The sequence below is a fragment of the Schistocerca cancellata genome, chromosome 6 (assembly GCF_023864275.1).
Source record: "Schistocerca cancellata isolate TAMUIC-IGC-003103 chromosome 6, iqSchCanc2.1, whole genome shotgun sequence".
NCBI classification, from domain to species: Eukaryota; Metazoa; Arthropoda; class Insecta; order Orthoptera; family Acrididae; genus Schistocerca; species Schistocerca cancellata.
The window spans coordinates 561,753,618-562,029,476 of NC_064631.1; the positions used below are offsets into that span (position 1 = coordinate 561,753,618).

A 275,859-nucleotide genomic window follows, 5' to 3' on the forward strand; every position below is an offset into this window, starting at 1 on the left:
CAATGGAAACGCAAAAGATCAAGCCCAACAGTAATAAGCGTTATGTCGTTGTAGTTGTACCTACAAGAGCTTTCGAATGCCGTTAGAGAAGTATATCGTCACACGTTCAACAAAACCTCTGCACAGCCATCCAGCACATAAATGCTACCTTACTTGCTTTATCAGAGTGGACTCAGAACGTACGTCTGGAACTTAACCCACCCAAGACGCAAGCAATCGTAGTAGCTCACAAAAGATTGACTACCCCTCAGTTCAGAGAATCACTTCTACCCTTAATCTTTAATGGCATAGAGATAACCTCTTCTTCTTCTTCAAAGAACTTGGGGATAATTCTGGACTGTCTCTTGGGCTGGACTGAATACACAGCTGCAGACTGTAAGAAAGTGTCTGGGTCACTTCATTTACTATAGAAGTATGAAAATTATTTCCTCTCGAGCTTGAAAAGAAACTCGCAGTGTCACTAATACTCCCCAGTCTTGATTTAGCTGGTCCTGTACTCTAAGGAGTTTTGTTCGAGAGTTGACGTCGCCTGGAACTAGCGATGTCTGCTAGTGTTCGATGCATTTGTGACGCACGCTATTTCGACCGTATCATTCCCGCCTACTAAGAATTATCATGCCTACGTGTCAATAAGTGTAGAGATTATTTGCTCTATCACCTTCTCTGCCATTGCACTCCCTCTCATTTGTCTTCAACTCTTACATCACTGTCTGAACAGCACAGCAGAAACACTCCTTCTCAAGAAAATAAAATCCTCTTTGTACCACTACATAACACTGCCATGTTCTCTAAATCTTTCCTCTACCACGAACCCGTCTTTGAAACAATAATCCTAAAAGTATCAGAGAAACTTTCAAACTACAAGAGTCTTGTAATAGTCCAACTCCTATTACAGTACCTATCTCTTCTATGTACTCGTCTGCAGATCCCTCTCGCAAACCCTCCCTCCCCCCCCCCCCCAAATCCTCTCCTTCCACTCCCGATAGTACAAAACACGCCTTCAGATGTGCTAAACTAATCCATATCACTCTTAACGTCCTCTATTATTATTATTATTATTGCCAATTACCGTTGTCAGTATTACTAATAACGTAAAGAATTCCTATTGTGATTGTTATTTAATATATTTTAGTATGCGTGGTTCAAATGGCTCTGAGCACCATGGGACTCAACTGCTGAGGTCATTAGTCCCCTAGAACTTAGAACTAGTTAAACCTAACTAACCTAAGGACATCACACACATCCATGCCCGAGGCAGGATTCGAACCTGCGACCGTAGTGGTCTCACGGTTCCAGACTGCAGCGCCTAGAACCGCACGGCCACTTCGGCCGGCTTTAGTATGTGTGGTTCCTGGTTAGATGTGAGAGAAGGTTAAAAGGCCTACTCTGGTCGTGCTAAATAAGCAATAAATAAGTAAATAAATGTTACAAGAAAGACATACTTGCATCGATGTCTGCGTTGATACAGTAGTAAATAGCGATAACCACACAACAAAATTATTTGTCCCTTTGCACTGTACAACTTACCGAAAATCTCGTTTCGACATCTCTAACTGTTCAGGAAATAAAAGGGATCAAAGTTTTATCAACATGGATTAAAACATTGCCTTGTTTTCTAGGTGGGTTTTAGTCCAGATTTTGTTGCAGTTGTGTCAAAATCTTTCGCAGACTCTATGAGTTCTAGGCAATGTATTAATTGTCAACCACTGCTCCGTTCTATTGTTTCGTTCTTAACTGGAAACTGACAGCATTCTAAAGTGTAGTTCCAATGCACAGCCGTTTGGTTACGCAATTACATAGATCTGAAGATGATCCAGGTAGATTGAAACTACTCATACTGTAAAAAATATACAATGGAAATGAAACATAAATGATACACAATTTTTTGTTTGAAAATAATCACTTATGCTTCTAAACTATGCTTGTGATTTTGCTTCGTTAATATTTCTCTATACGGTTCGTGATGGTTCTAAAGAGAACTTGTATATTACGGAAAGTGGGCTGATACGTCTAGCGTCTTACCTCTCCTCTTTACGTCAAGTAGAAAAATTACATTACTAAAGTTGTAGGGAATTTCTTTAAGGATGGTTTTAATTTCTCTAAGAGTGTATGTTTTCAGAGAATAGCGTTTATGTAAACCATCAATGCCCAGCTGAAGAAGTCGTAATAAAAGAGCACATGTTCAACAAACACAGTTTTGAGAGAATAGTTTTTTTAGTTATCCCGTTGTTAAATGTCCATAGATGTTTGATTTTTTCGGCCGTGCTAGAAATGACTCCCAGAAAGGCTGTGTGAGGGTATTGGTACTGAATGTCTAATGACGTTTTCCAACGAAATACTGTAAATAAATAACGTGGACGTATGTCATTTTGCAACTCTACATTTATTATGAAAGATAATGACCATTTGAAATCAAAAAGCAAAGGTTATGAGAAAAATACATAAAATATTGTGATTTACAAATTTCTAGTCGCTGTCAGTGTCCCAAACTTCAGTGCCACTTTCTGTATTATCACTAGTGTGTTTTCCGTACTTCTTTATCAGTTCTTGATGTGATGATCCAAACTCAATAGGGATACTACCAACATATTCCTTTATGCCTCTTGTTTTTGGCTCTTTCAGAGATATTTCTTCTTTATAGACATTATTAGGGCCGTTCTTAGGAAGTTCAATGTTCCTGAACTTGAAAGCTTGAATGAGTATATTGATGGGAAATGTTGATGTAGTCACTATAGTACTGTTTATTCTATTATTTTGTAAGCCCACTTGGAACTTGTATCAACAGATTAGGGATCTATCTTGCAAAAGTATGTTTTGTAATCCTTAATCATATTTTGGTTAATTTCAACATACGCAGCATTCGCTGAATTTCAAATATCAATCCACTTTCTGCAGTATACACAGTAGATTGTTTTCTTCTTTTTTTTTTAACAATGCCAAACGACCAAAATCCCTGTCGCAAGGTAGATATGAATGCCCACGTATCGGATATACGTGATGCACAGCTTCAAAACGACCTCCTTCCACAAGAGAATGAAAAAAAAATTCACAACGATATTGTTTCTGTTCTGTGACATATGGGCATCCGTGAATACATACGGTTTCTTAATATTGGGGCTAATATTACTGGATATGAAATCGGCAAGAAATGAAACCGCTGCATTTGGACTTCTCTTGTCTATGAGTTCCTTGTACGGATAAAAGAAGGCATTACTATTTTTTTACTCTGCATATTAAAAAAAAGAAAAAAAACAACCACAGCTGACGCCAGAAGAACATCTCATTGACTGGAGTGTACAAAAATGGTATGTTTTGCACATAGTCAAAGGAGATGCACTCACTGGTTCCACTCTCAAAACCACCTTCTCGCACTAGTATTGTAGCTGTAAATAGGCTGTTTAGGTTTTTATACTGGTAACGCCACGTAGCGCTCTGTATGAAAATCACTGGCTGTGCTGTGTGCAGTCTGTGGCTGGTTTGCATTGTTGTAATATTCGCTATTGTAGTGTTGGGCAGTTGGATGTGAACAGCGCGTGACGTTGCGCAGTTGGAGGTGAGCTGCCAGCAGTGGTGGATGTGGGGAGTGAGATGGCGGAATTTTGAGGGCGGACGATCTGGACGTGTCTCATTAAGAAAGAGTAAATTTGTAAGACTGGATGTCATGAACTGATATATATATATATATATTATCACTTTTGAGCAATATTAAGGTAAATACATTGTTTGTTCTTTATTAAAATCTTTCATTTGCTAACTATGCCTACCAGTTAGTGCCTTCCGTAGTTTGAATCTTTTATTTAGCTGGCAGTAGTGGCGCTCGCTGTATTGCAGTAATTCGAGTAACAAAGATTTTTGTGAGGTAAGTGATTTGTGAAAGGTATAGGTTAATGTTAGTCAGGGACATTCTCTTGTAGGGATTTTTGAAAGTCAGATTGCGTTGCGCTAAAAATATTGTGTGTCAGTTTAAGCACAGTCATGTATAATTGTTAAAAGGGGACGTTTCATATGTCGACCCTTAGCCAAGGATACCTCACTCGAATCTTCTGATTTTTCTTGTGGTTTGTGTAATTAGTGTAGCTTTTGTTTATTGCTAGCGCGTAATTGTAGAGAGAATCTCCTTTGTAGCTGCAGTCTTTCATTGCTGTACAGTAAAACAGTTGTGGCATGCATGTAGATTTGCACCAAGTATTTCGCAGCTGCGCTTGCGATTAACTAGATATTATTTTCAGTGCTATGTTAATGTGTTTTCTTATTTTTGCTCTTCAAATTGTGCTTTTCTGTGTCATCGTGTGAAATATTGTGACAATTATGGCGTGTGAAAAACGTAATACTAGGCTCCAAAGTAAACTGAGAAATGACAGTGAAGACAAAAGCAGTGTGTTAGCGCCACCGTGTAATGAATTAACTAATGTTCAACATAGTAATTTGGTAACTGTGCATAGGGAACTAGAGCGGGCGGCAAAGAATGGTGGAGACAGTGAAATAATTTTTGAACAGGGAAGCATTATCGATCGATCGGTCGGCAACATCCCACCTCAGGAATCGGGACACAATCTTGCAAATACTGCAGATTCAGGTTTTGGGTCCTCACCGTTTTCTCAAATAAGTCAAGACACATTTTCTGCTTGTCAAAATGTGAATGTTGCCGGTGCAACTTCACTGCCGAAAAGCACTAAGGAACATGTTTCAGACACCAGTACATTGTTATTACAGCTAATAAAACAAATGGGACAAAGGCTACAAAAGTTAGACACAATGGAACAAAATCTTCAAAAGTTAGACACAATGGAACAAAATCTTCAAAAGTTAGACACAATGGAACGACACCAGAGACAAACACAGCAACAGTTAGTCGCAATGGAACAAAAGCTTCAAATGTTAGACTCAGTGGAACATACGCTTGAACAAACACGTGAAAATTTAACTACTGAGTTACATAACATCGAATCGAAATGTCAAAAAGTCTGTAATGACGTAAAAATACAAATTTGTGAGCATTTCCAACCTATTTTTTCGTGGCATGAAAATACATTACAGAATCACGAAGCAGCCATAAAAGAACTGCAAACTATTGTTCATGAAAATCATGAGACCTTGCAAGCTAAAACTGACTCAGTTGCATCTACCGATTCGGTTACGCAACTTGTAAAAACTGAGGAAAACTTAAGGGACACAGTAGATACGATTTCAACACAAATGGACACTTTGAAACTTGGTTCAGAAAAACACACTGAGGAAATAAGTACACTATCGGAGAAAGTAGCCCAACTATCGGATCAGTTCACTAACTTATCTGCAAAGGTAGATGATGACCTGAATGGCACAAAACCTGTAGCCATCACTGACACAGAAGAGTATGAACAAATTAAGAAAATCAAACAAAATGAGAATCAAATTAATACGCAACACAAAAGAGAAATCCGGGAAGTACAAGATCAGTTGGCACAAGTAATACAAACTTACACATTTTAGAGGACACTCGTGCTCCAACACGGGAAGAGGGACTTAGAAATACGGAAAAGCCACAAAATAATAACACAGGCCATTTCGGAAATTATGAAAGAAATTGGCAAGGTGCACCGAATTTTGAGATGGAACCGCCGACACGACGTAACAATGACCGATATGCTACTCGCCGACACGATGATTTTGACTATAAGCTGTTCGTTACTACATGTAAATTTAAAACATTTAAGAATTCTGGCAACGACATTCATCCACAAGCGTGGCTCCATCAATTCTCTCATTGTTTTCCTCCAAACTGGCCATTAGAGCACAGATTATAATTTATGTGTGGCTACTTAGAGAATGCACCAGCTGAAAGAATGCGATCGGTCATTCACGATTGTCACAGTTTAGGAGAATTTTATCATGCCTTCTTCTCAGAATATTGGTCTCAAGCTACACAAGGCCGAGTAAAACATAGCATCATAATGAAACATTTCGAACAATCTGAATTTTCCAGGCTTGTGAAATATTTTGAAGACATATTGCACAAGAATGAGTACGTGTCAAACCCATACAGCCCCTCAGAACTCATCCGCATTTGCTTAATCAAATTGCCTGAACATTTACGACATATAATTTTGGCAGAACGTTGCAAAGACGACATTGAAGCTTTTCAGGGACCCATACAAGAATTAGAAATTAACACTGACAATCACGGAACGCGAAAACAGGAACACAACAATTACAAGTCACATCCGTCGCAATTCCGCGATGAAAGAAATAATAACTGGACACAACAAGGCTATTCTCACAACACAAATTGTGACCAAAACAGACACCACCCGTATGACAACCGATGGCAGAGTAGTAATAATTACAGGGAAAGATCACCTCTCTGTGGTAGTGACTATCACAGAGACAATCAGAGAAACAGACAATATGGGCACCAAAATAATTATTATCAAGGGAGACAGAATAGACGCAACAGTCCAGCGCGCAGTTACGATTCAGGGCGAAATTCTCCACCACGTGACCGACAAGAAAGAAACTATGGAATCTACCGACATGACGACAGACGATATGATCGTAACGACAGACCTGTATCGCATCAGAACTGGTGGGATTCAAACAGGGCAGGGACCTCTCGACAAGTTGATTTTGTAGAAGTTAGGTATTGAAATCCCAATAACGACACGCGCCATCAAAGAGACAACAGGCAATGACTCATACCGCTGGCAACCACAAAACGTACTTATGAAACTGACGACGCAGCTGCCGTAGCTAGTAATTACGTAAAAATGGAAGACATCAGGGACATCTTACTCCAGGAACACGACGTAAAACATAACAACATTGCATATCCTGTGATTCTCATTACAGTAAATGACGTAAGATTTACGGCAGTACTTGACTCTGGCAGTCCCATTTCAGTAATTAGTGAAACAGCCTATAACAAATGCAACAAATCGAACGATTCTCCCACACTTCCGTTACATAAGATTAAATTACAAGGTGCAATATTTGGAAAAAGTGTAGATGTACGCCAACAAATCAACTTAGAATTCTTTTGTCAAAGCCACAGCTTCTCTATGAACTTTCTTATTGTTCCATTATTGTCGACGGAAATTATATTGGGAGTAGACTTTTTGAATGAATACAAAGCAATCTTAAACTTTCACGATGCTGAAATAAGTTTAGAGAAAGTAGGTAAGTCAATAGCTTTGAAATTTGAAGATTGGCTCTCAAACCATGACGAAGAAATTAATCGGCTTTACCTCCTGTTAGACAACAATTCGGAATTTTCGACGGAACTTGACACTAATTATCGCTCTGCAAGTACTGACAGGGATGATATCGACGGCGCATTTGATACTAATGAGTTAATTCAGAATAAAATTCAAACAATTGAGAATTATAATGACACTGATAGGCAAGACCTTTTTGAGATTTTACAAGCACATTCCACAGTTTTTACTCACAAAACAGGAACAATCAAGGGATTTCGATACCATTTTCGTGTTCGTGAGCATACTAAATTTTGTGTTAGACCATACGTAATTCCGGTACATTATATGGACCGTGTTAGAACAAAAATACAATCTACGCTTGACGAGGGCTTTATTGAGCCTGCAGTAAGCTCATACAACAATCCATTACATGTTGTTGAGAAGAAAAATGGATTGATCAGGCTTGTCTTAGATTCGAGACAAATCAATACTATCATCATTCCTGAAACAGACAGGCCGCAAACGTTGGAAGAACTTTTTCAAAATTTTAATGGCGTAAAAGTGAAGTCTTCTATTGATCTCAGATCCAGCTTTTATCAGATCTAACTTCATCCAGAATGTAGAAAATACACAGCTTTCCTTTGTTTCGGCGTTTGTTATCAGTTTTGGAAACTTCCTTTTGGTTTGAACATTTATTTGTCAGCATTCATTCGCGGGCTAAATTCCATATTACCTGATTTCTTAAAACGTCACATCACCTTATATGTGGACGATATTATGATAGCAGAAGCCTCATGGGAACAACACAATCGCATCCTCAACAGCGTGTTACGTATTTTTGCAGATCTGGAATTACAGTTAACTTGGAAAAGTCTGAATTCGGTAGGACAAAAGTGAAGTTTTTGGGACATATTATTTCTTGTGAAGGCATTCAGCCGGATCCTGAAAAGTTAGAAGCAATCAGAGCCATTCCAGTTCCGTCCACAGAAAAACAAGTCCGCAGTTTTCTAGGTCTCGTAAATTATTACCGTCGTTTTCTGAATATGCAAATTCTAGTTACACCAAAACTTTGTTCTCTCACTGGAAAAAATACTATTTGTAACTGGGACCAACAAGCACAGTTGGAATTCAATTCTTTGAAAGAAGCGTTACTTAATGCGCCAATACTAGCTCATCCAAATCTGTCACAAGATTTCTGCCTTTGCACGGATTCTTCTAAAGTCGGTCTTGGTGCCCATTTATTTCAAGAAGCCATAGAAAATGACACTACTGTTCAGAAAACCATTGGTTTTGCTAGCCGAGTGCTAACAAAATCTGAAAAAAAATTATTCCGTTACTGAATTAGAAGCTTTAGCTATCGTTTGGGCATTTAACAAATTCCGTTTCTTTCTTTCTGGTAAGCACGTAAAAGTATACAGTGATCATCGTGCATTACAATTTCTTATGTCTTCAAAATTAAATCGTGACAGGTTAAAACGTTGGGCATTGTTTCTGCAAGAATTCCACTTCACAATAGTCTACATTCCCGGCAAGGAGAACATTGTTGCGGACGCACTGTCACGCGGACCGGCTGGGCTTGAGAAAAGTAACACAGAAGGCAACCTCGAGAAAAATTTCAGTATTCTTTACATTCAGAAAGTCGCCTTTGAAAACTTCATCACCACATCTTTAAAGAACATTGCTCATGAACAAGATAAAGATCCGATTTGGAAAGACATCAAAAGTAAATGGCATGAAAAGACACACACACAGATTTGGCATTATTATCTGGTTAGAAACAACATACTTTTCAAACGCTGCACTGTTGATGACAAGCTGTGGGTACTTTGCATTCCTGACGATTTTGTTAATAAGCTCATTTGTTACATTCATTTCAGCTATGCACATTTTGGTCCACGAAAATGTTATCATATTCTTCGGACGACTTGTTATTTTAACAGTATGGAAAAGAGAATTCGAAGTGTCTTGTCTATTTGTAAACTTTGTCAAAAGGCTACACAATCTACTGTCTCACATCGTGCTCCGGTGTTTCCTATCATTCCTTCTAAACTAAAAGAATTTGCTGCTGTTGATCTCTTGGGACCCATTGTCAGAACATCTAATGGATTTTCGTACGTTCTAGTCGCTGTTGAACTTACTTCAAAATTTGTTTCTTTCACTCCGTTACGTAAAGCCACTGGATGATCTGTATCCAACGCCTTTGTTAAAAATTTCTTACGTGAAGTTGGACACGTTAGTAAAGTCATTTCAGATAACGGACCGAATTCAGATCTGCTGTTTGGTCACGCATGCTTCGGAACCATAAAATCAAACCTGTTTTTATATCATTGTACTCACCACATTGTAACCCGTCTGTCCAGATTATGAAAGAAATCAATAAGCTTTGCAGACTTTATTGTCACAGAAAGCATCAATATTGGGACAGATATTTACACTTATTTTAAAACTTGCTGAATGAAATGCCTTATGACCCCACTGCTTTATCACCTATTCTTGTACTGAAGAATGAAGAACCACCGAACACAATCAGAGAGCTTGTACCTTTTCTGAATACACGTAAAATTCCACACAAAGACATAATTGATTTGGCTATTAAAAATATAAAATCTGCAGCATACGAAAGGAGAAAACTACACGGTAAAGCAAATGCAAAGAAATTATATATCAGTCAGAAAGTTCTCAGTAAGATCATTCATTGTCACATAATAAGAAACACTTGAGTCAGAAATTCTTTCTAGTTTACAATGGACCTTACAGAATTCGACATATACCAAATGATAATTGCGTTGAAGTTGAAACTCTGCGTACTAGGAAGAGTAAAGGTTTACACCACATTTCACATGTAAAACCGTTTATTGAAAGATAATCTGTTTTTTAACTTAGTCTTTGCCATAAAACTTCACGCTACTAGTACAATTTGTCACACTGAGAAACTGTTAACATGCAACAATGTTTTGGAGTTAACTATACAGTCTAGAACCTAGGGAACATTTTTAAACAGAAATTACGAATGCATTGTTATAGTGAACAGACGACACAGTGTTGTTATTTGTACTTTCTTGCTTGTTAGTTGCACGATTACTTAACGACTATCAGGCTTACATACTTAGAACATATACTGGTACTGCTAATGAGATTTTAATGCAACATTTTGGTTTACTTGAAAATACATTCTGGATTTAAAGTACTTTCTGTGAGATACCAGATAACACAGTGGTTAGTTTATGTGACAGCTACACGATTTTATCACGACGCTACTAATGAATGACAATATACAATGTTGCTTTTGCGGTGTTTCTGTTTTTATCTGCACAGTTTTTCTGAATTCTTCTTGAAAGGAAAACATGTTTTAGTAGTTACTTTCGTGGTATAGCTACAATGAGACAGCCTTTTCCGTAGCACAACAATATGTTACAACACAGTACTTTCTTCATCACGGCAATAAGCGTAATAAGTAAGATATCTATACGCAAAGCATTTCACTTTTGTTTATCATGAGGTAAGTACATTGACTTCTGCAGAACTTAGCTTTCAGAGGACGATAACTACGACACTTCCACAGAGATTATCTTACAACAAGACGCACAGTTTAGCGCTACAGGACACGCATTTGAGTGATTAATCTTGTACTTAAAACATTTATTTTTAAAGATTTTTGAATTACAAAGAAAGTTTTCTGTGATACATTTCATTCCATTGCTGTAATCTGTAACACCTGAAGATATAATTACATTAATCCTCAGTGGGGTACATGCTTACTTTGTGTACCATGTGTGTGGCAAGCACAAGGAGCCCTAGCTAATGTGGTATTTGCTTATGCAACTTTACACTTCGGTAGCATATTTCTGTAAGACAGAATTACACAGATATCTGATCATTTAACTGAGAGAGACAAACGTTTTTTTTACTACATCAGTGACAGGTGTTTACGTAATTACACAGCTGGATAACTTCACATTTATGAAATTGTATCTTGTCTGTACTTTGTGAACTGTTCATATTTCTTTGGAACCATTGTGATACTATGAGAGCTTTGAATGATGTATTTGGTATGGGATCATGATTTTTAATGTACGTTTGAGGTAGATGACACCATTGAAATGAGCAGAGAATAGTTTTTAGGGTTTGAAATTATTGCAGAAAGCTACGACGTTTTTGAGATTTGACAGAGGTGTTATGATGTTATTATTACGACGACGATGTGTATTATGTTGTTGAGAAATGTTTATTATGATACGTATTTATTATGATGAAATATTGAAGATTTGTCGACGAATATGTATATGTGTAATAAGGTAAGGAATAATGAGTAGTGGTTAGGGACTTTGGTTTGTGAAAAAGGATGTTGGAAACCAAGAATCGTACTTTAAAAGAGTTATGAAATGTGTGTATATGCGTAATGTATCACAATGCTGGCAAAAAGTTTTTGGACGCTGTTATATTTATAGGATTTTGGTTCTACACATTCGTAACGCAAATTCCCGACCTGTGAAATTTTTTTTATATGAGACTGTCACTGCTATCGTAAATATTTCGGTAAGAAAGTTAAGTGACCTTCACGTAATGCGTAGTGGATGCCCAGCTGTGCCCCCTGCCTGGAGAAAAAGCCATTAGGTAAAAAAAAAGAGAGAGACCATTAACCTCGCTATTGACATTCCTTTGTAGAAAGCATTGCAAATACGACACACTCATTACTTGGAAACATATGATTACTCGTACTTTGTGCTACTTACTGAAATGCTTATGAATTGATGGGAAATATTCTTACATCTACATACCTGATTATGACAAGTGTCTTTCTACGAGAGTTGAGAGAATTTCTACTGACTTATGAAACGCCACATGACTATTGAATGATATTTTTATGCTTTGCTTTGTACATAGTTGCTTATTTCATTTGAAATGTGGTTTCCAGCTGTGTTGCAGCATAGGTTTCGTAAAATAAAATTAAATTCATTTGCTAATGTGAACACTTTCTGTCAACAGATCTATTAAATAATAATTTTATTATCCACATTCTTCGAAAAAGGAGCACTTGGAAAGGAAAGAACAATAAGAAGGGATTAATAACAGTTACTGCATACATAATTTTCTTTTCAGCTCCTTGGTAATTTTTTTTGGTAGAGTAACTTCTTGTGGTGCACCACTTTAATTACATAGACATTAAGATGTGAATAGACATTTCCATTATCTGCAGTGTTGTCTTTAGTGTACTATTTTTTCTGCTTGAGCTATGTCATGTTTAGGTATAAGTTATTGCATTTGCTGCTGCTGTATGCCAGTCCTAGTGCTACTAAATTTCACTTTGTATTACTCTGTTAAGCCAGTTTTACTACTGATTTATTTTTCTTGTTTGCTGCACATTGGCTCATATTAGTTGTAATGTTGCATTTGCTCTGCTAATTTAGATTTGCTGCTGCTTGCTTTGACAATTCCCATTTTTTTCATTGCTGTTTGTATTAATTGTTTTGTGCTGCTGCATTGCCTCGTCCCTTAGTTTAGCATCTAAGCTCAGTAGATTTAAGTTAGCTTAAGAGGGGGTAGACTATATAAGAGAATGAGTTGCGATGAATTGGAAGAAATGCATTCAGAAGTTATACGAAAAAAGTACAGAAAGCAGGTATAGGTAGGATTTTCTTGGAAATAAGAGATGACGTAAGATAATGGAAAATAGATAATGAGGTAAGAAATATGTGAACATATAAATACAGAAAGCATGCTTGGATGGGATTTTTTTGGTGGAAACAAATGTTGAAAAAAGACTAAAGATTTTTGAAATGAAGTTTTGGGTTGGACAGCAGTACCAAATGTTACACTGAAAACAAGCCCTGTCCTTTCCTTCTGTGTTATTCTGCTATGTGTTTGTGTACTCTTGTGTATTTGTGTTTTTCCTGTCTTATGTGTTTAGCTACTAAGATTTATGTTTTAGAATTTTTCTAGTACTAAGCTACATTCACTATGATGAGGAATACTGTTATCCTCAAATATAATTTCCATTAATAATATGTTATTTACTTTGTAAAGATGTTTAGACATTATTAATTCTGTTCTGTTTCAATGCTCATGTGTGAAATTAATGTTTCTGAAACCATTCTCATTATTTTATATGTTTACTTATGTCATAATTCCTGTAACACTGATGTATATGTTTATTTCTATTCTTTTGTAAAGCATGTATTACTACAAATGTTATCTGTATTATTATGTTTTAATGATGTTTTGTGTATCTCTGTAATTGTATTCTCATGTTATAAAATTGTAATTGACACCTGTTTATCAAATTAAGTAACTTGTAAGCATTCATTTCACTGCACACATTTTTGTTGGTCATAGTATATGCCCAATATGCGAAAAAAAGAGGACTGCTAGTGTTTGCACGTGTGTTAATAATTCAGCAGGGGACTGAATAACAGCATTGCTGGTTCTAAGGACATTTCAAAAAAATTTTTTGTGAGTGCACAAGTGGTGGTTTATGGACTTGCTATATTGTCTGCAAGGCTCTTCGATGGTGATTGTGCACCTGCACAGTCGCAACAGAATGCTGTTTGCCGTCTCTACAAGGACTACAGTGGGTCTGCATCTCTGGTGGCCCACCAATACCACCATTATTTCTACAAGGACTGCAGTGGGTCTGCACCTCTGGTGGCCCACCAATACCACAATCTCTACCAGAACTACAGGGGGTCTACTCTGTGACGACCTACCTACCAATATTCTTCAAACCTTCGACTGACTCTGCTGTGGGTTTGCTTTGTTGTGTACCATTACCTGTCTGCATGTCAAGAGGCAGCACTGTCTTTCCGTTGGAAGGACAACACTACTTCTTCAAGACTGCATGGAAATCCACTACTTCCATGTGCATTTTCTTTTACTGCTCTGATTTTGAGAAAAAAATCTTCAATTTTACTGTGATGAATGATCAGGACTGTCTTTATGGACTGTGAGAAAATTTTAGGTTTTGACGAACATTGTATCTATAAGTGTGTGCATTTGATCTTTGTTATTGTAACTATGAAAAAGTTTTTCAGATCTGTATTGGCCACTGCCCAAAACAATTTGTAAAATTTTTTGTGGGGAGCATGGGGGCTATGAAAGTAGGCTGTTTAGGTTTTTATACTGGTAACGCCACGTAGCGCTCTGTATGAAAATCACTGGCTGTTCTGTGTGCAGTCTGTGGCTGGTTTGCATTGTTGTAATATTCGCCATTGTAGTGTTGGGCAGTTGGCTGTTAACAGCATGTAGCGTTGCACAGTTGAAGGTGAGCCGCCAGCAGTGGTGGATGTGGGGAGAGAAATGGCTGATTTTTGAGAGCGGATGATCTGGACGTGTGTCCATCAGAGACCCAGTAAATTTGTAAGACTGGATGTCATGAACTGTTATGTATATTAAGATTTTTGAACAATATTAAGGTAAATACATTGTTTGTTCTCTATCAAAATCTTTCATTTGCTAACTATGCCTATCAGTAGTTAGTGCCTTCAGTAGTTTGAATCTTTTATTTAGCTGGCAGTAGTGGCGCTCACTGTATTGCAGTAGTTCGAGTAACGAAGATTTTTGTGAGGTAAGTGATTTGTGAAAGGTATAGGTTAATGTTAGTAGGACCATTCTTTTGTAGGGATTTTTGAAAGTCAGATTGCGTTGCGCTAAAAATCTTGTTTGTCAGTTTAAGCACAGTCATGTATAATTGTTCAAAGGGGACGTTTCATAGCCTCTTTCATTTCCTGGCAAAAGTTTTCTTTTCATGAATCGTTAGTTCTACTTGAAGTTTCTGTCGCTTTACGCCATTCTTCTCTCCCTGTATCTGGACTTTAAGCATTTCACAGGTAGAACACACATCTGTTCTTGGATGACCGAAAGGATAATTAAACACTTATTTATAGCACTGAACTAAATATTTATACTTCACTTCTGCTTCAGAACTGCCCTTCTTTTTTACCTCTTTCAAATAAAGAACTAGTTCATATTTTTGTAAATATTACACACACAGTTTAAATATATTTAAGGAACTGGAAAAATGGAAAGATACATTGTCTTTTTTCCCATCTTCTCATAATGAGCCACTCAAAATGGGCAGCTGCGAACATGATCTTCCATGTTAGCCTTTGTCTGAGGTTTTATACAATTGGTTTGACGTAATTAGCCCTTTAAATCTCTTGGAGCCATCACACCTTGCTGTTCAAGGCTGCAGATTCAACGAAGTCGGGATGGTATTACTCCGTGTAATGAAAGAAAGGCAACCTTACACGCTACCTTTTCACAGCATCATATTTCACCTGAAAAACCAGAGTAACATCAATGATGCATCTATAATGAAGTAACAGTACTGAAAGGGCTTCCTCAATAAAGTGATAAGCTCATTGACCAGTGTTATTGACAGCTGGTGCACTGTACGCCTGTAAAATATTGTGTAGCTACCCCTGTATCGTATTTAATTTTCAGGGATTTGTTTCGCATTCATGACATTAAGAAAGTGTTTTGTTACTGATGTTTATTTATTACAATCTTACCGTTATTACTGTTCATTATTATTTGTATTTATTATTTTCAGTATCATTATTTGTATTGCGTACTATTGTTACTACGAAGAAGTTTACCTGTAGTGAAACACAACACTGTGTTCCTTAATAGGCTCATCCTGCCGAGATCGCCTCCTTCGACATGGGGTTGCTGGAACAAAACCAGCCGGAATATGTGTCCTGGAAATTTTTATTTTGCATTTTATTGTCGAGCTACAGAATAGTATGTCTACTTTCCGTGGAAATCTTGGCCGTGCAAAAAACCTTCGGGGCCTTTAAACGGAAGCATAACATGTCATGCGTTAATGTATGATATAGTATTACCCACTAATAATGTAGGTTAGAGCATAAATAATTAAACCATTATTTTAATTTACACTCATTAAAACAAAATGATCTCTACAATAAAAACTTGCAAATATTATTCCTATACCTGCAATTGGTACCAGTTGTGCGGGCAGGAACAAATTTTCCCCCGTGGTTCACAAGAGCTTCGCATGCGGCTTTCTTACGTTGAATGAACTTCCTCCTCCAAGTTTCAAGACCTCGACGCCTTTTTGTAGCACGTCTTGATTCAGCTGCACTACTACTATCCATTGTAGACCAACAAAAACTTTATAAAATAGCTGAAAAAGTTCCGTGGTTTCTTGCAAACACGACTAGCTGATGAAACCGGAAATCTGTGCGTGCGCTCCTAGTGGGCAATTCCGCAAGGACGTGTGCTCTCCTGCTACTGATCTCGCTTAGACAGGGCGTGCTTGGTCAGCACCAAAACATCACAGGTCAAGAACAGGTGCTGTTTTGCAATTTTCTCCACACGATTCTACGAACTTCATAATGGACATTTATGTTGTTTTGCACTGCAAATAATTTATAGCTGTGTAAAGAACTCTATTCTGAAACTTCCTGGCAGATTAAAACTGTGTGCCCGACCGAGACTCGAACTCGGGACCTTTGCCTTTCGCGGGCAAGTGCTCTACCACCTGAGCTACCGAAGCACGACTCACGGCCGGTACTCACAGCTTTACTTCTGGCAGTACCTCGTCTCCTACCTTCCAAAGTTTACAGAAGCTCTCCTGCGAAACTTGCAGAACTAGCACTCCTGAAAGAAAGGATATTGCGGAGATATGGCTTAGCCACAGCCTGGGGGATGTTTCCAGAATGAGATTTTCACTCTGCAGCGGAGTGTGCGCTGATATGAAACTTCCTGGCAGATTAAAACAGTTTTAAGTCTGTAAAGTTTGGAAGGTAGGAGACGAGGTACTGGCAGAAGTAAAGCTGTGAGTACCGGCCGTGAGTCGTGCTTCGGTAGCTCAGTTGGTAGAGCACTTGCCCGCGAAAGGCAAAGGTCCCGAGTTCGAGTCTCGGTCGGGGGCACAGTTTTAATCTGCCAGGAAGTTTCATATCAGCGCACACTCCGCTGCAGAGTGAAAATCTCATTCTGGGAACTCTATTCTGGTCTCAACTCGTTTTCAGTCGGAAATGGACTTGTGTGGTTTTGCATGTGCCTTTTTCAATTTCACTAAAATAAACATATACACAAATACATCAAAAGTACAATCGGTTTCTACACAGCTTAAAAAGCATCAAAGTCACGAACAATTTATAAGGTAAAAGAAACTTAATGGATTCTACTGTACTAGCCACAACTGGCCACATACTAGCTTATATAAGCAATACTCTAAGCAGATGTACGCTCTTGGAGAAATAAAGCTGTGCTCTTAGGAATTTCAGGTGGTTGTGGAACCAAACTTGAAAAAAAAAATTAATTCCGGGGGATTGTATTACTTTGCAGATATTAGGTAAACAATTTTGCAAACGTCCACTATTACCATCTTCTCTTGTCTCCTTTCTTTTCTTCCAGTATCTAATCGCATGTGTTTTACAAAGTTTCCACGATTTAGGGCACTGCAGTTAATATGTCGCCGCCAAGCCATCCAAATGTAAATTTTGCGTGCTATCCCTAAACCACTTCATTTGGAAGTCACAATGATTCCTCCAGTCCACGGCCCTCACCTCCCACTAAAACACACACACACACACACACACACACACACACACACACACACCGCATCTCTCCCCCCCTCCCAACCCTACCGCTTTACGCCTCTACAACCAATCCAACTTGACCTAATCGAGTACTCTATCTTCAATGATTCCGACGTTGACACGGTGCTGAAGTTCAACACCACTTCCTTTTCTTTTAGATCCATTCATGCGGTCGCTCATTTGTAACTTCAAACATTACAGAATGAACGAAACTGCACTCTGATGAAAGAACGTGGATTAAATTTAAGAATAAACGGAAATTGTCCCTGATGTGAAAGGATTACGTGCCTGAGCGACACGCCGTAGAGATAAAGCAAAGCCCCCTATTCATGTCCCTCCAAACGCGAGGGCGAGATAAGTGGCGTGCTGAAGCGTGTGAACAGTGTCACAAAGCGGCGAACTGCGATATCCTCCCTCTGAGTCCCACCTCTGATCCCCTTAAGCCAGACACGTCTCATCTGGCAGCCCGCAAGCTAATTCGAGTCAGGGAAACGTAGCCTAGTCACATTTCGTGCATGAATTGTCATCGGGATACAGCACGGTACTGGGACATGTAAGCTCTCTATGGTAGCGCAAAGCGTTTGTTTTAGGGAGGAAGTGTCATAGGAGATGAGCATGTGGAGAAAGGATGTACCAACAAAAGAAAACTAGATAATAATAATAACAATAATAATAATATTATTACCACATTAAATAACAGAAAGCACACGATTAGCAGTTTCAGATTCCGTATCTATATGTGTAGTGAAGCTCGCTAGTATTGTTTCGCAAATGCTGCCGAATTATTTTGAATCGACTACGTTCTTTCAGCGGAGCCCACGTGTCGGAAACGCTTAGTAGCGTCACTTTTAAGAGGTGTACTATATCTTTGTTACAGTACATAGTAACCCACAGGGAAACGAAGTTTCACTGAACACAATACGACACGCTCCAACGATAGTTACTTATCGTGTTCGTTAGCTAATTTTGTGTCCAGTTTAACAAATTCACAACAAAAATTATGATGTAGACAGGTTAATTAAATAAATGGAGCAGAAACTTCTGAAATACATGGATTTATCAGACTACATGCTGAAGTTTGTAACTGACGAAATGATGGAATTCTGGTATCTTGCAAGCAAAGTAAAACGTGACCTAAGAAGCGGGAGGAATATAAGAAGCAGACTGACACAAACAGAGAGTGCATTTCTCGCTATAAGACGACTAGGCGTGTCAAACATAGGCCGTAAATGTAGGCAGAAATTTCTGAAAATGTAGTCATACAATTCCATGGTGTAGAAAGTAATTATGATGTGCTCCTTCAATATATATTACGTAAGATAAGATAGACTCTAAAAATAAAATATAGTAAATAAAGTGAAATTAAAAATAAAAGGCATGTGGGAATGTACATGATTCTCCCTCATTATCACCTATAAAACTGCGTAAGTTTACCAAAATATGTTTCCGTTTGAAATTTAGCCCAATTTACCTCCCATTCTATAAAAAGTCTATGTATCATCAAAATAACGTACCTACAAACTATTATCCAACATAAACTCGTATGCTAAGCTTTGACTAAACAGAACCTAATTCCAACTGAACTGTAACTGGTCTGAATGCAACGCGTCTTTATATTAAATGCGGAACTGAAGTAAAACAATTATCTGGCCCTAATCAAAATTTCCACTTACCTCGCGTCTTGACAGCATTGTTGCAGATTTCTCGAAAGCACAATAGCAAACAGGCAACGGCTACGCTGCTAGTTTTAAATAAAATTTCCAAACTGTATTCAGACTGTTGCATATAATATGGTGCAATGTAGTAATGCGAATGATAAACCTCCTTTAGACGTTGGGATGGGGAGACTGACTATTCCTATGAAATGATATTCCAAGACAACTATTTTAGAATGAATTACGTAAGGTATTAAAAAACAAAGAGTAAAACTTCGTGTGATATTTACACATAATGCCGGCCGGAGTGGCCGAGGGGTTCTAGGCGCTATAGTCTGGAACCACGCCACCGCTACGGTCGCAGGTTCGAATCCTGGCTTGGGCATGGATGTGCATCATGTCCTTAGGTTAGTTAGATTTAAGTAGTTCTAAGTTCTAGGGGACTGATGACCTTAGAAGTTAAGTCCCATAGTGCTCAGGGCCATTTGAACCATTTTTTACACATAATATTTACCTGAACAGTAGTATACTTAACAAAGTGAACAATGATTTAAAAAGGGTACAGTGTTAACAGAGAATATCTATAAAAGCCAAACAGCTTAATCAGTTGATATATTAATTCAGGATTCAGGGAGGTGGGGTGGTCTTTCTCACAGCCGTGTGTAAGTGAACAAAGTTAACTAGCTGACAGTAATCATTCCGATAAACTAGCTGCACAGTGCTGCAGTCTTACCTCAAACTCCTTTTTTTAATAAATAAATAAAGAATATTATTCAAAATGAATATTCTTTTCGCCTTTCAATATATACATCATATTCATCTTTGCTGCCCGTTGCAATAAGTCTTTTGTCATCTAACTGATACAATCACAAGTCAACAAAACACTATTTGATTCATCCATCAGCTACCACACTTCAACTAAGAATGGATCAGGCTGCTCATAGGCAAAGACTGTGCCACAAAAGGACCAAAGACGGTTTAACAGTAACATAACTTGGTCTCTCTAACGTGCACATCGATAACATAAAAAACATCAAAATGACTTCCCCACCTTACAAGCGTAACAAAATATGCAGTATTTATGAAGAGCTACTAAAATACATCACATAAGATAAGATAAGATATTCTAAAACTAAATAAAACAAAGATAAAAACATAGATAAAAAATGAGAGTCCAGATAATTCTTCCATGTTATCAATTAATAATCGCTAAATGAGGGTACATACGTTTCTCTACAAATTGTTAGCACAGTAAATCTAGGTCAAACTGGAATAGGTAATGTTTCATTATGGATATAAAACAGACTGAAAGTTGCCTAAAACATTATACTTTTTACACTTGTTTGATCGATAAGAAAGTTATTGGGATTATTTTTGATGTAGTTGTAAATTTCTACTTCTTCAAGGATACTACTTTTAGGCAGTGTATGCAATATTGCAAGTACTGAATCTATGTTATTGTTTGTTCTCAATTCAATATTTGCTTAAGGTCTGTCTGTCTACCTAATATGTTATTTAAATCTGTCATTGAATGCCCGACCAATTTGTACAATATAACATCTTGTGCATGACACACATTCTTTTCTGTAGACCCCATACCTTGCAAACTGGATGGTTCTACCATTTCTGTGTCTGATTTTTTCCCCTATTGTAATGTCTGTTTGAAAACTGAACCCTATGTTAGTTTCCTTACATATCTGGGCCATGTTGTCCGATCTGCATCTGAATAAGGTAGTTTGGCAAATTTAATGTATTTCTAATTGACACTTCCTCTTTCTAGTGTAATTTCATCAGTTACATCCGCACCTCTGTTTCAACTTTCCCCTCATATAGTTCTGTGATCATTTCCTCAATGAAACCATTGATAAGAGCCACTCCTTGTAAGGTAGCGAGTTATTTTTTATTTCAGGATCTTCTAGCAGTAGGTTACATTGTCTATGTACCAAAGAACTGAAATGGGTTTGCTTCTGGCACACTAGATGGCAGGAATCATTACTTATTGTACGATGCTTGTTGGCGGGCTTATGAAATTTCCCAATTTCTGTTAGCTGTTGATATTTGAAATCTTGAGGACTGCAAACATTATACTTCTGTTAACTTCTAATTCTTTCGAAAAATTTAGGCTGGAATACAACCAGTTAAGTTGATCATGCATTATGTCTATGTCAGTAAAAGATCTGAAACTTTCCCTTTGAATGTAAAGAAAGATTGTGCTGGTAAACTTCTACGTGATTTGATACAGAAACAGCTGAGTAAACCTGAACGTACTCAGACACTTCTCTCTTTACTTATTCTGATCATTTCTAACTGACACACAATATCTTAGTGCAACGCAATCTGACTTTTAATAATCCCTACAAAAGAATAGCCCAGACTAACAATAACCTACACCCTTCATGAATCACTTACCTCACAAAAATCTTTGTTACTCGAACTACTGCAATACAACGAGCGCCAATACTGCCAGCTAAATAAAAGATTCTAACTACTGAAGGCCCTAACTACTGATAGGCATATAGGTAGCAAATGAAATATTTTTATAGAGAAAAAACAATGTATTTACCTTAATAGTGTTCAAAAGTCATTATATATATATATATATATATATATATATATATATATATATATATATATAAATAAATTCTTGACATCTTGACATCTATTTTGACAAATTTCCTTTTTCTGATGGACACACGTCCAGATCGTCCGCTCATATTAACATCTCAAAACTCTGGCATCTCTCTCCCCACATCCACCACTGCTGGCGGCTCACCTCCAACTGCCCAAAGCTACGGGCTGTTCACGTCCAACAGCCCAACACTACACTAGCGAATATTCCAACAATGGGTCCAACCAGCCACAGACTGCACACAGCGCAGTCAGTGATTTTAATACAGAGCGCTACGTGGCGTCACCAACATAAAACCTAAACAGCCTACTTACAGATCTTACAAAAAATACAATGTATCGTCAACTCGTCGTTTGTAAAATTTTCAAATGTGTGTCGATTCCTAAGGGACCAAACTGCTGGGCTCATCGGTCCCTAGCCTTACACACTACTTAAACTAACTTATGCTAAGAACAACACACACACACACACACACACACACATGCCCGAGGGAGGACTCGAACCTCTGGCGGGAGGGGCTGCGCAATCCGTGACATGGCTCCTCAAACCACTCCGAGCGGCCATGTCGTTTGTAGTACCGAATTCTATAGGGGATAGGAAAAATAATGTGAACAGTGGTAGTAATGGGACGGTTGTGTTTGACGGTCAACAACGCAGGTAAGGCACATTTCGCGCTGGACTATGCGTGTTCAGTACGGACTGGGCATCAATGCAGGTTGTTTACGAGTAGTGCATACTTCGTACTTGCATTCAGCGACCGAGGTCGACGTGCGATGGAAGACCTAACAGAGCCTCAAAGAGGGCAGATTGTGGGGGCGCGATTAGCTGGGGCATCAGTAACCAAGACAGCCAACTTATTGAATATTTCAAGAGCAACTTCCATCAGTTTGTTGACATGAAATATTTTATAACAATTCCTGTAGCATTGCACTTATGATGATTTTTGAACGATCTTTATTTCACTAATAACGTACAGAATCTTGTTTATTCCCTGCAGTCGTCACAAAAATGCAATGCGAAATGTCTATTGACTGACGAAAACAAACTTTATCTTTACACCGGGCTCAGATGATAAAAGAAAAATTAATGCATTCAGGCACTTCACAGTAATTAATAGTTTCATTGAAACAAAATTGGGATGGAGTAAGTAATGATCGTGCTCGTTGTTCCGCGTACTATGCTGCGCACCAGGCATACTTAATCAAATTCATAAACGTGGTGGTGCAGACTGATAACGCACAAATGACTGAACATTATAAATATCGTTTCGCTGCTAAACCTGAAATGACAAAGAGCTATTGGTCACTACACTGTCTGACAGTTTCCTGAAAAATGCTTTACACTGTTGAAAAATTTCTTTATCGAGAACCACACCATTAGTTTTGAGTGGAATCCAAATTATATCAACAGTCTTTTCGTCGTCGTTCTGAAGACAGAGATGTTGTTACGTCCAGAGAAAGATCCAACAAAAGCAATAAATTAGTCTCTGCAACTGGTAAGAAGATATTTCGAATGTAGAACTGAAACTTCATCTCTCCCATTTTTCCAGATTTTTCTATATGACTACAAAATTTCTGCAGCTAATCAGTCCTTTTTAAAATTTTTGGTTCTATTTTGTCTTGAGGTTCCTGAAGAAAGACTTAAAGCTGCGGAAATAGTACTCCGCTGATACTTATCACTGGCGTTGTTGCCATAGCGTTCGTCGACTGAAGAGCGACTATATCTTTCTTTTTTTTTCACTCGAAATAATAAAATGCGTTTTGCACGCAGTTCTTGCACGAAACCTGACTGTTCAGCTTTATACACTGTGTTTTAGAGAATGACAAGAAACTTGGCCTATACGTCAGCTACGAATTCTCTGTAGTATTATACATTAATTACATCTCCTCTACACGTTCGCTTGAAGTAAACTTCGTAATTTTGCTACTTCCTTTTCCGTAAAATTTCCTGAATTCCTTTAACTAGATCGAAGAAGCCTGGAAATCAGTAATGTACATCTCACCTGCAGTTCAGATGGCCCAGTCTCATAGATCTTCCTTGGTAATAGTGCACTGACTCTCACTAGCAGTTCTAAATCCTTAGAACAGCTTTTCTTTCACTCTTTTGGGAGTTTCATTGTGGCGGGTATTTCGTTCTGTGTGTAAATATTTCTTCCATTTATAAAACCCGCCTTCAGGTTTTACGAAACGAATTCAGCTTTGTACACTGCTTAACTTTAAGCGTTTTCTCCCTCCTTCATTTAACCAGAAAAATCACAGCCTTTCCTTTCTCACAATTCATGGAATCATCAGAGTTATTTTCTGTTCCTTTGTAAGTAGGCTGTTTAGGTTTTTATGTTGGTAACGCCATGTAGCGCTCTATATGAAAATCACTGACTGTGCTGTGTGAAGGCTGTGGTTGGTTTGTATTGTTGGAGTAATATTCGCCATTGTAGTGTTGGGCAGTTGGCTGATAACAGCATGTAGCGTTGCGCAGTTGGAGGTGAGCCGCCAGCAGTGGTGGATGTGGGGAGAGAAATGGCTGATTTTTGAGAGCGGATGATCTGGATGTGTGTCCATCACAGACACAGTAAATTTGTAAGACTGGATGTCATGAACTGCTATATATATTAAGACTTTTGAACAATATTAAGGTAAATACATTGTTTGTTCTCTATCAAAATCTTTCATTTGCTAACTATGCCTATCAGTAGTTAATGCCTTCAGTAGTTTGAATCTTTTATTTAGCTGGCAGTAGTGGCGCTCACTGTATTGCAGTAGTTCGAGTAACGAAGATTTTTGTGAGGTAAGTGATTTGTGAAAGGTATAGGTTAATGTTAGTCAGGGCCATTATTTGTAGGGATTATTGAAAGTCAGATTTCGTTGCGCTAAATATATTATGTGTCAGTTTAGTGTTGATCAGAATAGGTAAAGAGCGAAATGTCTGAGTTCAGTTCTGCTCAGCTGACAAACTGCCTCTTGGCTTCTGTCTCGGGTTCTTCGGCCGACGTTCATCTAATGATTTTTCTGACGTTTCGCCAGCACGAGTGGCTGGCATTGTCAAAGCTTCACCCTCCATTGCCGGTGGTGAACTGGAGGCGAGCTCGCGGCCGCAGGCTATATGTACCTGGCGCGCCAACGTCCGAGGGCTTCTCCGCGGTCATTTCCGGTGCGGCTCTCCTCTTGCTACCTGCGACGGTCGTTCGCTGCAGTACGGGAAGCCAGGATCCGTTTACCTTAAGGCTTTCCTCTTTCTTGTTGAAACTGTTCGCGTGTTTCTGGATTTCTACAGCTTCTCTGAACAAGCTCGTGTGATAGTGCTTCTCTACAGACAGAACTTCCGTGTCGGCGAATTTTATTACGTGGTCGGTCTCATTCAGTGCGTGTTCTGCCACGGCCGATTTCTCCACCTGCCCCAACCTGCAATGTCGCTTATGCTCTTTGATCCTGGTGTTAATGGATCGTCCAGTCATTCCGACATAAACTTTTCCGCATGTGCAAGGTATACGGTATATTCTCGACATTGCAAGTGGGTCTCTTTTCTCCTTCGCCGATCTAAGACACTCTTCGATCTTCCTTGTCGGTTTGAAAATCGTCTTTACACCGTGTTTGCGCAATATACGGCCGATTCTGTCCGTCACTCTGGGAATGTATGGCAGAAAGTTGTCAACCTCACTGAACGGCAATTGACCGAAGAGGAAGTGTCTGTTCTTCAAAAAGGAAGGGAATTTCGCTATCATCCCGAGAACTATACCTATGGAGGACATCATTGCCAACACCGAAGCAGCCATTCGGACCCTTCCTTGTGAAAGGGCAGAGGAAATACGCACTGAAACAGCCAGGATACTGCGCCGAGCAAAATCACCAGCTTGCAACCTGAAGAAAGAAGAGGTACAAGCCATTAAGAATCTCAACGCCGACAAGAGTATATTGGTACTGCCTGCCGATAAGGGGAATGCGACCGTCGTAATGAAGACCGAAGATTATGAGCAAAAGATCCGAGACGTCTTAGATCCGACGACGCACCGAAAACTAAGCGCAGATCCGACGCAGCGTATCACTCGGAATACTAATCGATTAATCAAGGCATCTTCTCTGCCGGCGGACATACAGAGAAACCTGCGCAACACAGAAGCCCTACCACCTCGGCTGTATGGATTACCCAAGATCCATAAGAACAACGTTCCACTGAGACCGATAGTTAGCGCTCCTGGCTCACCAACGTATAAACTGGCGAAACACTTGGCCTCTCTGCTCCAGCCACACGTGGGAAAGACCGACACATACATTAAGGACTCAGGACATTTCATTGAGAAGCTGAAGAAACTGAAACTTGCGCCAAACGACATCCTGGTCAGTTTTGATGTTCTTTCGTTATTTACGAAAGTGCCACTCAGCGACGCTCTGGAGCACATCGGTTCCATGTTCCCGCAAGACATCAAAAAGCTCTTCCATGCATGTCTCACCACGAGCTATTTCACGTGGAATGGCGATTTCTACGAACAGCTGGAAGGCGTCGCCATGGGTAGTCCTCTCAGTCCAGTGGTGGCCAACTTCTTCATGGAACAATTCGAAGCACAGGCACTGGACTCGGCGACTTGCAAACCTAAGGTGTGGTACAGGTACGTCGATGATACTTTCGTGGTGTGGAGCCATGGTGAAGAACAGCTCGGTGAATTCCTGAGATACTTGAACAGCCTCCATGCCAACATAACATTTATCATGGAAGTAGAAAAGGACAAGAAACTGCCATTTCTAGATGCGCTGGTCACAAGGGACGGCGAAAACCTGGGACACAGCGTGTATCGAAAACCGACACACACGGACCGATACCTGCACAAACTGTCAAACCACCACCCAAGCCAGAAAAGAGGCATGATTAGTACGCTCGTAACGAGAGCAGGACGAATATGTGAGCCTCAACACCTCAAACGAGAAATGCAACACCTGGAAACTGTTCTGAGGAGCAATGGGTACTCCACAAATTACATTAGAAGTGTAACAGAGCCAAACACTCGGCGAAGTAAGGAACCAGAAAAAGAAATGTCGGGTACGGCCTTTCTGCCATACATTCCCAGAGTGACGGACAGAATCGGCCGTATATTGCGCAAACACGGCGTAAAGACGATTTTCAAACCGACAAGGAAGATCAAAGAGTGTCTTAGATCGGCGAAGGAGAAAAGAGACCCACTTGCAATGTCGGGAATATACCGTATACCTTGCACATGCGGAAAAGTTTATGTCGGAATGACTGGACGATCCATTAACACCAGGATCAAAGAGCATAAGCGACATTGCAGGTTGGGGCAGGTGGAGAAATCGGCCGTGGCAGAACACGCACTGAATGAGACCGACCACGTAATAAAATTCGCCGACACGGAAGTTCTGTCTGTAGAGAAGCACTATCACACGCGCTTGTTCAGAGAAGCTGTAGAAATCCAGAAACACGCGAACAGTTTCAACAAGAAAGAGGAAAGCCTTAAGGTAAACGGATCCTGGCTTCCTGTACTGCAGCGAACGACCGTCGCAGGTAGCAAGAGGAGAGCCGCACCGGAAATGACCGCGGAGAAGCCCTCGGACGTTGGCGCGCCAGGTACATATAGCCTGCGGCCGCGAGCTCGCCTCCAGTTCACCACCGGCAATGGAGGGTGAAGCTTTGACAATGCCAGCCACTCGTGCTGGCGAAACGTCAGAAAAATCATTAGATGAACGTCGGCCGAAGAACCCGAGACAGAAGCCAATAGGCAGTTTGTCAACAAGTCGCCACGAAAGCCTTAACAATTCTGCTCAGCTGTTTGAAAATCAAATAATGAGAGAGGCTTATCAGCACAATAATTCGTTAAATTTTCTAAGAGGACGTTTCATATGTCGACCCTTAGCAGAGGATACCTCACTGGAATCTTCTGATTTTTTTCTTGTTGTTTCTGTAATTAGTGTAGCTATTGTTTATTGATAGCTCGTAATTATAGAGAGAATTTCCTTTGTAGTTGTAATTTTTCAATGTTGTACAGTAAAACAGTTATGGTATGCATGTAGATTTGCACCAAGTATTTCGCAGCTGCGCTTGCAATTAACTAGATATTTTCAGTGCTATGTTAATGTGTTTTCTTATTTTGCTGTTCAAATTGTGCTTTTCTGTGTTATCGTGTTTAATATTGTGACAATAATGGCGTGTGAAAAACGTAACACTAGGCTCCAAAGTAAACTGAGAAATAATAGTGACGACGAGCGTAGCTTATCAGCACCACTGTGTAATGAATTAACAGACATTCAAAGTGGTAATTTGGAAATTGTGCATAAGGAAATGGAGCGGGCGGCAAATAATGGCTTAGACAAAGAAACAATTAGTGAACAGGGAAGCATTATCGATCGATCGGTCGGCAACAGCTCGCCTCAGGAATCCGAAATGACAGGACACAATCTCGCAAATACTGTAGATTCAGGTTTTGGGTCCTCACTGTTTTCTCAAATAAGTCAAGACACGTTTTTTGGTTGTCAAAATGTGAATGTTGGCGGTGCAAATGCACTGCCGAAAAGCATAGAGGAACAGATTCCAGACACAAATACATTATTATTGCAATTAATGCAACAAATGAAACAAAACCAGAGACAAACACAGCAACAGTTAGACACAATGGAACAAAATCTTCAAAAGTTAGACACAATGGAACAAAATCTTGAAAAGTTAGACACAACGGAACGAAATCTTCAAAGGTTAGACACCACGTTTGAACAAACACATGAAGATTTAACTACTGAGTTACATAATATCGAATCGAATTGTCAAAAAGTCTGTAATGACGAAAAAACACAAATTTGTGAGTATTTTCAACCTATTTTTCCGCGGCCTGAAAATGCATTACAGAATCACGAAGCAGCCATAAAAGAACTACAAACTATTGTTCATGAAAATCACGAGACATTGCGGGCTAAAACTGACTCAGTTGCATCTACCGATTCGGTTACGGTACTTGCAAAAACTCAGGAAAACTTAAAGGACACAGTAGATACTCTGAAAATTGGCTCAGAAAGACACATGGCGGAAATTAGCTCATTATCAGAGAAAGTAGTCGAACTTTCGGATCAGCTAAATAATTTATCTACGAAGGTAGATGATAATCTGAATGACACAAGACCGGTAGTCTTTAATAATACAGAAGAGTACGAAAAAATTAGGAAATTCAAACAAAACCAGAATCAAATTAATACGCAACACCAAAGAGAAATCCGGGAAGTACAAGATCAGTTGACACAAGTAATACAAGAATTACATATTTCAGAGGACACTCACACTCCAATACGGGAAGAGGGACATAGAAATACGGAACAGCCACAAAATAATAACACAGGACACTTCGGAAATTATGAAAGAAATTGGCAAGGTACACCGAATTTTGAGATGGAACCGCCGAAACGACGTAACAATGACCGACATGCAACTCGCCGACATGATGATTTTGACTATAACCTGTTTATTACTACACGTAAATTCAAAACATTTAAGAATTCTCGCAACGACATTCATCCACAAGCATGGCTTCCTCAATTCTCTCATTGTTTCCTCCCTACTGGTCATTAGAGCACAGATTATAATTTGTGTATGGCTACTTAGAGATTGAACCAGTTGTAAGAATACTATCGGTCATTCACGATTGTCACAGTTAAGGAGAATTTTGTCATGCTTTCCTCTCAGCATATTGGTCTCAAGGTACACAAGACCAAGTAAAACATAGCATCATAATGATGAAACATTTCGAACAATCGGAATTTTCTACTCTTGTCAAATATTTCGGAGGCATGTTACATAATAATCAGTATCTTTAAAATCCATACAGCCCCTCAGAACTCATCCACACTTGCTTAATCAAATTGCCTGATCATTTACGACATATTATTTTGGCAGGACGTTGCAAAGACGACATTGAAGCTTTTCAGGGACTGTTACAAGAATTGGAAATTGACACTGACAATCGCGGAATGCGAAAACAGGAACCCAACAATTACAGGTCACATCCATCACAATTCCGCGATGACAGAAATAATAACTGGACACGACAAGGCTATTCTTACAAAGTAAATCGTGACCAAAACAGACACCACCTGTATGACAACCGATGGCAGAGTAGTAATAATTACAGGGAAAGATCACCTCTCCGCAGTAATGACTATCACAAAGACAATCAGAGAAACAGACAATATGGGAACCAAAATAATTATTATCAAGGGAGACAGAATAGCATCAGACGCAACGGTCCACCGCGTAGTTACGATTCAGGGAGAAATTCTCCACCATATGACCAACAAAAAAGAAACTATATAAACTACTGACAAAACGACAGACCTGAATTTCATCAGTACTGGCGGGATTCAAACAGGGCAGGGCCCTCTCAACAAGGTGATTTTGTAGAAGTTAGATCTCTAAATCCCAATAACGACGCGCGCCAACAAAGAGACAATAGGCAATGACTCACACCGCTGGGAGCCACAAAAACGTACTTACGAAGCTGACGACGTAGCTGTCGTGGCTAGTAATTACGTAAAAATAGAAGGCATTAGGGACATCTTACTCCAGGAACACGACGTAAAACATAACAACATTGCATATCCTGTGATTCTCATTACAGTAAATGACGTAAGATTTACGGCAGTACTTGACTCTGGCAGTCCCATTTCAGTAATTAGTGAAACAGCCTTTAGCAAATGCAACAAATCGAACGATTGCCCCACACTTCCGTTATGTAAAATTAAATTACAAGGTACAATCGTTGGAAAAAGTTTAGATGTACGCCAACAAACCAACTTAGAATTCTTTTGTCAAAGCCACAGCTTCTCTATGAACTTTCTTAATGTTCCATTATTGTCGACGGACATTATATTGGGAGTAGACTTTTTGAATGAATACAAAGCAATCTTAAACTTCCGCGATGCTGAAATAAGTTTAGAGAAAGTAGGTAAGTCAATAGCTTTGAAATTTGAAGATTGGCTCTCAAATCATGACGAGGAAATTAATCGGCTTTACCTTCTGTTAGACAACAGTTCGGAATTTTCGACGGAACTAGACACCAACAATCACTCTGCAAGTACTGACAGGGATGATATCGACGGCATATTTGACACTAATGAGTTAATTCAGAATAAAATTCAAACATTTGAGAATTGTAATGACGCTGATAGGCAAGACCTTTTTGAGATTTTACAAGCACGTTCCACAGCTTTTACTCACAAAACAGGAACAATCAAGGGATTTCAATACCAATTTCGTGTTCGTGAGCATACTAAATTTTGTGTTAGACCATATGTAATTCCAGCACATTATAGAGACTGTGTTAGAACAGAAATACAATCTATGCTTGACGAGGGCATTATTGAGCCTGCAGTAAGCTCATACAACAATCCCTTACATGTTGTTGAGAAGAAAAATGGATCGATCAGGCTCGTCTTAGATTCGAGACAAATCAGTACTATCATCATTCCTGAAACAGACAGGCCGCAAACGATGGAAGAACTTCTTCAAAATTTTTATGGTGTAAAAGTGAAGTCTTCTATTGATCTCAGATCCAACTTTTATCAGATCGAACTTCATCCAGAATGTAGAAAATACACAGACTTTATTTTTTCGGCGTTTGTTATCAATTTCGGAAACTTCCTTTTGGTTTGAACATTTCTTTGGCAGCGTTCATTCGCGGGCTAAATTCCATATTATCTGATTTCTTAAAACGTCACATCACCTTATATGTGGACGATATTATGATAGCAGAAGCCTCATGGGAACAACGTAATCGCATCCTCAACAGCTTGTTACGTATTTTTGCAGCATATGGAAATACAGTTAAGTTGGAAGAGTCTGAATTCGGTAGGTCAAAGGTGAGGTTTTTGGGACATATTATTTCTTCTGAAGGCATTCAGCCGGATCCTGAAAAGTTAGAAGCAATCAGAACCATTCCAGTTCCATCCACAAAAAAACAAGTCCGCAGTTTTCTAGGTCTCGTAAATTTTTACCGTCGTTTTCTGAATATGCAAATTCTAGTTACACCAAAACTTTGTTCTCTCACTGGAAAAAATACTATTCGGAACTGGGACGAACAAGCACAGTTGGAATTCAATTCTGTGAAAGAAGCGTTACTTAACACGCCAATACTAGCTCATCCAGATCTGTCACAAGATTTCTGCCTTAGCACGGATTCTTCTAAAGTCGGTCTTGGTGCCTATTTATTTCAAGAAGCCATAGAAAATGACACTTATGTTCAGAAAACCATTGATTTTGCTAGCCGAGTGCTAACAAAATCTGAAAAAAATTATTCCGTTACTGAATTAGAAGCTTTAGCTATCGTTTGGGCATTTAACAAATTCCGTTATACAGTGATCATCGTGCATTACAATTTCTTATGTCTTCAAAATTAAATCATGACAGATTAAAACGTTGGGCACTGTTTCTGCAAGAATTCCACCTCACAATAGTCTACATTCGCGGCAAGGAGAACATTGTTGTGGACACACTACCACGCGGACCGATTGGGCTTGAGAAAAGTAACACAGAAGGCAACCTCGAGAAAAATTTCAGTATTCTTTACATTCAGAAAGTCGCCTTTGAAAACCTCATCACCACATCTTTAAAGGACATTGCTCATGAACAAGATAAAGATCCGATTTGGAAAGACATCAAAAGTAAATGGCATGAAAAGACACACACACAGATTCGGCATTATTATCTGGTTAGAAACAACATACTCTTAAAACGCTGCACTGTTGATGACAAGCTATGGTTACTTTGCATTCCTGACGATTTTGTTAATAAGCTCATTTGTTACATTCATTTCAGCTATGCACATTTTGGTCCACGAAAATGTTATCATATTCTTCGGACGACTTGTTATTTTAACAATATGGAAAAGAGAATTCGAAGAGTCTTGTCTATGTGTAAACTTTGTCAAAAGGCTACACAATCTACTGTCTCACATCGTGCTCCGGTGTTTCCTATCATTCCTTCTAAAATAAAAGAATTTGCTGCTGTTCGTCTCTTGGGACCCCTTGTCAGAACATCGGATGGATTTTCGTATGTTCTAGTCGCTGTTGAACTTACTTCAAAATTTGTTTCTTTCACTCCCTTACGTAAAGCCACTGGACGGTCTGTATCCAACGCCTTTGTTAAAAATTTCTTACGTGAAGTTGGACACGTTAGTAAAGTCATTTCAGATAACGGACCGAATTCAGATCTGCTGTTTGGTCACGCATGCTTCGGAACCATAAAATCAAACCTGTTTTTATTTCATTGTACTCACCACATTGTAACCGGTCTGTCCAGATTATGAAAGAAATCAATAAGCTTTGCAGACTTTATTGTCACAGAAAGCATCAGCATTGGGACAGATATTTACACTTATTTTAAAACGTGCTGAATGAAATGCCTCATGACTCCACTGCTTTACCACCTATTCTCGTACTGAAGAATGAAGAACCACTGAACAGAATCAGAGAGGTTGTACCTTTCCCGAATACACGTTAACTTCGACACAATGACATAATTGATTTGGCTATTAAAAATATAAAATCTGCAGCAGACGAAAGGGGAAAACTACACGGTAAAGCAAATGCAAAGAAATTATATATCGGTCAGAAAGTTCTCATTAAAGCTCATTCATTGTCACATAAGAAGAAACACTTGAGTCACAAATTCTTTCTGATTTACAATGGACCTTACAGAATCCGACGTATACGACATGATAATTGCGTTGAAGTTGAAACTCTGTGTACTAGGAAGAGTAAAGGATTGCACCACATTTCACATGTAAAACCGTTTATTGAAAGATAATCTGCTTTTTAACTTAGTCTTTGCCATAAAATTTTTCACTTCATGCATCTAGTACGCATTGTCACACTTAGAAACTGTTATCATGCAACAATGTTTTGTAGCTAACTATCTAATCTAGAACCTAGGGAACATATTTAGAGAGTAATTACCACTGCATTGTGATAGTGAACAGAGGACACAGTGTTACTGTGTGTGTGCATTCTTGCTTGTTAGTTGCACGATTACGTAACGACTATAGGGTTTACATACTTAGAATATATACTGCTAATAAGATTTTAATGCAACATTTTGGTTTACTTGAGAAGACATTCTTTATTTGAAGTACTTTCTTTGAGATTAAAGATGACTTAGTATTTGGTTTATTTGACAGCTGCACGATTATATCACGACGCTACTGATGTGTGACACAATTTACATTGTTGCTTTTGTGCTGTATCTGCTTTATATCTGCACAGTTTTTTTGAATTCTTCTGGAAAGTAAAACATGTTTTAGTAATAACTTTTGTGGTATAGCTACAAGGAGACAGCCTTTTTTGTAGTACAACAATACGCTACAGTGTAGTGCTTTCTTAATCACGGAATTATAGGTAATAACTACGGTATCTATACGCATAGCATTTCGCTTTTGTTTATTACAAGGTAAGTACATTGACTTCCACAGAACTTTGCTTACGGACGACGAGAATTACGACACTTGGCACATTTTTACCCTTAAGTAATGACAGAGATTATGTTACAACAAGACGCACAACTTAGCGCGGCAGTACACGTATTTGAGCGATTAATTTTGTACTTAAAACATTTATTTTTAAAGATTTTTGAGTTACAAAGAAAGTTTTCCATGATACGTTTCATTCCATTGCTGTAATCTGTAAGACCTGAGGGTATAAATACATTAATCCTCAGGGGGATACACGCTCACTTTGTGTACCATGTGTTTGGCAAGCACAAGGAGCCTTAGCTAATATGGTATTTGCTTATACAACTTTACACATCGGTACCATATTTCTCTAACACATAATTACACAGCTATCTGATCATTTAACTGAGAAAGACAAAAAATTTTTTTACTACATCAGTGACAGGTGTTTGCGTAATTACACAGTTGGATAACTTTACACTTACGAAATTGTATTTTGTCTGTACTTTGTGAACTGTTCATATGTTTTCGGAACCATTGTGACACTATGAGAGCTTTGAATGATATATTTGGTATCGGATTATGATTTTTAAAGTACGTTTGATGCAGACAACACTATTGAAATGAACAGAGAATTTTTTTTAGGTTTTGAAATTATTGGAGGAAGCTACGACGATTTTGAGATTTGACAGAGGTGTTATGATGTTATTATTACGATGATGATGTGTATTATGCTGTTGAGATATGTTTATGATCAATAAGCTGATGCTATATGAGGAATTTATTATGATGAGATATTGAAGAATTGTCGACGAATATGTATATGTGTAATAAGGAAAGGAATAATAAGTAGTGGCTAGGAACTCAACGAAAATTTTTTGGACACTGTTATAGTTATAGGATTTTGTTTCTACTCATTTGTAATGCAAATTCTCGACCTGTGAAATTTTTTATATGAGACTGTCACTGTAGTGCAAACTGCTGTCGTAAATATTTCGGTAAGAAAGCCAAGTGACGTTGACATAATGCCCTGTGAGTGGCCAGCTGTACCAGCTGCCTGGAGAAAAAGCCATTAGGTAAAAAAAAGAAAGAGGCCATTAACCTCACTATTGACATTCCTTTGTAGAAATCATCGCAAATATGACACACTATTACTTGGAAACATATGATTATACTGTGGAGCACATACTTTGTGTGGTTATGAATTGATGGGAAATATTCTTACATCTGCACACCTGATTATGACAAGTGTTTTTCTATGAGGCTTGAGAGAATGTCTACTGACTTATGAAATGCCACATGGCTATTGAATGATGTTTTTAAGCTTTGCTTTACATAGTTGCTTATTTCATTTGATATCTGGTTTCCAGCTGTGTTGCAGCATTGGTTATATAAAATAAAATTAAATGCATTTGCTAATGTGAACACTTTCTACCAACAGATCTATTAAATAATAATTTTATTATCCACATTCTTCGAAAAAGGAGCACTTCGAAAGGAAAGAATAATAAGAACTGACTAATAACAGTAACTGAATACACAATTTTCTTTTCAAGTACTTCGTAATTTCTTTTGTAGAATAAGTTGTGGTGCACCACTTTAGCTACATAGACATCAAGATGTGAATAGACATTTCCTTTATATGTATTGTTGTCTTTAGTGTACTATTTTTTCTGCTTGTGGGTTTGTTATGGCTCAAATGGCTCTGAGCACTATGGGACTCAACTGCTGAGGCCATTAGTCCCCTAGAACTTAGAACTAGTTAAACCTAACTAACCTAGGGACATCACAAACATCCATGCCCGAGGCAGGATTCGAACCTGCGACCGTAGTGGTCTCGCGGTTCCAGACTGCAGCGCCTTTAACCGCACGGCCACTTCGGCCGGCTGGGTTTGTTATGTTTAGATATGTTACTGCATTTGCTGCTGCTGTTTGCCAGGCATAGTGATACTGAATTTCACTTTGTATTACTCTGTTAAGCCAGTTTTACTACTGATTTATTTTTCTTGTTTGCTGCACATCGGCTCATGTTAGTTGTAATGTTGCATTTGCTCTGCTAATTTAGATATACTGCAGCTTGCTTTGCCAATTTGCATTTTTTTTTGTCATTGCTGTTTGTGTTAATTGTTTTGTACTGCTGCATTGCCTCGCCCCTTAGTGTATATATCTGAGATCAGTAGATTTAAGTTAGCTTAACAGGGGGTAGAATATGTAAGAAACTGACTATGGAGAATAGGGAAAGAATGCATTAAGAAGTTTTGCTTGCAAAATACTACAGTAAAACAAACCCTGTCCTTTCCTTTTGTATTATTCCGCTATGTGTTTGTATACCCTTGTGTATTTGTGTTCTTCCTGTCTTTATGTGTTTATCTGATACGATTTATGTTGTAGAATTTTGCTAATACTCAGCTACATTCACTATGATGAGGAATACTGTTATCCTCAAACATAATTTGCATTTAAAATATGTTATTTACTTTGTAAAGTTGTTTAGACATTATTTATTCTGTTTTGTTTTAATGCTCACGTGTGAAGTTGTAGTTTCGAAAGTTATTCAGACCTTTTACGTATTTAGTTATGTCATAACTCCTGTAACACTGATGTATATGTTTATTTATATTCTTTTGTAAAGCCCATATTACTACAAATGTTATCTGTATTGTTATGTTCTTTAATGTTGTATTTTGTACCTTTGTAATTGTATTCTTATGTTGTAAATTTATAATTGTGTAGACACCAGTTCTTCAAATTAAGTTACATTTCACTGCACACGTTTCTGTTGGTCATAGTGTATGCACAATATGTGAGAAGTTGGGACCGTTAGTGTCTGCACGTGTGTTAATAATAAAGCAAGAGACTGGTTAACAGCATTGCTGGTTCTAAGGATAATTCCAAAAACTTTGTGAGTGCACAAGTGGTGGTTTATGGACTTGCTATATTATCCGCAAGACTCTTCGATGGTGATTGTGCACTTGGACAGTCGGAACAGACGGCTGCTCGCCGTCTCTACAAGGACTGTAGTGGGTCTGCACCTTTGGTGGACCATCAATACCATTATTTCTACAAGGACTGCAGTGGGTCTGCACCTCTGGTGGCCCACCAATACCATAATCTCTACCAGGACTACAGTGGGTCTGCTCTGTGATGACCTGCCTACCAATATTCTTCAAAACTTCGACTGACTCTGCTGTGGGTTTGCTCTGTTGTTGCCCATTACCTGTCTGCATGTCAAGAGTCAGCACTGTCTTTCCGTTGGAAGGACAACACTACTTCTTCAAGACTGCATGGAAATCCACTACTTCCGTGTGCATTTTCTTTTACTGCTCTGACTTTGAGAAAAAAAAACACAGCAATTTTACTGTGATGAATGACCAGGACTGTCTTTACGGACTGTGAGAAAATTTTAGCTTTTGACCAACATTTAATCAATAAGTGCGTGCATTTGATTTCTTTGTTATTGTAATTATGAAATTTTTTTTCAAATCTGTATTGGCCACTGCCCAAAACAATTTTTAAATTTTTTTGTGGGGAGCATGGGGGCTATGTAAGTAGGCTGTTTAGGTTTTTATGTTGGTAACGCCATGTAGCGCTCTATATGAAAATCACTGACTGTGCTGTGGGAAGGCTGTGGTTGGTTTGCATTGTTGGAGTAATATTCGCCATTGTAGTGTTGGGCAGTGGGCTGTTAGCAGCGCGTAGCGTTGCGCAGTTGGAGGTGAGCCGCCAGTAGTGGTGGATGTGGGGAGAGAAATGGCGGAGTTTTGTGAGCAGATGATCTGGACGTGTGTCCATCAGAGACACAGTAAATTTGTAAGACTGTATGTCATGAACTGCTATATATATTATGATTTTTGAACACTTTTAAGGTAAATACATTGTTTGTTCTCTATCAAAATCTTTCATTTGCTAACTATGCCTACCAGTAGTTAGTGCCTTCAGTAGTTTGAATCTTTTGTTTAGCTGGCAGTAGTGGCGCTCGCTGTATTGCAATAGTTCGAGTGACGAAGATTTTTGTGAGGTAAGTGATTTGTGAAAGGTATAGGTTAATGTTAGTCAGGGCCATTATTTGTAGGGATTATTGAAAGTCAGATTGCGTTGCGCTAAAAATATTGTGTGTCAGTTTAGTGTTGATCAGAATAGGTAAAGAGCGAAATGTCTGAGTACGTTCAGTCCTGCTCAGCTGTTTGAAAATCAAATAATGTGAGCGGTTTATCAGTACAGTAATTTATTAAGTTTTCTAAGGGGACGTTTCACCTTCTAATGCATCCACAATTTCTAAAGAAATGTCGACATGATTCGAATGAATGTCCAAGAAATTAACTAACAAATAACTCTATGTACTTCAGGAGAAGTAGGCAATCTTGACTACATACCACGTTCTTCGTATTTCATCTTTGCAATGGTGAAATCATTAATTGGATTCTACATTACTGTCAAACCCTGCAACCTGCACGAAGACAGATGCTGTTGGCAAGCTTCTACGAAGGTAATACAAAGAAAATTAATTCAGTATTATCTTCATTGTTAAACTTTCCAATGTAACGAAAGCAACTGCTAGTTGTAATGGATATCAAATAAGTTGAAAATTCGGGTGACTTGTAACTGTGACTAACTGTGCCAGAGAAACTATCAACAGAAACTGAAAATCGCGTTACAAATTGCTATTACATTTTACCATGTTATATTTTTACCGATGCACCATCAGCCATGTGGTGCGCGTACTGTCTGCTACAGCTACAGTAGAGGTGTACATTTCTCAAGCTGCCTGGTGATCTACGTATTTGGCAATTTTCAATATTTTTTTTGAAATAATTACTTGCAGTGTGTCTTAGCAGCTAAAATTTTAATGTGGTGTTTCTTTTGGTGTGTTCTTCCTCTTTAAAAAAAAATTCAGGGCAGATTTCGACATGTCAGATTGGACTTTTCCCTTGCAAATTTTCAGTTGTTCCCGCTGGAGTGTACTATCTCTGACAAGAACCAAGAAAGTACGACATGTCAGTGTATTTTCGCGCCAACTGCCTCATTTCACATGTAAACAGTGTGTAAGACCATCAGTTTACTGAGATTTGTGTTAATAAGGTTAACACTGGCAATTGTTAGTGTAACTGACATTATTTCGCAAAGTACGGAGCCTCGTGCTGGTTCATGCTACTATATTCTTAAAGAGAAAAGGCTCCGTTCTGGCAATGACACATATAAATGTCGAAATATTTTAAAGTTTGACGTTTGTGGAAGTAAAATGTAAGTGATGTGTTATTTTTAACAATATTGGAATGCACTACTACATAAATGGCACGTTCGTGGAATTCTATATACAAAGTCTATGCTCACATTTTTTGTATTTCTTAACTTTTGTAGTACCACTGGATAAGGGACGTAAGGACGAAATTGCAGTTATGAAGTAAATAATCTCTAGAATCATTGGTGAATAATATGTCTCTCAAAAAATCTACATGACTGTGAACCCCAACTATAAGAAATTAAAAATTATTGTGTAATACAGTTACAAATAAAAGGAAATGTGAGTTTAGTATGATTAAAATCAGCCTACACGAATCTCTCCTTGTAAATTATAAAAGTAAAGAGAATAGCCGCCGTACCAATTAGGGCTTTCGCTGAAGTTAACCACGTGGTTGATTAGGGTGACATAACTAGTGCAAAACTGCAACCGAAATTTATTGAGCCTTTCTTTCAAGAATTAATTAACTAAAAAGAACAGTGTCTTAGGTTTTCTGTAGTACTTTTAACATACAATATTGGATAGATGCCGAAAACATTAATTGATCACGTCGTCCTAATGACACGTACGTCTTAAAAACGTTAATGTAGTTGAAGATATAGTTGCTGCCAAACTGCAACATCGCTAACATGATGGTGGTACATGGGTAACATACATGTAACATACATGTCGCTTATGACCTCGTCGCTTATTGTTTTGTTTGGTTTTAGGGTCCAAAAAACAAATGGGGTCATACTCGCCGCCTCGACGCTTAGTGCCCTAAACAACTAATCATCACCATCATCATCATTACGAGCAGTGATGTCAACAGAAACAAATATACGAGGTGAGTATAAAGTCTTACATGTTTACAAAAATTTACTTGTTACAAACTTGCTGGGTACAGCTTGCGGTTTGTTGTAAATGGCAGGTTAATTCGAAAAGTTTTTTATGGATACACATCCATGTATGCTGTGTTTGTTGCCCGTAGAGCGTCTAAGTGATACTCAGTTCCCCTCTATGTTTCTGCCAACATCTCTTCCATCCCCGCCTCCGTAGAATCTCGTATTCGTGCCATAGGAGTTTCCACATCACGAAGATCAGGAAGTATTGAACTGAAAACTTCATTCTTAAATTAAACCTACAAAAAAGTGAAGCGGTGTTATGTATGGCGAACGTGGAGCCCATCATGCTGAACCGTCTCTACCGAGCCAGCCGTCTGGATACGTTTCATCGAAAAACTGGCGAACAAATAACTCTCCAGTGTGTCTGTGCACCGCAATACTAAAACACTATCCAAGGTCTAAATTCCTGTCGCTGAACTGTAATAAGCAACTATGGACGCCATTTTGACGGCAGCACCTTTAAATTACGCTACTTGTAACTAGCGGAGGAGAAAAAAATAAATAAATAAAATAAAGTGCTGTCGGAGCACATGCAGAAGCGTATCCGTAAGAGCTCAGTTACCATTAAAAAAAAACTCATAGACAAGTGGAAGTGTATCCATAAAAATCTTCATTAGTTATGCTACTATTTGTAACGTAGCTGTGCCTAGCATAATTTCTTAGGAACAAAATTTTTGTAGTCAGGGAAAGAATTGATGCTCAACCCATATACTACTTACATAGACAAATTTAAAGAATATAACTAAAAATTGTTGATTAATAACTTAATGAACTTTACCAGTCTATTTCAGCTTGAATCTGAACTTTGAAAAAGTTAACTTATAAAACCGTTTACTGTTATCCTTTACTGAAAACTAGAAATGTAGTATATCTGGAATACTCAGCTTTCATTACTTTTGAACATTAAATGTCAGTTTCAGTTTCATGATTTTTCATCCTTGACACTTTTACTACAGTGTCGTTCACAAACAACCCAAGTAATATGAAATACTAAAATTGTAGGCTACACACACTAAGGTTAACTGACACATACAGAGCATTCAAATGAGAAAAATACATAGTGAGCCAGGCAATTACAGTTGTAGATAACACTATGCCTAGAGGAGTTGTGCAGCTGAGTCGATGCAGAAGGCTTTTTTCTCGCCCTCCGTGGATCCTGTTCCTACATATGACTCATTCACAGCACATTTGACTGGACTGAATCTGTTCTTTCCGGTTCAGTATCTGGTAACATGCTATGGAGGCTAGCAAGTCATTCTTCTAGACCTCTGATACGCAAGAAACGATCACTCAAGATTATTTGGGGCACTACTCAATTAGAGGATCGTTTAGCAAGCGCGATATCGTTCCAGAGATGAGCAACAAACTCCATTGGCAGGCGCTAGAAGAAAGGTGCTGGGTACCAGTGAGAGGTTTACTGGTGAAATTCCTAGAGTGTACAGTCCTAGAAGAATTGGGCAATGCATTACTTCATCCCATTTAAATTTCGCGAAATGACTACGTCGGGAAGACGTGGTCAGAGAAATTCAACTTATCATGCAGACATAGTGACAGTCATTCTTCACTTTCACTATTCGTGAATGGAACATGGAAACGAGGAAATGATGGTACTGCAAGTATCCTCGACCACTGTTGTACGTTGCTTGCGGATTATAGATGTAGATGTGCAGTCTAGGGTCTACAACTACATTATACTCCGCAAGCCACATAATAGTGTGTGGCGGAGGGTACTTTCGGTACCACTATATGATCCCTCCAACCCTCTTCCACTAGCGAATAGTGCGCGGGAAGAATGATTGTCTGTAAGCCTCTGTATTGGCTCTAATTTCTCTAATTTTCTCTTCGTGGTCAATACGCGAGATGTACGTGGAGGAAGTAATGTGTTGTCCAAATCCTCCTGAAAACTGCTGTCCCGATATTTCAATAGTAAATCTCTCCGTCATGCACGTCTCTCTTGTAAGTCTGCTAGTGGAGTTTATTTAGCATCTCCGTAACGTTCGCCTCCGGTAGCTGAGTGATAGCCGGCACGGTAGCTCAGCGTGTTCGGTCAGAGCCAGTTGGCCTCTGTAATAAAAAAACTGAGTGGAAGGATCAACCACCGAACTTTAACAGGATGTCTTGCGACGTCCGCAACGACCAAACACAACGATCAATAACGAACAAAATGAAAAAAAAAAAAAAAATGGTCAGCGCGAGAGAATGTCAATCCTAAGGGCCTAGGTTCGATTCCCGGTTGGGTCGGAGATTTTCTCCGCTCAGGGAGTGGGTGTTGTGTTTTCCTAATCATCATCATCATTTCATCCCCATCGACACGCAAGTCGCCGAAGTGGCGTCAAATCGAAAGACTTGCACCCGGCGAACGGTCTACCCGATGGGAAGCCCTAGTCACATGACATTTTTATTTATCTCCGTAACGCTTTCTCTCCAGCTGAACGATCCTGTGACGAAACGCGCGCCCTTCGTTGGATTTTCTCCGTCTCCTCTACCAGTTCTACTGATAGGGATCGCAGACAGATGATCAATACTCAAGAATCGGGCGAAAGAAGTGCCTTATACGCCACTTCTTTCATGGATGGGTTACATTTCCTTAAGATTCTTCCGATGACTGTGAGTTTAGTGTCTGCTTTTCCCTCTATCTCTTTTATGTGGTCATTTCATTTAATGTCCCACTGGATGGTTACGCCTAGATATTTTATGACAGACACTGTCTCCAGCTGTTTATCATCACTAGTATAGCTGTACAGTAGAGGATTTCTTTTCCTATTTATGCGGAATATGTTACATTTATTTACGTTCAGGGTCAACTGCCAGAGACCGCGCCACTCATAAATTCTCTGCAGGTCGTTCTGCAAATTCTTACCATCTCCTGGCGTTGCTACTTTGGTATAGACAACTGCATCACCTGAGAATAACCTTAAAGAGCATCTACTAGATCATTGATACATATTGTAAACAGCAACGGTCCTATCACACTTCCGTGCGGTACTCCGGATATTACCTTCACATCTGCCGATTTAGTTCCGTTAAGAGCGACGTGTTGAGTTTTATCTGCAAGAAAGTCTTCAATCCAATCGCAAGTCTGCTCCGATACTCCGTAAGCTAGTATTTTTTTCATTAAACGGCAATGCGGGACGGTGTCACATGCCTTACTGAAATCAAGGAACTCGGCATCAACCTGAGTACCGTTGTCCACTGCGCTATAGATCTCATGGAGGAAAAGAGCGAGCTGGGTTTCGCAGGATCTCTGTTTGCAGAATCCATGTTGATTTTTATGGATTAGATATTCATTTTTCAAAAACATAACTCTTGAGCATAAACCATTTTCCACAATTCTACAACAGATCGACGTCAACGATAAAGGTCTATAATTGCGTGGATTTGTCTTACGACCTTTTTTAGAAAACGGGAATGACCTGCGCTTTTTTCCAGTGTTAGGTACCCTTCGTTGGTCAAGCGATCTGCGGTAAATTATTGCTAGGAGGGGAGCAAGTTCTTTCGCGTAATCTTTATAGAATCTTATAGGCATCTCATCTGGTCCTGACGCCTTTCCACTACTAAGCGACTGTAGCTGCTTTTCAGTTCCGTGATCGGTTATATCAACATCTGTCATTTCGACTTTCGTACGACGATTGAAAGGAGGGACAGTGTTACGATCTTCCGCGGCGAAACAACTTCGGAAGACCGAATTCAGTATTTCGGTCTTCTCTCCGTTATCTTCCGTTTCGGTGTCGGTGTGGTCGCTGCGAGAATGAATAGATGATTTTGACCCACTTACTGATTTTACATACCACCAAGGTCTCTTAGGGTTTTTACTCAGGTCGGTTGACAACGTCGTACTTTGAAAATCATTGAACCCTTCTCTCATTGCTCTCCTTACGCTCATTTTCGCTTCGTTCAGCTTTTGTTTGTTCGCTAGATTTTTACTTCTCTTGAATCTGAGATGAAGTGCTCTTTGTTTACGTAGCGCTTTACTAACTCGGCTATTAAACCAAGGTGGATCTTTTCCATCCTTTAAAACCTTACTCGGAACATACTTGTCTAGGGCATATTGAACGATGCCGTTGAATTTTTTCTATTTGTTCTCCACATCTTCGTCCTCATCACCGAATATTTGATGCCGACTGGTGAGATATTCTGAAATTTGTATCCGGTCACCCTTTCGTAACATTCCTTGTAGGACGCGTCGTCATAGATATTGTCACAGGCTTATGATCACTGATACCTTCCTCTACGTTAACTGATTCGACAAGTTCAGGTCTGTTGCCAGGAGGTCTAAGACGTGACCCCCACGAGCTGCTTCTCTAACTATCTGCTCAAGTTTATTTTCAGACAGGACATCCAGAACAATGACACACGAATCCCTATCCATAGCGTCAGTTTTGATGGCATAACACTCCCAATCTATACCTGTCAAGTTGAAGTGATCCCCTACTACAACGGTATGATCAGGAAAGTTACTAATGATATTCTGCAAGTTCTGTGTGAAGCGCACTACAACTACAGATCCTGACCCAGGTGGTCTATAAAAGCATCCGATCACCATTTTTGACCGTTCCTTGATACTCAGTTTCACCCAGATTAATTCACATTCGGAATGCGTGATAACCTCGCTAGATTTTATCGAATTTCTGACTGCAATAAACAAGCCGCCACCATCGGCGTTTAACCTATCAAAAACGCTTCAAATGGCTCTAAAGCCGTCGACACACGGACCGTGCATCCAAACGTTGAGCGTCTGAGCGTTGACCAATGAGATGGCACAACGCCACCTACGTCACACGCACGCCGTCTCCCTTCAGCACAGAGTTGTGAGGCGCCATATTGGCATTCATTTCAAGCCTATATGTATATGCCGTTTATGAGCACCAGCACATTGAGAATCACTGGCAAACCCGTTGTTAACTGTGTGATTCGATCCAATAAATTAATGAGAAACATCATATTCGAAGCTAAAGAATTATTGTAACTTGCGTATTATGAGAGTAGGCTATTTGAAGCCAGCGACACACTGAAGAACACCTAAAACGCATTGTACTTGGTTCAATTTGTTATAATTAAATTTCAATTAGTAACATATCTACGATTAAGGTTTTCTGCAAGCCGTAACATGCTATTATTAATCATGTGACATCTGTAACTGGTATAGCGTAACGACTGTCGTCACTGCCCGCTATAAAGATAATTAACGGAGCGGTGGTTCGCGTTTTGCCACTTCCAAATTATTTTTCCTAACATTCCCGTTTTTATTGGATTCTGATACTTTATTATTAGTTTAATATAAGTATATCTGATGTTATGTAAATATGAGTTCACTTTTTTTTTTTTTTTTTTTTTTTTTTTTTTTTTTTTTTTTTTTTTTTTGAGGGGTGACTTTGTTCGATTGGCTTAATAGGACAGCTTGCGCTACTTGTATAAAGATACGAGTATTTTGCTCCTTTTTCTTTTATGCTTCGTAATTCACATGTCGCAAAGATTCTGCTACTGGGTAGGAACACTGATCAAGTAAGACTGACCTTGGGGTTTTACTAAAATGTGGGAACGATGAAATAATGTTTATCTTATGCGGAGAAGTATTCCAAATTTGTACCGCACTGTTTGTAATGGAACTTTTATAAGCCTGTGTCCTTATTGATTGGACGTGGTACTTTCCTTTTCGTGGACAATGGAGGAAATGTGCGTTTTAATAGAGCTAATGTGGGAATTTTACGCGCGCCCGTTGAGTAAACAATGTGATTTACGAACTAGAAACATCCCTCAACTGCCGCTGGAGTGCGTTGCGATCGCGTATACCACGTTGGGGCCCACGTACCGTATGCACAAGTCACGTCGTTCCTGAGCGTTCACCAGCACGTTCAACTTGTCACGCTCAACGTTAACGTTCGACAGCACGGTCCGTGTGCCGACGGCTTAAGCACTATAGGACTTAACATCTGAGGTCATCAGTCCCCTAGAACTTAGAACTACTTAAACCTAACTAACCTAAGAACATCACACACATCCATACCCGAGGCGGGTTTCGAACCTGCGACCGTAGCACCAGCGCGGTTCCGGACTGAAGCGCCTAAAACCGCTCGGCCACAGCGGTCGGCGATTAATCTATCCTTACGATAAACATTCCAGTCTGAACTTAAGATTTTTTTGTCACCGACGTCTGGTTTCAACTAGCTCTCTGTTGCCAGTGGTATGTGTGCATTATAACTTTCAGTAAGCGATACAAATTCTGGGAGCCTTCCTTGGATGCTCCTGCAGTTTACTAAAATCATATTAATCTTTTCTATCTTTGATCTGCGATGACCAAGATTCTCTAAGGTCACTTTGGCAGATTGAACAGGCAAATCGTCTTTGATCCCAAGGGAGGGGTTCTCTAAGCTAAAACACGTACACCGCTAGCGTAGTAGCCGCTTCCTGCGTGTAGTGCACGCCTGACATATTAGGGGGAACCCTGCAAATCTGCACCCTATAGCGGCGGTCGAGAAATTCGCATCCGATACCTTCGCAGATTTAGACCTTCCACTTTGCTCCAAACCAGAGGACCGCGATCAACCCTGGGTACGACGCTACAAGTAGACAGCTTAAGCCATCGGCACACGGACCGTGCTGTCGAACGTTAACGTTGAGCGTGCCGAGTTCAACGTGCTACTGAACGCTCAGGAACGATGCGACTTGTGCATACGGTTCGTGAGGCCCAACGTGGTATACGCGATCGCAACGCACTCCAGCGGCAGTTAAGGGATGTTTCTAGTTCATAAATCACACTGTTTACTCAACGGGCGCGCGTAAAATTCCCACGTTAGCTCTATTAAAACGCACATTTCCTTCATCGTCCACGAAAAGGAAAGTACCATGTCCAATCAATAAGGACACAAGCTTATAAAAGTTCCATTACAAACAGTGCGGTACAAATTCGAAATACTTCTCCGCATAATATAAACATTATTTCATCATTCCCACATTTTAGTAAAACTCCAGGGTCAGTTTTACTTGATCACTGTTCCTACCCAGTAGCAGAATCCTTGCAACATGTGAATTACGAAGCGTAAAAGGAGCAAAATATCTTCATACAAGTAGCGCAAGCTGTCCTGTAGATTAAGCCAATCGGACAAAGTCACCCCTCAAAAAAAGGTGAACTTATATTTACATAACATCAAATATTATAGTATATACTTATATTAAACTAATAATAAAGTATCAGAACCTAATAAAAACGCGAATGTTAGGAAAAAAAATTTGGAAGGGTTATGATGTGAACAAACGCCCCATGAAAATCTCTTTAATGGACAGAGACGCTACTCACTTCGCTAAACCAACAATACCCAGCGCTAAATCATATTATCTTACCCATTGGTAAAAACGTTAATCGCAGGTAATTATGTTATTAATTGAAATTTAATTATAACAAATTGTACCAAGAACAATGCATTTTGGGTGGATCTTCAGTGTGTCGCTGTCTTCAAATAGCCTACTCTCATAATACGCAAGTTACAATAATTCTTTAGCTTCGAATATGATGTTTCTCATTAATTTATTGGATCGAATCACACAACTAACAGCGGGTTTTCCAGTGATTCTCAATTTGCTGGTGGTCAGAAACGGCATATATAGACTTGAAATGAATGTCAATATGGCGCCGCACAACTGTGTACTGAAGGGAGACGGCGTGCTTGTGACGTAGGTGGCGTTGTGCCATCTCATTGGTCAACGCTCAGACGCACGCTCAGAATATCTGACATGCCAGATATTGCTCTGCACGTTCGGAAAGACTCCCGAACGTACTATTCCACGCTATGACGTCAGAAACTCGGCACGCTCAACGCTCAACGTTCGGATGCACGGTCCGTGTGCCGACGGCTTTAGCCTGCAGCTCGCGTGCGTTGCCAGTTGCCTTCACCAGGGACTTTTGTATGGTAGGAGGACTGGCATGAGTTGCACTAGTCCTCGTGAGATTAAATAAGGAGCTATTTGAGCGAGAAGTGGTGGCTCCAATGGCAAGGCGGTGTGCTGACCTCACGTCTCTCCATACTGCATCCGAAAACTCATTTTTGCGTTTTAGTTGGTACCGTTTATAGCACTTGTAGATTAAAGACAGGTTTTGACAATGTTGACCGGACTACACTCTTCGAAATTTGGAAGGCAGCAGGGATAAAATACAGCGAGCGAAACGCTATTTACAACTTGTACAATGACACGGCTGTTTGTCGGTCCAGATTGTCCCATCGAGACCAGAGCGCTTGTGTAGCAAACTAAACAAATACGCTCGAAAGTATTCGATGTCATACGCCTTTAGACAGGGATAACCAGCTATACAGCCCATCACATATCAATGGCTTAGGCCCTTCTGACTATGGTGCATATTTTGTCTGCAGGGGGGAAGCGGTAGATTATGTTTCCAAACAGCAATAAGAACAGTTCTGGCAGCCGAGGATTTCCTCATTCAGTTTAAGCACGGTTGCGGCATCACCAAGAGTTGCCCTGTTTACGTCAGCACATTGTGCATACGTAATGATAAATCGGTCGAAGGCATATAGTTTGATGGTACTAGAACGAATATTTCCCTTTGCTGCGGGTGTATACTGTTTTGATGCGTCTTGACAGATTAAAGCAATATGCTGGACTGGAACTGAAATCTTGCCTTTCGCGGGAAATTCTCTGATCGACTTACTTCTTTTTTTTCTTGAGTTTGTATTCTGCCCTTCAGCTTAACAACCAAGTCGCCAGTTTTGTCTTCAAAGACACAGAACCTCAGACTACCTCTTCTTCCCAATAGTGGCTTTGGATTCTTTCGGCGGAAAAACTGAAAATTCTTCGTTCATGAAAAGTAAAAGTCTTCCTTTTTATACGAACTCACCTGAATGGGCACAACGTGAAAATCCACTTCATAGCTTCAGTCCTGATTTTACCTTTTCTTTATGAACGTCCCCTTAGAAAAATTATGAATCACTGTGCTGGTAAACTTCTACGTTATTTAATACAAAGACAGCTGAGTAAAACTTAAAGTACTCAGACAGTTCTCTCTTTACTTACTCTGATCATCACTAAACTGACACACAATATTTTACAGCAACGCAATCTGACTTCCAATAATCCCTACAGAAGAATGGCCCTGACTAACAATAACCTATACCTTTCATGAATCACTTATCTCACAAAAATTTTCGTTACTCGAACTACTGCAATACAGCGAGCGCCAATACTGCCAGCTAAATAAAAGTTTCTAACTACTGAAGTCACTAACTACTGATAGGCATATGGGTAGCAAATGAAAGATTTTGATAGAGAACAAACAATGTATTTACCTTAATAACGTTCAAAAGTCATGATATATATATGTATCAATTCATGATATCCATCTTTACAAATTTACTTTTTCTGGCGGACACACGTCCAGGTCGTCCGCTTATAGCAGCCTCTCAAAACTCTGGCATCTCTCTCTCCACATCCACCACTGCTGGCGACTCACCTCCAACTGCCCAACGCTATGCGCTGTTCACAACCAAAAACCCAACATTACAGTAGCGAATATTCCAAGAATGCCAACTAGCCACAGACTGCACATAGCACAGTCAGTGATTTTCAAACAGAGCGCTACGTGGCGTTACCGACACAAAAACCTAAACAGCCTACTTACATTTATTTTCCAAACTTCAAACCCCTAAATAAGTTCTACTACAGACCTACGATGCAAAGTGACACATTCGTTCTCGACATAAAAACCTTAGACTGTAGCTAAGGATTTCTCTGCAATACATTTTCCTTCAAGGATGCTAGGATAGCGAGGTACAAAGGAGAGCTGTGAAGGATGCTAGGATAGCTAGGTACAAAGGAGAGCTTTGTGGAGTTTTGAAACTGGTTGAGAGATACTGGTATATTTCTGTTGTGAATGCTGTTTTTGATAGAAATTGTAGATTTGGGTGTTTGTTCGTACCTGGATAGCGCAGTTGATAATAGGATTTTTTAATCTGCCTGGAATTTGTTTCAGTTTGATGTTATTTTATCGATGTGTATCTCTGTGAACTCAGCGACAATGACCTTATGAAGTATGTATTTCGGTTTTATTACGTACTCCTCACTGTCAGCCAGAAGCCGCAAACAATTTCTAAACACCTACCAATCTTTGAAACACGCTTGTGTCTTATCACCATTGAATAAATTACTCGTAATGCCTCGAAAAGGAGAAGTAGACACAAATGTAGCTACGTGATGACGGATATAGCTTTCTTTTAAAGGCATTATGTGTTAATTTGTTACATACATCGGTAGACCTTCTTTTGTAACTTTATGGTGAGAAGTGCAGCTGCGTTCTGAATCTCCTGTTTGAGCTGCAAAAGATTCTCGTATCTTATCTCGATGTAACCGTTCCTCATATAACCTCTCAGAATGCATTGTGCAGGCAGAAAAAATGGATAGTTTATGAATGTACTACGTTAGCGTGACTTGGCACGAAAAATACTTATTTTATGAGAGGTATAAATGTCTTAGTGGAAGTAGTCCATTGCCAACACGAAGGAGTGTGCAGAATTTATAGAACTTCTGCTAAAGAACGGCAACATTTACTGTAGTAAACCCTTGTCACTGTGCACAGTGAAAATGTTTGTTGTTGTACAAACGTCGCGAATGTTTGGAAGTTGTCTACATTTAATAACAGAATCACAGGAACCAGCACTACTCTTGTTGCAATCGAGATGGTGGAGACAATGGAACAAGACAAAATCCAATTGTCTGCAGGTGGTCAGAGTTTTTTCAGATCACAAGAGAAATACAAATATCTGAAGCTCAGTTGACAATGTACAAGGTATTAGTGATTCGTCTAAAGGGAGTATATAAGTAGCTGACATATGTTTTTCATTCTGTGAAATACTCAGATCCAGAGACACAGATCTACAGCACCATCGTTCACCAAATTGTACTTAAGGACTCCGAAACATGGGCGGCTAGGAAGTCGAATAAAAAGAAACTAGATTTCTTCGTAAGAAAGATTTTCACAAAGATACCTTAATCAGTTAAACATGCAGGAGAACGGAAATTACGGACCAACAACGGATCTATTGAGTTCGTTGTGTGACGAAGTTTTCTAAAAAATCAGTTGCCAGATACGTAATGGTGGAAAAAGATATGGAAAAAGCACTCCTTTGCTGACCAGGTCTGTGTTAGTCCCTCGAGCTACAGAATGAGCTAATCCTGCAATGTGTTTCAGTAAATTGGAAGAGGGAAACACCAGATTAAGGCAGTACGTGGTTCTGTGCACTGTAGGGGTTGCCCACTCGCATCCTGGAAACACCTACTGTTTTGTGAGGATGCAGACCAAGGACCTGTGTGGCGTCGTTAGACACGATAAAATAATATTCAAGATTATTCCATTTATTTCTCAGAATATAAATAGTTGTGTCCTCTGCAATGGCTGGTGGCTACTTAATCTGGAGCGGAATCCGATGAATCCAATAGCGGACTCAAGACTGTCGAAACGCTGTATCAGCACGGAGTGGTGCGGAGGTTTGCCACCAGCTGGCGAGGTAGGTACGCTTCGTCGGAGATGTTGGTGACCACGTCGTATGTGTTTGACACACGCGCCGATTTGGGCAGTACTAAATCCCTCCCAGATCACTGCCCACCTTGTCCCATAAGGTGGACCACGATGTTGGCTGCCCTGATGTTATGCTGAATGCTGAACCAGGCCCACCTGTACAGTAGACCATCAGACTCGTTGGACATTGAAGTTTTATGGCAGCTTCTGCCCTGGACTGGAGCCGTGCTGGTAGATCCCTGGAATACCCATCAGTTTTGGCTGTTGTGCTGACTTCAGTACTGGATGCTAGAGTTCATCATCCATAGCTACATATCTCTGTTGTCTTCATCAAGGCAGCAAGTGTAAGACTAAAACCACGACAATCGCACAACCAGATGTTATAATACCATAACCAGAGAATCGAGTGTGAATGGCATGAACGCCATCGATCCTTCTGATCGAGTGCTCTGTGCTAGTGGGAGTGGACTATTTATGTCATCAAGGAAAGGCACCGCTCTATGAATTTTATTTTTGGTGACTGGATAGGCTCTGTTCTTTTAGAGATAAGAGGTCTTCAATTTCGCTACACTTGCTTAACGAATTTCTTAAAGTGTCTTTACTCCTTAGTCAAATTCTTGCTAATCTTAATATATGTAGACTGAAGCGACGAATGAAAATTTGTACCAAGGACAGGATTCGATCCAGGTCTTCTGTACACTAGGCAGATATGCTAACCACTTCATCACTCTGAAGCAGTGGCTTTGCACAACTGCACAGAGTACCTCCTTCCTCTGTCCAAATTCCCAATCGCGCTTTAGTCCACTTAGTATTCTCCCTAATTTGGAATGAGGAGGGAGGCGTGCTAGTGTAGTTCGTACAGTTGTGCAAAGCCACTGTGCCAGGGTAGTATAGTTAGCGAGCATACATGCATCCACCCTCCGTCGCATGGAATCCCTGATGCCCTAATGCAGCCCTGGAGAAAGGCGTATTGTATCACAGCAGTCCACAATACGAGCACGAAGAGTCTCTACATTTGGTACTGGGGTTGCGTAGACAAGAGCTTTCAAATGCCCCCATAAATGAAAGTCAAGAGGGTTGAGGTCAGGAGAGCGTGGAGGCCATGGAATTGGTCCGCCTCTACCAATCCATCGGTCACCGAATCTGTTGTTGAGAAGGGTACGAACACTTCGACTGAAATGTGCAGGAGCTCCATCGTGCATGAACCACATGTTGTGTCGTACTTGTAAAGGCACATGTTCTAGCAGCACAGGTAGAGTATCCCGTATGAAATCATGATAACGTGCTCCATTGAGCGTAGGTGGAAGAACATGGAGCCCAATCAAGACATCACCAACAATGCCTGCCCAAACGTTCACAGAAAACTTGTGTTGATGACGTGATTGCACAATTGCGTGCGGATTTCCGTCAGTCCACTCATGTTGTGATAATTTACAATTTCATCACGTTGGAATGAAGCCTCATCCGTAAAGAGAACATTTGCACTGAAATGAGGATTGACACATTGTTGGATGAACCATTCGCAGAAGTGTACCCGTGGAAGCCAATCAGCTGCTGATAGTGCCTGCACACGCTGTACATGGTACGGAAACAACTGGTTCTCCCGTAGCACTCTCCATACAGTGACGTGGTCAACGTTACCTTGTACAGCAGCAACTTCTCTGACGCTGACATTAGGGTTATCGTCAACTGCACGAAGAATCGCCTCGTCCATTGCAGGTGTCCTCGTCGTTCTAGGTCTTCCCGAGTCGCGAGTCATAGGCTGGAATGTTCCGTGCTCCCTAAGAGGCCGATCAATTGCTTCGAACGTCTTCCTGTCGGGACACCTTCGTTCTGGAAAGCTGTCTCGATACAAACGTACCGCGCCACGGCTATTGCCCCGTGCTAACCCATACATCAAATGGGCATCTGCCAACCCCGCATTTGTAAACATTGCACTGACTGCAAAACCACGTTCGTGATGAACACTAACTTGTTGATGCTACATACTGATGTGCTTGATGCTAGTACTGTAGAGCAATGAGTCGCATGTCAACACAAGCACCGAAGTCAACATTATCTTCCTTCAATTGGGCCAACTGGCGGCGAATCGAGGAAGTTCAGTACATACTGACGAAACTACAATGAGCTCTAACATGGAAATTAAGCGTTTCCGGACACATGTCCACATAACATCTTTTCTTTATTTGTGTGTGAGGAATGTTTCCTGAAAGTTTGGCCGTACCTTTTTGTAACACCCTGTATACCTGGTGGTTAGAATTGAACTTTCCCTATTTAACACGTTATAACAGGGAAACTAACCCCGTACGAGGACCAAACTTGGTAGCGTTAATGTCAAGGAGATGGGGAAGAGAAATAATGCAGAATCAATTCAATTGAAACACTTTTAATGTGCCTCTACGGTACATCATACCATTACATACCAGTACCTTAACTGCTACAAAAGGTGCTCAATATGTCGCCCGTAAGTGTCTAGAAAATTCTGAAAACGCAGGATTGAAGGCTGCACAGCAGAAACAAGCACGTCCGTAGGTAAGGTGGCTACCAGCCTTGATGTGCTGCGCTTTGGATCAGCACGTGTGTGAATGTTCCCCTGATAATTGGCTCGTTTCCAAATGTGTTTCGGAGAAGTAGGTGAACTTCACGAGCGATGTGCGTTGGGGACCCATCTTGCATGGCTCAAATGGCTCTGAGCACTATGGGACTGTGGTCATAAGTCCCCTAGAACTTAGAACTACTTAAACCTAACTAACCTAAGGACATCACACACATCCAAGCCCGAGGCAGGATTCGAACCTGCGACCGTAGAGGTCTCGCGGTTTTAGACTGTAGCGCCTAGAACCGCACGGCCACTCCGGCTGGCCATCTTGCATGAAAACTGTTGAGTTAAATGCGTCTCTTCCTGCAGGGCGAGTATAACATGCTGGCGAAGCATATCGCAGTGATGCTGACCAGTCACATTGCACATCTTTGATCATTGAGCGCCAGCCTGTTCAAAAAATGGGCCTATGATGAACGTAGCCGTGAAGCCATACCATATAATGACACGTTCACCATACAGAGGAACTCCATGCAATGTGACTGGAGGTGAAGATCCCCACACTCGGCAATTCTGTATGTTCACCGCACCCATCAAAGAAAAATGAGCTTTATCTGTCCATAGGATGGTCCAGGCCAGCCCTTTTCAACTTCAGTCCTTGCGAGAAAGTGGAGAGCGAAGTCAAGACGTCGTTGTGAGTCCTGTGGTGCACGCTGCTGTTAGTTAGTTAGTTTGCGTGTTCCATTGATCAATCGCATGGAACGGTAGCCGTTATGATGTGGAACGTGTCAAGTGCACAAGCAATGCACATATGAGAAAAGGTTCTTTTATATATATATATATATATATATATATTACAATACAGAGATAAAGATAAATGTTTCTGTTATTTACCCCATTCCCTTAAATGGCACAAAATGCGTATACTGTATTTATAGTTTTATTTACTCCTATTCAAGAATTCATCTATGGTATAGAAGGAGTTGTCAATGAGATATGATTTCAATTTATTTTTGGAGCTATTACTGCTGTCTGTCAGACATTTTATTTCATCTGGTAATTTGTCGAAAATTTTTATAGCAGCATATTTAACCCTTTCTGTGCCAAAGATAGGTTGAGTAAGTCTTTCTTTTTTCTGCTACTATAATCATGAATGTCACTGTTGTTTTTAAACTGGTCCATGTTGTTGAGAACAAATTTCATTAGTGAGTAAATGTACTGTGAGGCTGTTGTAAGAAATCCCAATTTTTTAAAAAGATGCCTACAATCTGTGCGACTATGAACCCCACACATTATTCTAACCACTTCCTTTTGAGCAGTGAATAGTTTCTACATCTACATCTACATCTATACTCCGCGAGCCACCTTACGGTGTGTGGCGGAGGGTACTTATTGTACCACTATCTGATCCCCCCTTCCCTGTTCCATTCACGAATTGTGCGTGGGAAGAACGACTGCTTGTAAGTCTCCGTATTTGCTCTAATTTCTCGGATCTTTTCGTTGTGATCATTACGCGAGATATATGTGGGCGGTAGTAATATGTTGCCCATCTCTTCCCGGAATGTGCTCTCTCGTAATTTCGATAATAAACCTCTCCGTATTGCGTAACGCCTTTCTTGAAGTGTCCGCCACTGGAGCTTGTTCAGCATCTCCGTAACGCTCTCGCGCTGACTAAATGTCCCCATGACGAATCGCGCTGCTTTTCGCTGGATCATGTCTATCTCTTCTATTAATCCAACCTGGTAAGGGTCCCATACTGATGAGCAATACTCAAGAATCGGACGAACAAGCGTTTTGTAAGCTACTTCTTTCGTCGATGAGTCACATTTTCTTAGAATTCTTCCTATGAATCTCAACCTGGCGCCTGCTTTTCCCACTATTTGTTTTATGTGATCATTCCACTTCAGATCGCTCCGGATAGTAACTCCTAAGTATTTTACGGTCGTTACCGCTTCCAATGATTTACCACCTATGGCATAATCGTACTGGAATGGATTTCTGCCCCTATGTATGCGCATTATATTACATTTATCTACGTTTAGGGAAAGCTGCCAGCTGTCGCACCATGCATTAATCCTCTGCAGGTCTTCCTGGAGTACGTACGAGTCTTCTGATGTTGCTACTTTCTTGTAGACAACCGTGTCATCCGCAAATAGCCTCACGGAGCTACTGATGTTGTCAACTAAGTCATTTATGTATATTGTAAACAATAAAGGTCCTATCACGCTTCCTTGCGGTACTCCCGAAATTACCTCTACATCTGCAGATTTTGAACCGTTAAGAATGACATGTTGTGTTCTTTGTTCTAGGAAATCCTGAATCCAATCACAAACCTGGTCCGATATTCCGTAAGCTCGTATTTTTTTCACTAAACGTAAGTGCGGAACCGTATCAAATGCCTTCCTGAAGTCCAGGAATACGGCATCAATCTGCTCGCCAGTGTCTACGGCACTGTGAATTTCTTGGGCAAATAGGGCGAGCTGAGTTTCACATGATCTCTGTTTGCGGAATCCATGTTGGTTATGATGAAGGAGATTTGTATTATCTAAGAACGTCATAATACGAGAACACAAAACATGTTCCATTATTCTACAACAGATTGACGTAAGCGAAATAGGCCTATAATTATTCGCATCTGATTTATGACCCTTCTTGAAAATGGGAACGACCTGCGCTTTCTTCCAGTCGCTAGGTACTTTACGTTCTTCCAGCGATCTACGATAAATTGCTGATAGAAAGGGGGCAAGTTCTTTAGCATAATCACTGTAGAATCTTAAGGGTATCTCGTCTGGTCCGGATGCTTTTCCGCTACTAAGTGATAGCAGTTGTTTTTCAATTCCGATATCGTTTATTTCAATATTTTCCATTTTGGCGTCCGTGCGACGGCTGAAGTCAGGGACCGTGTTACGATTTTCCGCAGTGAAACAGTTTCGGAACACTGCATTCAGTATTTCTGCCTTTCTTCGGTCGTCCTCTGTTTCGGTGCCACCGTGGTCAACGAGTGACTGAATAGGGGATTTAGATCCGCTTACCGATTTTACATATGACCAAAACTTTTTAGGGTTCTTGTTTAGATTGTTTGCCAATGTTTTATGTTCGAATTCGTTGAATGCTTCTCTCATTGCTCTCTTTACGCTCTTTTTCGCTTCGTTCAGCTTTTCCTTATCAGCTATGATTCGACTACTCTTAAACCTATGATGTTGAGTTACCCCAAAATATTATTCCGTATGAGATCAGAGAGTGAAAGTATGCAAAGTATGTTAGCTTACTAATTTCTATATCCTCAAATGTGGCAGTTATTCTGATTGCAAAAGTTGCTGAACCTAGTCGCTTTAGAAGATCCAAAATATTAATTTTCCAATTAAGATTCTCATCTATGTGGATCTCGTACAGATACCATTTGAGAATTGTTCTAAGCACCTTCCGTACAGTGGACCACGGGATGTTCAACTGTCGTGACACAACATGCGCGCTACCTGACGATTGGGAATTGCGCGCAGCGTTGTCTGCCATAGCAACAGAGATTTCTTCAACCGCCTGTGGTGCAAACGGTCGTCGGCCTCTTCCCGGAGCGACGCCTAGTTCTCCAGTTGATTCGAACTACTTCATCATGCTCCGCACAGCAGGTGGAGAAAGAAGACCATTCCGCAATCCTTTCAGTCGACGATATTCTCGAAGTGCAGCTGCAGCATTACTGTTGTTTTGATAATAGAGCTTCACCAATAATGCCCTGCTGCTTTTGTCGAAGCTCATGTTGACACGTCAACAAGTGCACCGCGACTGGTCAGGTGTGTGAGACTATGAATCACGACAACTGGTCACGCCATCTGGTGACCATAGTTGGAACTGGACGGTGGCGCTGTGACGCATGGAAATCATGCATCCCATACTCTGGACATTAATGTTACCAAGTTTGGTGCGCATGCTGTAATTAGTTTCCTTGTTATAACTTGTTAAATATGGAGAATTTAACTATAACCACCCGGTACATCACAGACGCTTCAGACTTGAAAAGGTCTCTGGAACCAAACGATTTTCTTCTGAGCTCACTCTTAGTCTCACTCAAGAGAGTCGAAGTTGCTATCTTCCTGACTGTCTAACGGTATTGAAATGTTTACTTCCGCGTGACTGAGTAAGACCAGCTGTTCGAACTTAGGAAAGTTAACTCTCCCCTTTCCTTACTAATCTGTCATGTAACATTGCCACCCCAATTTTAATAAAATTCATCCCGAATTTTACCCTTTACTATATGTCTGGTTGAGTGTTATGTATTTACATTTACTGTCAACCTTTTACTTTTTTAAGCGCAAAGAGAATCTTGGCCTAGCTCAACATTATTTTACCAACTTTTATTATATTTTACTCTTAAGTCCTTTATTTACTAGTAAGAAATCATTCCAGAGGAATTTCAGGGACAGTTGTCCCTTTGCATGTTTTATTCTCTTTCTGAGATAAAGCCGTGCGGAGTGGCCTCGAGGTTAGAGGCGCCATGTTACGGATTGCAAGGCCCCTCCCGCCGGAAGTTCGAGTCCTCCCTCGGCACCTCCCTGGTTGTGTGTGTGTGTGTGTTGTTCTTAGCATAAGTTAGTTTAAGCAGTGTGTAAGTCTAGGGACCGATGACCTCAGCACTTTGGCCCCTTAGGAATTCACATTTGAATATTTTTCCGAGATAAAAGTAGACTGCACAAATAAAGCTATTATCACTAGTGGATTGTAACAGTATTTTATTTACGCTTCTCTTGAGATTTCTGCATCTTCTGAAACATTTGATTTGTTTTTTTATGCAATGTCTAATCCATCTATTGCCCATAGAAAAGTGGGATGAAAATAAGGTAGGTTTTGCATGGGTAACACGCTAAAAGGTCTCTCCAGCAAACACATCATTGATCGAGTTCCTATGCCTATTGTAATACCTATAATCGTAGCAGGGATATCAAACTTCCTTCCGGCTGTATCACACTTGCGTTCCATTTACTAATAATCCACTTTGTTTTAACACTAATTTTGTCATCCCCGTAAATGTCTTATTATTGTTGCAATTTACTCTTACTGTCTCAGGCGAAAATATAGAATCCAACCACTGCCTGCCAATCCATTGAAAATGTGATTGCGGCGTTGAGTGGTGGTTAGTGTTTAACGTCCCGTCGACAACGAGGTCATTAGAGACGGAGCGCAAGCTCGGGTTAGGGAAGGATTGGGAAGGAAATCGGCCGTGCCCTTTCAAAGGAACCATCCCGGCATTTGCCTGAAACGATTTAGGGAAATCACGGAAAACCTAAATCAGGACGGCTGGAGACGGGATTGAACCGTCGTCCTCCCGAATGCGAGTCCAGTGTGCTAACCACTGCGCCACCTCGCTCGGTGATTGCGGCGTTGATTCTACTTTCTTACACTCTGGTGCTTCCATGTTTCCTAGGAACAACTGAATTTCACACGATCGCTCGTCAGTTCGAATCTCTTGCGTTGGATAAATGATGACTAACGCCAGGACACAGTGGCTAGGATATCCTATTGACTTAACAACATGTGTATCTCTTTGTTCTGAAACAAGTAACACTTTATTAGTTTGCACTAGTATCCACCTATCAGTAATTTTCCATTTAACAGGATATGGATGGATTGTGAAACACTGGTAGCGAGAATTTAAACTTGCAATTGGAAACTGTAAGTTAGTATACACTCTAGGTCGGTTTGAATAAACTTTTAACTGTGGAAACACGAAAGATGAAAGCTAGATTACTTTTCGCTAGTAATATAAGGTCGTATCCCTGTTTGAAATTCTTTTCCTGCTTACTCCAATCCCAATAGAAACTGCTGTTGTGTTAACAATGTTGTACTTATCTATCCATGTGTGGCGTGGTCTATTGCTTTTGTACTCTTTCAGTTTTTATTCTCACATCTCCCAGCAGTCGAACGTGAGATTTAACGACCACTTGTGGTTCGTGAGAAGTATATCTAGTTGTCGTGAGAACAAGATTCCGTTCTCCAACGGCTGAATTTTAACCTCTTCTGCTTCACATAAGTGCAAGAACGTTATACCCAGGATAATAAAAATGGTTCAAATAGCTCTGAGCACTATGGGACTTAACAGCTGAGGTAATCAGTCCCCTAGAACTTAGAACCACTTAAATCTAACTAACCTAAGGACATCACACACATCCATGCCCGAGGCAGGATTCGAACCTGCGACCGTAGCAGTCGCGTGGTGCCGGACTGAAGTGCCTAGAACCGCTCGGCCACCACGGCCGGTCCAGGATAATACATTTCGACATCGTCTTCGACATCACCTAGGAGAAAGGAATTACTACGGACCCCTACCCTCCTCAGGGAAAAGCGATATCTCACACAAAATTAATTTTTTTTTTTTTTTTGAGTCATCAGTCTTCTGACTGGTTTGATACGGTCCTCCACGAGTTCCTCTCCTGTGCCAACCAACCTCATCATCTCAGAGTAGCACTCGCAACTTACGTCCTCAATTATTTGCTGGATGTATGCCAATCTCTGTGTTCCTCTACAACCTTTTACCCTCTACAGCTCCCTCTAGTACCATGGAAGTCATTTCCTCATATCTTAACAGATGGCCTATCATCCTGTACCTTCTACTTATCAGTGTTTTCCACATATCCCTTTCCTCTCCGATTCTGCGCTGTACCTCTTCATTCCTTACCTTATCAGTCCACCTAATTTTCTACATTAGTCTGTATCGCCACATCTCAATTGCTTCGATTCTCATCTGTTTCGATTTTCCTACAGTTCATGTTTCACTACCATACAATGCTGTACTCCAAACGTACATTCGCAGGAATTTCTTCCCCAAATTGAGGCATATGTTTGATACTGGTAGACTTCTCTTGGCCAGTAATGCCCATTTTGTTTTTGCCCATTTGGTTTTTATGTCCTCATTGCCTCGTCCGTCATGGGTTATCTTGCTTCCAACATAGTAGAATTCCTCAGCTTCGTCTGCTTCGTGATTACCAATTCTGAATGTTAAGTTTTTCACTGTTCTCGTCTCTGATACGTCTCATTACTTTTGTCTCTTTCCAATTTACTCTCAATCCATATTCTGTACTCATTAGACTGTTCATTCCGTTCAACAGATCCTATAATTCTTCTTCATTTTCACCGAGAACAGCAATGTCACCAGCGAATCTTATCACTGATATCCTGTCACACTGCATTTTAACCTCACTCTTGAACGTTTGTCGTATTTTCATCATTGCTTTTTCGATGTATAGACTGAACAGTAAGGACGGAAGACTGCATCCATGTGTGACACCCTTTTTAATCCGAGCACTTCTTTCTTGGTCTTCCACTCTTATTGTTCCCTCTTTGTTCTTGCACACACTGTATATTACCTGTTTATAGCTTGCCCCTATTTTTCCCAGAATTTCCGAAGTCTTTCACCTCTTTCAATGTCGAACAATTTTTCCAACTCGACAGATTCTATGCACGCATCTTTATTTTTCTTCAGTCTTGCGCCCATTATCAAGCGCAACATCAGAACCGGCTCTTTAGTGCCCCCCATGAACCATGGACCTTGCCGTTGGTGGGGAGGCTTGCGTGCCTCAGCGATACAGATGGCCGTACCGTAGGTGCAACCACAACGGAGGGGTATCTGTTGAGAGGCCAGACAAACATGTGGTTCCTGAAGAGGGGCAGCAGCCTTTTCAGTAGTTGCAGGGGCAACAGTCTGGATGATTGACTGATCTGGCCTTGTAACATTAACCAAAACGGCCTTGCTGTGCTGGTACTGCGAACGGCTGAAAGCAAGGGGAAACTACAGCCGTAATTTTTCCCGAGGACATGCTGCTCTACTGTATGATTAAATGATGATGGCGTCCTCTTGGGTAAAATATTCCGGAGGTAAAATAGTCCCCCATTCGGATCTCAGGGCGGGGACTACTCAGGAGGACGTCGTTATCAGGAGAAAGAAAACTGGCGTTCTACGGATCGGAGTGTGGAATGTCAGATCCCTTAATCGGGCAGGCAGGTTAGAAAATTTAAAAAGGGAGATGGATAGGTTAAAGTTAGATATTGTGGGAATTAGTGAAGTTCGGTGGCAGGAGGAACAAGACTTTTGGTCAGGTGATTACAGGGTTATAAATACAAAATCAAATAGGGGTAATGCAGGAGTAGGTTTAATAATGAATAAAAAAATAGGAGTGCGGGTTAGCTACTACAAACAGCATAGTGAACGCATTATTGTGGCCAAGATAGACACAAAGCCCATGCCTACTACAGTAGTACAAGTTTATATGCCAACTACCTCTGCAGATGATGAAGAAATAGATGAAATGTATGACGAGATAAAAGAAATTATTCAGGTAGTGAAGGGAGACGAAAATTTAATAGTCATGGGTGACTGGAATTCGTTAGTAGGAAAAAGGAGAGAAGGAAACATAGTAGGTGAATATGGATTGGGGGGAAGGAATGAAAGAGGAAGCCGCCTAGTAGAATTTTGCACAGAGCATAACTTAATCATAGCCAACACTTGGTTCAAGAATCATAAAAGAAGGTTGTATACCTGGAAGAATCCTGGAGATACTAAAAGGTATCAGATAGATTATATAATGGTAAGACAGAGATTTAGGAACCAGGTTTTAAATTGTAAGACATTTCCTGGGGCAGATGTGGATTCTGACCACAATCTATTGGTTATGAACTGCAGATTGAAACTGAAGAAACTGCAAAAAGGTGGGAATTTAAGGAGATGGGACCTGGATAAACTGAAAGAACCAGAGGTTGTAGAGAGTTTCAGGGAGAGCATAAGGGAAAAATTGACAGGAATGGGGGAAAGAAATACAGTAGAAGAAGAATGGGTAGCTCTGAGGGATGAAGTAGTGAAGGCAGCAGAGGATCAAGTAGGTAAAAAGACGAGGGCTAATAGAAATCCTTGGGTAACAGAAGAAATATTGAATTTAATTGATGAAAGGAGAAAATATAAAAATGCAGTAAATGAAGCAGACAAAAAGGAATACAAACGTCTCAAAAATGAAATCGACAGGAAGTGCAAAATGGCTAAGCAGGGATGGCTAGAGGACAAATGTAAGGATGTAGAGGCTTGTCTCACTAGGGTTAAGATAGATACTGCCTACAGGAAAATTAAAGAGACCTTTGGAGAGAAGAGAACCACTTGTATGAATATCAAGAGCTCAGATGGCAACCCAGTTCTAAGCAAAGAAGGGAAGGCAGAAAGGTGGAAGGAGTATATAGAGGGTTTATACAAGGGCGATGTACTTGAGGACAATATTATGGAAATGGAAGAGGATGTAGATGAAGACGAAATGGGAGATAAGTTACTGCGTGAAGAGTTTGACAGAGCACTGAAAGACCTGAGTCGAAACAAGGCCCCGGGAGTAGACAACATTCCATTTGAACTACTGATGGCCTCGGGAGAGCCAGTCATGACAAAACTCTACCATCTGGTGAGCACGATGTATGAGGCAGGCGAAATACCCTCAGACTTCAAGAAGAATATAATAACTCCAATCCCAAAGAAAGCAGGTGTTGACAGATGTGAAAATTACCGAACTATCAGTTTAATAAGTCACAGCTGCAAAATACTAACGCGAATTCTTTACAGACGAATGGAAAAACTGGTAGAAGCCGACCTCGGGGAAGAGCAGTTTGGATTCCGTAGAAATGTTGGAACATGTGAGGCAATACTGACCTTACGACTTATCTTAGAAGAAAGATTAAGAAAAGGCAAACCTACGTTTCTAGCATTTGTAGACTTAGAGAAAGCTTTTGACAATGTTAACTGGAATACTCTCTTTCAAATTCTGAAGGTGGCAGGGGTAAAATACAGGGAGCGAAAGGCTATTTACAGTTTGTACAGAAACCAGATGGCAGTTATAAGAGTCGAGGGGCATGAAAGGGAAGCAGTGGTTGGGAAAGGAGTAAGACAGGGTTGTAGCCTCTCCCCGAAGTTATTCAATCTGTATATTGAGCAAGCAGTAAAGGAAACAAAGGAAAAATTCGGAGTAGGTATTAAAATTCATGGAGAAGAAGTAAAAACTTTGAGGTTCGCCGATGACATTGTAATTCTGTCAGAGACAGCAAAGGACTTGGAAGAGCAGTTGAACGGAATGGACAGTGTCTTGAAAGGAGGATATAAGATGAACATCAACAAAAGCAAAACGAGGATAATGGAGTGTAGTCAAATTAAGTCGGGTGATGCTGAGGGAATTAGATTAGGAAATGAGACACTTAAAGTAGTAAAGGAGTTTTGCTATTTAGGGAGTAAAATAACCGATGATGGTCGAAGTAGAGAGGATATAAAATGTAGACTGGCAATGGCAAGGAAAGCATTTCTCAAGAAGAGGAATTTGTTAACATCGAGTATAGATTTAAGTGTCAGGAAGTCGTTTCTGAAAGTATTTGTATGGAGTGTAGCCATGTATGGAAGTGAAACATGGACGATAACTAGTTTGGACAAGAAGAGAATAGAAGCTTTCGAAATGTGGTGCTACAGAAGAATGCTGAAGATAAGGTGGGTAGATCACGTAACTAATGAGGAGGTATTGAATAGGATTGGGGAGAAGAGAAGTTTGTGGCACAACTTGACTAGAAGAAGGGATCGGTTGGTAGGACATGTTTTGAGGCATCAAGGGATCACAAATTTAACATTGGAGGGCAGTGTGGAGGGTAAAAATCGTAGAGGAAGACCAAGAGATGAATACACTAAGCAGATTCAGAAGGATGTAGGTTGCAGTAGATACTGGGAGATGAAGAAGCTTGCACAGGATAGAGTAGCATGGAGAGCTGCATCAAACCAGTCTCAGGACTGAAGACCACAAAGCACAACAACCTTTCCTGAAGGCAAACTGGTCGTTACCTAAACCCTAATTTTTCAGTTTTCTGTGTAATCACTTAGATACAAGAGTGTTAAGCTGATTGTGCGATAATCCTCTCACTTATCTGTCCTTGCTATCTTCGGAATCGTGTGGATGCAATTTTTCCGAAAGTCTGATCGTATGTCGCGAGTCTCATAGAATGCCAATTGAAATAGACGTTTGATTGCTACTTTCCTCAATGATTCTAAAAATTCCGATGGAGTGTTATCTAACCCCTTTGCCTTAATTTGATCTCAAGTCGTCCAGAGTGCTTTTAAATTCTGACTCTAATATTCGATCCCCCACGTATTCCACATCGTTTCCATTTCTCCTTCTCTCACGTCCTCAGAAAAGTCCTCCCTATCATGGAGGCTTTCAGTGTTCTGTTTCCACCTATCCGCTCTCTCCTTTGCGTTTGACAGTGCAATCCCTGTTTCTCTCTTAATGTTAGCACCTTTGCTTTTAATTCCACCGAAGGTTATTCGACTTTTCTATATGCTGAATCAGTCCTCCCGACAATCATTTCTTTTTCGGTTTCTTCACGTCTTCCCTGCAGCCATTTCGCCTTGACTGCGCCGCACTTCCTATTTTTTTCATACTGATTTTAATACTTAACTTACTGTGTTAAGCTTTTCACATCAGATTTTACATCTTAAAGATGAGATTATGACAGCATTTTGAATATTTAAGTTCGGTTAATAATTATGAAAAATACTAAAAATCAATTTTTGTTGCCCCTGGAATCCATTAGACAGGCAACCTGGAACTGATTTCGTGTGACCATTTAGCCCTTTAGTAATGCAACTTTTGGAACTCTTTGTGTTACGGATAGTATTCTATAGCCTGACTACCTTCGTTCGATGGTGGGCGAAACGAAGCAACGTTGTGTTGTTCTTTCTAGTGTAACCACACCGTCATTTGACAGTGACGTTGCCTTGCGTTAGATTTCCTTCGGTTGACGTTCAGTAGTAGTCGACGTTAACGCAGTCTGTTGCGCATCTGGGGGGGGGGGGGGGAGGAGGGGGCGGCCCCCTCGTTGGAAGTCGTCCTCGCGGCTTAATTGACAAATTAGCTTCGAACTGAGATTTGGCCTCGCCACATTGTAACTTCCCCTGTTGCTCACATCTGTGGCGCGCTGACTCGTGTATTGTGCTGCTAGTTTACATTTACACTGAACTGTCCAAAGAAGCTTGTTCAGATGACTCAATATGTAGTCAACAACCGTTCTTTTGGCAAAGACCGTAAGGAAATATTGAAAAGAGGTATGCAGTTCAGAGAAAAGTTTAATTTTAAAATGTGCATAGAAGATACACGTCAGACTTGATTGACGGGAACGAAAAGTGTTTCACCATGAAGCATCAGGTCGATATCCCTTGTGGTTTATGAAGATGCTAATTACATAACTGGTATTAAATGATTAAAATGTAATTCCATTCGGAACTGTTGCACATCAACAACATCAGTACAGCACGTGACAGCTGCAGGCACAAATACATCCCTGCGTTCGTTGTGATATGGGAGAAAACAATTTGTCGAATGTTAACTTGGCGAATTTCTCGTCACGGCCGACACACATTGTGCGTCAGTTCTCGAAGAATGCTGGCTGGAGGCTGATATGAAAGTCTTCCCATCATATCACAGAGATGCTCTGCGGATGAAACATGAGGGGATCGGTACATTCCCTGAGATCATTGTAGTGTGAACTGCATTGTGTGATCTTGCTTTATCCTGCTGGAATATGTCACTTGGTACCCTGATCATGAAAGGTATGACAATGGGTCTGCCATTCTTGTCATATACTGGCAAGCATTCAGCCTCTCTTCAACTATACTCATATTACGAAGTCAGTCCCGTTGTCACATCCACTAGCTCTTCACACCATGATTACAGATTTCTTAAATGGCTCTGAGCACTATGGGACTAACTTCTGAGGTCATCAGTCCCCTAGAACTTAGAACTACTTAAACCTAACTAAGTTCACGAGACTCAGAGGGCCATAGACACGTGTTCCCAGGTAGATGCCGTGTTTCTTGACTTCCGCAAGGCGTTCGATACAGTTCCCCACAGTCGTTTAATGAACAAAGTAAGAGCATATGGACTATCAGACCAACTGTGTGATTGGATTGAAGAGTTCCTAGACAACAGAACGCAGCATATCATTCTCAATGGAGAGAAGTCTTCCGAAGTAAGTGTGATTTCAGGTGTGCCACAGGGGAGTGTCATGGGACCGTTGCTGTTCACAATATAGATAAATGACCTGGTGGATGACATCGGAAGTTCACTGAGGCTTTTTGCAGATGATGCTGTGGTGTATCGAGAGGTTGTAACAATAGAAAATTATACTGAAATGCAGGAGGATCTGCAGCGAATTGACGCATGGTGCAGGGAATGCAATTGAATCTCAATGGAGACAAGTGTAATGTGCAGCGAATACATAGAAAGATAGATCCCTTATCATTTAGCTACAAAATAGCAGGTCAGCAACTGGAAGCAGTTAATTCCATAAATTATCTGGAAGTACGCAGTAGGAATGATTTAAAATGGAATGATCATATAAAGTTGATCGTCGGTAAAGCAGATGCCAGACTGAGATTCATTGGAAGAATCCTAAGGAAATGCAATCCGAAAACAAAGTAAGTAGGTTACAGTACACTCGTTCGCCCACTGCTTGAATACTGCTCACCGGTGTGGGATCCGTACCAGATAGGGTTGATAGAAGAGATAGAGAAGATCCAACGAAGAGCAGCGCGCTTCGTTACAGGATCATTTAGTAATCGCGAAAGCTTTACGGAGATTATAGATAAACTCCAGTGGAAGACTCTACAGGAGAGACGCTCAGTAGCTCGGTACGGGCTTTTGTTGAAATTTCGAGAACATACCTTCACCGAAGAGTCAAGCAGTATATTGCTCCCTCCTACTTATATCTCGCGAAGAGACCATGAGGATAAAATCAGAGAGATTAGAGCCCACACAGAAGAATACAGACAATCCTTCTTTCCACGAACAATAAGAGACTGGAATAGAAGGGAGAACCGATAGAGGTACTCAGGGTACCCTCCGCCACACACCGTCAGGTGGCTTGCGGAGTATGGATGTAGATGTAGATGTAGAACCTAAGGACATCACACACATCCATGCCCGAGGCAGGATTCGAACCTGCGACCGTAGCGCTCTCGGGGTTTCAGACTGCAGCACCTAGAACCGCTCGGCCACATAGGCCGGCAGAGATTTCTTATTTTGAAGATAAAATCGCTTCAGCTGTCAATACTTTATTTATAAACGCGACCCGTTTCGCAGCACTTTAGCTGCATCATCAGGTGCAATCCGTACGAAGTTATAGAGAAAAGCTAATGTAAGGCAAGAAGACGTAACTAAAACAAAAATATATACAGGACGAACAAACCCTCAAAATGAAGTCATGTTCTGATCAGAAAAAAGAATGGGATTACTAGTGTTCATAAACAGCAATTTTTTTCAAAGCAACGGATGTTGTTGTTGTGGTCTTCAGTCCTGAGACTGGTTTGATGCAGCTCTCCATGCTCTCTATCCTGTGCAAGCTTCTTCATCTCTCAGTACCTACTGCTACCTACATCCTTCTGAATCTGTTTAGTGTATTCATCTCTTGGTCTCCCTCTACAATTTTTACCCTCCACGCTGCTCTCCAATACTAAATTGGTGATCTCTTGATGCCTCAGAACATGCCCTACCAACCGATCCCTTCTTCTAGTCAAGTTGTGCCACAAACTTCTCCCCAATTCTATTCAATACCTCCTCATTAGTTATATGATCTACCCATCTAATCTTCAGCATTCTTCTGTAGCACCACACTTCTAAAGCTTCTATTCTCTTCTTGTACAAACTATTTATCGTCCATGTTTCACTTCCGTACATGGCAACACTCCATACAAATACTTTCAGAAAAGTCTTTCTGACACTTAAATCTATACTCGATGTTAACAAATTTTTCTTCTTCAGAAACGCTTTCCTTGCCATTGCCAGTCTACATTTTATATCCTCTCTACTTCGACCATCATCAGTTATTTTGCTCCCCAAATAGCAAAACTCCTTTACTACTTTAAGTGTTTCATTTCCTAATCTAATTCCCTCAGCATCACCCGACTTAATTCGATTACATTCCATTATCCTCGTTTTGCTTTTGTTGATGTTCATCTTATATCCACCTTTCAAGACACTGCCCATTCCGTTCAAATGCTCTTCCAAGTCCTTCGCTGTCTCTGACAGAATTACAATTTCGTCAGCGAACCTCAAACTTTTTATTTCTTCTCCATGGCTTTTAATACCTGCTCCAAATTTTTCTTTTGTTTCCTTCACTGCTTGCTCAATATACAGATTGAATAACATCAGGAGTAGTGGGACAAACTATGTGCCAGGCCACGCTGCATTGTTGCCAAATTTATTCAAGATGGCGGCGAATACGTCATCCAAGAGGGCCTCATGTAGACTTGGCAACATCGTATGACGTCATACAAAATGGCGGCTATTGGCGGGAAAATAGGCCAATTCTGCTACATCTACTAACCTAACCTTCAGAAAAAATGGCGGGGAATTTTGAATTTTGGCAGGGAAATAGCCCTACTGGGCTATGTCCACTAACCTAAGCCTCCAGAAGAAAAAATGGCGGGAAGTTTGAATTCCAACAGGATAATGCATGCAAAAACCGTACTTATCTTTATTATTATTATTGATTATCATTCATTAACATTCATTATCATTTCTTATTATTTATTATCATTTATTATTATGTATTATTATTTATTATTATTGACCTGCCTCCACTAGAAAACTCCCTCCAAATTCAAATTCCAACACGATAATGGCTGCAAAACCTTACTTTTGTTTATTATTCATTATCATTTATTAACATTCATTATCATTCATTGTCATTTATTATCATTCATTATCGTTTACTATCATTCATCATCATTTATTATCAGTCATTATCATTTATTATTATTATTATTATTTATTATTATAGGCCTACCTCCACTAGTGCTGGTGGCTTAGTTTAGTGGTGATGAGCTTCGTTTGCAACAATTTCCTTATGTTGGTGGCGGGAGCACCAGTGAGCTTCGTATACTGACGGATTTAAAACTTGGCACTGGTTTCTAGGACGTCGGTACAAGTGCCCTTTCTTTACTGCCAGAATTCAATTCAGCGCTGGTTCCTAGGAAGAGGAGGCTGTCTGGTCCTCGAAAAGTAGTTGAAATTAGGTAGTTAAACACCTTTGCATACGTATATGAAATTGTAAATTGAATTATTTAATATTATTAAAATCGAAATGGAATTAAGTACTTAGGTATTTACAGAAGACTATGTCCGTCGCGTGTGAGACGTAAGCGGGGCGGCAGCGCAGCGAATGTACAGTTATTACGCGCGCGCAAGAGCGAGTCAATTAGCGAGCGTTCTAGTGCGGACCAAACGTGCTTTTATATAGTCATGACGGATCCCACTGTCGAGCAAACTTTGCCGCCAAAAGTGTAGCACTGCGTTCTCGCTTGCACAAGGACACGTGGTGGACGGTGAGCGCTCGGAATCGATAGGTTTGAACGTGCCCAGGAAAAACAACTTTGGAGCCGAAAGTGTTACAGGGAAACGGCCGACCGTTGTGTGAATCAGCTCCGAGGCAAACAATTTTGGCGGGAAACGTGCGGAGGCGACGAATACACGTGGTGAGCGGACAAGGAACCGCTGTGACGTCAAACTCGGCAAGTTCCAGCGCGTCCAGCGAAAACATGTTTACGAGGTGGGAGCGATCGCTGGGCTCGCCCCCCCGCGCTAGTGGCCGGCCGCCTCACGTGACAGGTGTCGGCAGTGTCTTCGCACGCTGGCCAGGGGGTGGCGAGGATTTGTACTAATTCAGTTGGAGACAGACGTCGTGGTGACTGCACTGCGATATCAAAGATGTGTGTGCTGACTGTGTTGGAAAACGAGTGATGACCGTAGTGCTTGAAATAAAGTCTTCAGCCCTTTCCACCCTGCAAAATCAATGGACATGACTTACGTTACTATAAGTTCATTTTATTATTTGACGCGTATTGTGATAGGCTACCAGTGAAAAAAGATAAGTGACTGAGAAAGTTCGACGTGTGATCAATTATGGTGTTGGGATTTGAGCTTGTGATACATTTTTGTTATGGATGTAAGGAAGATGGGTTTCTCGCCGAGAAAATCGGCCATCTTGAATAAATAATAAATGATAATACTAAATAGAAGTACAGTTTTCAAGAATTTGAATTTGGCGCAATTTTCTAGTGGAGGTAGGCCTATAATAATAAATAATAATAATAATAAATGATAATGACTGATAATAAATGATAATGAATGATAGTAAACGATAATGAATGATAATAAATGACAATAATGATAATGAATGTTAATAAATGATAATGAATAATAAACAAAAGTAAGGTTTTGCAGCCATTATCGTGTTGGAATTTGAATTTGGAGGGAGTTTTCTAGTGGAGGCAGGTCAATAATAATAAATAATAATAAATGATAATAAATAATAATAAATGATAATAAATAATAATAAATGATAATGAATGTTAATGAATGATAATCAATAATAACAATAAAGATAAGTACGGTTTTTGCATACATTATCCTGTTGGAATTCAAACTTCCCGCCATTTTTTCTTCTGGAGGCTTAGGTTAGTGGACATAGCCCAGTTGGGCTATTTTCCCGCCAAAATTCAAAATTCCCGCCATTTTTTCTGAAGGTTAGGTTAGTAGATGTAGCGGAATTGGCCTATTTTCCCGCCAAAAGCCGCCATCTTGGATGACGTCATGCGGTGTTGCCAAGTCTACATGACGCCATCTTGGATGACGTCATCACCGCCATCTTGAATAAATTTGGCAACAATGCAGCATGTCCTGGCACATAGGTTGTCCCACTACTATCGGGGATAGGCTACAACCCTGTCTCACTCCCACCCCAACCACTGCTTCCCTTTCATGCCCCTAGACTCTTATAACTGCCATCTGGTTTCTGCACAAATTGTAAATAGCCGTTCGTTCCCTGTATGTTACCCCTGCCACAATCAGAATTTGAAAGAGAGTATACCAGTCAACACTGTCAAAAGTTTTCTCTTAGTCTATAAATGCTCGAAACGTAGGTTTGCCTTTCCTTAATCTAGCTTCTAAGATATGTCGTAGGCTCACCATTGCCTCACATGTTCCAATATTTCTACGGAATCCAAACTGATCTTCCCCGAGGTCAGCTTCTACCAGTTTTTCCATTCATCTGTAAAGAATTCGCCTTAGTATTTTGCAGCTGTGACTTATTAAACTGATAGTTCGGTAATTTTCACATCTGTCAACACCTGCTTTCTTTGGGATTGGAATTATTATATTCTTCTTGAAGTCTGAGGAATTTTCGCCTGTCTCATACATCTTGCTCACCAGATGATAGATTTTTGTCAGGACTGGCCCTCCCAAGGGCGTCAGTAGTTCTAATGGAATGTTGTCTACTCCCGAGGCTTTGTTTCGAGTCAGATCTTTCAGTGCTCTGTCAAACTCTTCACGCAGTATCGTATCTCCCATTTCATCTTCATCTACATCTCCTTTCATTTCCATTATATTGTCCTCAAGTACATCACCCTTGTATAGGCCCTCTATATACTCCTTCCACCTTTCTGCTTTTACTTCTTTGCTTAGAACTGGGTTTCCATCTGAGCTCTTGATATTCATACAAGAGGTTCTCTTTTCTCTAAAGGTCTCTTTAATTTTCCTGTAGGCAGTATCTATCTGACCACTAGTGAGATAAGCCTCTACAACAAGCAACGGATGTCAGTTATAAAATAGCGTAAAACAACGTAGAACGCTCCTGTGATACGCTTCCGAGATACCGAGAAAGGACGAAAGCTAAAATAAGAATTTCCTAATAACAAACTATCTGGTAGGTAATTTACTACTAAATGCCACTCACCATGAGTACCAGTATCTGGTGAGGTAACGGGTCCCCATACACCGAAGAAGTGATCTTCAATGGGATTATGTAAAATTAAGCAGCATCGGTTCCTCATTTACCTAAAAAAGACTGAAAAACATACTGATGAAAACGCCAGTTATTCAATCTTACATTGCGGTCCACTATCCAAAACATCCAGTACAAAATTATTTTGAGGCTTAGCGCGAAACTGACGTTAAGTTGCAGAGTTAGCCCAAGCATAGGGAGCAAACATATTCCCTTTCTCATCGACACCACGGCTCTCGGCACCAAAAAATACAAATTCGACGCCCTAAAGACTAGCAGACTTTTCAAGGAAACAAACTGGCAAAAATTCGCCAACATCCTTGAAGAAAGACTCCCCACCGTAAACATCAACTCAGCGGACGACTTAGACAACTTCAACGAACAAATAGTCACAGCCTACGAGCTGGCTATCTAAGAATCATTCCCCACCAAAACAACCAGAAATAAATCGGAGGCAGTTCCACAAAACATCATCTCTACGATAAAACTTCAAAGACTACTAAGACAATTTAAGAGGACAGGTGACCCAACTTTAAAGACTGAATGGAATAGACACAACCGTCAAAGAAAACCTAAAACGCTGGAGGGCGGACTGCTGGCAAAGGGAATGCGACAAACTTAGCCTCAGAGAGCCATCAAAATTTTGGAAGACCTTTAAACAAATAACAGGAGCTTCTGGTTGCAACTATCCCAGCGCTGCTCTCGTCACCCCACAGGGCGTTACAATCGATGACCACCAAAAATCCCAAGTGTTTAGTGAGGTCTTGAAGGGGGTCCACACTCACCCCATACACCCTCTATTCGATGACTCACTCGCTAGAGAAATCGAAGGAGGTCTAGAGATCGTACTCAATAACCAGACAGCCCTCACAGAAGAACAGGCAAAGCTTCTGGCGCCATTTACCGACGCGGAAATTGCGCTAGCACTCATGTCCGGCAAACCAAATGCAGCACCTGGCAGGGACAAAATTACAAGGAAAATGCTTACGGCCACTCCAGGCCACATCCTCCTTCCAGCACTAAGCCGCCTCTTCAACGCTGCGCTTAATCTAGGAATAATGCCAAAACAATGGAAAGACGCAAATATCATCATGATACATATACCTGGAAAGCCACTTAATCAACCCACCTCATACTGCCAAATTTCGCTCCTACCAGTAATAGGAAAAACATTTGAAACAATCGTAAACAACAGAATCCACAAATTTATTAACAAACTAAATATCCTCCCACCAGAGCAAGCTGGTTTCAGACAAGGTCACTCGACAATGGACACCTTCATCAGAGTCATCAGCACCACATCGGAAGCCCTGAACAGATGTGACTGTGTACTGGCACTATTCCTAGACATCGAACGGGCTTTTGATAAGGTGTGGCACGGTGGGCTGGCATTTAAAATGGCACGAAAAACTTCCCTCCACACTTCATACGCCTCACAAACTCCGTAAAAACCAGTAGAACATCGACGATATTGGTTGGAAACAAACTCTCAGGCAGATTCTGTCCAGTAGCTGGAGTAGCGCAAGGCGCAGTTCTCCCATACACGCTCTACAGTCTATAGACATTGGCATCCCTCGCCCTAATGCAGGCTGTTCCAACCGAGCTCCAGGGAGCCGGAGCACTCCGGAGCGCTCACGGCGGCAGCTCGGAGCCCTCGTGGAGGGGGAAAGCGAACTCACTGCCCCCTGGCCGCATGCAGCCGCAACTGACGCAATAATCCGTGTTCAATGACAGCTATGATTAGCCGCGGGAGCCCTGTACCTCTATTGGAGGATACCTTTCTATTCATTGAGAGGGATGGTCGTCCGCAGTGTCTTGTATGTCATAAAGTAATTAATTCTGCGAAGAGGTACAATATACAACGACATTATACACGTCTTCACGCAGCGCACTACGATTAGGTAGAAGGCGTTGACGCAGAGAACTGGTGGCCAGGCCTAAGAACGACATACCAGGAGACGTTAAGTTTAAAAACGGTTTCGTAATACGGAGGGTATCAAAACATGCAATATAGTTCGTGATCTGTAATGCGTTTATAATTTTCAGATGAATGAGAGCGGAGAAAACACTACTGAGTCTGCAATTCGAGCAAGCTGCAGGGTGGCTCACATCATTGCGACGAGTGGCAAGCCGTTTTCGATGGGACCACTCGTAAAATCGTGCATGGTAGCCGTTGCAGAATGTTTGTTTCCAAGGGAGGTGCAGGCAATTGAAGGGGTTTGCCTGTCGAAGCAAACAATGTCTCGTCGAATCCTAGACATGGCAGCGGATTTAGAGACACAGCTCAGGAAAAAGGCGGAGAGCTTTGTTGCATTTTCGCTAGTGCTTGACGAAAGCACCGACATATCGGACTGTGCTCAGCTTGCAGTTTTTGTGCGTGGAGCTGCAAGTAACTGAAGAACTCTTGGATGTGGTACCACTCGATTACACCGCAACAGGACGTGACATTTTTGAAGCTGTTTGTGAATCAGTGGACAATATGAATTTGCCGTGGGATAAGCTCCATTCTGTAGCGACATACGGTGCACCACAAACGATCGGGTGTCACCAAGGTTATGCTTCTCGTTTGAAAAATAAACTCAGGGACGAATTCGGGAAAGACATTTTGACTCTTCATTGTTTTATTCACCAAGAGGCACTGTGCGCTGAAACAATAGAGCTAGGTGGCGTAATGAAAGATGTCGTGAAGTGTGTGAATTTTGTGCGGCGTCACGGTATGAATCATCGCCAATTCAAAGGATTCCTGAAAGATATGGAAGCGGAGTATGGGGATATACCTTACCACAGTACAGTTCGTTGGCTGAGTCGGGGAAAATTTCTTGATGTTTTCTTTGCCAGTCGTGAGGAAATAACCCTTTTTCTCGAAATGAAACGGGAAGAAATGCGTTTTCTGAAAGATATAAAATGGATATCAGAGCTGGCGTTCCTAGCTGACATAACTATGCATCTAAATAATGTAGATCTGTCATTGCAGGGCAAAGGGCAGCTAATAGTTGACATGCACGACCAGATCAAAGCGTTCATGCAAAAGTTACGTTTATTTGAGAGGCATATGAATAATGGACATTTAACGTTCTTCAATCGTCTTGCTTCTTTAAAACTACCTGAAGGTACTACTTTCGGCGATTACCAAGCAAAGTTAAAGCAGCTCATCACGTCGTTTGAAACACGATTCCGAGACCTCACTAGTTTTGAAATGGAACTTAAGGTGTTCAGCATTCCTTTTTCAGTCTCCCCCGATGACTTGTCATCATCCTTCATTTGGAGATTATTGATTAGCAAAATTCAACTTTGTTGAAAGACAGGTGCTACAACACGTTGGATTTGTCATGATGGTATCGTTCATTACAGCAAAAAACATTTCCCAAGCTTCACAACAATGCTGCTCAGATCATGGGCATGTTTGGATTTACGTATTGTTGTGAGCAGCTTTTCTCAGCAATGAAAAGAGTACAAAGTAAGGAACGATCGTTTCTTCAGGATGCAACAATGAAGGCCATCCTCCGCATTACCGCTGTGAACACTTTGACGCCTGATATTTTCGATCTTGTAATGAAAAGAAAAGTCAAGCTACAGAGGCCCAATAAATTTAGTATGCAATTTCTTATAAAACAGTTGTTTCTTATTTATTTCCTGAACATCGTATTTCCTGGTGTAGCATGTCACCACGTCTTAGGAGCTAAAAGTATGAGGTTGTCGATCTTGTAAGACGCAACTGGCACATCAAAACGCTTGCCTTGCCGCCTGCCTCAGCCTGCCGTGCCACCTGCCAGCGTGCGGGCCCACTTGAATGGTCACAGCGAGCGACACGGCTCACTGGAGCAGGGAGCGCTCCGCGGCTCACAACGGAGCCGACGAGCTGGAACAGCCTGCCCTAATGGGTGGAACGAACACTTCGCCCTCTACGCAGACGACACCGCCTATTGGTGTACAGCATACTCGGTAGAGAAAGCGAAGACCCTAATGACTGCTGGCCGGAGTGGCCGTGCGGTTCTGGGCGCTACAGTCTGGAACCGAGCGACCGCTACGGTCGCAGGTTCGAATCCTGCCTTGGGCATGGATGTGTGTGACGTCCTTAGGTTAGTTAGGTTTAATTAGTTCTAAGTTCTAGGTGACTGATGACCACAGAAGTTAAGTCGCATAGTGCTCAGTGCCATTTTGAACCCTAATGACTTCCTACATCTCCCAATTAGAACAGTGGATGGCCAAATGGCACATCAAACCGAAACTTACAAAAGGCCAGCTGCTACTGTTCAGGCACCGGAACTTAACGCAAAGCACCAGGCTACAACATAATGATCTCTCCACAACCTTATGGCAGACGAGCGTAAACCCTGTCCAGGGATGACACTCAACTCCACATTGCCATGCTTCTGCCATGGAAGCACCACGCAGAGAACATTATAAACAAGTATAAACAAAGGATGAATCTGATGAAATTAATCAGCTCCAAATTCGGGGGCGCCAGCCCAGATGCCGTACTGCATACCTATAGAACATTCGTTAGACCTATCCTCGAGTACTGTGCCTGCCTGTGGACAGACTCCAAAGCACAGTATGTCAGAATTCCTGCATTTGACCGCCGAAACCTGAGAGTAGCAGTGAAGCTGCACTACACCACAGCACACGATCTGGTCTATGAGGTCACCAACACCCGCCCATTTTAGATAACTCCAGAATGTGCCAAATACGGCCTGAACAGAGTAGGTATGGAAGGGATCATGAAAGACCTAATCTGCAGACCAATCTACGAGTTCAGATGGACTCGCATTCGGCAGGACGACGGTTCAATCCCGTCTCCGGCCATCCGTTTTCCGTGATTTCCCTAAATCGCTCCAGGCAAATGCCGGGATGGATCCCTTGAAAGGGCACGGCCGATTTCCTTCCCCATCCTTCCCTAACCCGAGCTTGCGCTCCGTCTCTAATGACCTCGTTGTCGACGGGACGTTAAACACTACACCTCCTCTCTCTCTCTCGAGTTCAGAATTATTCAATTCAGACACCCTTATCCCCCAGACTTCATCGCACACGCAATCCAAAGAACTTTCCCTAATAATAAGGAGCTTATCGAAAAAAATCAGGAAAAGAAGCATTCAGTGAAGGGAAATTCAGCGAAGTGAAGTGCACCTCACAACTACCTCCTATCCTCGCTAATCACACCAGTGAAGTGAAGTGCAACGACCCATCGCAACTCCCCCCTGACAACCTCCCCACACACTAGAGATTAGGAATAGAGTCAACCAAAACAAACCTATAAGATAGACACATACTCAGTCAATATAGCGTATAGCGTAGCCATAATCTACAATCTAGAACAAAATTCCATATACAGAAGATAAAATCCATTTATCGCAGACTAGAAATCTAACTTTAGAAACTAGCAGAGATCAGAAGGTAAAAATCCAGCGCTATCCCGGCTGGGGTTTTGCTGGTTTTCCCCAGTTGTAAGGCGAATACCGGGATGAGGAATTCCACCACACAGATTTTGCAAAATCTGACTATAAAATGGCTTGCGCCAGTCTAAAACTAACAACCAAGTAGGCAGGACTCCCCCATGAAATAAATAAATGGTATCCCAACAGCATTAATCAAGCCCAGGCTGAGAAGGACTTGGATCCTCAAAAGCCGCCACTACCCGCGAGGGTATGGCATCCCTAAAAAAGTAAAACAAGGCCGAATATCATGTCGTACCTAAACAGCTCAATCGGCAGAAAGCAACGCATTGCAAAGCCAGATGGCAAGCGGCTGCACCAAATGTGTACTCACAGGCGGCGAGTCGAGATGGAACTGTGGAAGTGCCATACAGCGACAGGAACAGAAGGTTCATGGGTCTCAAGAACCTCTGCTTTCCGTGACCATTCGCCAGGTCGTCTATGACCACGTTAGCGTCGATCTGACCGCCCCAAAGAGAATCGAGACTTATCCCTGAACAGCACAGAACCCCTGTCTATAATCCAGCTGATTCTGGCTGTGCACCATGCAGTCACTGTTTCCTGTTGCGTAGGGTCAGGCAACACAACGCAACTCGAATTCTCAACCCAGTTTCCAGTTATATTTTCCCAATGGTTATTGGTGACATTTTGCTTGTAATCTCGCTCGGATTGTAGGTGCTATCATCCACCTATTCGCCATAGCCACTCTCGAACAATACTTCCATCTGTTTGTTCACTTTCCAGTCTTTTCTGATGATTCTCGACATGTGTGTGTGCAGAGCGTTTTTGAGTGGTTCTCTGATTGAAAGACCACGTCTCGCTGCGGTAAGTCGAATCTCGTTTTACGCACTGATTATTTTCAGACGCATAGGAAGTGCAGTTACGAAAACATCGATCCTTTTCTTACGGACACTCCAGGCCGTTATTTTATCTTCTGTTTATTTCTTTCGTTTGACAATCCAGTCATCAGCTATTCCATTACATCGTTGTTAGTTTGTATTACTTTATTTTCGATGTTCTGTTTGCATAATATTTCAGTGCTGTTATAGCCGATTTACAGACCTAATTTCAAACTGCCTATAATAAGTACTTCCATCCGTTGTTGAAGTTTATCTGCACTATAGAAGGACAGTCGGACGTCATCCGCGAAATGAAGCTGTTTCAGGATTGATCCATTAATGTGTATTTCTATTGCTCTGGAGGTCTACTATAAATTATTTTATCCTCATTTTTACACTTTCGTACTGTAATATAACAGAATATCCGTAATTTTATAGCTTACAAAAGGTTTTCACATCACATGCATAGTGCCTTATTCCTAGATCTGATATAAATCATTTGGCTTCTATACTAACACTAGTTATTAAAAATTAAAGGTGTAAGTGTCTGTATAGTGCACATGTTGTATACATCCATTCGGCAAAAAATCGTAGATGTACAATAGGCTAAAGGTATACCAACACTGTTCTTATCAACGTTTCTAATATATCAATGATCATTAGTAAAAAAGTAGACTGTATAAGGGACTAGCCCTTACGTGAGGTAATCTGATGACCCGTCAGCACATTTCTTTTTTCACTCTTAAAACGAATAAACGCGGGAAACTCGTATTTACTATCTAGTTTTGGTCTTTAAATTTCGAATAATCGAATACACTATTTCATGGCAACCAACATGACGTTTAGATAACTTAAAATGCCACCTGGTATCCAAGCTATCTGGCGATGACCGGTGGTACTTGGCGATCGTGTTCATCTACGGTCATCCGTGACGTGTACCCATTTCTGAAGAGTGCTATTCCAAAGGCTCGCATTTCATAACCTGCTATACTGGAGTCAGTATACAAAGCAGGAAGTAATTTTATTTTTAGTGTGTCGGTGTTACGAAAAATAATCAGCTCGATCGCATCTAGCTAGTAGCTAAATACAGTTAATTTGACTGATATATCTTTCTAATAACATTAGCAATTTATGTAGTATGAAGCAGCAATAAGATTAGAAGCAGATGAAGTGGGATTTTCCCAGGTTAAATAGAGAGACAGTTCTAAAGTTAGTACACTGGACTCGCATTCGAGAGGACGATGGTTCAATCCCGCGTCCGGCCATCCTGATTTAGGTTTTCCGTGATTTCCCTAAATCGCTCCAGGCAAATGCTGGGATGGTTCCTTTGAAAGGGCACGGCCGATTTCCTTCCCCACCCTTCCCTAATCCGATGAGACCGATGACCTCGCTGTTTGGTCTCTTCCCCCAAACAACCCAAACCTCTAAAGTTAGTGATAATATTCAGCGAGATTAAGAAGGCTGATTAGTGAACCAGTGCCACTAAACGTTACACTGTGAAGACGTAGTTATAACATCCCGTTCCGAGGCAGCTGAGTTCATATCCACGTCTGGCCATCTCGATTTAAATTCCCTCAATTTCCCCTGAAACATCAGGCAAAAGTGTCGTATTAATTGCTGCATTTATGTCCAGCTGATGTGGTCTTTCTTTTGTAATGATCTGAATGTCGACGGGACGATGAACTCTTAACTTTCCTCCTCTAGTGAAGATAGTGCAGTAAACAGTGGACTTTGGCTGAATCTAACTTCGTAAGTGACGTGTTCCTGCTGTAACACCCACACGTGTTTCACGGGTATCACATTATTAAGCGGTTTCAAGGACCCCAGCGTGTTTTCAGTTTACGGCTGGTGGAACTTACATAACAGCTTACAACACTGTGAGCTAGACAATGTTGATAATGTGTTCTTTAGACACGCAACTATGTTACAAATGCCAAGTCCTCACGTTAGGATAGAAGAAAGTGAGAGGATGAAATTTTCACTCTGCAGTGTAGTGTGCGCTGATGTGAAACTTCTTGGCTAGCCAAGCTCAGGTGGTAGAGCACTTGTCCGCGAAAGGCAAGGGGTCCCGGGTTCGAGTCTCGGTCCGGCACACAGATTTAATCTGCCAGGAGGTTTCAAGAAAGTCAGAGTTTAATGTCGTGTCGACTGAAGAAACGCTACTTGAGTTGTTGTTGTTTGAGGTTTAAGGCGTCCGTCGCTTACATTATTAACACACGTACATAATTTTCGTATACGAGGGAGCTTATAAACTGTTAAAACCTTTGTTATGAATTCGGCAAACAACACTAATAGTAAAAGGATTAAATAATACGTAATGTAAGAAACAGTAATAAGATAAAAGCGTTATAAACTGTAGCTGATTCACTAATAAAAAAATGGGAAAGGACCACCCACTGTTAGCAAAGTCAATGATGCGTGCGTAGTAGATCACGCTTAAAAAACAAACACGCAAACTTAGTTACTCACTTGACACGCATCTTAATTTTGTAGGATTCTGTAACCATCGAAAGAAGAATTACTAAAAATGTAGTAGTGAAATAAGACCAGTTTAAACTTTTACGTAAATGGTTGTGACTGCCTAACCACTGATCTACATCTACATCTACATTTATACTCCGCAAGCCACCCAACGGTGTGTGGCGGAGGGCACTTTACGTGCCACTGTCATTATCTCCCTTTCCTGTTCCAGTCGCGTATGGTTCGCGGGAAGAACGACTGTCTGAAAGCCTCTGTGCGCGCTCTAATCTCTCTAATTTTACATTCGTGATCTCCTCGGGAGGTATAAGTAGGGGGAAGCAATATATTCGATACCTCATCCAGAAACGCACCTTCTCGAAACCTGGCGAGCAAGCTACACCGCGATGCAGAGCGCCTCTCTTGCAGAGTCTGCCACTTGAGTTTGTTAAACATCTCCGTAACGCTATCACGGCTACCAAATAACCCTGTGACGAAACGCGCCGCTCTTCTTTGGATCTTCTCTATCTCCTCCGTCAACCCGATCTGGTACGGATCCCACACTGATGAGCAATACTCAAGTATAGGTCGAACGAGTGTTTTGTAAGCCACCTCCTTTGTTGATGGACTACATTTTCTAAGGACTCTCCCAATGAATCTCAACCTGGTACCCGCCTTACCAACAATTAATTTTATATGATCATTCCACTTCAAATCGTTCCGCACGCATACTCCCAGATATTTTACAGAAGTAACTGCTACCAGTGTTTGTTCCGCTATCATATAATCATACAATAAAGGATCCTTCTTTCTATATATTCGCAATACATTACATTTGTGTATGTTAAGGGTCAGTTGCCACTCCCTGCACCAAGTGCCTATCCGCTGCAGATCTTCCTGCATTTCGCTACAATTTTCTAATGCTGCAACTTCTCTGTATACTACAGCATCATCCGCGAAAAGCCGCATGGAACTTCCGACACTATCTACTAGGTCATTTATATATATTGTGAAAAGCAATGGTCCCATAACACTCCCCTGTGGCACGCCAGAGGTTACTTTAACGTCTGTAGATGTCTCTCCATTGAGAACAACATGCTGTGTTCTGTTTGCTAAAAACTCTTCAATCCAGCCACACAGCTGGTCTGATATTCCGTAGGCTCTTACTTTGTTTATCAGGCGACAGTGCGGAACTGTATCGAACGCCTTCCGGAAGTCAAGGAAAATGGCATCTACCTGGGAGCCTGTATCTAATATTTTCTGGGTCTCATGAACAAATAAAGCGAGTTGGGTTTCACACGATCGCTGTTTCCGGAATCCATGTTGATTCCTACATAGTAGATTCTGAGTTTCCAAAAACGACATGATACTCGAGCAAAAGACATGTTCTAAAATTCTACAACAGATCGACGTCAGAGAGATAGGTCTATAGTTTTGCGCATCTGCTCGACGACCCTTCTTGAAGACTGGGACTACCTGTGCTCTTTTCCAATCATTTGGAACCTTCTGTTCCTCTAGAGACTTGCGGTACACGGCTGTTAGAAGGGGGGCAAGTTCTTTCGCGTACTCTGTGTAGAATCGAATTGGTATCCCGTCAGGTCCAGTGGACTTTCCTCTGTTGAGTGATTCCAGTTGCTTTTCTATTCCTTGGACACTTATTTCAATGTCAGCCATTTTTTCGTTGGTGCGAGGATTTAGAGAAGGAACTGCAGTGCGGTCTTCCTCTGTGAAACAGCTTTGGAAAAAGGTGTTTAGTATTTCAGCTTTACGCTTGTCATCCTCTGTTTCAATGCCATCATCATCCCGGAGTGTCTGGACATGATGTTTCGAGCCACTTACTGATTTAACGTAAGACCAGAACTTCCTAGGATTTTCTGTCAAGTCGGTACCTAGTATTTTACTTTCGAATTCACTGAACGCTTCACGCATAGCCCTCCTTACGCTAACTTTGACATCGTTTAGCTTCTGTTTGTCTGAGAGGTTTTGGCTGCGTTTAAACTTGGAGTGAAGCTCTCTTTGCTTTCGCAGTAGTTTCCTAACTTTGTTGTTGTACCACGGTGGGTTTTTCCCGTCCCTCACAGTTTTGCTCGGCACGTACCTGTCTAAAACGCATTTTACGATTGCCTTGAACTTTTTCCATAAACACTCAACATTGTCAGTGTCGGAACAGAAATTTTCGTTTTGATCTGTTAGGTAGTCTGAAATCTGCCTTCTATTACTCTTGCTAAACAGATAAACCTTCCTCCCTTTTTTTATATTCCTATTAACTTCCATATTCAGGGATGTTGCAACGGCCTTATGATCACTGATTCCCTGTTCTGCACTTACAGAGTCAAAAAGTTCGGGTCTGTTTGTTATCAGTAGGTCCAAGATGTTATCTCCACGAGTCGGTTCTCTGTTTAATTGCTCGAGGTAATTTTCGGATAGTGCACTCAGTATAATGTCACTCGATGCTCTGTCCCTACCACCCGTCCTAAACATCTGAGTGTCCCAGTCTATATCTGGTAAATTGAAATCTCCACCTAAGACCATAACATGCTGAGAAAATTTATGTGAAATGTATTCCAAATTTTCTCTCAGTTGTTCTGCCACTAATGCTGCTGAGTCGGGGGGTCGGTAAAAGGAGCCAATTATTAACCTAGCTCGGTTGTTGAGTGTAACCTCCACCCATAATAATTCACAGGAACTATCCACTTCTACTTCACTACAGGATAAACTACTACTAACAGTGACGAACACTCCACCACCGGTTGCATGCAATCTATCCTTTCTAAACACCGTCTGTGCCTTTGTAAAAATTTCGGCAGAATTTATCTCTGGCTTCAGCCAGCTTTCTGTACCTATAACGATTTCAGCTTCGGTGCTTTCTATCAGCGCTTGAAGTTCCGGTACTTTACCAACGCAGCTTCGACAGTTTACAATTACAATACCGATTGCTGCTTGGTCCCCGCATGTCCTGACTTTGCCCCGCAACCTGATAAAATGAGCGTAGTAGATCACGCTTAAAAAACAAACACGCAAACTTAGTTACTCACTCGACACGCATCTTAATATTGTAGGATTCTGTAACCATCGAAAGAATAATTATTAAAAATGTAGTAGTGAAATAAGACCAGTTTAAACTTTTACGTAAATGGTTGTGACTGCCTAACCACTGATAAAATGAGAAAGAGCGAGCCGCTCCAATCCAATCAAAATCCAGCACTAATGATCTAGGGAATAGTCCTGTTATCTCTTAATTTTTAAATTCGTGCCACACTAGTCCTGTCTTCACCTGAAATAGAGCCAAGTACAAACGTAATTGTAGGACTGTCCTCTTCTCAACCAATAAAATACAGTGAATTAAAATGTAGCGTACTGTTGGCGGTACTTGACTAACACTGCGCTCTGGTGAAACCTCTCGTTGGAGCAGAAATCCATGTGTCAACGGACTGTGTCCAATGTAAAGGCATGTAAGCAGCGTTTCATTTCGGCTCTGTGACATGAAGGTTCAAAAATGGTTCAAATGGCTCTGAGCACTATGGGACTTAACATCTGAGGTCGTCAGTCCCCTAGAACTTAGAACTACTTAAACCTAACTAACCTAAGGACATCACACACTTCTATGCCCGAGGCAGGATTCGAACCTGCGACCGTAGCGGTCGCGCGGTTCCAGACTGAAGCGCCTAGAACCGCTCGGCCACAACGGCCGGCGTGTGACATGAAGGAAACGCGCTAGTGTTGCGTAGTCGGCTTCACTAGCCGCAACATCTTGTCGTATTCTAGCTACGGAATTCCGAAAACCCTGATGGTCTGAGTTCTTTGTAGGCTAACCTGTGCACGTTCCCAGCAGAGGAAGCATTCGACATCATCGAGGACACCCACTTTTGCTTACAACACCTGAGGACGCAGATGGTATTCTCCTGGGTGCCATGGCGTGTGGGAATTCAGAGCAACGAATTGGCAGATACGGCAACCAAAGAGGCGTTCAAAGTAGCACTCGCGCAAAATAATGTGGGACCGGCATAGAAACGCACTCTCACTGTGAGCGTTGCGCGATAGTGTGCCGATGTTCCGAAGGGGGTGGGGCGGAAGTGGGCGGGAGGTGCGACCGAACCGCTGAATCTTTCCATCAGTAAATGGGGTATGTTCTCCACTGACTCCGTTGTTTTAACCCCCCTCCACTGACGGAATGACCCACTTCCCAATTCCGTATGTATAAAACCAATACGGACTTGTAGCTGTCACACCTTTGCGCTTACTGCTACGTATTTTAACTGTAAATAGCTCAGTCCCAATGGTAAGAGGTAGTTAATATTTGAATACAGCACAGCTGACACAAGCTCAGCTCACTTTTACTCCACTCCTACCCTCGCCATTGCACCACATTAACTAGGTGCTACGTGGACCTTGCTAAATTCACTTGCGTATACATTTTTGACCGTTACTCGCCAGTATTTACCTAATGAATAGTACACTCCTAACCGGACTATTTCCCTAAGAGCTGTGATGATTGAACGGGTTCGATCCACGGCCTACAGTGCCCTACAGTTCACACGGTAACACTGCCTACCTGACCCACTTAACTTGGTAGTGAGCTTATGTATGCAATCACCACTGCTAGCAGCAGTGGATAATCCTATCAGCGCGACGAGAGCAGCAGACTTACCGTCGAATCCTCCTGAAAATACTTATAACTACGGTCGCCAGCTCTGAAGGAGCAAAAGAATAAATCAATTTTTGGGCTCGTTTCAAAGTGAAATGGCTTGAGTTGAATTTAAACTTAATTCTGAATATTACTATTTCTGATCATTCTAGATGATTCTACAAAGCAAATATTCTCTCAATTTCTGTGAGGTGGCTTGGTAATTACTACCAAGACAGTTTATGCAACTTCGGTTAACAAAATTCTATCCTTCAACTTATTTAATGATTTTGGATATTACTCTTTGGACCATTGATACAGAATTAGTTAGGTGACTTTACTTGAAAGGTTGCTCAGAAAAATTTAAGTAACTGTAAATAGGCGACTCATTCTGGTGTGACCATTGCTCTTTTCAACATTCTTATACGCTAAAGTATTCTACAACCAAAAGAATTGTAAATGAAAGAGGCGATGGTGGCCTCAGTCTGATTTCACTATACTATGTTTGAGGTTACTACACTTTACAATGAACAACATGCGTCGTAATTTTACTCATTACTATATTCTGTCCTCTGCACTTGCATAAAAGAAAACTTGTATTCTCCTTTAACATGTATACAATGTTCGACTTAACAATTGCAAGCAGTCTTGCCTTGGCTAGACGTGTCGGTGCTGGTGGTGAGATGCCGGTGGCTAACGCAGCTCTTCACGCCTCATGCCCTTAAAGGCGGCTGGAACTACGAGCTGTAGCACTCGTATAAGCTACTGCACGTCCGCCATAAAATCTGGGCGCAGGAACTCTTACAATCAGCCCCAGTGGCATAGAGGCGGCTTCGACAACCATTCGTCGCGTTTTACTCCAAAAACGGCGACGATATTCGCCTCTTCGCTGTTGCACAATCACTTTTGCGTGAGCACAGTTACGCACGTCCGATCACGTCAACACTCCCCAGGCCATTTCATTGTTCAGTCCCTGTGTCTCCAGCTACCCCTAGCTACGGTCGTATCACCAAGAGTGGGGGCGTTCCCCTACCACCTTTTTACCGAAACCATTTAGTATTTAAGAATATTTATATTTACTACCCTGGAGTCCATACCAGTCATAATAATTTACTACTAGCGTTTTACAACATTAAATTATACAGTGATAACTTATAATTACCAAGAAAAAGAATACATTTGACTCTGAGAGCTTAGTGCATTGTCTGACAGACAGCGCTAATTCCCAGTTTCGCCAATAGATGGCATCAGGGTGCACTCCCTGGCAGTCTCACACAAGCGCGCCCGTTTCAGACGCGCGGGCTCCAAATTACTGTCAGCCCACCGTCATTTCAGTTCCGTTACAGAGGGCACCTTACTTCACTGCCGCCTAATGAATTACACACTTCGAGCATTCTCGTTGCTATCTCTTTATTGCATAATATTCCATCACTGTCTTCGCGTACTGAACGTACAGGGAAGTCTACCATAATCAGATAAAAGTATGTGTATTCCATCAGATCAAAAGTGTCTGGACACCCTTCCCTAATGTGGAATGGCTTACCACATGTCACGAGAGGCGAACTCGTCGGTATCAAAGGAGGCGGGGGGTACTGTGCTGTCAGCAGGGAAGTAGTAACAGCAGTATGAGTCGGTCAAGGGAGCTCAGTGACTTGGAACGTGGACTAGTCACTGGATGTCACCGAGAAACAAATCCATCAGGGACATTTCAGTCCTTCTATAGCTGTTCTGTTTCACTGTTGGTGATGTGATTGTGAAGTGGAAACGCGAAGGAACAACCACCTACACCACGACCAGGCAGACCTCATGTACTGGCTCACAAGGACGTCGAGCTTTGCGCAGTGTGTTTGAAATCGCATGAAATCATTGTAAGGAGTCACTCGTGAGTTCCAAGGTCTGCCAGAAGGCCATCTAACACAATGAACGGGTGTAGGGAGTTAGAAAGAATGGGTTACAGTGGTGGAGCCGCTTCTCATAAGCCACATATTTCTGTAGTCAGTGGTAAGCGACGCTCGAGGTGGTGTAAAGAACCTCGTCACTGGACAGTGGACGACTGGAAACGAGCGATATGGAGTGATGAATTAAGCTATACCCTGCGGCAATCTAATGGAAGAATCTGAGTTTGCTGCATGGAGAACGTTACCCGTCATAATGTGGTGTGCCAACAGAGATGTACGGAGAAGGTGTCGTGACGGTGTGAGGCTGTTTTTCGAAGTCAGAGCTTCGTCCTCTTCTCGTAGTTAAGTAAGCACTAAATGCGGAAGGATGTAAACACATTTTACGGTATCACGTACTGCGTGCAGAAGGGGAACAGTTCGGAGACAATGATTTTCTGCATCAACGGGAATGCACACTTTCATAAAGCAGCACCCGTGATGCAGTGGTTTTTGGACAATGACACTCCTGAAATGGACTGCTGCTGCTCTCCTTTGTGACTTCCTCACTCTGAGGATGTTCTATTGGAAGTTTGTGGCCGTTTGGCCTTTACTCCCCTGGGAATCTAGTCGAATCTTCTTTCTTGTACTGGTAGGTTTTTCTGGACTGGCAAGGAGTGCCGATGACCTATTTCCTGTACTTGTCGGTGTGACGATTTTTCTTCTTCTTCTTGGCTGTTGCTGAGGGCTCTCCCTCGGTTGGGGTACTGGGTATAGTGTACCCTGCTTTTTCGTATTCTCCGTTGGCCAGAGCGAAGATGATGTAGCGCATTTGCCTCTCTGTAAAGATAGGGTAGGAATTAATCAGATTGTAATCCTCCCTAGAAAGGCCGACAAGGCCTTCTGGATACCCAATTGGTTGGTGTGGGGGTGAAGGTTTAGGACGGCTAGGTGGAAGGAAAGGGTAGGGGTTGTCGTGGTGGGGGTACGTGCCATCGCGAAGCGATGCAGCGATCTTCTGCGTTACAGCGCTTGCGCTGTACATGTCTGGAAGCGGGAGGAATGGGACTTCCTCCCACTCCTCTTCTTGCGCTGCTGCTTCGGTGTCCTTCTTGTGCTGTGTCGCCTCCCCTTCAGCAGGCTCGTCTGTCTGCGTGGCCACCGTCGCGGAATCCTTCCGTTGAGGAGTCGCCTGGGTGGCGGTGTCGACTATTGTGGCGGAAGCTGCTTTGGCTGGGCGAAGCTCCTGCGTCAGCTCAGCAATCTGACGCCGAGCCTCGCCCAGTTCCGCCAGCATGGCCGCCCTCTCTTCCGCCACGGCGGATTTGAAGGCGGACATGGCTTCTTGTACGGCGTCGTTAAGGCGCCTGGTGACGACGTCTTCTGTGCAAGTGACCACCTCTTCGTGTGTGGTGGTCATTTGCTTCTGCGTCTTCTTCTCCGGTCCGCGCCAATTTCTTCTGTAGGCGCAGGAACGGGCGTTGGCCGCGTGTGCGCCGCCGCAGTTGGCGCAGGTACAGGGGGCGTCCTTCTACTTCTTGCAGTCACGTGTGTCGTGTGCTTGCGCACACTTCAAGCACGCGACTGCTCCGCTGCAGTGCTTGGCGACGTGGCCAAGCTTTTGGCAGCGAAAGCACTGCGCTGCAGTCTTCCTCTTCTTCTTGCCGGAAGTCCCTGCTATCGTGAGCAGCAACTCCGCCAAGGCAGCAGCTTTGCGTCCCCTTCCGCGTCCCGACATCTCGAGTAGCAAGAGCAACAGCGACAATCAGCGATGCTTAACTCTCCGCGGCGTGAGCGGGAATGGCCTGAAATGGACTGGCCTGCCCAGAGTCGCGATGCGAATCCAGTGGAACACCATTAGCTTGAGTCAGAGCGTCGGCTTCGGTCTAGGCGCCAGCCACCAACATCATTACCTTCATCTCTAGATGAAGGAAAAAAAAAATGGTTCAAATGACTCTGAGCACTATGGGACTCAACATCTTAGGTCATAAGTCCCCTAGAACTTAGAACTACTTAAACCTAACTAACCTAAGGACATCACACACACCCATGCCCGAGGCAGGATTCGAACCTGCGACCGTAGCAGTCCCGCGGTTCCGGACGGCAGCGCCAGAACCGCTAGACCACCGCGGCCGGCTCTAGATGAAGAACGGACTGCCATTCCTCCACAGACATTTAGACGCTTGATTGTAAGTATCCTCACTGAGTTCTAGCCGGCATAAAGGCGAAGGATGTACACACCCCATATTAATGGCCATGTTGTCTGGATGCCATTGATCAGACAGTGTATCAAATGAGATTAAACTTTTGTCCGAGGATGACAACGAGGAAGAAAACGTCTTATAAAAACTGTGCTTGAGAGGATTGCAGGAACCACTAGGTATTATAAGCACATAAGAAAGATAATAAAGAAATGGGAAAACGTAGCTACAAGTAGATCCCAAAAATTCACTATTTCGGAAAGACGCGAGAGAAGAAAATTTTATAGTCAGGTAATATTATCGTTCAGGTTATCAGAGGAGTGACATATCATTTCCATTTGACACATGTTCCTTATAATACATTGTACGGGGTGTTCAAAAAGTCCCTCCGCAGTGCCGTATGATTGTTAGCCATGCCGTACACCGCAGTGAATGTACCGAAATGAAACTCAGTGAAATACATTTTAATAATTTATTGAATATTCATTTTTACTTACAAATTTTCACATTGAATGTTGAAAGTGTCCCCCTGTTGTTGAATACACAATTCGATTCAACTAATCATGTTTCCAAATACAAGCTGTTACATTTCTTCTCTAACAGAAGCAGTGAAAGTGGATACCCACAAACCGCCGTCTAGGAATTGCAAACTCCTATTTTCACAGAATGAAGTGATTCCTCATGAATACACAATGGATTTGCAGTACTCCACATACGAGAATTTATCGAGTTCATATACCCGGATAAATGAAACCTCGCCTCACAATTGAAAAATGTTTCATTAAGAATATCCCTTCCATTTTGTTGAACGAAATTTGTGAACAATTAACGATAATGCAGTCTCTTGCCATGATCAGTATTTTTCAGTTCTTGCACGACTGTCACTTTGTACGGGAAAAATTCTAATTTTTCCTTACAGCTCTGTGGGCCGTTCCGACACTTACATCAATTTCCTGGGCGAGATTTCTTACTAACTTGTTCGGACTCATGGACATTTTATCGGAAATATCTAGTAATTTATCCTCAGACAAAACGCTAGGACGCCCACTTCTCGGTGCATCTGTCACTGAACCCGTACTTCGAAATTTGTTAATCAAATCTCCCACAGTATCGCGATGTGGGAGTGTTGTCTCCGGGAAAACTGAATTAAATGTTCAACGAACTGAAACTGTGTATTTACCGCCAGCTTTGAACACTTGTTCGACTAAAACACACGTTCGTCAATGGTTAGCATTTCAACAGTGACAAAAACGAAACAAACGAACAAAGGAACTAAATTTAACGTCCACGTCAACACATAACGAGAAGCACCAACGATACTACTGACGCTGGCTGAGATAAACGAAACAGTGGAATGTTGGGTGAGTCCACTTGAAGGGAAGTAAACCAGGCAGGCGAACAATCCATACGGCACGCGCGGCTAACAATCATATGGCACTGAGGAGAGACTTTTTGAACACCCCGTAGGATCGTAGTAAGTGACGTTGTCCTCTACGCGCTAATTTTTGCCCACTTCTTGTTTTATGAGATTTCCTTCTGGTAGCGCATGGTCGAAATTGTTTTGATTTGTTCGATCCTTTGTTCACGCGACTATTTCTTTTTCGGTGCTCTACTCAGGTACTTTTGACTTTGAACCTCTACATTTGTCGAATTGTTGATCGCACTGACTTAACCCGTTAATACGGATTTCTACAAACTCGCTAGCTGCTAACTTACAAGCTATGGCCGGCCGCGGTGGCCGAGCGGTTCTAGGCGCTTCAGTCCGGAACCGCGCGACTGCCACGGTCGCAGGTTGGAATCCTGCCTCGGGCATGAATTTGTGTGATGTCCTTAGGTTAGTTATCTTTAACTACACTCCTGGAAATGGAAAAAAGAACACATTGACACCGGTGTGTCAGACCCACCATACTTGCTCCGGACACTGCGAGAGGGCTGTACAAGCAATGATCACACGCACGGCACAGCGGACACACCAGGAACCGCGGTGTTGGCCGTCGAATGGCGCTAGCTGCGCAGCATTTGTGCACCGCCGCCGTCAGTGTCAGCCAGTTTGCCGTGGCATACGGAGCTCCATCGCAGTCTTTAACACTGGTAGCATGCCGCGACAGCGTGGACGTGAACCGTATGTGCAGTTGACGGACTATGAGCGAGGGCGTATAGTGGGCATGCGGGAGGCCGGGTGGACGTACCTCCGAATTGCTCAACACGTGGGGCGTGAGGTCTCCACAGTACATCGATGTTTTCGCCAGTGGTCGGCGGAAGGTGCACGTGCCCGTCGACCTGGGACCGGACCGCAGCGACGCACGGATGCACGCCAAGACCGTAGGATCCTACGCAGTGCCGTAGGGGACCGCACCGCCACTTCCCAGCAAATTAGGGACACTGTTGCTCCTGGGGTATCGGCGAGGACCATTCGCAACCGTCTCCATGAAGCTGGGCTACGGTCCCGCACACCGTTAGGCCGTCTTCCGCTCACGCCCCAACATCGTGCAGCCCGCCTCCAGTGGTGTCGCGACAGGCGTGAATGGAGGGACGAATGGAGACGTGTCGTCTTCAGCGATGAGAGTCGCTTCTGCCTTGGTGCCAATGATGGTCGTATGCGTGTTTGGCGCCGTGCAGGTGAGCGCCACAATCAGGACTGCATACGACCGAGGCACACAGGGCCAACACCCGGCATCATGGTGTGGGGAGCGATCTCCTACACTGGCCGTACACCACTGGTGATCGTCGAGGGGACACTGAATAGTGCACGGTACATCCAAACCGTCATCGAACCCATCGTTCTACCATTCCTAGACCGGTAAGGGAACTTGCTGTTCCAACAGGACAATGCACGTCCGCATGTATCCCGTGCCACCCAACGTGCTCTAGAAGGTGTAAGTCAACTACCCTGGCCAGCAAGATCTCCGGATCTGTCCCCCATTGAGCATGTTTGGGACTGGATGAAGCGTCGTCTCACGCGGTCTGCACGTCCAGCACGAACGCTGGTCCAACTGAGGCGCCAGGTGGAAATGGCATGGCAAGCCGTTCCACAGGACTACATCCAGCATCTCTACGATCGTCTCCATGGGAGAATAGCAGCCTGCATTGCTGCGAAAGGTGGATATACACTGTACTAGTGCCGACATTGTGCATGCTCTGTTGCCTGTGTCTATGTGCCTGTGGTTCTGTCAGTGTGATCATGTGATGTATCTGACCCCAGGAATGTGTCAATAAAGTTTCCCCTTCCTGGGACAATGAATTCACGGTGTTCTTATTTCAATTTCTAGGAGTGTAGTTCTAAGTTCTAGGGGACTGATGATCTCAGATGTTAAGTCCCATAGTGCTCAGAGCCATTTGAACCATTTTTACAAGTTATGCGAGATACGCGTTTTTGTACAGGGTTCAGTTGTCGAACTGCACCTCACCTACCTTGAGGTATTCGTACACAATGGGCCTCACCTATCCACTCCCCTGACGCACCTTTTGCGCTGTTACGGGCCAAATTATTTCGAGTGTACTCTACAAACAGTGAGGAGGCAATCGTAAGTCCCCTTCATGCAGTGACCTCACTCCTCAAGTAAAGAAACGTATGTTGGTAGGAGGAAATTGACTGTGGCAGACAATACTGAATCAGCACGAGAGTAAAAAGATATTCACCAGTGTCTCTTTACAGGTATAGAGTAGTGATGTTAGGAAAATCTTGATCCATATGGCTGGAAATGAATGTATCCTGTTTCTCTACATATTTCATCCGATATCTTGTCTATTGCTACATCTCGGTTGCTAAGTTTTCACCGTTCTTGAACGTCAAAGATGTAGATTGAATTAATTTTTAAATAAGTTATGGGAGAGGCTAAGGTATTAATTTCAATTTGATGAGTTTCATTCTGTGGTAGCCTTATGTTTGTTTTTGGTTAAAGTCGTTGTGCACATATTCCTCATCATTGTTCTGCCAAAAGGCAGGTTTTCACATGGTAGTTCTCCAGGCTGTCCAGTCTACTGCCATCCTCTTCAGGTCTGCATAATTTCCTCTTCCCTTTATGTCGTCTATCATCTTGTATCTCCTTTCTTCCTCTCAGTCTTCTCCCACAAACCAATCCTTCCAAAGCATCTGCTAGCAAGCACTCCCTTCTCAACGAATGTCCCAACCAGTTCTTTTTCCTTTCTCTTACAACCTTCAGCAGACATCTTCTCTCACCAACCATTTCCAATACTCTTTCATTACTCACTCTTTCCACCCAGCTTATTCTCTCCATTCTCCTCCACATCCACATCTCAAATGCTTCTAACATTTTTTCATCCTCTCGTCTCAGCGTCCGTATTTCTGCCCCACATAGTGCTACACTCCAGACAAAACATTTGCCAAGCCTTTTCCTTAGTCCTTTATCTAATTGGGCACATAAGAGTCACCTCCTGGTGACATCTCAAGTCTTCAGTTATTGTGCTTCCAAGATATTTAAATGCACTTACTTGGCTAATGGTAGACTGTCCTATTTTAATATTGGACAGTCTGCGTCTTGTACTGATGTCCATACTCATTGTTTTTGCTGTGTTTATTTGCATCCCATAATCCACACAAGCTTCATTCAGATCTTTCAGCATGTTATTCACTGTCTGCTCACTTTCTGCCACTAATACCATGTCATTGTGCACTAAACAACAACAACAACAAAAAAAGAAAGTGAAGCACCCACAAGGGGAGGTGGAAACTAAACGAAACTTCACGGGTTGAGAGGGTGTGTGATGATACTGCATTAATTACAAAATCGAGTCATAGTTATAAAGAAATTAGCAGTATGAGCCCAGTTATGAGTTTGGCGTTACATCCCCAGCCTCATCACCCAGGCAAGGATGCATATAGTGATTCAGTTTGGTATAGTGACATAAAGCCGTTGTATCCTGTCCTGAGGCAAGCTGGTCCACAACAGTTGTACCTGGTCCTTGATATCCTGGACTCTGGAACTGGGACTGAGTTAACGTCCGAGCTGGTCTCACACGTGTTCTACCGGGGACACATTTCAGGATGTTTCTGGCCACTGGAGTACCTCTACATCACGCAGCCAGTTAATAGAGACACGTGCCATACCTGGACGAGCATTGTCCTGTTGAAAGATGACATCGCAATATTCACACATGACAGGTAACATATGAGGATGCAGGATGTCCGTGACTTACCACTGTGCCTCAAGAGCTCCTTCAGTCTTTGCCAGCTATAACCGATGGCTGCCCTACACCATGCCACCAGAAGTAACATCGCTCTACCTCTCCGAAATGTTGGAAGAATGGGACCACTCTCCAGGTCACCATCATACTTGCCAATGAGGGTCATCCAGGTTAGTGCAGAACCCCGATTAATCGCTGAACACAATGCAGCGCCATTCATTAGCTCTCCATGCTTCAAAGTCATGGCACCGCTCCAAGTGCAACCATTTGAGCTAACGGCAGCCTACGCACGCTATCTCCGACCATCAGAGCAGGATGACGCAAGATGTTGCCGAGAGTTCAGTACTTCCTCTCTGATGGGAGGTCAGACATTGTCGAATGGAACCTTGACCACAAGTAACCGAGCCCTCAGCTTCCCGCATCGTCCCACTTTCAAATCCGAATGCTCCACAAATCTGATTCGTCCATCCTGTCCAATGGAGACCCACAATGAGGTCCCTTTCAAACTCTGCCAAGCGCTGATAACGGTGTCTCACACGGTTATGCACCATCTCCGTGTCCTTCACATTTCATCTGATGCTGTTCAAGTCCCTTATATACCCTACCAGGCCTAAACACGAACGACCCTAATGCACTCTGGTGGCCGTTCTACCTGTCACAGACAATTGCAACTCTAATCATTCACATACTCGCCGATGAAGTTCACGTGTACGAAGTTACTTTGACATCTACACCTACATAGTTACTATGCAATTCACACTTAAGTGCCTGGCACAGGGTTCATCGAACCATTTTCATACTACTTCTCTACCATTCCACTCTCTAATAGCGCGTGGGAAAAAGGAAGACCCAAATCTTTCCATTCGAGCTCTGATTTCTCTTATTTTATTATGATGATCATTTCTCCCTACGTGGGTGGGTGTCAACAAAATATTTTCGCATTCGGTAGAGAAAGTTGGTGACTGAAATTTCGTAAATAGATCTCGCCTTTGTTTCGATGACTGCCACCCCAACTCGCGTATCATATCACTGACACTCTCACCCCTATTGCGCGATAACACGAAACGAGCTGCCCTTCTTTGCACTTTTTCGATGTCCTCCGTAAATCCTACCTAGTAAGGATCCCACCCCGCGCAACAATATTCCAGCAGAGAACGGACAAGTGTAATGTAGGCTGTCTCTTTAGTGGGTTTGTCGCATATTTTAAGTGTTCTGCCAACAAAGCGCAGTCTTTGTTTCGGCTAGCCCAAAATATTATTTATGTGGTCTTTCCAATTTAAGTTGCTCGTAATTGTAATTCCTAGGTATTTAGTGAATTGACAGCCCTTAGATTTGTGCGATTTAGCGTATACCCAAAATTTATCGGATTTCTTTTAGTACCCACGTGGATGACCTGACACTTTTCTTTGTTTAGTGTCAATTGCCACTTTTCGCACCATAGAGAAATTCTCTCTAGATAATTTTTTAATTGCAATGATTTTACTAGACGGTAAATTACAGCGTCATCTGCAGACAATCTAAGGGGGCTGCTCAGATTATCACCTAGATCATTTATGTAAATCAGGAACAGCAGAGGGCCTATGACACTACCTTGTGGAACGCCAGATATTACTTCTGTTCTACTCGAGGATTTACCGTCTATCATTACGAACTGTGACCTCTCTGAGAGGAAATCACAAATCCAGTCACACAACTGAAACGATACTCCATATGCACACAATTTTATTAATAGTCCGTTGTGAGCAACGGTATCAAAAGCCTTCTTGAAATCTAGGAATATGGAATCGATCTTAGATCCCTTGTTGACAGCACTACGTGGGAATAAAGATCTAGCTGTGTTGTACAAGAACGATATTTTCTGAATCCGTGTAGGTTATGTATCAGTAAGTCATTTTCTTCAAGGTGATTCATAATGTTCGAGTGCAGTCTATGCTCCAAAATCTTACTGCAAATTGAGGTCAGTGATATGTGTGTGTAATTCGATGGGTTACTTCTATTTCCTTTTTTGAGTTTTGGTGTGACCTGTGCTACTTTCCAGTCTTTAGAAACAGACCTTCCGACCACTTTTTTGTCCGACACAACAAAAGAGTTAGCCATTCTGACTGTAAAATAATGGTTCTGCACTCTGATAATAGTGGCAGGCTGAGATTTCATTTGTTCAGTTTAACTTCTTTGTCTAACATGCGCACCCTCTGTGGAACTCACGCCATCGACTTCCGCAGAGACCAACCACACCACGGCAGTACTTTCTCATTAGTGGGTACGAAGTCTGCCCCAGTCACGGTGTTAACCATCACGACCGCGCTTGCACTGTTTCGGCTGCCTCACTCCTTTCGTACCTTCATATTCAACTGCACAATGTTCTCTAAGTTCCAGTGAGCGAAATGCATGGATTGATTCCAGTTAGGCCGGCCGCTATGGCCGAGCGGTTTTAGGTGCTTCAATCCGGAACCGCGCTGCTGCTGCGGTCGCAGGTTCGAATCCTGCCTCGGGCATGGATGTGTGTGATGTCCTTATTTTAGGTAGGTTTAAGTAGTTTTAAGTTCTAGGAGACTGATGACCTCAGATGTTAAGTCCCATAGTGCTCAGAGCCATTTGAACCATTTTGATTCCAGTTGTTTATCTCCTAGTTACTGCCTTCTTCTTTCTCCGTACTGTGGTTCAGCTCGTTTCACTTAGCAAAATACGCTACTTAGAGTTTCTCTTATTCTCGCTGCATTCCTTGTGTTTATATTTCTCTACAGCACTTGGTGACATTAATTGCCCAATTCTTAGTGGTTGTGTTACTGTCTGAACTTAGCCCTCTCATTGCGGTGTTGTTGTGAGAAATACAGGGTGTCTAAGAGTTGTCTGGAGCATGTCCTCTGTTGTTTCTGCTCGTATTTGTAACTTTGTGTTTGCAACGTGTAGCTGGAGTCAGCTCTAACAAGTACTGCTAAGTCGCTTCTAGGGTGCTGATTATTCTTCGTGTTTTACTGTTCCTGTTAACACAAGTCGGTAAAACAAATACTGCTCTAGAGCAGTCTCGTAACGCTCTATCGAATGAGTACGTAAAATTCAGATTTAAAAATCTGAAACAAACCGACGCATTCCGTCGACACTGGGCATCGTATGAAAGTCATGATGAGCAAAATTTGTTTGGGTTGACACGAGCTAAACACTGCAAATCTAAATTGCAAATATCTGCCGTAACACCAGAGAAAATGCGCCTGACGAATCTTAGGAGAAACCCCCAGTATAGCACATACAACTGTCTCCTACTTCTACTACATGTACTCTACAGCTACAGTCTACAAGCCATCTTACGCTTACCAATGTTTCATTGCAGTCTGATTACGTCATATGAACAGATATCTAAAAAAAAGTCCATTGTGCAAATAAACATTTGAAAAGTAACACTTCAAATTCGAAAAAAAGAGAAAGATTTGTGAGAAATATTGTTTGACTTCTAGGAGCTTACAAGCTCTGGAAACTTTAAAGCCAGATATAGAGCAAAATAACGAAAAAAATCGAAGTTTTTTAATTTCTTAATTTATTAGATTGATACTTTAAGAATGACATTTAAAAGTTTTACAATCTAAATATGCCTACAAATAAGTTCTAAGATATTTCGTTTGGCCGTCTGCGCCTGCCACGCCCCCTTTCTCCGTGCTGTGATCCACATCTAGCCATTTTTCGTTTTAATATTGTGGGGGGCATGCTCAAAAGCGAATGGGAGGCAGCCTCCTCAGTTGGGAGAAAGAAATACAGGGCAAGAACTTAGAAGATCTAAAGCCACTGGGACGTGCTAACTGTTTGTGGACAAAGAAACTCACACGTTACAAAGATATTATGGTAAAGCCATCAGGGACAATGCACATAGTGTGAAAACTGTGGTGTCACCGCCAGACACCACACTTGCTAGGTGGTAGCTTTAAATCGGCCGCGGTCCATTAGTACATGTCGGACCCGCGTGTCGCCACTGTCAGTGATCGCAGACGGAGCGCCACCACACGGCAGGTCTTGAGAGACGTACGAGCACTCGCCCCAGTTGTACGACGACTTTGCTAGCGACTACACTGACGAAGCCTTTCTCTCATTAGCCGAGAGACAGAATAGCCTTCAGCTAAGTCCATGGCTACGACCTAGCAAGGCGCCATTATTTCTAGAGAGAGTCTCACTTGTATCATCAAGAATGCTGTATACCAATGATGGATTAAAGTTAAGTATTCCAGCAGCTACGTACTTTTCTTTATAGCATTCATTACGTATCCTGTTTCAGACTTAAGCAAGCCTGCGTGAAGTAAACGCGTGCCTTTAGGTTACCCGTCACTGTGGACTGGCTGTCTTGTCAGTCCACAACAAAAACAATGCAGCAAGCAGTGTGGCCAATATTCTTTCTCGAACTTTGCACAGATGAGAATCCTTAGTACTTCCTCTGTGATGTATCGTGGTACAAATATTTTGAGGCAGAATCCATTAACATGGTTTCCCCCTTGCTGTTTTAAATATTATGAAACCAACTTTCAGATACCTAGCGAACCACAAACTGCTGAAGAAATATGTAAGTGGGGAAAAGCAAAATACGAATGAGAGCTAAAATCATGTTATATGGATGCTTTGTCCAAAAACAGTATTTGTGTTGTCAAATGTTGAGAAGATAGCTGCATCTGATGCCTATAGACTGTTTAATAAAGGAAATTTAGGTAGGATTAAATCCCTGCGGAGATTAGGCTTCCAGCCAGGTGCATTCACGCTGGAGATAATTAGAAGCATCTAAGCAGAAAGACTTGACAAAGCACAGGCAGCACAGGAAAATATGCAAAAGATCGCTAGGCAAAGGAGTCAGGCGAAGAGAGTACTCCAGGAAGACATTAAATAGAATGAAGTTCGTGGATAGGGACATAGTACAGGTATGAGAACATTGTTAAAAATTGAAATTAAAACTTTATATGAGATTTGCCGTCCAGTGATTTTTCTGGGATGTAATGTACCTTTTCCAGTAACAATAAAAGTTAACATCCAGAAATTTGGCACAATTCTTAAATACAATTTTGTGAATAATCAGGCAAAGCACTTTCTCTTTGTCTTGTACCTGAGGAAAGTTCTCCATTACTGTATTGTGAAATAGAGCAGGCTCGGTTAACATAAGACTGAGACATTAATTTGAAAATAACTATGAGTGTAAACGAACATCTGTTGAACACGTTTTACCAGCCTTGTGTGCAGATGTAAGCTGTAAAGTTTTATCTACAATGCATGATTATTTTATGAGAGAAGGTACATTATGTGTACAACGGTAATTAAAAATTCAAATCGTTATAAAATTACTGTCCATGTACATTATCGAACGAAAACTAACACAGGTTGTCATGCAGAATGTTCTACATAATAACCTAAAGTTTTACCATTTTAATAGAAGTATTTTAGGAGATACCGATTTTTAAATGTCATTACGCATTTTGGCCCACATCTGCCCTCAACTGTAAACCACAGAATGATGCAGAAGCCATCTTTTGCAGCGTATACCACTAGAGTTGGCCGAGCATCTCCGTGACGTTTTTGCGCACACTAAGTGAACCTGTGCCTAAAAGCGCTGCTCTTCTTTGGATTTTCACTATTTCCTCTGTCAATATTATCTGGTACGGATCCCAAAATGACGAGCAGCCTTCAAGTATTGGTCGAACGGGGGTTCTGTAAGCTATCTCTTTTGTAGGTGGACTACAGTTCCTGAAGATTCTTCTAATTAATCTTAGTCTGGCATAAAACTTACCTGCGAATTAGTTTCATCTGGTCGCTTAAATACTCTGTACGCATACTCCCACGTATGTGATAGACATCACTGTTTCAATTGGCAAACGTCTAATCACACAATAACGGGTTTTTCTATCATGCACAATATGTTACATTTGTTTATGCTGAGGGTCAGTTGCCAGTCCGTGCACCAATTCTCGATCTTCTGCTGGTCTTCCAGAATTTCACTTCAGTTTTCCAGAATTTTGACTTCTCTGTGTTTAATGGCATTCTCCGCGAAAACCCTCCCGGAACTTCGACGTTTCTCATTAGGTCGTCCATAATGGTCTTTCATAATTACCTCTGCGCTTTCAGAAGACGTTTCCGTGAAAACAGCAAGACACACAGAAAAATGATACGTATCAGTGGCTGGAACATCTATCCCAGTTAGAGTTCGTAATGCTTTGGCAAACGACGCACCATTAGGGGCAGCCATGTCAGGACATGTTAATGAATTAGTTCCAATGAACAGATTTCAAAAGCGAGCTCTGTTTCTGCGCCTTCCTCTGCTTCAATCGATTGTGCGCACATGCCCTTCCACAAGTATTGATGTTTTACCACATGACAAACGGCGAGCACCTGTAATTTGAGCTACAACCTTCGTGAGATGCTCTGTCTACTGATGTCTGTCATTTTTAGTAAGTCTTCTAGCTTTCACGCAGTCGTCTTCTGAAAGCACAGAGGTACTTGCGAATAACCATATATATATTATGAAAATTAGTGGTCCTATAATACGCACAACACCATAATTTCTACACCACGTTTGTTGAGCGATGGGTGGGAAGAAGAGGTCTATTAGCAAGGGCTCCCTGTTCGGCTGACCTTCATCCCTTAATGGTCTGGCTATCAGGGTGTTCGGAAATTCCCGTTACAAACTTCTAGGATTTGTAGAGGGAAGTGGGTACGTAATATTTTGAACAGAAACTCATGTCGCGAAAAGTATCGTTTCGGTTCTACGACGCGTTCATTTCAGATGTGTAATGCGTCCACGTCTGCTGCCAGACGGATAAAAGTCTCAGAGTGGCTTGTCCTAGTATGCTGTAGCTTCGTCAGGATGATGTGGACTGTGTTAGATGGTCACCTGATGTCACTTAACGACTGCCTTGTTGCGAGAACTATTCAACGCCTTTGCGTCTCCGATACTGTAAATACGGCACGCTACACGTTTCCGGAATACACACACATGCTCGTCGTGTGTGGCGACGCTCGAGGTAACGGGAGAGCTGCTAGTCGGCTGTATCACGAACGTAGCATGCCACATCACAAACTTTTTTGCTCAAGCTACGCAGCGACTCCGAGAGACAGGCACCTTCACAACGAGGATGCAGGACTATGGTGCTCCACGGCAACACCGCTCCCCCGAATTTGAAGCAGATATACTGCATCACGTTGAAGAGAACACGTCAGCAAGTACTCGGACAACTGCGCGTGCAATGGCTGTTAGTCACAGTATCGTCTGGGACGTTCTACCTGAGCATCGAAATAAGTGTCCAAGGAATAGAAAAGCAACTGGAATCACTCAACAGAGGAGAGTCCACTGGACCTGACGGGATACCAATTCAATACTACACAGAGTACGCGAAAGAACTTGCCCCCCTTCTAACAGCCGTGTACCGCAAGTCTCTACAGGAACAGAAGGTTCCAAATGATTGGAAAAGAGCACAGGTAGTCCCAGTCTTCAAGAAGGGTCGTCGAGCAGATGCGCAAAACTATAGACCTATATCTCTGACGTCGATCTGTTGTAGAATTTTAGAACATGTGTTTTGCTCGAGTATCATGTCGTTTTTGGAAACTCAGAATCTACTCTGTAGGAATCAACATGGATTCCGGAAACAGCGATCCTGTGAGACCCAACTCGCTTTATTTGTTCATGAGACCCAGAAAATATTAGATACAGGCTCCCAGGTAGATGCTATTTTTCTTGACTTCCGGAAGGCGTTCGATACAGTTCCGCACTGTCGCCTGATAAACAAAGTAAGAGCCTACGGAATATCAGACCAGCTGTGTGGCTGGATTGAAGAGTTTTTAGCAAACAGAACACAGCATGTTGTTATCAACGGAGAGACGTCTACAGACATTAAAGTAACGTCTGGCGTGCCACAGGGGAGTGTTATGGGACCATTGCTTTTTACAATATATATAAATGACCTAGTAGATAGTGTCGGAAGTTCCATGCGGCTTTTCGCGGATGATGCTGTAGTATACAGAGAAGTTGCAGCATTAGAAAATTGTAGCGAAATGCAGGAAGATCTGCAGCGGATAGGCACTTGGTGCAGGGAGTGGCAACTGACCCTTAACATAGACAAATGTAATGTATTGCGAATACATAGAAAGAAGGATCCTTTATTGTATGATTATATGATAGCGGAACAAACACTGGTAGCAGTTACTTCTGTAAAATATCTGGGAGTATGCGTGCGGAACGATTTGAAGTGGAATGATCAAATAAAATTAATTGTTGGTAAGGCGGGTACCAGGTTGAGGTTCATTGGGAGAGTCCTTAGAAAATGTAGTCCATCAACAAAGGAGGTGGCTTACAAAACACTCGTTCGACCTATACTTGAGTATTGCTCATCAGTGTGGGATCCGTACCAGATCGGGTTGACGGAGGAGATAGAGAAGATCCAAAGAAGAGCGGCGCGTTTCGTCACAGGGTTATTTGGTAACCGTGATAGCGTTACGGAGATGTTTAACAAACTCAAGTGGCAGACTCTGCAAGAGAGGCGCTCTGCATCGCGGTGTAGCTTACTCGCCAGGTTTCGAGAGGGTGCGTTTCTGGATGAGGTATCGAACATATTGCTTCCCCCTACTTATACCTCCCGAGGAGATCACGAATGTAAAATTGGAGAGATTAAAGCGCGCACAGAGGCTTTCAGACAGTCGTTCTTCCCGCGAACCATACGCGACTGGAACAGGGAAGGGAGGTAATGACAGTGGCACGTAAAGTGCCCTCCGCCACACACCGTTGGGTGGCTTGCGGAGTATAAATGTAGATGTAGATGTAGATGTAGCAACAATTACACCCGTACCACTTACAGGGTACACGCTATGGGTCCAGCCGATTTTCCACTACGCGTCGCTTACTGCACATGGTTCCTGCACCGCTACATCGACACACCCCTTTTTCCACGTCGAGTTCTGTTCACAGATGAATGCGAGTCCACTAGGGACTGTATTCTGAATTCGCGAAACAGCCATGTCTGGGAAGACAAAAAACCCTCTTGCCGGTTTGGTATTAACTTGTGAGCAAGTATTCTCTAAAGTTATGTGATTGGACTATACCACCTTCCACTCAGGCTAATTGGTCCTGCATACTTTATATTCATACAAAACGTATCGGACCCGTTCTTGGAAGTTGTTAAGTACGATGGTGAACCACATCACTTCTCATATGCGGTTCGGAGACATCTCAACAGACGACATGGCGAAAGATGGATAGGCCGAGGTGGTCCAGTCACGTGGCGCCGCGATCGCCGGATTTAACTCCTATGGACTACTTCTTGTGGGGTTGTATGCAAAGTTAAATTTACGAGACTTCTGTAGAGGCAGAAGAATATCTGCTGGCACGATTTCTGGCCACTGGTGTGACGTCATAAGCGAGTGACTGCGTGTGAGATCGCTCTCTAAGTTTTTATATATTTTTAGGTTTCAGATACATATTTTAACAGTTTTTGTGATAATATTTAGTATATAAGTGACTTTTAATGGTTTCTTCATTCACCTCTGCCTTTCTTGTGTTGTGACCTGATATTTGTGAGTGTTTCGTATCGAGCAACTTAACCTCTTACCTGTGTTTACATTCCGCCCTGACCAGTTGCAGCTGTAGCGGCGCATCGAAAGCTAAATACTAATTAATTGTTTGTGTATAATAGTTTATTTAGGAACTTTAGTAGTCTTCAACCGGAGTTCTTGGTGTTTTCTGGTGAAATAATTTCAGAAGAACTTTTTGGGAGCTGTTTTCAGTTTCGTTACTGTGTCATTAGACGTTTGATTTTCTTTCTGTGTTACTCTTTTGTTATATTCTCATTTGTTTTTGATTGATACTGTTAATAATAGTAGTTACTTCCCTTGTAGAGTAAGTTTGTGATTATTGTAGTCAGTTTTTAACATCTTCTTATTGTCGTAGCGGAACTTAGATAAAGTAGTTTTCTTGTTTCAATAACTGTAAAATTTTACCATGAGTGAGAAGTGTGGGCTTTGCCGTAGGTTCGTGAGTAGTGGATTGCGGTGTGAGACTTGTTCGAAGTATTTTCACTGGGGGGAATGCAGTGGGGAAGCCAGTGGGTATTCTGGTGAGATCCTCTCCTGGAACTGCAGGTTATGTAGCAAGAGTAAGTTGATAGAGGAGCAGGAGGGTAAGATCTGTGCCCTTCAGGTGCAGTTGAAAAACGCACAGGAGGAGCTACATAGGATGAGGAGGGAGAACGGGGTTGGGGAATGGGAGCTGGCTGTTGGCAAGAGATCTGCTAGGAGAAGAAGATTTTCAGATAGTTTTACTATTGGTGTTTGCAATAGATATGACCAACTGTCAGAGTCTAGTGGAGAGGAATCTCTAGTAGCTGTAGATGTAGGAAGTAAGCAGTTACGGTGGCTAGGACAGTTGCAAAGTCGAAGAGAAAGAAGAAGGTACTGCTGTTAGGTAGTTCTCATGGCAGAGGTGTAGGCCAGCAGTTGCAGGAAGTGTTGGGGAGTGAGTACCAGGTCACCAGCATTGTGAAGCCTAATGCAGGATTGGCTCAGGTGACTGTTAACATAGGGAGGCTATGTAGGGATTTTACTAAAGAGGATCAGGTAGTGATTGTGGGTGGGGCTGGTAATAGTATTGATAGGGATGGGGAGTATGACATAGATGGTGACCTGGAAAAGATAGCCACTCAGACTGGCAACACGAATGTGCATTTCGTGGAACTGTTTCAGCGTCACGATCGGCCTCACCTTAGTACAGCCGTCAGGCGTAATAACATGAGACTTGGGGGTGCGCTAATGACAGAAGGCATGAGTCACATTTCAGTGGTGTCGGTGGAGTCTATCAGCAGGACAGGTTTCACTAGACATGGCCTACACCTCAACAGGTATGGGAAGGGGAGGTTGGCAAAGCTTATAGGTGACAGCATAGGTGGGGGTGGTGGGATCACTCACGGGAAATTTCCTGCAGTAGTGGGTGTTAGAGCTGCACCTTTTTTAAATTGAAGTCAGCTGATAGGTATTCCTGCTTAAGGGAAGTCTCTCTAACAAAGGAACCACTTTTGACAAAGCTTAGGTATCCGAGTAATGAGGGAATTAGTATATTCCATCAAAATATACAAGGTATTAGAGATAAAGTTAGTGAACTGCTTATAGATGTTGACTCTGAAATTATTGGTATATCTGAACACTTCTTAAATAAGGAGATAATTCAGAGGCTCCCTTTACCAGGATACTGGTTAACTGGCAGCTTTTCTAGGAGCTCTTTGCGCTGTGGGGGAGTAGCCATGTATGTGAAAAACGGCATCCCATTTGAGTCAATTGCCGGCCGAAGTGGCCGTGCGGTTAAAGGCGCTGCAGTCTGGAACCGCAAGACCGCTACGGTCGCAGGTTCGAATCCTGCCTCGGGCATGGCTGTTTGTGATGTCCTTAGGTTAGTTAGGTTTAACTAGTTCTAAGTTCTAGGGGACTAATGACCTCAGCAGTTGAGTCCCATAGTGCTCAGAGCCATTTGACCCCATTTTTTTGAGTCAATTGATGTTTCAAAGTACTGCACTGAAAAGGTGTTTGAATGTTGTGCAGGTGTGGTTAAATTTAGTGGAGCTAAAATTCTAACTGTTGTTATTTATAGATCCCCAGACTCCGATTTCACAACTTTTTTGCTAAAGCTAGAGGAGGTTCTTGGTTCATTTTATAGGAAATACAAAAAGTTAGTTATATGTGGCGACTTCAGTATTAATTGTACAAGTGATTGCGCAAGGAAAAGGATACTGGTAGACCTCCTAAATTCATATAATCTTATGCAAACCGTATTCTTTCCAACGAGAGTGCAAGGGAACAGGAGAACAACCATAGACAACATTTTTGTTCATTCCTCATTACTAGAAGGGCATTCTGTTACCAAAAAGGTGAATGGCCTTTCAGATCATGATGCACAAATTTTAACTCTAAAAGATTTTTGTGCTGCGACACATGTTAAATATAGTTACCAACTTTTTAGGAAAGATGATCCAGTTGCTGTAGAGACCTTTGTAAACCTTATCAAGGAACAAGACTGGCAAGATGTTTATAGTGCTGTTACAGTAGACGATAAATATAATGCTTTTCTCAAGAATTTTCTCTCGTGCTCTTTGAAAGCTGCTTTCCGTCAGAACGCTCAAAACACGGTACTAGCACAAACAGGCAGCCTGGGTGGCTGACTAGAGGGCTAAGAATATCTTTTAGAACAAAGTGGCAGTTATATCAAAACGTTAGAAACAGTCAAAATCTAAATGCAGCAGCCCATTACAAACAGTATTGAAGGAGCTTAAAAATGTTATTAGGAAGGCAAAAAGTATGTGGTATGCAGATAGAATAGCTAAGTCTCAGGATAAAATTAAAACCATATGGTCAGTCGTAAGGGAAGTGGCTGGTCTACAGAGACAGGTCGAGGATATAGAATCAGTACGTAGTGGGAATGTCTGTGTTACTGATAAGTCGCATATATGTACAGTATTTAATAGTCACTTTCTGAATGTAGCAGGCGAACTAAATAGAAACCTAGTCCCAACAGGGAATCATATAGCGCTCTTAGAAAAAAGTGTTCCGAGACTGTTACCTGAAATGCTCCTCTATGATACTGACAAGAGGGAGATTGAGTTAATAATTAAATCACTTAAGACCAAGATCTCTGATGGATATGACGGGGTATCTAGCAGAGTACTGAAGTATTGTTCTACGTATGTTAGCCCAGTACTTAGCGATATCTGTAACTTTTCCCTTAGGAGTGGTCAGTTTCCTGACCGATTAAAGTACTCGGTAGTGAAGCCACTTTATAAAAAGAGAGACAGGGATAATGTTGACAATTTTAGACCTATTTCTATGCCATCGGTGTTTGCTAAAGTTATCGAGAAGGTTGTATATACAAGGTTACTGGAGCATTTAAATTCACATAATTTGCTGTCGAATGCACAGTTTGGTTTTAGAAATGGTTTAACACCTGAAAATGCTATATTCTCTTTTCTCTGTGGGGTTTTGGACGGATTAAATAAAAGGTTGCGAACGCTAGGTGTTTTCTTTGATTTAACGAAGGGTTTTGACTGTGTTGACCACAAAATATTACTGCAGAAGTTGGACCATTATGGAATAAGGGGAGTAGCTTACAACTGGTTCGCCCTTTACTTTAAGAACAGAAAGCAGAAGGTAATTCTCCGCAATATTGAGAGTGGTAGTGATGTTCAGACCCAATGGGGCACTGTTAAGTGGGGCGTTCCCAAGTGTCGGTGCTGGGGCCACTGCTGTTTCTTATTTATATAAATGATATGCCTTCTAGTATTAAAGGTGATTCAAAAATATTTCTGTTTGCTGATGACACCAGCTTGGTAGTGAAGGATCTTGTGTGTAATACTGAAACAGTATCAAGTAATGTAGTTCATGAAATAAGTTCGTGGGTTGTGGAAAATAATTTGATGCTAAATCACAGTAAGACTCAGTTTTTACAGTTTCCAACTCACAATTCAACAAGAACCGATATTTCGATCAGACAGAATAGGTATATTATAAGCGAGACGGAACAGTTCAAGTCCCTAGGCGTTCGGATAGATAGTAAGCTGTCGTGGAAAGCCCATGTTCAGGATCTTGTTCAGAAACTAAACGCTGCTTTATTTACCATTAGAACAGTATCTGAAATAAGTGACAGTTCCACACGAAAAGTAATCTACTTCGCATATTTTCATACACTTATGTCGTATGGTATTATCTTTTGCGGTAATTCCTCTGATTCAAAAAGGGTATTTTTGGCTCAAAAACTGGCTGTTCGAGCTATATGTGGTGTAAGTTCGAGGACCTCTTGTCGACCCCTATTCAATAGTCTTGGAATTCTGACATTGCCCTCACAGCATATATTTTCTTTAATGTCGTTTGTTGTTAGCAATATTAGCTTTTTTCCAAGAGTTAGCAGCTTTCACTCAGTTAATACTAGGCAGAAATCTAATCTGCATGTGGAATGCACTTCCTTGACTCTTGTGCAGAAAGGAGTGCAGTATTCTGCTGCATCCATTTTCAATAAGCAACCACAAGAACTCAAAAATCTTATCAGTAGCCCAAACTCTTTTAAGTCCAAACTGAAGAGTTTCCTCATGGCTTACTCCTTCTATTATGTCGAGGAGCTCCTGGAAGAGCTAAAAAAATTAAGCAAATTCCAGTGTTAGATTGTTGATTTTCTTTATTTAAACTTACGACTTGTCGCCTCAATATGTTTCTTATATTTCATTTTATCTGTTTCTACTATCGTGTTATAATTTCAAGTATTGACTCGTTCCATGACCATGGAGATTTCTCCTTAATTGGGTCCCACGGAACAATAAATAAATAAATAAAAAGACACTGAAGAGACAACATGTGGGATGTAGAATGTGCACCAGAACATGCTTCGTAGGTACAATGTCTGTAACAACGTTGGTGGTCGCCACATCGAGTCGCTGTCGTAATGCATCAGTACTGTTCATTACCTACAGTATGCTGGGTTCTTTTTTGATTCTGAATAACGTAAGCACGTAATGTTTAAGTGTCAATACAAACAAACTTGCTTAAATGATAAATGGATGCTCCGTTAAGTTTCCGTTCGAATTATACTAAGTCACGCTTAACTCGGTTCCTCGAGCGGAAGTGAATGAGTTAAACCTCTGAACTGAAACCGTTGTAGAACGTATACGGTACGTTTCCGGACATGGGCTCCTGTTCAATATATGATTTACTCACTCCCCTCTATAAGTCCTAGAAGTTTTTCGTAGTCGGTATCTCATGACTTCTGTGGCCTCAGTGCATGTGTATCTCAGTTGTCTGTATGTTGTGAAAGTGAAGGAATCGTGTAACTCGGTGGAACTTGGTGTCAGTCCCGTATTCATTTAGGGGGATGTGGGAAACCGCCTGAAAGCTAAATCTATGGTGGGCGGCACAACAGCCCTCATTGTTAATCGGGCGGGTGGATTCCATCCGGGGCTGGCGCCTCTCCCCGTTAAGGGAGCAGCATTTCAACAGGCACGGCTATTCAGGTGGATACTGATCTATGGAAGTACATCGTACCTAAATAAATAACCAATAGTGAGTATCACTTGAATGAATTTAAGATGAGGCTGCAAGTTTTACACGTGTCTTTAACGGACAAACCCAAGTTTTAAATATGTGTAATTGCTCACATTTAAATACTTGCTGTTTCTATGAAAGTGTGAAACAGTGTTAATGTAAGAATGGAAATAATCTTTCATGTGAGAATCACTAGCTTTTTTTTGTACGTTGTTATCCTACTTGTATATTTATATGTTAATGTTCTTATAGTTCTATTAAAATTGTAATGTCTAAGTGACAAGTAAATTCAATTATAAAATTTTATGTACATGTATTTTAAATTGTAATGTTTATTGAAAAGTCCTATGTCATTTTGATGATGTACTACAAGGGCGCTATAAATTGAAATGGATTGAATTGAATGTCACCCGGCTTTAATGGATGGCTTTGCTTAGCACTGGCAACACCACCTGGTAGCCTACAACTGTGGCAAAACTGACGATTTGCCATAGGAACGTAAACGAATTCTTGTTACATGAATGGTCGTGTCGGGCGCGAGAAACAGTCACGAAAAGGCCGCACCAACTTTCATGGATCTTCTCTGAGTGAATACGCTGTGTTGAGAATGTATCTGACGCAGTGGAGCGAGACGCGCACATGCTGTGCGTAGGTATGACTAATATCGCTGAGTTTGGGCGGCGTTTGAGCAGTTGTGGATAAAAATTGCCACCGGACACTTTCGATGGCTCGTGAGTCCATGGTGTGTAGCTGCTACTGCAGGGTCAGTCAAAATTGATTTTAGAACTTTGGAATGATATAGAAATTTATTGAGGTAACTTTCAGAAGTGATAGATGTGACATTTTGTAGGAAACAAGCTCAAGTTTCACATGAAAGTGTCAAGTGTCATTTTGATTCGATGTGACTACAATTTGTGATGCGGCAAACATCCCACTTGTAATAAATTTCTTCCCATATTCGTTGCAGCAAATCGGGCGTAACTTGTGCAACAGCAGCGTAGATTCGATTTCTCAAGTCGGTTAAATTGTTTGGTAGGGAGGAACACACATACGGTCTTTAGCGGAACCCCAGAGAAAGAAATCCAGCGGTGTTATGTCTGGAGATGGAGGTGGCCTTGCGGTTAGCCCTTCACGGACAATCCACTAACCTGTGCAGCGAGTGCCCGGGAAACCTCGAACTTCCGTGAGGAAATGAGGTGGTGCACCGCCTTCTTGGTAGTAAACGGTCACATCTACGTCATGGTTCAAATGGCTCTGAGCACTATGCGACTTAACTTCATCTCGGTCATCTTCATCGATATGTGGAATAAAAAAAATGTTCAAGCATATCCAGATACACAACACCAGTGACAGCACGTTTTCAATTTGCTAAGGGCACAAAACACATTAACTCTGGGGCTGTCACGAACGTGTTCCAGGGTTGCATGTGAATTTTCGCAGGCACATATTCTGCAGTTAGAGGTGTTCACCACGCTACTGACATCAAACGTTGACTCATTGCTGTAGATTACTGTGTTCAGGAATTCTCGTCGTCCTCTGTCCGATGCAACTTTTCTTCACAGAAATCCACTCGAGCAACCTTACCTTCCTCACTAGTGTGCTGTGCCAATTTCAAGGCTAAAGAAAAATCAACACATGTTCGTAGGGTTTATCGACCTGGAAAAAGTGTTCGACAGTGTAAAATTGTGCAAGATGTTCGAAATTATGAGAAAAATAAGGGTGAGCTATAGGAAAACACGGGTAATATACAATATGTGCAAAAGCCAAGAGGGAATAATAAGAGTGGACGACCAAGGACGAAGCGCTCGGATTAAAAAGGGTGTAAGACAGAGTTGTATTCTTTCCCCCCTACTGTTCAAACTGTATATAATGATGGAAATAAAAGAAAGTTTCAGGAGTGAAATTAATATCCAAGGTGAAAGGATAGCAGTGATACGATTCGCTAACGACATTGCTATCCTGAGTGAAAATGAAGAAGAATTACGTGAGCTGCTGAATGAAATGAATCGAAGAAAGACGAAAGCAATGAGAAGTAGCAGAAATGAGAACAACGAGAAACTTAACATCAGGTTCAAGGTCAAGAAGTAGATGAAGTTAAGGAATTCTACTACCTAGGTATCAAAATAACCAACGACGGACGGAACAAGGAGGACATCAAAAGCAAACTAGTACTGGCAAAAAGGGCATTCCAGGCCAAGACAAGTCTACTAGTCAATCAGTGCTTTAATCTGAGGAAGAAATTGGTGTTCATAAATGGCAACACAACAGAATGTACGTTTGGAGCACAGCATTTTTCCGTAATGAAACATGGACTGTGGAAAAACCGGAACAGAAGAGAATCGAAGCCTTTGAGATGTGGTGCTACAGACGAATGTTGAAAATTAGGTGGGTAGTATTTTGTGGAATGCCAGTCTCGTGAGGCGCGCGTCGTGCTGATTTTTGTTGACTGCGGGCACAGCTCTCCCTAACCTGTTCGAAATAATCATCAACACGTGGGCGATCGGGCGATTTATCATATCGCAGTGAACAGTCCTTCTCAACAAAGTTATTGTGCCAAGAGTAAACTGTAGGCCTGCTTGCAGTTTCTTTAGTGTATTCGGAGCGAAATTTACGCCTAACAGTTGTTGCACAGTTCGTTTGATGAAACCAAAACACACAGCAACGGTGAAAGTAGCCATTTTAACTGTGCACTATGCCCTGGCACTGACGGTGGCGCAATGGGGTGCTGATGCACTTCGTGAATCAGACTTGAGGTTGTTTGCTAGAAAATGATACATCCACAGATTCTGTAAGTTATCGTAATAAATTGCTATGTCAATCCAAAGTTGTAAAGTCCTTTTTGACTCATCCTGTATAGAGCAGACATTGCGTGGATCTCTTACATCAAAACTCTACACGAATATTTGAAAACCATCTTGGTAGTCTGTCGGTGGACACTCTGTTATTCTTTGGACATTGTGCGTGAGGAGCCAGAGTTGAAATAAAAAAAAATATATACGGCATTTATTGTAAATGGCAGTATACATTTAAGATGTAAATAATTCGTAGACAAAACTGATGTCCTTGTCAGTTTCACAGCACAAAGTAATGTCATCTGCAGATCGTGTTCACTGGGCAGTATAAATAAAATTGCACAGTCACTGTGTGACGTGCGCAGCTTGTGGTCTCGTGCACACCGTCTGTGGAAGTGATCAGCATGGAGAGTACGAATGGAAGATGCCGGCGTAGTTGACCAGGAAGAAGGTGACCACGGAAGCGACGGCCGACCCCATCTGCTGCGCGGCGCCGCACCAGAACAGGCTGCGACCGCCCTCCGTGCGGAAGATGGACGCTATGGCCAGCTTCATGTACGAAATGGCTCCCGTGAAGATCACCCACGAAATAACCTGGAAACAAGCAAATACTGGCATTCTGTCGTTCCTCAAATACACTGACGGAAAAGAATCGCAAGGCAAAGAAATAATTAATGCAGAGTAATGAAATTTCAGGAATACATTTATCTACGCAACAAACTAAAATTTTTAACACTGCAAGATCACAGGATAATGTAAGCTTGAGACAAGCCACTGCAAATGTGAAATGCTGGTACATTAATAACCGGTGTAACCACCAGAATGTTGAATGCAAGCATGCAGACGTGTGTGAATTGTGTCGTACAGGTGCCCGATGTCAGTTTGTGTGATGGAGTTTCATGCCTGGTGCACTTGGTGGGAAAATACAGGGAGGGACGCTTATTGCTGTTTGTGGATGACGCTGGGGTTGTCGTCCGAGAGAGAACTAGTGTTCTATGAGGCCAAGGCAACATGTCGACACTCTGTAGAGAACGTCGTGTTACAGAAGCGGTACGTGGGCGAGCATTATGCTGTTGGAAAATATACCCTGGAATGGTGTTCATGAATGGCAACACAACAGGTCGAGTCACGAGTCAGGGTGCGTGGGATAACGGCTAGAGTGCTACTGCTGTCATATTAAATCGCACCCCACATCTTAACTCCTGATGAAAGTCCAGTGTCACTTGCGCGTGGACGGGTCTGTTGCAGGCCTTCAACTGGCCTCCATCTAACCAACACACAGTTATCAGGCAGAACCAGCTTTTATCAGAAAACACAATATACCTCTACCATGCCCTCCAATGATCTCTCGCTTGACACCACTGAAGTCGCAAATGGCGGTGGTTTGGCGTCAGTGGAACGCACACTACAGGGCATGTTGGTCGGAGTTGTCCTTGAAGTAACCAATTTGTAATACTTCGTTGTGTCACTGTGATACCAACTGCTCCTGAAATTGCTGCTGCAGATGAATTATTTTGGGCTCTAGCGATAAGCCAAATATGATGGTCTTCCGTTTTGGCAGTGCCACTTCACCTTTCTGAGCCTGATCTTGTTGCGAAGGGCATTCTAGTGACTACTGTTTGCCAGCAAGTATGTAGATTGGCTACATTTATGCCATGTCTTTGTGCAGTATCGCAGAAGGATCATCCAGCTATTACAAGAGCTCGTTCAAACGCAGTGACGTGTTGATAATGGCGTCTTTGTCGCGTTAAAGGCGTTCTTGAGTAACATCAACTCAGCACGTCCAACCACGTTCAATCTCAAAGCTAAATAACGCTCATGACCGTTACAGTGAATATTTGAAGCAAACCTGATATGCATCCTCATTGTGGCGCTACTATCGTCACTCTTTTACAACTGGCACGAAGTTTGGACAGACATGATCTTTAAGATGTACAAACACCTTTACCAACTTTAGTTCATGTCACACAACCCCTTCTTGGTGCTGGGATTTTTTCCGTCGGCGTAATATACACCAACAGCGATCAGGCTCTGAAGATTGTACAATAGGTGTAAAAGAAAATGGTTCAAATGGCTCTGAGCACTATGGGACTCAACTGCTGAGGTCATTAGTCCCCTAGAACTTAGAACTAGTTAAACCTAACTAACCTAAGGACATCACAAACATCCATGCCCGAGGCAGGATTCGAACCTGCGACCGTAGCGGTCTCGCGGTTCCAGACTGCAGCGCCAGAACCGCGCGGCCACTTCGGCCGGCTGTAAAAGAAACCATAGGGTTGAAGATACAGATAAGCAAGAGGAAACGCTTTTGGCTATCAAAAGGGAAATGTTTAAAGCCTTCAGAGACTACACTAGCAGTATCTTACCGAAACACTTCTCACGAAACCGAAAGAAATTCTAGTCATACTTAAAAGCTGTCAGTGGCTGTTAGTGTCAAGAAACTCGTGGATTAACAGGAACTGAAACTGTGGCAGGAAAGCAAAAGCAGAATTGCTGAACTTCGTTTTCACGTGTTCATTACGTAGGAAAATCCAGCAGTCATGTCCAGTTTAAATCTCGAATCTCTGCAAAAGGTGGGTGATACACACTTCTCAGCCAAAACATTACGATCAGTCGCTTAACACCGTATTGGTCCACATCTGGAACGCAATACAGCAGCGATCCTGTGTAGAATGGATTCGAAAAGTCCTTAGTAGGTTTCCAGAGGTATATAGTGCCAGATGATTTGTGGGTGTGGTTGTGGGGCCGATAGCGTCCCAGGTATGCTCCATTGGTTCAGATAGGGAGAATGCGGTGGCCAAGACATCAACGTGAATTAACTGTCATGCTCCTCAAACCACTGGCCTTGTGGCGCGGAGAGTTATACTGCTAGAAGGTGCCATCACCGTCGGTGTGAAGGGATACAGGCGGTGGGCCATAATTGTAAGTAGGCTGTTTATGTTTTCTTATCGGCAACGTTACGTAGCGCACGGTATGAAAATCACTGGCTGTGCTGTGTGCAGTCTGTAGCTAGTTTGCGTTGTTGTCTGCCATTGTAGTGTTGGGCAGCGGCAGCTGGATGTGAACAGCGCGTCGCTATTGACATTTCCTTGTTGAAAGCATACTGTGGAGCTCGTAATTTATGATATTTACTAAAATGCCTAATGAAATGATGAGAAACATTTTACATCTATTGTCTTTGTAGTTGAGAGATTGCTCATTTTGTTTAATATCTGGTTTCCAGCTGTGTTGCAGCATTAGTTTTATAAAATAAACTTAGATGCATTTGCTAATGTGAACACTTTCTGTCAACAGATCTATTAAATAATTATTTTATGATCCACATTCTTCGAAAAAGGAGCTCTTGGAATGGAAAGAACAATAAGAAGGGACTGATAACAATAACTGCATATATAATTTTCTTTCCATGTACTTGGTAATTTTTTGTAGAATTAGTTTTTGTGGTGCACCACTTAATTTACATAGACATTAAGATGTGAATATACATTTCCCTTGTCTGCATTATTGCCTTTAGTGTAATGTTTTTTTTTGCTTGAGCTATGTCATGTTTAGATATAACTTATTACATTTGCTGCTGCTGTTTGCCAGGCATAGTGCTACTGAATTTCACTTTGTATTACTCTGAGTTAAGCTAGTTTTACTACTGATTTATTTTTCTTGTTTGCTGCACAGTGCCTTATATTAGTTGTAATATTGCAATTGCTTTGCCTATTTAAATTTTTTGTCATTGATGTTTGTGTTAATTGTTTTGTGCTGCTGCATTGCCTCGTCCCTTAGTTTAGCATCTGAGCTCAGTAGATTTAAGTTAGCTTAAGAGGGGGTAGACTATATAAGAAACTAACTATGATGGATTGGAAGAAATGCATTGAGGAGCTATAAGAAAATGGTTTGGCCAAAAATGTAGTGTACAGTGCAGAAAAACTATTTTTGAAAGAGGATATAAACAGAATACAGAAAGCATGCTTGGATAGGATTTTTTGATGGAAGCAAAGGTTGAAATAAGACGAAAGATCTATGGAATGAAGTTTTGGGTTGGACTGCAGTACCAAATGTTACACTGAAAACAAACCCTGTCCTTTCCTTTTGTGTTATCCGACTATGTTTTTGTGTACCCTTGTGTATTTGTTTTCTTCCTGTCTCTGTGTAGTTTCATAGAAGTTTTTCTTCTTTTAATACTAAGCTATATTCACTATGATGAGGAATACTATTATCCTCAAATATAATTGGCATTAATAATATGTTATTTACCTTGTAAATATGCTTAGACATTATTTATTCTGTTTTGTTTTAATGCTCATGTGTAAAGTTGATGTTTCAAAAGTTATTCTGATCTTTTATGTATTTACTTATGTCATATTTCCTGTAACACTGACGTATATGTTAGTTCAAAAAAATGGTTCAAATGGCTCTGAGCACTATGGGACTTAACATCTGTGGTCATCAGTCCCCTAGAACTTAGAACTACTTAAACCTAACTAACCTAAGGACATCACACACATCCATGCCCGAGGCAGGATTCGAACCTGCGACCGTAGCAGTCGCGCGGTTCCGGACTGAGCGCCTAGAACCGCTAGACCACCGCGGCCGGCACTATGTTAGTTCGATTCTTTTGTAAAGCCTGTATTACTACAAATGTTATCTGTATTGTTATGTTTTTAATGATGTATTTTGTACCTTTGTAATTGTATTCTCATGTTATAATATTGTAATTGTCACCAGTTCATCAAATTAAGTAACTTGTAAGCATTCATTTCACTGCACACATTTCTGTTGGTCATAGTAATGCACAATATGTGAGAAGTTGGGACTGTTAGTGTTTGCACGTGTGTTACTAATTCAGCAAGGGACTGGATAACAGCATTGCTGGTTCTAAGGACAATTCCAAAAACTTTGTGCGTGCACAAGTGGCGGTTTATGGACTTGCTATCTTCTCTGCAAGACTCTTCGATGGTGATTGTGCACCTGCACAGTCGCAGCAGATGGCTGCTGGCCATCTCTACAAGGACTACAGTAGGTCTACACCTTTGATGACCCACCAATACCATTATTTCTACAAGGACTACAGTGGGTCTACACCTTTGCTGACTCACCAGTACCATTATTTCTACAAGGACTACAGTGGGTCTACACCTTTGCTGACTCACCAATACTGTAATCTCTACCAGGACTACAGTGGGTCTGCTCTGTGATGACCTACCTACCAATATTCTTCAAAACGTCGAATGACTCTGCTGTGGGTTTGCTCTGTTGTGGCCCATTACCTGTCAGCATGTCAAGAGTCCGCACTGTCTTTCCGTTGGAAGGACAACACTACTTCTTCAAGACTGCATGGAAATCCACTACTTCCGTGTGCATTGTCTTTTACTGCTCAGACTTTGAGAAAAGAAACGGCAGTTTTACTGTGATGAATGGTCGGGACTGTCTTTATGGACTGTGAGAAAATTTTAGCCTTTGACCAACATTGTATTGATAAGTGTGTGCATTTGATTTCTTTGTTATTGTAATTATGAAAACTTTTATCAAGTCATTATTGGCCACTGCCCAAAACAATTTGTAAAATTTTTTGTGGGGAGCATGGGGGCTATGTAAGTAGGCTGTTTATGTTTTCTTATCGGCAACATTACGTAGCGCTCGGTATGAAAATCACTGGCTGTGCTGTGTGCAGACTGTAGCTAGTTTGCATTGTTGTCTGCCATTGTAGTGTTGGGCAGCGGCAGCTGGATGTGAACAGCGCGTAGCGTTGCGCAGTTGGAGGTGAGCCGCCAGCAGTGGTGGATGTGGGGAGAGAAATGGCGGAGACTTGAAATTTGTAAGACTGGATGGCATATATATTATGATTATTAAGGTAAATACATTGTTTGTTCTCTATTAAAATCTTTCATTTGCTAACTATGCCTATCAGTAGTTAGTGCCTTCAGTAGTTTGAATCTTTTATTTAGCTGGCAGTAGTGGCGCTCGCTGTATTGCAGTAGTTCGAGTAACGAAGATTTTTGGTGAGGTAAGTGATTTGTGAAAGGTACAGGTTAATGTTAGTCAGGGCCATTCCTTTGTAGGGATTTCTGACAGTCAGATTGCGTTGCACTAAAAAATATTGTGTGTCAGTTTAAGCACAGTCTTATATAATTTTTCAAAGGGGTCGTTTCATAATGTTCACGTAGTTCACAGCAGTTATGGTGTTTTCAATTACTACCGCAGGTTTCGCGAAAGCCCAGGCGAATCTCCACCATAACATAATACCGTCCCGACCGGCGTGCATCCGTGGTGCGTTGCGTGTTTCAGGCAGCCGTTCGTCTGGAAGGCGGGTATCAGGACACGACCATCGACCTCGTGTAACAATAAACGTAATTCGTACGACACGCACCAAGTTTCCACTCATCCACGATCCAATCTACATGATGTGTGATAGGACCGTTGTTATTTTTGTTGTTTACATAAATAATCTGGCAGACAGGGCAAACAGTAATCTGCGGTTGTTCCCTGATGATGCTGTGGTGTACAGGAAGGTGTCGAAGATAAGTGACTGTAGGTTAATACAAGATGATCTGTACAGAATTTCTAGTTGGTGTGATGAACTGCAGCTGGCTCTTAATGTAGAAAAATGTAAAGTAATGCAGAAGAGTAGCAAAAACAAATCTGTAATATTCGGATACAGGCACGTTGTTTAAGTACCTAGGTGTGACGTTGCGAAGGGATATGTAATGGAACGAGCATGTGAGGCTTTTGGTAGGGTAATAGAGATGGGTCGTTCGCGATCTAACGGGTCCAGAGGAACGGTTCATAAAGATGAACGGAACGAGCGATGAACGAATTCTAAGGAACGGTCTTTCATAGTTCACTTCGGTCTCGGCTTTCTACTTATAGTTACCGGGAACAGGAAACGCACGGTCTCGTTCCCGCAACGGCACGTCGGCCGGTCTCGTTCCAGCCTCGGTCCCGTTCCCGTCTGTCTCGGCCTCGGTCTCGGTCTCGCTCGGCCGGACTCATCCTTGTTCGCGTGCCCACTCGTCGCAGTTCCACTGCCGACTGCTCCTGGTCAGTATAGAGTTGTACTTTTCGTTCGCTGCGCACGCCCGTTCTAGATTTGTTTCAAACCTTTTTTGAACTCTAGACTTCTGGTTCTTTTCGTATTTATTCAGCATCCAAGACCGGTAATTAAAATGTATTTTATAATTACATAAATTGCATAAAATTACGTGGTATGTAATACATACATCTTTTCAGGTAACAAAACAGCATATCAGATTACTTCACTATTTCGATAACCAGCAGAAGAAATACTTGTAAAAAGGCAACATTTTTTTTATTACACATGCAAAGGAAGTCGGCACGGCACACACGAATGCCCATTTTCCGTCTTTTTGATCCAAATTCCAAGGTAAAAGAGCATGTTCATTGTTACTGAAGTCAGACCGACTTAAAATCGAATGAAGTCCGCGTTACATAATCGAGTGTTTGGTGTCACATTTTATAAAGACAGTATGATAACTTCTACAGTATTATTTCAGTGGTACAGGGTGGCGCACGAAAAATCGGCCCCGAGTTCTAGACTGCTCATTGTCGCCTACCAATCGTCATCTATTGTTTCGAAGTAGTTGTATGCATCATCTATTGCTTCTAAGTCGTTGTATGCATTAGATTATTTGTTATTTCTTCACTGCCTAATTATTACACGTTTATCTATTCTGCTCGTAGCGGTCAACAAATCCTGCGTAGGCCTCATTGGAGAGCAGTCTATACTCGGGGCCGGTTTTTCGTGCGCCACCTCATATTATACTACTGCGATCAGCCACATAACGCTACAGTTGGCTAAACAAGAAGTTTTGCAAAATCACGAAAATTACAAGTGTGTGAGAATTCTTTTATGAATAAAAACTCTGTACTCCAGGGCGGAGGTAAGTGCCCTCTCTTTGCGCCTTCCATCTTCAGTCATCTATGCTACTAATTTTCAGTTTTTCATAAGAAACGGATACCAAGCACAAATGAACAGTGCACGAGTTCAAATGAACGGTTCCCAAAACAGAGCGATCACCAGTGAACTAGTTCCCAAGGATGAAAGAGTTTGCCCATCTCTAGTAGGGAAGGCGAATGGTTGGTTTCCGTTTATTAGGGGAATTTTAGGAAAGTGTGGTTCATCTGTAAAGGAGATTGCATATATGACGCTAGTGCGATCTATTCTTGACTACTGCTCGAGTGTTTGGGATCCGAACCTGGTCGAATTGAAAGAAGGCATCGAAACAATTCTGAGGCGAGCTGCTAGGTTTGTTACCGGTGGGTTCGATCCGCTTGCAAGGGTTACGGATGTGCTTCGGAAGCACAAGTGGGATTCCCTGGAGGGAAGAAGATATTCATCTCGAAGAATACTACTAGGAAAGTTTAGAGAATCGGCATTTGAAGCTGACTGCAGAACGATCTACTGGAACTTTAATAGCGGGAACTATTTATTTACAGCTCTTACAAAATAGATAAGTGTTTTCAAAGTTTCACTGACCTTCAAAGTAGTCACCAGCATTGTGTATAACTCGTTGCCAGCGATGTGGAAGTCGTAGGATACTGTTAGCAGTGCCAGCTGTGTTGACAGTTCGAGCGGCGCGGTCTATTGTCCTACGAATTTGTAGCAGTTCTGAAGCGAATGCCGTCAAGTGTTTCCTTCAGTTTATAAATCGAGTTGAACTTGCGAGGGCTTTTAAGTCAGGGGAGTGCAGTCGGTGGTGTAGCACTTAGCAGCCCCATCAGTCAAAGAAATCAGAAACAGCTTGCACTGTATGTGCTTCAGCATTGTCCTGCAAAATGATGATCAGGTCCTGCAGAAAGTGTCATCACTTCTGTCTTTAAGCTGGTCGTAGGTTGTGTTCCAAAAATGAACAGCACAGAGACAGAAGTGATGACACTTTCTGTAGGACCTGACCATCATTTTGCAGGACAATGCTCAAGCACGTACAGTGCAAGCTGTTACTGACTTGTTTGACTGATGGGGCTGCTAAGTGCTATACCACCTACTGCACTCCCCTGACTTAAGCCCTCGTAAGTTCAACTCGATATCTAATCTGAAGGAAACACTTGACGGCATTCGCTTCAGAACTGCTACAAATTCGTCTGGCAATAGATCACGCCTCTAGAACTGTCAACACAACTGGCACTGCCAAGAGAATCCCACGACTTCCACATCCCTGGCAACGAGTTATACACAATGCTGGTGACTAATTTGAAGGTCAGTAAAACGTTGAAACACGTGTCTATTTTGTACGAGCTGTAAATACATAGTTGCCACTGTTAAAGTTCCAACCCTCGTAAATTTCGCATATGGACCATGAAGGTAAGATACCAGAAATTAGGGTTCATACGGAGGCATACAGATAATCGTTTTTCCCTCTATCTGTAAGTGGAACGGGAAAGGAAACGACTAGTTGTGGTATAGAGTACCCTCTGCTACGCACCGAACGGTGGCTTGCGGTGTACGTATGTAGATGTAGATGTAGATCCCATGGCCACTGGAACCTTAATTGAAGATCTCGTTGCGCCAGCATGGGAGCACTAGAGGTAGTCTGCTGCGGAGCATGATGTATAACAATGTGAACTGAACGGCGCGCTCCGAAGTACTTGTACCTGCCCCAGTATCGTACTCTGCCGTCACATCTGCCACAGAAATCTATCTTGCTTTGTGGAAAGGGCAACCTCCGACCTCTACGTTCTGTGATTAGGCGTGAACTTCTATACCGTTTCGCGTACCCCTTGTTTAACCCTCCTTCAAACACTTTCCAGAGATTCTGACGACAGTAGCACGCAGGCATCTGACTAACTTTGCCCTTTCGGAGATTCTCGTTCCCAGACTACGAGCCATAACAATATGCTTTTCGTCAGTGCCGCTTATGTCAGTGGAACTCCCCGCTTATATACTTTCCATATCACGTCACGTGGCTGCGGCGCCACATGACTTTATTGAATTTCCCTGTTGGCGGTGATCATAATGTTTTGGCCATCAGTGTACATAGCGTCACTAGCGATGGGAAATAGCTGCTCCTGGGTCCTAGACAATTCCTGGGTCCCTTTCCTCAACTATAACATACCATAGATCTGTACAAAAAATGAACTTTTCCCAAAGTTGGAAGAAAACATGGGTGAGTTCCGCTTTGAATTGAGTTTCAATAAACATTCGGGTAAATTCTTCATGGTGCGTCGTTTTTTTGTGTTAGTAAGTGTGTCAGACGTCCATCGGTTGTGGAATTACAGGACATATTCTGAGCTCAAACATAATGAGAAATCTCGACCAGAATGTCCTTCATCAAAGTCAACCAGAATGTTTTCCACAAACTTCGCTTGTGTGAAACGTAATTCTAGCGTTTCCCAGATGACATTCTTAAAGCTACATTTGAAAGCAGTCAAGTAGCTGCAATATTTATTGAATTTCGGAACTCATTTGACTGAGTACCACACCTACGCTTATTAATGAAAATACAATCATATGCAGCATCTAATTAAATCTATGACTGGATTGAGGATTTCTTGTTAGGGACTAAGCAGTATGTTATCTTTGATAAAGAGCCATCGACAGATGTAGAAGCAACCTCGGGCGTGTTCCATTCTAGTGCCTTACAAACCTTGCTGTTCGTTTTCTATATAAATGACCTAATAATAGTAACCTCACCTTCTAGCAGATGATGCAATTTTCTGTAACGAAGTTCAGTATAAAAAGAGAGGCCAAATAGTGTCAGACCTTGATAAGTTATCAAAGAAGTAAAATGATTGTCAGCTTGCTTTGAATGTTCATAAATGTAAAATTTTGCAGGTCACAAAACCCAGATACTGACAAAATACGACGAGTCTACAAAAAAAATTGCTTATAAAACGCGTGTAAGACCCATCACAGAATATTTCTGGAGTGTGTAGGACCCAAAACAATTGTGAATGACTAACAGAGTATATTGAACGTATACAGAGAAGGGCAGCACGAATTGTGACAGATTTGTTTGACCTATGCGAGAACATCACGTAAATGCTGAAAACGCTGAACTGGCAGGCACTTGAAGACAGACGCGCATTATTTCCTGAAAGCCTACTTGCAAACTTTCAGGAAACAGTAATCAGTGAGGACACTATAATATACCACAACCCTCTGTACTTAGCTCCATGGGGATCATGAAGAGAGGATTACACTACTTACAACATGCGCAGAGACATTAAAGCAATCATTCTTCCCATTCTCCATATATGAATGGAACGGGAAGACACCCCTAATGGGAAGTTTCCTGTAACATCTATTTATACAGAGGTCTGAAGAATGGCAATATAGATGTAGGCGCACTGTTGACCACTGACAACTGCGTCATTTGGATGCATTATGGAGGGGTATGTCATCAGCATACAGCTCTTGCAGACACTGTCAGCTTCCGAAACACTGGAGCTACTGTTTCTCATTCGAGCAGAATTCGACTACGATTGCAAAGGGAAATCAGTTGTGGCCTATTTAGAGGAATTATTTTTGTGCTGGCGTAAGCTGTCGCCAGCACACCGGTCAACAAAGGTCGATAGTAGGCGTTGGATCAAGTGCGCCCATCATGAGAGAGGCCAGAGACAGATTCGCAAGCAACACGCCGCCAACGCCATCTCGACAGCAACTATTTAGATCGCAGCCGCTGACCAGTGGATCTCACCCACTAGCACAGTCACTGACTCACTAACTCATTCTAGTTTGTCATTCATTCACAGAGCGGATCACGGGCTACGACAGTACACAGTGACCAGATTTGATCTATAGTGAGTAAAGTTTGGAACAGGGAGATTTCCAGTAGTGTCTGCAAGAGGACTATTATTACTGAGCTTGTACCAAAACACGTAGACTCTATTCAAGATACGCAGCTCGCTGTACTTGTAAACAAAGAACTGAGTTAATCCACGTGTGCATTTGTGTCGTAGAAAGAGGATACTGGCCATCCATAACAACATCCTCTCCCTTACTTACTTGAAACAACACTCTACGATTTTAAAGTTCGTATTTAGTGATTTAGATAATCGACAGTTACACTTGGATTCTAACTCAGTTGCTCCCGAATAAGAGTCCAAAATCTTGGGTGGTGCAGCAATTGCTTCAGTGGAACCTCCCAAAACATGTCTTGCTGACCTAGTGACGTCACTTGTCCTTGGAATTTACGAGAATAACTGCAGTCGCAACGAGAGATCAGGAAAGATTAGACGACGTCGTTAAGCCGTCCCCATACGGGATGAGGCAGATAACTTGGCGTGCACGTGGAAGCGAAAGCCAGCCTCAAGAAAGACAACACTTCAGTCACATGGGACGTGCTAGTTCACGTGATTTGTGATTGTAACACATTCCAGCGGCAAATGTCGGCTGTATCTGGTTTGCAGACCACACAGTTACTTTATACACTCCTGGAAATTGAAATAAGAACACCGTGAATTCATTGTCCCAGGAAGGGGAAACTTTATTGACACATTCCTGGGGTCAGATACATCACATGATCACACTGACAGAACCACAGGCACATAGACACAGGCAACAGAGCATGCACAATGACGGCACTAGTACAGTGTATATCCACCTTTCGCAGCAATGCAGGCTGCTATTCTCCCATGGAGACGATCGTAGAGATGCTGGATGTAGTCCTGTGGAACGGCTTGCCATGCCATATCCACCTGGCGCCTCAGTTGGACCAGCGTTCGTGCTGGACGTGCAGACCGCGTGAGACGACGCTTCATCCAGTCCCAAACATGCTCAATGGGGGACAGATCCGGAGATCTTGCTGGCCAGGGTAGTTGACTTACACCTTCTAGAGCACGTTGGGTGGCACGGGATACATGCGGACGTGCATTGTCCTGTTGGAACAGCAAGTTCCCTTGCCGGTCTAGGAATGGTAGAACGATGGGTTCGATGACGGTTTGGATGTACCGTGCACTAATCAGTGTCCCCTCGACGATCACCAGTGGTGTACGGCCAGTGTAGGAGATCGCTCCCCACACCATGATGCCGGGTGTTGGCCCTGTGTGCCTCGGTCGTATGCAGTCGTGATTGTGGCGCTCACCTGCACGGCGCCAAACACGCATACGACCATCATTGGCACCAAGGCAGAAGCGACTCTCATCGCTGAAGACGACACGTCTCCATTCGTCCCTCCATTCACGCCTGTCGCGACACCACTGGAAGCGGGCTGCACGATGTTGGGGCGTGAGCGGAAGACGGCCTAACGGTGTGCGGGACCGTAGCCCAGCTTCATGGAGACGGTTGCGAATGGTCCTCGCCGATACCCCAGGAGCAACAGTGTCCCTAATTTGCTGGGAAGTGGCGGTGCGGTCCCCTACGGCACTGCGTAGGATCCTACGGTCTTGGCGTGCATCCGTGCGTCGCTGCGGTCCGGTCCCAGGTCGACGGGCACGTGCACCTTCCACCGACCACTGGCGACAACATCGATGTACTGTGGAGACCTCACGCCCCACGTGTTGAGCAATTCGGCGGTACGTCCACCCGGCCTCCCGCATGCCCACTATACGCCCTCGCTCAAAGTCCGTCAACTGCACATACGGTTCACGTCCACGCTGTCGCGGCATGCTACCAGTGTTAAAGACTGCGATGGAGCTCCGTATGCCACGGCAAACTGGCTGACACTGACGGCGGCGGTGCACAAATGCTGCGCAGCTAGCGCCATTCGACGGCCAACACCGCGGTTTCTGGTGTGTCCGCTGTGCCGTGCGTGTGATCATTGCTTGTACAGCCCTCTCGCAGTGTCCGGAGCAAGTGTGGTGGGTCTGACACACCGGTGTCAATGTGTTCTTTTTTCCATTTGCAGGAGTGTAAAAATGATCGTGCGTAAAATTCCTAAGTCAGGCTTCTTTTTTTCTTTTTTCTTTTTTCGTCAGTGTTCTGGTTGGTTCGATGCAGCCTGCCACGAATTGCTCTCCTGCGCCAGCCTCTTCATCTCAGAGTGGCAGCTGTACCCCACATCCCTATAATGCACGCTTCCTCTCTTGTCCATACCCTAGTCATGTTGTGCTCTCTGTAGAATGCAAAAATAACCACTACAGTATTCAAGAACGCGTTACAACAAGAAAACGAAATCTCTATGTCCAGTCTCCCGTAGGAAGATAAGCTTATAAAACTTCACAGAATCTGACAAACGCAGTGCTGAGAGAGAGCGCACATATATTTAAATAAAAGCGAGTATTACAGAAAATATTCCTATTAATTTGATAGGAAAACCACACAACCTCTTGAAAACGTGAAGGGAACTAGGCTTCACTGGCCTGCCTTGGATTTCAAATATGGTGAGGTGACTGATACCACCACCACTATAATTACGTCCGGGATATATGTAAAAATCGGGGATCAGTGCTATGTAATTCAACAAAACCACAAATTTTTCTTACTAGGGAAACGTCATAATGAATTATCCCACCACTCAATCCTAGCTCTACTGTTAATTAGCATGATACATTTAAATAGCCTTTCTTTCAATACACAATAAGAATAGGGAAGTTAAGGGGAAATGGCTGCAGGAAATGTGTGAACAAATTCAAAAAGAACTGGCCATAGGAAAGATAGATTCAAGAGATAGAAAGTTAAAATAGCATCCGATAAATTAAAAGTAAAGGTCTCAACGTAAATAGTGCAGGAGGAATTCCGCTGTCAAACATAGTGGAGAGAGCGGATTGGTGGAAATAATACACTGGAGGCCTCTGCGAGTGGGTGGAACTGTCTCCTGACGTGATAGAAGAAGGTCACACAACCGTTTAGAAAAATGGGAAGAGAACTAGGCGCCTGTAGCGTGCGTGCAGTATTACATGTCCCCTAGGTGTGCAGACAGCGGTAGTGGAGCGGCCAATAGTGGTGGTGGGGGCTGCTCTGTGGAAGAGACTGTGCGGTAGGGGAGGTGTAGTTCTGCAGCTTAAGCCGTCACACACACGCCATCGCGCAGAACATGTAAGCTATAGCTAGCAAGTCGGAAAACGAACGTATTAATGGGTTGCGCCAGTATGACAAATCGTTCAACAAGTCAACCGTTTAGTATTAAAAACACAATGGTTTCAGGATGGAGCTGAAATTCCAACAGAGGGAACGATTTATTTTCTCCTGTCTTGTACACCATTTTTTCTTTCCGTTGTTGTCATGTTAAAATTAGATTTTTTTCCCATCACACAGCGGGGTTTACCCAATTTCACATAAAAAACATGCTAATGCAGTTGCATAAAAGAGTCTGCTATTAATCAAACAACTGAGGACAAGTAAAGTCAACAGCTTATGAAAAAGATAGCTACTCACTATATAGCAGAAGTGTTGAGTCGCAGACATGCAGAACAAAAAGACTGTCAGACAAGAAAGCTTCCAGCCAAAAAGCCCTTATTCAAAGTTAGACAATGCACACACACACACACACACACACACACACACACAGGCAAATGCAATTCAAACACACATAACCACAATCTCTGGCAGTTGAGGCCAGACTATGAGCAGCCCACGATGGGAGAAGAAATCTGGGTGGTGGGTGCATTGATACTGGAATAGGAGGGGGAGGGATACCAGAGTAGAAGTGGGAGAAAGTAAAGTGCTGCTTATGGGATTATAGAGGGACGAAGTGGTGAGTGGGTAGGGCAGGTAGATGCAGTCGGGAGGTTAGACGGCGGGCAAGGGATGAGTCAGGACAGAGGAAGAAGAGAGAAGATGGTGGGTCAGTTAGTGGAATAGAGGGTTGTGTAGTGCTCGGATGGGAACAGCTTAGGAGATAGGTGGGTGTAGCACAATAACTAACGAAGGTTGACGCAGGAGGATTACAGGAACGTAGAATATACTGCAGAGAGAGTTTCCACCTGTGCAGTTCAGGAATGCAGGTGTTGGTAGAAACGATACAGGTCTCACCTCACAGGCTGTGAAGCAGTCACTAAAATGAAGAACGTTGTGTTGGGCAGTGTGCTTAGCGAATGGATGTCCAGCTGTTCCTTGGCCACAGTTTGTCAGTGGCCATTCATGCGGACAGACAGCTTGTTGGTTGTCATGCTAATGTAGAATGCAGCAGAGTGGTTGAAGCTTAGCTTGTAGATTACATGACTGGTTTCACAGGTAGCCCTGCCTTTGATGGGATTGGTGATGTTTGTGACTGGACTGGAGTAGGTGGTGGTAGGAGGAAGTATGGGACACGTCTTGCATCTTCTCGTATTTTCTTCGTAAAATTACCTTATTTCATTGAAAGAACTTGCAGTCAGTCGTGTAGCAGAGTAGATAAGAAAGTTTCGCATGTTGTGTTGGAAAATATTCTCCGCTTTTCACGCTATCATTTGCCAAAAATTCGTTTCAGTATCTCGGACTGTGTGTGAGATATGAGGACTACTGTGAATATTTCACTTCTACTTTATCGTATATGCATAAGATGAGAAGCGAGTTCACTACGTGAAATTCATTTTCCCAAGACAGGAGTCAGATATTGATATTGTCTCAAGTTTAAATAAATAGATAAATGTTCAGTATGTTATCTCCATTCCCACGCCCGGGTTCCCGGGTTCGATCGGCGGAGTCAGGGATTTTCTCTGCCTCGTGATGACTGGGTGTTGTGTGATGTCCATAGGTTAGTTAGGTTTATGTAGTTATAAGTTCTAGGGGACTGATGACCATAGATGTTAAGTCCCATAGTGCTCAGAGCCATTTGAACCATTTGTTATCTCCATTATGTAGGCAGTAACATGTGATCTAACATGCACCAAATGCAAACACTTAGCGCTCCCATTTTTCCTTGCAAACTATCGAAAAAAATGGTTCAAATGGCTCTAAGCACTATGGGACTTAACTTCTGAGGTCATCAGTCCCCTAGACTCAGAACTACTTAAACCTAACTAACCTAAGTACATCACACACATCCATGCCGGAAGCAGGATTCGAACCTGTGACCGTAGCAGCAGGGCGGTTCCGGATGAAGCGCCTAGAACCACTCGGCCACAGCGGCCGGCAAAAACTATTCTAATTTCAGTGCTTACAAAATATAGAAATACAAAGTAATTATGACCGTTAATAAAATGGTAGACATTTCATCACAGAACTCACGAATGGGGCTATGGGGTACGTGGTTCTCATTTTTTTATCACACAGTTTCTTTAATGTCGTTTGAGAATGGTTGCAGTGCAACCGGCGCGTACACGCATCCATTCCCGCAGCGTAGTCGAGGCGGGGAGGGACCATTTCATTCGTAACGGACGAAGCTCGCTGCTCAGGAGGCTACAGGCAAATTAGGCGGTCGTTCCTTCAGAACAGAGGCCTGGACTCGCCCGCCGCTGAGAATGGGAATGCGCTTATGCACGCTTGCCAAGTCATACTGTGCCAGCTCTACCGACTACGCTACGCTGAACTCCTACAACAAATAACTTCATATTTTATGTTACGATCTTCTGAAAGCTTTACTCACCCATATGTGGTTACTTAACATTTAATTATGAAAAATCTTACCAAGAGTGAATCATTTTTGATGAATCTTTAATGTGCCTTATTATTAAAACAGCTTATTTACATAACACGCGAGTTATACAGGATGTTACAAAAAGGTACGGCCAAACTTTCAGGAAACATTCCTCACACACAAATAAAGAAAAGATGTTATGTGGACATGTGTGCGGAAACGCTTAATTTCCATGTTAGAGCTCATTTTAGTTTCGTCAGTATGTATTGAACTACCTCGATTCACCGTCAGTTGGCCCAATGGAAGGAAGGTAATGTTGACTTCGGTGCTTGTGTTGACATGAGACTCATTTCTCTACAGTACTAGCATCAAGCACAACAGTACGTAGCATCAACAGGTTAGTGTTCATCACGAACGTGGTTTTGCAGTCAGTGCAATGTTAACAAATGCGGAGTTGGCAGATGCCCATTTGATGTATGGATTAGCACGGGGCAATAGCCGTGGCGCGGTACGTTTGTATCGAGACAGATTTCCAGAACGAAGGTGTCCCGACAGGAAGACGTTCGAAGCAATTGATCGGCGTCTTAGGGAGCACGGAACATTCCAGCCTATGACTCGCGACTGGGGAAGACCTAGAACGACGAGGACACCTGCAATGGACGGGGCAATTCTTCGTGCAGTTGACGATAACCCTAATGTCAGCGTCAGAGAAGTTGCTGCTGTACAAGGTAACGTTGACCACGTCACTGTATGGAGAGTGCTACGGGAGAACCAGTTGTTTCCGTGCCATTTACAGCGTGTGCAGGCACTATCAGCAGCTGATTGGCCTCCAGGGGTACACTTCTGCGAATGGTTCATCCAACAATGCGTCAATCCTCATTTCAGTGCAAATGTTCTCTTTACGGATGAGGCTTCATTCCAACGTGATCGAATTGTAAATTTAACAATCAACATGTGCAGGCTGACGAGAATCCGCATGCAATTGTGCAATCACGTCATCAACACAGATTTTCTGTGAACGTTTGGGCAGGCATTGGTGCTCAATGGAGCACGTTATCATGATTTCATACGGGATACTCTACCTGTGCTGCTAGAACATGTGCCTTTACAAGTACGACACAACATGTGGTTCATGCACGATGGAGGTCCTGCACATTTCAGTCGAAGTGTTCGTACGCTTCTCAACAACAGATTCGGTGACCGATGGATTGGTAGAGGCAGACCAATTCCATGGCCTCCACGCTCTCCTGACCTCAACCCTCTTGAATTTCATTTATGGGGGCATGTGAAAGCTCTTGTCTACGCAACCCCAGTACCAAATGTAGAGACTCTTCGTGCTCCTATTGTGGACGGCTGTGATACAATACGCCATTCTCCAGGGCCGCATCAGCGCATTAGGGATTCTATGCGACGGAGAGTGGATGCATGTATCCTCGCTAACGGAGGACATTTTGAACATTTCCTGTAACAAAGTGTTTGAAGTAACGCTGGTACGTTCTGGTGCTGTGTGTTTCCATTCCATGATTAATGTGATTTGAAGAGAAGTAATAAAATGAGCTCTAACATGGAAAGTAAGCGTTTCCGGACACATGTCCACATAACGTATTTCCTTTCTTTGTGTGTGAGTAATGTTTCCTGAAAGTTTGGCCGTACCTTTTTGTAACACCCAGTATAAGACAAAAATAACTAAATACAAAAAGTTTTAAACCAGCGATATAACGTTTCCGATTATTTTATTACAATACATCCTACCAACAACGCTGCAGTTTCGAAAGATACTCAAAGTGCTGGTGCTTAGAAACAGCGTATATCCATAAGGTGTAAGTTACAACACAAAAAACATGGGCATCACATGAAAACGTCAAATACAATATGGCGCCTCGCAACTTCTGCTTGTAGTGTAGAAAGTGTTTTTGCCTCTTCAGGCTTGTGTACCACGTTGCTGATATACCACAGAACCTATTTCGTGTTTCATGCGAGTGAACATAAAGTAACAGGAAGTGCCGTCACAAAATTTTTACAGTTCCACGTCAAGGTTAGCTAACCCATAGTGAGCGTGGCTTTAATGACCTGCCACGGACTTCAGAAATGGCTAGGTGACTGGTTAACACGACTGCTACAATTAAATCCGGCAGGTACGTAAAAATCGGAAAACTGCGCTATGTAACTCAAGAAAACTAGAAATATCAATAGGGAAAAGTCATTAATGAAGCATCTCAAAGTTCAATCTTAGCGGCGCGCGGGATTAGTCGAGCGGTCTAAGGCGCTGCAGTCATGGGCTGTGCGGCTAGTCCCGGCGGAGGTTTGAGTCCTCCCTCGGGCTAGGGTGTGTGTGTTTGTCCTCAGGATAATTTAGGTTAAGTAGTGTGTAAGCTTAGGGACCTTAGCTGTTAAGTCCCATAAGATTTCACACACATTTGAACATTTTTTTCAATCTTAGCTCCACCGCGGTTTTGTGTGGCAGATGTAAATGGTCTTCCTTTCAATACGCAATAAGATTAGGGAAGCGAGGTCGAAATGGCTGCGGTAAAAGTGTGAACAAATCGAAAAAGAAATGACCGTTGGAAAGCGGGTTCAGCATACAGAAAAGCCAGAACAACGTTCGGTGAAATTAAAAGTAAAGGTGTCAACATTAATAGTGCAGAAGGGATTCCGATGTTAAATGTAGAGGAGAGAGCGGGTTGTTGGAGGCAATACACTGAATGCCTCTATGAGAGGGAGGAAGTGTCTCCTGACGCGACTGAAGAAGAAATGGAAGTCAATTTGGGAGACACAGGAAATCCAGGATTACTATCACAGTTTGACAGTGCTTTGGAGGACTTACGATATAATGAGGTAGAGGGCAGAGATAACATTCCTTCGGAATTTCTAAAGTCATTTGGAGAAATGGCAACCAAAAGACTATCTGTGAGACAGGACACATACCATCAGACTACCGAAAAAAGTTATCTATCAGTTCCGAAGACAGCAACGGCAGATAAGTACAGGAATTATTGCACAAGCAACTTAACAGCTCATACATCGAAGTTGCTGACAGCAACGGCAGATAAGTACAGGAATTATTGCACAAGCAACTTAACAGCTCATACATCGAAGTTGCTGACAAGAGTAATATTCAGAAGGAAAACTAGGAAAATTGAGGATCTGGTACACAGTTTGACTTTACGAAAGGTAAAGGCGCCAGAGATGCATTTTGTACGTTGTGACTGAAGACGAAAGTTAAGGAAAAATCAAGAGACATTCACAGCATTTGACGACCCAGGCCGAGCGGTTCTAGGCGCTTCAGTCTGGAACCGCGCTACCGCTACGGTCGCAGGTTCGAATCCTGCATCGGGCATGGATGTGTGTGTTGTCCTTAGGTTAGTTAGGTTTAAGCAGTTCTAAGTTCTAGGGGACTGATGACCTAGGGGACTGATGACCTCAGATGTTAAGTCCCATAGTGCTCAGAGCCATTTGAACCATTTTTTGACGACCCGGAAAAAGCGTTCCGCAATGTAAAACGGTGCAAGACGTTCGAAATTCTCAGAATAATGGGCGTGAGGTATAGGAAAAGACGGGTATTGTTGAATATGTATAAGAGCTGAGAAGGAACAATAAGAATGGAAGACGAAGAACGGAGTGCTAGAATTTTTAAAAAAGCTATAAGACAGATACGTAGTATACCCCCCCCCCCCCCCACACACACACACAGTTCAATCTGTACGTAGAAGAAGCAATGACAGAAATAAAGGATGGTTTCAAGAGACTTATTAAAATTCGGGGTGAAAGAAAATCAACGATAAGATTTCGTGATGACATTGCTATCCTCAATAAGAGTGAGGAAGAATTATATGACGCACTGAATGGGATGAACAGTCTAGTGTGTGAAAAATATGTATTTAAAGTAAACCGAAAAAAGACTAAAGTGATGAGGACTAGCAGAAATGAGAACAGTGAGATACTTAACATCAAAACTAAGGACGATGAAGTAAATGAAGTGAAGGAACTCTGCTACCACGGAAGCGAAATAATGCGTGATGGACGAAGCAAGGTGCACTTTAAAAAGCAGACTCGCAGGGGCAAAGAGGAAATTCCTGGTCAAAAGAAGTCTAGTACTGTCAAACATTGGCCTTACTTTGAGGTACAAAATTGACAGGTTGTACGTTTGTAGAACAGGGTTGTACGGAAGTGAATCACGGGTTGTGAGGAAAATGGAAGAGAAGAGAATCGAGCTGGCCGATGTGGCCGAGCGGTTCTAGGCGCTTGAGTCTGGAACCGCGCGACCGCTACGGTCGCAGGTTCGAATCCTGCCTCGGGCATGGATGTGTGTGATGTCCTTAGGTTAGTTAGGTTTAAGCAGCTCTAAGTTCTAGGGCACTGATGACCCTAGATGGTAAGTCCCATAGTGCTCAGAGTCATTTGAACCATTTTTATAAGAGAATCGAAGCGACTGAGACGTGGTGCTACACATGCATGTTGAAAATTAGGTGCGCTGATAAGAAATGAAGAGATTCTGCCCAGCATCGGCGAGGAAAGAAATATGTTGGAAACACTGACTAGAAGGAGGGGCAGGGTGTATGACATATACTAGAACCTCAGAGAATAACTTCCACGGTCCTAGAGGGAGCATAGAGGACAACAAATAACTGAGGACGTCAGCTGTAAGAGGCACACTGACATGAAGAGATTGGCACAGGAGAAGAAGTCGTGGTGGGTCGCATCAAACTAGTCAGAGGACTGATGACTCAAAAAAACGAATGCGTTGTATAGAGGTATTCTTGGTATGAAGAAAGATACTGCCCTCGGAAAGGACAGTGTTTCGATAGAAACAGTAAAACTGGAGGAAAAATAACACAGAAGAAACTTGTAAAATTAGTTGCAGAATGTGTGCGGAATCACAAATCACCAAAACTAGAGCACTGCTGTAATTGTATTATTTCACTGGCAACGAGAGAGACAAGACATAAAAATCTGTAAATATATCTACTTCCTCTCTGTAATGTACGACATATTCATTAAATTACTGTCACCATTTATATCGAAAATATTTTGGTTTTTAATCAGGCAGTAGGTTTGGAAGTGGATAAGCTCTTGAGTCAGTTTCAGCAATTTATGTAGTAAAAACACATGAGAAACAAAACGGTGAGTCAACCTATGTTAGTAAACTGAACCACATATATGTAAGTACTGAAGCTGGCACTACATTTCATCACAATAAGAAAATAGTGCGAAATTCAGAATAGAAACTAGTCAGGTAGATAGAGATTCCATATTGTTAAAATTATTCGCAACAGATGGGGAGAGCCAAGAGGATCTTGAACTAGGAAAACAACGAAAGAATACATGGTAATTTAATATATCTGAACCAAATCATTTCGGTGGTTCTGTTTCGCTTGGCTGTCTTTAGTGCATATGAGTTTCAGCAACTAACGGAAGAACTTAATAGGGCCAGTATGAAAGTAGGACTGAAAAGCAATCGCAGTAAGTCTAAACTAATGTTTGGGATACACAGATAAAACGAAGTGCTAAGAATTAATTGTGAAGTCATACAGCGAGCTGATGAGTCTTTGTATTTGTGGGAACTGAAGACAACGACTCGATGAACAGGAAAGGAATTTGTTGAGTAGAAACGGTCTGCAGTGCTTTTCGTAAACTAAATAGAATAAGCAAAACAAAGATTTCAATGTGTCTGAAATCGACAGTTGACAAGCAATGTGTACAACTAATTTTCACTCGTGACAGTGACCCATGGACTTCTAAGCATCCTACAACTCAGTGTTGCTCAGCCAACAACGAAGGGATGTAAACTGCGAATTACCACGAGACATAAGAAAACAAATAAGCGGATCACGATAAGAAAGATGTGCAGACATAGTTATGACTGGGTTGGAGATAAGGAGGCTACATAGCCATGTGACAAGATTGCAGATGCACTAAGGAAATTCTTTGCTAAATTCCAAGGGATGAGAAAAGCTTGAGACTATAACGTAAAGGAAATTGAGCAGATGCCATTAGATATCATGAAGGAGCTTGGCCGCGAGTTGCTGAAGACCAGAATGCAGTGAAAAATCTGAAGGAGGCAATTGTGCAGCAGTCGGGTCAAATTCCTAGGCATGAAGCAACCACGAGTGGTCATTTTGAAGATGGCACAAGTATTAAAATCAATCCCGTACTTGTATGCCAACTCAAGAAATTGTTAATTATGTCTGTAAAATAATTATTTTCCGATTTTCTACAGATATCTCCCTCGCTTAACTACATGAAAGAATCCCCGCATCCCACACACGCACGATAACAGTATATTCAGCTTCGAACATCAACTAAGACGACATCTTTAAAAAAAAGTATGGGAAAACGCTTTCTGGAGCTTCTAAGCTCACTTTCGTACTTGTATCACTTCATGTTTTGGAAAAGAACAGAATGGTAAATTAATATACTTTTCTTTTTTTCAGTAATGTACTACGAAATTATATTTTACCACCATCTATCTCTAACACGGAATATCTTCGTTGCACAAAAACTTTGCGTAGAAAAAATTTGCTGTTATCGTCCACGATCGGCTTGCAGAGAATTAAGGAGTATAGAATGTTAACTACAGCATCTTGATGTATATAATAACGATTGCTCCCCTTTAGGAGAGCGATTGAACTTCATATTTTCATCTCCGAACGTTTTTCTTCTTTGCTTCCCAAAAACTCTTCATCCTCTCAGGATGCTCCTTCTTCCGTTCTTCTGTCGATTTTTTACCAGGCTGGCGCGATATTCTTTCCTCAAACTTCACACTTGTGTTTTTATTCCGACACTCAGTGCGGTCTTCGCGTTTTTTATGTTGATCTGCTGTAGATCCCTCTGGACTTCTTTCAGTCATTCTTTGCCGCATTTTCTCCTTGTTGTAACATTGAAAAGTTTCTTGGTAGAGCACTTGCCCGCGAAAGGCAAAGGTCTAGAGTTCGAGTCTCGGTTCGGCACACAGCTTTAATCTGCCAGGAAGTTTCATCAGCGCACACTCCGCTGCAGAGTGAAAATCTCATTCTGGAAATTTCTTGCTGTTCTGCAGTCTTCTATCCTGTAGATATGTGTATAAAATTTGGATCGGCGTTTTCTTAATTCGTCTGTTACTGTGTTGGTCTTTATATAGAGTTCGTTTTGTGGTCTCTTCATCCAAATGCCGTTTTTGTTGATTGCCCGTAAATCTTCCTGAGAATTTTTCTTTCTTGCTTTTCTATTTCACTAATTTTTGAATGACCATCAATCACCATCGTTCCAGCTGCGTAGATTGCTTCTGGAAGCATCACTGTTCAATAGTGTCTTAATTATGCGTCTGTCGAAATGCACTTCTTGTTATAATGTGTCCATGTTAGCTTGTAGGACTTCTGGAGCTTGGTGATTGATTGTTCACTGGTGATTCGGTTTAATCCTGAGGACTGTATAGTTTCTCCGAGATATTTAAAATGGCAGACTTGCTCAGTTTTACCATATTTTGTGTTTAAAGGGGATTTATTTCCTGGCTGTCTTTCCATATATATGGTTTTTTCATAAGATATCTGTAGTCCGGTTTTTCGTAATATTTCATGTAGTTTTTCCACTGCGTGAATCGCTTCTGTTCTGTTATTGGTGATAATTGCAATATCGTCAGCGAAAGCAAGGCACTTCACTTTAATTCGGTTCTCTTTTTTTATACCAATTTGGATGCCCTTTACATGAGATTCCCATTCCCTGATGATCTTTTCTAGAGCAACATTGAAAAGCATTGGCGATAATCCGTCTCCCTGTCGGAGCCCACTTTTGATTTCGAAGCGTTCGGATATTTCACCCATGAATTTCACTTTGGATATTGCTCCTGTAAGTCTCTGTTATGTGATTTTTCGTGTCTTTCGGTCGATCCCACATTCTTCAATGATTTTAAACAGGGCTTCACGGTCCACTGAATCGTCTGAATGGTATGCTTTTCTGAAGTCGATTAATATAATCACTGTGTTTCTGTAGTTACGTAATTTTTCGTAGTACCTAGTGGAGTTCAAAAGGAACCACAATTCCCACGATTAAAATACCAAAAAGGGATAATCTTCAAGAATGTGAATTTTTGAATTCCAAATCTTTGCTCAGTTACTTATTGCCATAAAATGCTCGACAGTAGCACAACTTGATTTAAACACTGACCAGGTACGAGTAGAACTCGCACACTGAAGGTTCTGTACAAACTAAATTATGTATACAGAGAGTTCATCCATTATGGGAATCGAGAATTTCGACAAGTTTTGCCTGTCATCAGCATTGATACTGGCAAGATTTCCGTCCCAGAGGTTCCAAGACTTCCGTGAATGTTTTAATTTTAAGTCCGATAACAAATGAGAAAAGACATTTTTGTGTGATATAATTATAAAGTAACAATTTTTTAAATTATTTTTCCTTTGCTTGTACTCTGAGTCCTTTCGCCTTGCCAAATTTAATTATTCTAGACCAAAGAGAAGTACCCTATATGTTTTATTGAGTGAATTGCGAGTCTCAAAATGTGTGACATAAATGGCTGTATCTTTTGATTGCTTTGACTCAAAACCTTAACTTTTTTACACCATCAAAGGACTGTAGACCTCAGGATCTGATATAAATTTCAACTTGATGCGTCTACCCGCCCCTGAGAAAAAGGGGTCTTAACAGGAGGACGGAGAGAAAGACAATCGGATAATAAACGGAAAAAAAATTCTTCATGTGATATAATCACAAATTAACAATTTAGGATTTTTTCCTTTACTTGTACTGCGAAACCTTTCTTCTTACCAAATTTCATGGTTCTAGCCCAATGAGAAGTAACCTATAGGTTTTTATGAGTGAGTTTGCGAGCATCAAAATATGTGGCATTTTAACTGCAGTTGACTTAGAAGCTAACGTTTATTATACTGCGAACGGTCAGAGGCCTTAGTATGTGACATAAATTTGAACTTGATACGTGTACCCATTCCTGAGGGAAAAGAGTTGGAACACACATGCGAACAGAGAGACAGTCTGATAACGAATGACAAAAAAATTTTTTCGTCTGTTATAATAAACTACACATTAACAATCTTCGGATTTTTACGTTTGGTTGTACTGTGAAACCTTGCTTCGTAACAAATTTCATGAAAATAGCCGAACGAGAAGTAACCTGTAGCTTTTAATGATGAATTAGCGAGTACCAAACCATGTGAAACAAAAAGCCGTATCACTTAGTCGCATTGACTTAGAGCCTTACATTTATTACACCGCCAAGTTACTATAGACCTTAATATGTGACATAAATTTCAACTTTATACGTCTACCATTTCCTTAGAAAATGGTTCTGAACAGTTGGTCGGACAGACATTTGCCGACTGGGGTACGGAAACATAAAAACGAGCTCAAAGACTTTCTGCTGCGAAACTCCTTCGATTTTTACTTTTTAAAAACTGAAAGATTTTCCATTATGTGTTAATTCACGTGTAATTGGGCAGTATTGAGCCATACAAGATTATTCGCAATTATTTTCGGGGTCTCAGAAGACGACTGCATGAAAACTACAAGACTTATGGAAAAGCGACACTCATCAGTGGATGAAGAATGTCATCGACGTATAGTTGCACTGCGGGGCAGGCGTATCATACCCTCTGTATTGTCGCATAAAATTAGTTCGCGCGCGCTGACAGGCGACTCAATGAATGGATTTCCACAACGGGTTGCTGTCGCACCTTCCCAGAAAATTCGTGTTAGTGGACTGCACACACGTATTGACGTTTGCCGCGTCCAAACGGTGCCTACATTGATAAACTGTAACGTGAGTTAAAATCTTGGAGAGAGGCTCGACCTACTGATGTGTGTCTGTTTTCTGTACCTCTTGTAGTTTACGTGCAGTTGTCTTCTGAAACCCGAGAAGTACTTATGAGTAACCCTGCATACCTAGCTTACATGAGTAGAACACATAAAATCAGTTGTGAGGTGGTATGCAGTCTCGTACAACAGTCTTGTAGGATGCTGAGATCCACATCAGCGTAAAATAAGTGATGAAGTGGAAGGAATTCGAAGGGATAGGGAAAGATTTGTGACTGACCAGGTCTGCCAGTGGGAAGCTCAGCTACCTTGCATGGGAATTTCTGCAAGAAATAATTTTTCCAAAATACGTTACGTAAGTGATACGTCATGTAAGTGAGGACAATTGACAACAGAGGCAGAGCATGGAACGATTACAGTACCTGTCGCGTAGCTCACGCATAGATCATGACAACTTAGGGTGATTAAGGATCTTAGGGAGACATGCAGACAATAATACTTTACCTCCCCCATACACAAAAGGAAATAGGTAATAACGGGACAAACTACATTCCAATGTTGCATGGATTGCAAACTATGCATATAGATGTAGATGAAAATAGAATGTTCCAAGCACACTCGATTTAAACAGTTCTTTGTCTACTGATGCGTCCCTGTGTAACTTTTCTACCAGTTTGTAGGAAATACATCGTTTGGGTCTTTCTCGTTTATGACCAGTAAATTACAAGGTTCCTGACAGAGATTTCTTTCAACAAAACTGTTATCGCCTCTAAATCAGTTTTCGGTGCACACATAGAACATACTCCCGGGAAATCACGAAATTACGTATGTGCGCATAGGTTTTAACGTTGGAGTCACAACAAATTGTCATCTTGATATGTCCTTATCATTAGCAGGCAGCAACTATAAGAAGTATTCGTCTGAAACTTCGTGGCAGATTAAAACTGTGTGCCCGACCGAGACTCGAACTCGGGAACTTTGCCTTTCGCGGGCAAGTGCTCTACCATCGGAGTTACCGAAGCACGACTGACGCCCGGTACTCACAGCTTTACTTCTGCCAGTATCTCGTCTCCTACCTTCCAAACTTTACAGAAGCTCTCCTGCGAACCTTGGAGAACTAGCACTCCTGAAAGTTTCATATCAGCGCACACTCCGCTGCAGAGTCAAAATCTCATTCTGGAAACATCCCCCAGGCTGTGGCTAAGCCATGTCTCCGCAATATCCTTTCTTTCAGGAGTGCTAGTTCTGCAAGGTTCGCAGCAGAGCTTCTGTAAAGTTTGGAAGGTAGGAGACGAGATACTGGCAGAAGTACAGCTGTGAGTACCGGGCGTCAGTCGTGCTTGGGTAGCTCAGTTGGTAGAGCACTTGCCCGCGAAAGGCAAAGGTCCCGAGTTCGAGTCTCGGTCGGGGACACAGTTTTAATCTGCCAGGAAGTTTCATATCAGCGCACACTCCGCTGCAGAGTGAAAATCTCATTCTGGAAACATCCCCCAGGCAGTGACTAAGCCATGTCTCCGCTTCTTTCAGGAGTGCTCGTTCTGCAAGGTTCGCAGGAGAGCTTCTGTAAAGTTTGGAAGGTAGGAGACGAGATACTGGCAGAAGTAAAGCTGTGAGTAGCGGGAGTGAGTCGTGCTTCGGTAGCTCAGATGGTAGAGCACTTGCCTGCAAAAGGCAAAGGTCCCGAGTTCGAGTCTCGGTCGGGCACACACTTTTAATCTGCCAGGAAGTTTCATATCAGCGCACACTCCGCCGCAGAGTGAAAATCTCATTCCGAAGTATTCGTCTGTACGACGATGCGTTTCCGTTTTTAGTCATCTTGTCGTCGACGGCACGTTATACTCTTTTTCTGCCATATTAGATTAGACACAATGTTACCGACATAAATCTACTGTATAGTGAGTGTATCTCATAGGATATCTCATAGGATATAGAATACGTCAATAAACAAGACCACACGATATGTGTTTACAGAAAATGGTTATGCTAATGTTCTTTCAAAATTGATTGAAATGGCTCTGAGCACTATGGGACATAACATCTCAGGTCATCAGTCCCCTAGAACTTAGAAGTACTTAAATCCTAACTAATCTAAGGACATCACACACATCTATGCCCGAGGCAGGATTCGAACCTGCGACCGTAGCGGTTGTGCGTTTCCAGACTGAATCGCCTAGAACCGCTCAGCCACACCGGCTGGCTGCTAATGTTCTTTCCACAGATCCTGTGGAAATGGTCCTCACGGATGTAGACTAAGTAAAAAATTACAAACGTGTCTTCATTTAATAGGTAACTTCAAACTTGTCACGAACAGGTAAAGGATTCGATTAGTCTGGATTGTTTGGGGGAAGAGACCAAACAGCGATGTCATCGGTCTGATTTGCATAAAATAATTCTTAGGCAGTCGTAGACATGTATCATCAAACATAGCAGTTTGCAACACTTGTCTGCTTTGTCACATTACTACACTGTAGATGTGCAAAAGACTTCTTTTACGCAACACACACGTTATTTGATATTATTACACGCCCCAGTCACATTAATGTTCGGCGTCAACGTGCAATAACGGCATAACGGCACTGGGCGGTATGTAAACAGTGTGGAGGGCGGGCAGGGGTGGGGTGTGGGGGGGGGGGGGGGGCGAATAACAGTGCTCTTGTTGTAGTGCAGAAACGGAGAGATTTAACTGCGTCGAATAGGGCATGGTCATTGGCTTTTGGGACAATAGTGGAAGCATTTCCGAAACGACTAAATTTTTAAACCGTTCGGGTGCCGCCGTGGTTAAAGTATACCGAGCATTGCAAAATGGCGCTCTCAAAAAACAGCACCAAGGCAACTGTAGTGCACGACGGGCCATATATGACGTCAAATGATAACTAAATCAAGACCCTAAGCTGTCAACAGGCGTTGATATACATCAACGGGGACAGTTGAAAATGTGTGCCCCGACCGGGACTCGAACCCGGGATCTCCTGCTTACATGACAGACGCTCTATCCATCTTTTTTTTTTTAATATCATTTTGTTCGTTTTTGTTCGTTGCAATTGTTCGTGGCGGACGCCTATTGAAGTTCTTTACTGATCCATTCACTTAGTTTTTTTATTACAGAGGGCAGCTAACCCTCTGACCGAACACGCTGAACTACCGTGCCGGCGTCTGAGCCACCGAGGGCACAGAGGATAGTGCGACTGCAGGGATTTATCCCTTACACGCTCCCCATGAGACCCACATTCCCAACTAAATGTCCACACACTACCGTCATAGTGCCCATGCCCATTACTAGCGGCAGACAATCTTACCGAGTCCCGTAAGAGTTCGGGCAATGCGTGTGCATCCAGCACAGAAGATGACGGTCAATGGCCGGTTAGCCTTAACTATATGACGATGGTATCTGCTCTTTCGGACATGTCCGAAAGAGCAGATACCATCTTCATACACTCCTGGAAATTGAAATAAGAACACCGTGAATTCATTGTCCCAGGAAGGGGAAACTTTATTGACACATTCCTGGGGTCAGATACATCACATGATCACACTGACAGAACCACAGGCACATAGACACAGGCAACAGAGCATGCACAATGTCGGCACTAGTACAGTGTATATCCATCTTTCGCAGCAATGCAGGCTGCTATTCTCCCATGGAGACGATCGTAGAGATGCTGGATGTAGTCCTGTGGAACGGCTTGCCATGCCATTTCCACCTGGCGCCTCAGTTGGACCAGCGTTCGTGCTGGACGTGCAGACCGCGTAAGACGACGCTTCATCCAGTCCCAAACATGCTCAATGAGGGACAGATCCGGAGATCTTGCTGGCCAGGGTAGTTGACTTACACCTTCTAGAGCACGTTGGGTGGCACGGGATACATGCGGACGTGCATTGTTCTGTTGGAACAGCAAGTTCCCTTGCCGGTCTAGGAATGGTAGAACGATGGGTTCGATGACGGTTTGGATGTACCGTGCACTATTCAGTGTCCCCTCGACGATCACCAGTGGTGTACGGCCAGTGTAGGAGATCGCTCCCCACACCATGATTCCGGGTGTTGGCCCTGTGTGCCTCGGTCGTATGCAGTCCTGATTGTGGCGCTCACCTGCACGGCGCCAAACACGCATACGACCATCATTGGCACCAAGGCAGAAGCGACTCTCATCGCTGAAGATGACACGTCTCCATTCGTCCCTCCATTCACGCCTGTCGCGACACCACTGGAGACGGACTGCACGATGTTGGGGCGTGAGCGGAAGACGGCCTAACGGTGTGCGGGACCGTAGCCCAGCTTCATGGAGACGGTTGCGAATGGTCCTCGCCGATACCCCAGGAGCAACAGTGTCCCTAATTTGCTGGGAATTGGCGGTGCGGTCCCCTACGGCACTGCGTAGGATCCTACGGTCTTGGCGTGCATCCGTGCGTCGCTGCGGTCCGGTCCCAGGTCGACGGGCACGTGCACCTTCCGCCGACCACTGGCGACAACATCGATGTACTGTGGAGACCTCACGCCCCACGTGTTGAGCAATTCGGCGGTACGTCCACCCGGCCTCGCGCATGCCCACTATACGCCCTCGCTCAAAGTCCGTCAACTGCACATACGGTTCACGTCCACGCTGTCGCGGCATGCTACCAGTGTTAAAGACTGCGATGGAGCTCCGTATGCCATGGCAAACTGGCTGACACTGACGGCGGCGGTGCACAAATGCTGCGCAGCTAGCGCCATTCGACGGCCAACACCGCGGTTCCTGGTGTGTCCGCTGTGCCGTGCGTGTGATCATTGCTTGTACAGCCCTCTCGCAGTGTCCGGAGCAAGTATGGTGGGTCTGACACACCGGTGTCAATGTGTACTTTTTTCCATTTCCAGGAGTGTATATATGACGTGGGTGAACGACGGCTGCGAAGATGTGTACGGGCGAACAGACTTACGAGTGGTGAACAATTGGCCGCCCAGATGAATCAAGGTACTGACAAAAATGCGTCCTCAACGACCGTTCGGCAAACGTTGCTCTGCAGCGGCCCCCTACTTCATGCACCCACGCTGACTGCTATTCATCGGTGAAGAAGATTGGAATTTGCACGCCAGTAGCGCAACTAGACGTCCACTGACTGGCGACAGGTTGTCTTTTCACGTCATTTTTTATGCCCCATCGGACAGGCAGCCGTTCGTGTGTGCCGCGTGAAACGGCTGAAAGCGAAGGACCACGACGGAGGGGGGCGCATTATAATTTGGGGAGCGTTTTGTGGCATTCTCTGGGTGGTCTCGTCATTCTGGAAGGCACAACGGATCAACATAAGTATGTATCTATCCTTGGAGACCGTTTACACCCCGACATGCAACTTGTTCCTCCTGAGCACGATGACATCTACCAGCAGGTGTCACACAGGTCACAGTGTACGAGTGTGGCTAGAAGAGCACCACGAGCAGTTTGCCATACTCCCCTGGCTATTAAACTCCCCGGATTTAAACGCAGTCTAGAATCTGTGGGATCACATCGATCGGGTTCTTCGCGTCGTGAATCCTCAACCGAGAAACGTAGCGCAGCTAGCTGGCCGCGGCGTTGGAGTCGGCATGACTCCATACTCAGTCGATATCGTCCAGAATCTCACGGACTCTGTTCCTGCACGTCTCACAGTGGTCCATGCTGCAAAATGTGATTATTCGGCTTTTGACAGGTGTTCACATTTATGTTACTGGACAGTGTGATAAAACACTACTAGCCATTAAAATTGCTACACCACGAAGATGTCGTGCTACAGACGCGAAATTTAAACGACAGGAAGAAGATGCTGTGATATGCAAATGATTAGCTTTTCAGAGCATTCACGCAAGGCTGGCGCCGATGGCGACACCTACAACGTGCTGACACGAGGAAAGTTTCCAAGCGATTTCTCATACACAAACAGCAGTTGACCGGCGTTGCCTGGTGAAGCGTTGTTGGGATGCCTCGTAAAAGGAGGAGAAGTGCGTACCTTCACGTTTCTGACTTTGATAAAGGTCGGCTTGTACTCTATCGCGATTGCGGTTTATCGTATCGCGACATTGCTGCTCGCATTGGTCGAGATCCAATGACTGTCAGCAGAATATGGAATCGGTGGGTTCAGGGGGGCAGTACGGAACGCCGTGCTGGATCCCAACGGCCTCGTATCACTACCAGTCGAGATGACAGGAATCTTGTCCGCATTGCTGTAACGGATCGTGCAGCCACGTCTCGATCCCTCAGTCAACAGATGGGGACGTTTGCAAGACAACAACCATCTGCACGAACAGTTCGACGACGTTTGCAGCAGCATGGACTATCAGCTCGGAGACCAGGGCTGCGGTTACCCTTGACGCTGCATCACAGACAGGAGCATCTGCGATGGTGTACTCAACAACGAACCTGGGTGCACGAATGGCTAAATGTCATTTTTTCGGATGAACCCAGGTTCTGTTTACAGCATCATGATGGTCGCATTCGTGTATGGTGACATCGCGGTGAACGCACATTGGAAGCGTGTATTCGTCATCGCCACACTGGCGTATCACCCGGCGTGATGGTATGCGGTGCCACTGACGGCACTTTGAACAGTGGACGTTACATTTCAGATATGTTACGACCCGTGGCTCTACCCTTCATTCGATCCATGCGAAACCCTACATTTTAGCAGGATAATGCACGACCGCATGTTGCAGATCCTGTACGGGCCTTTCTGGATACAGAAAATGTTCGACTGCTGCCCTGGCCAGCACATTCTCCAGATCTCTCACCAATTGCAAACGTCTGGTCAATGGTGGCCGAGCAACTGGCTCGTCACAATACGCCAGTCACTACTCTTGATGAGCTGTTGTATCGTGTTGAAGCAACATGGGCAGCTGTATCTGTACACGCCATCCAACCTCTGTTTGACTCAATGCCCGGGCGTATCGAGGCCGTTATTACGGCCAGAGGCGGTTGTTCTGGGTACTGATTTCTCAGGATCTATGCACCCAAATTGCGTGAAAGTGTAATCACATGTCAGTTCTAATATAATATATTTGTCCAATGAATACACGTTTATCATCTGCATTTCTTCTTGGTGCAGCAATTTGCCAGTGGTGTATGTACATCAAATGGTTCTACTAAGGAATTGGTCAATGTAATAGGAGTAGTTGGCCTTTAAGAAACCATTCGGGCTCCTCTTGAAATGAAATTTATTATCAGCGACACTTTTAATGGTTGCTGGCAGATTACTGAAAATGTGTTTCCCTGAATAATCGACATTTTTTTTGGATAAAAATAAGTGACTTAAATACACGTTATTTCTCATAAACTTAATTAAGAAGTAAATATATTGGCAAACATAGTTACTACCCCCAGTTCCTGCACAGGCCTCTGAAGGATGTCCTTGACTTCAAACCGCAAATAATTCGCATTCCACGCCTTTTGACTCGGAGAAATTTTGCCTGAATCGATGAGTTACCCCAAAAAATGATCCCGTGACGTTATGAAATGAAAGTAAGCGAAGTCTGCTTTTTTTAAATTTTTTACAGTAACTCTGTCTTACAAGATCCACAGTTGAAATGTTAGGCATACACACCAACTCATGGCCTTTGCTGCCCTGCTGTTATCTGAAAATTCGCTGTAGTAGGTTCTTCCTCGATCGTAAATCTCGAGTAGGGATCATGAGACCATGATAAGATGGATTAACGTGCGTAATGAGGCAGACATATTTGCTCCGCTTCATATCTGAATACAACAGGACAGCAAGAAGTTAATATTCGTCTAATGCACGATTTAACAACCAGCGTATACTGGCTTGCGGAGTGTGTATGTACTTGTATAGAGTAGAGATGGAATAAATTCGTTCATGGTCAGGACTAGTTCACTAGTGGCCGGTTCTCTTTCGGACACACTCATGCTTCCTTGTTCACCATAACTTTATTTTTGGAATTGCTTTGTTCTGCGTTAGCAAACTAATGCCAAATCACTGATCTGCAAACCCGATCACTATGTAGCAAACATCAGAAGGCAGGTCATTCCCATGTACCCCTTATCATTTAAATATCTTATATACATCAAAGTCAAGTAGTGTCAGAAAGTTTAGAAATTCCAACTAAAATTGTTGGTGACTCGAACAAGGGAGACAGATTAGCATGGACTCCAGGTTGTTCGCCTACTCTGACTCAAAAGCTGCAAATTGAAAATGGTATAGGGAACTGTTTTGATAAATTCATTTGATTCCATTTCAGAATGTAATTGTTTTAGCAACTAGTCGAAGTTATAGATACAGTAACTGATATATTACCATTGATAAACGTTACTTGTAAACGCTAAAGTGGAGTTTTATGGGCACTGTGATTTCGAAATCGTGCGCCAGTATGTGTAGAAAACAAGTTCTAGCGAATCGAAAATTCTTGTTAATGTTAACATATAATTACAACAAAGCTATAAATTACCGGTCGTAGATGCTGGACAGCGTTCACGAAGAACTAAGTCTCGAAATTCATTGAAGGGTTTGAAACTGGACGAAAATGGGTGAACACAATGAACGAAAGGAACTACAACTGAAGGAAGAACGGTGGAAATGGAACGAGGAACAAGTGAGCAACGAAGGAGGACGAGACGGTTTGAACGAAACCGAGATGGGAAGGAGGAACTGCAAACTGGACCTATGGACGAGACTGAAGCTACCAGAATACACTGTCAGTTGGGAATGAGGTCTGGTGGAAATTGAATGAGGAACGAGACTGAGACGGGAATAAGGAATGGCGGAATTGGAACTGGGAATAATGCCAAGGTAGGAATGAGGAGCAGCAGAACAGCAACTAAGAATGAGACTGAGGTTATCAGGATCAGCAATTGACTGGGAACGAGAAACGGCGGAACTGAAACGAGGAAAGAGACCAAGACGGGAATGAGGAACGGTGGAAATGGAACTAGGAGTGAGACCAAGGCTACCCGAATCCGGAGATTGTAGGCAACAAGGAACAGTAGAAGTGGAATGAGGAACAAGACTGAGTGGCATCGAGGAATGGTGAAACTGGAGGTGGGAACGAGGAACAGCAGAAGTGGGACGAGGAACGGGACTAAGGCCGAATGAGACTAACCTGAAGGGAATGGTGAACGACTGTTCCTCAGAAGTCGTTCCTCAGTCCTACCAAACAGTTTAGTGAACGGTTAATTTCGACCTGTTCCCATCTCGAGAACGAAGCTCCATCTCTAGTACAGATGCACTGCTGTCTAATTTCCTGTATTTCATTATGCATGAATATGGGGCTTACAGCTGTATAAGGCCGTAATGCAAGATTTAAAATTAACTTACAAACGTCTTTTTAAAACGAAACACAACGCAATCACCTTTGGAAACAAACAAGTGCTATCTTAGGTTATTTTATTTCGTTTTCATACAGTATATTATACATAAAAGACCGATGTTAAATGCATAATTTATAGCAATTTCTAAATGGTTTCGCCTATTATTTCGACACCGATAACGAGATCACATATAAATCTTAACTGACCCCTATTCTTGCAGCCAGTTTCATCGCAACACATGATTGGTTTTGGCAGTCCATTTCCTGGTAGTGCATGCCTTCGCTTGGTTTCTACCAGTGCTGTTGTATTAGTACTGACATTCTGTATACGACATGAAAGACGTTATTAGAAAGCGCTAGCTAAAGCTATTCTGAAATTGACGAATAGTTACTTGAAGAGGTAGGATTAAGGAATATAGACGTTCCCGGGCTTCAACATGTAATTCTTCTAAGTGCAACCTACATGAAGTTAGTTGACAATGGAACTTACAAGCGAATCGTGACAAGAATTAATGGCTTACCTAATTTTTTTTTTTTTGTTCCATTCCAGTGGAAAGGTCAGTTAAGTTCCCATTAACCATCCCGAATTAGGATTGTGTTCTGTAAGAGTGTTTAACGTCCCCTTTCAAGAACCACCGACTGTATTTAACAATCTTTGGAATCACATGGCACAATAGACCAAATACAAGAAGAGAAGTGAAACAAAAAAGTCAAATGGTTCAAATGGCTCTAAGAACTATGGGACTTAACATCTGAGGCCCCCTAGAACGTAGAACTACTTCAACCGAACTAACCTAAGGACATCGCACACATCTATGCCCGAGACAGAATTCGAACCTGCGACCGTAGCAGTCGCGCGGTTCCGGACTGAAGTGCCTAGAACCGCTCGGCCACAGCGGCATGCTGAAGTGAAACATTTCAGCGTAAATAATGATGTAAGATGTATTAAGGTGGAATATTCCTTCATACTTAATCAATACCGCAAAATTGTGCATAGTTATGTTTAACAAATAACACAGAATGTGTGTTAACTGCTGTTCGAGGAACTGTCTCAACACTAGCTGTCCTCTAGTTGAAAAACCACGGAAAGAACATAACCCACCCTTCTGTTAGTGAAAACTGGTGACAGCAGACAGAACTATTTACACCATCATGGTTGTGGCTGCAGCACCTACATCTGTACACACGTCGAACCTTCCCAGTGACATAACATCCGGACCTAAAACATAAGAAATTAATTTAACCTTTAATCGTGATTTTCCGCGCCTTACAGACGACAAGACAGAAAGAGGTCACGTAATACAATAAACAACGGTGCTCGTGTTCCCTCTAAAATCGTACCGTAAAAGAGGCCCCACAACCTTGCATCTCTAGAATACGGACTAATAGATAGTGTCAGGGGACGAGATTTTCCAGATGTTTCGTAGCCAAAGTTTTTGAAAATAATTTAATCATTTCGTTGAGTGACGGTGAAATCTCATACTAGTTTTGAATATAAATGAATAAGCTTTATCCAGAAAAACCGTCCAGAACTTAAAAGTTTAATTATTATGTAAGAAGATTTATTACGGAACAAGTCTTGTTTCCATTATTTGCCTGAGGCATTCCGCATGGGCTCCGTATCGTTCCTAGAGCGTTAAAGCTGTACTTGGCGCCATGACGTGCACAGTGATCGGAGGCGGCAAAAAATCTCCTGCGTGAACCATGGAGTCAACGAATACCAACGACCAGAAGATTATAACAATCATGTAAATATTGATGAAATGTTACTCTTGCTTTCCTCGCAAGTTTGGAGTTTGTTCTAAATGAGTAGTACCTAGATGATAAACCTCAAATGACATTTTGTAATTAAGAGTACAATAAAGGTCTTCCTATAAATCAGAATTGATGAGTCCTGGTTCTGGTAGGAGATGAGCTGTTCTACGGACATAAGAAGAATTACCAAGCTGAAGAACAGCCAATAGTAATTTATACACTAACTGAACCCTCGCAGCAGCCACAACACATGGCTAAGAACAGCCCATCACACGCTCATACAGTAATTCATCAAGAAACTCCCGAAACGAATTGTCAGAAGACGCCTGAACTTATAGATCAGTACACTAAGGTAGCAGGATATAATAAACAAAAGCAGGTGACATCTAAGTGGACTACTCGTAAGCAAACAATTGGAACTTAAAAAATAGTTTTCGAAAACCAATAAGCCTGGCCGTCATAATACGAAAGAAAGCGCTTCTTTTCACACGGATAGTCAATCTTCCAAATCGATGGGCGCAATAGACTATCGTGAATATGACAAAACAGAGCGAGTTGACGCAATGGACGCGTCTATAGGAATACTCTAGTTCAAAACCTCGTTCAGCTATCCAGATTAACGTTTTCCGTAGTCTGCCGGAGTCGCCCAAGGCAAATGCTTCGTAAACGACACTGCCGAATTCCTTCGCCATCCTTCACCAGTTCGAGCTTGTCTTCTGTCGCTAATGACCTCGTCATCGACGGGAAGTTGAACCCTAACGTTCCTTCTTAAAATGAAAGCACCATTTTGCGGCAGGAGATACGGAAAAATTATAGTGCGTGTTCATAATGCAACCCTATAAACGGGATACACGAAAAGGTTGTAGAGTATCAAATAAAATGCAAACTACGAGGGCAGTTCAATACGTAATGCAACACATTTTTTTTCCCGGCCAATTTTGGTTGAAAAAACCGGAAATTTCTTGTGGAATATTTTCAAACATTCCCGCTTCGTCTCGTATAGTTTCATTGACTTCCGACAGGTGGCAGCGCTGTACGGAGCTGTTAAAATGGCGTCTGTAACGGATGTGCGTTGCAAACAACGGGCAGTGATCGAGTTTCTTTTGGCGGAAAACCAGGGCATCTCAGATATTCATAGGCGCTTGCAGAATGTCTACGGTGATCTGGCAGTGATCTGGCAGTGGACAAAAGCACGGTGAGTCGTTGGGCAAAGCGTGTGTCATCATCGCCGCAAGGTCAAGCAAGACTGTCTGATCTCCCGCGTGCGGGCCGGCCGTGCACAGCTGTGACTCCTGTAATGGCGGAGCGTGCGAACACACTCGTTCGAGATGATCGACGGATAACCATCAAACAACTCAGTGCTCAACTTGACATCTCTGTTGGTAGTGCTGTCACAATTGTTCACCAGTTGGGATATTCACAGGTTTGTTCCCGCTGGGTCCCTCGTTGTCTAACCGAACACCATAAAGAGCAAAGGAGAACCATCTGTGCGGAATTGCTTGCTCGTCATGTGGCTGAGGGTGACAATTTCTTGTCAAAGATTGTTACAGGCGATGAAACATGGGTTCATCACTTCGAACCTGAAACAAAACGGCAATCAATGGAGTGGCGCCACACCCACTCCCCTACCAAGAAAAAGTTTAAAGCCATACCCTCAGCCGGTAAAGTCATGGTTACAGTCTTCTGGGACGCTGAAGGAGTTATTCTGTTCGATGTCCTTCCCCATGGTCAAACGATCAACTCTGGAGTGTATTGTGCTACTCTTCAGAAATTGAAGAAACGACTTCAGCGTGTTCGTAGGCACAAAAATCTGAACGAACTTCTCCTTCTTCATGACAACGCAAGACCTCACACAAGTCTTCGCACCCGAGAGGAGCTCACAAAACTTCAGTGGACTGTTGTTCTTCATGCACCCTACAGCCCCGATCTCGCACCGTCGGATTTCCATATGTTTGGCCCAATGAAGGACGCAATCCGTGGGAGGCACTACGCGGATGGTGAAGACGTTACTGATGCAGTACGACGTTGGCTCCGACATCGACCAGTGGAATGGTACCGTGTAGGCATACAGGCCCTCATTTCAAGGTGGCGTAAGGCCGTAGCATTGAATGGAGATTACGTTGAAAAATAGTGTTGTGTAGCTAAAAGATTGGGGAATAACCTGGTGTATTTCAATGCTGAATAAAACAACCCCTGTTTCAGAAAAAAATGTGTTGCATTACTTATTGAACTGCCCTCGTAGCAATAGTACAATGTTGTTGCTCTTTTTCTTGTGCCTTTGTCCCGCGTCGGTGCAAGGTCGGCACGGTTAACGGATTCGGCATGGCTAGTTCAAGGTGTGGTCGGATGCCCTTCCTGTCTCAACCCTGTACCCAGAGGGATGGAATTTGTGTACCCGAAATGTCTGCATGTAGTATTATTCATGTGAAAGTGAGAGAAATTTTTCGAAATGATTGTGTATCGTGTAACTGGGGCTGGACTTAGTGGTACCAATGGAAAACCGTCTAAAAACCACATCCAAGCTGCCCAGCACACCGACCCTCGTTAATCCGTTGGGCGGTTTCGATCTGGGGCTAGCACACCTACGCGCCCTGGAAGCTGCGCTTTAACATGAATGCCGGCCGGAGTGGCCGAGCGGTTCTAGGCGCTACAGTCTGGAACCGCGCGACCGCTACGGTCGCAGGTTCGAGTCCTGCCTCGGGCATGGGTGTGTGTGATGTCTTTAGGTTAGTTAGGTTTAAGTAGTTCTAAGTTGTAGGGGACTGATGACCTCAGAGGTTAAGTCCCATAGTGCTCAGAGCCATTTGAACCTTTTAACACGCATCGCTCTCCAGGGCGGATAGACTAGCAATAGTACAGTATAAAAGAAAACATTTCTGAAAAAAGAGAAGTACGGTAATATCTAACACGAATTGAAATGTTAGGAAGTCTTGTCTGAAAGTATATGTCTGGAGTGTAGCTTTATATGGAAATGAAATGTTGACGATAAGCACTGCAGACGAGAATACAAGCTTTTGAAATTTGATGCTACTTGATAATGCTGACGATCAGCAAGGATAACTAAAGAAGAGGCACTGCATTAAACTGGAGAGAAATAAAATTTATGGTATAGATTAACTAAAAGAATGCGTAAGTTGTTGGACACCTCCTGAAATGTCAGGAAATAGTTAATTTAGTAATGGAGTGGCAGTGGCATGTTGGGGGTTACAAAAATAGAGTGAGACTAAGTCTTGATTACTTTAAGCAGATTCAGGTGAATTTACGTTAGAGCAGTTTTGAAGAGATGAAGAGACTTGCCCAGTAGAGATTAGCGTGCAGAGTGCATCATATCAGTTTTGAACTGAAGATGACAACAACAATAACTTCACCAGGCTATAGATCGTACAGTGTAAGAAAGTATTTTGTACTCCAGACGTTGCTATGTTTCACGAAATAATAACTACTCGAATTTTTAATATAGTTGGTTATGAAGAATGGAAAACAAAAGAGCCAAGGGAGGCACAGTCATCCCCCTTAAAGAAGGACCCCAATTACCCATGAAAAACGTATTGCCGTGTGGCAGAAGTATAACACTACGTCTTCAAAATATCGTTTCCTGCAGCTGAGGTAATCCTCTACGACTGCGTTACAGAAGCTGTATGTGAAGCTGCAGTTTAAAAAAAAATGTGTCATCCAGTTCGTAAGAGAGAAATCCATTCACAGAATACCATTTCAGGTCCGATCAACTAAAGCCTAATTATCAAAATTCAACGTTTCAAAGTAAAATTACTATCTTAAAGCGGCCTGCCAGCCCTGCGTTCTTCAAAGTTTTGCGCCGGCCGTAGCGCTCCATTCAGTCCACTAAGCCGGAATCAACGACTGGCGCCGCGCAGCTTTCATGCTACGTAGCTAAGACCGCGGGCCATGCAACACTATCTGCTGGTGGGCCCTCGTGGGGATGTTTCGTCCTCTTTGTGTACACAACGGCAGTATTACACTTATAAAACTATTATACATAACATTTGAAATAGGAAATTATAAAAGAAAAAGTCAACAGAAACGTAACTCAAATCAATATTATATGAAAGTCTATGCCGAAATCGAACGGCCACTTAATCTACTGCTGGACAGCTATTTAACGCCGGAATTCTTCCTGAAGACAATATCACTCTTTATGAATTCAGTTATAACGGAAAAAATTACAAATTAGGAAAACAAAACTTTTTTCAGAATGCTATTTTAAAATTAGTTCCCGGGCATTAATGAGCTCTCGATTCTTTTCTGTGCTTCTTTTTGTGATCTAATACGAGTTGAGCTCAAAAAGATATGTCATAAATTGTGGAAAAATAACAGATTTCTACTGCGATTCACAGAACTATTAGCACTGTTCTATTATCTAAGAAATCAAATTCTCGAGGTTTACAGGACTGTGTAAATATAACAATTTTAAACGCAGACTTTAAATTCCCGACGCGACTCATGAACAGCAAAAAACTGGTTCAAATGGCTCTGAGCACTATGGGACTTAACATCTGAGGTCATCAGTCCCCTAGAACTTAGAACTACTTAAACCAAACTAACCTACTAACATCACACACATCCATGCCCGAGGCAGGATTCGAACCTGCGACCGTAGAGGTTGCATGGTTCCAGACTGAAGCGCCTGGAACCGCTCGGTCACTGCGGCCGGCCCATGAACAACATGATACACTCTGAACTCTCTAAATAAATCGGTTCTTATCAACCAGTTACCGTAAATTGGTTAGCCATTTTTTGCTGGACACATCCACGGAATATAGTAACGTAGTCAGTTTAACATGGTTATCAAAATGATAATTTGTCTTAGACTTCCTTGACTTTGATAAGGCTTTTGAGACCATTATTCATCGGTATTTAGTTAACAAGTTGAATAAAATGGAGTTAAATCTCCATTTTATGCGCCTGATTCGAAACTGTTTTTCCGACGCTCACTTCAGTTTTAACATCAACGGACAGCTGTCGGTTCCAGAGCCACTCGAGAAAGGCGTTCGTCAGAGCTGTCCAGTGTCCACAACGCTGTGTGATCTTGTTGTAGAAGCTCTTAATCTGTTGGCCGGAGAGAAACTCAAGCTGCATGGAACAAGTCAGAGACAATGAGAAAGTTGTCACACAATGACATTGGAACGAAAACCCTAAGCACCATTTTATGTCCGAGTGGGATGGATAGGCACACAGCGCATGTTTTCATCTGAAGGTGTGCAACATAGAGACATTATGAAATGAAGACTAGACAGAATATGAAGTTCTTCGGATTTCAGCAAACGACACATTTATCTGTATTATGCAAGGACGATTTTAGAGAGGAACATTATGGCAAATGTGCGTACTTCTTTCAGTGTAAAAAAAGAACGTGTTAAACAACTGCAGCAGAAGTTTCTAACAAATAATTAGATTGGAGAACAAAGAATGTCAACTGGTGAATCAAATGTAAGGATGCATCCAGAGAAAATGTTGCAGAATGCTAAGGAGGAATTGTACTCGTAGTGTGAACACTTCACTGCTAGGCCAAGTGTAAGGTACCTCACCGACTGCTCAGAGATTGCTCAGTACTTTCATTCTCACTGCAATAACTATCAGTTGGAGCCTTTGTCGGTAGGTGCGTGCTCAGCAGGTCGGCGCAGTCCAGCCACCATCTTCATGCAGGTTCCGCAGCATCACTGCTCGAGTTACTTGACGCTTCCTACGGACCTGTCAGAACTTGATGACGACATACGCTACATCAGTCCAGTAAAAGTCTGTCTCGCAATATTTCATCTGTCACTGGGCACCAAATAACTTCTAGGAAAGTTGCCGTAAGAATTTCATTTAAATACTAGAGATGTTGCTGATGTTGTGGTCTTAGCCCAAAGACTGGTTTGATGCAGCTCTTCATGCTACTCTATCCTGTGCAAGCCTCTTCTCTGAGTAACTACTGCAGCCTACATCCTTCTGAGTTTGCTTAGTATATTCATCTCTTGGCCTCCCTCTACGATTTTTACCCTCCACGCTTCCCTCCAATAATAAACTGGTAATCCCTTGATGCCTCAGAACGTGTCCTTTCAAACGATCCCCTCTTCTAGTCGAGCTGTGCAACAAATTCATCTTCTCTCCAATTCTATTCAGTACCTCCTCATTAGCTACGTGACCTACCTATCTAATCTTCAGCACTCTTCTGTAGCACCACATTTCTCTCCATGTCACTTCCATACAAGGTTACATTCCCACACAAACACTTAAATCCATATTCGATGTTAACAAATTTCTATTATTCAGAAACTCTTTTCTTGCCATGGCCAGTCTACATTTTATATCCTCTCTACTTCAACCATCATCAGTTATTTTGCTCTCCAAATAGCAAAATACATTTACTACTTTAAGTGTCTCATTTCCTAATGTAATTCCATCAGCATCACCTAATTTAATTCGACTACACTCCATTATCCTTGTTTTGTTTTTGTTGATGTTCGTCTTATATCCTCGTTTCAAGACACTGTCCATTCTGTTAAAATGCTTTTCCAAGTCATTTGCTGCCTCTCACAGAACTACATTGTCATTGATAAACGTCAAGGTTTTTATTTCTCTCCCTGGATTTTAATTCCTACTCCAAATTTTTCTTTTCTTTTCTTACCATTACTGCTTGCTCAATATACAGATTGAAGGACATCGGGGAGAGGCTACAACCCTGTCTCACTCCCTTTCCAACCACCGCTTCCCTTTCGTGCCGCCGGCCGAAGTGGCCGTGCGGTTAAAGGCACTGCAGTCTGGAACCGCAAGGCCGCTACGGTCGCAGGTTCGAATCCTGCCTCGGGCATGGATGTTTGTGATGTCCTTAGGTTAGTTAGGTTTAACTAGTTCTAAGTTCTAGGGGACTAATGACCTTAGCAATTGAGTCCCATAGTGCTCAGAGCCATTTGAACCAACCCTTTCGTGCCTTTCGACTCTTATACCTGCCATCTGGTTTCTGTACAAATTGTAAATAGCCTTTCGCTCCCTGCCATCTTCATATTTTGACAGAGAGTATTCCAGTCAAAATTTGGTTATAGTGGGACGCGAACCACCAACACTTCAAGAAAAAAATGGCTCTGAGCACTATGGGACTTAACATCTATGGTCATCAGTCCCCTAGAACTTAGAACTACTTAAACCTAACTAACCTAAGGACATCACACAACACCCAGCCATCACGAGGCAGAGAAAATCCCTGACCCCGCCGGGAATCGAACCCGGGAAACCAGGCGTGGGAAGCGAGAACGCTACCGCACGACCACGAGATGCGGATCAACACTTCAAGACCTCCCTATTAGTCTGTTACGCTATTCACTGCGCTACCGCGGGTATTATTGTTATTAATTGTGGGTGTTGGACAGGCATTAACTGCGTCAGAATAGATTTATAAAGTGTTACTACAATCAGCCTAGTTGTGGTCTAAAAAAAATTAAAATACAGAAAATTGATTTTTTAGGCTTAAAATGTTCTCTGGGCTGTCTGCGTTCATCCCTTGTTCACCAGAAAATCTGTCATCGACTACAAGGCGATTTGCGTAAAAGTGTCTCCGAAGAGCATTTACAACGGGAAAAAGATAGTCGACATCGCGTCTAGTATGGCAGCACGCTATTTCAACGACCGCCTCACACGCATCATGGAAATTATGAACGTGCTTGCACTTGAGACTGGACCAGCCTGTTACAACTTCAGCACAAAAGCGGACAAAAAGCGTATCGAGCGAGCAGCGCAGCGGATGCCATAGGCTGCCAAAGAGGCCCGCAGGACCACCGTGGTTCAAATGGTTCAAATGGCTGTGAGCACTATGGGACTCAACATCTTAGGTCATGAGTCCCCTAGAACTTAGAACTACTTAAACCTAACTAACCTAAGGACATCACACACACCCATGCGGACCACCATGGCCACAAAGAAGATTGAGAAGGACCTCGTCTTGGATCTGGAAGGGCTGCTGTATGGTCCATGGACGCTGAGTAGAGGTATGTTTAACCCACCTACAAAAAATTTAACCCAAAACTTTAAACGCGTTTTTCTAGAATTCGCATTTTTCAAATTGGCTGGAAACATAACGTGAGAAGGTACACACGATTTTGATCGAAATCTGATGCTAGAATTGTAAATTAAGTTCCCATGATTTAAAAGCCTATTTACAATGCACGCCCTTGTTTATTGCTTGCGAGTAGAAAATGGAATTGGTTTCAACACGTCACCATTTCGTTAGAATTTACTATTTCTCAATTATCCTACGTACGCTGATAAAAAATATATTGTAAATGATTTATACAAAATTATTTTGTTACATGTACAACAGAGGCGCTACGGGAATTCCCGTCGAAGACTGATGTTCCGGCTGCAGGGGGTCCTTCCACTTGGTGCAGCGGCAACAGGGAGCGTCCGATGTGGACTTAAAAATGATTTCTTGAAGAAGTAAGTGTAAGGAATAAAACTATGACGACAAATTTAACATTACTTATTATTTTATTTGAAAAGAAATCACGGAAATCACCTATTATTCCTGAGTTCAAAGACGGCTACCCCCTTAGGTGACTGTGTTTGGTGGAGGAGCGCTACCAATACAAGAATTATGTCAGCACCAAATATAACAAATATTTGCAGATTTTGCTTAATACTCGACTTTCCCAAGACCATGGCTATGCCAGCCCTTGGGGACAAAACTCATTCATTCATTTTCCTTAAAATGGGAGCAAGATCTAGATTTTGCTTAATTTCATTTTGGTTTTACTTTCTCTTGTATGTACTACAAGGTTTAGTTATGTTTACAGGATTGTCTCATCCAAATCAGCTAGAAGCGGTTGTTTATGGTCCACGACTTATGCACTGGCGACAAGCAGTTGACTCAAGGCACAAAGGAATCACAGACATTGGGTGCAAGCAGGTATTGATTGGAATCAATTGTAAACGTTGAAAATTTGTGCCGGACCGGTAGTCGAACCCGGGTTTCCTGCTTACTAGGCAGGTGTTCTGACCACTTCTTTTAAATTTATTCTGTAGCGAGACTTTTTTCCATTTTGTTCGTTGTTGTTCGTTGCATTTGGTCGGGGCGGACATCACACGACAACCGTTCGAGTTCATCGTTGACCCCATCACACATTATTATTATTATTTTTTTTTTTTTTTTACGCTGAGCTACCCTGCAGGCATATAGTCCTCCGGACACAAAAGTTATTGTAACCGCACAGACTACCCTAGCACGTCTCCCATTAGATCCAAATCTTCAGCTTATCCACACACTGCTAATATAGTACTCCTTGCCGATTTTTATCATTACTCGCAGCATTTCGCTGATTCTCGTGAGTTCGAGCCTAATGTGCATCGGCACTGTAGAGATCATTGGCCGTCTCATACATATTTGGTGTCTGTTCTTCCGAAACCGTCTGAAAGAACAGACACCACATATACTAGACTTGCTCAGAAAGTAATGCACGGCATTTCTTTTCTTAGGCGATAGCAATGCTACGAATGCGAAACGTTACATATGTATTATATGAAGTCTCCCGAGTGAGTGCGCTAAGTTTGCCGGCCGTGATGGGCGAGCGGTTCTAGGCGCTACAGTCTGGAACCGCACGACCGCTACGGTCGCAGGTTCGAATCCTGCCTCGGGCATGGGTGTGTGTGATGTCCTTAGGTTAGTTAGGTTTAAATAGTTCTAAGTTCTAGGGGACTGATGACCTCAGAAGTTAAGTCCCATAGTGCTCAGAGCCATTTGAACCATTTTTTTCTGCGCTAAGTTTCCGTCACTTCCGACAGATTGCGTAGTTGCAAGACAGTTTCAAAAAGGCGTCTGTAGGTGATGTACGTTCCAAGCAACGTGCCATCATTGAATTTCTCACTGCAGAGAAAGAAACTGTGGGGAATATTCACAAACGCTCGTGCAAAGTCTATGGAGAATCTACTGTCGACAGAAGTATAGTAAGTCGCCGGGCACGGAGGGTGAGTTCATCAGAAGGCGTTCAGCGGGGCTCCACGATTTGCAGCGGTCTGGGAGACCGTCCACGGCTGTCACACCTGACCTAGCCCCCTCGGACTTCCATTTGTTTGGGTCATTAAAGGCTGCCATTTGTGGAAGACATTTTGAGGACGATGAGGAGGTAATTCACACAGTGAGGCACTGGCGGAGCCACCAGGAAAAGGGTTGGTACCGACAGGGCATACACGCCGTTGTTTCGCGCTGGAGAAAGGTCTTAGAACGGAATGAGCTTACGTGAAAAAATAGGGTGCATAGATAAAACACCATTCTTTAGTGTGTGTAATTCTCATTATGTTAAATAAAGAACTGTTGAAGAAAAAAATGCGGTGCATCACTTTCTGGGAAACTCTCGTAGAAGTAGTTGACTCTTTCGTATGGCGTTATTTCCAGCCAAAGAAGCCACTTTTGGGGAGGATGGAGGCCCGATAACAGAAGAAAAATGTAGCCGAGGTCACTAACCTGCTCCTGCGGTAGTGCTCAGCTCGGTGGTAGAACAGATAATATACACTCCTGGAAATTGAAATAAGAACACCGTGAATTCATTGTCCCAGGAAGGGGAAACTTTATTGACACATTCCTGGGGTCAGATACATCACATGATCACACTGACAGAACCACAGGCACATAGACACAGGCAACAGAGCATGCACAATGTTGGCACTAGTACAGTGTATATCGACCTTTGGCAGCAATGCAGGCTGCTATTCTCCCATGGAGACGATCGTAGAGATGCTGGATGTAGTCCTGTGGAACGGCTTGCCATGCCATTTCCACCTGGCGCCTCAGTTGGACCAGCGTTCGTGCTGGACGTGCAGACCGCGTGAGACGACGCTTCATCCAGTCCCAAGCATGCTCAATGGGGGACAGATCCGGAGATCTTGCAGGCCAGGGTAGTTGACTTACACCTTCTAGAGCACGTATGGTGGCACGGGATACATGCGGACGTGCATTGTCCTGTTGGAACAGCAAGTTCCCTTGCCGGTCTAGGAATGGTAGAACGATGGGTTCGATGACGGTTTGGATGTACCGTGCACTATTCAGTGTCCCCTCGACGATCACCAGTGGTGTACGGCCAGTGTAGGAGATCGCTCCCCACACCATGATGCCGGGTGTTGGCCCTGTGTGCCTCGGTCGTATGCAGTCCTGATTGTGGCGCTCACCTGCACGGCGCCAAACACGCATACGACCATCATTGGCACCAAGGCAGAAGCGACTCTCATCGCTGAAGACGACACGTCTCCTCTCGTCCCTCCATTCACGCCTGTCGTGACACCACTGGAGGCGGGCTGCACGATGTTGGGGCGTGAGCGGAAGACGGCCTAACGGTGTGCGGGACCGTAGCCCAGCTTCATGGAGACGGTTGCGAATGGTCCTCGCCGATACCCCAGGAGCAACAGTGTCCCTAATTTGCTGGGAAGTGGCGGTGCGGTCCCCTACGGCACTGCGTAGGATCCTACGGTCTTGGCGTGCATCCGTGCGTCGCTGCGGTCCGGTCCCAGGTCGACGGGCACGTGCACCTTCCGCCGACCACTGGCGACAACATCGATGTACTGTGGAGACCTCACGCCCCACGTGTTGAGCAATTCGGCGGTACGTCCACCCGGCCTCCCGCATGCCCACTATATGCCCTCGCTCAAAGTCCGTCAACTGCACATACGGTTCACGTCCACGCTGTCGCGGCATGCTACCAGTGTTAAAGACTGCGATGGAGCTCCGTATGCCACGGCAAACTGGCTGACACTGACGGCGGCGGTGCACAAATGCTGCGCAGCTAGCGCCATTCGACGGCCAACACCGCGGTTCCTGGTGTGTCCGCTGTGCCGTGCGTGTGATCATTGCTTGTACAGCCCTCTCGCAGTGTCCGGAGCAAGTATGGTGGGTCTGACACACCGGTGTCAATGTGTTCTTTTTTCCATTTCCAGGAGTGTATTTGGTGTTACGAGTAGAAGAATGATAAACATTAGATGGGTAGAAAGAACAACTAATGAAGGGGCACTAAACAGTATCTGGAAGTAGTAAATCATTAAGGTATCTGTTGACTAACAGAAGGTATCCGTTGACAGTACACAGCGTGAGGCATGAAGGAAATGAGATGGTCATGTGTAGAAGAGTTGGTGGGGAATGGGAGGGATAAAACCGTACAGTAAGATCAAGGGTTCACTAGAGAATGTAGATTCATATGCCAGAATGAGATTTTCACTCTGCAGTGGAATGTGCGCTGATATGAAAGTTCCTGGCAGATTAAAACTGTGTGCCAGACCGCGACTCGAACTCGGGACCTTTGCCTTTCGCGGGCAAGGGTCTACCAACTGAGCTACCCAAGCACGACTCACGCCCCGTCCTCACAGATTTACTTCTGCCGGTACCTCGTCTCCTACCGTCCAAAATTTACAGAAGCTCTCCTGCGAACCTTGCAGAACAGGTCCCGAGTTCGAGTCGCGGTCCGGCACACAGATTTAATCAGCCAGGAAGTTTTAGATTCATACGATTGTGCAAGAAGTGGAGAGGCTTGCGCACGGCAGATGAACGTATAATGCTGCAGCAAACAAGCCTTGGGACTGAAGACTACAACAATTCTAAAAGACTATTATGTTACTTAATCCGGATATCAACTTACAGTACGTCCGTTACACCAAGTTCATTGTCATGGACTGATTTTACGCCACACTTCCTGCTTGCCAGAAACGTTACCGTACTTTGTATTTCGTGACGTGCTTTCAGTACACTGCAAGATTATTAAACACTGGAACTTCCTGGCAGATTAAAACTGGGTACGGGACGGAGACTCTAACTCGAGAGCTTTGCCCTTCGCGGGCAAGTAGTCTACCATCAGAGTTACCCAAGCATGACTCACGACCCGTCCTCACAGCTTTAATGCTGCCAGTACCTCGTCTCCCACCTTCCAAACTCCACAGGAGTTATTGAACCCTGTTTATAGTGGTAGTGGCGCTGCGTTGTAGAGGCTAGTGCTTACCACGAGGAACTCTCCACCCGCGTGGCCGACCAAGGGCGGTGACGGGCTCATGAGCGCGGTGACAGCGATGTAGACGGTGAAGGCGGCGCTGACCACTGACAGCGCGGATATTGTCCTCACTGACGTCTTCGGCAGGAAGAACTGCAGGAAACACGCCAGAGGGTTCGCCATGGCGGACAGGCTGACCGCCAGGTGGTAGGCGACGTTCCCGTACGGCAGGCACGAGTAGGACTGGATGCTGGGGAACGCGCCGTTCCCGAAAGCCGCCACCAGCGACACCAGCACCATCAAGTAGACGTACGTGCGTCGTGGAAGTCGAGTCACTTCTTGCAAGTCTGACCGCTGGCTAGCTGCCGATCCGGCGCTGCCCTCTCCGCTGCCATCTTTAACGGACTTTTCCGCCTTCTGCTCTCTTTGCGATCTGACTCTCTCACCTTTGCACACTTTCAAATTATTTAGAAGCACGAAAGAAATTGTGCTAATGGCGAGGACTGCGAAAAGAATGAAGATAAAAACGGTAGTTGAGAAGTTCGGAGGAGGCGTATAGGGGGCGACTACCGTATAAGACTCGTCTGGGTTGGTGGCGTTCACCACAGTTTGGTTGACACAGGTCGGGTTGCCTCCGACACCTTGTATCAGGGCGAACACACTCGGCAAGAAACCACTGAGGCCCTCGCCGACGAAATAGGAGGTGAGGTACGTCTCTCTGTAGTTCCTCATGAAGGGCATGAAGAGCACAGAGCTGGTGCAGCCGACGAGCGCAATGAAGAACGTCAGCACCAGTAGAGACGTACTGCGCTTTTCACCTCCGATGTACGTCGTCTCCTGGTACAGCAGAGCCATGAGCAAGAGAGCAATGGTCCCCATTATCAGTAATCCGTAAATAATGAAACTGTCCCGCAGTTTGCCTGGGAGGAACTTCTGTGTCAAGCCGTATAGGATGGGCCCGATGTTGGCAATTTGTACGATGATGGAAATGAACGAGGGCAGGTTCCACCCTTCTGGCTGCGTCTGGACGAGCAGTGGTAACTGGACGTACATTCCGTTGATCGCCAGCCATGTTCCGATCCCGAAGAGAACAGCCAGGACGTCCACCAGTATTTTTCGGTCGGACAGTCCTTTGATGTGGAACTTCATGTTGATCTGGTGCTGAAAGGTACGTGGGACTGCAGGCAACAGAAGTGGAGTGCCTTCGTCGGTTTCAGGCAACCTGTGAAAGATGAAAAATTTCATTAAAATCTATAATCAGAGCCGGTTTAAGGCACAAGCGGCCGACTGGGGCGTCAAGCTGTGCTGAGAGGGGCGTCAGAGGCGATCAAGTACAAAACCTGTACGAAGGCTGTGGCGAAATCGGACAAGCGTGAAAGCATACGATAATGGAAGCAAACACATGTGGGTGTCCCCAAACGAGAAGTAATGTGTGGTTACGAGCCGCCACTGACTTCGGTATCAGATATTGTCCTAGTTACTATAAGTGTATCTGAAACGTAAAATTTTCCTTTACGTCCCCATTTTTTTTATCGTAGCGCCCATTCTTTTTGCTGGAAGTTCTCCACGAAATTCATTATCTTTTCTTTTCTTTTTTTGTGGTTTTAGGGCGCACAACTTCAACGGTCATTAGCGCCCAGACTACGTTAGGAATGCACCGCGAGTCACAAGTTTAAAACAGCAACGAAACGGAAAACACGATAAAAGACAGACTGAGGCATAGGATTAAAAAAAGAAGACAGCATAATCAAATGTCCTTAGAGAGGGTTGTCAAATTGATAAAATGAAGAACGCGAGCAGCTGCTCGTGGGTCATCCGCTAAAATGGCTTCTAGAGTACATGGCAGGCCAAGATCAAGACGCAGTGTGTTAAAATCCGGACAGGACGTTAAAATGTGGCGGACCGTCAGCAATTGCCCACATGGACAGAACGGCGCCGGCGCAGCCGTCAGCAGATGGCGATGGCTGAACCGGCAGTGTCCAATTCGTAACCGGGCCAAAACTACCTCCTCCCGCCGAGAAGGGCGTGAGGAGGACGTCCAAGCCACGGGAAGAGGTTTCAAGGCCCGAAGCTTGTTGTCTGTAATTGCAGCCCAATCGGCATGCCACAGCGATAAAATGCGCCGACAAATGACCCTGCTACAATCTGACGAAGGGACACAACAAGAAGCTGTCCGAGGCTGGAGGACCGCAGCCTTGGCCGCGGCATCTGCAGCTTCGTTCCCAGGGATACCGACATGGCCAGGAACCCAGAACCGACGTCCACCAGCTGCTGAAGAGAGCGTTGGATCCGGTGCACGAAAGGGTGAACCGGGTACGGATCACTGAGGCTCTGGATAGCGCTCAGGGAATCGGAGCAGATGACATATGCAGAATGTCGGTGGCGGCAGATGTAAAGAACAGCCTGGTAGAGGGCAAAGAGCTCAGCTGTGAAGACCGAACAATGGCCATGGAGGCGGTATTTGAAACTTTGTGCCCCGACAATAAAAGAACACCCGACCCCGTCATTGGTCTTAGAGCCATCTGTATAAATGAAGGTCATATTAATGAACTTCGAACGAAGTTCGACAAAACGGGAGTGGTAGACCGAACCGGGGGTAACCTCCTTTGGGAGCGAGCTGAGGTCGAGGTGAACGCGAACCTGAGCCTGGAGCCAAGGTGGCGTGTGGCTCTCGCCCACTCGAAAGGCTGCAGGGAGTGAAAAATTAAGGTGTTGAAGGAGGCGACGAAAGCGAACTCCAGGGGGTAGCAGGGCAGAGACATACAACCCGTATTGACGGTCGAGAGAGTCGTCAAAAAAGGAACGATAAGACGGGTGGTCGGGCATTGACAGTAGCCGACAGGCATACCGACAAGTTCATTATCTGATATTACACTGAAGCGCCAAAGAAACTGGTATAGGCGTGCGTGTTCAAATACAGAGATATGTAAACAGGCAGAATACGGCGCTGCGGTCGGCAACACCTGTACAGGACAAGTGTCCGGTGCAGTTGTTAGATCGGTTACTGCTGCTACAGTGGAAGGTTAACAGGGTTTAAGTGAGTTTGAACGTAGCGTTATAGTGGGCGCGCGAGCGATGGGACACAGTATCTCCAAGGCAGCGATGAAGTGGGGATTTTCCTGTACGACCGTTAACGAGAGTAGCATGAAAATCAGGAACCCGGTCAAACATCAAATCTCCGATATCGCTGCGGCCGGAAAAAAATCCTGCAAGGACTGGACCAACGACGACTGAAGAGAATCGTTCAACGTGACAGAAGTTCAAACCCTACCGCAAATTTCTGCACATGTCAATGTTGGGCCGTCAAAAAGTGTCAGCGTGCGAACTTTTCAATGAAGCATCATCTACACTCCTGGAAATGGAAAAAAGAACACATTGACACCGGTGTGTCAGACCCACCATACTTGCTCCGGACACTGCGAGAGGGCTGTACAAGCAATGATCACACGCACGGCACAGCGGACACACCAGGAACCGCGGTGTTGGCCGTCGAATGGCGCTAGCTGCGCAGCATTTGTGCACCGCCGCCGTCAGTGTCAGCCAGTTTGCCGTGGCATACGGAGCTCCATCGCAGTCTTTAACACTGGTAGCATGCCGCGACAGCGTGGACGTGAACCGTATGTGCAGTTGACGGACTTTGAGCGAGGGCGTATAGTAGGCATGCGGGAGGCCGGGTGGACGTACCGCCGAATTGCTCAACACGTGGGGCGTGAGGTCTCCACAGTACATCGATGTTGTCGCCAGTGGTCGGCGGAAGGTGCACGTGCCCGTCGACCTGGGACCGGACCGCAGCGACGCACGGATGCACGCCAAGACCGTAGGATCCTACGCAGTGCCGTAGGGGACCGCACCGCCACTTCCCAGCAAATTAGGGACACTGTTGCTCCTGGGGTATCGGCGAGGACCATTCGCAACCGTCTCCATGAAGCTGGGCTACGGTCCCGCACACCGTTAGGCCGTCTTCCGCTCACGCTCCAACATCGTGCAGCCCGCCTCCAGTGGTGTCGCGACAGGCGTGAATGGAGGGACGAATGGAGACGTGTCGTCTTCAGCGATGAGAGTCGCTTCTGCCTTGGTGCCAATGATGGTCGTATGCGTGTTTGGCGCCGTGCAGGTGAGCGCCACAATCAGGACTGCATACGACCGAGGCACAAAGGGCCAACACCCGGCATCATGGTGTGGGGAGCGATCTCCTACACTGGCCGTACACCACTGGTGATCGTCGAGGGGACACTGAATAGTGCACGGTACATCCAAACCGTCATCGAACCAATCGTTCTACCATTCCTAGACCGGCAAGGGAACTTGCTGTTCCAACAGGACAATGCACGTCCGCATGTATCCCGTGCCACCCAACGTGCTCTAGAAGGTGTAAGTCAACTACCCTGGCCAGCAAGATCTCCGGATCTGTCCCCCATTGAGCATGTTTGGGACTGGATGAAGCGTCGTCTCACGCGGTCTGCACGTCCAGCACGAACGCTGGTCCAACTGAGGCGCCAGGTGGAAATGGCATGGCAAGCCGTTCCACAGGACTACATCCAGCATCTCTACGATCGTCTCCATGGGAGAATAGCAGCCTGCATTGCTGCGAAAGGTGGATATACACTGTACTAGTGCCGACATTGTGCATGCTCTGTTGCCTGTGTCTATGTGCCTGTGGTTCTGTCAGTGTGATCATGTGATGTATCTGACCCCAGGAATGTGTCAATAAAGTTTCGCCTTCCTGGGACAATGAATTCACGGTGTTCTTATTTCAATATCCAGGAGTGTATATAGGCTTTCGGAGCCTAAGGCCCACTCGTTTACCATTGCTGACTACACGACACAAAGCTTTACGCCTTGTCTGGGCCCGTCAGCACCGACATTGGACTTTCGATGACTGGAAACACGTTGCCCGGTCGGATGAGTCTCGTTTCACATCGTATCGAGTAATTACATTACTTCATGGAGACAATCTCATGAATCCATGGACTCTGCATGTCATCAGGGGACTGTTCAAGCTGATGAAGGGCGTATAATGGTGTGGGGCGTGTGCAATTGGAGTGATAAGGAACCCCTGATACGTTTGGATACAACCCTGACAGCTGACACGTACCTAAGCATCCTGTCTGATCACCTGCATCCATTCATGTCCATTGTGCATTCCGACGGACATGGGCAATTCCAGCACGAGAATGCGATACCCTGCACGTCCAGAATTGCTACAGAATGGCTCCAGGAACACTCTTCTGAGTTTAAACACTTCCGCTGGCCACCAAAGTCGCCAGACATGAACATTATTGAGCATATCTGGAATGCTTTGTTACGTGGTGTTAAAAAAGATCTCCCCTGCCCCCGTACTCTTACGGATTTATTATGGACAGTCCTGCAGGATTAATGGTGTCAATTCCCTTGAGCACTACTTCAGACAGTCGAGTCCATGCCACGTCGTGTTGCGGCACTTCTGCATGCTCGCGGGAGCCGTTCACGATATTAGTCAGGTGTACCAGTTGCTTTGGCTCTGCAGTGCACAAAGCCATCACTAACATATTTTCCTCTCCCACATCAAATGACATGTAGATGACTAACGAGATCGCCCCACGCTGGGCGCCAAAATGTAATGAATCGAGAATTCTTAGCAATCTCTTGTATTAATTGACCTACTGGGTGGTGATGTGTGACTTCAATAAACAAGGAAACTCATACAGCAAAAGGTTATAAGATTAAGAGATTGATAAGTAAATGGAACCGATTGCTTAGATGAATAAAACATGAAATGACTGTATTTTCAGTAACTTTTACACACATTTAGAAAAATTACATATCTCAGGGCCGATTTCACTGTGCGTGGACACGACTGGCTATTAAGGGGAAGGGGGGTGGGGGAGGATGAATCATCTCACCATTCTTCATGGACGTTATCGTGTGGTGCTGTCGACGGCAGGTGCTCTGTCGGGACGGCGTGTCGACTCGTAGATGTGTGGCGCGAGTCGGCCGCTCTCCTCGGTGTGAAGTGAGGGCCCTGATGGTTCTCCATTGACAAAAAAAAATGGTTCAAATGGCTCCGAGCACTATGGGGCTTAACATCTCAGGTCATCAGTCCCCTAGAACTTAGAACTAACTAACCTAAGGACAGCACACACATCGATGCCCCAGGCAGGATTCGAACCTGCAACCGTAGTGGTCGCGTGGTTCCAAACTGAAGCGCCTAGAACCGCTCGGCTACACCGGCCGGCTCCATTGACAAGTCACCGTGTGTTGCCATAGCCAAAGTAGCGTTATCGTTGAGAGTTGGCAATACTCTCTTAGGATTTAAAGGTTGGCTACAGGGCGCATACACAAGCTCTGGAATCTAAGATATTGTTGTCGCGCTTCGCAGCGCACAGATTAATTAGTGGCAGTTTGGAAGCCAGTGTAGGAGCCCGCCTGCTGTGGGGCGCACGTGTGTTGGGCGAGAGGTCGTCGCCGAGCTGCCGTACTGCCGTGTCCGCCAGCAGCGACACAGGATTTGGCAGTGAGTTGATATTTTTTATAATTTGCAGCGCAATTATTAATTTAAAGAAAAGGGTTTTGTGTACGAGCATAGCAGCAGACGGTAATTTTGGTAAGGATAGCAGTTGAATTCTTAAGGGAAACCATTGTTAGGCTAATAGATTAAGTATTGATTTTTGTCATTGATTTCTTTTGTAATTGTCAGGGAATTGTTTCACTATCTATTTAATTGAGAAGTATTTCAGTCTGTCTCAAGAGTTTGATTAATTTGTAATATTGCTTTAATGCGACTGGAGGCAGATTTACATACGCAGCGATTGTTCAAAGAGCTTCTAGTGTTTTGTTAATTGAATGAGAAAGAATCGCTTTCAGAATATAGTTTTTGAAAAAAGGAATTACTTGTTTGGGTTATCATTTATCGAGTTTAGATTTGACCAAACCCTTTCTCTTGAATTATATGCAGTTATAGTAAGCAGCAGCAGCCGTAGCAACAGCAGGAGCCGCCATACAGACCATGCATTGCACTCAGCATGAATAATAGGTTTTTCTTTATGTTTTTGTTAAATAATGGAATGCAGCAGATCAAGCAGTGGCAGCAGAAAGACCAAGTAAGTTATCTGTTGCGCACAGGACCAATTAAAAAAAGTTTAGGCGTTCTCTGTAATAATAAAGTTAACAAGAGTACAAGCACGAGATTTTTCAGTAGAAAATACGAGATAAGAAGATAGAGCTTGCGACTTTCACCTGTCGACATGCCTGCCAGGATACGTTTTTTTTATGAGTCGTAGTTAGATATACACTCCTGGAAATGGAAAAAAGAACACATTGACACTGGTGTGTCAGACCCACCATACTTGCTCCGGACACTGCGAGAGGGCTGTACAAGCAATGATCACACGCACGGCACAGCGGACACACCAGGAACCGCGGTGTTGGCCGTCGAATGGCGCTAGCTGCGCAGCATTTGTGCACCGCCGCCGTCAGTGTCATCCAGTTTGCCGTGGCATACGGAGCTCCATCGCAGTCTTTAACACTGGTAGCATGCCGCGACAGCGTGGACGTGAACCGTATGTGCAGTTGACGGACTCTGAGCGAGGGCGTATAGTGGGCATGCGGGAGGCCGGGTGGACGTACCGCCGAATTGCTCAACACGTGGGGCGTGAGGTCTCCACAGTACATCGATGTTGTCGTCAGTGGTCGGCGGAAGGTGCACGTGCCCGTCGACCTGGGACCGGACCGCAGCGACGCACGGATGCACGCCAAGACCGTAGGATCCTACGCAGTGCCGTAGGGGACCGCACCGCCACTTCCCAGCAAATTAGGGACACTGTTGCTCCTGGGGTATCGGCGAGGACCATTCGCAACCGTCTCCATGAAGCTGGGCTACGGTCCCGCACACCGTTAGGCCGTCTTCCGCTCACGCTCCAACATCGTGCAGCCCGCCTCCAGTGGTGTCGCGACAGGCGTGAATGGAGGGACGAATGGAGACGTGTCGTCTTCAGCGATGAGAGTCGCTTCTGCCTTGGTGCCAATGATGGTCGTATGCGTGTTTGGCGCCGTGCAGGTGAGCGCCACAATCAGGACTGCATACGACCGAGGCACAAAGGGCCAACACCCGGCATCATGGTGTGGGGAGCGATCTCCTACACTGGCCGTACACCACTGGTGATCGTCGAGGGGACACTGAATAGTGCACGGTACATCCAAACCGTCATCGAACCAATCGTTCTACCATTCCTAGACCGGCAAGGGAACTTGCTGTTCCAACAGGACAATGCACGTCCGCATGTATCCCGTGCCACCCAACGTGCTCTAGAAGGTGTAAGTCAACTACCCTGGCCAGCAAGATCTCCGGATCTGTCCCCCATTGAGCATGTTTGGGACTGGATGAAGCGTCGTCTCACGCGGTCTGCACGTCCAGCACGAACGCTGGTCCAACTGAGGCGCCAGGTGGAAATGGCATGGCAAGCCGTTCCACAGGACTACATCCAGCATCTCTACGATCGTCTCCATGGGAGAATAGCAGCCTGCATTGCTGCGAAAGGTGGATATACACTGTACTAGTGCCGACATTGTGCATGCTCTGTTGCCTGTGTCTATGTGCCTGTGGTTCTGTCAGTGTGATCATGTGATGTATCTGACCCCAGGAATGTGTCAATAAAGTTTCGCCTTCCTGGGACAATGAATTCACGGTGTTCTTATTTCAATATCCAGGAGTGTATATAGGCTTTCGGAGCCTAAGGCCCACTCGTTTACCATTGCTGACTACACGACACAAAGCTTTACGCCTTGTCTGGGCCCGTCAGCACCGACATTGGACTTTCGATGACTGGAAACACGTTGCCCGGTCGGATGAGTCTCGTTTCACATCGTATCGAGTAATTACATTACTTCATGGAGACAATCTCATGAATCCATGGACTCTGCATGTCATCAGGGGACTGTTCAAGCTGATGAAGGGCGTATAATGGTGTGGGGCGTGTGCAATTGGAGTGATAAGGAACCCCTGATACGTTTGGATACAACCCTGACAGCTGACACGTACCTAAGCATCCTGTCTGATCACCTGCATCCATTCATGTCCATTGTGCATTCCGACGGACATGGGCAATTCCAGCACGAGAATGCGATACCCTGCACGTCCAGAATTGCTACAGAATGGCTCCAGGAACACTCTTCTGAGTTTAAACACTTCCGCTGGCCACCAAAGTCGCCAGACATGAACATTATTGAGCATATCTGGAATGCTTTGTTACGTGGTGTTAAAAAAGATCTCCCCTGCCCCCGTACTCTTACGGATTTATTATGGACAGTCCTGCAGGATTAATGGTGTCAATTCCCTTGAGCACTACTTCAGACAGTCGAGTCCATGCCACGTCGTGTTGCGGCACTTCTGCATGCTCGCGGGAGCCGTTCACGATATTAGTCAGGTGTACCAGTTGCTTTGGCTCTGCAGTGCACAAAGCCATCACTAACATATTTTCCTCTCCCACATCAAATGACATGTAGATGACTAACGAGATCGCCCCACGCTGGGCGCCAAAATGTAATGAATCGAGAATTCTTAGCAAGCTCTTGTATTAATTGACCTACTGGGTGGTGATGTGTGACTTCAATAAACAAGGAAACTCATACAGCAAAAGGTTATAAGATTAAGAGATTGATAAGTAAATGGAACCGATTGCTTAGATGAATAAAACATGAAATGACTGTATTTTCAGTAACTTTTACACACATTTAGAAAAATTACATATCTCAGGGCCGATTTCACTGTGCGTGGACACGACTGGCTATTAAGGGGAAGGGGGGTGGGGGAGGATGAATCATCTCACCATTCTTCATGGACGTTATCGTGTGGTGCTGTCGACGGCAGGTGCTCTGTCGGGACGGCGTGTCGACTCGTAGATGTGTGGCGCGAGTCGGCCGCTCTCCTCGGTGTGAAGTGAGGGCCCTGATGGTTCTCCATTGACAAAAAAAAATGGTTCAAATGGCTCCGAGCACTATGGGGCTTAACATCTCAGGTCATCAGTCCCCTAGAACTTAGAACTAACTAACCTAAGGACAGCACACACATCGATGCCCCAGGCAGGATTCGAACCTGCAACCGTAGTGGTCGCGTGGTTCCAAACTGAAGCGCCTAGAACCGCTCGGCTACACCGGCCGGCTCCATTGACAAGTCACCGTGTGTTGCCATAGCCAAAGTAGCGTTATCGTTGAGAGTTGGCAATACTCTCTTAGGATTTAAAGGTTGGCTACAGGGCGCATACACAAGCTCTGGAATCTAAGATATTGTTGTCGCGCTTCGCAGCGCACAGATTAATTAGTGGCAGTTTGGAAGCCAGTGTAGGAGCCCGCCTGCTGTGGGGCGCACGTGTGTTGGGCGAGAGGTCGTCGCCGAGCTGCCGTACTGCCGTGTCCGCCAGCAGCGACACAGGATTTGGCAGTGAGTTGATATTTTTTATAATTTGCAGCGCAATTATTAATTTAAAGAAAAGGGTTTTGTGTACGAGCATAGCAGCAGACGGTAATTTTGGTAAGGATAGCAGTTGAATTCTTAAGGGAAACCATTGTTAGGCTAATAGATTAAGTATTGATTTTTGTCATTGATTTCTTTTGTAATTGTCAGGGAATTGTTTCACTATCTATTTAATTGAGAAGTATTTCAGTCTGTCTCAAGAGTTTGATTAATTTGTAATATTGCTTTAATGCGACTGGAGGCAGATTTACATACGCAGCGATTGTTCAAAGAGCTTCTAGTGTTTTGTTAATTGAATGAGAAAGAATCGCTTTCAGAATATAGTTTTTGAAAAAAGGAATTACTTGTTTGGGTTATCATTTATCGAGTTTAGATTTGACCAAACCCTTTCTCTTGAATTATATGCAGTTATAGTAAGCAGCAGCAGCCGTAGCAACAGCAGGAGCCGCCATACAGACCATGCATTGCACTCAGCATGAATAATAGGTTTTTCTTTATGTTTTTGTTAAATAATGGAATGCAGCAGATCAAGCAGTGGCAGCAGAAAGACCAAGTAAGTTATCTGTTGCGCACAGGACCAATTAAAAAAAGTTTAGGCGTTCTCTGTAATAATAAAGTTAACAAGAGTACAAGCACGAGATTTTTCAGTAGAAAATACGAGATAAGAAGATAGAGCTTGCGACTTTCACCTGTCGACATGCCTGCCAGGATACGTTTTTTTTATGAGTCGTAGTTAGATATACACTCCTGGAAATGGAAAAAAGAACACATTGACACTGGTGTGTCAGACCCACCATACTTGCTCCGGACACTGCGAGAGGGCTGTACAAGCAATGATCACACGCACGGCACAGCGGACACACCAGGAACCGCGGTGTTGGCCGTCGAATGGCGCTAGCTGCGCAGCATTTGTGCACCGCCGCCGTCAGTGTCATCCAGTTTGCCGTGGCATACGGAGCTCCATCGCAGTCTTTAACACTGGTAGCATGCCGCGACAGCGTGGACGTGAACCGTATGTGCAGTTGACGGACTCTGAGCGAGGGCGTATAGTGGGCATGCGGGAGGCCGGGTGGACGTACCGCCGAATTGCTCAACACGTGGGGCGTGAGGTCTCCACAGTACATCGATGTTGTCGTCAGTGGTCGGCGGAAGGTGCACGTGCCCGTCGACCTGGGACCGGACCGCAGCGACGCACGGATGCACGCCAAGACCGTAGGATCCTACGCAGTGCCGTAGGGGACCGCACCGCCACTTCCCAGCAAATTAGGGACACTGTTGCTCCTGGGGTATCGGCGAGGATCATTCGCAACCGTCTCCATGAAGCTGGGCTACGGTCCCGCACACCGTTAGGCCGTCTTCCGCTCACGCCCCAACATCGTGCAGCCCGCCTCCAGTGGTGTCGCGACAGGCGTGAATGGAGGGACGAATGGAGACGTGTCGTCTTCAGCGATGAGAGTCGCTTCTGCCTTGGTGCCAATGATGGTCGTATGCGTGTTTGGCGCCGTGCAGGTGAGCGCCACAATCAGGACTGCATACGACCGAGGCACACAGGGCCAACACCTGCCATCATGGTGTGGGGAGCGATCTCCTACACTGGCCGTACACCACTGGTGATCGTCGAGGGGACACTGAATAGTGCACGGTACATCCAAACCGTCATCGAACCCATCGTTCTACCATTCCTAGACCGGCAAGGGAACTTGCTGTTCCAACAGGACAATGCACGTCCGCATGTATCCCGTGCCACCCAACGTGCTCTAGAAGGTGTAAGTCAACTACCCTGGCCAGCAAGATCTCCGGATCTGTCCCCCATTGAGCATGTTTGGGACTGGATGAAGCGTCGTCTCACGCGGTCTGCACGTCCAGCACGAACGCTGGTCCAACTGAGGCGCCAGGTGGAAATGGCATGGCAAGCCGTTCCACAGGACTACATCCAGCATCTCTACGATCGTCTCCATGGGAGAATAGCAGCCTGCATGCTGCGAAAGGTGGATATACACTGTACTAGTGCCGACATTGTGCATGCTCTGTTGCCTGTGTCTATGTGCCTGTGGTTCTGTCAGTGTGATCGTGTGATGTATCTGACCCCAGGAATGTGTCAATAAAGTTTCGCCTTCCTGGGACAATGACTTCACGGTGTTGTTATTTCAATTTCCAGGAGTGTAATTCGTCTTTCTACTGCCAACTGCAAGCGGACACGGCAGTACGGCAGCTCGCCGACGACCCCTCGCCCAACACATGTGCGCACCACAGCAGGTGGGCTCCTGCACTGGCTTCCAAACTGCCACTAATTAATCCGTCCGCTGCGAAGCGCGACAACAATATCTTAGATTCCAGAGCTCGTGTATGCGCGCTGTAGTCAACCTTTATACCCTAAGAGAGTATTGCCAACTCTCATCGTGATGTCGAAAGGCAGATGTTGGAGATCCACGGAAGAGCCCTCGTGTCCTCTTGCTCCCGCACTGTCTCACCGACTCTCCCTTTTCCACCTTCACTCCTCATCCATCTCTAAGCTCAATGACTCCTCGATATTTTCCTTCTTCCTCGACGTTGTCATTGGCGGACTAAATTTGCAGTGCCACCCAGTGACTGATGGTCGTTTCATGATCAGGTCTCCCAGTGCAGGATGGAAATTGTCTATCTTGCGTGGGCTGTCGTGTGACTCGATAATTACCGTCTTTCTCATGATTTCACAGTCAAGGTTGTTCCCAACATTGGTCTCTCGTTTCGATCTGTTTTGGCTTTCCTAAGTTGTTGTGAAAGCAACCACACAACACTTCTCTGTAACAGTTTCCTCTGCTCTGGCCAGTCTCATGTTTGTATGTCGTCTCAGAATCTGCTGGTGTTCGTGATTTATAAGGGACGTCCCTACTGCCCAGGAATCATTTTTTCAAGCTGAGTGACTTTTTTCGCAGTTCTTTAGTTTCACACGACTCCCTGTGCGAATTCTTGGTGTTTTGTGTATGTTCCTTCCCAGTGCCTGCGCGTTGCTGGAATTCTCGACATGTTCGTGCTTTCTAAGGCAGGTAAAAACAGCTTCTGCGAACCAGAAGATTCAGACGCCTCCGCGTGTGCGTTCTGGACGCTCGATCTTCGCTCTGTCTTAGTGGCTGCAGGGGTCCATCAGTTTTCGGCACGCTTCTCTTTGTCCGCCAGCTCTTCGTGCGTTGTCCATTCTTCAGCGAGGCGAGGGTATCCCAGCCCCGGTGTGGTTGCAGAATGGCTCCAGCCTCCAGTCTCGGGCTCTCGCTTCATGGAATCCACCTCTCTCCTCGTCGTGGGACGCTGGGGCTTCGAGTCGGCAAAAGTAGCCCTCAGTGGAGATAGCACAGTAAGCTACAAATCTTGACTTTAAACACGGGGTGTCCCAGTACCAATGGCCAGTACTCAGTGATATGACAGGAACAATCATTCGAAACAAAAAAAAATTAATAAACACGGGTTTTAAAACGCTTATGTTAAGAGCTATGAGCTCTTCTTCATCTTTGGTACTACGAAACAAATATCTGCTACTGCAAAGTCTTTGCTTTCCATATTTTCGAGACGTGGCAGTATGAACTAAGATAAGAAAATAACGTACAGTAAACACCGGCTCTAAAGTGCATACCTTAAGAGCTATCAGCCCTTTTTCATCTTCCTACTGTGAAGCACGTCTCGTCTACTGAGCAAATACTCATAGCTCTTAACGTAAGCATTTTAGAGTCCGTACTTGCTAGACTATCTATTACTGCTTTGATCCATACTACCTTCTTCCAAAATATGTGAAGCAAAGAGCTTGCAGTACCAGAGATTTGTTTCGCACTATCGACATGAAGAAATGGTGGTGGTGGTGGTTAGTGTTTAACGTCCCGTCGACAACGAGGTCATTAGAGACGGAGCGCAAGCTCGGGTTAGGGAAGGATGGGGAAGGAAATCGGCCGTGCCCTTTCAATGGAACCATCACGGCATTTGCCTGAAACGATTTAGGGAAATCAAGGAAAACCTAAATCAGGATAGCTGGAGACGGGATTGAACCGTCGTCCTCCCGAATGCGAGTCCAGTGTGATGAAGAAATGCTCATAGCTCCTAAGGTAGGCATTTTAGGGTCCATGTTTACTCGATGTTTTTTGCTTCGAATAATCGTTCCTATCGTATTCCTATATTGATCATTCGTCCTGTGACACACTGTGTAGCTGCAGTTAGTGGTCAAAGCAGACTTTATCAACACAGAACGTATTTTAAGCCAACAGTTTATCTAGTACGCTTGATGGGACAGCCAAATTTAATCATTGAGTAGATTAGATTCAGTTTTCGTTCCGTAGACCCAAAAATGAAATGATTCTCGTGGGTGTGGAACATGTCAGAAATTATAACAAAAAAAAAAAAAAAAAAAAAAAAACAGAACATAGAACATTTGAATATAATACTCACTTTCCTGATCATTTGTCAGCAACTTTACAAGATATATGACTACACTGCAGTAAACTGGAACTGCTAATATTTACAGAATTAATACACTGTCAGAATGAAACATAATGACGCACTTTTAATAAATATATCCTACACAAAATACCTAATTTTGACTGTTGTGACCAAGTGCAGTCAAAACTGAAATCTAACAGACATTTTTACTTAACTTGGTCAACAGTTCCTCTTAAGACATTGATATGTAGAGTAGGCGCTACCTACCAAAAAGTCTTTCACGCTCTGTTTAAACTATATTTTATCTTAAAAGGTGTTTTCAATGGTCGCTGGCAATTTACTGAAAATAAGTGTTCCTGAATATTGGACCTCTTTTTGGACTAAGGTATGTGGTTTTTATATATTGTTCTTATTAGTAGTACTGATACTCTATACTGAGTTGTTGGCCAGAAACAGAGACGTATTATTTACAACACATTTCAATAAGGAATAAATGTACTAAGAAACAGTGGTTAGAACAGCTAGTTCCTTGAACAGGTTTGTACACGATGTTTTTGAATTTATTCCACGAATGAGTCTCATTACACGCTTATGCCCTCTAAAACTTTTTGCGCTGTGACGAGTGACCAAAGAATATGATCCCATGTGGCATAACACAACGAAAGTATATATTTCCTACATCTGACATTAATCGCAATGCAAATATAGACTTGTTTAGGCGCTTCAGAAATTCTGTGGCATGCCCTTCCCAACTGAATTTATTATCGAGTTGTCATCGCAGAAATTTAACACTGACAACCATTTCTATCTGCATGTCTTTATATGTTATACACATGCTGGAAGAAAATCTCTTACAGGTTCTGAACTCCATGTAGTGGGTTTTTCAGAGCTTAATGACGGCGAATTAGCTTCAAACCATTTATTAATGTAAGTGAAAATTTGATTAGCAGCCATTTCTAAATCTGTACTTGACTTGCTATTTATTGCAATGTTTGTATCGCCTGAAAACAAAACAAACTTAATATCTGGCAATGTAACAGATGAAAGGCCATTAAAGAACACAGGGAAAAGCAACGGATCCAAGATGAAATCTTGAGGAGCAACAAATGTAATTATTTCAAGTCAAATGGAGACTGATTTTTTACTCCATAGGTATTTCGCAAGGACATCCTATGTTTCCTGTTAGTTTTGTATGACTCAAACCATTTTGCAGCACTGACAGTGACACTGTAATATTCTAATTAAGAGAACGTGATTCGCACAGTCAAAGGCTTTTAAAAGGTCACAGAAAATGGCAGTAGTGCCTAATTTTTTATCTAATGAATGAAGTATATTCTCACTCTACGTGTAAATAGCCTTGGTCTCAATAGATTCTGTTTCTATTTTGAAAGATTTTTCTGAGTTAAAGGGTAGAAAAATGTGATCATGTTTTTTATCCAAAGGAATAAATATAAGTATGTATACTGAAGAATAGGAATTAATAGGAATTATACGTGACATTATTAATATAATATTTCTCTTTTGTATCACACACAAATTTGTATTTTTCTCTTAAGTTGCATACATAAAAATTCTGTACACCTTGTAAGGTGTCAGGCAAATCCGACACCTTCCATGAAAACCCTGACATGATAAGCAAATCCAGTAGTATGTCACATAGCTCCAAATAAATCGTGACATTAAATTAACCAAAGTAATACGAGTAACGAGTGAGCAAATGGAATACCACAGACTAACACAAGAATGCCTAAATGCATGTCATACCTTCCCACCGTGAGACAGACGCAGTTCCGAGGGGAGAAACGAGAACAGAAGCTGAGAGCAGAACCGTGTTAAGCTAGAAGGCCCTACGATAAGGGACGGATTGGACACCCACGTCGCTAGCTAACCACTAGGACCACCCCAGCTGCAAGTTTTAGCGTGAGACTTTTTCGCGTCTCTGTTACGTCAGGACCACCCCCCAGCCCATGTTAAAAGCTAGAGCCCTCCAGAAGAACAGTATAGATCTTACGAGAACACTAAAGGACCACATCAGCTGCAAGTTTTAGCATGAGACTATTTTGCGTCTCTGTTACGTTGCAAACTTTAAAAACATTACCCCACCACAAAAAGTATACCGTTTCTCATTGGATGGACAGAATTTTTGTAGGTAGAGCTTAAGGTTAACATTCAGACCCTGATTGGTCAGATGAAAACACAGGCAGGTAGTTTTTTTTAAACCAACTTCGGTAAATTGTAGTAAGGAGAAGTTAGAAAAGAGTTGCTTCCGAGACGTCGAGGTGAGCGGAGCTGTGTTGCCCTCCGCCCCCTGACTAACACCGACAAGGCAATGAACGCACGCAATGCCGCATAACAGCGCATAAAGCTTCTCTCAGAACTGCAGAAGTCTCATCTGTTACACCTCCTTTTTGCGTAATACTAGTGTCGATCGTCAATTAAAGCTCATGGTGTCCACATTTGCCACTTGAAGTAAAAATCTGAAACGCGATGATTTTTCTGTTATATGGTTATTGAGAAGCCACATCAGCCACTGTAATTTATGACAAGTTAGATAAGTAATTAAAGATAATTGAGGGTCACTGTAGACCATTTTGATAGTTTTCTCTTTTGTGAAACTTAATTTAAACCTAGATTACAGATGTGATATGGCATAGGTCATCCTTCGATCCATTGTAGAACTTGGAAACCCATTCAGGGAATATTCGTTCACATTTTTGTTGAACGCAGTTGGTTTTTACCATCCTGTATTAAAACATTTCCTTTTATCAATAGTGCAATTTATAAACAATGTTTTGTGAGTAGAATAAAATTTCCAATGGTAAACTTAACTGCTTTTTCGACGTTATTTTACCAGCTAACTAAAAAATAGGAAAGCCTTGAACCCCTTCCTCTAAATTTAGTTAGTATTAAGATTCTTTTACAGGGAGTGCAGTGGAGCTGACGCTGAAATCATTAAGTATTTGGTTATATCATCGCTAGTCTCACTGAACTCTGTGTGGTCTGACGTCTCCTTACCAGCAACAGGTCCCAGGTTCAAACTAGTCAATTCCCTAAAAAACACGCTCAGAGCGTCGTTGCGCGAAAGTGGTAGGGAGACAGGATATAGAACAAACAGACACCACGCAGAATGTTAGAACCTTTTTAGTTTTCAGCTACTTTCATGGCATATTTTCTAAAATGTATTTACTTACGGATAAGTTTTCTTTACGCATCACATACAATCTACACAGTTAAACAGTGACCTATGTTTAACACGTCAATACAAAATTAGATGGTATTTTGGTATTTGCCCTGCTTTTCCCGACGAAAAGTGAATAATCGTTAAATTACAGAATTAAAAAAGTTCCTTTAGTTAACTAAAAATGTCAGAACTTTTATATTTTCATTCTTCTATTCGATTTAGTAAATAGTCTATAAAGATATAAGGAATTATCTTAAATGCTAATGAATTGCTTCTTCTTTTAATTTTTACCATGCTGTTAACATTCATAATTTTTTCTACCACAAACGAATGTATATGTAGCACTTATTTGAAAAGAGAAAAAGGACATGTCAGAGAAGGACTGACGCTCTGAGTGTTCAATGCGAACACAGTAACGTATTATGTAATGTGTTCATCTACAGGTTTTGATGAGTTAATTCGCGAGTATCAAAATATATGCCATAAATGGCCGTACCTTTCTACTGTATTGACGTAGAAGCTTAAATTTTTTACTCCGCCAAGGGACGATAGACCTGCGTATTTGACACAAATTTCAACTTGATACCTCTGCCCATTACTGAGAAAAATGGGTATTAACAAACGGAGAGATGGACAACACAGTGATCCTATAACTGCTCCATTTTTACCGAGTGAGGTAAGCAACCCTAACAACCTATTTCCACGATCACTAGATTTAGATTTGTTTGTAAAGGCCTTACCAAGAGCCCAAGAAAAGGCAGGTAATGAGTGTGGGGAGGGGAGGACATCAAATGATATGCCTATGTTAAAAATTTTTATCGAACCGGCCTTGCAGGCTGGTTGCAGTACAAGTTATTTTATCCCTGATAATTTCAAAGAGTGTGTTATTCACGCAACCCAAGCTGACACCCGGCTAATGGGAGCGACTGTAAATGGTAAATGCCTTTGCTATCGCTCCCATTAGTCACTGCGGTGAATGTCAGCTTGGACTGCGCAAATAGTATTCCTGTCAATGTTGACAATTAACTGTCATACGTCTAATGCACGACACTGGTAGATGTTTAGAAAATACGACAACCTTTTGTGAAGTAGCAGTAAGACTTAATCCGAAGCACAGCATTCACACGATTCATCAACAGGGCTTACCTGACACTATTCTGGGTGTTATATTCCGAGACGGAGAGTTGATCGTCAGTGACGTGCCACGACAGAACACCGCCTGTGCACCAAATCGTTTGCAGCGAGCTGTATCGTCATTCCGCACTTGCCGGTTATTGCAACCATCAGCAGATCGCTGCGATCTCTAGTGTCTCGGAGTTAAAGGCGAGGATAAAGTAATCCTTGCGTTATCTTGCACCGCAGGCGAACAATGCTCGCTGACATGAGAATACCGCTGACACACATTATCAGTCACGTAGGGGCCAGCTTAGCATTCGCTGAGGCGAGTACCATCTGTTCCCGCGATAAAAGCACCGCCAAGTTCGCAACGAGCACACTCTGTCTTCTCACAAGTAACCAGTTCTCAATCCGAGTTCAACCAATACATCTGGAGGCACATCGATTTGCTGTTTTTATTTTTTTTAATTTTATTTACTTTTTTTTGGGTCATCAGTCTCCTGACTGGTTTGATACGGCCCGCTACGAATTCCTCTCTTGTGACAAGCTCTTCATCTCAGAATAGCACTTGCAACCTACGTACTCAATGTTTTCCAGTCTCTGTCTTCCACTACAGTTTTTACCTTCTTTAGTACCATGGAAGTTATTCCCTCATGTCTTAACAGAAGTCCTATCACCCTGTCCCTTAATCTCGCCAGTGTTTTCCTTATATTCCTTTCCTCTCAGATTCTGCACAGAACCTCCTCATTCCTTAGCTTATCAGCCCACTTAATTTTTAACATTAGTCTGTACCATCACATCTCAAATTCTCTTCTGTTCTGGTTTTACCATAGTCCATGTTTCACTACCACACAATACTGTGCTCCAAACGTAGTCTCAAAAATTTATTCCTGAAATAAAGGCCTATATTTGGTACAGGTGGACTTCTCTTGGGCAGGAATGTCCTTTTCGTCAGTGCTAGTTTGCTTTTGATGTCCCCCTTGCTCCGTTCGTCATGGGTTATTTTGCTGTCTAGTTAACAGAATTCCTTAACTTCATCTACCGGGTGATCAAAAAGTCAGTATAAATTTGAAAACTGAATAAATCACGGAATAATGTAGTTAGAGAGGTACAAATTGACACATATGCTTGGAATGACATGGGGTTTTATTAGAACCAAAAAAATACAAAAGTTCAAAAAATGTCTGACAGATGGCGCTTCATCTGATCAGAATAGCAATAATTAGCATAACAAAGTAAGACAAAGCAAAGATGATGTTCTTTACAGGAAATGCTCAATATGTCCACCATCATTCCTCAACAATAGCTGTAGTCAAGGAATAATGTTGTGAACAGCACTGTAAAGCATGTTCGGAGTTATGGTGAGGCGTTGGCGTCGGATGTTGTCTTTCAGCATCCCTAGAGATGTCGGTCGATCACGATACACTTGCGACTTCAGGTGACCCCAAAGCCAATAAACGCACGGACTGAGGTCTGGGGACCTGGGAGGCCAAGCATGACGAAAGTGGCGGCTGAGCACACGATCATCACCAAACAACGCGCGCAAGAAATCTTTCACGCGGCTAGCAATATGGGGTGGAGCGCCATCCTGCATAAACATCGTACGTTCCAGCAGGTGTTTATCAGCCAAGCTGGGGATGATGCGATTCTGTAATATATCGGCGTTCCTCTCACTCGTCACGGTAGCAGTTAAAAAACCAGAATCACGCATTTCCTCGAAGAAAGAAGGCCGATAACGGTAGATGTGGTAAATCCAACCCATACCGTGACTTTCTCGTCGTGGAATGGAGTTTCCAGAACAGATCTAGGAGTTTAGGTAGCCCAAATTCTGCAGTTGGGGGCGTTGACAGACCCTCGGAGCGTGAAATGAGTTCGTCGGTCCACAACACGTTACTCAACCAAGCCTCATCTTCCGCCATCTTTTGAAACGCCGACACCGCAAATGCCCTCCGCTTCACTAAATCACCAGGTAACAGTTTATTCAGTGCCAACCAAACAGTAGTGTATGGAATGCCGGTGCGACGTGCGACTGCACGAGCGCTGACTTCCCCGTGCATAGACGAACCCGCTACAGTCTCCATTTATTCCTGAACTGTCTCAGCAGCATTACGGCTTGAGCTCGGTCGGCCACTACGGGGTCTATCGTCTAAACAACCCGTGGCTTCGAACTTCGAAATCATTCTCGCCACAGCTGCATTTGCCAACGGACCTTTACCAGTTCGAATCCCCTTCCTGTGGCGATAGGACCGTAATGCTGAACTAGCACATTCCCCATTCTGATAATAGAGCTTCACTAACAGCGCCTTTTCAGGTAACGTCAACATGCTGCGACTGCTGGCGCGTCTGATTCTCTCTCTCATTACAACTCCTATTATACACGATTGTCATGCGCAGTCACTGACGTTTTGCTGTCCAGCGCCATCTGTCGGACATTTTGCGAACTTTGTTTTTTTTTGGTTCTAATAAAACCCCATGTCATTTTAAGCATGTGTGTCAATTTTTATCTCTCTATCTACATTATTTCGTAGCTTATTAAGTTTTCAAATTTATACTGACTTTTTGATCACCCGGTACTTTGTAACCGTTAATCCTGATGTAAAGTTTCCTGCAATTCTCATTTCTGCCACTTCTCACTACCTTCTTCTTTCTTCTGTTTACTCCCAATACATATTCCGTACTCATTAGACTGTTCGTTCCACTCAACAGATCCCGTAATTTTTCTTAACTTCCACTGAGGATAGCAGCGTCATCAGCGAATCTTATCGTTGATATCCTTTCATCTTGAATTTCAATTCCAATCTTGAACCTTTCTTTATTTCCATTATTGCTTCTTCGATGTATAGCCCGAACAGCAGGGGCGACAGACTACATAGCTGTCTTACGTCTTTTTTAATCCGATATGTTTAAGACTCCCGTATTCCGAAAATAATCTGAATTTAAACATATTAAACTACTATTAAATAAAGGTCATTCTCCACGGAAACCAGCATGGGTTCTGAAAACATTCGACGCCTACTAATGGAAGTTTGTTCGTATAAGATATGTGGCTTAGGCTGTATTGAGGATTTCCTGAGAGGCAGGATGCACCATTCGATTCCGGATGCAGAGCTATTCCCAGAATCAGTGTTACTGTTAAAGGGCATAAATTCCTTGAATGAGTCTGCGATCCCTATGAAACTTCTTTGGAAATAATACCGTCTTGATTCCTTAACGTATTTCTTTGTCTACTAGATAAACGACACATTTACCCCACTGCAGACATCAGATACAAAAAGTAATAGTTTCTTTCACAAATTCTGAATTTTGTATCTGATATCTGGAGAAACACAAACTTCCCTTAATGCAATAAATTACAAGAAAAAAACTTTAAGCTACGAAGAGCGTCCAATAAGTAATGCAGCACTTTTTTTGAAGGCAGGTTGGTTTTATTCATGATTCCAATGTACCATATAGTTCCCCACTCTTCTTGTTACAAAACCTTGTTTTTCAACATAATTTCCGTTCAGTGCGGCGGCTTACGCCACCTTACTAGGAGCGCTACACTATGTGATCAAAAGTATCCGGACACCTGGCTGAAAATGACTTACTAGTTCGTGGCGCCCTCCATCGGTAACGCTGGTCCACTCTTAGCCTTGATGACAGCTGCCACTCTCGCAGACATACGTTCAATCAGGCGCTGGAAGGCTTCTTGGCGAATGGCAGCCCGTCTTCACGAGGTGCTGCACTGAGGAGAGGCATCGACGTCGGTCGGTGAGGCCTGGCACGAAGTCGGCGTTCCAAAACATCCTAAATGTGTTCTATGGGATTCAGGTCAAACTCTGTGCAGGCCAGTCCATTACAGGGATGTTATTGTCGTGTAACCACTCCACCACAGGCCGTGCTTTATGAACAGGCGTTCGATCGTGTAGAAAGATGCAATCGCCATTCCCGAATTTCTCTTCAACAGTGGGAAGGAAGAAGGTGCTTAAAACATCAATGTGGGCCTGTGCTGTGATAGTGCCACGGAAAACAACAAGGGGTGCAAACTCATTCCATGAAAAATACGACCACACAGTAACACCACCGGCTCCGAATTTTACTGTTGGCACTACACACACTGGCAGATGACGTTCTCCGGACATTCGCCATACCCACAACCTGCCATCGGATCGACATATTCTGTACGGTGATTCGTCACTCCACCCAACGTTTTATCTCTGTTCAGTCGTCCAGTGTTTACGCTCGTTACACCAAGTGAGGCATCGTTTGGTATTTACCGGCGTGATGTGTGGCTTATGAGCAGTCACTCGACCATGAAACCCGTTTTCTCACTTCCCGCCTGTCATAGTACTTGCAGTGAATCCTGATACAGTTTGGAATTACGGTGTGATGGTCTGGTTAGATGTCTGCCTATTACACATTAGGACGCTCTTTAACCGTCGGCGGTCTCTGTCAGTCGACAGACGAGGTCGGCCTTTGAGCTGTACGTGTCCCTTCACGTTTCCACTTCACTATCACATCGGAAACAGTGGACCTAGTGGTGTTTAGGAATGTGGAAATCTCGTGTACAGACGTATGACAGAAGTGACACTCAATTACCTGACCATGTTAGATGTCCGTGTATTGCCCGGAGCGCCCCATTCTGCTCTCTCACGATGTCTAATGACTACTGAGGTCACTAACATGGAGTACATGGCAGCAGGTGATAGCACAATGCACCTAATTTGAAAAAAGTATATTTTGTTGGGGGCGTCCGGATACTTTTGATCACATGGTGTATATGGCCTCATGGTAGCATTCTACAGGTCGACGTCGGAGCCAATGTCTTGTTGCATCAATAACTTCCCCATCAACTATGTACTGTTTCCCGCAGAGTGCATCCTTCATTGTGCCAAACAGACGGAACTCGGAAGGTGCGTGATACGCCCTACAGGGTGTATGAGGAGAACAGTCCAATAAAGTTTTGCGAGCTCTTCTCAGGCGCGCAGACTTGTGTGAGGCCGTACGTTGTCAAAGAGAGGGAGAAGTTCGTTTGCATTTTTGTGGCGACGAACACGCTGAAGTCGTTTGCTCTGTTTCCAGTGGGTAGCACAGTACTCTTGTAGACAACTCCTGTAGACATGAAATACCGCATAGAACGGGTATGTGCTGCGACAAGTTCTAATGGAGTTCAACGCGCAGAATTATCGGAGGATGTCAAATCAAACACATTTCAGCAGTCTAGTTTTCAAACTTATTTTATTTGGCCACCAGTTTCGGCGATTTACTACGCCATCTTCAGACCCCTGAGCGCCGTGTAGCAAGATTCCACCTCGGTTCCGGTCGAAACAGGGGCCAGCAATACTGATATTAGTAGATTTATTCTTGCTATAGCGATCACCTCAAATGAAGTAAGTCTGAAAACTATACGGCTGAAAGGTGTTAGATTTGACATCCTGTACCGAACAGCAAAGTCCTGCAACCATCTCTGAAAAGATGGGCAAAGAGAGGCGTAGTATTATTTGTCGGGAATCACTTTGTAGCACATGTAAATACTCAGCGTCAAAATTCGAATTCTTGATATGATAGTCATAATAATAAACCTACGAAACGTACTTGAATTTCGAGTCTGCTTACATTTAGTAAAGTAGGACAGACAAGTGTGGGGTCTCTTCTCCTAATGGTAGGACAGTGGTTTGCGGTGCTGCTATATTGTTCCTGCACTGGTGTGCAAAACATAAGGACGAAAATTGTCGATCGCATGATGTGTCACTGCTAACGAACAAAGCTCGATGAGATTTGGACAACGCAAAGGATAAACTGCTACATTAGAGCACAGAAAGTAACTGGAAGAAACAATGAGATGAAAAGAAATGATACTTTATGAAACTTCCTGGCAGATTAAAACTGTGTGCCGAACCGAGACTCGAACTCGGGTCCCGTTCGAGTCTCGCTCTGGCACACAGTTTTAATGTGCCAGGAAGTTTCATATTAGCGCATACTCCGCTGCAGAGTGAAAATCTCTATTCTAAATGATACTTTGTTTCAAAGCAATAACTACACTGAAATCACCGAGATTCATAATAGTCTTCTGGACATTACAAATGGCAGGACAGGGCTCTTAATGAGGTGTGTCATCACCATGGACGACATTACATGCTCTGCAACGTGACACATGACTGGACATGAGTTGTTGGGGTAGGCGATCCATTCCTACACCAGCGCGGTTGAAAACTGCTGGATGGTCATTCCTGGATGTGGAGTTGCTACAATACGTCGCTCCAATGCATCCCGCACGTGCTCAATGCCATTTAAGTGGGAGGAGCTGACAGGCCAGTCCCTTCGCCGATTATCCTCTTTCCATGAGCTCCTCCACCCGCGGCGTTCGATGCGGTCGCGCATTGTCATCCATAAAAATGTCCCTGGGCGAGTGACGTGTTCCCGCCTCTCTCCCAGGGTGTATACAAGCACTGGTGATACGAATGTGTCGTGATGGCTGGGTGTTGTGTGATGTCCTTAGGTTAGTTAGGTTTAAGTAGTTCTAAGTTCTAGGGGACTGATGACCATAGATGTTAAGTCCCATAGTGCTCAGAGCCATTTTTTGATACGAATGTTATGATATGGTGAGGCATAATGTTCCATGGGCGTACTGACGTCCACAGCTTTGAACACGGTACACTCAGCAAACAACGCTATTGTTGACGGAATGAAATTTTCACTCTGCAGCGGAGTGTGGGCTGATATGAAACTTCCTGGCAGATTAAAACTGTGTGCCGGACCGAGACCCGAACTCGGGACCTTTGCCTTTCGCGGGCAAGTGCTCTACCAACTGAGCTACCCAAGCACGACTTACGCCACGTCCTCACAGCTTTAATTCCGCCAGTACCTCGTCTCCTACCTTCCAAATTTCGCAGAAGCTCTCCTGCATATCTTGCAGAACTAGCAAGTTCAAGGGGCTCCGAGCACTATGGGACTTAACTTCTGAGGTCATCAGTCCCCGAGAACTTAGAACTACTTAAACCTGACTAACCTAAGTACATCACACACATCCATGCCCGAAGCAGGATTCGAACCTGCGACTGTAGCGCTCATGAGGTTCCAGACTGAAACGCCTAAAACCGCACGGCCACACCGGCCGGCGCAGAACTAGCAATCCTAGAAGAAAGGATATTGCGGAGACATGACTTAGCTACAGCCTAGGGGGTGTTCCCAGAATGAAATTCTCACTCTGCAGCGGAGTGTGCGCTGATATGAAACTTCCTGGAAGATTAAAACTGCGTGCCGGACCGAGACTCGAACTCGGGACCTTTGCCTTTCGCGGGCAAGTGCTCTACCATCTGGGCTACCCAACCACGAATCACGCCCCGTCCTCACAGCTTTAATTCCGCCAGTACCTCGTCTCCTACCTTCCAAAGTTTACAGAAGCTCTCCTGCATGCCTTGCAGAACTAGCACTCCTGGAAGAAGGATATAATGCAGGAGAGCAACTGCAAAATTTAGAAGGTAGGAGACGAGGTACTGGCGGAATTAAAGCTGTGAGGACGGGGCGTGAGTCGTGCTTGGGTAGCTCAGTTGGTAGAGCACTTTCCCGCGAAAGGCAAAGGTCCCGAGTACGAGTCTCGGTCCGGCACACAGTTTTAATCTGCCAGGAAGTTTCAACGCTATTGTTGCACTGTACTCTTTCCCCTTTGTGTCTTTTCAGGGGTGCAAGCGGCTCTGGGTTCTTTTTTATGCAAGACAATGTGTGACCGCTTCGAACAGCGCACATCGAGTAGCTCTTGGAACGAGAGGATGTTCGGGGAATGCACTGGCCTGCTAGTTCCCCCTACTTAAATCACATCGAACGCGTGTGGGATGCGTTGGGGAGATGTATGGCAGCATGCCCACATACAGCAACGCCCATGCAGCAGTCGTCACCCGCGCTGGTGGAAGAACGAAACCCCCTACCACAAGCACTCCTTACCAAACTTGTGCCCCTATTAAGCCCCATGTCCTGCCGTTTGTAATGTCTAGGGGACCATCGTGTATCGCGCTTACTTAAAGGTAATTATTGTTTCTGAAGCAAGGTGTCATTTTTTTCGTTTCCTTGCGTATTTCTTTCAGTTACCTTCTGCACTACATTGTAGCAGATGTTTCTGTATGTGGCCCAAGTTTCATCCAGTTATGTTAGTTGGTAGTGACACATCATGCGAAAGTTACTTTTGACTTTAAGTTTTACACACCAGTGCATTTAATTTAGTTTCACACAAGGGAACTACACAGCGCCGCAGAGAGCAAAACCGCACTGCTTACACGAGCGGTTGACCTTGGATACGGCAGCAGTGCCAGAGAATAAGGTATGTAGACTCGTGTCCTTGGAGTCTTTCGCGACGGCATACATGAATAAAACGTTCTCGGTTTTCCAGCCGCGTCAATTCGAATAAAATCCTCGAGTTTTCGTTGGTCATCTCCGCCATCGTCGTCAGGAGTTCACTGACTGCCAGGGCTGGCTTGCTTGCTTCGTAATTCTCGGAGCTTCATACTCCGGTGATTTGTAGGGTGGGCGGATCGCGCCTTTCCTACTCTTCCTGGGGGTGTTGGATGTTGACTTCTCGTCTGAATCGTCCTCACGGTTGCGTTGCTGCTAGCAGTTCTTCTGGTTCATGTTCCTTTACACCAGCAACAGGTCTGGCCTGGCCACCTCATGGTCGGGCGCCAGAGCACTTGGTTGCCCAAGTTGCGGACGACGTCGTTCTCCGACGTCCGGATGTCGACCATGGGGCAGCTTTTTTTTTTTTTTACTTTATTGTTATTTTAAAACCTGTACAACAGGCAGGCTGTCAGCAGCACTCTACGCTGCTCTTCAGCCATAGAATACACAAGGAGAAAAAACAGTAAGAATACACATAAGTTACAGAACGGTGGGCAATAAAACAGTAGACACATAAAGACAAACACGGAGCCATTCACACTCGACGATAATCCACACTACAAACTGTTGATACGACGCACAAATACTGAAGATGGCGATGGCACAGGTGAACGATGGAGTGCGGCGGTGAACACTGAACACTAAAGACGACGACACATACGAGACACGGATGGCGATGATCTCCGGCGCGCGAAAGTCCACGTAGCGTGTGCGAGTCCGGGGACCTGCCAAGAGAGGAGGAGGACGAAAGGGAGTGGGAGAGGGAGAGGGGAGAGCAGAGATGCCAGGGGCATGGGAGATAGGGCGACGGAGGAAGGGAGAGGGGAAGCCGGGGGGAAGATGGGTGGAGGGAGGGGACGGGGGAAAAGGAAAAGAGAAGGGAGGGAGGGTGCCTAAAGGAAAGGACACAGGAAGTGGGGGGAGGATCAAAGTTGATAGGAGGGGTAGATGGAGCGGAGGAGGACATCATCAGGGAGGGGGAGCTGGCGGAAGCCACCTTGGGAGAGGGTAAGGAGGGTGGAGAGATGGAGACCAGGTAGGACGTGGGAATACAGGCGCGGCAGTGGTCGGGGGTGAGAGAGGATGGGTGAGACAAGCAGATGGGGAGGATCGAGTTTGCGGGAGGTGTACAGGATGCGTATCCTTTCAAGGAAAAGGAGGAGGTGGGGGAAGGGGATGAGATCATACAGGATCCGCGTGGGGGAGGGGAGACAGATGCGATAGGCGAGGCGGAGAGCATGGCGTTCAAGGATTTGTAGGGATTTATAAAAGGGAGGGAGGCGGAGATCCAGGCCGGATGGGCGTAACAAAGGATAGGGCGGATGAGGGATCTATAGGTGTGGAGGATGGTGGAGGGGTCCAGACCCCACGTACGACCAGAAAGGAGCTTGAGGAGACGGAGTCGGGAGCGTGCCTTGGCTTGGATTGTCCGGAGATGGGGAGTCCAGGAGAGGCGACGGTCGAGGGTGACGCCAACGTACTTAAAGGTGGGAGTGAGGGCGATAGGACGGCCATAGACGGTTAGATAGAAATCAAGGAGGCGGAAGGAAGGGGTGGTTTTGCCTACAATGATCGCCTGATGGGGCTGCTACGGTTTCTCGCTTATATAGGCATGATGACATCATCAGCAGCCAATCAGATCGACCCAATGTGGCGCGCGCTAGCGGAGCTATTGCCCGTGGCAGTACCGGTGACGTCAGGTGGCGCCAGGGGCAGGCGCCACGTTCGAAACTGCCGCTCCCGCGTCGCGCATCTGTCTCTGCTTTCTTTTGATGTCCAACGTCCGCCCTCATGCCGTGCTAAGTGTGTATCCCTGGTCTCTGTTGAAATTGTTGTTGTTTAAACGAATCTCGGCGGCTTCCCTTATAGCGGAGTCCCAATATGTATACGCATGAGTCAACACTTTTGTATTTTCGAACTGTATTTTATGTTTGTTTTCTAGACAATGCTCCGCTATGGCCGACTTGTCAAGCTCCCTTTGTTTTATATGGCACTTGTGCTCAGTACAACGCTCCGCAATCGTGCGAATTGTCTGTCCAATATACATGCTGCCACATTCACAGTATACGCCATACCCTCCGGACACTGGAAGAGCAATGTCGTCTTTAACAGGGCGCAACATATCTCGTACCTTGGGGGCGGGCCAGAACACTGCTCTTAGCCCATGTTTCTGCAGCAGACGTCCTAACGCGCTGCTAGTTGCTCCACAGTATGGCGGGAATACAGTCCGTTTGGCCTCTTCTACTGATTCACCAGGTGTCTTTCGTCGGCGGTCCTTGAAAGCGTTTGCGATGTCTCTTTTGCTGTATCCATTTTCCCCGAAAACACGTTTTACGTTCTGAAATTCAGACTGTAAGTGGTCGTTGTCAGAGATAATCTTGGCTCTATGAACCAAGCTCGAGGATTTTATTCGAATTGTCGCGGCTGGAAAACCGAGAACATTTTATTCATGTATGTAGCCTCATTAAAAGAATCCGTGTCGTAATTCAGCAGCCATAAACGTCGGGAATTACTGGCGTATGTTGGAAAATGCGTCGTAGGAGCTGTAATCGTATCTCGATATACACTGACGGAAAAAAATTTGCGACGTAAACGAAAGTTGGTTGTTTCTTCATCTGAAAGACGATGTCTATTCAAATTTCGCGCCAGTTACAAAAGAGTGGCACTAGTAGCGCCACTGTGAGGACGCTAATCAGATTTGCTTTAAATACACGATGTAACGTTCGGGAGGGTTAGTTACCATTGACACTGACGTGGTGAGTTAAAGGTAGTCAAGAATGCCTTCAAGGCGACGAAGACGCCATTATCAAAACATCACTGAGATTGAACGAGGTCGTGTAATGGATTGGCAGGAATGTAGCCTCTGTACATGATTGCTGGCAGTGGTGGTCCCGAGAATGGACGGTCACTAGAAGTCTGGGCTCCGGACGGCCACGTAGCGCTATCGACAGGAGAGACCATTGTGTTCGGCGTATGGCTCTGGCGCATCATGGTGCCTCTGCGGCAGTAATTTGGGCAGCAGTTGGCGCCACAGTGACACAACGAAGTATTACAAATCACTTACTTCAAAGACAGCTCCGAGCCAAACGCCCCGTAGCGTCCATTCCACTGATCCCAAATCACTGCCATTTGCGACTTCAGTGGCGTCAAGCGAGAGCTCAGTGGAGGGCAGGGTGGAGGTCTGTTGTGTTTTCTGATGAAATTCGGTTCTGCCTCGGTGCCAGTGCTGGCCGTCTGTTGGTTTGGAAGAGGCCAGTAGGGGATCAGCAACCAACCTGTCTGTGTGCTAGGCACATTGTTCCTAAACCTGGAGCTATGCTCGGGGGTGCGATTTCCTGTGACAGCAGGAGCATTGTCATCGTTATCCCACGCACCCTGACTGCAAATCTGCACTTTTGTCTGGTGATTCGACCTCTTGTGCTGACATTCATGAACAGAATTCCAGGGGTTGTTTTCCAACAGGATAACGCTCGCCCAGATACCACTTTTGTAATCCAAATCGCTCTGCACAGTGTCAACATACTATCTTGGCCTGCTGTATCACCTGATTTGTCTCCGATTGAGCACACATGGGACATCGGCGGACGACAACTCAAGCGGCATCCACAAACAGCATTAACCGTACCTGTATTGACCGACCAAGTGCAGCAGGCATGTAACGTCATCCCACAAACTGACATACGGCACGCGTACAACACCATGCATGCTCGTTTGCATGCTTGCAATCAACATTCCGGCGGTTACACCGGTCATTAATGTACCGGCATTTCACATTTACAATGTCTTATCTCGCTCTTACGTTAACCTGTGATCTTGTAATGTTAATCACTTATCCGTGTTAGCTATACCAATGTATGCCCGAAATTTCATTACTCTACATTAATTACAGGGTGGCGCACGAAATGTGTTACCAACTGTTTGTTTCACAATTTACGACGCACATTAGATATCCCTCTGGGATCTCTACAGCAGTACCAGCAGAGCTTGGAAAAACAAATGAGTTACGAAATGACGTGTAATTCACGATACTGCCGCTAGGAGACTAGTAAGCAGCAATGGCTGAAACGGAAGACTGACGACACAGCAACGATCGGCAATTGTGTTACTTTTTAATGAAACGAAAAGCCTTGTTGTGACTCAGAGGCGATTTCGACAACAGTTTAACACACGATGGGTCCCTTGTTGCAAGAAGACCATCCACAGGTTGTACGATAAATTTGTACGGGAAGGAACAGTATTGGAAGCGAAGCGACCTCGGCCTAAGCCTGTTTGTTCGCCGGAGAATATTGAAGCGGTACGAAATGCTGTACGGAGAAGTCGCGGGAAATCGTGTAGAAAGGCAGCAGTGCAACTGGGATATCCAGAGGCTCCATTCAACGCATTCTTAAAAGTGACCTCCATATGTACCAAAACAAGATGACCTGTGCACAAGGCCGGCCTCGGTGGTCTAGCGGTTCAGGCGCTCAGTCCGGAACCGCGCGACTGCTACGGTCGGAGGTTCGAATCCTGCCTCGGGCATGGATGTGTGTGATGTCCTTAGGTTAGTTAGGTTTAAGTAGTTCTAAGTTCTAGGGGACTAATGAGCACAGATGTTAAGTCCCATAGTGCTCAGAACCATTTGAACCATTTGAACCTGTGCACAGAAGCTCACTGAAGAACACAAGCAGCAGAGACTACTGTTTGCTCAATGGGCGGAGAATAGGGAAGAACCTCTCAACAACGTTTGGTTTTGAGACGAGGCGCATTTTCATTTACACGGTGTGGTTATCAAACAAAATGTATCCTTTTGGGCCACTGAAAAGCCACAAGTGCTTCATGAACGACAACATTATGCTCCGAGGATTACAGCGTGGGCAGCAGTTTCCAATCACGGACTTATTGGACCCTTTTTCTTTTGAAGAAACTGTGGACATATTGAGCATGTGCTGAAGTAGAACAAATCTCCATGGTCGGCTCTTCATTGTAGTATATTTTCCTTTCAGATTGAATTGACAATAAAGTTTATATTCAAAAACAAAATGGTAACACATTTCGTGCGCCACCCTGTATATTTTGGTGCTACGAGCTTTTCCGTCAGTGTATTTCCTTGTTTTGGATATATTTGGGGTGACCTGTCTTAACTGTCTCAATATGCGCAGAATGATTCGGAAGCTAATGTAGAAACTGTCATTGGAGGCGTGTGTGTTCTCAAGGTATTCGCGTAGTCTGTAAGGGGAACTACACAGCGCTGCAAGGAGCCAAACCGCACTGCTTACACGAGCGGTTGACCTTGTATACGGCAGCCGTGGCGGAACAGCTGCCAGGAATGGCCGCAAGGCTAGACCTGCCTGATAAACACACCAGACCAGCAGGAGCCTCGCTAGTTTCTAGCGCACAACACGATGCGGAATCGAGTGACGTAACGCACTGGTTGCGGCACTGGATTCACACAAGCAAAATCAGAGTCTAGCGAGCCTCACGTAAGCTCAACGTTGTTTCGGTAAACGAGTCCAGGCGAATGCCGGTATTGTTCATTTGAACATAGCCGGTTTATTTTACTTTCCATGTCCAAATGAGCTAGCAGGAATAAAGGAAGGAGGGAAGGACGATTATAATTAACATGCCGCTGACAAAGAGGTCGTTAGAAACAGAGCACAAGCTCGGATTATGGACGGAAATTGGACGTGTCATTCATTGCGGTATTTGCATGGGGCGATTTAGGAAAATCATAGAAAACTGAAATCTGAATGGTCGGACGGAGATCTGAACGTTTGTCCGGGGAACTGAGCCGTTGTCCTCCCGAATGCGATTCCAATGTGCTAACCACTGAGTTACCCCACTCGGTAGGAAGAATGGGACGTATAATACGATCTATTTTAAGAATAATACACTCCTGGAAATGGAAAAAAGAACACATTGACACCGGTGTGTCAGACCCACCATACTTGCTCCGGACACTGCGAGAGGGCTGTACAAGCAATGATCACACGCACGGCACAGCGGACACACCAGGAACCGCGGTGTTGGCCGTCGAATGGCGCTAGCTGCGCAGCATTTGTGCACCGCCGCCGTCAGTGTCAGCCAGTTTGCCGTGGCATACGGAGCTCCATCGCAGTCTTTAACACTGGTAGCATGCCGCGACAGCGTGGACGTGAACCGTATGTGCAGTTGACGGACTTTGAGCGAGGGCGTATAGTGGGCATGCGGGAGGCCGGGTGGACGTACCGCCGAATTGCTCAACACGTGGGGCGTGAGGTCTCCACAGTACATCGATGTTGTCGCCAGTGGTCGGCGGAAGGTGCACGTGCCCGTCGACCTGGGACCGGACCGCAGCGACGCACGGATGCACGCCAAGACCGTAGGATCCTACGCAGTGCCGTAGGGGACCGCACCGCCACTTCCCAGCAAATTAGGGACACTGTTGCTCCTGGGGTATCGGCGAGGACCATTCGCAACCGTCTCCATGAAGCTGGGCTACGGTCCCGCACACCGTTAGGCCGTCTTCCGCTCACGCCCCAACATCGTGCAGCCCGCCTCCAGTGGTGTCGCGACAGGCGTGAATGGAGGGACGAATGGAGACGTGTCGTCTTCAGCGATGAGAGTCGCTTCTGCCTTGGTGCCAATGATGGTCGTATGCGTGTTTGGCGCCGTGCAGGTGAGCGCCACAATCAGGACTGCATACGACCGAGGCACACAGGGCCAACACCCGGCATCATGGTGTGGGGAGCGATCTCCTGCACTGGCCGTACACCACTGGTGATCGTCGAGGGGACACTGAATAGTGCACGGTACATCCAAACCGTCATCGAACCCATCGTTCTACCATTCCTAGACCGGCAAGGGAACTTGCTGTTCCAACAGGACAATGCACGTCCGCATGTATCCCGTGCCACCCAACGTGCTCTAGAAGGTGTAAGTCAACTACCCTGGCCAGCAATATCTCCGGATCTGTCCCCCATTGAGCATGTTTGGGACTGGATGAAGCGTCGTCTCACGCGGTCTGCACGTCCAGCACGAACGCTGGTCCAACTGAGTCGCCAGGTGGAAATGGCATGGCAAGCCGTTCCACAGGACTACATCCAGCATCTCTACGATCGTCTCCATGGGAGAATAGCAGCCTGCATTGCTGCGAAAGGTGGATATACACTGTACTAGTGCCGACATTGTGCATGCTCTGTTGCCTGTGTCTATGTGCCTGTGGTTCTGTCAGTGTGATCATGTGATGTATCTGACCCCAGGAATGTGTCAATAAAGTTTCCCCTTCCTGGGACAATGAATTCACGGTGTTCTTATTTCAATTTCCAGGAGTGTAGTATATCGTGCAAGGTAGACCGCGTGGCGGTGGCCAGTTCCCAATAACAAGTAAATTAAACGAAACTACGGCAACAGAGTAAAGTCAGATTAAATCAGGCTTTGCCGAGGGAGTTACATTAACAAATGAAACACCAAAAACTGTAGGTGATTTTTACTATTTGAGCGACAGAAGAAATGACGATAACCGAAGTAGAGGAGCAATAGGAAAAAAAGAGTTTCGGATGAGAGAAATTTACCAACAGCGAATATAAACTTAAGTATTAGAAAGTCCCTTCTGAAAGTACTTGTCAGCAGTGTAGCCTTATACAGATGTGAAACATGGGAGATAAATAATAGAGGCAAGAAGAGAATACGAGCTTTTGAAACGCGTTACTATATAAGAATACCGAAGATTAGATGCCCAATATGGACAACTCATGAAGAGGTACTGAATCAAAACAAGAGGATCCGGGAGGAGGGGGGAAATTTATTGCACATCTTGACGAAAAAAGGGACAGGTCATAGGACACAACCTGAGACATCAAAAAATAGTTAGTTTGACAATGAAGAATAAATATTGTATACGAGGCTAAAGTACAACAAGCAATTTCAAGTGGATGTAGGTTAGTTATGTGGGTAATGCAGAGGTTAAAAGACTTCCACAATATAGATTGACGTGGAGAGCTGAATCAACCCAGTATTCAGACTAGAGACCCAAACAACAAGGAAATATATCTAGTTCGGAAATGAGATGCCGTTGTTTGAGGTGAAGATATTCAACACAGGAATTACAACGTGTAGGCTTTCGCTCATATTCAAAGCTGAGGTGCCGTTTCCTTTGACTCACAAGGGGAAGCCCTCAGACACGGCCAACCGATTCCGTCATATTTGACAGGTCACTTGTGTACAACCTAAAACGAAAGACACTTTGGCTCAGCCTTCGCCCGGTTTGAGAAAACCAATCGTAATTTCATGATGCGCAGTCGACTCGAAACTGGCAGGATCAAGAGATAATTGAAAAGCGAGCATTTTTCATCATCATATGTTGGGTCTACAAACGTATATGTTCCTAGAAATCGATGAAAGAAACTGTTACGACTGTCGCTTATGTATCCTTAAGGACAGCGCCGCACAACGAAAGCGTCTCTGGTGTAGAGACCAAGGCATGTGACTGTGGAGCAAAGGAAAAAGTGTTATATTCTCAAAAGCATTCTGCAGTTATTTTTAACTTCTATTTTGTGCGTCTCGAAATAGGTAGGAACAGGAGGATTAATAGAGTAATCAGTGGGAAATAATAACAAGTAGGTAAACAAATGCCGCGCGGGATCAGCCGAGCGGTCTCGGGCGCTGCAGTGCCGGACTGTGCGGCTGGTCCCGGCGGAGGTTCGAGCCCTCCCTCGGGCATGGTTGTGTATGTTTGTCCTTAGTATAATTTAGGTTAAGTAGTGTGTAAGCTTAGGGACTGATGACCTTAGCAGTTAAGTCCCATAAGATTTCACACACATTTGTACATTTTTTTGTAAACAAATTTCTCGAACGATTGGAATTGATGAATTATAAAAAATTCAGACTCTGATTTTCAGACGATTTATCCTGTACGTGGTATGCATTACAATTAATTTGCGAAAAAGAAATATTTTAAAATGTAAATCAGGTCAGTTTTTTTGCCAGATCTTCGTAAGAAACGATGTAGTTGCGCGGGGATTGGCTTTCATTAGATTTTTTAAGATCCGTAAACAAAGATGGGAAAGTTGCACAGATCACATCAATATTCAAGAAAGGTAATAGGAGTAATGCACTTAATTACAGGACCATATCATTAACTTCGATATGCAGAAAGATTTTGGTACATATATTGTGTTCAAACATTATGAATTATCTCGAAGAAAAGGGTCTATTGACACACAGTCAACATGGGTTTAGAAAACATCGTTCCTGTGAAACACAACTAGCTCTTTACTCGCATGAAGTGTTGAGTGCTATTGACAAGGGATTTCAAATTGATCCGGTTTTTCTGCATTTCCGGGAGGCTTTTTACACTGTACTACACCAGCGGCTTGTGGTGAAATTGCGTGCTTATGGAATATCGTCTCAGTTATGTGACTGGATTCGTGATTTTCTGTCAGAGAGGTCACAGTTCGTAGTAGTTGACGTAAAGTCATCGAGTAAAACAAAGGTGATTTCTGGTGTTACCCAAGGTAGTGTTACAGGCCCTTTGCTGTTCCTTATCTAAATAAACGGTTTGGGAGACAATCTGAGCAGCCAACTTAGGCTGTTTGCAGTTGACACTGTCGTTTATCAGTCATCAGTCATCAAAAGATCAAAACAAGTTGCAAAACGATTTAGAAAAGATATAAACGTGGAGAGGCAAACAATCGCAGAATAACATACTGCTAAAGGGAGGGATAAAGTAATAAATGATCCACAACACTTAGAAAACTCTGTAAACGAGCATTTTTCAAGTATTGCAGAGAAGTTACAGCAAAAATTCCCCAAAGCAAATATAACACCTGTAAATAATGTTGCACTAAATAAAATGATGTTACTTCCAACCACAGAGAATGAAGTCAATAAAACTGTTCAAAAAATAAAAAATAAAAAGTCAATAGACTTAGATGAAGTACCAATGTGTGTACTGAAACAATGCATAGGGATTATACAAGGCCCCTTAACAAATACGATAAACGAATCCTTCACATCAGTGACATTTCCAGAGCAGTTAAAACAGGCAAGAGTTGTTCCTTTGCTTTGGGATCTTTAGTGTGACGTCATAAGCGAATGACTGCGTGTGAGATCGCTCTCCAAATTTTTATATATTTTTAGGTTTCAGATACATATTTTAACTGTTTTTGTGATAATATTTATTATATAAGTGACTTATTAGTGGTTTCTTCATTCACCTCTGCTTTTCTTGTGTTGTGACCTGATATTTGTGAGTGTTTCGTATCGAGCAACGTAACATCTTACCTGTGTTTACATTCCGTGGTGACCAGTTGCAGCTGCAGCGGCGCATTGAAAGCTAAGTATTAATTAATTGTTTGTGTGTAGTGGTTCATTTAGGAACTTTAGTAGTCTTCAACCGGAGTTTTTTGTGTTTTCTAGTGAAATAATTTCAGAAGAACCTTTTGGGAACTGTTTTCAGCTTCGTTACTGTGTCATTAGACGTTTGATTCTCTTTCTGTATTAGTCTTTTGTTATATTCACATTTGTTGTTTATTAATACTGTTAATAATAGTAGTTACTTCCCTTGTAGAGTAAGTTTGTGATTATTGTAGTCAGGTTTTTAATATCTTCTTATTGTGGTAGCGGACTTAGAAAAAGTAAAATTTTACCATGAGTGAGAAGTGTGGGCTTTGCCGTAGGTTCGTGAGTAGTGGATTGCGGTGTGAGACTTGTTCGAAGTATTTTCACTGGGGGGAATGCAGTGGGGAAGCCAGTGGGCATTCTGGTGAGATCCTCTCCTGGAACTGCAGATTATGTAGCAAGAGTAAGTTGATAGAGGAGCAGGAGCGTAAGATCTGTGCCCTTCAGGTGCAGTTGAAAAGCGCACAGGAGGAGCTAGTTAGGATGAGGAGGGAGAAGGGGGTTGGGGAATGGGAGCTGGCTGTTGGCAAGAGATCTGCTAGGAGAAGAAGATTTTCAGATAGTTTTACTATTGGTGTTTACAATAGATATGACGAACTGTCAGAGTCTAGTGGAGAGGAATCTCTAGTAGCTGTAGATGTAGGAAGTATGCAGCAGACCTCAGTAGTTACGGTGGCTAGAACAGTTGCTAAGTCGAAGAGGAAGACGAAGGTTCTGTTGTTAGGTAGTTCTCATGGCAGAGGTGTAGGCCAACAGTTGCAGGAAGTGCTGGGGAGTGAGTACCAGGTCACCAGCATTGTAAAGCCTAATGCAGGATTGGCTCAGGTGACTGTTAACATAGGGGGGTTATGCAGGGATTTTACTAAAGAGGATCAGGTAGTGATTGTGGGTGGGGCTGGTAATAATATTGATAGGGATGTGGAGTATAACATAGATGGTGACCTGGAAAAGATAGCCACTCAGACTGGCAACACGAATGTGCATTTCGTGGAACTCTTTCAGCGTCACGATCGGCCTCATCTTAATACAGCTGTCAGGCGTAATAACATGAGACTTGGGGGTGCGCTGATGACAGAAAGCATGGGTCACATTTCAGTGGTGTCAGTTGAGTCTATCAGCAGGACGGGTTTCACTAGACATGGCCTGCACCTCAACAGGTATGGGAAGGGGAGGTTTGCAAAGCTTATAGGTGACAGCATAGGTGGGGGTGGTGGGATCACTCATGGGAAAATTCCTGCACTAGTGGGTGTTAGAGCTGCACTTTTTTAGATTGAAGTCAGCTGATAGGTATTCCTGCTTAAGGGAAGTCTCTCTAACAAAGGAACCACTTTTGACAAAACTTAGGTATCCGAGTAATGAGGGAATTAGTATATTTCATCAAAATATACAAGGTATTAGAGATAAAGTTAGTGAACTGCTTATAGATGTTGACTCTGAAATTATTGGTATATCTGAACACTTCTTAAATAAGGAGATAATTCAGAGGCTCCTTTTACCAGGATACAGGTTGGCTGGCAGCTTTTCGAGGAGATCTTTGCGGTGTGGGGGAGTAGCCATGTATGTGAAAAACGGCATCCCATTTGAGTCAATTGATGTTTCAAAGTACTGCACTGAAAAGGTGTTTGAATGTTGTGCAGGTGTGGTTAAATTTAATGGAGCTAAACTTCTAACTGTTGTTATTTATAGATCCCCAGACTCCGATTTCACAACATTTTTGCTAAAGCTAGAGGAGGTTCTGTGTTCACTTTATAGGAAATACAAAACGTTAGTTATATGTGGTGACTTCAATAATAATAGTATAAGTGATTGTGCAAGGAAAAGGATGCTGATAGACCTCCTTAATTCATATAATCTTATGCAAACCGTATTCTTTCCGACGAGAGTGCAAGGGAACAGTAGAACAACCATAGACAACATTTTTGTTCATTCCTCATTACTAGAAGGGCCTTTCAGATCATGATGCACAAATTTTAACTCAAAAAGATTTTTGTGCTGCATCACGTGTTAAATATAGTCATCAGCTGTTTAGGAAAGCTGATCCAGTTGCTGTAGAGACCTTTGTAAGCCTCATCAAGGAACAAGAGTGGCAAGATGTTTATAGCGCTGATACAGTAGACGATAAATATAAGCTTTTCTCAAGACTTTTCTCATGCTCTTTGAAAGTTGATTTCCGTGAGGACGTTCAAAACAGGGTACTAGCACAAACAGGCAGCCTGGGTGGCTGACTAGAGGGATAAGAATATCTTGTAGAACAAAGTGGCAATTATATCAAAACGTTAGAAACAGTCAAAATCTAAATGCAGCAGCCCATTACAAAGAGTATTGTAAGGTGATTAAAAATGTTATTAGGAAGGCAAAAAATATGTGGTATGCAGATAGAATAGCTATGTCTCAGGATAAAATTAAAACCATATGGTCAGTTGTAAAGGAAGTGGCTGGTCTGAAGAGATGGGTCGAGGATATAGAATCAGTGGGTAGTGGGAATGTCCGTGTTACTGATAATTCGCATATATGTACAATATTTAATAATCACTTTCTGAATATAGCAGGTGAACTAAATAGAAACCTAGTCCCAACAGGGAATCATATAGCGCTCTTGGAAAAAAGTGTTACGAGACTGTTACCTGAAATGCTCCTCCATAATACCGACAAGAGGGAGATTGAGTTAACAATTAAATCACTAAAAACCAAGAACTCTCATGGATATGATGGGGTATCTAGCAGAATACTGAAGTATTGTTCTATGTATGTTAGCCCAGTACTTAGCCATATCTGTAACTTTTCCTTTAGGAGTGGTCGGTTTCCTGACCGATTGAAGTACTCGGTAGCGAAGCCACTTTATAAAAAGAAAGACAGGGATAATGTTGACAATTTTAGACCTGTTTCTATGCCATCGGTGTTTGCTAAAGTAATCGAGAAGGTTGTATATACAAGGTTACTGGAGCGGTTAAATTCACATAATTTGCTGTCAAATGTTCAGTTTGGTTTTAGAAATGGTTTAACAACTGAAAATGCTATATTCTCTTTTCTCTGTGAGGTTTTGGACGGATTAAATAAAAGGTTGCGAACGCTAGGTGTTTTCTTTGATTTAACGAAGGCTTTTGACTGTGTTGACCACAAAATATTACTGCAGATGTTGGACCATTATGGAGTAAGGGGAGTAGCTTACAATTGGTTTGCCTCTTACTTTAAGAACAGGAAGCAGAAGGTAATTCTCCGCAATATTAAGAGTGGTAGTGATGTTCAGTCCCAATGCGGCAATGTTAAGTGGGGCGTTCCCCAAGGGTCGGTGCTGGAGCCACTGCTGTTTCTTATTTACATAAATGATATGCCTTCTAGTATTACAGGTGATTCAAAAATATTTCTGTTTGCTGATGACACCAGCTTGGTAGTGAAGGATCTTGTGTGTAATATTGAAACAGTATCAAAAGTTCATGGCTTGTGGAAAATAATTTGATGCTAAATCACAGTAAGACTCGGTTTTTACAGTTTATAACTCACAATTCAACAAGAACCAATATTTCGATCAGACAGAATGGTCATATTATAAGCGAGACGGAACAGTTCAAGTTTCTAGGCGTTCGGATAGATAGTAAGCTGCTGTGGAAAGCCCATGTCCAGGATCTTGTTCAGAAACTAAATGCTGCTTTATTTACCATTAGAACAGTATCTGAAATAAGTGGCACTTCGACACGAAAAGTAGTCTACTTCGCATGTTTTCATACGCTTATGTCGTATGGTATTATTTTTTGGGGTAATTCTTCTGATTCAAAAAGGATATTTTTGGCTCAAAAACGGGCTGTTCGAGCTATATGTGGTGTAAGTTCGAGGACCTCTTGTCGACCCCTATTCAATAGTCTGGGAATTCTGACATTGCCCTCACAGCATATATTTTCTTTAATGTCGTTTGTTGTTAGCAATACTAGCCTATTCGCAAGAGTTATCAGCTTTCACTCAGTTAATACTAGGCAGAAATCCAATCTGCATGTGGAATGCACTTCCTTGACTCTTGTGCAGAAAGGAGTGCAATATTCTGCTGCATCCATTTTCAATAAGCTACCACAAGAACTCAAAAATTTTAGCAGTAGCCCAAACTCTTTTAAGTCTAAACTGAAGAGTTTCCTCATGGCTCACTCCTTCTATTCTGTCGAGGAGCTCCTGGAAGAGCTAAAAAATTAAGCAAATTCCAGTGTTACATTGTTGATTTTCTTTATTTAAACTTACGACTTGTCACCTGAACATGTTTTTTTATATTTCATTTTATCTGTTTCTAATATCATGTTATAATTTCATGTATTGACTCATTCCATGACCACGGAGACTGCTCCTTAATTTGGTCCCATGGAACAATAAATAAATGAATAAATAAATAAGAAAGGTATTGCAGAAGACATAGACAATTACTGGCCCATTTCCCTGCTGTCAGCCTTCTCAAAAATAATAGAAGCAATTATGAAAGACAGGTTAATGAATTACCTGAATAAATACAATCTTTTAAGCGAATCACAGTTTGGTTTCCAAAGTGGCTAAAATACGGAGTCAGCCATAGTAGAATTCACAAACGTTGTATTTGATGCTCTTGATAAAGATGAGTGTGTCACAGGCATATTTTTGGATCTTTCTAAGGCGTTTGATACAGTCGACCACAAGATTCTATTTAATAAATTAGAAGCATTAGGAATAAGAGGGGTAGCTAATGACTGGTTTCGATCATACCTAGCAAACAGGGTACAAAGAGTAGAGATAACACATACTTCAAATATATCTAAATATTTAGTAGAACACTTATCAGAACCAAAATACATTTATACGGGTTTCGCAAGGTAGCATATTAGGACCAATACTGTTCCTGATATACATCAATGACTTTCCCACTACTGTTACTCATGGTGAAAAAATTCTCTTCGCTGATGACAGCAATATTATAGTCACTGAGAAAACAAGAGAACTCGTTGCTGAGAAAGCAAATGAAACTCTCAAGGAAATAAATGATTGGTCAATAAGCAATAAAGTGACATTGAACATAAAGAAAACTAATGCCATGACTTTCAGTTTGAAGAGGACAAATGTCAATGCTAAATTAAATGTAGATGGCACCTCTATAAACTGTGTAACAAATACAAAATTTCTAGAAATGAAGATTGATTCTCTGTTTAAGTGGTCTGAACACACAAAGGTGCTTGCCAACAGAATGTCAAATGTCATCAGCATATTATGCCCTTAGAATCCTATCATCAGTGTGTAACATGCAGTGTCTTTTAGTTACATATTATTCATATGTACACTCAATTCTTAGCTATGGCATTCCTTTTTGGGGAACAAATGCACAAAATATGAACACAATTTTCAAACTCCAGAAAAGAGCCATAAGAATAATAATAAAAAATACTAGTCGAGCTCATTGTAAAGATCTATTTAAAACACTGGGGATTTTAACTGCGCCTTGTGAATACATGTACCAGTCAGTTGTACACATCTAGAATAACATTGGTAGTTACTGCACAAACAGCTCTGTCCATGACCATGCAACAAGAGACAGACTCAACTTACATTTACTAAGAAAAAATAAACATAAAACTCAAAACAGCATTTTCTGCGAAGGAATAAAACTGTACAATAAAATACCAAAAGAGATTAAAGAAATTGCAAAAATACACTTATTTAAAAAGGCAGCTGAAAAGTATCTGTTATGCAATACATTTTATCCATTGAAGGATTACTTAGACAAAACAGAGTAGGGGTTTGATCACCTTCACTTCATATTTGTTTCCTTCTTTTTTCCTTTCTAGAAATACTTACCCCCAAGCTATGCATAGCTTTCGTCTTTCTGAGCTCAACATCTCACTCATTATTGGGGGGGGGGGGGGTGCTGACTCAGTTTTTTAGGATAGCAAATGGGAAGATGCGGTACAGAAATCACCAGTGTGTGTGTGTGTGAGTGTGTGTGTGTGTGTGTGTGTAGTGAGTGAAGTGTTATGAAACAATGTGTATGTGGTGTGTGCAGTGACTGATAGTGAGATATGAGTGAACGGTGTGGCATTACATTATTTTAATAACTTATTTGTAAAAAAAAAGTATTGTATACCAGGTGTAAATCTAATGATTATGTCTAACTAGAAGTCTGTAAATATATGTGTATACGAATTAGCGTATTTCAAATTGGTCTAAACTTGTAAATACTTTGACATGTCCTATATCCTTGTAAAAAGAGATCTACGGACGAATAAAGCCACTACTACTACTACTACTACTACTACTATATGTATGGTGCGAAAATTGGCAATTGACCCTAAATAACGAAGAGTGTGATCTCATCCACATGAGTGCTAAAAGGACTCCGTTAAACTTCGGTTACACAATAAATCAGTCAAATCTAAAGGCCATAAATTCAACTAAATACCTAGGAATTACAATTACGAACAACTTAAATTGGAAGGAACTCATAGAAGATGTTGTGGGGGAAGGCAAATCAATGACTGCGTTTTATTGGCAGAACACTTAGAAAATGTAACAGATCTACTAAGGAGACTGCCTACACTACACTTGTCCGTCCTGTTTTAGAATAGTGTTGCGCGGTGTTGGATCCTTACCAGATAGCAGTGACGGAGTACATCGAAAAAGTTCAAAGAAGGGCAGCACGTTTTGTATTATCGTGAAATAAGGGAGAGAGTGCCACTGAAATGATACAGGATTTGGGGTGGACATAATTAAAACAAAGGCGTTTTTCGTTGCGGTGGAATCTTCTCACGAAATTTCAATCACCAACTTTCTCCTCCGAATGCCAAAATATTTCGTTGACACGGACCTACATAGGGAGAAACGATCATCATGATAAAATAAGGGAAATCAGAGCTTCTACGGAAAGATGTAGGTATTCGTTCTTTCCGCGCGCTATACGAGATTGGAATAATAGAGAATTGTGAAGGCACTTAAATATGATTTACAGAGCAGTCATGTAAATGTAGATGTAGATGAGAGCTAGATCTGCAAATGATCTTCTATTTCACACCGATGTTCGGGATGACCCTCACCGTGGGATAATCTTTGACCGCTATTCGGGAGTATTGTTAGTAGTCTCACAGGGGACTGCTCATTGTCAGTGCTGCCACCACTGTAATATAGATAAGCTTCTGGTGCTAGAATAGTATGAGCTTCGACTTTTTTCTAGTAGGATTTCCTTACTTCCACGTCCAGGAATTAATGCACGTCACGTTAATCAAATTGACATCTACGAAGCTCCATAACTCACAGAGGAGAAATATTACCTACAAGCAATCTTCGCTACGCTTCATTTTATACACTTCGGATCACAATTATGCTATACCATTTGTATACAGAACTCACCTTTAATCGAGACTTCTAATGATTAACTGCAATCTTCACCACTTAGCGTGGAGAACAGGGTTAGAAGCGAACTATCATATGCGTGTATTCACAGACATTCGACTAATGATGTACATACACTAATATAGATCAATATCCTTTTATGAACGAAAGAGTATCGCTGGATCTGAGAGTTTATTTAATTTTTGTGGCCTCTTCCATGTTTACAATTTAGCCAAAATCGGAAAGAAGTTTTTGTCAGTGTATTTAACAATAAAACAAATCAGGAAAATCCGTTATTAAGTATAATGTACGACTGTACATACACACAGATGTTCAAGGAAAGTTCTGTTTCTTCTTCAGTGTTAAGGAAGTTATAAACTCGCAAACGATATTAACGTAAAATGGACGCTGTAGCCGAGAAGAAGCACATTACAGTAAAATAAATTTTAAACTTGCACTTTTAATTTTCACGCACATACTGACATAAATTTTTTGAATGTTATTCTTTTTAATGTTACGTTTAAATATCAGCCCTTCTAGGTATCCATTTATAACGCGCTATAGTCCAGGATCGGCTGTGTAACGAATACGCTTGAGAAAGTCATTATCTACCCAAGGACCAAAGATTAAAGGTGCTGATGCAACAATCTGTGGAGTTTCAGCTTGCAAGAGAGCAAAACTGTCCAGTGAAGAGAATAACTTGCCACTTCTGGAAGGGACGTAACTGACAGATGCAAATCAGGTCACCTCTTTGCAATATATCGAATTTTTGGGATTTATTTTCGATCCGAACGTCACACGCATATCTTTTCATTTCTGTGACGCTGCTTACTGGCGCCTTTACACCGATCAGTGAGAACATTATGACCACCTACCTAATAGCCAGTATGTCCATCCTGTGCACGGATAACAGTGGCGACGCTACATGGCATGCAACAACTGAGGCCTTGGTAGGTCGCTTGAGAGAGCTGGAACCACATCTGCAGACGCAAGTGACCTAATTCTCGTAAATTCCCGGGAGGGGGGTGATGAGCTCTGACGCCACGTTCAATCACATCCCAGTTTGGTCGGGTTCACATCTACTAAGTAGGGGAGGGGGGGGGAAGGGGGCCAGCACAGCAATTGAAACTCGCCGCTGTGTTCCTCGAACCACTCTATCACACTGCTGGCCATGTGACATGACTCATTATCTTGTTGGAAAATGCCACTGTTGTCGGGAACCATGGTCGTCAGGGAAGGGTGTACGTGGTCTGCAACGAATGTACGATACTCCTTGGCCGTCATGGGCCTTGCGAGAGCTCCACTGGACCCATCGATGCCCATCTGAAAATTCCCCAGAGCATGATGAAGCCGCCGCCAGCTTGCCTCCGATCCGCACCACAGGTTTGACACCTGGTCATACTGTTCTGGCTGTTCACGTGGAAGACGACGGATTCGCGCCCTCCCATCGACATGATGAAGAAAATATCGGGACTCATCAGACCATGCAGTGCTCCGCCACTGCACCAGCGTCCAGTGCCGACGGCCATGTGCCCATTTCAGTCGTAGGTGGTGATGTCCTGGTGTTAACATTGGGTCATGTATGGGTCGTCGCCTGCGGACGGCCATCGTAAGGAGTGTTCGGTGCGCTGTGTGTTCAGACATACTTGCACTCTACCCGGCATTAAAGTCTGATGTTAGTTCCGCAACAGTTCGCCTACTGCCCTGTTTTATCAGTCTTCCCGGCCAACGACGTTGGACATCTCTAGTGGGGGTGGGGGGGGGTCCCTGCCTCAAGACGTCTGAATTGTAGTTTCTCGCCTTGGTTTCGCCACGTATTGAAGGCATTCACCACAGCAGCCCTCGAAAACCCGACAAGTCGAGCAGGTTCCGAAATGCTCGTGCCGACTCTCCGGGCCATCATAATCTGCCCCCGGTCAAACTCTGACAGAACGCGCGCCTTCCCCATTCTACACACGTACAGCACGCTCACTGATACTGCATGCATCGTGCGTATGTCTGACTAGCATTCATTCCTCGTCATGTGATGCTGCTATAGCCTGGACGTGTCTAAAACGATGGTAGGTCGGAGGTCATAATGTTCTGGCTGAACAGTGTACAATCGTAGTGGTACGATTTCTAGAACCTGATACGATCTTGTTACATGTGCACTCCTGTCATTTTACGAAATCGTAGCTTAGCGGTGGAAAAAATTGACTTTCAAGACGTGCATCGCTGCTGCTACGGTCGCAGGTTCGAATCCTGCCTCGGGTATGGATGTTTGTGATGTCCTTAGGCTAGTTAGGTTTAAGTAGTTCTAAGTCTAGGGGACTGATGACCTAAGCCATTTTTGAAGACGTGAATGGGATAACGGTATTACGAGGTATTTACGCCATTGGCCATTAAAACTGGAAGACTATGAAGGATAACAAAAACGATATCGGTCTGACTGTGTGGATACATGCCTTGATGAAAAATACCAGTTTATAACTCAAAGTATATGACTTACCTGTGCTATCCTAAATGGCTTAGCGAACAATATGTCTGCCCTTCCGAGTAGTACTATGTGAGACGACGGAGATCAATTGACCGGTGCGCGTAGTTATTAGGTTGGTACATAATTTCGTGTCTTTATCCTATAAGTTGAAACTATAAACTGAACAGATACGCATAACAAAGATTTTACTGATCAATAAAACATTCTCTTTCACTATTTACGACCTTACACCAACACTGGGGTAACTTTTCGATTCTGCGACTGTAGAAATCACGTGGTTTTGAGGCGAAGAACTCGTCGAGCCATGTTCGGAGCTCATTTTCATCCGGAAAGGGAATTCCTTGAAGGCTATTCGATAGAGAGCGGAAAAAATGAAATCTGAGGGAGCAAGATCAAGTGAATAAGGTGGTTGCTTAATGACTTCCCAACCCATCTTCTGTATAGTGTTTTCCTTTTTTTTCAGTCTAGCAGAATGCGAGCGGGCGTTATCGTGGAGTAGCGTCACATCACGCTGTTTCGTCGTTGTTGTTCCTGGATTATGCCTGCAAGACATCTCAGTTGTTGACAATAACTCTCAGCAGTGATGGTTACCTTGGGGATGCGTTTCGTATTACACCATACCGTCGCCGTTCCGCAATCTTTTGTGGATGCGTGCAGGTCGTTATAGAGGGAATTGTTGCTCTGTTTAGGCTCAACCAATTCGTTCTTTTCCTTCTGATCGCATAAAGACACCATTTCTCGTCACCAGTAATGATACAGGATAGGAATGGTTGCTGTTGTTCATGAGATAACTAATGACGAACGAGCAGAGATGCACATTTGGCCACTCACTAATTTTTGTGGTTTTGGCCTAGACCATGCGATTTTTGAACCATTCCCATTGCATGGAAATGTCGGACGATAGTGGAGTCATCAGAGTTCATCACATTGACTAGTTATCCAGTACACCGACATGGATCATTGTGGATTAATGCGTTTACACGATCTTCATCAAACCCGGAAGGTCTTCCTGGTTGCGGTGGGTCACTAATGTCAAAACGATCCTTCTTAAAAAGAGAAAGTCATTTTCTTGCCGCTCTCTGTCTGATGGCATTATCCCCATACAAGGTGCAAATGTTTCTGGCTGCCTCCGCTGCTTTCAACCCTCTGTTGTCCACAGACAGGAGAATGTGTCGGAAATGTCCAGATTTTGGTACGCCATTTTCTGGTGTCCATAGCTCCGCTCACTGTCTCTAGACAAAATGACAGAATATAAATTCACATACACTACAGGCCATTAAAATTGCTACACCCAGAAGAAATGCAAATGATAAAGGGTTATTCATTGGACAAATATATTATACCAGAACTGATATGTGATCACATTTTAACGCAATTTGAGTGCATAGATCCAGAGAAATCAGTACCCAGAACAACCACATCTGGCCGTAATAACGGCCTTGATACGCCTGGGCATTGAGTCAAACAGAGCATGGATGACGTGTACAGGTACAGCTGCCCATGGAGCTTCAACACGATACCACAGTTCATCAAGAGTAGTGACTGGCGTATTGTGACGAGCCAGTTGCTCGGCCACCATTGACCAGACGTTTTCAATTGGTGAGAGATCTGGAGAATGTGCTGACCAGGGCAGCAGTCGAACATTTTCTGTATCCAGAAAGGCCCGTACAGGACCTGCAACATGCGGCCATGCATTATCCTGCTGAAATGTAGGGTTTCGCAGGGATCGAATGAAGGGTAGAGCCACGGGTCGTAACACATCTCAAATGTAACGTCCACTATGGCTGCGGTTACCCTTGACGCTGCATCACAGACAGGGGCGCCAATGGTGTACTCAACGATGAACCTGGGTGCACGAATAGCAGACCATCATTTTTTTTTTCGATTGAATCCAGGTTCTGTTTACAGCATCACGATGGTCGCATCCGTGTTTGGCGACATCGCGGCGAAAGCACATTGGAAGCGTGTATTCGTCATCGCCATACTGGCGTATCACCCGGTGTGATGGTATGGGGTGCCATTGGTTACACGTCTCGGTCACCTCTTGTTCGCATTGACGGCACTTTGGACTGTGGACGTTACATTTAAGATGTGTTACGACACGTGGCTCTACCCTTCATTCGAACTTTGCAAAACCCTACATTTCAGCAGGATAATGCACGACCGCATGTTGAAGGTCCTGTACGGGCCTTTCTGGATACAGAAAATGTTCGACTGCTGCCCTGGCCAGCACATTCTCTAGATCTCTCAGCAACTGAAACTGTCTGGTCAGTGGTGGCCGAGTAACTGACTCGTCACAATATGCCAGTCTCTACTCTTGATGAACTGTGGTATAGTGTTGAAGCTGCATGGGCAGCTGTACCTGTACACGCCATCCAAGCTCTGTTTGACTCAATGCCCAGGCGTATCAAGGCCGTTATTACGGCCAGAGGTGGTTGTTCTGGGTACTGATTTCTCAGGATCTGTGCACCCAAATTGCGTGAAAATGTAATCACATGTCAGTTCTAATATAATATATTTGTCCAATGAATACCCCTTTATCATCTGCATTTCTTCTTGGTGTAGCAATTTTAATAGCCAGTATAGTAGCATCTAGTGGGACGTATGCGTGTGTGGAGACTCAGTGGTGAACGAACAATGCCAGTGTATTTGTCATCGTCTTCCGGGATCAGCACTTGGTGTGATAGTTTGAGGTGTCACTGGGTACACTTCTAGTTCGCATAGCCGGTAAACTGGACAGCCGCTGTTAAATTTCTGACATGTTACGGCCAATGGCTATGGTCTGTTTTAGAGTTCTCCGTGACGCCATCTTTCAACAACGTAACCAAAGGTGACAATACTGCCCATGTTGTCCTGCTCTGACTCGATACAGAGAGTGTTCGACTGTGACTCTGGCCTGCACGTTCACCCATTCAAGCCATGCGGTCACGGGTTGGTGATGAACCGGCACACTACTCGCCAGCCATTACGACTGGTCAACTTTGCAGTTGAAGCTACACGGAATGAAGTACTCGTATCTGTCATCCAAACTCAGTTCGACTCGAGGCCCGGACAGATTGGAGCAATTGTTTCTGTCAGGGTAGCAGCCCTGTGTACCAACTATGGCACGCTGCACACTTCATTTCAGATACACATTTCATCGTCCATTCTTTCCACTTTACTGTTTTCACACAATAACTAAAATTACTATGCTCTATGCCTCCTAGTGTTGCCATTTTAATAGTCAACAGTGCATATGCCTCCTGTAATTCTCCACAATCTATTCTATCGCTTGCGCCTTGTTCCCGCAGTGCGCACGGGGTTGGCGTGGTTAATTCGGATTTGGCATGTTAATGTGAAGGGGTGGCCGGATGCCCTTCCTGCCGCCACCTCGTAACCCCCTCGACAGAATCAGAGTACCCCATCTGTCTGCGTCCAGTGTAAATCGTGGAAAAGTGCAGATGTGTTTCAAAAATCTGTGAGTCGTGTAACTGAGGTGGGATGTGGGGACCAGCCCAGTATTCACCTAGAGGGATGTGGAAAACCGCCTAAAAACCACTTCCAGGCTGGCCGGCACACCGGCCCTCGTCGTTAATCAGGCCGTCGGACTCGATCCGGGGCCGGCGCGCCTACTCGAGTCCAGGAAGCTCTCGGCTAACCTGGCGGGTCTAATTCTCCACAATCCCCTTGCTACAAAAATCTTTTCATCTCCATCGCGAATTTGATCCTTCTTCTGACATCACCAACACCACCATTAAATCACAGCAGCATCAACAACATTATCGCTATGTACACTCTAACACAAACGAAACGACGCACCACGAAGGAGTTATGCAGATTGGTCACAAGTTCGTATTAGTATAGACATCAATGGAGAACCAAAATTATGGATTTTGACGGACGATGGATGAATGCGTGACGCTGCAGCGCAGTTTCACTAGGATCGTAAACAGAGGACATGCTGATACCAGGACATAAAATCTTTGCGAATTCGATTCTGTGTGTTCAGTTAGATGCAGACAGGTGCGTAAACATTCTACGCAAATGTCACCATTTTAGAGAGGACGTGTAATTGGTCTTAGAGAAGCCGGCTGGAGTAACCGGCGAATCACTCGATATTTGAATAGGAGCGATGACACAGTTCGACGTTGTTGGCAGGAATAGGTGGAGTAAGGCCGAACACAACGCTGAGAAGAAAGCAACCAACCTAGGGAGAGCCCTAGGCAGAGCCCTTACAGCACAGCCCTTCATGGCAAGCCATCTTGGTCTTACACTTCAGGAAGGTAATGCCCCTCCCGCACACGGCAACAGTTACTACTGCTTGTCTTCGTGCTTACTAAACCTCACCTCGGCCAGCAAAGTCGCCGGATCTCTCACCAGTTGAGGACGTTTGAAGCATTATGGACAGGGCCCTCCAACCAAATTGAGATTTTGACTATCTGAAGCGCCAGTTGGACAGAACGTGGCACGATACCCCTGAGGAGCTACATCCAAAAACTCTATCAACCGATGCCGAGCGTCCGCAGCTCGTGGTCGTGCGGTAGCGTTCTCACTTCCCACGCCCGGGTTCCCGGGTTCGATTCCCGGCGGGCTCAGGGATTTTCTCTGCCTCGTGATGACTGGGTGTTGAGTGATGTCCTTAGGTTAGTTAGGTTTAAGTAGTTCTAAGTTCTAGGGGACTGATGACCATAGATGTTAAGTCCCATAGTGCTCAGAGCCATTTGAACCGATGCCGAGCCGAATAACTGCTTGCATAAAGGTCAGAGGTAGACCACGGCGTCATCGACTTGTTCGGTTTGTCAAAACCTTTCTTCTGAATAAATCATCTAATTATTCTGGGACTGTAATCTATTGTTTGTCTGTACATGAACAGCACTTCAGGTTTTCGTCCCATTCGGATAATTCCTTCATGGTGCGTTTTTTTGTTTTTGTCTTAGAATTCTTAGAATGTGTTTATAACTGGCATTTAAATTGCACGTCAGTGTTTAAAATTTGTAAAACTGTCATTTGTGCTTAGTGTTAAAGCCAAAATTATAGCCTCATCTAATCTTATATAATACAACATCTGTAAACCATGTTTGTTAACACTTTGACTGAAGCGAGGCTTTGCTACCTGCTTGGGGAATTTGAATAACTGTACAGAATTTAAGACAAAAATGTTATTGTAGTGATTTTTTCACTGAATCAATAAGTAATGCTGCTGCACAAAAGGAAATCATGTAAAATAAATTATAGAGTAATCTTCTTAGCGATTACTTATGGGACTAAACTACTAAATATACGACTACTTAAATAGTAACTTGGAGGCCAGAAAACATTCCACAGAAAATACTGACAGTTATCATATTTGAATTATGAATTTGGAAAATGACTTCAGCCCGTAGAGGTAAATTTTCAGGAACAACAAAGAACGGTTTATTATCTTACTGAAGCGAATACCGCTTTATATTGCCGTACGGTATGATACGTAAAAATAAAGACATAAAACTGTTATTAAAAGAATGACATAAAACTGGTGCCATTTTCATGTTAAACTTTCTTTCTTCCATTTTTTCTTAAAAAAAAAGAAAAAAAAGGTGGAACTTATGTCGTTTTTTAAATGAACTTCTGTTGCGTTTCTCACGCAATTAAAGTCTGATATATAAACACATATGTATTTTGTTAATTGAAAATCACATTCAGAATACAGAGAACAGTAAATCATCAAGGGGAATGAAACATACAGAAAAATCTTTCCAAAATGGAACTGCGATTTTACTCATCAAACTTTGTTTCCCAAGCTGCAATTTTTCTCTGAAATGCTTTGTAGTCATCACTGTCGGGATGTACTTGAGGATTTTGCGTGTATCTTGAATTTTGATTTCACTGACTGGACACGCATCATTTGGATAAGCATGTCTAGTTGCTAGTCCCAGAAAATAATAGATATGTTGGACAGAGGATGAAAGAATGTTCAACTTTTCCGGCTCTGAATGGTATTGCCAAAATTATTCCGCTCCGTTCCACAGAACAGCAGAACTTCATAAAGCTGGAATAGTAAACAATACATTTTTTTCTCCAGGAACGCCCTTAAAAGAAGTCACTATGGAATTGACATTTATCTTTTAATAATGTGGCCGCTAGTTGTTGACCTACGTTTCCACATGTCATCGTGTAGTGTGTTTTTATAACTTGAAGTCCCCTCCTGCTGGCAGAAAGAATTGTCCTCAGATAGAGAAAAGACGTCTGATGCCAAAAAAAAAAAATGCCTCTGAGCAATTAGAGCCATTAAAAAACCTGGTGAGAGTATTGTTCTTATTCTGGCGGGTATTGAAATAATGGAAGAGGAGACTGCATGCCTGATAAACGAAACATCTAATGCCCTGGAGCCCTGGACTAAGGCTGTTTTGCTGGTAAACACTTGTTTTCTGTTACTGGAAATAATTACTGTACAGAAAATGCGGACTAAAGTCATTTTGGTCTAAGCTAGGGGAGTTAGACATCGGAACGTGGCTGTATTCATAACGCAAAACCATGAAAATGTGGACTTAAGTCGTTTTGCAACTTCACGATTCATTTGGATTAACTGTTTATTTACTTTCAACACGAATTCGTTCTGCAGTTCTAGATGAAATTGAATGAAGTACTGCAGTGAAGTGCATCTCTACCATCGATAGGAGACGAGTTCACGTCTCAGTGCGGTCATTCAGACTTTGTCGCGCTCAGTTTTGCCGTACTCCACTTCCGCCGAGTAAAACTTTCTCAGCTGATCTATCCCAAGTTCGTGACACTGCTTCCGTTGTGTACAACGCTGACGTAAGATTCGTATACCACTCAGACCAACTTTGATAACATATTTCAACGCCAAGGAGCCCTGTTCCTGAACCGGAATCGACGAAATGTGTATTGGCCACTCGCAGCCAACGTCGAGAAAGTTAATCGCAGGTTTTTGAAAACTGAACTTGTTTCATAGCAACGAAGGCGAACATAAGGCGAAACAATATTGAAAAGTTTCTCACCCGATCACCGTCGACTTGCTCGTACTGTCACGGACTACGTTTCCTGATGGGGTCGTGACTAAGCGTGTTTAGGAGATGACGCGCTAGTGGGTACGTCACTTAACCACAGCTCATTCGGGAAGTTACGGAGTGTTAGTGTGCAGTGCGACGATAGAACGGCACTTCAGCATGCAAGAAACACTTTTTCTAATGGCTAAATCGCAGAGTAAGTATTATCAATAACATACATGGAGACGACTGCATCCAGAAGACTTGTTTACAGTGATGATCTTCAAAGGCTGAAACACTTCTTGTAGAGCGTGTATGTAAACACAAACTCATTTAGTCCTGAGACATGTTTTCAGTTTCAGAGACTCCGAGCAGCTAGCAGCTACTGACGGGAGGGAAGGCAACCGTCGTGTAGTTAAACACGACGCCGCTAGATGTCGGGAACGTACAGGAACCACGCGTGACCCCGCCTCAAGCGATAAGGAAGTGACAGTTCTTCAATGCAGCCCAGCTGTAGCGGAAGGGTGACGGCGGAAGTTCGAATATGAGTTCCGATGAAAAGACAGCCGTAGAACAGTTATACGAGTGTAGTTTGATGTATAAAAATGCGGCTATCAATTTTTACAAAACATTTTCTTTCTCAAAACATTCCCGTATGACAACTATACCGGGTTCACTAGACCTGCTGTATCAATGTCCAGGATTTTCGGCTGATACGCTTGCTGAGCAACCCTGTAAGGACGAATTTAATAGTGAGTAACACATAGCGTACCATCTGCGGAAAACTGTGAGAAGTGAAATTGCAGAGATTCATTAACACCAAAAAATGATTCATTGCACTAGTGAACTGAAGGGCGTTTAAAAAAATAACTACCGGTGTAAATAAATGTTGTAGCGAGGAAAAGTGGATGTTTCAGTGGCTCAGTCGTATGCCTTACCCATTCGAACAACAATCATAGTAAGGATATTAGCGACTGCTTGTTGGTTTGTCTGGTGAAGGAATATTTTTAAAGTTTCCTTTCAGACGTCAGATTTACACCCACTTCCAGGAGGCTTAAATATTCGCGGTTCACAACAAAAATGCATGGACACAATTTTACATCGTCTTATAAAAATAATGAGGAGTCATTTAAAAACTTTGTATTTACAGTTCTAGACCCAGGAGTCTTGACAGTACCAATTGAATAAACCACATAAATAAAGACCTGCATATGTAAGCAGATCTTATATTGTACTTAACCATATTCGCAATGATCCCCATTATTATACCTGGAGCCAAATATAAAGACTGCATTTTTTCTTTCCCTTTGTGTTTATTTTTATGGATAACTCTTTCTCTGTGTAACATAAGCAAAAGGGCATACCCATTGCTATGGGTATGAAGGCAGTTGCTCCTTCCACTGATGTGCAACTATACAATATAGCTTAAAGAAATAAGCATCAGTTTCATTATAATTATTTTGTAATATAAATGTCTCAGAGAACGAAAAAGAAGAAACCAAGAAAATAATCCATTTTAGAGGCACTTAACTAATTAATTTTCAGTTAAAGCTACGTAAATGAGAAAACAAAAATAATAAAAACAGTAACACAGCAAAAGATAAAATAAAACGACAGCCGTGTGTCAACAGAAAAAAATCATCCTTATTTGCAAGAAAAGAAAGAGCTTACATAAGCAATAAAAAATATCCAGACATCTTACACGATGAACAGACATACGCAATGTTAATGTTTTGAACATGGCTGTGAACAGCAACCTTAATTAATTACAATGTCACAAATTTCCAGCCAACCTGTTGCAAATAGAATTTAAAATTCTTTAACTAGTTTTCAGCGCCAACTAGGGCGCCTTCTTCAGAAGAAGCTGTTACCTAACATGTGGTTAAAAGAAAATTTGAGCGACATCGCTCTAGTGAAAACATTAAAACCACAATTAAAACATTTTCCACCTGAATACATAACAGGTATAGTCAAAATTTTAAAACAATATATAAATATGCCACTAAGGGCACTATAGTGGTATAGGACACGAGTGAGTAACAGCCACTCTGGAGTTTTAAAATTTTGACTATACCTGTTATGTATTCAGGTGGAAAATGTTTTAATTGTGGTTTTAAGGTTTTGACGGGAGCAATGTCGCTCAAATTTCCTTTTAACCACATGTAAGGTAACAGTTTCTTCTGAAGAAGGCGCCCCTAGTTGGCGTTGATAACTAGTTACCATCATCATCATCATCATCATCATCATCATTTAAGACTGATTATGCCTTTCAGCGTTCAGTCTGGAGCATAGCCCCCCCTTATACAGTTCCTCCATGATCCCCTATTCAGTGCTAACATTGGTGCCTCTTCTGATGTTAAACCTATTACTTCAAAATCATTCTTAACCGAATCCAGGTACCTTCTCCTCGGTCTGCCCCGACTCCTCCTACCCTCTACTGCTGCATCCATTAGTCTCTTGGGTAACCTTGCTTCTCCCATGCGTGTAACATGACCCCACCATCTAAGCCTGTTCGCCTGCTACGTCTATAGAGGTCATTCCCAGTTTTTCTTTGATTTCCTCATTGTGGACACCCTCCTGCCATTGTTCCCATCTACTAGTACCTGCAATCATCCTAGCTACTTTCATATCCGTAACCTCAACCTTGTTGATAAGGTAACCTGAATCCACCCAACTTTCGCTCCCATACAACAAAGTTGGTCGAAAGATTGAACGGTGCACAGATAACTTAGTCTTGGTACTGACTTCCTTCTTGCAGAAGAGAGTAGATCGTAGCTGAGCGCTCACTGCATTAGCTTTGCTACACCTCGCTTCCAGTTCTTTCACTATGTTGCCATCCTGTGAGAATATGCATCCTAAGTACTTGAAACCGTCCACCTATTCTAACTTTGTTCCTCCTATTTGGCACTCAATCCGTTTATATTTCTTTCCCACTGACATTACTTTCGTTTTGGAGATGCTAATCTTCATACCATAGTCCTTACATTTCTGATCTAGCTCTGAAATATTACTTTGCAAACTTTCAATCGAATCTGCCATCACAACTAAGTCATCCGCATATGCAAGACTGCTTATTTTGTGTTCACATATCTTAATCTCACCCAGCCACTCTATTGTTTTCAACATATGATCCATAAATAATATGAACAACAGTGGAGACAGGTTGCAGCCTTGTCTTACACCTGAAACTACTCTGAACCATGAACTCAATTTACCGTCAACTCTAACTGCTGCCTGACTATCCATGTAAAGACCTTTAATTGCTTGCAAAAGTTTGCCTCCTATTCCATAATCTTGTAGAACAGACAATAACTTCCTCCTAGGAACCCGGTCATATGCCTTTTCTAGATCTATAAAGCATAGATACAATTCCCTGTTCCACTCATAACACTTCTCCATTATTTGCCGTAAGCTAAAGATCTGGTCCTGACAACCTCTAAGAGGCCTAAACCCACACTGATTTTCATCCAATTGGTCCTCAACTAATACTCGCACTTTCCTTTCAACAATACCTGAGAAGATTTTACCCACAACGCTGATTAAAGAGATACCTCTGTAGTTGTTACAATCTTTTTTGTTTCCATGTTTAAAGATTGGTGTGATTACTGCTTTTGTCCAGTCTGATGGAACCTGTCCCAACTCCCAGGCCATTTCAATTATCCTGTGTAGCCATTTAAGACCTGACATTCCACTGTATTTGATGAGTTCCGACTTAATTTCATCCACCCCAGCCGCTTTATTGCACTGCAATCTATTGACCATTTTTTCCACTTCCTCAAATGTGATCCTATTTCCATCATCATTCCTATCCCATTCTACCTCGAAATCTGAAACATTACTGATCGCATTTTCACCTACATTGAGTAACTCTTCAAAATATTCCCTCCATCTGCCCAAGGAATCCACAGGATTCACCAGCAGTTTTCCTGACCTGTCCAAAATACTTGTCATTTCCATCTTACCTCCCTTTCGAAGTCACTCCAGAATGGTTTTCCAGCAGCTTGACCCATAGTCTCCAACCTGTTTCCAAAGTCTTCCCACGATTTCTTCTTGGATGCTGCAATTATCTGTTTGGCTTTGTTTCTTTCTTCAACATAACTTTCTCTGTCTACCTGGGTTCTGGTACGTAGTCATTTTTGATACGCCTTCTTTTTCCTTTTACAGGCGGCCTTGACTGTATCATTCCACCAAGCTGTTTGCTTCATCCTACTTTTACACACTACTGTTCCAAGACATTCTTTAGCCACTTCTAGTACTGTGTCCCTGTACCTTGTCCATTCCTTTTCCAATGACTGTAATTGACTACATTCAACTAACTGGTACCTTTCTGAGATCGCTGTTATGTACTTGTGCCTGATTTCCTTATCCTGAAGTTTCTCCACTCTTATCCTCCTACATATGGACCTGACCTCCTGCACTTTCGGCCTCACAATCCCAGTTTCACTGTAGATTAAATAATGATCAGTGTCATCAAAGAATCCCCTGAATACACGTGTGTCCCTCACAGCCTTCCTGAATTCCTGATCTGTTATTATATAGTCAATGACAGATCTGGTTCCCCTGCCTTCCCAAGTATACCGGTGAATGTACTAACGTTTAAAAAAGGAGTTTGTGATTACTAAGTCCATACTGGCACAGAAATCCAAGAGTTGTTTCCCGTTCCTGTTGGCCTCCATATCCTCTCCAAATTTACCCATAACCTTTTCATACCCTTCTGTTCGATTTCCAATCCTGGCGTTAAAATCACCCATGAGCAGAACACTGTCCTTGTCCTTTACTCTAACAACTACATCACTGAGTGCCTCATAAAAACTATCCATCTTATCTTGATCTGTCCCTTCACAATGCGAATATACTGACACAATCCTAATTTTCTTGCTAGACACTGTCAAATCTATCCACATCAGTCGTTCGTTTACATACCTTATTGCAACTACGCTGGGTTCCATTTCTTTCCTGATGTAAAGCCCTACACCCCATTGTGCTATTCCTGCTTTGACTCCTGACAGGTAGACCTTGTATTCTTCCACTTCCTCTTCTTTCTCACCCCTTACCCGAATGTCACTAACAGCTAAAACATCCAGCCCCATCTTACTTGCAGCCTCTGCGAGCTCTACCTTCTTCCCAGAGTAGCCCCCATTGATATTAATAGCTCCCCATCTCATTACCATTTGTTTGCCAAGTCGTATCTTAGGAGTCCCTGGTTTGTCAGTTAGAGGTGGGACTCCGTCACCTCCAAAGGTCCGAGGCATTTTGCTCTGATTGTTGCCAGCATCATATTTAAAGTACCAGGGCAGCAGGTTTCTAGCCTTACTTGCCCCGAGTCCCATTGGGTTTTACCCCTAACGGCTGAGGGACTAACTGGTGGATTTGGTAGTCTTTGTCGTATGAGCACAAAGGTGACCACGACTCAGAATATGTCCGAGATGCCCAGCCTTATTCCAAAGTAACTGGTATCCCGACTGTCGGGACCACTTACTTGGCCACTCATACGTTGCCCGTGGTTCATGAACTAGGACATGACTACAGGAACCCACACCATAAACCACAATAAGTAGTTAAAGAATTTTAAATTCTATTTGCAACCGGTTGGCTGGAAATTTGTGACATTGCATACGCAATGTCATAGAAGCCAGTCCGAAGACGGTGGGCGACAGATGAAATGCCAAAGGTGCGATCTCCGGTCACCATTCGGAGTGTAATTTGTCACGTATAACCTCTTTCATCTCTGGCAATGGTTGTTAGATGAAGAATGCCGAAATGCACAGTGGTACCTTGTCCACATTAAGCTGTAAGTCCCTCCAAGTCCTGGATAAATCAGCTCAAAGGTCAAAGGAAGACAACAGCATTCTCTTTCCAATGGGACCATGCCTACTAAAGCGCTGTGCTGTTCAAACCAAATAGCATTGTAGACTATCATTCCTGGCAGTTAAACCATATGGCGGGCGAGAGTCCTTGGCATCCCACCACTGTCTAGCGTGTCTCCAACACTTCTTTATTGACCATCGGGGCTCAATATAAAGAGGAACTGATCACGGAAGACAATTCTACTCCAGTCAATGAGATTCCAGGCCGAAGATGTGTGTGGAGACGCCCCGGAGAGCGATGTGATACCAGCCTGACACTCTCCCGCCATACAGCCCACAAGCAGAAGTGACGATCTAGGGTGCCATGTCTTTTCATAACAGGACCCCTTTGCTTATCATCCGCGACACCTTTACAGCTCGGCGGTACGTCGACAACATTCTACGCCCTGTTTTGTTGCCCTTCATGGCAAGCTATCCTGGCTGACGTTTCTGCAAAATTAAGCCTGCCTGCACACAGCGAGAGTTTGTCCTGCTTGTCTTCGTTCTTGCGAAGCCCTACCTTGGCCAGCGAAGTCACTGAATCACCCCCAGCTGAGTACGTTTGGAGCATTATGGGCAGCGCTCAACAATTGTCTCGGGCTTATGACGATCTAAATCGCGATAAGGACAGAATTTGGGACGATATCCTTCAGGAGACAGTGTCACTCTCTGAATCAATGCCAAGCCGAATAACTGCTTGCATAAGAACCAGAGGTGGGCCAACGCTTTAGTGACTTGCTCAGCTGGTGAAGCTCTTTTTATGAAATAAATGATCTAACTTTTCTGAAATTGTAATCATTTTATGAGGATAGTAACTGTTCTCGAAAGAACAGATACCTTTGATGACCGTGCAGTTTCTCTAGAATAAATGATAATTAATCGGAACCCTCAGCTGCCGACAGGTGTTGTTGATATACCTTAATAGGGACAGCTGAAAATGTGTGCCCCGACCGGGACTCGAACCCGGGATCTCCTGCTTACATGGTAGACGCTCTACCCATCTTTTTTTAATCTCATTTTGTTCTATTTTGTTCGTTGTGTATGTTCGGGGCGGACGTCTCATGACACCTGTTCAGGTTATTCGTTGATCCGTTCACTCAGTTTTTTTTATTACAAAGGGTAGCTAACCCTCTGACCGAACACGCTGAGCTACCGTGCCGGCAAACAGTGTGCTGGACCGAGACTCGAACTCGGGACCTTTGCCTTTCGCGGGGTAGTGCTCTACCAACTGAGCTACCCAAGCACGACTAACGCCCCAATCTGAGCCACTGAGGACACAGATAAATAGCGCGACTGCACGCCTCCCGTGAGACCCACATTCCCAACTGTCCACAATCTACATTCGTAATGTTCCTAATACACTCCTGGAAATGGAAAAAAGAACATCTTGACACCGGTGTGTCAGACCCACCATACTTGCTCCGGACACTGCGAGAGGGCTGTACAAGCAATGATCACACGCACGGCACAGCGGACACACCAGGAACCGCGGTGTTGGCCGTCGAATGGTGCTAGCTGCGCAGCATTTGTGCACCGCCGCCGTCAGTGTCAGCCAGTTTGCCGTGGCATACGGAGCTCCATCGCAGTCTTTAACATTGGTAGCATGCCGCGACAGCGTGGACGTGAACCGTATGTGCAGTTGACGGACTTTGAGCGAGGGCGTATAGTGGGCATGCGGGAGGCCGGGTGGACGTACCGCCGAATTGCTCAACACGTGGGGCGTGAGGTCTCCACAGTACATCGATGTTGTCGCCAGTGGTCGGCGGAAGGTGCACGTGCCCGTCGACCTGGGACCGGACCGCAGCGACGCACGGATGCACGCCAAGACCGTAGGATCCTACGCAGTGCCGTAGGGGACCGCACCGCCACTTCCCAGCAAATTAGGGACACTGTTGCTCCTGGGGTATCGGCGAGGACCATTCGCAACCGTCTCCATGAAGCTGGGCTACGGTCCCGCACACCGTTAGGCCGTCTTCTGCTCACGCCCCAACATCGTGCAGCCCGCCTCCAGTGGTGTCGCGACAGGCGTGAATGGAGGGACGAATGGAGACATGGAGACGTGTCGTCTTCAGCGATGAGAGTCGCTTCTGCCTTGGTGCCAATGATGGTCGTATGCGTGTTTGGCGCCGTGCAGGTGAGCGCCACAATCAGGACTGCATACGACCGAGGCACACAGGGCCAACACCCGGCATCATGGTGTGGGGAGCGATCTCCTACACTGGCCGTACACCACTGGTGATCGTCGAGGGGACACTGAATAGTGCACGGTACATCCAAACCGTCATCGAACCCATCGTTCTACCATTCCTAGACCGGCAAGGGAACTTGCTGTTCCAACAGGACAATGCACGTCCGCATGTATCCCGTGCCACCCAACGTGCTCTAGAAGGTGTAAGTCAACTACCCTGGCCAGCAAGATCTCCGGATCTGTCCCCCATTGAGCATGTTTGGGACTGGATGAAGCGTCGTCTCACGCGGTCTGCACGTCCAGCACGAACGCTGGTCCAACTGAGGCGCCAGGTGGAAATGGCATAGCAAGCCGTTCCACAGGACTACATCCAGCATCTCTACGATCGTCTCCATGGGAGAATAGCAGCCTGCATTGCTGCGAAAGGTGGATATACACTGTACTAGTGCCGACATTGTGCATGCTCTGTTGCCTGTGTCTATGTGCCTGTGGTTCTGTCAGTGTGATCATGTGATGTATCTGACCCCAGGAATGTGTCAATAAAGTTTCTCCTTCCTGGGACAATGAATTCACGGTGTTCTTATTTCAATTTCCAGGAGTGTAGATATTTGCCCATCTACTCATTACTCGCGCCAACTAAGGTGACGATTCCCATAAGAGTTAGGCCAACCTGTGCTCATTCTCACACACGAAGGTCAATGGAAGGGTAGCCTTTAACTACATATGAAGACAGTAACTGTTCTCGAAGGAACAGATACCTTTGGTGGCGTGCAGCTTCTCTAGAATAAATGATAATTAATCGGAACCCTCAGCTGCCAACAGGTGTTGTTCATATACCTCAATCGGGACAGCTGAAAATGTGTGCCCCGACCGCGACTCGAACCCGGGATCTCCTGCTTACATGGCAGATGCCCTATCCATCACTTACTATCTTCATATATAGTTAAAGGCTACGCGACCATTGACCTTTGTCTGTGCGAATGAGCACAGGTTGCCCAAACTCTTACGGGAATCGTCACCTTAGTTGGCGCGAGTAATGAGTAGATGGGCAAATATCTATTAGGAACGTTACGAATGTAGATTGTGGGCAGTTGGGAATGAGGGTCTCACGGGAGGCGTGCAAGTCGCGCTATTCATCTGTGTCCTCAGTGGTTCAGATGGATAGAGTGTCTGCCATGGAAGCAGGAGATCGCGGATTCGAGTCCCGGTCGGGGCACACATTTTCAGCTGTCCCCATTGAGGTATATCAACAACACCTGTCGGCAGCTGAGGGTTCCGATTAATTGTCATGTAATCATTTTGTTTGTCTGCACATGTACCTTACATGTACCGATTTTCGTCCCATTCAGATAATTCCTTCGTGGTGCGTCGTTTTTCTTGTCTTATGCTGTATGTGTCCCATAGTTTTTGATGTTTCAACCTACTGGATAAGTACAGGGTTATTCATAATCGTCTATGGGATTTCAAAAGACAACTGCGCGAAAACTACGAGACATACCGGTGGATGAGCATCTCTGCAAATTTCTACTCGTCTTACGCCGTGACGCAGTTGCGGAGCGAACATTAGCGGGCAAACGTGTCAGAACACGTAGATGAATCATTCACTCTTTGTTGTCACATCGAATCCGTTTGCACGTGCAGACAGGCAACGCAATGAACGGATTTCCGAAGCAAGCTGCTGTCTCGTCATTTTCTCAGGCAGCCTTAACAGTGACTTGAATGAATTGCAAGTACCTACAACGCGAATTTCTCTGTCCACTCACATTTTTGTTAATTTATGTCCGTGTGATTCCAGTCATATGTTAACTGAATACCCTCCAAAATAATGAATTAGCAATTAAATGACTTTTAAATGACATAAGAATCACAACTCTGTTTATTCCGTCAAAGAAAACATTTGACAAGCAATGATAATATTATTCTAGTTAAACCTTGGGCACTCTAATAAAAGGGTCTGGGGGCAAGATTCTAATAAACACATGAATGAAAAATTGCAACCGTTATGTTGTACCATGACTGTCTTGATGTTAGTAGAAAAGGCACATAGTACTAAAGAAGGGAATGCATCGAACCTGTGGTCGGAGCTGAAAGAAAGTTGATCATTGAGTCTGAATCGAAAACTTCAAAGTGAAGCTTGAAGTCATGAAATTATATGAAATGGCTTTAATGTCCCTACGCATCGTCTCGTGGTTGCAGGTCGATTTCACCATAGCACGAGTAATTTGTAGGTGGATTCTGAAATGGCTGCAGAATCAGTCACTGGAACCACACCAGAGACCGTCGCCAACGGCTAAATGCAAATCAGCCCGAAATTTCTCCAAGTGCCTCAATACATGTGCTCAAAACTATCTACGAAGAAGTCCCTGGAAGAAGCCTTGAGAAGAAATAATCGTGTACCGAGTGTTTGTTAAAAGGAAAACTTGCGCTTCCGCGTTTTCGTTCTTTGCTCTATTCGGATTGTTTGGCCTATGGATCGTCTGAGCGCAGACCAGTAAAAATGTTCCTCAGAAAGCGCTGCTTCCCTTTCCTGGGCTCTTCCTTAGGCGGTTAACCAATAACGCGCGTCCTACCAATTAACACCGAAAAAAGACATCCCACTCTCTTTCCATCTTTCACGTGGCCATTGAGGTGGGTCCTCGTCGGCACAGTCGAGTTTCTCTGTGTAACCTCTGCTTAAGCGGTTTCCAACCCTCGGGCCGCAGCGCACTTGTGGGCACTTGGTCGTGAACGCTGGCCGAAAGTCAAAGACAGGATGCAATTATCAGGAGCTTCAGAGTTTCATTCGTCACTTGTCTAGGTAAGCGAGTATATCAGTCACAAGCGAATAATCCACTCTGTCACTTCGAAAGAACGACTCGCCGGAATTTGCTCATTTAAAATACAGACACAACAAAAAGAAATGGAGGAACGAAGAAGAGTACTGGAGACGGAGCTTTGCTCGGATTTCTTACCATTGGAGGGGGCGGAAGCGGCCATGGGCCTTTTGAGGAACTATCACTGCGTTTGCATTGAATGATCCGGGTGACTGCAGGAAACAGATATCTGGATGGCTGACCCGACTAATGGACCCGGATCCGTCGAATGCGAGATGAGGGAGTTCGCCGGTGCACCGCCTCGCTCAGTCACCGTGGAGATAATGCTGAATTAGTATTCACTGAAATTCCTTTATTTCTGGCTGCTAACAGAGATTTTATTTGTGCAGGCCTGTAGAACTGATACTGAGTGTTATCATTTCGGCATATACAAAATTTTTATGAAATTACACTGGAATCCAGACCTTTAGCTGCTTACAGTTGATAAATATGAACGGGACAGTTGAAAATATGTGCCCCGACCGGGACTCGAACCCGGGACCTCACGCTTGAAAGGCAGACGCTCTAGCTGTCTGAGCCACCGAAAACACAGAGGATAGTGCGAGTGCAGGGACTTATCTCTGGCATGATCCCCGTGAGACCCACATTCTCAACGGGTCTCACGGGGAGCGTGCCAGAGATAAATCCCTGGAGTCGCACTATCCTCTGTGTTTTCGGTGGCTCAGACAGCTAGAGCGTCTGCCTTTCAAGCGTGAGGTCCCGGGTTCGAGTCCCGGTCGGGGCACATATTTTCAACTGTCCCGTTCATATTTATCAACTGTAAGCAGCTAAAGGTCTGGATTCCATTGTAATTTCATTCTTCGGGAGCTGCTAGAGCGGACATGTCCATAAGAACAGATACCATTTTCTTATAGGTAGGGCTAACCGGCCAATGATCTTCTTCAGTGTAGATGCACTCACATTGCCCGAACTCTTAAGGGAATCGGTAGATTGACTGCCGTGAGTAATGAGTATAGTGGGCAGGGGCACTACAAATGTAGTGTGTGGACAGTAAGTTGGAAATGTGGGTCTCACGGGGAGCGTGCCTGAGATATGTTCCCACAGTCGCACTATCCTCTGGGTTTTCGATGGCTCAGATGGAGCCGGCATGGTAGCTCAGCGTGTGCAGTCGGAGGGCTGCTTGCCCTCTGTACTAAAAAATGAGTAAGGGAATAAACGATCAACTTGAACGGATGTCTTGTGGAATCTGCCCAGACCAAACGCAACGAACTATATCGAAAAAAATGAAAAAAAAAAGATGGATAGAGCGCCTGCCATGTAAGCTGGAGATCCTGGGTTCGAGTCCTGGTCGCAGTACACATTTTCAACTGTACACATTGATATTTGTCAACGCCTGTAAGCAGCTAAATGTCTGGATTCCATCATAATTTCATTCTTCGAGAGCTGCAAGTTCACCATTGGTATCTGTTCTTTCGGACATGCACTTCAGAGCATTAATTTTTACAGCCGTTGGTTTAAAATAAAGACAGAGAGAGAGAGAAAAGAGGAAATTGTTAATTAATATTGTCTGTAATTTTCACAGGTAAAATTCCAAAATGAATCTATAAGTTACTCTGTATATTACTTATGCACTAAGTCGATTGTTGACAGTTTTGCACAGTTTTACACAAAACTGTAACAGAGGAAGCGCTAACTCCGGCATATTCCGTATGCAGACGCGGATTTGACAGGGTTTGTAAACTACAAAGACATAGTAGGAAGTGTATGACTGCAATGACTGAATTTGAAGTGATTTGTAAATACAATTTTCTCTCGTAATTTCCTTAAATAAGCTTAACTCCGACGGATAAATCACTGACAATGGAAGGAGCAAAAAATCTCTAACACCTCAGGCATATTTGTACAATTTTTATTTAACGTTATAGTTTCCCTTTGTGTCGTAATTCACCTAACAATGACACAAAGTTTTTGGTGACGATATAACGAAACTTGTTAAACAAGGGATGTGTTAATATGAAACCGACGATAGGTACGGCGACGGCGAGAGTACGGTTTGCATTGTCACGGTCATGCCGCAGACGAGTGTGAACACTGCCATTTGAATTCGTACAACAGTACTTTCAACGATATCGGTGGAGCCAAGGGCACTATTCCGTCACTTATGCATGCAAATTCACCTTTAATCACTAAGTGTGTGTGTGTGTGTGTGGGGGGGGGTGTTGTTTAGTGATAGATACTGCTATTTCACGTCAGTATGGATGCTTGGTTTCGAATGGTGTCTTACGTTAAGACGAATCACTCAAGTGATGAAAGAAAGTCCACATTGGATTCTGTAAGTAGTGAGACTATCAGTAAGTCAATGTTGAGACCAAGTTGTCGCAAAAAGCAAGGTAGACTAAAAATATTCTCATAAGCATAAGCTCGTTTAAAACTGGGAAATGCACCATATGCTTTGAGAAATTGATCTGGAGGATTTCGTTTCTTCCACTTTTCAAAATATATTCTGTAGTTTAACATGATTGAATAATGATGAATCAATTAACTGATTATTTTTACAGTTCGTCTGATATATAACAAATACGAAATATGACATGTAAAATTTCACTGAGTTGTAGTAATTCGTGATACCTAACTTAAAATTTTTCTTGCCACTTAATCCAGCAACTTCTATAGTTTGTAGTTCATAAAAAGATTTCAGAATTTTTGGATTTTTGAGAATATTTTCTCGTTGTTCTAACTCGTAATTTGGTTCGTATTTAACGATTGGTACACGAATTTCAATCGATTCTACGACAATTTTTTCTTCTTTTGGAAGAGTGTTATTTATTTCAATTCCAGTGTCTTTATAATAAGCCCATCAAAGAATTATATTTTCAGAACTTGAACTTCTAGTAAAAATTATAGTTAAGTCTCCTTCCCACATAATTTCATTATCTTAAAAAAATCCACCAACCATTGATAATGGATAAAGTACTTCATTTCTCTTACTCCTGATTTTTCCGTTATTAGGAATATGCACTTCTAAGCTTATTTCATCAGTAACATATGAAGTTAAATGCAGTAAAACTCATGAGGAAATAAAAGAATGTTAGATTTCAGATAAAATATTATTTCCTTTCTTTACAGTTATAAAATCAAACAGTTTTGCCACATAATTATCGACTGACTTTTTATTGGATTTTATATCATATGTTGGCTAATAATCGGTTCTATCATTCCAGTTACACTGAAATCCATGTCAAGTTTTGCATTATTCGAATGAAGCCATCCATCGCCAATATTTATTTCAATTTCTGTATACTTATTTGGCGCATTAACATTACATTTAGTTTTCTCTTATATAGGGAATGAGTAGAATTGATAACTCTCGAATTTGTTCATGACTCAGACAAAGACTGCTTTAGATGTCACTGATTTATTAACGAAAAATTTATTACAACTCTGACATTTCAAAAATAACTGTCACAATATCTCCATTAAAGCCAAGAAAATCATCATTTTCGTCAGTTATAGTAATTTCTGAATCCTGAATTGGATAAAAAATTGGAATATGAACAAGAAAATGTGGTTCATGAATTATTGGCCCATCAAATTCTGCACTATGTTTGAACGGAGTAATAACGTTAGTTTCTCTGTGAAAAGGCTCATTATGTTTCACAAACATTCCATTAGCCAAATTAAAATTTGTATTTATTAATTTGAATGGAATAATTTTAGAAACATCTTTAGCAACAGTCTTTTCATTAGTTTCAATAATTTGATTATTAAATCCTAGCATACTTGCAATATTATCTTTCTTTTATATCCATATATAATTTAACATCACTCTCAATAGAAACTCTGTTTAAAATTTCATCTGCTTTAATGTGAATATTTGGCTTCTTCAAATGAATAAATTTTCCTGAATTTTTCAAAGTGTGTTGACCTGTTGGAATTTCTATTGTTTCTCCAATGGTATATAATTTATTATTTTTAGCTGTTATATTGGGAGTTAAAAAAGTTGAATAAAAACCAACAAGTGAAACACTTCTACAATTTTCTCATATAGATACAGTCAGTTCTTTTTTAAGAACAGATGACTTACTACTGAATTGAAAAATTGAACCATTTATTAATAAATTTTTTAAATAAATGAACAAAATTGACTGGGAACCAAAAATACGAGTTCTGGAACAGAAATCAAAAAATAAATATGGTAAACTTTTACCAAATTCTATTCAGTGTACAATCATAGGACCAAGTGGTTGTGGAAAAACTACTTTAATGATTGATAGTTATATACTAGCTCTGGGATACTTTAATTGGAAGAAAATTAGTGGCTTGTATGTTTACTCCAAAAGTTAAGATCAGCCAAAATACTCTGAATTTATACAAAGATGTAAACAAATTGAAGAGAAAAATAAGGAGAAAAAAACAACATTTATTGAAAATAATGATGAAATTATTCTATTACATAATTGTGAAGAAAATTCAGTTTTATTTGATGATTTCATCCTCGAAGATCAGGATATATTTACAGAATGTTTTACTAGAGGAAGACATAAAGGAATATATTGTTTTTATTTACCTCAAAGTTACTCAAAAATGCCTAAACAGTTAATCAGTGATAATCTAAATTTGCAGACACAATGACACAAGTTTAAATCATATTTATCACGAATTTGTTGGAGGTGATGTAAAACTTGATGATTTTAATGAAATGTGAAGTGAGTGTTGGATGATGAGTTTGGATTTTTTTAGTAGACATGACTAGGAAACCAAATGAGGGGAAGTTCAGAAATAAAATACAACATTTCATAACAACATAAGGGAATGTAAACACAAACATTCAACATAAACAATACTGTTTAAGTTATGTTTTTTCGTCCTTACTAAATATTTGCAAAATATGATGATGAGTTTGTTACAAATACCAAATGAAATACAAAGAGAACTGAAGAACTGAAAGAACATTTCAAGCTTTGGAAGAAACAACCAAGAACAGAATACGAAAAAATAAAAAAGATCAACCAGTTATTGATACTATTGAAGTTAAAAAAGGAATCGAAGGATTATGTGACAATGTTCTAAAAGCTATTGAAGAAAATAGAAAAGTTGAAAAACAAGTGATTCGATATCTTCATCATGAAGATTTTGGAGATTTATCACCAATTATACAACTACATGATTGGTCTGACGATATTCCAAGAAAATACGACTATACATTAATGAATCAGAAATTCAAGATGCATTCAATAAATATAAAAAAGAGAAGAAAAAGCCTGAATATGTTGAAAAACTAATGAAATTTGGACAGTAAAAAAAGAAGAGATGAAAATGTTAAAAAGTAAATGTAAGTGTAAGAATATTAAAGTATATTAATCACAGAGAAGATCCAAATTTTGGATAAAGACCTGTAGATAGATTTAAATTTGTTGGATGTTTTGCTGTTGATTTCGATGGCGATACATTAACAATTGGAGGAGTAGAATATGAAGGCACAGATCGATTAATGAATACTTAAAAAAACAAATTACTAGAGATGATTTGAATAATAAATTTGATGCTGAAGATTTATCAAATTATGCAGATATGATACACCATTCAGTGCATTATATTCTGAAAATAATCCAAATAAAATAAAATGAAGTAGACATAAAAAATACAAAAACTGATAAAATAAATTATTAATGTCTATTTTCCAAAAGCATATCAAGTGCCATCAGATTCAGATCTTTAGATTCTTCAAAAATAAGTTTACCTGAGAAATTGGGTAAAGGATTAATTAAAAAATACAGAGAAAAACGAATTGAAAATGTTTGGATGAATGATGTTAGAGATTTAAACGACAGATTAGCAAGAATTGATGGTGAAGAATTAGCAGAAAATAAAAATTATCACAATGGAAAAGTTGGAATAATGCAGATGTTGACAAATACGTTTAGTGACTTTATTATCAATAATCCAAAAGGAATCCCATATTTGATTAAAGTTTTGACTAATTCAACCCATACAATTTGGAAAAGAATCAGTAAACACTTTAATTAACAAATTACCATTCGAGATGTATCTCGATCTCGATTTTGTGGTCCAGGAACAAATTAGAAGACAGATTGGCTTGAGGAGATCAAGGAGTGAACAAATTAGATGAAGCTTGTAAACAACACAACACTGCTTATAGAGATAATAAAGATTTAGAAAAATTACATGAAGAAAATAAAGAACTTCAATCTGTTGCAAAAGAAAGAATGCTTGCAAGTGATGCTTCTTTAGATGAAAAACTGCAACAACTACAGTTTGAGGAATAATGTAAGTAAAACAGAAATTAGGAATACGTTTAAATATTGATGAAAACGGATGGGATTTATAATTCTTTAATACGTTTGTATCTATATAAACGAACAACTTTTCAATCGATTTTACTTTGCTTCTATGTGGCAAAAATAAACCAAACTTAATTGAACTTAAATGAAGATCAATTAAATGCCATTGAACCAGAGAAGAAAGAGAAAAAACAGGTGGAAATTTGCTTGTTTCTATAACTATTCCTGCTGTGAAAAAAATCATTGAATATCTAACAAAAAAGAAAGAAGGTGCTGGACTAATAAAACACAAAGGTGGATTTCTTTTTTATTATTAGCGTCTTTGCCATATATTGCTACAATTGGTTCACTTGCTGTGGATCTGCAGCAATCACAAATGCAGTTATAAATAAAAAGAAAGCATATAAAAATTTGGAAGAACAGAAAAGACATAATTTGGAAATGGAAACGAAAGCTGGCGCTGGATGTTGAAAGAAAATGATTAAAAAATATAACAATCCTTTATCTAATTTTGATGTAGAAAAACTAGTTAAAAATTAAAAGCTTTCATGGTGTATTCATGATTGATGAATTTCCAAATTAGCCAAAAAATGTAGACTGTGGAATAGTGAATGTAAATATTTCTGATCATGTTGGTACTCACTGATCTTGATATTGTAAGAATGGTGATAAAAAATTGGTTTTTGATTCATTTGTGGAAATATTCCTGAAGAATTTGTTAAATGTCTCAGTTCAAATGAGCTGTATTGTAATGGATAACAAATTAAAAATTTGTGGTCACTTGTGTCTGTTTGTTTTAAAACTATTGTGTGGTAATTGTAATTTTAATTATATTATGAATCTAATAAATCCACATATTTGAAAATAAACTACTACCAAAAGATGGATTAAATAACAGTAAATTAAAGAATGGAGACCTAGAAAAAAATCAAAAGTTAAATTGATCCAAAGATAGAAAGTTTAATCAGACAGTTTCATTAAGAACTTCACACCATTTTTAGAACATCTAAAACATTGATTTTAAAGGTAGAAGAATCGCAGATGTAAAAAATCCAGTAAATGATTATGATGGAGTTACTAAACAATACATAGAAAAAGATTATGTTACAAAACGTAAATACGCAAGTAGTTTAACACAGTTCAATGACTATGTTACTGCTGCAAAGCTTAACGAAAAAATTAATCACACAAATCCATACAACTACAATACTATAACAAGTTTCGTTACAAAATATGAAGTTAAAAAAGCTCTTATAGATTATTTTTCAAAATCAGATTTAACACCATGTCTAAGTCAAATAAGTGATCTTGAGAAAAAATGTGTGACAAACATAAACTGAAATTAGATTTTAGTACTGGTACAGAAATATTGAAATACACATTTGGGTATGATGTAAAAATCAAGGGAATTATTTTATTTGCAGCCAATGTAAATGGTGACCTGTCACCTACTGATTTTAAAATAGAGATAAAAAGATTCAATGTCGATGAACTGCAAATTTTATATCCAACACAATCCAATTATCCACCACTTGAAATGAAAAAGAAATATAAAATATTTACATCTCTAAATGAATCTGTTAATATTATATCAGTTTGAGGAGAATTAATCAAGTTTGGTGAATTACTTTTGGAATGTAATGATGATGACAGAATAGAAGCATAATAAATTATATTATAAAATTTTTAATCTATATAGATAAACAATCACAATCACATGTATTGTTTAAAGAGTAAAAAATTGACTGAAACACAGAATCCTCACAGAGTAACAACTAAAAATGACAAAGTTTTGAAGGTCTATGTTCAATCTGTATAACTAAAAAGAGTACTTTCATTAAAACAAATGTTGTAGGCTAACATAGTTCTAAAACTGCTTGAGCAGTTGGTGAAGGTCTAAAAATATTCATGAACAAATTATTGATGAATTACATAAGCCAGTGAGATAAAATTTTAAAAGAAGATAAATTGTTTTTTTGGAATAGAAGATCCAATGCAAGCTGACTGAGTCGAAGTGGATTCGGTTAATCTGGAAGGAAAGTCAAAGATAAATAAAGGATATAAATATCTATTAACTATTATCGACGTTTTTTCAAAATTTGCATGGACTATTTCAGAAAAGATAAAATAGGCAAGGATATAGTTGATGCTTTTGAAAAGGTATTTCAGCTAAAGTCCAAAAGATTTGCAAACAGATAATGGTATAGAATTTTATAATAAAGATTTTCAAGAATCAATGAAAAATATAACATTAATCATTATTCATCTTTTACAGAATTAAAATCATCTGCTGTCGAAAGGCTTAACAGAACACTGAAAGAAAAGATGTGGAAAAAATTTGCTCTTCAATGAAATTACAAATGGGTTGACATAGTTTCGAAATTAGTAAATGAATACAGTAAAACAAGATATTCAACTATAAAAATTACACCAATAGAAGTTAATAAAAATAATTACAAGCTAGGCACCATTGTACCTAATCAAAAAGCGAAATTTTAAAATAAGACGATAAAGTTAGGATTAGTAAATGAAAGGAAATATTTGAAAAAGGATATAAAGCCAATTGGTTAAAGAAATTTTTGAAACTGAATCTATTATTCATTCCAATCCAATCACATTCAAATTTAAAGCTTAAGATGGTGAAGAAGTAAAAAGAAATTTTGATGAGTATAAACGACAGAAGAAATAATCCACATGTTTATCTCTTTGAAAAAGTATTGAGAAAGAAAGAATATAAGGTCTATGTTAAATGGTTGGGTTTCGATAATTCACATTACAGTTGGGTAAATGGAGATAATGTAGTCATAGACTAAAGTCTGTTTCAGCTGATGCTAATTTTATGAAAATCTTCATGGGAATAATCAGACTCCCCTAGAGAGTAAAAAATTATCCTCTGGAATTCCATAATGAATGAAATATTTTGACCCAGATGGGGGTCTAAAAATTATATTTAATTTTGCTACAGCTGAAGCAGTCTTAGATTGCATCAGTGTGATGAGCTGCAAGAGTATTAATCTCATAAATCAAAGTTCTTATTTATAGTTATTTAAAATATGGAAATAACTGTGCCAACAAATAATTCTTAAAGTATCTTTCATTCTTTGATAATAATTTACTGAGTTAGAATTATAATTCAGTCTTAATATTTTTTCACAAAGTGGATGCCTTTCTTCAATTCTATATAGCTGTTACAGTTAATTTTTTCGTTGTGTTCTAATGACAAAATAAGTATAATCACATTCATCATCAAACACCTTCAAAAGAATAAAAGTTGATCTTAAATTGTCATCAACTAATTGGGGAACAAGGTGAGGTAATAATGTATTTCATTTCTTTCACATAAAATTTCTATAGTTCTATCATGTATTTCATCTCATTTGTTAATATAGTTACCCTTAATTTCATTTAGCTCTTTTAAATGATTTATTTGTCCTTCATAAAGTTGTTTTACATTATCTTTTTTATATTCTCCATATTTTCGAATGGATGGCGAAACTTTTTATAAACTTAATCTTGAAAATCTTCTGCAAAAGGCATTTTAGATTTCATAACTAAAGAATATAAACTAGGTTCATTGATAAATTTGGTTGAATTTTGTATATGTTTAGGTAGCACCAATTCAGTGCTACCAAAAGTTTCTAATTATTTGCAATATTGAGGTTTATCATGGTCTTTAATCGCATTCCTAGGACGTTCATACACTGAAAGATCAGCAACGTTATTTGCATAAAACCACAGATCATTATTTTCATCAATAATCATGAACATTTGCTTATTATTATGTGTAAACGTGTTGTTGATGAGGCTACAATCGACTTCATGTAAGAGAAAAAAATTTTATTAGAGTTGTAAAAAATATTTAAAATATGCAACTTGGAATTTTTCTGCTTCTTTTTTATAGAGCTGATTCGTTGACAAAATAAGATGTTTGGATGACATTGCTCCAAACAACATCCAAAAATCTCTAAAATTTCACTTTCCTTTTGTATCAACATTTTTAATAATTGCATCTCCACATTATTTCTGTGTATTCAAGGTTATAATTATTTAAAGATTTAATAAAATCTCGTTTGATATTCTTTAATATATCAGAGGTGATGGTCTGCACCTCTGAAACTTTATAACGATTAAAACATAAAATGTCGTTTGTGATCAAAACATCTTGTTGACTGATCAATGGAATCCAAATGTCTTTAAACCATGTTCCTAAATTTAATTCATACTTCTTCTCTTGAATGAATTCAAAAATATTCAGCACTGATGTTTCTCAACTTACAGCAACAGAAGATGATGTGTTTGCAATAGTTGCCATTTATTACAAATAATTTCTATTAGTTTCATAAAACATAAAAGATGGAAAATTGTTCATAGTTTATCTCATTCTCTTTTAAGAATTCTATAAAATGTTTCTTTCTCTTTGGAAATCCAGCAGTCCAGCAGTCGCTGACATTCGTTAAAAAATCCTATAAAATTCTTTAATGATTTAGCTATATCTTCAGATGACATGGTCAGATACATAAAGAACAAAATATTATGACCCATCTGGAATAAAAAAATTATATAAATTCAGTCTGATGCATTCAAAGATTGCTTTAGCTCTCGCTGGTGAAGGGTATTTATATCATTAATCAATTGTTCTTCTGTATAATTGTTCAAAGTATTGGAATAGTTGAGAGCCGGTCAGAGTGGCCGAGCAGTTCTAGGCGCTACAGACTGGAACCGCGCGACCGCTATGGTCGCAGTTTCGAATCCTGCCCCAGGCATGGATGTGTGTGATGTCAGTAGGTTAGTTTGGTTTAAGTAGTTCTAAGTTCTAGGGGACTGATGACCTCAGCAGTTAAGTCCCATAGTGCTCAGAGCCATTTGAATCATTTTGAAAAGTTGAGATGACAGACAATACTCAAATTTTCTCTCTTTCTTTGGTATAAATTTAGTGTGTTAGGATCATATTCAATAACAGCTAAAACAGTCAATGGCTGCATCAAGCCTCAATATTTCTTCACAATTTGCATGTCTATTTACAATTCCATATAACTGTAATTGTAAATTTTTTCTTTGTATTCCAATAAGACAGTAATCATATTCACAATCATTATCAAATAATTTTAGAAGAATGAACATATGCCTCAAATTAGTATCTTCAGTTGGTGTAAATACATGTGGTTGTACTTCTCTAATTATTTAGTCTTCCTCATTAATTAGTTGTCATACGTTTTGAATGTCTTCTCTTCTCTTCTTATGAACACACATAGCCATTTCTATCAATGTGTAAATCTTCAATTTCTTCTTGTAAATTTTCAATTGTTGCTTGCAGTTTATATTGACCATGTTTTCTGATTGATGGTAAAATTTCTTTTGTTACGGAATCTATATATTTCTCAGCTGTGGGCATTTTAAGTCTGAATATAAATTTGTATAAAGTAGATTCATTGATAAAACAGTTTGGATGCATTTTTCCTGATGTCAAATTCTTTATATTTTTTGTGTCTTTCTTGTCTACATAATCATACATTGCATCTCTAGGCCTTTTATATTCTAAAATTCTAGCTATGTATGTTACTTTAAACGATGCATTATTCTCTTTATCAATTATCACAAAAGCTTCATTACTGTTATATGTAAGCTTCTTGTTGATGTGATCTAAAATCGACTCCAAATAAGAGAAATATTTTTTATTAGTTTTGTAAAAAATGAAAAATTATTCATAGTCTGTCTCATTGTCTTTTAAAAATTCAACAAAATTACCTTTTGTCTTTCTTATTTCAGCATCTGTAAAAGTCAGACATCGATTATTGTCAACAAATCCGATAAAATTATTTAAACATTTATTTATATCTGCAGATGGGAAATCTGTCCTGTCGGAAATTCGAAAAAAATAAAGCACAAAATATCGTTTGTGATGTAAATATTTTTTTGATTTCCCTTTTTTTTACAAAACTATTAAAAGTTATTTCTAATAAATGGTGAGCCTAAACGGTCTGAAAGGCAGTAAACTGCGAACTAAAGCAAAACAATTAGAAAGTAGAAGTTTTTCTGGAATGAGAGCACATTAGCTTATTAATATCAACATTAACAATGAGATGAATAAATTAAAAGGTAGAGAAGAACAACTAATTAATATGATTCATTGTGTGTGTAAACATTTACCTTTTGATACATTTTATGACTTGCATGTAAAAAATGAAATGCATGGAAAGATAGTTGTTGATTACACTAAAAAGGAAAACCTATTTTGTGAATTTACATGGAAGCAAGTAATTTCGACATGTTTTAAATTACGAGGAAAATTTATGGTAGAATTTTATCATAAATTATATTCTGTTTATATACTAAGAGATGAATTAGATTGGAATGATATTTCAAGATATCCAGAAATGAGTGGAGATTTTATGAGAGAATTTCAAGACAAATTCGATTGGGAAAAAATATCATACAGTCAGATATTATCTGAAGATTTTATAAGAGAATTGCAACATAAATTGGACTGGGAAGTTATATCATATGGGCACGAACTGTCTAAAGATTTTATAAGAGAATTTCGAGATAAATTGAACTTGGTTCATATATCAATTGCTCAAAAACTGGGCTAAGGATCTTTTAATAGAATTTAAATATAAAGTGAATTGGGGATTAATTTTAGAATACAAATATCCATCAAAAGCATTCTTAGCAAAGTGTTTAAACCTTACAAAGTAACTGAACACTCTGTAGGTATGGAATGTGATATATACTTAACTAATGAAAATCACCAATTTGTGAAAACAAGCTGTAATCATATTTTGCATAAAGAGTGTATTGAAAATGGCTAAAATAACAAGAAACTTGTCCATGTGGTAGATAACGAATTAAAACAAGTGTTCCAAGTCAAACAGATGAAAATAAATTGAGTTTTATTTTGAGGATTAACCAATTTTTCTAGGGAAAAAGTGTTTTATAATATTTTAATTATATATAAAAGAAGATACTTCTCCTATTATTATTTGCGTAAATTGTGGTTGCTGATGAAAGGAGCAAAGCAGCTAAATATTTATCTGATTTTGGATACAGAAAACACTCAAGTTAGTGAAGATCTACTAAGACAATTATTAACATTATTTCAACTAACATACGATCTTGAAACAACTGGTGAGTTAAGTGAAGGTACTTTAAATTTTTTGAATTGACTTAAATGTGGTGTAAATGCTTCCTTTGGTAGTTACAGAACTTGTATGGATAAATGGAATAAAAAGAATCTAAAATGAATCTATAAAGGAGCAACTAAGAAAGTATTAGAAATAACAGAAAAAGCAGTTTATTTATGGCAAAATTATACTGATAATAAATTTAGCATCACCAATGATAACTCTGTTATTTTGATTTCAAATAAAATAAAATTACATAAAAATGAAATATATGATCATAGATGCCCAAAGGATCTAGTTGGAAAAGGAAATGTGTTAGGTCATTCATTTTTTTCAAATAACAATAATGAGCCAATAGAGATACATATGGATGATGATGTTTTGGTACTTAGAAATTGACAAAAATACACCAAAACATCTGACAAATTTATTTGAAGTTTTATTTCTTGAAATTGGTCACTCTTTAGGTGTATATCATTCAGATGTTTATGAAATAATAATGCATCCATTGATGCCATTCAGAGTTTGTATGGTAAAAAATAATAACAGAACCAACTATACTAGTTCAACCATCATCAAAACAACCTTCTACACCAAATGATCCAGTTGAGTCATTATGTCAAATGAAAAAGTTCGATCTCTTAGTTTTTGTAAATAGCATTTATATATTTTTCATAACAGTTGGGTTTCAATAGGTGATAAAAAGTCACAATTGAAAACTAATTGGTTAACATTCTGGCCTCCAAATTTCCAAAATGTAGATGGAATATATGAAAGACCATATGCCAAAGTTGTATTATTCGTTGACAATATGATATATATGGTAAATTTACAAACATTCCATTTGATTTCAGAACATCCAAACCCAATTTCTGCCACAGGATTACATAAAAACTCTCTGTTTAGTGGTGTCATCAACACTTATTGAGGAAGAAAGTTTTTATTGTTTAATGAACTTTCCTATGTGGAATTAGATGAGTGTAATTTTACATACAAATCACCAAGAGCTATAATAAGAGAATTTCCTCAATTGTCAACTAAAATGAATTCTCTATTTAGGTACACTAATGGATTGTATTTTTTCTGGTATGATACCTTCTACAGATATAATGAATTTAAAAAAAATAGTTACAGCTGGTAAAAGTGATCTATCTTTATTTGGTATTAAATGTAAAACATTAGTGGTTGAGGTAACAAATTTTACTTTTTTTGAAAAAATTAATAAACTTTTTCTACATAAATGGAGCAACCAATACAATCCAAATTTTGTAAATATGGTAATTCAGAGAAGTCAATTGATAATTTTACATTTTAGAAATATACAGCAGATGATTATAGAACGATGTGTGTAAGTAGGCTGTTTATGTTTTCTTTATGTAAGTTTGCTGTTTATGTTTTCTTATTGGCAACGTTACGTAGCGCTCTCTGTATGAAAATCACTGGCTGTGCTGTGTGCAGTATGTCGCTAGTTTGCATTGTTGCCTGCCATTGTTGTCATGAACTGCTATAGCTGGATGTGAACAGCAGATAGCTGGGCAGTTGGAGGTGAGCCGCCAGCAGTGGTGGACGTGGGGAGAGAGATGGCGGAGTTTTGATAATCTGTAAGACTGAATGTCAATTATGAATATTAAGGTAAATACATTGTTTGTTCTCTATTAATATCTTTCATTTGCTAACTATCCCTATCAGTAGTTAGTACCTTCAAATACAGAAAGCATGTTTGGATAGGATTTTTTTGGTGGAAACCAATGTTGAAATAAGACGAAAGATCTATCGAATGAAGTTGTGGGGTGGACTGCAGTACCAAATGTTACACTGAAAACAAACCCTGTCCTTTCCTTTTGTGTTATTCCGCTATATGTTTGTGTACCCTTGTGTATTTGTGTTTTTCCTGTCTTTATGTGTTTAGCTGATGAGAGCTATGTTGTAGAATTTTTCTAATACTCTGTTATTTTCTTTGTAAAGATGCTTAGACATTATTTATTCTGTTTTGTTTTAATGCTCATGTGTGAAGTTGACGTTTCAAAAGTGATTCTGATCTTTTATTTTTGTACTCATGTCATCATTCCTGTAACACTGATGTATATGTTTATTTCTATTCTTTTGTAAAGCCCCTATTACTACAAATGTTATCTGTATTGTTATGTTTTTAATGATGTATTTTGTACCTTTGTAATTGTATTCTTACGTCATAAAATTGTAATTGACACCAGTTCATCATATTATTAACTTGTAAGCATTCATTTCACTGCACACTTTTCTGTTGGTCATACTATATGGACACTATGTGAGAAGTTGGGACTGTTAGTGTTTGCACGTGTGTTACTAATTCAGCAAGGGACTGGATAACAGCATTGCTGGTTCTAAGGACAATTCCCAAAAACTTTGTGAATGCACAAGTGGTGGTTATGGACTTGCTCTATTATCCGCAAGACTCTTCAATGGTGATTGTGCACCTGCACAGTCACAACAGATGGCTGCTGGCCATCTCTACGAGGACTACAGTGGGTCTGCATCTTTGATGGCCCACCAATACAATTATCTCTACAAGGACTACTGTGGGTCTGCATCTCTGGTGGCCCATCAATACCATACTCTCTACCAGGACTGCAGTGGGTCTGCTCAGTGATGACCTACCTACCAATATTCTTCGAAACGTCGACTGACTCTGCTGTGGGTTTGCTCTGTTGTGGCCCATTACCTATCAGCATGTCAAGAGTCAGCACTGTCTTTCCGTTGGAAGGACAACACTACTTCTTCAAGACTGCATGGAAATCCACTACTTCTATGTGCAATTTCTTTTACTAATGAGACTTTGTGAAAAACAAAAACTGTAATTACTATTATGATGAACAATCTGGACTGTCTTTATTGACTGTGAAAAAAATTTTAGCTGTTGACCAACATTGTATAAATAAGTGTGTGCATTTGATATCTTTGTTATTGTAATTATGAAAAATTTTATCAAATCATTATTGGCCACTGGCCAAAAACATTTTGTAAAATTTTTTGTGGGCAGTATGGGGGCTATGTAAGTAGGCTGTTTATGTTTTCTTTATGTAAGTTTGCTATTTATGTTTTCTTATTGGCAACGTTACGTAGCGCTCTCTGTATGAAAATCACTGGCTGTGCTGTGTGCAGTATGTCGCTAGTTTGCATTGTTGCCTGCCATTGTTGTCATGAACTGCTATAGCTGGATGTGAACAGCAGATAGCTGGGCAGTTGGAGGTGAGCCGCCAGCAGTGGTGGACGTGGGGAGAGAGATGGCGGAGTTTTGATAATCTGTAAGACTGAATGTCAATTATGAATATTAAGGTAAATACATTGTTTGTTCTCTATTAATATCTTTCATTTGCTAACTATCCCTATCAGTAGTTAGTACCTTCAGTAGTTTGAATCTTTTATTTAGCTGGCAGTAGTGGCGCTCGCTGTTTTGCAGTAGCTTGAGTAGCGAAGATTTTTGTGAGGTAAGTGATTTGTAAAAGGTATAGGTTAAAGTTAGTCAGGGCCATTGTTTTGTAGGGGTTATTGAAAGTCAGATTGCGTTGCGCTAAATAATATTGTGTGTCAGGTTAAGCACAGGCTTGTATAATTGTTCTAAGTGGACGTTTCACATGTAAAATTGTTCAAAGGGGACGTTTCATGTGTAGACAATGTGTAAACAACTATCATGTAAAAAGTTATAACGAAAACAGAAATCCTTGTGCATGGTAAAAAAATATTGCTAAATATTATTATAAAAATCATTTACATCAAATTTCGAGTAAGGAACATTCGAAAACATTGTTACCAATGAATAATGATGAAGCTGTCACTGACCCATCTACAAAATAAATGTAAGGATTGTTGAGCAATTAAGGATTTAAGTTCTTTTATGTAAATCATTCACATAAAGATAAACATAACAGTAAATGTAAAAGATGTACTTTAGAATATAAGAAAAGTAAGAAATTACAAAAATCTTGTACTTAATTTTTAAATATCTATTGAATAAGTAGTCATGTGTCTTGAAATACTGAGACCTTAATTTTTACAAATGAATATTTTCATTTTGTAAAAATGCAAGGATCAAATGGAGCAAATGAAGTCTAAAGACCACTTTGACAGTCTCCAATTCACAGTTGTTCAACTTTGTAATAATTGTAAAAAAATAATTTGTGAGTTTAAAGTTTATTAAATATAGCTGATCTAATTAGATTTATTAAAACGCATCAAATCACAGAAGGAGTAAATCTTTGAAAACAGTTACCTTATCATAAAATTAAAAATGATGTTTTCGAAGCTAAAGAAAATAAAGCATTGAAAAAAAAATTCCATTCTCTACTGATGTGTTTGAGAAACAAAACACTTGAATCAATAATGAAGTATTTTTTTCTTTTTACAGTAATTTATTTGAGGAATTGAGAGACAGAAGAACAGTTAGAGATCATCTACTTGATACTGCACTTGCAAACAGTTGCAAACTATAAATTTTGAGAATAATATAGATGAAATTGAACCTAATGACTTCTTGAGTGCAGTAAAACAGAAAATTATGAAAATTGTGAAAGTGAGAGATTTCAGGGCACTCTCACTTCTGATTCGGTGTAGGGAATACAATCTGCTGCGATTTGACTTCAGACATAGTGATGAAATGGTGGGCAGAAGTTTATGGTCTTGTTTGAGTGCTCTAGGGAAAGAAACACAGTAAGCTTTACCTGTGTTCAAAGGAACAGGGTGCCAACTTAAACGACTGCAGTAAAAGCACAGCATTGGTGGGCCAACAAAGCGCGTTTTTTCTGGGGAACGATGAGGAGACATTTCCAGACGGCCGAATTTTACGATGAAGGAATTTCCAAGCTCGTCCATCGCTACGATAAGTGCCTTAATTTAAATGCCAGCTATGTAGAAAAGAAGTATTTAAGTGTGGCTTTCATCTGTATATAATAAAAAAATTCCAATACTTTATTTATTTTTAATTCCTAAACATAATGTACTTAGTGGATAGCCCTCGTATATACTTCTCAGCACCCTGTTCCTTCGAACCATATTTTTCCCTTTTTTTTTGTCTGGTAGAATATAGATGCTTGGTGGTGGCGTAGTTTGATGCCATAACCTGGATACACGTTTATGAAGTGAGATAGAGCGAGTAGTGTTGTGGTTAGTGTCGTGTGTCGATCCCTTGCAGATCACTTTGTCCACCATAGATCCCATTTTAGTAAGGCTTTTGTTAAAGAAATATTTTTTGTATGATGTTTCTTTAATAATTTTGTTGTCTTGTCATGTTTAAGATCAATTAATCGATTGTGAATTAGACTACAACTTCTCTCTGAGTTCTGATTAACAGTTTCTTCACATTTTCATGGCAGTCTAGATCTGAAACATAAGGAGTAGCTTTTTCACTTGGTGTCCACTGCGGACATCTTTCACTTCATTAACAACAATCGTTTTTCATTTGGTGAACCGCTGCCAGGATCTCTGTCCTTGGTACTTCTGTGATGCTGTCAGTTTGCGTACTTGCCGATCAGGTGCGCATTATTAAGAAAAATATGGTTAATTAGTATGCTGTAGATATTTAATGCTCTGATTGTGTTGTTTGTGTGTTTACTTGTTTTATTTATAGTGTATTGTTTTCAACGACTTCTGTGTTATTTGTCGACCGATTTCCTGTCGTTGCTAACGGCGTTGTGTTATTTTAGTGGCGTTTACTATTTATTTGCTTTGTATTTGATTGTTTTTGATTCTGAATCTCATGTACTACTGTCATTGTATTATATTGTGTATATCTTATGAGTTAGATAATAGGTTGTCCACGTGTTGCACGAAAAAGTAAAGTTGTTGTTAATTGAAAATTTGAATGATGACGAGAAGCAAGGCTAGACAAGTAGACTGGGAGTGGGAAAATAAAGCATACATAATGGAAGAAGAGCGCAATGAAACGGTTGAGGCACTGTTTGAACGTAGGGAGGCGTTGCTGTTGAACAGAATTAGCAACAATGAGGTCGCACAACAAGGAAATCAGGGAGAGGAACGCAATATGTCTCTTCTTGAGGGGACAGACAATGTCAGATCGCGTATGATAAAAGATGTGAGCGTACCACAACGTATCTAGGCAGATGTGATTATTAGAAATCCAGACAGGTAAGACAGGGCGGTATCAGAACGCAATGATGTGGACACAACACCAGAAAATTCCTGTATGAGTTCGAATGATCACAATACGGTGGGAAACGAAGAGAACTTTAATCTAGTGGCATTTTAATGGGAATGGAGAAGAAACTTGATAGACTAAAGGGAATGGAGGCTGGACTAAAAGGAATGGAGGAGAAAATTAACGAGATGAGGATGGACAGAAAAAACATCGGTGCTCAGGTAAATCAGATGCGAGAGGAACACAAGTCATGGGCAAATAAACTCCAGGAAGACCTAGGCAAGGTAAACACCAAGGCAATGAAAGATTTAAAGTTTGCACATGATGCTAAGAAGATGGCAGAGAGTGCCAAGACAGTTGCAAGTTTTGCGAGATGAGTAGCAGTTGAAGCATCGAAAGTGAGCAAATGCATAGGATTGCAAGGACGAGAGGCGGTAATCATTTTGAACAAGAAGGTCGGAAGCGTAGAAAAGCGACAAAATGACGCGGAGCAACGCATCGACACAAAAATACGTGAAGCCACGGATTTTCATGCGACAGAGGCCATGGACAAATTAGGATCTGAGCTGCGCAAATTAGGGACAGGTTCGGAGGTAACAACTGTAGCTCCAGCGAGACTGAAGAGGTGTGTACTCTCCTTTCGTTCAAAGCGCAACAGGTAGCGATCAATACGCGCATAGAGAAGAAATTGGAGGAGGTGCTAAGGAAACAAATTCAAATGCGGCCAAGCGCGAAGGCGACAGCACCTGAAACAAATTCAGTCGGGATGGTTAACTGTGTACCGTTAGCGGCAAGCAGAGGATATGGTGAGATGAACGTCGTATTTTCTCGAAGCCGTGGAGGTAGCACAAATGAGGGGACGTCGAACGAGGACAACCAAATGGTTCAAATGGCTCTGAGCACTATGGGACTTAACATCTATGGTCATCAGTCCCCTAGAACTTAGAACTACTTAAACCTAACTAACCTAAGGACAGCACACAACACCCAGCCATCACGAGGCAGAGAAAATCCCTGACCCCGCCGGGAATCGAACCCGGGAACCCGGGCGTGGGAAGCGAGAACACTACCGCACGACCACGAGATGCGGGCGGACAACCAAAGGTCAGATATTTTCCGAAGGACGGAAGTTGTCGATGAAACGCCATTTGATTTTCAACACTTCCTACAAGTCCGAAAATTCGAAATTTTCCGAGATGAGGGTAATTTTACTCCCCCACGGACTTTGATATCACCAAATTGGCCATTAAAATACGAGCTGGACTTTATTTGCGGATACTTGCAAGGGTCAGCTGCAGAGAAAATGTGCGAAATATCGGCAACGTGTAGAAGATACCAGGAGTTCGAAGACAGCTTCCTAAATATCTACTGGTCCAAGGAGACGCAAGAGCGTTGTTGGGGAAGATTTCGAGAGTTCAGGCTACAAAAGCCCTGTCAAGTTCCTTGATGCAATGATTGACAAGAACCAATATCCTGACGTACCATGCTCTACCGGTGAAATCATTCGTCATTGCTACACCAAACTTCCGTCAGCATATCAACAAGTACTAGCTGGCAATTTTAATGTGGAGCTCAGTACTTTCCGTAACACACTTTACGAATTAGAGTACGCATTCCGAGCAGAGAGCATCAGAGAACACAGAGGAAAGTCTGACAGATATGTCGCAGGCCATATGTAGCGTCCACAATATAACCATTACAATAATAGGAGCGGAAATGCGAGGAACGGAGCGCTTTACGGAAACCATTCACGGTCGGGAAATTTCGAAGCTGAACAACGAAGAGACTGGAATGGGAACCGCAATAACTATGTACTGTGCAACAGAGGCGGGAATGGAAGGAGGAATGAAGGCTACAGACCACAAAGCAATGGATGGCGAAGCCATGGCTCCAGTTTCAATTACAACAGAGGATGGGCGCAATTGAACAACGGAGGAAACGGAAATGGAGCTCAGTTCGAGCAAATTAAAATTCGGGGGCCGAGCCCAGGTAGAAGTGCGCAAGGAAATGACAAACAACGTCAATGAGTAGTTAAGAATGCAGAAGAGGCACAAAACGCATCTGCAACTAAATTCGCCGGCCGGAGTGGCCGTGCGGTTCTAGGCGCTACAGTCTGGAACCGAGCGACTGCTATGGTCGCAGGTTCGAATCCTGCCTCGGGCATGGATGTGTGTGATGTCCTTAGGTTTAATTAGTTCTGAGTTCTAGGCGACTGATGACCTCAGAAGTTAAGTCGCATAGTGCTCAGAGCCATTTCTGCAACTAAATTCGGACCCAGCCTCATCATTGTTATTAGATACGACGATATTGAAGAAACGTTGCTCGAAGAAAGAGCGGAGTTCACTCAAAATGTCGTTCATCGAATTGTTATGGTAACCATAGGAGGGAAGGAAGTTAGAGCAATCCTGGATAGTGGTAGCGAGATTTCGGCCATTGCGGAAGAGACTTATAGACAATGTAAGAGACTGCAAGACTGGGCGGAACTATCGGTAAAGAAACTAAGAATAAAAGGAACAATAGTGGGGAAGGTAACTGAAGTAAACATGCAGACAAGGCTAGAGCTTCTTTGTCAAGGTCACCTGCTGATGGGAAACTTCCTGATGGCCCCAAAACTGACAACTGAGTTGATTATCGGAACTGATTTTCTACGCGAGTATAATAGAATACTGGATCTAGGACGTGATACAGCGACATTAAATAATGATAAAAGCATCGTGCTTCGTTTCATTGGTCGGGCAATACGAGCGCAAGTCCCGCCGAGTTGCCTTAAGATCTGCACAGGTTCAGATGACTGGCATTTAGTGAAGGAGAAAACAGTGCCGAGAGATGATAGGGATTACCACTATAACCAAGACGGCACCGAGGACGACGTCCGTCATGCGATACAAGAGAGGGTTTGTGGTATTGACAATACTACCGAAGAGGAGAGGGCAGAACTACAAATCGTGCTACTGAACAACATGGAAGTGTTCCGACCTATTCCCAGTATGCGTTCCGTGTCAAAGAACATCAGAAGTTCTCTGTTCCACCTTATCCCATTCCCATCGCATACAGAGAGAGGGTCCCAACAGAAGTACGGAGGATGCTGCAAGAAGGGATCATTGAAACTGGTGTGTCCACATACAATAACCCATTGGGAGTAGTTAAAAAGAAAGATGGATCGATACGTCTGGTGCTTGATTCGAGGCAGATCAACACAATAATCTTGCCGGAAACAGACCGTCCGGAGAAGCTGGAAGATCTCTTGCAAAGATTTCATGACGTCAAAGTGTTTTCGTCCATTGACTTCTGTTAAAGTTTCTGGTAAATTGAGTTACACCCTTCGTGTCGTCAATACACGGCCTTCCTAGTTGAAGGACACTGCTATCAGTTCCGGCGATTGCCCTTTGGCCTCAATATATCGTCCGCAGCATTTATCAGGGGGCTGAACGGAATTTTGTTGGAGAGTCTGAAGAACGACATCACGTCCTACGTTGATGATATCCTCGTCGCAAAGCCCTTTTGGGACGAACACAACAAGGTCCTTGGCGAACTACTAGGAACACTAAGGCAACTTGGTGTCACAGTTAATTTAGAAAAATAATGTATCGGAACGAGGAAGGTGGATTTTCTTGTGCACGTAATTTCAGCAGAAGGAATTGCACCTAATCCGGGTCCGCAGCTCGTGGTCGTGCGGTAGCGTTCTCGCTTCCCGCGCTCGGGTTCCCGGGTTCGATTCCCGGCGGGGTCAGGGATTTTCTCTGCCTCGTGATGACTAGGTGTTGTGTGATGTCCTTAGGTTAGTTAGGTTTAAGTAGTTCTAAGTTCTAGGGGACTGATGACCATAGCTGTTCAGTCCCATAGTGCTCAGAGCCATTTGAACCATTTGAACCTAATCCGGAAAAACTCGCAGCTATAGCACAGTTCCCGAGACTACGGACCAGGAAGGACCTCAGAGGGTTCCCGGGCGTCGTAAATTTTTATAAGAAATTCATTACAACGGAATAGAATGGTGCACCAAGGCTTTGTGCCTTAAGAGGAAAGAAGACACCTTGGCTATGGGACGAGGCAGCGGATCACGAATTCAATTCGCAAAAAAAGGTTATTGTGGAGGCACCCATCCTAGGTCACCCTGACAGAACAGCGGATTTTTGCATGTGGACTGATGCAGCGAAAACAGGTCTTGGCGTAGTAATATTCAAGCAAATTATGGAAGAGAGGACATTAGTAAACAAGACAATAGCATTTGGGAGCCGAGTCCTTACAAAGTGCGAAAGGAATTATTCAGTAACTGAGTTGGAGGCACTAGCTATCGTGTGGGCTTTAAAAAAATTCAAACGTTTCCTGCTTGGACACAAGACCCATATCTTTACAGACCACAGAGCGTCGGAATTTTTGCTCTCGGAAAAATTGGGACATGACAGGCTGACACTGTGGGTTTTATTCCTACAGCAATTTGACTTCAGCATCACACATGTCCCGGAAAAAACAAATGTGATTGCAGACGCACTTTCACGTTCACCAATTGGGAGACCAGATGAAAAGGGAGAAGATGCGGAGGATAGTCACTTTAGTCTATTCTATCTGCGGGGAGTCGCTTTCGAGAACTTCACGACTGCATCATTACGTGGCATAAGAAGAGAGCAGGATAAAGATCCTGAACTGAAGCAGCTGAAAGAACGTTGGAAGGACCGCCAGGAAGTCGAATTACGAATGTTCTACCTGGTAAGGAAGGGGATTTTATTCCACCGACGCAACGCAACCAGCACGATATGGAGCCTTTGTATACCAGACGAGCTAGTCAATAAGTTAATTTGGTACACACACGTAAGTTATTGTCACTTCGGAGCACATAAATGCTTCCTTAAATTGAACGACCTGTGTCATTTTAAACGTATGGAAAGTCGCATAAGGAAAGTTCTATCAGTATGCAAGACCTGTCAGAAGGCAAAACCTGACAGTCAGACAATGAAGGCACCCCTCCATCCAATCGTTCCAAACAAACTGCGACACATGGCGGCCGCGGACTTAATGGGACCGCTCCCGGTCACTCGGCGTGGTTTCCGATACATTTTAGCAGTCGTTGAATTAACGTCGAGGTTTGCTACGACGAGCCACGGCAGTCACTGTTTGCAAAGCGTTAACGAAAGACTTCCTAGCGCAAGTAGGCAGGGTGGACAAAATTATTACAGATAACGGGGCGCAGTTCAGGTCAAAACGATGGAAGGACACTCTGGAGAGATATAGGATGGCACCCATCTACATTTTGGGACATCACCCGAGTTCGAACCCCACCGAACGATGGATGAAAGACCTGGTAAATCTGTGTCGTATCTACTGTCATCGACAGCATAGCACATGGGCTGTGATGTCGCGGGATTTCCAAAATGTTGTGAATGAACTTCCACATGGTTCCACTCTCTTGGCACCGATAACTGTATTGAAGAACAGAAATCTAGCAGAGAAAGTACAGGAGCTAGTGGAATTTCCCGGCGGAAACAGATTCCGCACCGAGAGATAATCGGGATGGCGCTAGAAAGGATTTGGGAAGCTGGAAGGAGAAGGAAGGAGCGAGAAGATAAGAAGGCTCGGGTCCGTGAATTTCGCGTTGGACAGAAATTTCTCGTCAAATCGTTTAGGCTCTCAAACAAACAGATAGGCAGTGCCAAAAGTTCTTCAATGTGTATAATGGACCGCTTCGGATACGCCGTGTCGCGCACGAAAATGCGTATGAGCTGGACCTCCTCTGATCTGGAAGATCGGCAGGAGTGCATTGCATATAGCACATTAAACCCTTTATTGAATAAAGCTGGCGGTCACGACAGCAGCAGTCAGCAGGAGGAAGGAGTAGAGACGAAAATAGAAAGGGGGACATACGATGGCAATTTTCTTATTCTGAACAAGCCACATATAGTTTAATGCTCGGGGATAGCTGAACATAAGCATTGTAGCATAAGTTTGTTTAGTTATAATAATGTTAAAGACAACAATCATCTCTTGAAATCTTTTTGTGATTCACCATGGTAATTAGCATAGAAACTTCTCCCATTACTTCTAGGTGTAAGAGTTGGCATTGTTAACATTTCACTGTACAAGTATTCTTCGTAACATATAGCAAGTTTATGGATGTACAGTTGGTCATCCCGGAGCTGAATCAAATACAGTTGTTGAGATTTCACGATGGAAAGTTCGTTGTTTATTTGTGTCCTATTTCGCGTGAGTAATATGTTATCTTAGCAGTTTTGCAGTTTGCACGGAACGACAGAATCAGGTGTCACAACAACAATGTTCGAGTACAAAAAGAGTACTACTACTGGCGACGGAATTCTTCTCGGAACATCTTAGAGATCAGCTACTAGCATATTTCTTCTGTTCATTGTGTATGCATCACAGTACACTCCCTTGAACGATCCGGCATATAATTCATAGTACAGCGTGTGAGAGGGGCGTCGTTGAGATTAGTTTGCGAGATTCTTGGAGGTATTTTGGAGGATGGTCGTGTAATGTCGACGCTAAATACGTGTAGATGTTCTTGTGTGTTTTGCTGTGATTTGTGACTAGTGCCCAGCGCAATGTGTATTTGCTGGGGGCTGTTTATAGTTATCGCCAGTGGCGCGATGTATTTGTGGTGTGTTTTTGTCTGTGGATGCCGCCTTTGGTGCTATGTTTCTCGTGAATTGGATATTTTATTCGAGTGTGGTTACACAGATGAGCTATCGCGTCTAATGCGGTTGTGGTTCACTGTGATTGTTTTCGCTTGTGGCTTTCGCAAGTGGTTTCCGCACTATTGTGCGATGATATTCGTGTGGGCTTTCGCGAGTAAGTTCGCGAGCGCCTGAGTGGTTGATCTTGGGCGATAATTTGTATTATGTGGCGTGAGCACGGAATGTGCAAGTCACATTGGTATGTTTATGCATATTGAGCGAGGCAAAGATCAATTTGTGGGAAAGAGAAGAATAGAAGATGTGTAGCTTGGTAGTCAATTGTCATTAATATCTTGTGCTTTATGTTGTTTCAGGAGCTGGAGCGGAAAATGTTGTACACCAACCGAGAAAAATTTGTGTCAGTTTCAGCAAAAGAAAAAAGAAAAACAATTTCGCAGCAGTTGTTTTAGGAAAGAGTAGCGAGCAGATTGGTGACATCGGTTCTCATCCAGATTCATGCCATACACCAGCGTTAGTGCCACCTTAACCTAAACAAGAACGGGAGAATACTAAATACTTAGTATACTACATACTTAGTATTTTTTGGTGCATGAGAGGTTATGGGAAATTAACACTACACTATCATACAGTACAACACCTCACCATTACTTAAGATCATAAAGAAATAGAACGTTTCAAATTATCGCAGTAATAATATCAAATTATTTATGTAATAGAAAAGAATCATATATTAGGCGTTGTCAACCCTTTTATTCTTTTATTCTGGCAGTAATGTTTCATTAAAATTCATTGTATTTATGTTGTAAACACATCTGTAAAAAACACGGCACTGAATCTCCTTGCAAGGATTGTGCAGAGTATTTGCTGCTGCGTTGATGGGGACATGTGAGGCGTTTTGGAGAGGTTGCTGACCTGCGGAGCAGCGGGATCGGCTGAAGCGGCTGGGCAAAAGAGCCGGCACACAAGCTGGACGGTCAAGGCCACACGGCAGTCCTGCGCACAGAGCATAGAAGTGGTCCTGCGAGGATTGCAGACGTGCAGACGGTGGCCGATTTAGCGACTAGCGGGCATCTGGTAGACATGACATCATCGGCTGCTTGAATAAGGGTCCGAAGCAGGCGAGCTCCTTCCGGCCTCCAGCTGTCAACAGGGGCCTGGCGCGGGCGACAACGGAGCACTTTCACTGCCGGTGCCACTACAAGGTCTCGAGGGACCCTCCCAGTGAATGGAAGCCCGAGACCAGAGCCAGCAGGACGCACTGAATGGAGACACGCTCGACAACGGCGGGAGGTGATTCACCTCAAACCTGGTGTCCAAATGCTGCACGGGTCTTCCCATGAACGTCTTTGACAGCAACCACGAATTGCCGACCACTACGTTATTCAAGACGGCCAGTAAACGAAACGCCAATAATTGCTGCCAGAGACAAGGTCCTGCTACATGGCAGGACTGCCTGTACTGTACATGCCAAGGAAAAATGCTGTAACCCACCTTGGCAAACTCGTCCCACATAGCTGCCTGTGTAGTGCGGTGTTTTCGAGTGAAAATTGTAAATTAATAAATAACATTTTGGGCTCCATAAAGACCTTTGCGAAGGGAGCTACAGGAAGCTTTGTTCTGATTGTTGCCTTACGTATGTTTCCTTTTATTTTTTATTTTTATGTGTCTGATATGTGCCTTACTGTTTCCATCTTACACATTTACATGTTTTCTCTATGTTTTATTATCAAGTTTTATTTTTGTTAATGGACTCATGTATTATTTTGGCATCTGGTGTAAAGTTTCACTTGTTTTATGACACTCATATGTTGTTTGGTTGTGTTGACACTTATATCTTCACATTTAAGGGACAGATTTACACATTTTAGATAAATAAGAAGCACAGATAACTCGCAAAATTTAACCTAGTGATAGATTCTTTTCAGATGAATGTGAGAGCATGTGTAATCAATGTTCTGTCGGGGAATGAATGTAGCCATGTGTGTAGCTGGGTAGGAGTAGTAATTTTTCAAAGGGGCAGAGAATCCTCAAGACCACAATATTATACTCAAGCTAGGGAATAACCTACTCTGACCCCAACTTCAGGATGAATGAGTAGATAAATGTCTTCATGGCCCTGTAACCGTTTAATAATTGTTATTTAAATCTGGATCTTCAAGAATATGACTTGATGGTATACCCATCACACTTTATTTTTCATTTATTTTTGTTGGCCTGCAGCAGAGAGGGTATGGATGACCCCTCGTTGAATGTGGTTAAGACAGGGTATAACACTGTGCTGGGATTTATTGTGTAGAAAGATTGATTCATGTTCATTTCTTTGATAATGTCTCTACTAAGTGTCACAATTTTTTCTGTTCCATGTCACACTAACCTTTAAAGTGCGACACTCCCCATGAATAAATTTGAGAGGAATGGGGAGGTTGTGAGAGATTGTAGAGCACTCTCACTTCTGATTCGATGTAGGGAATACGATCTACTGCGGTTTGACTTCATACATTGTAATGAAATGGTGGGCAGCAGTTTATGGTCTTGTTTCCATGCTCTAGGAAAAGAAATACGGTAAGCTTTACCTGTGTTCAAAGAAACAGGGTGCCAACTTAAATGACTGCAGTAAAAGCACAGCGTTGGTGGGCTGACAAAGCGCGTTTTTTCTGGGGAACGATGAGGAGACATTTCTAGGCGGCCGTGTGCCACAGTAACATTGTGCAAAACACATTAGCTTGGTGCCAGACAGGGGGCACACGTCCAGGTATACGGCCTAGCGCCGAGAAGTCGCCGACAGCGCATTGTAGGCCAGGAATAAAGCAGAGGATGGACCCTTGTTAGCGAGCAAGCCGCCAAAAGAAAAGTAAAGGTTCTGCAAATGGCCGTGGGACAAGGAAACTGACGCCCAGACGTCCAGACTCTGTTTCGAAACATGTTTTGTCAATGCATGAAGTTGTCTGCGTGTTCATGGACGTTCTTTGCAAATTTTGAAATGAACGCAACAGGGGAGATAACAAGCTGCTTATGGAGGGCTGTGCTTCCACCCTGTATTGTGTTAGCAAAAGAGATGGCAAAAAGTGTGGAAAAGAGGCCGCAAAGCTGAATTTTTTTCCATTTTTTGCCAATTAACTTTAAAATCTCTGATTGGTCAAATCAGTTTCCAGTGCAAAGACCGTTCTCTGAGCTTAGAATGCCGGGCTCCAGCTCGTGATTGACTTTTGTGAAAGCAGGGGAAGTCAAAAAAGAGAAACGTGCTTTTGGAACTGAGCTGAGGAGGAAACACAGAGGAAGGAAGAAAGATCATTCCGACATGCACAGTCGTGACATGGAGTCAAATTGGTTTGGCAGACCAGCAAATGGGTCCACTTGCACACTGGAATCCATCGGGGTTTCAGAGGCTCATAGGGAAGTACCTGCATTCTGAATTAACCCATGCAAGACCGAGTACTTGCATTTTTCAGGAACGCGCATTTAAACAACAGATTGCCACCGTCCACGACTTCAGTCGCCACCGCATCGTGGTGTGCCGCCTTGACCAGCAAGATGGTAAAGTATTCGCTGCTGCGACATAGGGCTATAATATATACTTCTCAGCACCCTGTTCTTTTGTACCATATTTTTTTTGTATAGCAGAATATAGATGCTTGGTGGTGGTGTAGTTTGATGCCATAACCTGGATTCATGTGTATGAAGTGAGATAGAGCAAGTAGTGTTCTGGTTTGTGTCGTGTGTTGTTCCCCAGCAGATCACTTTGTCCACCATAGATCCCATTTCAGTAAGGATTTTGTTAAGAAAATATTTTTTGTATGATGTTTCTTTAATAATTTTGTTGTCTTGTCATGTTTAAGATCAATAAATCGATTGTGTATTAGACTACAACTTCTGCCTGAGTTCTGATTAACAGTTCCTTCGCATTTTTATGGCAGTCTAGATCTGAAACATAAGAAGTAGCTCTTTCACTTGGTGTCCACTGTGTGGATCTTTTACTACATTATCAATAATCTTGTTTCAAAAGATAATCTAAAATTATGTTGCAGATTCAAAATACCTTTTGCGAGCACCAAAAGCAGACCAGTGACTGCTTAAGCGGTCTCCAGACTGTGTATGACAGATATATGATGAAGTTTCAGGTCCAGGCACAGACATATAGGATCACAAATGAAAGAGAAATAATTAAAAATTTAAGGTAGTAAAAAGAAACATTTTATTAAGAATGTGTGGTTTTCAAGCTTGTGGATCAGGATGGACATTAAACAGAATTATTGGGCTTCAGTTAGGAATTAACAAATATGTTCCATTGAGAGGATCAAATTACATTGAATTACCAGATAAAATAAAAAGTAAAAAGCCTGTATTAATGTAAAAAATAAAGATCAAAAATATTTTCTGTGGGCAATAAAATCTCTATTGTATTCTGTAGAAAAATTTCAGAAAGAGTAACAAAATATAAATATGTTGGTCTTGATCTTGATCAGAAACTTGAAAATTTTGAATTTCCTGTAGTGGTTGTTCACATCCAAAAATTGAGAGTAGAATAAATGTATCTGTTAATGTTAATTCATTTGATGAAAAATATCAAGCGTGTTCACTAACAATTATGACATGTAAGAAACAGAAACATGTAAACTCATTGCATTTTAAAAATGGTGAAAATTCATACTATTGTTGGTATAAGATTTATCTAGACGTGTTTCAGGTCAAATTATGAAACATATTTTAATAGTAAGAAAAATTTAGATGATCATACGAAAAATTACTTAATTAACAAATCATTAAAAGTAGAAATGCCAAAAAAGGTTCATATGTTCATTTTAAAAATTATCAATATACACAGGAAGTTCCTTTCGTTATTTATGCTGATTCTGAAAGTTTACTATTGATGTTGGACAACTGTCAACCAAATCCAGAAAGTTCATTTATGAAGAAATATCAAACACATGAACCAAGTGGATTCTGTTATTATATTAAATATATAAATAGACATTATAAAGATCCTGTTGTTTATAGAGGACCAAACTGCCATAAAAATTTGTTGAATGTATAAAAAAGAAGTTGAAGAAATTTGAAGAATTTATTCTCAGATTGAGGAAATGAGTCCTCTAACTTCTGAAGAACAATCAAGACATACTAAATCTAAAGTGTGTGCACTGTGTGGATCTCATTATAGAAGAAATAATAAAAAGGTTCGTCATCTTGATTATTTGACTGGAAAATATATCAATCCATTGTGTAATAATTGTAATTTACAGTTAAAACATCCATATTTTGAACCAATTTAATTACTTAATTTGTCTGGATATGATACTCATTTGTTTGTGAAAGAACTTGGTTATGATATAAAGATGTAGTTTGAATACCAAACAATGAAGTTGATATAATAGTTTTAGAAACAAGACAGTATAATTGAAGATGAGATTTATTGACACATTTAAATTTATGGATTCTTCCCTTGAAATACTTTCATTAAATCTGAAAAAGGATCAAATGACAAACATCATAAAATTTTACCCTAATGAGTATTGAATCTAGTGATCAGAAAAGGTGTTTAATGATACGATTACATGGATTCTTGGGAAAAATCTGAAGAAACACAATTACCATAAAAAAAAGAATTCTATGATAAACTGAATGACTGTGAAATAAGTGATGAAGATTATAGACATGCAAAAAGAGCTAGGAAAAATTTAATTTGAAAAATCTTGGTGAATATCATGATTTATATCTTAAAACTGATCTACTGTTGTTGTCTGACGTGTTTGAAAATTTTGGAAAAACCTGTATAAAAGCATATGATTTACATGCATGTTGTTATTTTACTGCACCTGGTTTATCTTTTGATGCAATGTTGAAAATGACTAAACAATCACTTGATTTATTGCATGATGATGATATGATTCTTATTGTTTAAAAAGGAATAAAAGGAGGAATATCCGAATGTTGTGAAAGATATGTAAAACCAAATAATCAACATTTGACAGAGTTTGATGATAAAAAATATCGAATCATTTAGCACATTTAGATGCAAACAATTCATATTGTTATGCTATGAGCCAATATTTACCACATTCTGGATTTGAATGGGATGCACCAAATAATTCTGATTGGTCTGAAGGCCTGAACATAATGTGTGATTGTAAAAAAATAAGTGAAATATCAGATACTGCTAAAATTCGAATTATGTATGAACTACATTTAGAATATCCAAAAGAGTTACATGATTTACATTAAGATTTACCATTAGATTCCGAAAATAAAATCGTGCCACGCACTGAAGAAAGCAAGTTGTTGACTACTCTGATTTACAAACATAAATAAAATATGTAGTTCATTATAGAAGTCTTAACCAGTATTTATCTCTAGGAATGAAATTAACAAAAATACATAGAGTTTTAAAATTTAATGAATCAGATTGGCTGAAGAAATATATTTATTTAAGTACTGAAATTAACACCAAGGCCGGAAATGACTTTCACAACGATTTCTATAAATTGATGAATAATTCGGTCTTTGGCGAGACAATGGAAAATATTAGAAATAGAGTTGATATAAAATTATTATCAGTTGGAGAAAAATGTGATGAATTAATAACAAAGCCAAACTTTAAAGGAAGAACTATATGTAATGAAAATGTTTTTGCCATCCATATGAAAAAGACAACAATCTCGTAACCCTATCTATGTTGGAATGGGCATACTCGATTTATCTAAAGAACTGATGTCTGATTTTCACTATAGTATAATGAAATCGAAATATGGAGAAAATAATAAAATTACATATACAGATGCTGATGCATTCATATACAGGACAGAAACTGAAGATTTCTGTAAAGACATGAAACTGACGATTAATTACTTTGTATAAGTGATTATCCAGCAAATAATGTATATGGATTCCACAAGTAAACAGGAAAGTTTTAGGACAAATGAAACATGAATCTAATGGCAAAATAATGGGCGAAATCTATGGTTTAAGAGCAAAAATGTATACTTATAAAGTAGGTGATAAAATAGAGAAAAAATCTAAAGGAATTAAGAAATGTTTTGTTAAAAGTAAAACAAGTGTAGAAGATAATAAAGATTGTTCGTTTAACAATCGAGAACAGTACAGAAGAATTAATATGATTCAAAGTGAAAAGCATGAAATATATGCAGTTGAAATAAATAAGAAAGCATTGAGTCCTCATGATATGTTTTGTGAAAATAAAATAGATACATTATGTTATGGACATTTCTCATTATTGTCATTTTCATAATCATTTTCTTCTTTAAAAAGTAAAGAAATTAATTCAGATGTATTGTATATCATTTCTGCTATCTCCTCAACAGTATAAACCATTGTAGGTTTATTGTCCTTTTATAAAATATGAAATTTAATAGTAAAAAAATTATTTCTCTATTGAAATTTTTCCTAAATGAATGGAGATTCGAATCAAGAAGCTCAACAATGTAAGTGTCTCAAAACAGATCAAAAAAGTAAGTGAGTTAGAGGTAAATGTTTTATGTATTGTTACTGGATGTGAATATTTAAATTCTAGATACAGAGAAAAAACTTGTATGGAGCTTAATGATAAGTTTAAGATTATTTTACCAGATAGGTTATCAAAATTAATTACTAGTTATGATTTAGAATTGATTGAAAATGAACAGATGAAATTGAGATACTAAGGGATGAAGATATTTAAAAATAAAAATAATGAATTTCATGATATAGATTATTGATGCTATGAATTTTTATTTAATATTTATTTAATTTATAATCTTTAAATGAACAATACTGCAATGTAGCCAGTGTATGGATGAAAAAAATTTACTGAATTTCATAAAGATACACGTCAATATGATGGACATTGAAATATATGTCGAAAATGTATATATTACTACCAAATAATTAAAGTTACATGTGAAAGTGGTAAAACTGTAGACAGACCTTATTTAAAAAGACATTTACAAAGTGCCCTTCATAAAAATCTCATCACTGTTAGTAAATAATTTTCAATTAATCAATTCATTTTTTTTTAGTTTCTTATGTTAACTTTTACAAGAGATATAATAAATTTATTTTCTTACATTCACCTTTTATAAGATAGTACACTAAATTTATTTTCTTGCATTCACCTTTTAAAAATATAGTGAATTTTAGCTGAAAAATATGTATTTGGCAAATAGTGGGGTTGGGGTTGGGTTGTTTGGGGGAAGAGACTAAACAGCTAGGTCATCGGTCTCATTGGATTAGGGAAGGACTGGGAAGGAAGTCGGCCATGCCCTTTCAAAGGAACCATCCCAGCATTTGCCTGGAGCGATTTAGGGAAATCATGGAAAAGCTAAATCAGGATGGCAGGACGTGGTATTGAACTATCGTCCTCCCAAATGCGAGTCCAGTGTGCTAACCACTGCGCCACCTCGCTTGGTGGGCAAATAGTGAATGAACTCGTGACTGAGCTAGTGAGCCAAAAGTGAGCCAGAATATACAGAATGTAGCTACTGCTACATCAGATGCCACAGGATGCCATTTAACGTCTGCCTGACAAAGTTTAATTTACACATTTACGAACTCATGTAGAGACAGAGGAAGATTTGCTGGCACGAGTTCTGGCCATTGCACTAGACATTAAAGAGACACTAGGCTGGTTGGAGAGTGTGTACCAGAACGTACTATGTAGGTACAATCTCCGTAACAGTGTTAATGGTCGCCAGTTCGAACTGCTGTTGTAATGCGCTATTACTGTTCTGTATGTATGAGGTGCTGCCTTCCTTTTTGTTTTGGAACGATGTAAACACGTAATGCTTAAGTGTTAAAACAAAAAATATTCTTAATTGATAAATGGATGGTTCTTTATGTTTCCTTTCGAACTGTTATTCATTACTTTTACTATATCATGCCTAATTCAATTCGTCAAGCCTAAGTGGATGAATTAAATATTTAAATTAAAACTGCTGTAGAACAGAAGCAGTTCGTTCCCTGACATGGGTTCCTATTCGAAATATTTTCTACTTGCTCCCCTCTACAAGTCCTAGAAGTTTATAATGGGAGTTTCTGAACACCCTGTATAATCTTAATCTTCCTCTGCTCATGAAATTCTTCCAAAACTTAGATCTGAACTGTGGCCCATTGTCCGATAAATTTTTTTCTCCCTTCTACCATGGTTATTAATGGTCTCGTCATTGTCCTGCCTGTGGCGTTCCCTAATGGTGTAAATGTCACAAAGTTAGAGATCAGCTCCAATGTTTTTTGATGTATCAATATTCCCTGCGTGAGATCAGAATAGGTCTGAAAAGACCGGTAGCCATGAGGTCTCTCAATCCTTTTTGGGACTATTGGAAACATTGGGCTTAATCCATAACAGTGGTTGGTTTAGCTTTCTGACATGGTGCACATTCGCTCACTACCTTCCTTCAGCATCTGTTGATGTTCCTGAAGGGTAACAACTCTCTCAGCTGAGTATATTAGTATAACATTTAGAGAGTCCAAAGTGCTTGTGACTAGAGTGTGCATACCAAATAAGCTTCATTGTGAATTCTTCTGAGGTACGCAGTAGTAAGTGACTTTTAGCTGAGTTAGTGCTCCTAAACAAAACGCCGTTCCTGATATAGTAAAAGTATATAATGTATGTGGAAGATCGATATTGCCATTTATTCTTTACTGTGCGTCTCTTTTTTTCGGTTTTTTATCTTGTTCCCACAAAATTTTCAAATGTCGCATTCTTCAGGTATAGTACATTAAAACGCTTTCTTAGTATCGATATCACTCTCACCTGACGGCTTCGTGGTTTCCCAAGACGGTGCATCCGCTGCTATGGTCTCTTTCCCAGAAATGTGCACTTCATAAAATCGAAAGTCCTGCAGATAAATTGCCCATCGTGAGAGTCGTCCGTACGTCTGTTTGGCTGTTATTAGAAATTCTAAAACTTTATGGTCGGTGCAGACTTTCGTCACTTCTCCCTTTAAAATATCTTGCTTTACTAAAACATCAGCAACAGTTAATGCTTCTGCCGGCCGCGGTGGTCTCGCGGTTCTAGGCGCGCAGTCTGGAACAGCACGACTGCTACGGTAGCAGGTTCGAATCCTGCCTCGGGCATGGCTGTGTGTGATGTCCTTAGGTTAGTTGGGTTTAAGTAGTTCTAAGTTCTAGGGGACTGATGACCACAGCTGTTAAGCCCCATAGTGCTCAGAGCCATTTTTAGTTAATTCTTCTAACTGAGTCACACAGTAATTCATATCTGCTCTACTCATGACATGGCTTCCAAAGACGATGGTTCTCTTTACTGTCTCTCAATCCTGTTTGATCTCCTGAAATAGATGCAAGCCAAGACTTCATCATGACACATCAGAGCACGTACAGCATGCCTTGCTCAGGTTGAGCTGAAAAGAAATTGGCGATCTCAGTAACTCAGAAGTCGGGGAGAGAGCGTCAAGGATATGGTACGTGAACTGGGTTGATAGTCATTAAAACAAATGCGTTTTTCGTTGTGGTAGGATCTTGTCATGAAATTTCTGTCTTCAACTTTCTCCTCAGAGCGTGAAAATAATTTGTTGGCGCCCACCTACGTAGGAAGAAACGATCGTGACAATAAGATAAGAGAAATCAGAGCTCGCACAGAGAGATTCGTTTTTCCCACACGCTGTTCGAGAATGGTATGGTAGGGAAATAGTTTGAAGGTGGTTCGATGAACCCTCGTTCAGGCACTTAATTGTAAATTGCAGAGGAATGATGTAGATGGAGATGTAATCATTTCTTTGTGCTTTGTACATTATTTACTGCTTGAGTTATGGTGGTGGCTCTACCTGCTAACAGTGCGGCAGGATTAGAAATGGAATTATTCCACCATGTGTCTTAAGTGTTGAGAGAACCATAGATGTTTTAACACGAATTTTTCTTCCTCCTGAAAGTTATTTCGGCACCCAATTTAAATTTGGCACACATTGCTGTACTGACCTCAAATGCAGCATTAGATTGTCCTACACCAATGTCCTTTCTTCGATGTACCCTGACTAGTTTTATCGGCTAATATTCATCCGCAGTGTGATGAACTTTATTTCTGGCATAAGCAATATAGTACTCCTTACATGCATCGTAAAGTATATGAATTCCCTTATTGCCATGAGTAGGCCCTTTGTCAATTACATCCCAGGTCCATAAAAATTCTTCCAGGGATACAAAGGCAACTGGAAGATTATCAACAATACCAACCTCACCTCTGCTGCTGCTTTTCCTAGAACTCACATCATGCTACTGCCTGATTTGAGGTTTGTGTGTCCTATTATATAGTAAACTGCAAACATTCACTGAACTATTGTGCTTCGATGGGAACCCAAATGATTTCACTAGTGTCTTGCTCCCTCGATATCTTATGACTGACTCTAGGAGGAACACGTCTAGTTCGTAGCTTTTCTCTAATTCGTATGTGTAAAGACTTCCTGTAGTTTCATCACCATCACCATCTTTGTTGACCATTTCAGTAAGTAATTCTTCTCAACAATAGTTTTGTATTTCGAAATATGCACCAAATCACCTACATTGAACTTCTCCTTGCTTGCATTCACCTTCATAATACGATTTTAGACTGTATTTAAAAACTCATTGTCATCAACATCACCAAGTCTCAACTGTGTTATGGGTAATGCGATTATACTAAACAGTAATTCAAGGTAGAATTTTCAGCCATTTTTACGACTCTTTAAAATTAAATTGCATCCACATCCGGATTTTGATCATCCTTTCAACCGTTCATAAATACTATCTTTCAAATGAGACAATGTCGGGTAGTGCTTTATTCCATAGCATTCCATTACCACCTGAAATGTGGATTGTAAAATTCGCTTCTGAGGTCAGTTTGAAGGATGTAAGGATACTGATTCGTTCCAGTCTGGAGCAATTGTTCCAAAGCCTCTACACAACTGTGGCTCTTAGAATGTACCTCCAACCATGAGTATTTTCGCATATCCATGCGACCAGCATAAATCATCCAGTCCTCCTATTAGCACATATCTGCACAGGAATGTTTCATGTTGACCTTTGGAGATCATGAACAACCATCTCAGTAATTACTCTGTCATGCATCTGGGAATGCTTGATATGATTTAGATCATGTGACCTGTATTCCCTGTGGCAGCAGATGCTGTAAATAGTCATAACCGTTCTACAATTTCGTTACGGTCATCGTTATGTACTACAAAGATAGTGTTCAGTCTTTTATGCTGAACTGCAACCCCTTTGTCTGTGCTACGTGCTGCTTCTGATATTTGATTAATTATATTCTTGTGTTTATTACTCTTTGAGGCTTTACTTGTCCTTTTGAGGTGTTTCTCTTCCTGTGTGCATTAGTCATTTGTAATATATCACCCAAAGCTCTTATCTCATTTGTGAAATACTAACATGTATTGCATCCTCAGTTAAATGCATTGGGCATTTCCTATTGTATATGATTTCTTCCTGCTGGCCTTGTATGTTCTGTCTAACTCAGCATTACTGATAGTTAATAAAATTAGTAGTAGCATGTAATCCCTCTTCTTCTCCTTGCTCTTCTTCTTCTTCTTCTCCTCCTCCTCCTCCTCTTTCTTCTTCTGTTGTGCTTCCATCTATAGTGTGTGACGACTTTTTCAGTTACAGGCTTGAATGTTTGTGGGAGCAAATGATCTCGCTGCAACTACCCTAACTTTAACAGTTGTAATTTCCGTCCAATAACCTTCCACACTTCAATAACTTTGCCCTTTGTCGACAAAGTGCTGCTGCATACTAAGCTGTTTTTGAGATAACATACAACTTTTGTATACTCTGAGACTATTGGTGATGATCAGAATCAAGTGCTTTAACTGCTGCCTTACAATATCGATGTATATCCATTAGTTTTGTGTTGACTTCTCCAATTTTCTCATTGACTTATAGTTCACATTGCTGTTTTCTAGCATTCAGCACCTGAGATATTTATGTTTTCCCACCTCTGTGTTGCAAATGTTTTGAGTGAAATGCCCACTCGATGCGCTGTTGTTTTCACGTCAGTTCTACCAACATTGAGAGTTGTTTAGTTCTCGGGGTTTCGTAAAATTCCTGGATTTGTGTCTCGTCGCTGTGCAGCCTATGAAAAGGATAGCAGAAGATTCCCAAATTAATTCCAAAGTACAGTGCAGTTTTAATACCAATATATTTCCAGGACTCTGGTGTCCGAGCCTGGTGAAACTGTACCGGTTACATCACATGTAACAGCGGAATATGTAACTGTGGTTATCCAATATGTAATCTTCTTGTTTAGTGAGTTTTCCCTTGACTATGCTATTTTTCTTACAGTTGTCTATTCCAAAAGCCATATTTATATCATTGCTGAATACTTTGGTTATCTTTAGTAATTGGTTGAGTTGTTGATTTGTTGCTGCCAGTAGTTTTAGATCATCCATGTACAGCAAATGTGTGATTTTGTGTTGGTATGTTCCAGTAATATTGTATCGATAATTTGTATTATTTAGCATGTTGGATAGTGGGTTCAGAGCAAGGCAGAACCAGAAAGGACTTAATGAGTCTCCTTGGTATATTCCACACTTAATCTGTATTGGCTGTGATGTGACATTATAAGTATTATTATTATTATTATTATGTTTATAAGATGTCATAAGTGGGTTTTTCTTTGTTACTATCACAGCAGTAGCAGAACTACTACTTGACCAGGAAATGGAGGTGTTTACAGTATCAGAAACAGTCGGCAATTGGGAGGAATATTGTAAAGGAATATATCCTACAAAACACGTTTCTTCTATTTTTATGTCCATCAATCACATACACTTGATGTTTGTAAAGAGGGGATGTTCACCAGTAGACCACACTTGTGATGGTTAAGAACGAATTTAAATATACAGCACTGAGCACTGTGCACTATGTCAATGGACCACCTCTGACACTGAGATGCTTATCAGCCATGCAGCATGATGTTCAGTTCCCAGTGTATGTCGTATTGCAGCCACAGCTGTGACTACAGCACACACAAACTGTCTGTAACATATTCCTAATTGTTTTAACCATTTCTGCATAGACGTCAGTAACTTTAAGTTTAGTATCAAGGGTAATAATAATATCCTCGATGACTGAAGTAGAGTTTGTGAATAGCACATGTATTTACGGCAGTTGGTAATTAGTTCACCCAGTTGTTAGAGGACTATCAAACATTAAGCACATTGCGAGGTATATCAACACTCCCTGCTGTGAGACAGTGTAAGCAACAACACTGATGGTGATGAGTAGGATTGTAGACAAAAAAGTGTGCTTGACTAATAATTCATTTTCCTTGCAGGTGAGATGAAATCATTCTAGCAACAGCCACCTGAAGTGAAACTAATGCTGTTCAATTAAACCTCCTGTTTGACCAGCAGCAGCTATAAGCATGTCAGTGGCAGCAAAATACCAAGTCAGGAGTATTGGTAGTAATTGAAAATCCTCGATTCAGTGACTTCTGTGTAATATTATACATGGACAAATCGCTAAGACTATCCCAAGTGTCAAGGCAAGTTTCTTTCCTGTTCACTCTACATCAGAGATATAGCAGTATCATACAATCTCTGTATGTGACTCACCTGGAATAGTTAAAACACTAAAGTCAGAGAGTGCATACTTCTATAGCAGCAGATTTTTAAAGAGTTTAATGTATACCAGCTACACAATATGGCATGAGCTGAAGAGTCATCTAAGGTGGCAGCAGTATGTCTACCGATTTTTTGAGATATTGCGAAATAGTTTGCTGGAGTTAGCTCACTCACTGCTGCATCCATCAGTAGAAACTATAGTGCAACTCTTCGATGCTTGCTGTCCATCGATGAATGAGATGTATGATTGAGCTTTACCAGATGTAAACAAAGAACTATAATCTTATTTAGGTTTTTTTATAAACCAAGTTACACATAAGACTTTGTAAACTAAAATATCGCTTAAGAGTCACATCTGTTTCATGTATTTCCCCGAAAAACACCTTGCATCCTGATGTAAATAAACAGTTACCACCATGATTGCGTGGATGAAACAATCTCACCACAAGGGTCTCATAGTAAGCAACTGGTCCTGCACTAATGATGCTGAAAAGCAGAAGACAAAGTATGGACCATTACTACCGAACAACATGTATGCTTTAACTATCAGCACTTCAAGCTGTGGGAAGACTAATGCTGTTCTAGTGCTTGTAACACGTTCTGTGGGATTCTGCTTCGAGCTTGTATATATTTTTTCGAATACCTTGTTTCAGACTAAGTATCAGCTATTTAATGACATTAAGAACGGCGCTGAGAGAGTAACATACTAGACATTCAGGGAAAAACAGCGATATTCCACCACCTAAAGAAGTAAGACCAAACAGCATGTTCATATTTCTTGACATTACAGGAGAAAATCAGGATGAAATCTGGAGGTATTTTTGTTTTGGCTGCCATATTCAGGTGAATATATTTTATTTGAGGCAGATATAATTGAGGATCCCAATGAAGTCGGTCCAGAATATAGCGAATCTTATTATCAATTTCAAACAGCACAGTCTGACTTTAAAGCATATTTACCAAACACATGTAGGAATCAACATATCATTCAATGAAACAGTTACCATATGTGGAGATTACTGCAATAGCTCCCAGTATGGCTTTCTGGTTAGAGATAAAACTAGTAAATTGAATGTAAGTTGATATATATGAAATTCGGATAAGATTGTGGATAAAAGGCAGTTACCAAAAGGTAACTGTATTGACTATGGACAAATTTACACATGTGTTGCACACTCGTTTGGATGGCACAAAGCCCATGCATTTATATGTTCATATGAAAATCGAGAAAATCAGTGCTAAATAATGGAACTAGTAAATCTTATTTAGGTGTTGACTAGATATGGTAGGGCATGGAATATTACTGTATCTTATTGCTACCTATCAGAACCCCTCAGAGAGCATTAAAGATAAACACCAGTCCTAATTGTCCAATTGTAAAGTGACCTGTTTCCAAATTACATACAAAAATAACCACTATTTCAGTTTACATATAATTCGAAAACGATGCTTTGCTGATTAACATTGTTCTTATGTGAGAAACATAATATAAATGTGAAATTAATACTGTAACTTATAGAAAGATATGTAGCACATGGTCAGGATGTACCACTAAGCCTATCAGTATAAAATTACTACAGCAAATTAAATAGAACATATAAATAAAGCATGTTAATTGAATCTCCAATATATGTTAGCACTAAAATTCAGGCATTAGTTGATTTGTTATAAACAAATTTAGAAATGTAATTGTTACCTGTAACATAATTAGTCAGAAAATGTTATATTAACTCGTAACTAAGTTGAAAATAGGTTCACCTTGTTCAGCACTGAGATTGTAAATTTTTAGCAATGTGTAGCTCATATTCGGTTTAACTTTTACTTGTGATTTTACATAAAATTGTAATTTTCATTGTAGGTAATTGTTAACAAAAGTGTAAATAAAGGTCACGCAGGCGCCTTGGGGCACTCGTTTTTTGGCTAGGGTTGTGAGCAAATGTATTGTAGGCTCACTCGTTTGTTGATTGTTATGAAATCTGTGTCTCGTTTGATGTTAACTTTGGGTACATGTGATGTAACCGGTACAGTTTCACCAGGCTCGGACACCAGAGTCCTGGAAATATATTGGTATTAAAACTGCACTGTATTTTGGAATTTATTTGGGAGTCTTCCACAATCCTTTTCATAGGCCGCACAGCGATGAGATATGAATCCAGGAATTTTACAAAACCCCCGAGAACTAAACAACTCTCAATGTTGGTAGAATTGACGTGAAAACAACAGCGCATGGACTGGGCATTTCACTCAAAACATTTGCAACACAGAGGTGGGAAAAGATAAACGTCTCAACATGGTGGAGGAGCTGGGATCAAGTGGAAGACTGTGCAGAGGCGACTCGCAAGAATTCCATGTACAAGAGGCAGGAACCATAATCTTATACATTGCAGACGGCGCCATGGACGTCGCCAGGAGCAAAAGTGATACTCTGGAATGACATCACGAATGAATCAGATAAGTACCCCTTTCAATTGTTTTTATTTCAGTCACAAACAGTGTCCTACAATTTTCTGTTTTTGTTTTATTGTGTGCATGTGACAATTTCACTTGATAGGCAGGAAAGTGTTTTGTCTAGTGTTTACCCACTTTGATCAAAATGAGCGAAACTCAGTTAAATCGAATAGGCATGACCACATGGTCAGGCCGTCAATTTTATGCTTCAACTCCAAATGTAAACTTAAACAGTGAACCAAATTCCGCGAGCAGTAGTTGTTCGCCTTTTCATGGTTTTTCGGGAGCAAATCAGCAACCGAATTTAATTTATCAGATATCTCAAATGTTGAATAATAAACTATAACAATTGGTAACTCAAAATAACCAATTAGGTAGCAACATTTAAGAGGTCACAGAAAAGCAGGACCAAAATTTGAAATCATTGAGAGAAGAAATCAATGCAACAAATAGTAAAGTACAAATTGTTGCATGTGACATAGAAAGGGTAGAAACCAAAGTTGACTGTTTGGAGGCTTTCACAATCTCCGAATTTAAAGAAACAAACAAAAGCATTGAATTAGTTAACGAACGTGTCAAAAACACGGAAGTAGTCGTTTTAAATGAATTAGTGAACCGAAAAGACGAGTTAAAAATGTTGCAGGAACTCTTTGTTTCACAAAAAGAACTGGTAGGGGAAAGATTGAAATTAAATTCTGAAATTGGTTCTGATAAGATATCTCGTATTGACGAGAAAGTAGAAAGTGTAACAATGGAACTGCAAACAGCCAGCTCTGAAGTTTCAAAACTGCAAAATAATATAATGTCCAATTTTGATTCAAACCAGATGTTTGTGCATAGTTGTAACAATGATAGTTTAAAATGTTACCCAGGTGACGCGAAATTGCATCCAGTTGACTTTGTGCATCAGTGCAAAGACAATTTTAAACCTAACATGCCAGAGTCTGATAAAGTTAAATTTGCGAAACGTTTTTTGGATGGTGAAGGCCTTACACAGGCGAACCAAAACACTGATACAAATACTACGTATTTTGCCGATTTTGGACGCCAGAGAAACAGTAACCAGCCTCACAACAGCAATTCCAACCAGGGAAACAGGTAACCACCTTGTTGGGAGCCTGTCAATTTGAGGTGAATAGTTGTGGCACAAACCAGGCAAATAGGAGGTTAAAGAGACAGAAACATAAAAGCAATGATAAATGTAATGTAAATAGGAACTATTACGTAGATGATACTAGTTATAAGCGGAACTTTTGGGATCACATGTTGAGTGAATCGAATAATGCGCATACTCAAGCAGGATCACAGTTTGAACTTAATGAATATGACTTAGCATTAATTGATGACACATTAACACCTGACATAGACAGAACTTATGATATGTATGGTATCTCTAGCTTGTTTTCTGACGAAGGTAAGGATAATGAGGTATCTATATTAGTAGAAATTGGTAACCAAAATGAGGAAATAACACCTGACTCTGATAATGCAGCAGGTAGCGATTTCAGTAGTGTAACTTCAGATGTTGAACACTTAGTAGTTAAGGTAGATTTGCATGCAGAGGCATCACCCTCAGATTATTTTGATTATGGTTTTGGTAAAGATAGTGCTGTGAAGGACGATGTATTTGATGATGTATGTACACCAGAGGAATTAGATGGCATTATTTATGATGAAGTTATTGATAATGGTGCTGCAGCTGAAAGCAACTCTGAATGCGAAATTGGTTCATGTGAAGATATTAAGAGTGCAAACAATGTATTGGTACCAATTTCTATAAAAGAAATCTGAAGTAAATCTACTAATAAGAAGGAACAAGCTAAGTTAATAGGTGAGAAGATTTTGGAATCTATTATCAGTGAAAATGAAGTTTGTTTAGGAAATAATAAGGAAAGTGAAGTCATCAAATCAGATCCATCCATGAAAGATAATTTTAAGTCTAGTGAAAGTAAGGTATCTGTTTCATGTGTATTTGATTCCAGTCATAATGACACTCAATCTTATGTTGATTCTGACATTGAAACCTGTGGTGAAGAAATATGTAACAACATCGATACAACTGAATTAGAAAGTTACTTTCTGGCAGAGAATGTGAATAGTGACCCAAATATTACCTTAGGTAGCCCTTATGTAGAAATAAGCATTAACAATTGGTCAGGACTTTGTTTGATTGACACTGGCAGTCCCATTAGTAGTATCTCAGCCAAGTTGAGAAACAGGATAAAA

General features: G+C 42.1%; 1 protein-coding gene and 1 non-coding gene across 2 annotated transcripts; one reads left to right on the top strand and one right to left on the bottom strand.

Moving 5' to 3' along the window:
- Window positions 1–16,993: 16,993 nt before the first annotated feature.
- Window positions 16,994–17,068, top strand: Trnas-cga (transfer RNA serine (anticodon CGA)). Its single transcript has one exon. It is a non-coding gene; the product is annotated as a tRNA-Ser (tRNA).
- A 96,965-nt stretch (window positions 17,069–114,033) lies between these two features.
- LOC126190930 (solute carrier family 52, riboflavin transporter, member 3-A-like) lies at window positions 114,034–219,983 on the bottom strand. The gene is made up of 3 exons (XM_049931569.1): window positions 219,829–219,983; window positions 164,967–166,176; window positions 114,034–114,438 (listed from the first exon to the last, which is right to left on the bottom strand). Coding segments are annotated over exons 1-3 (1,407 nt in total). The 5' UTR covers window positions 219,831–219,983; the 3' UTR covers window positions 114,034–114,243.
- Window positions 219,984–275,859: the final 55,876 nt, after the last annotated feature.

Coding starts and splice junctions, on each gene's coding strand:
- LOC126190930 (XM_049931569.1), bottom strand. Junction 114,439..164,966: donor CGGGTGGAGAGTTCCTCGTG/GTAAGCACTAGC, acceptor GCTTGTTTCCAG/GTTATTTCGTGGGTGATCTT.